Source organism: Gavia stellata, chromosome Z (genome assembly GCF_030936135.1).
Source record: "Gavia stellata isolate bGavSte3 chromosome Z, bGavSte3.hap2, whole genome shotgun sequence".
NCBI classification, from domain to species: Eukaryota; Metazoa; Chordata; class Aves; order Gaviiformes; family Gaviidae; genus Gavia; species Gavia stellata.
The window spans coordinates 6,269,520-6,557,877 of record NC_082637.1 but is presented as its reverse complement, the minus strand read 5'-3'; the positions used below and the strand labels follow the sequence as shown (position 1 = coordinate 6,557,877).

General features: G+C 38.3%; 1 protein-coding gene across 1 annotated transcript; it reads right to left on the bottom strand.

The window, feature by feature from the left end:
- Positions 1-61,567: 61,567 nt before the first annotated feature.
- RIT2 (Ras like without CAAX 2) lies at positions 61,568-241,774 on the bottom strand. The gene is made up of 5 exons (XM_059834121.1): positions 241,672-241,774; positions 187,141-187,197; positions 165,071-165,144; positions 146,059-146,250; positions 61,568-61,795 (listed from the first exon to the last, which is right to left on the bottom strand). The coding sequence occupies exons 1-5, from the start codon at positions 241,772-241,774 to the stop codon at positions 61,568-61,570; spliced, it is 654 nt and encodes a 217-aa protein (XP_059690104.1).
- Between the last annotated feature and the right edge of the window lie 46,584 nt (positions 241,775-288,358).

The following is a 288,358-nucleotide window of genomic DNA, read 5'->3' as shown; positions in this document are numbered from 1 at the left end:
CCCTTGGGAAGTGCCTATTCCTTTCAATTTCCTTTAACTACATTGCTGTGGTTGAGTATTATCATGACAGTGCTTACTGGGAGGAAAAGCCTTCTCCAGGAAAATTACCTGCCAGCTGGCAATTGCACTGGGATATAACAGATTGTCATACAGGAGCATTTTTGGACGGTGCAATACCTTGCAGGCTGCAAGGGTTAACCACATACCCTGTATTGATGTTTGTAAGCAAAGAAGTCTGTACTGACTTTTGAGCTGAGTGAGACTTGAAAAATGAAGCTTATTAAGGAACCTCAAACTTTTCTGCTGTCAATTAAACCAGGAAGTATATTGTCAGAAGACCAGTTTCCAGACCTCTGCTTTTGGGACTTCTCTGTGATTTTTTTACTATATTTCTATTTTTTTAATGCAATAAAGGGTATCCAGATTGCTTTTCAGCTTTATTTCTGTGGAGAATGCAGGTAGAGTCATTAAAGTGTCTAAAAGTGGGCACATGGAAATTAAAATAAATGTTTACATCATAATGACATGACACTAGTTGTTGAGAAAGACAGAACTGCAAAAATGCAGATGCAGATATAAGGGCTACCTATTTCCAAAGTTAGTTTCTGAAAATGTTAAATGGATGATGCAGACTTCATCATTTCAGAAGGGATAAAATGATCAGTGAATGTACAAAGAAAGCCTAAAATTATAAGACAATACTAATATTCTACAAGGTAGTTCACAGGTATATGAACTATTTCCAGGAAGGGAACTCAAGGGTGTTACAGGAGCTCTGAGATTTCTACTGGCAGTAAGCTGAAGAGCTCGTACAATGCAGAGTGTAGAAACCTGCAAAGCTGCAGTAGGAAAATCTGGTTAGTAGATGATTCCCTGTGTGATGAGCAAAAGTGCAATCACTTCTCTTGAGCAACACTGTCACTAGTGTGATATGAAAGTCGGACAAGCAGCATTTACCCCTCTGAGGTTCAATAACGGACTCGTTCTGCATCCTGACCAATTTGCAGTTTGGGTAACTACAGACTGGCCTGAAGAAGTATTTCTAAACTTTCCACCACAAACTGTAAGCAGCTCTCTTTTAAACGTAGCTACACAAAGGATTAGGAGGAGAGGGGATATGGTGTGTAAAAAAACAAACTGGAAACGAGGGTTTTAAAAAAGCTGTGGTCTAAAAAAAAGCTCTTTCTATTTACCAAGTGAGATCTCCTTGTACTGTTTCCTGCAGCGATTGTAGATTGGATGCTCATCTTTCCATTAACCATGGGAGGGAGGATGTCCGGGGAGGAAGCTTTCTGGCAGTGTGAAGCCTTGTTCTCTCACAGCACCTCTCTTCCTTCACCTGAACGCCCCTAAAGTGGTTCTGTAGACACATGAGCTTGCAGAGAGATCAATATATCTGTAAATATCCAGGGACAGAACTGATTTTACTGAAAATGTAGCTTCTAAGGGCATATTCAGTTATCTATGAATATAATTTTTTAAAATTACACATGGGGGGTTTCATATGCTGACATTTGGGGCCCACAGGGCAATTTAATAGCTGACAGAGATCCTCTAGTCAAAAGATATGGCAAAAAGTAGTGACAGGGATAGCATTAACATTCCCAGCTTCTCCTGTCCTCACAGACACAGAGATATATTGATGTGGGGCCAGGAAAAGAAATATGTTGCAGCCTATGGAAACAATCAACGACTATATATTTCGCACATGTTTTATAACATATGCCATGCAGCATTTGTCACAGGTCCCTTGTACTGTCGACAGAGCACAAAGTAAAGGAAAAGGAAAATATATTAACTTTCAAGTAGTTATTTTCGTGTAATTGTCTGGTCTCAGCCCAAGTCTCAATCAGATAAAACCCACCAAATTCTCCATTGATCAAAGTCTCTCCAAGAAGCAGTGCTATATTCAACATTGATCTTCCATTGATTTAGTGTTATTTAAACAAGGCTAAATTTAAGCTAGCTTTTTCAGACAGATAATCAAGAACAGAACCAAGTTTATTGGGCCTCTTAATAAATTACAGTGACTTGAGAAACTCTGTTAACCAAAGTCAGCTATATTCTTGTTAAAAATAAGCCCAGAAATGGTGTCAAACCAGACACTGTTAAGGTGTTCCAAACACACCTTAAACAATGTAGCTCTTTTTCAATGTTGAAATCTTTGTTTATATTTTTATGAAGGCATTTGGTTTTGCCATCAAGAAACCATGAGAGAAAAAAGTGGATGTAGTACAATATACCCAGAAAAATTGTGGAATTAGACATCTCTTCTCCTTTACTCCTCCATAAATATAAAGCATCAGATAATAGAAACCAATTCATGTGATGTACTGTAAGTCAGGTGCTATTAGAGTCAAAGGTGTTATCTGCCTTTGTAAATAGTTGCAATAATCTATAGCCTAATACACTGTAAACCATGGTAATAGATAAGAATAAAGCCAAGAACACCTTTTACAAATATTCTCTACTGTTTATTTGAATTTTCAGGGAGCAGCACAGAAAGATTTTCCTACGCCATCACAACCCAAGGAGTGATTTACTTTTAAACCTATACAAATTAAGCAAAATAAATAACTACTTAAAAAAAGATTAAGTAACAGTCTGGAGAAGCCAGAGTCTCTCAGACCTGTTTCCCTAAAAACTCATCCTTTATGGTACTAATAAGCCAAAAAATAAAGGGGAAGGGAATGACAAAGCTTATTTTCTTTTCCACCCATTAAATTTGAGGGAAGAGGAATAATACATTTAGATTCAGTTTCTAAATCAGATATCAACAGAGACCAATACCAACAATTGGCGAATATTGGAATCGGGACTTTATGATTCAGTAGCTTTGTGGAAGCTTCTCCTGACGTTGTATTGGCACCCCAAGTATTTACCCTATACATCTGATATACTGACAAGTAAGCAAAGCTCTAACAATGATTCACCTGGCAGAAGACTAAAGCTGCTAGTGCAGCACACTCTAGCTAATTATGACTATTACAACCAAAGCCTTCCACTGTCTGTAACCTGAACTGTTTCCATTTATTGATAGATGGAGATCTAGTTTTCTAAGCATTTATAATAGATACTTATTTGCACAAGCCCCACAACTGTACCAGATATATAAAACAAGTCTTTAAACACTTAATGATGTGTCTGATTGTATCAGAGACAGCCTAGTAACACTAAAAAGTTTAGGAATTTCTTATCCAAAAAAGGAGTCTTCAAGAACAAATTGCACAGGACCAAACTCAAAGGTTTCTTGTACATTTTATTTAGACATTGTTTTAATTATGCTTCTTTTTCCCCTCCTTCATTTCTTATGTCTTCTCTAGTCCATTCAGTAAATGTCTGTATTTATATTTCACTTCTTCAATGTGTAGATCTTGTAGTATGTGCTTTCCCGAAATTTAGGCAATTTTCATCAGTGGTTTCTTGCTTGTAACAATTTCAAAATGAACATGTTGAGCAGTTCTAGTACATTGCTCAGCTGTGATCCCTTTTTTATGAGTGCACTTTGATTGTCTTTAATATATTTCTAGATGTTTTTTACTCTCTTCTCTTAGTAGTAATTCTTATATGTTTCATATAGCTGAAATTAGGCTCACAAGCTAGCTATTTCCTGCATACTCCATTATTCTCTTTGAAGTGTGCCTCATAAGTGCTCGACATAACGTTTCTGAGGATACCTATGAGCAAAATAGCAAGAGGTTATTATATTAATGTATTGTGGGACTTATTTGGGGGGTCACAGGCATGGCTACAGAAAGGAAGGACTGCAGTTGGATCGAATTCAATGAAAAGAGAAGATTAAATTGCAAGCAGATGAATTTTTTTTCTTTTATTTGTAACTCCAAGTGACAGAAAACAACATTCTCACTACAATTCTGTTCCATGATACTTCACAGAATTATTAAGGCTCACAGATGCAGAACATCTCTGAACATAGCATCTTTCATCCCAGCTTTACCCAAGATAGAAAGCAGATTCTGCTGAGGTTTTGACATATTCACATCACTTTGTATAATGTTTGTAAAAACATCGCTTTTAATTATACATTTAATTATGTTTTATTTTTACTCAAGTAGGGACAAGTGGCTGTGACAAGAGAAGGCAAAATACCATAGAAAATGCCAGTTAAGGCACTTTCTGATGGGACTAGGAAAAATCCCATCATTATTTCTACTTAGCTTTCCAACTCAAGTTTCCAAATCAAAAAAAAATCAGGCAATTCAGCTGAAAATCCACATTGCTACAGCGTTATGTCAGTGGATCTGGAGGATTCTTCCTTGCTAATTGGCCAGTGATGTTTGTTGATAGTGGCCTTAACCTCTTTTGATGTACAGTCTCATGAAACCACATTTGGACTAGCTTTGGTGAGTATTGCATTAGGACTGCTCAACAAGCGTGACTGTGTTTAATTATCTATGAGAGTTTCTTCTGAAGCTGAGCCAGTAAGTGCATACTTTCAGTGTCACGATATGATTTATATATCACTGTTTCAAAGGTTTTAAACTGATAGCTGTTTGTTTTCAGCTGCAACTGATTTTGACAATGGTTGTTTAAACTTTGTTGTTGTTAAGCAACAACAAAAGTGATGTCTTAGTGCGACAAAAGCACCCCAAACCTTTGTGAAGTGCTATGAAACATGGTTTGACCAGCACGCTCCGGAGAGACCCAGCTCTGAGCAGAGCCATTCTTCACTAATCAGCCTGGAGCCATTTAAAACATCCATTATGGGAATCAATACCAGTAACTCCAGATATTTAACCAAAAATGACAAAAAATATTGTTTAATTTTCACAAAAGAGAGAGAGAATTAGTTGCTATACAATTTTTCTATGATCATGTACTTCCCAAAAAGTGGGAACCTTGTCATCGTCTTTCCCTTTAGAGCTTTGGCTATTTTTCCTCTCTCCCTTTTGGAATGGGGGGTTGTTTCTTTCTTTCTTTTTGGTTTGGTTTGGTTTGGTTTTAAACTTGAAGCCCTCCAACCCACTCCCAGTGAACAGACAGCACAGACTTTTGCGTGCCCACAGGTGAAGTGCAGAAGGAATCAGGCCTGAACTTTCTGGTGATGCTGTACGTGACTGTCTATCCTTCTGCCAGCCCTTATAAAAGTTTAACAAAGGTCCTTATAAGGACTAAATAGGCAGCTGAAATATTCATACACTCATGGCTATATTATTCTGTTACCGTGAAACTACACAGAAATTGCCTATTATTTCCTGTCTTTCCAGTTCAAAGTCAAAAAAAACCCAAAAAAAAGGAGAGGAAATGGCTAAATTTCTCATACCCAACATACCAAACCCATCACTGAATTCATCCCATCAGCAGAAGCTGGAAGGGTACTGTAGAAATGAAAGCCTTCATCATCTTTCCACTTATTTTTCCTTTCTTACATTTTCTGAAAGCCTCATCAGTTCATTTTGATTTATATTTGGCAATGGTTACTAAACCTTTAGGGGAAAATCAGTTTATATAGGAAGCTATCATGCAGTTTACCAGCATTTCATCGAGATGGCCAGCAGTAATTGAGTGTGGTGGGGATGCAGTAACGGGCCAAGAAACCAAAAGACCAGTGAATACCGCAAGCAGATAGAATGGTGAATCTCCCACACAGGTCATGCAAGGCAACTAATCTTGTCAAAAAGCTTCTTTGCAATTATTAAGATGATCTCTGTATTTGACTGTTAATTTCACTAATGACATTCACCCTGCATTGCCAAAATAGGGAGGCCAACATAAACACTAAACCCAAATCCCTATGTAATCCCCTAAATAAACACAATTTACATTTCAGTCTTTTTAAGAGGTATCAGTTCACTGGTTTGAGTGGATTAAGGCTTTGTTGGGTTGTAGAGTGTGGGCTGCTATAGTCTGCTCTTTCTGGCTACTTCCACAGCATTGTGCAAGGGAAAATGTCACAAGGATTCTTGATGCCTGCTTTTCCTGGCTGTTTGCATATGTTTAATAGAGTCTGAGTCACTTACGATTTCAGTCTGCAGTTTATTAGCTTTGCCAGGAAGATGAAAATGCAAGGCAAATTCATTCCAGCAGATGTGAATGTTTTTTAAAAGGAAATGTCAGTCGTCTTTTTTTTTCCCCCCCCTTACTGGTCCAAACCCATAGATTTCTAGGAAATCTTTAGGGAACCCCAGGGAAATTAGAGTAAAATATTTATAACTGAGTTAGAATAATTGGTTGATTTGGAGATAACTGGAAAGGTTTCCCTGCTATTTTTACCCTGTAACCTGAAATATCCTGACTGTGACAACCATTTCATATTCAGCAAAAACGCAGTCTTAGCAGATGATGGAATATGCAGAGAGTGGCCACATCTAAGTAATTTATGTTAATGTGCCACTGGACTGATTTTCTCTTTTTTTGCTAAAGACTTCAACGCTGATTTTTCTTATAAATTATGTATATAAAAAAGAATGAAATTACTTGAGTAGCTCTTCTGAAAAACTTTTTAAAAGCAATTGTTGTTGTTAGTGACCTTCTCTGTTTTCCTGTTTCTAATTTTGATATAGGAGGTGAAATGTTGAATTTTTAAATGTTTTATTTTTGTCTTCATTAGCATCTGCTGTGCAGCGATAGTGTGTCAGCTGCTTTAGAGAAAGGCTTGCTGCATGTGGCCTTGCTTGAAAAACTTGTACATTTGATAGCCAAAACGAACAGCTGATGGGTGAACACATGAAATAACATCAGAGTTAAGGAGTCACAGATTGGTAGCTTCTCTCTCTCTTTAAGGAGAAAAAAAATAGGTCTGCTCATATAGTTTCTAGACATTCTTTTAAGGATGGGATTGGGGAAGAAATGACACTGACATTATTCATGATCTATGATTAAATCAAAATCTAGTTAAAAGGGCCTGAGCCTTCACAGGATAAATTTTGAAGTTTATTGTTCCAACTTAGGTCATATCATATTCATGTAACTGATACAGGTGATCCCAGCAGACTATTTACCTTACCACCCTGAATAATCCACTTTCTTTCCAGTAGTATTGTTGTTCCTGTATCTTGGAAAAAGCCTTAAATTAAAAAAGAAGTAAAAGCTCTCTTGGATTTGACATAGAATAATTACTTTTAATAACCAATGTAAATCATCAAAGATTCTTGATTCAATATAGTGACTTCTGATTTACTTTGCGTGATTGATGGGAGAATCAGGCCAATTGCACTTGCACTTTAAAAGGCCAGTGGTTTCATTTTCGTAAGTAAAATAGAGGGTTTCCTAGGAAGCAGCTGTATTTCTTTATTTGTGGGTGTTACTGGGGAGGCAGAAGAAACTATACAAATGTTACACAGTAAACCAGCCTGATGGATTGCTAGTGTAGAGTGCCCTTAATGTGAGATGTTCAGCTTTGCATCTCCCCTGCTCATAAGTTACCACTAACTTGGTTTTATGCTTCATTATTAATCTGTAAACTGTCTGCAGAACAACAGGAGATGAATGTCCGGGCTGAAATGGGTGGGGGTAGTCATTGATCAAACTGCTCAAGACAGTTCCCATCGATTCCTTGAAGATATGCATCCCTACATGTCTGCAATAATATGGGAATGGGTTTTGCAATACAAAAAAATAAAAATAAAATCCCATGTGTTTGGATCTTGCTTAGAAGGTAGAAGTTTTTATAACATTTTATGTGTATATTGTGGTTTGTTTTATTGGTTATGTTGACATCAGTAAGTTCTGGGGACTAGACTGCTAAGAGCTTTTTAATTGGGCGTAAAAAAAGCCTGAACAGAATAGTGACTATAGCTTTTGTAGGTGAAGAATTTAGATAATTGTTTTTATATCTCTGAAAAGAAGCTTCCAAAGACCAGCATTTTATTATAATGGTGCAAATAGGTTGACTCAATGATTTGGATAAACGGGCTGTATAACTCATGGACCTCTATGTCTACGAAGATTTGTACATTCTATGGCTAGACTATGACACAAATAGGTGTGGTTTTCTCCTGACATGTTCTCTTCATCAGGGAAGAAAAATCTCCAAAATGTAAGAATTTTGCTGGGAGATTCTCCAACTGCTATCTTTACCTAAAAAAAAAAAAACAAACAAAAAAACAAAAGGAAAAAAAATAAACAACAAAAGGAAAAATACAAAAGAAAAGAAAATTGAGCCTGTATAGTTTAGCTGGAAACCTCTGGGGGAAATCACTTCTTTCTGATCCTGCTGCATTCCACCTCCAGGAATTAGAACTTTCTAACAGAATATTGGCTAGAATCTGGAAATATAAATGAAAAAATAGAAGGAATTGAAAAGCACTGTGCAGCAACCAAAAAAGATACTGAATTCGGCTTATAAGATGTCCAGGCTGGTTTCAGTAGAGGGAGATGTATATTTATATATACACATACACACACACATAGTCATATCATGAATTATTGAGAATTAGCACTAGAGATTAATTTTGGTGAAAAAAACCATCAAATTAGATCAATTAATTTTGTGACACTCTTCATTTCTGTCTCTTGGCAATATCTAATTGGAGATTTGATACAACGCTGGAACAGGAAAAGTTAAGTATTTCTCATCAAGCTGTTATGATGTGCCTTGCTGCAGCTTCAAATTCTGAGGAATGAGGAATGTTAATAGCTGGCAGAGATGGTAACTGGTGCTTTTGCAAAGTTCTTCTAGTCCACTCCAGATCAAACATGAACACATTATACTTTCTTATAAGGAATTCATGAGTATGCCTTTTCTCCGTCTCTACCATCTGAACCAAAGTTAATTTAAGTAGAAGAATATGGAAAGCTATGTAATAATTTTCTAGCATGGAAGAACATTTGCATCTTTTCTATACAAGGACTAATTGTCATGAATCATGCAAACACAGTGAGGAAAATTGGTTGTGTTGATGTTATGATGCCACTTCCATCTCCCATTTCTTCCTCTTCAGCAGCTCTGTTAATTCAAAATTTACTGGAAATAAAGATTTCAGCTTTGCCTTGCAGCATTGATCTGAAGCACAGTTGCACCAGTTATTAAAACATAGAGTCTTCCGAGCCAAAGAAATAATCAAAATTCCAATTAATGCTGCTGCAGCATTACACTATTGTCATAGTAACAGTGGCACAAAAGTTTACATCAAAAGCCTTGTTAGGAAATGCCAGTCTAAAAGCAATCAAATCCCTGGGAAATCATTCAGAAGTTCAAAAGAAACTAATGAAAGAGGCCTTTAGGATGTAATTTCATTGACAGTTATTCTTAGTTAATAGGGGCAACCCAACCAGGGTCTTCTGTTACAAGGAAGCTCAGTGGTTAAAACAAATGTATTAGAGCGATAGTGCTAAGATTAACAGAAACAAAGAGGCACTGTGCAGGAACACCAAAGCACAAATTTGTGCATTAAAAGGTAAATCCACAAAACAGTAACAGCATTAGGAAGATTCTGGAAAAGATTCTATATGGACTGAAAAAATGGGTAGGTAACTTGGGTTCAGAACGCATAGAAGAGAGGAGTTCCAGGCTCTTGGAGATTGACCAAGTGTTTTAAATGTTTAGGTGAATGCTCCTTAGCTTGTGACCTGTGTCTAATATGCTGCCTGAAAGACAGTCTGATCTGTCTTGAGGGCACAGAGGGAGGAAAAATACCAACAAAAAAGAAACTAGGTGACCATATTCTGATTTTGGTCAGCATGCTAGCTTTTATGTGATTTCCATTGTAAAGTTAAGGAATGTGTACTAAATGCTTTTTCCTGTTGTAGGTTTTGTGGGGGGTTTCGGTGGGGAAGTGGATTGTTATTGTTTACAGTTTGAAAGCAGCTGAAATCCCACAAGAAAAGCCATTCTTTCACCGTGTTCCAGGAAAAGATAGAGGCATTGTCATAAAGATGGATATTCTCATGAGAGTTCTTCTGCTTGCATGAAGGAAAGGAAAAAACCCACACAGGATCAGAAAGTCAATCCAATATCTCCTAAGCTCACTAGGCTGCCAGATTCAAACTAAGATACAAGTCTTGATTTGCAATCTAACAGAAAACTTAGTCCTCAGTTTGAATCAAATTTAGACTCAGTCGTCAAATTTTGCAAGCTTCAATAACTGGAATCAAGTGAACTTGATACACTGAAATAATCATTGGTCACATCCCCAATATGTGCAATGCAGTCCTGTCAAACCAAAAGCAGACAAAAAAGAATAACAGATGTGAAATAGCATCTAAAAGCAGAAAAGAGAAGGGAAGTGAGTCTTGGGAGGAAAGGGGGGGTATAAGAGAGTCGTGCACATTCAGGTAATATTCTTTTGATCTCCTCTCACTTCTGTATTTCATGTTCATCATTAATGCCAGCACAGAGGGGAGGAAGGACGGAAAATCAGGTAATTAGTTACACATGTACTTTGATCAGTATCGCATTTTTCTTTTTCAAGTTGTTTGCCAAAGTGCTAACAGACAAGAGGGAGGGTTTCATTTATGGCAATTGTTCAGTCAAGCACATTCTCAGGAATGATTCCATAACCTCTAAATTTAATCCTGTGCTTCTCTAATGATAACTTAAAGGTGATTTGGATTTGATTTGATTTCCACATCATCAAAGCTTTCTTCCTGGTAGAATTTCTGTATGTCCATGTCGTCGACCTCAAGACACTCTACCCAGGTATTTAACTAGCACAATTTTGCAGATGATGAGCACGAAGTCTGGAGAGATAAATAAATGACGAGTAACTTGAAAAGTTAGAATTAGATTTAGAAACCTCCTGTTTAGTTCTCAGATGTTGACCTTCCACAGAGGTCAAAACTCCCCCTGCTTTTTCCTGTTGGTAGTAGCTGATGCTACACATGGTCTCTTGTGAAATGACATAGTGCATGTCGTAAAGATAGGGTTCCCATCACCACCTTCAGCTCATCATATCCTCCCAATACCATTCAATGCAAGAGAGAGGGAAAAGAAAAGAGTGGGAAAATACTTCTATAAAAGAGGCAGGGTCTTTTATCTCAGATGTTCTGCTGGAGCCACCCATTTTTAGGCTAGTGTTGACATTGAAATAGGGATATAAACTAGAGGGCCACGGCTGTACCTATTCAATTCCCATCTGGAAGGGGAAGGGGAGCAATACACCATCAAATCCCACGAGCACGCATAGCTCTTTCTTTGTCTTTCCCTAACACTGTAGATAGGGAGCTGATCGGTTTGTGAGACGACGCACAGGTCATTTCCCTTCGTGTCCTGGTTGGGGACAGCATTTGAAAGCAGGGTTGCGCGTTAACTATGACAATTCTCGATAGGAACTTTCACTGGAACTTTAAAAATGTGCCCTGTAATAGCCTTAGACAGAAGTCAGCACGGGTCTGGCTTTATGATCCTTTTCTTCTCCATCACAGAGTCCCAGGACACCTGTCCATAGAGCTCCCCACATCCGCTATAACTAATGAGGTCGTGGAGCACAACAGAACAGCATAGGTCACTCACTACCAACAGTATGACAAGTGTTGGTTCTGTATAAATTACCTTGTAGACATGTTTTGTAGAATATTTCATTATTTTGCGTGGCAGCTTCAATAGCAGCAGTATGGGACACATCTCCCATTAGTAGTGTACAATATATTTTCTTGTCAGTTAATCTTGAAAGCTGGCTACCGTTCCTCAAAAAGGCTGGATCTTTCATTTCCTCCTAATAAATACTTCACACTAAATGCATTATTGCTAGAGAGATGTCAGTAATTGAATGCTTATCATCACATTTTCCTTGTGGCCTATGACAAAAATATTTTCTGCAGTGGATGCAAAAGGAGAGTAAGAGAGGTGATGGGAGTAAAATAAAGAAAGGAGATCAAATCAAGTGTTAGACAAATAGCCCCCTGAACAGCCATGTCTCCTGTAGACAATGCAAAGACTGGAAGTCTCCAAAAACTGAAAGAAAACAGAGAATGTGTTTCAGTGGCAAAAAAAAAAAGGTCTGAAGAACAGAAGTATGTAAAGTATTAATAACTCCTTGAATATTTTGTGAATCTTCTATGGTGCTTACTCTGTTCTGTGTACTTTATAACCTCTCTCTGTGTGTGTAAAGTGTGAGTATTTAATCCTGGCATACTTACGCATTTTAAAAGACAGTTATTGGAGACCTGGCTCTGCTAAAATTGTTGCTATGAATTTTTTGGTAGCATAAATGTGTAGACCAGAGCAATAACCCACTATTTCTTTTGCATCATTATCTTTTGCATCTCCTTACAAAGAATTAGGCATTTTAGATGTCTTGCATATGTTTCAGTTTCATATTGCATGCAGAAAAAAAGCACAGCAGCAGCTTGCATTATATTTATTCCAAGCAATTATGATGCAGCTGCCGTGTGAGTACTGAGAACACAGACTCATCAAAAATTGAAGGAAAATACAAAGGACTCCTACAAAAATGATTGTGGGGAGGTGGTGAGTGGAGGAGTGAGAAGGGACAGGCTTAGGGTGTTTGTCTGCTTTTCACTTAGGATATTTTGAAGATCAGACATTCATGTAGGTTTCTAAAGAAATGTGTCTGCAGATCATTTAGTCTGCGAACCAAGATTTCAGCTGATAACTTCTTACAGACTGGATCCTGGTTTTCCACTCACCCTCCAGGAAAGAGCAGCTTTATAACCTTCTTAGCTGCAAACTCTCAAAGGCTCCAGAGAGTCAACTCTCCCTCAGTTACGGCAAAGTAACAAAAGTAATCGACTTAATCCTTTCACAAGCCAAGCCCTGTGCCTTCCAGATCTCTAGAGTGCCCATCCATCTCAGTGCATATCCCCATCCCTTCCAGTTAATGCCTGAAATGAAGCCCAGTGGTTCAGAGGGAAGATGTTGCTGTGTTTGGGTCTCAACTCTTCTAGAGGCTGAGAAAATTACTTAGCCTTTCTACGCCTCTTTGCCCCCAATGATGGAGATAAAATCTATCATTACTTCTACACTTTTTCTTGCCCATATCATGTTTATATAAGTTCTTAGGCTGAGCTGCTTATCAGTGACAAAATGGTATTTTGTAAATGGGGCCAATTCCAGTGTCAGAGGTCCTTGGTGAACTGTTGCACAGACATTAATGAGGGAGTGAGGTGAACAGGGATATTTGGCATATACTGGGCCTCAGAAATTCAGAAGCTGCTTAACTGGAGAGTTTTCAGCTATTTTTTGAGCCTTTAAAGGCCACTGATACATTTAAGGAAAATAAAAGGGAAACTTCAATTTGCTTTAACATATCTGCCTGTCTATCTGTGTGTTGGTTTACATTACCCTCCTACCACAGTATCTGAACTCTTTTCACAAAAAAACCCACTAACAGTGGTGTTACCTCACCCTGCTCACGCTGGCTTTTCTCCTTTTCACTCCTTCTCTTACGCTGGGTCCGAGTTCGTCACCTCCATGCTGTGAACACCAGCACTGCCTGTTAGCTGGCTCAGCTGAGGAAGGGAAGCCATTTCGCTTGAAATCAAGACGCCCAGCAAGTGCAATTTATCCTTTTTATCGCAAGCACCGTGTACCCTGCTGAGATGCAAAAGTTTGACTTCCCCGCAGCCGTGGTGGTTTTGGTGGATGGGAAATGTATCTCCGCTGGCGCAGGAGGTCTGCGTCCTGCCAGGGGGAACGTGTCGTCGCCTCCTCGGGAAGAAGACAAACAACCAACATCTGTAGCTTTGCACCGCTCCGGGGAGGGGTTTATCTGCTCAGTTTGACTTCAGTCACCTGTTGAACCTAAGCAGTCCCAAGTTGTTCTTGTTTGGTTTTTTTTTTTTAATTTTTTCCTTTCTCTTTTTTTATTTTTTCCAAGCTCTCCCGACTTCTGCATTCTCTCTGTGTGCGATGAGGGCAGTTGTGTGAGTTGCTCAGAGAATAATTATCCTTGCTGAGACCTGAGGAGGCAATTCATCATGTCAGACTAACAATGGCTGCAGATAGCACAAGGAAGCCTACATAACTAAGCACTGAAAACTAAGCACAGAGTGCACTGAATTTCCCTGGTGGATATAGAATTTGGGGTCATTATCTCACATTTTTGCTGAATATTAGTGGACGTATATTGAGGCTAACAGATGCATCACTTTGGCTTTATTTCCATCTGCCAGGCAAACAGAGGATTTATGGCTATTTCACAGAGCCCACCAAGCAATGCTATGAATAGTATCAAACAGTCTTTTTGCTAAATTCTGCTTGCTTTGGGGGTATGTGTAATTATCTCTTCTGATATATTGCATATTGAATTGTATTTATTTTTATTGTGATGTGCAATGGTATGTTCCTGTTCCACTTATTGGCGTCTTGAGGATAGATAGCAATTTTGTATAAATTTGTTATTTTTTCAAGAGGAAGGCTGCAGTCTTCTCTGAGTGTTTTTTACCTGGGCAAATAAACTCCATTTACAGCTCTTGAAGTGATGGGCTCTTTCCTCCTTTCAAACCTGGTGTACAGCAGGAATAGCCACATCATCCACACACCCACTCTTGTGTATTTCAAGGCCCCAGTTTCAAAGTCTGCTGAACTTGACGGGGGTAATTTTCTATAAGCTGAGAGAGCTTTGTTTAGGGCTGCATGGAAAATAGGTTTGAATTAGTTCAGTATGTCTGATAGCACTGGAAAGAACGTAAGCCAAGCGCTGCCAGAGACCTCCTTTTTTAAAGGCATCTAGGATATGCATATACATATACATACATACACATATGTATTCAGTGATATTTGTGAGTGTATGTGTGTATTTTTTCTTTTTTTACCAAAGCTTTGATAATTTTGTGAAGAAAAGTAGATTTTGAAGATGTTTTCAGCCAGATTTTCTGGGAATAAATTCTCCTTTGCCAATAATGAGAAAGGATGGGTAAATCAACTTGGAAATATTAAAAGATAAACTGTTGTGAAATAAACTAGACTTTTTTTCAATTTGGCTTCACTTCAATATGAAAAGGAATTTTGAAATTTAAAAAATATTATGAAAGAAATTTGTCATTTTCTGATTATTAATTTGAGATTGGACCTTTAAAATAAAGCTGTTAACTCACAAGAATCTTGTCTCAAATGTCCTCATAAGCTACTGGTGGAAGTCAGGCTTTTTCTGTATGTCTTTTTGCAGGATAAAGAATATCTTCACTTCTTTCACAGGAGACAGAAAAGGCAAACAACATTTTTCAAAACCTTAGTGTGAAAAAATGTAAGAGCCAGATTTTGAACAAAACTTTTTTTTTTTTCGTTCTCAGAGGAAAACTATATAAATAGTTTTCAATAAATTATTTTTTTCAACAAATTTTTTTTTTTATGTAAATCCTGGAGCACAAGTCTTATGAGGAGTGGCTGAGGGAACTGGGGTTGTCTGGAGAAGAGGAGGCTGAGGGGAGATCTCATCGCTCTCTACAATTACCTGAAAGGGGGTTGCAGAGAGGTGGGTGTTGTCTCTTCTCCCAAGTGACAAGTGATAGGACAAGAGGAAATGGCCTCAAGTTGTGCCAGGGGAGGTTCAGGCTGGATATTAGGAAAAACTTCTTTACTGAGAGAGTGGTGAAGCATTGGAACAGGCTGCCCAGGGAGGTGGTGGAGTCACCCTCACTGGAGGTGTTCAAGGAGCGTGTGGACGTGGCATTGTGGGACATGGTTTAATGGACATGGTGGTGTTAGTTGACGGTTGGACTTGATGATCTTACAGGTCTTTTCCAACCTTAGTGATTCTGTGAAATACAACTGGAAAAAAAGCCATTCTCAAAACATCTGTTAGAACTGCCCAAAGAAGTTCAGTAGGGGAAAGCTGAAACACGAAGTGGATTTAAGATTGAAAAAATAGTACCTGTGCACTCAGGATGGTTTGCATGGGAATGAGAATGCTGCCAGGGCAGTATCCTTGGAAAAGTGTAATGACAGGAGAGGGAATTTCTCTAACCAGCCCCTGTGTGCATCGGTATCCACCTGGGTGAATCATTCTCTAAGGGTTTGGTTGTAACATAGATTATCTGCCCATGAAAGAGAGAGAAGACATGTCATAGCTCTCTCATACTCCTCTACAGGGTATGAAGAAGAAAGGTGAGGTCTTGGCTCTGTCTCCCCTCCCTGCTGCCTTGAGCAAGGTGCTGACCAGGCCATCCATAAATCACTAAAACCCAGAGAAAAAAGGAAGAGTGATGCCTTAGAGAGGGACCTCTGAAGCAGTGCTTTGTATTTTGTACCTTGTTTTAAGACCGCACCTAACACTGCCGACAGTCCGCTCAGGGTTTCTCATTATTATCACCTACAGAACTTGTCAGGTCAAGTCATCATTGTGCCAGGGATCAGATAGTGTGACAACCTCCTTTTGGGCTTGGTCAGTGTGGGAGCCTTCAAAACTCTTCAACTTTCCAAAGCTTGATCTGTAGAGTCACACAGTTTAACAGCTCCTTTACTTCTTGCTGAACTGAGAGGCTTCTGCGCCGTCTGGTCAGAAATCATTTACCTGGAATTCACATTGGTTTTCATCTTTTGTAAGACTTTTTTATTCTGTCACTTGGTGAGTTTGATAGGTTGGACTATGAGTCTTCCCAAAATAAAATCAGACCTAGTCAGATACTAGGACCCTTGTTCTTTGGAAATTTAGAAAGCACGCAAAAAGTTATATTAGATTTCCTTACAATAAGCTTATTGGAACACAACAGGGGATGGATTCCTCATGAAATTCTACAACTGTGTCTAGAAAATGAAAGTTGTGGCAATATTCCCTGTCCAGATGTTAAAACCTGTCTGAGGCTGGACTAATTACAGGACTAACGAAGAATTAGCCTTTCTTGAGACCTGCAAGCTTCAGCGCCCTGCATGGCTGGGTGGCTCCTGATATCCAGGCCACCATGCGGTTGCTGATGGGCCAAGCATGGCCAAGTAAAAGCCATCTGATTCCAGATACTGTTGCACAGCAAGTGACGAATTCCCTCAGACCTTTCTAATTTTTACCAAAATTATTTCTGATAGAGTAATCAATGCTCCTTTTTATTCAAAAGATTTAGGTTCAGAAGTGGAAAACCAGTAGATAGTCTCAGTCATAGGTTAGGATGTAGGGAGACATATATCCAATATACTATCAGTACCTTCCATACATAGGCAGTCTTTGCTCAGTGAAGCAGTAGCTTTGAAATGTGTCAAACACGTGATTTGGGATTTTGTTTACAGTGAGAAAGAGGGGAAGAAAGTGGCAAAATATATCAGAAGCGCAAGTAGTGTCCTCCTCTATCCTTCCAGTTGCAGGGAATGATGAAGGAAGAAACAGCAAGAGTCAGCTAATCAATACCTGGCTCTGAGCGTCATGTCACCAGCAGAATTTTGGGGTTTTTGATCATGGGTCGGTCTACACAACACCAGGCCTGTTGGTGACAGACAGGGTACACCTGTCTCAAAGGAGGAAAAGGATCTTTGCACAGGAGTTATCAGGGCTCAATGAAAGAGCTTTAAACTATATTTGAAGGGGGAAAGGGATAAAACCAGGCTCACTGGAGATAAGTCTGGTGGTGATACACCAATGTTTGAGGGATGGTGTGCTAGCAAGGTCCTTTGGTCTACTGTCTCAGCAGAGGTAGGGGATGGAGATCCATGTGGCAGCAAAGAAGCAAGGGTTGCTGAAGTGTTAAAAACCATGGAAGCACCTGAGAATGGTCACGTAGGAATAAGAGCTTCACCCCCCAGAAAGGTGGTGGGATCAATAGCCCAACTGAAGTGCACCTACAGCAGTGCATGCAGCATGGGCAACAAAGAGGAGGAGCTTGGTAGAAGCCATTGTACAGCAGGAAAACTATGATGTAGTTGCCATCATGGAAACATGGTGGTATGACTTGCACAACTGGAGTGCTGCACTGGATGGCTACAAACTCTTCAGAAGGGATAGGCAAGGAAAGAGAGGCAGTGGGGTAGCCCTGTATGTTAGGGAGTGTTTTGATTGTCTAGAGCTTGATGGTGATGATAGAGTTGAGTGTTTATGGGTAAGAATCAGAGGGAAGGCCAACAAGGTAAATATCATAGTGGGAGTCTGTTATAGACCACCCAACCAGATGAAGAAGCAGACAAAATATTCTATAGCAGCTGAGAGAAGTCTCACAGTCCCTAGCCCTTGTTCTCATGGGGGACTTCAACTTACCAGATGTCTGATGGAAGTACAATACAGCAGAGAGAAAACAGTCTCGGAGATTCCTAGAGTGTGTGGAAGATAACTTCCTGATACAGCTGGTGAGTGAGCCAAATAGGGAAGGCACCCCACTAGACCTGTTATTTGTGAACAGAGGACTTGTGCATAATGTTATGGTTAGAGGTTGTCTTGGGCATAGCAATCACAAAATGATAGAGTTTTCGATTCTTGGAGAAGTCAGGAGGTGGCTCAGCAGAACTGCTACCTTGGACTTCCAGAAGGCTGACTGTGGCCTGTTTAGGAGCCTGATTGACAGAGTCCCTTCGGAGGCAGCCCTGAAGGGCAAAGGAGTCCAGGAAGGCTGGACACACTTCAAGAAAGAAATCTTAAAGGTACAGGAGCAGGCTGTCCCCATGTCCCAGAAGACAAGCTGGTGGGGAATAAGACCAGCCTGACCGAACAGAAAGCTTTGGCTGGGACTCAGAAAAAAAAGGACCTTTGGAAGAAGGGGCAGGGAACTCAGGAGGACTACAAGGATGTCGTGAGTTTACGCAGGGAAAAAATTAGAAAGGCCGAAGCCCAGCTAGAACTTAATCTGGCTACTGCTGTAAAAGACAATAAAAAATGTTACTATAAATACATTAGAAACAAAAGGAGGGCTAAGGAGAATCTCCAACTTTTATTGTATGCAGGGGGGAAACACAGTGACAAAGGATGAGGAAAAGGCTGAGGTACTTAATGTCTTCTTTGCCTCAGTCTTTAGTAGTAAGACCAGTTGTTCTCTGGGTACTCAGCCCCCTGAGCTGGAAGACAGGGATGGGGAGCAGAATGAAGCCCCCACAATCCAAGGGGAAATGGTTAAATGGTTAGCCACCTGCTACACAACTTAGACACTCATAAGTCTATGGGGCCGGATGGGATCCACCCAAAGGTACTGAGGGAGCTAGCGAAAGTGCTCACCAAGCCACTTTCTACCATTTATCAGCATTCCTGGTTAACCGGGGAGGTCCCAGTTAACTGGAGGTTAGCAAATGTGATGCCCATCTACAAGGAGGGCTGGAAGGAGGATCCGGGGAACTACAGGCCTGTCAGTCTGACCTTGGTGCCGGGGAAGGTTATGGAGCAGATCATCTTGAGTGCCATCATGCAGCACATACAGGACAACCAGGTGATCAGGCCCAGCCAGCATGGGTTTATGAAAGGCAGGTCCTGCCTGACTAACCTGATCTCCTTCTATTACAAGGTGACCCACTTAGTGGATGAGGGAAAGGCTGTGGATGTTGTTTACTTGAACTTTAGTAAAGCCTTTGACACCATTCCCCACAGCATTCTCCTGGAGAAACTGGCTGCTCATGGCTTGGACGGGCGCACTCTTTGCTGGGTAAGAAACTGTCTGGATGGCCGGGCCAAAGGGTTGTGGTGAATGGAGTGAAATCCAGTTGGCAGCCGGTCACAAGTGGTGTTCCCCAGGGCTCAGTACTGGGGCCAGTTCTGTTTAATATCTTTGTCAATGATCTGGATGAGGAGATCGAGTGCATCCTCAGCAAGATTGCACACACCACCAAGTTGGGCGGGAGTGCTGATCTGCTGGAGGGTAGGAAGGCTCTGCAGAGGGATCTGGACAGGCTGGATTGACGGGCCAAGTTAAATTCTATGAGATTCAACAAGGCCAAGTGCCAGGTCCTGCACTTGGGTAACAACAACCCCATGCAACCCTACAGGCTTGGGGACAAGTGGCTGGAAAGCTGCCTGACAGAAAAGGACCTGGGGGTGTTGGACGACAGCCGGCTGAAGATGAGCCAGCAGTGTGCCCAGGTGGCCAAGAAGGCCAACGGCATCCTGGCCTGTATCAGAAATAAATAGTGTGGCCAGTAGGACTAGGGAAGTGATTGTCCCCCTGTACTCGGCACTGGTGAGGCTGCACCTCAAATCCTGTGTTCAGTTTTGGGCCACTCACTACAAGAAAGACATTGGGGTGCTGGAGTGTGTCCAATGAAGAGCAATGAAGCTGCTGAAGGGTCTAGAGCACAAGTCTTCTGAGGAGCAGCTGAGGGAACTGCGTTTGTTTAGCCTGGAGAAAAGGAGGCTGAGGGGAGACCTTATCGCTCTCTACAACTACCTGAAAGGGCATTGTAGTGAGGTGGGTGCTGGTCTCTTCTCCCTAGTAATAAGCAAAGGACAAGAGCAAATGGCCTCAAGTTGTGCCAGGGGAGGTTTAGATTGGATATTAGGAAAAATTCCTTCACTGAAAGGGTTATCAAGCATTCAAACAGGCTGCCCGGGGAAGTGATTGAGACACCATTCCTGGAGGTATTTAAAAGATATGTAGATGTGGTTCTTGGAGACATGGTTTAGTGGTGGACTCAGCAGTGCTAGGTTAACATTTGGACTTGATGTTGTTTTCCAACCTAAACGATTCTATGATTCTGTGATTCTATATACAACTTGATACTAACCTGGAATGAAATTTTAAGAAAATGACATTTTTAAACTGGGGTAAACTACATGGCTGTAATACTTCAACACCCCTCTCAATTCTGTAGCTTCTGAAATTGCCAGCATGGTGTGAAAACCACGGTGATTTCTGTGATGTTTCTACTTAGCTGTGATGCAGAAAATGCAGCTTCAATCTTTCTCTGCTGTTTTCAGACCCCCAGTTTAGAGAAGTTATTGTTCTGTTTTAATTCTGTTACAAACTGAGCTGAATCACCACACTTTTGAAATTTGCAAGGCTGGGTTACTTTTCCAGTTTCCCCCAACAGATGATAATTTTGGAAAGTCAGGATGATGCCCAAATACTATATCAAAAACAGAATTGAAGCACTTGTTTCTCAATTCATGCTCTGAAGTCCTGGTTATAGTCTAGTCTGTATCAATGTCCTGTATAGGAATAAAAGCTGACTTTTTTCATGCATAAGATATTTTATTGTACTTGAGAATTTCTTAGCATCAGAGAGAACACCTCCCCTTCCCTTCTCAGCCCAGGGAATTACAGGAATCCCCCCCACAGTCATTTACAAGGATAATGAATTTTATGACTCAGTGTATCAAGGATTTACTGCTAAACTGCTAGAATAATATAGTTTACCAAGATGCTTTGGAGGAGTTTATGATTTTGGGAATATTTTATTAACATTTTCACTTCAGTGAAGATGACCCCAATTTTAGGCTAAAGCAACAAAACTCCCTCAAAGAAGGGGCTTTTTATCCTATGCTATCAGGTACATCTATGTCACAGCTCAACCCGCTTTCAGGCTTCACAAGTTGACTTGAAACATATAAAAGTTGTGAGAGGTTTTGAGCTCTGCTGAAATAAGAGTTTATTGCTGAAGATCTGGCTATCAAGTGTGTTGCTCCAACAGTTGTGGTCAGAGACCTAACACTTCACCCAGCACCTAGAAACAAAAATCATCCAAGGCTCTTGAGTGCAGTTGTCTTCTGTTCCTGCTTTATTCACTTTGAAGTCCTTCAAGCAGGGAACATTGCTTTATTTTTCACAGTCTAGGAGTGACAGTCCTTACGAACAGTGCTTGTCCTTGTCCTGTCCCCACCACCTCTCCTTTGTGCCATAGCTACCCACCTGTTCTACCTACTGAAAATTAATGCCGTAGGTGATATTCACTCAAAACCAACTTTTGATATAAATGGACAAATAAAGCATGATTACTACTGTTTTACAGCTGGGGAAAGTAGGACAGCAAGAAGTTCAGGGGCTTATCTAAATCTGCAGAGGTAATGGCAGAGAAGAGACACAAGTCAGACTCACAAACCCAAGTCTTACATACCAGGCAGTCCTTCCTCAAGATTGTAGGAGTCACATTTAATTGATGAGCTGATTTAGGATGAAGCAGAGTTTGCCATCAATTACAGAGCAATATTATTGTGTCTAACTTTACTAAGCCCCAGATGAACCAAAGGTCTGGCAGGGCCAAAAGGGCCCCAGTCAATTCTGCTAACTGTGTAATTCTTAAACAGAGCTGAATTCTCCTAAACTGTATTTATGCTAAATTTCATGGCACCTGATGACCTCAATTAAAACCTTTCAGAGGGAATCAGAAGTGCCAGCAAGGTCCTGCAAGATGAATGTCTATGGCTTTCTCCTGCTAACTGCTGATATAAACTTGGCGATTTTAAAGAAGATTTTATAGTGATGCTGCTGCTGTTTTTATCGAAGGTGTCAGAATGCCAGTTGTGATAATGTCTCACTGAATGAGCAGCTTGCTTTCTCTGGTCCCTTTCCTAATGCACATAATAGACATCATTAGCATCTAGATAAATCTCCCTTTATGGTACATTTGGTCGCAGAGAAGAATAAAGTTGTGTTTTCCTAAAGCTCCCAAGATTATTTCTATTATGAACATGGACAAAGGGCACAGACTTCTGCAACTTTACTGGTCTTTATTGGACAAGCCAATAATTACCCAGAAGAAAAGAATTTCTTAAGAATGGAACTAGCTTGACAAACAAGATTGGCTTTAAAATACATATATAACGTAACTTGTAGGGTACGGAGAACTGTACAGGACAAATTCCAGGTGCAAGCATGAGCACCAGACCCCACACATAATTTTCATACAACTGAATAAATGTACATACAAGAGTAGGAAAATAAAAGGCCAGATGCTTAGTGTTCCTGAATATCGCCTTCTTGAAAAGATAAATGCATGCATCTGCTGTTCTTCTGGTGACTTGGAGTTTTCAGCTTCAATTTTTCTAACAAATAAATATTTAATCCCTGCCAAGGAGTTTAGAGATTTCCTTTTTTTTAAATTTGAATAGGAAATAACACAGAAATTACCATAGAAGTAGTTATTTCACTTGCTTCAAGTTCAAGTCAGGACTTCTTGAAGGTTCAAAAAATGTTTTCATTATTTTAATTGCAAAGAATGATATTTGAACATTTCTTGATCTGGTAAAAAAGCCGGGTAAAATATCCACCATGACAGGAACATTTTCAGCAATGACGGAATTAAAAAATGCAGTTCTGAGGAGGATATATTTTTAGTTGCATGTCTGTTGTAATATTTAGGACTTGAGAATTAATTGTCTAATTAGGATGAAGTTTAGGCATATTTTTAACTGCACTGACCCACAACATAAATATATTTTGATTGAACATAGGATTTGCTTGAACAATTTTAAATCCCCACAATCACAAGTATGCAGTAACTGCAGTCTCAAATTGTTCATTTAATGTTAATCACAGCCGTTGTAACCTGGAGCCAACCGGCTCTAAGGGACGTGACCTTATCACAGTGGACAGATGGCAAAAAATTTTCAAGCCGTGTTAAACATTTTTCTTCAACACTTTTTTGTTCTTAACATATTTATTGCTGACACCATATATCAGTGTTATAGCTTCTGTTCAGGTGAATACGATCAGATGGCAGTAATAGGTTCAGCTCTGGGAACCTTTCAGCCATTGCTTTTTGAGCTGTTTCTGTAAACTCACCGTCTGGAAGAAACAAGGAAAGAAACAAGAAAAGGAAGGAGAGAGGCTTTTGGAAGCCCTTCAGCTTGGCTTAATTCCCATGCAGAGAGGAGAATAAATTAATGCAGACACCTTTTTTCCCTGGCTTGGATGTCATATTTTCTCGTGATTGGAAAGATCAGTGGCAGCGCAGGATGCGTGGAAGAGAGAGGGGGAAGCAGAAAAAGCAAGAGGAAAAATATATTTGAAAATGTTAAAATCAGCTCTAGCAGTACCTGTTAAATGTCTCCTGCATTTGTAAGAGAGCTATGTTTCCCCGCATTAGTGCTGAGCCTCTGCTGCTCCACTGATGTCTGTCATCCTAGTGAAAGAACCAAATATAGTTTGAAGACATAGTAGGAAACATGCCGTAATAAATGCGTTTGCAATTGTATCATATGACCTTATGAATGTTCTGTGTAACTGTGTAAGCTATGAATGTATTTTATGTGTCAGAACTTCTGTTCCCTTGCTTTTTACTCTGTTCTTGAAGAAGAGAATAATATGGACACCTTTCTCATTATATTTTTTTGGGGTGGAGAATTATCCCTGCCTAGCTCCAATTCTGTAAGTCCAGGAAGGGCTTTCTAGGTTCAATAGAACTTTTCTCTTCCACAGGCAAGCATCCGCATGACATGACAAAAGATTTTTTAAAGGGACTTTGTGTTTTCTTTGTGCCAAAACCAAGCTCAGCTGCAAGTACTCTTATTTCCTATTTGGTAAATATCTTGGCTGAGGTGACCTGGTATACATTGGACATATGTTCTGCATGAGAAATGTGAGTATCAGTAGGAAAAATAAGAACATCCCACTTAGAGAGCCATCACTCAGAGGTCCTAAAAGCAGATTTACTGGGATGAGGATGGAAGGACGTGTGAGAATTGCCTCTCTCAGCAGCGAGGAGCACTCATCCCTGATAAGTAGCATCCCTGCGAAGTTGTGCAGTTGCAGATGCATCAAACTGTGAGTGCACAGCACGTATTCTGGGCTGAGGGGCTCCCATTGATTAAGTTGTACATTCAATTAAACCTAATGCCCCAATAACTTTGAAAAATGCAAAGGGCCCATGGATGCAGGAGGAACAAAATCCTCAGGCTCCCTTCACTGGCCAATAAACCTGCTATAAAAACTCATGACTGGAGGCCCAGATCTTTATATACAGCTGCAAAGCAGCGTTTCCATTAGCTTTAGCAGTGACAAGCTGCTTTCCGTTGATTTTGGATTAGATCCTGAAAACTCTAGATAGCGGTCCTGTGGCACATGGGGAAGGAGGTGGGGGGCGGTTATTCTTGGTTACGTTTTGGGAGTCAGGGACTGACTTTTAATCTTAGTTCTAAGCATTTTTTAGTTCCTTGAGGCCTTTCAAAAATAGACAGGGAAAAAGTTTAAAAAACAGTCAAAATTAATGCCAGTATGTTCTACTATTTAAAGAGCATTACTCCAGCTCTCTCACTGAGGGTTCCTGAAGAATTCACCAGGCTGATTCTGTAAAACAGGTGAGATTTTGGCACTTAACTTTAGTCCTCTAAAAACTAAGAATATTGACAGTATGGCTGACTACAGAGAGAACCAAAGCACCTGCTTCAAACTAAAAACTTAATAATTAGGCAGATGCACCTACTGAATATATTACCTGTAAAGAGAAGCTCACCTAAAGAACTTAGATCAGTTTAAGATCACAGAATCACAGAATCACTAAGGTTGGAAAAGACCTGTAAGATCATCAAGTCCAACCATCAACCCAACACCACCATGCCCATTAAACCATGTCCCACAATGCCTCGTCCACATGTTCCTTGAACACCTACACATGTAGATGTTTATGTTTAGCAGAGTTGAACCTCACCCAAAGGGAGGTACAAGGCCTTCTTATCTTTCTGGCAAGTAAGTCCCTTCCCTGCCCCAAATCCCGTGCTTATGCAGCTCATCACAAAGTGACCCACAAACCAACGATAGCTCTGGTGAGGTAGGGGTACCAATGCAGATATTTTCATTATTTATTGCTTTCTCATCCTCTGCCCTGTCTCTTTTTTTCTCTCTGTGTTCCCTGCATTATGTTTAGAAGGCAAATTGTAGGGAACAGGCCCTGTCCGTTCATTGTACTAGCAAAGACTTCCCGGGAAATCTGAGCCTACATTTCGATAAAGACTTGACTACGCTGCTGTATTTATTACTGCTGCTGTTTGTTTGTTTGTTTGTTTGTTTTCCTCAGACGAGTCATCTTTGGGTACGGAAAGTAGGAATCATTCATCATCCCCAATAAAACACAGCAAGTGAATGAAAATAACATTCAGACAGACAGCAGACCAAACCCAGAGCCTTTGCAGAGAGGTTTCCCTTCAGATGAGAAATCAGTGACCTGGGACGTGGAGGACTGGGGTGAGGGCAAGGGGAGGAGGAGACTGATTTCTCACGGCAGGCGTTGGGATGTGGTGTGACAGTTATTAGCCAGAAAATGGGGCTGAATGCAAAGTGGCAAGGCAGACTGGGGAACTGCGGTGCTGCTGAACCAAAACCGAAGGAAAAGGTGCTGGTGAGTGAACTGGAAAGATGAAATGTGTACTTGGCTGGAATGGATAATAAAGCACGCTGCATTCCGTTTGGCAGCAGACACCAAGAGCTTATTAAAAACAACATATTCTCATGTAGCAGAAGGCAGTACAGTAACTATGTGATTGCTGAGCAGACTATATAAAACTGTATGAAAACTTTCTTATTGTGCTTAAGTCAGGAGGAAACAGAGATCCTCGCTGTCCTTGCGGGAAGAGGGGAGACTGATAGAGTCATTTTGGCTTACACAGAGTAGAGCACCTGGCAAATGGGAATTTCACAGAGAAGCATTTTCTTGCTCTCCTTTTTTTTTGTTTTAAAGAGATTTTGGCAGCTAAGTGCAAACTATTCTGAAAAGTGTCAACTGCCCAAATAGTTTTGATAAAAAATAAAGCCAATAAGAATCTATAGAAATTATAGAATGAAACTTTTACAGTTTCTTTTAAACCAAGAAATAATTTCAAACATGTATATCCCCAGTCAGAACTTTATGAGTAGAACTGTAAGTGGATTAAAATCTTCCTAGCCTCTTTTAAATCAGCAGAATCATCTATTATAATTTAAAGGTCCTAAATGACATCACAGGTTCATCCACAACATCTATATCTTGTGTTAGAATACGGCTAAGGTTAGAAAGCAGTTATTCTTCCCCCAGCTGTAGAAAGGAGGAAATAGAAAATTTTGTAGAAAAGAGTGAAATAGAAAATACTAATGGAAAAATTAATTTTTCCTTACTGAAACTCTTTCTTAACCAGATGTACAAAGCAGCTAAATTCCTTTGACTTTGGTAATCAGGAACAAGTGGCTGCTAACCATTACTATTGAAAAAGATTGAAAAGATTCAAGGATCCAGACCTAAGAGCAGCCTGATTGTTGAAGGCCCATTTGCTACAAATTAACTTGACTTTGACCCTAGCCACAGGGAGATATCTAAAACAGAGCTGAATATTAGTATATATATGTATATTCGGAATAAATAAATATGGACAATTTAGTCACTCAACTCACAATGCCAGGAACTCCTTACCGAATGCACTGACCGCCAATAAGGAACAGCACTAATTACAAAGTGGTGATTGTCTGTGATTTCATGACATGATTAATGAGCTTGATTTTCCACTGTGTGATTATTGATTGAAACTGTGTCCGGTAATTTTGTATGGATTTAGTACTCCAGCTACTCAAACTTAGACAAAGATACATATAAGATATGGAAAAACTTTTTTCACATTAAAATCAACGGCTTGCTGTTTAGCTTACATGCAAGTAATTACACAGCTGATATTGAGCACAGAGGAGCGTTTGTTGCAGTAGAGTGGCCTGCAAGAACTGCTGGCTGCTGAACGCTTCCAAAAGATAAGAAAGATCTGACAAATCCTTCAAACCTGTTATGCAGTTACTGAAGATTTACAGGATATGTTTTTCATCTTTTGCACAATAAAGGTTTGCAATAGAGATGAAATTGGATTGGACCAGCAGCTGGCTCCATCAGGCATACAAGCTGAATTAAAAAAGAGAAAAAGAAAAATTCTTTCTCTATAAACAAAGCCAGATGATTGGCAATCCAGACTCATGTCGGAGTGGAAATATATGGCTGATTTGTCCACGCATTTTTTGATTTATTAAGTAAAATTGCCAGTGGAATAAAGACAAGTGAGAAATGGCGATAGGAAAACATGAATTATATAAATATAAAAAAAAGCAGCATATCAGAGAAGATAGTTCAGTTGTACTGGCACCACACACAGCCCAGAGGAAGAGATGCTGTAAATTGTCAAGAAAAAGGTGTTAAAAAATGGATATGCAGCTGACTTTTTTAAAAAAAAATATCATATCAATGCCTCAAAAAGACAACGAAGCCATGCCAGTGAGATTTCTACAGGAAGAGAGACGCTGAAAAAGAGGTGGCAAAGAGATAAAAGATGCTGCAGATGTTGTAAACAGTGAACTGAGTAGAAAGAGACAAGAGAAGGGCATCAGAAAATAGAAAGGAATAAAAAATGTAGGTGTAGAGGAAAGAAACATTAGGAAAGCATTGTGTTCTGTATGTCATTAAGAGTTTGATCAGCTTTCAGGAAACGAGTTCACTTTGATGCAGCCCACACCGCTACTTGTATAATGGGTAAAAGAAGTAAGAAAAAAAAAAGATAGATGTTCAATATAGCAAGAGCTATATAAAAGGTACTGCATTTGAGGTGACAGTAAATGGAGAGAGATGTCCGAGTTGTAAAGAAGAGGATGTTTAAAGAGAGAATCAGCAGTTGCATTTTGCTAGTCAACAAAGACCAGTTCGAGGCCCAAGGGAGACATTTCGGACTGGACACTGATTGAAACCATCTCATTTCATAGCAAGAGAAAAAAACTGAATAGTAGAAATGTGAGTAATGCACATTGCACAGTCTCTGGGACGGATGTGATAGAATAAAAAGCAAGAACAACCAAGTACAGGAAATCAGAATATAACAATGATGTTGATCATGTCCTTGCAAAAAACGTGGCTGTGTAGCACTGCACTTCCATAATGATCCAGAGCCAGCACGAAAGGGAAAGGAAAATGGTCTTTTTATGATAGTCACTATCTCTTGCATGGGGGGAGCCTAACAAGCAAAAAGCTGATGTGACTGGTTTCTATGCTATCTCCCAACAGGTGAAAAAAGTGCTTTGGAAAAAAAAAATACATAAAAGAAGTTGCCACAGCCAAATGCTCCTGAGCTCTCTCCACCTGATATATAGCATTTTGATCTGGACTCTAGTGGAGGACCCAGAAGCATTAATCTACTTTGATAGGTTCTCCCTTTAACTGTGGAAGCAAATGATACATCCTGGTAGGCAGTGGAAGTATTTTCCCTATCTGTTATATCCAGTTTCATGGCCATCTTGATAAAACTATCCCCTGCATTTAACACTGCACTAACACAATCTCCCTACCAAAAGGTCACCATGTTTAATTGTCTTATTTGCAATTATAACTGTAAAAATCCAATGAAAAATATGTATTTGTAAATAAAATGCTTCAGCTCATACTTAGCACAAGGACCAATTCTTGACTCATTAAATAATGCAGATGGATCGAAATCAAAGTTACAGTGGTAAACACTCTTGTTGAATGGCCTTTTCCCACTAAAACAAAATCATTATTCTTTAGCATACTCTCATTTATACCACTTGTTTACATCTACAGTGAGTGTTAACTTCTCTCATATTTTCAACTTGTTAATTTTTCTCTTTTGTTTCCAATATCCCTACGTTTTCCCTTCACTCCCTCTGCCATCAAATTAAATTACATACATTATGCCATATTTGTCTGATTTGCAAGAAAGAACAAACTTGGGAAGAAGATGCAAAACCGCTTATTATTAAACAAGTCCACAACAGGTAGAAGTTGGTCTGTGAGTAATGGACCTAATGAAACTAATGGATTTGTGTCCGTCATCTCCTTTGCCACTTTTCTGGCAATAACTCTGAGTCCTTCCACTGTTTCCAGTGATTCTCAAGCTCCCATTTCCCTCAGTACTCCTAAACCTCTTCAGAAGTGAGTTCCGTCCAGTTCTTCTTGTGTCCTCAAAATCCTCTCGTCTATTATGCACATCTCTTCCCCAGGCCCCTCTTTGATTTTGTGTAACGTCCTTCGTACATAACTCTGTAATTTCTCTTCACAATGCCTAAGCTCTTCCCCTTTCCTCTGTCTATATATATTTTTGGCTTACGCCTGGGAAAGAGTTGGAATATACTGCAGGCAACCTGCAAATATATATCTGTTGATTGCCCATCTGCTATTAGCATCCAAATTTAAAAGAATAAGAGCTGAGTTTTTTCTACCTTTTCTTCCGTAGTAGCATTCAAAATGTTCCTTCCTTCACCTAGATTTATAGGAACTTGATATCTTTCAGAATTCAGCCTTTCTCTCAAATTTCATGGAGTCTGACAAGAAGATTAAAGGTTATTAGAGAGAGTTAAATTTACTGACAGCTGGACAGGCAGAATGAGACCATGACTGCAGGAACTCTTTTCCTTTAGGAAACCAGGCTAAAAAGCTGTCACCTCAAAAATGCAAGACCTGACTCTTCTGGGCAGCTGAAGGATGCTTCCGGAGATGAAGCACATTGTCATGATGGTGCAGTGCTGATACAAAACTGTGAGGAGTGGCTGATACACCAGATGATTGCATTTCCTTTCAGAGAGGCCTCGACAGGCTGGAGATAAGGACCCACGGGAATCTTGTGAAGTTTAACAAAGGGAATTGCCAAGACTTGCACCCAGAGATGACTTTCCTTTGCAGAAAAGGACTTCAGGGTCCTGGTGGGCAGCAAGTTGAACAGGAGCCATCAATGTTTCCTTGTAGCAAACAAGCTCCAACAGCCTCCTGGGCTGCATTAGGAACATAAGAAAAAAGAAATCACTGTAGAGTCTATGGAGCTGCTAAGAAAACTGGAAAATATCAATGGACTTACATTCCCAAGATGTCTAAACATCAAAAGCAAACTTGGGAATAAGGGCCCTTCCCAGTGAGAGAATTAGTTCAAGAGAGCTGTATGTCCACAGTTTTTCTGGTACACCTAGTGTATTTCTGAAGAAGTCTGTTCCTAGAGAGAAAAATAATAAGGAAATCATTTCAGCTTTTAATAAAATTTTCCCTTCCATGGTACATTTGTGATCTCAAATGTTTTAAAAAAAGCAATTTTGTTTTTTTCCTCATGCTGCCTTGCACACTTAGGAAAAGCTCAACATAATGAATATTTGCCGAGACACTTCATTAACCTTCTTGAAACCATCTTAAAACTCACCCTGATGTAAAAACTGAGAACATTTGAACAGCTGCATGCTGAGCCAACTGCTATAACTGTCTTGAACAGTTTTAAGTAAGGCCTACCAGTGGTGTCCTTTTGCTCAATGGCTGGCCTTTAAGCTTTTGGGGCAGATTACTCTTTTTTTCCACACTTCAGGCAACAGTAATTATAATGATCATCATCATAATAAGCACAATAATAGATTTTCTGCAACTCTGCGTTGTATAATTTTAAGTATACCATTTGAAGTCGGTTCCATTAACTTCCAAGAAGGTTACAGTCAAAAAATGCAAATATTGGTATGAATGGACCCCTCTAATTGCTCTCCATGCTCCACTGTGCTTCCCCAGACCTACTTTTCTTTTCACATTAAAGTTGCCAGGTTCTTTCATCTTTCTGCCCTGCCGGGCAGTGGCATATTTGTTACGTGGTTTCCTTCTGGCATTTTTTTCTCCCTTGCTAGCTCTTGGGGGTTCCTGCAATTGTCAGAGGCACAATGTATGAAGCTTTTCTGATGTCAGGTTAAAGCAATGTCCTCAAGGTTAAAAGTGTTATTGGACTGCAGCATGAGGGATGAAAACTCCTGTTTCCCCTGTTCTGTTTCATTTAATTAGAGATTCTTGGGAAACCTCTCCATGTGTCATTCTACATTTAAAGGCTAGAAAGGAAAGGGTGCCTTGGTCTTGTAAAAAGACAGTGACTCTTGGTCTCTATGTGGAATACACCAGTGGAAAGGTTGGTAGTGATGGCTGGTTGCTCCACAGGATAGTAAGACTGATGATTAAAGTCTGAGAGCGTGACAACCCTAACATTTACGTTTTGATGTATGCAGATGAGGCCACAGCAAGGCTGTGACTAACTGCATGACCTGAGGGTGGAATAAGGAAACATGGAAGTCTTGTAAAAGATCCTGAAGTCCCCATGCCTCCAAAGCTAGGAAGGCAGAAGAGCCTGGTTTTTTCATGCAAGGCATTTGTGCACTACCTGTAGGCAAAAGAGGTTTTGTACCCCCTTCTATTAGAAAGGATATGTATATTATCCTTCTTTTAAAAATTATTTTCTCTTCCTTGCTTTTAGTCAGGCCATGTGGTCTTAAATCACTGCTTGAAAGGCATAGAATTAGAGTAGGAGGGTCTCAAGCAATGATCACAGCTTAGGCTTTCTGTACTTCTCTATGGTATTCTTCAGTTTGAAGAAGATGCAATGAAAGATTGCAGCACTCCCTGCTGTGATAAGCTTTTAGGGATTTTTTCTATAAATGAAGAGCTTTGATATAGACTCTTGCATTTCTGAGAAAAGTTGTGGCTCCTTTGTCACTTCAGGGAGCAAAACCGAACCCCCGAGAAAGTGGCAGGGAGGGAAGGAACTTTACTGGAGGGGAAGTGAGTGAAATTACAAGTCCAGACATCATAAATTTTAGTGCCTGTTGTTTTATGGCTATTGGTGATTATTTTTTTGTTTCCATCACAAGCCTCATTATAAGCAAATTCTCTTTGCTGCTCCTTTTAGGAGGTAAGTACCACCTATCAGCTTCATGGTGAGAAGACATTAAGTCATTCCGGTGAGACCCAGGATGAGAACGCAGCTGGCTAATAAAACAGAGTTACTGGTCAACCATTTTATCACTCAGGATTTTGGCTTGCTTGATGCAAATTGGATGCTTCAGTAGGCCACATGGCATTACCCATGTGCAGGTAAATGATAGATGGGGACTTTTATGATTAAAGTATCATCTCATGCATATGCTTAGATGGCAATGGTCTGAGACCCAAAGTTTGTCCTCCACAAATAATGTTTGGATGTTTTTTGTCTGGAAATACTTCATTCAAGTTTGCTTCTAAATTTAAGAAGTGGAGGCAAAGGAGGTGAAGGAAAAAAGATGACAATAAGTAATGTCGCATTGCTCTCCATCCAACAGTTCAGTGAGCCTTCTCCTTCCAGAGCATGGGTCCCGCTGATGTATTTTGATCTTTGTGATTTTGTATCATTGAGAATAATGTCTGGAAGTTGTGTTACCATAATATTTAAGTCTAAAGACCATGAAGTTTATCAACAAGTTCTTAAAACCAAAACCAAAAACCCAACCAAAGAAAGAAAAAAAACCAAACACCAAACCCGCAACCAGCTTTGAATATCCAGGTTTTGGATGTCTAACTTGAAACGTCATTACCAGGTATAATTTTTTAACATTGGATGTCCCTGACTGCATTCTAATACAGGCAAAAACTTCATGACTACAGGAAAAACTAAAATGCCAGGTTAAAAAGTTATAGAGACAGAAAATTATAACCATCTGGTTTAACCCCCCCTGTATTAACAAGGACTATAGACTTTCCCTGAATCGACTCCTGTGTGAATTAGAACTTAATTTTTAGGGAGAAAAATGAAACAATAAAAAACAAAACCACATCCATTAAAATTGTTGGTGATGGGATCTGAGGAACTAAATCAGCGTGCATGTGAGGCTTACAGCAGAAAAGGTCAATCTTTTGCATATATTCCTCAGGATAAATAGGAAAGAAAAATGCAATGCCTTACTAATTTAGAGATGGTATAGTATGTCTTGCACAGAATACACAGTACCGTATCTGAGAAAAAGGAAAAAGATCCATTTTTCACAACAGGCCATAGGCCTGGTAGCTTGCCCTCAGAGATTTAACAAATAAGGACGTAGAAAGAAGCCTTGTTATAATATTTAACACCAGATTTGAACCAAGTTGAACTAGCTGGGCATCTTTCACTGAGAAGATAATTGATTTCCTCCGGGGAGTATGTTAGATCTCATTTGTTTGGACTTCAGTAAAACATTTGATATGGTGCACATAGGAAATGCCAGTGATATTTGAGAAGAAAGGGATGAATATTATAATTGTGTGATGGATAAGTAGCTGGCTACCTAGGCACCCGTGAGCTTTTTGAAAGCTGAATTGTATTACTGGAGAAGAGTTATTAATGGTGTTTCTCCAAGACTAGTCAGGACAGGGATTGCTGTTATTTTTTTTTTTATTTTTATAAATGACTATGGTATAAAATCAATCAAATTAACAATATATGACAAGTTTAGTAAAACAGAGGTAAATACACTGTACAATTACTTTCTAGTAACATATAAGTGTAACCTCTGGATGTTATATCTTTTTTAACAGTAAAACTAGTTTTTCAATAAGCACTAATTAATTCATTAATAACAACTAATTTTCTAAGGAAATAATTTAATAAAATTCCTACTGGTCTTAAATATAGCCTTTACTGCCTGTGGGTCCTGGGTCATGAAAAATGTACAGGAAGGGAGAAGAAAGGTTTATGTAAAAGGAGAATGATAAGCTGAAAATAAATAATACTAAATGAATAAGTTTAGGCTGAAAATTAGATTGTTTCTAGCAATCAAACCAGTGAGATTTAGGAAACAGTTGTCCATTTAGGATAACAAGAACAGAAATAAATCCCATTTAAGAGGGGGTTGTGTTATGAAAGGGATTATATGAGATGGCTGGTGGAAAACTGGTTTTGTGCCATCCTTGCTTCTCTCTCATTATTTTTAATGCTTCTGTGTCTTGCAATTACTAAATTCTAAAATGTGTCTAAAGAGGCTTATTTCTAGAGGACTTTTACTCACTGATTTACACCATGAGGGGTTCCCCGTAGCAATTAACCTGCCCCAGCCACTTCTGGAAATTAATTTCCACAGAGCCATCCTATGGCTGATGGGATCTCTGCTCTTTCATTGTGTGCTAGTCAGCCTTTGGCAAGCCATCAACTTTGGGTATTTTCCATGGAGGCAAGAAAAAGGCATGTTTTTATTTTCTTCTGAGATTACAAAGGTTTAGAGATCATACGTGAGTTTCACTCTCAAGTCAAGGTAGCTTTACTGCCTCTGAAATATGGTTTAAATATTCAAATGTTTGGCTTAAACAAACCCCAACTTTAGGCTTGGCGCTAACATATATGTATCAGCATAAATTATTAGCTTCTTGTTTCCTTACTGTTTCTTTACAACAGTAATTCAAATTACTATAGTCAAAATTATTTCAATAAATATAACAAATTATGGATGTAATTATTACAGCGTGTATTTCAGAACGCAGCTTTATTTACAAAGGACACAGCATTGATTAAAACAGCTTGAATTATGCTAACTACAACACTGAACTCTCGTTACAAAACCATCTGAGAAGCACAGTAATTTGAGTTCAAGGGAGAGGCAGTATTACAAGAAGGCTAATGATAATCGTGTTTAAGGTCATTGGCAACTAAAGTACTTACTGTACAGGAGCCTTCTGCCAGAGACAATTACAGTGAAGGGCCTTTGAATGGGGTCGAAACACTCGGAGTGTGTTTCTGTGACAGCTTTGTTCTTACAGTATTTATTCTGTTTCTAGTTTATCTGTAAGACAGTATTAAATTTAGAGTGTCACGAGCCAAGTGGTTCATGCAAAACTAAATTGACAGAATGCAATGATGCTGCGGTTACACTGCAGCCTTTCTAATAATGGCAATGCCTTGTTAGATCAAAAGCATCCCCCAGGACCTCGGAGGCAGTGCCAGTAGTCCTGTTCACACGGATTACGAAACTACTGCTGGCTGCAGAAGGCTGTTGGAAATAAAGAAAAATCTTCTAGGATCACCTTCTTTTGTAGCTGGTCTTCAGTCCCCAATTTTATTTGTTACATGTCTATTTTATTGCGTTTTACTTTTGTTTCTCTGAAAAGGAGGAAGTAGATGAGCAATTAACTTCACTACTCTGCTGTAACTAAACTTCTCACAGTCTATAATTTGTTCAGCCTCACCACAAAACTTGATGGTATTGTGAGTATTGCGGAAGGAAAACTGAGTCATGCAACACATGGAGTAACTTGAGTGTTGTTTCCTAAATGGTTGCAGGATGTCCACTCTCCAGCATCGTGGCTTCAGGACCTAACCGTGCTGCCATCCTATCCCAAAAAATACTGGTCTCCACCAGAGTGGCCTCAGCACTCTGAAGTGGCAGAGAAATTGAAAAAACTCAAGTTTGTGTGGCAAAATCTTGTTTCACACAAACAGGATGCGTACCCAGTCACGTGGGTTGGGAGTAACACACCACCAGATTTTGAGTGACGCACATTACATACATGCCTGGTGATGAGGGCAGGTTCAGCATCGCCTTCCCTCCCTATCTGTTCCCATTGGTTGGTGATGGATACTCAAACTATATCTTAAAGCTCATGGGAAATCTTTCACAAGTACTCAACTTCAGAGTTTATTGTTTATAATATTAGTTGTCTATTGAATAATATTAGCTGTCTATCAAAATACTTTTTTAATATTATTTGTCTGTAAAAATCAAAAGCAGAACCAGAAGAGTGTTTTCATGGGAACCTCATTAGACGGAGACTTGTTTTTTTCCTTTTCTACAGCAGCCTTTTTGCAAACTTCAGTCTTTGTTATTTTCTTGAGAAAAATTAACTCACTTGGGTCCTGTCCTCTATGAAGATTACTTAGAATTGAAAGGAAAGATTAAAAAAGCAATCTATCATTTTGACAACAGTTTTTTAATTAACATCTGGATTTATGGATTAAAAACCCCTTAATATTTTAATGAAAAAATAAGAAAACTCACAATAATGCTGATTCGTCTTCAAATAGGTTTAGGATTAAATTTTAAACAAATAATGGAGTTGATCAGATATTTGAAAATGCTGCTATCTTAATTTTTTCAAGTGTTCTGTGCAACCTAATGTAGTTCGAATTCCTCATGCTTATATCACATTTACGGGCCAGGCTGTCTTATCAAATAATAATTTTCATTATTTTACCCTTTTAGAGAAGTGAGAAAGTAACAGTAGGTTAGGCACGGTGTTTCCTTGAGCATGTACTTCCCCACAGACTGTACCCCCAGAGACGTGGGGAGAGAGGAACAACAAAACCACCATTTCCAGAATGCAATGCAAAATCTTATTACATTTGCCACCTTCAGTCTTCAGTCAGATTGTTGGGTGTTTATTCGAAATAAAGCAAGTTGTGTTAGCAAAATGATATTTTTTCATCGTGGATATTTTCAATGGAAAAAACAGCTTCATGAAAAAAATAATTTTCCATCAAGAAAACATGGTGATAGGCATTTTGTTACAGAACTCAATGTGAACACTTACTACTTTACAGCAAACATTGATCCTCTTAAGCATATGGATTATGGATATGGTGGATTATTCTGCTTATTTCATTTTAAGCAACAGACAAGAAAAGCAGAATATAAAGCACATACATACATTACAGTGTGCATTAACCACAGACATATCAAAAATCAGCCACTCCTACTTTAACAAATTCATACAAAGTGCCAAGCAAAAAGATGGGTTTTTTTCTAATGTACATAAGAGAAAAAAAATCAGCTAGATTTGCTGTTCCCTGGTGAGTGAACATAATTTCCCTGTGTTTAAGTCTGAATACTTTTTATACTTCTTATGCATTAACATGGGCCCATTTACATGGTTTTGAACAGATGTCAGACTTAAAAGTAATACACATGGCCATGGGTCGATTCTTCCATCGAGTGATCCATTTCCTTCTCCGATAGGGAAAAAATGAGGGGGGAAAAGAGGAAAAGAGAGGGCAAGAAAAACCTGGTCCTTTAGTGCTTGGTCGTAAAGGCTGAGCCATTTGGGGAGGTTTTGCTGCAAGGTTTGGAGCAGCTCTGGGATGCACACACAACTACTGGCATTTGGTTTCACCCTTAATTGTACCATCTCCTCAGCACTGACTGAGGGGCATTAAATATTCATGAGTTTCTTAAAGGCTTTTGGAAAGAAAGTGCTAGAAAGGAGCATTAACATGCTGATCTTTTTACTAGCCTGTGTCAGTGAGGGGATATTAAATAATTAAGTCAATTTAAGCCATTTTTTGCACAGAAGGAGGTTAAGATTAACAGCCCCCGTGTGCTGGGAGATGCTGCCTTTTCCACTGCTGGTGCTTTTAGGCCTAGGAAAACAAAAAAAGAATAAAAGGGCCAGGTTGATTCCCAATAAAAAAATGCACTAAAACACTGTTTGTTCCATGTTGTAGCCCCTGTGTTAGATTAGGAGCGCTTTTTTACTGCTCCAGATGGAAATGTGACCTCATAAAAACCTCTCCGTACACAATATGTTCTTTAACCTCTGCCTATGAAAAGGCTCATACGAAAATTAAACAATCATGTAGCAATGTCTCAGTTTGCTTGTGAAAACACAGATTCTCAAAGGGCTGTCCTCCCAATTCCTGCCTCCTAATACCCTGTGTTATATTTTTCTTTCTGTGCTGAGCCTCAGAGAGTTGAGATGGATGGCTCTCATCAGCTGAACATCAGTGAAGTTGAATGTCCAGGAGGGTACTTCATCTTGGGGCATTTGAATCAACAGAATGAGGACAATTTTAACTGAGTCAAAATGGGCAAAACATGCATATCTAAGTCATGAGAACACATTTTGTGGAGGTCTACTCATGGACACACAGACATACACACATAAAAGTGTCAGAACTGTGAGCTGTAAACCACGAGGCACCTTTGGGGAATATATTTTCCAGTTTGAAATTTTGGGTCCAGAATGGAATTGAGCTAAAAAGTACCAAAGATTGCCTTGGAATACTGTTCAAACCTTACCACACATGGAGATCTGAGTTTAATTTCCATCTCTAATTAGTCTTTATCTGTTTGTATAAACTGGGAATGTTTCAGATGGGAGAGTTAGAAACCTCTTTCTTCTGCAGCTCGTATTTAGGAATTGATACCTCACATCAGAAGGTTCAAGGCTTTGATCTGTAAAAGGCAGAAAAGAAATGTAAAATAGCTTTCTGACATGGCAGGTGACGGTTGGGCTATTAGCTGTTATGGGTAGATTCAGGTCTCTCACCCTCATTTTTCATAGCAAATTTGACAGCTCTTGAAACAGTCCTGAGACAGACTGGAGGGGGAAAAAAAAATCATTGGATGGGAAATGTGTTTCCACACAACTCTTCCAAATGGTGTTCGGTACTTCTTATTGCAGAACAGAAAGCCTTTCAAGTCAATTAACACATTTTTTTCTCAAATACGTGTTTAATACTTGCTTTATTTATATCCAACTCATTAATTTCCACATATTGAACTCAGAACACAACAGAAAACTTTACTTACAGGGACTGACTCTAACTTGATTTACACCAGAGTGGAGGGAGAAAACAAAATTTAAAAAAATGTCCCTATAATAAATGCAATGTTAGCTATAAAAAATGACACAAAATCCCTGTTTTAAGCAAGATCAAAGCCAATCAAAGCCAAGTTTGTGATGTGGCTACAGAATCAGTCTTTTTGTAACCAGGCTGCTTGCTGGAGAGATTGCCTCTATGGGTGCTATTTTAATGTTTCCTAAATGTGGGATTATGTCTGTACCAGCCACAGGAGCACAGGTACATATTAATAGAGTCCTTTTAACATAGCTTATGATTTTTATGCAGCATTGTTTCCTTCAGCTTTCTTTTTCATTAATATTTAAGGAGAAAGTCACTTCACTATGATATTCGGATTCCAGTGAGATCATTCCTAAAATATTTAAAGTGAATAATGTAAGTTTCCAGAAATAGTGATAAATATAACCTCAGTCTCCTGACCCCATAATAGCTGCAGGTGGGGAAATATACTGGAGGCATTTTAAAGATCCACATGCCAGACTGACCCCATTTTTTATATCAAGAAAGAGAGACAAACAAGGACAAAGCCATCAGAAGGTTGTCTGATGTATTCTCCTGGCCACAGTGAAGGGCTTTTTACAATCTTTTTCTGAGAGAACATCTGCTAAGAAAGAAATCCTCACCGTGACATTGGGCTAGAAATACAATCTCTCTTTGCTTCAGTTTTGCATCAGAAGTTGGTGATAATAACTAGATCATGTTGGGAAATGTGGATTTATTTATTTTTCTTAGAACGAGAAGAAAATAATAAACTTTTTTAGAGATTACCTGTTCTGGATGATCTTCAAAGAAATCTGAAATATAGCTTTTCTTTATCAGAAAACCTCGCCTCCCTGCTTCTTTCCCTGAAGAGAGAGAAAAGAAAATAGAGAGTATTTTATATGCCAGCGGTGCTTTTTGGTGCTCTCTTACTATTCTTTCTCTCACAGGTTGTTACCGTAACTGTTCCCACATACCTTTTACCTGATGATGGTGAAATCCCAGGTATTAGAGTAAGAAATAAAAGTTTCAGATATGAGTCACCATCCACCCAAGAGTGTCTAAAATCAAGGAGCAGAGCACATTCCCTCTGCAGTATGCAAACTCTCAAACGGCATCCTGAAAGCTGAGCCTCACAAACTCTCTTAATGGGGAATATAGACCACTTCCTCACATCCTTTCTGGTCTATGTGAGAGAAAGACATGATATCTGACTGTGGAAACTGTGTAGAGGATAAACAAATAACCTGCTTTAAAACTAACTTTGCAAGCAAAAAAGTAAATAATACATTTTGGGATTTTTTTTTTCTTCCCGTGTGTCCAACTAAAAAGTTGTTGACTGAAACCTGTTTAGTGCTATAGTGTGTTCAGAGAAACAAGTGGTTAAAGACAAGAAATTAATGTCCTCTATCCCTCTCCTTATCGCTGTTTTCACCCTTTCTGATCCTGGATTTTTCTGGTTGTTGGGCTCTGGTTCAGTTTTACCAGCTGCAGGTGTGAGACGGTATGAAACCTTTAACGAACATATCTTTGGCTTGTGACAATATGGAGTATTTTGCACTCAGCAACATCTCATTTGGCTGAATAAATAAAAACCTCTAAACAAACATCCTTTCCAAAGGCAAAATGCTACTTGTATTTTGGATTCAGCACTTACCGCACTTGTAAATATGCATCAGCGTGGCTTGTGGTATATATGATTAGATGCTACACGAGGAGTTTTATTATTTTATAGTTACTGCAGCAGCAGCAGTGGGACACAGAGTACATGAAATTTAGATAACTGTGGATGGGAACCTAGTAATTTTAGTTACAGCTATTCCCTTATCTATAAGAGGATCTATGTTATTTTCTTATTTTCTTTGCAATACTAACTTTAAGGAGAGCGTAGCTGGGACTCTGCGCTACTTTCCCCTTCCACTCCTGTTTGAACATGCAAGTATATCCCATTGATACAAAAATATGGGTCACTCTTCTCATGTAATATGAAGTTGACAAATGAACCGATACATACATAAATCCTTTAAATGACTAAGGAAAGCTCATTTAAAACTCTCAACTGACATCCTCATTACTGCTGTTCAACAACACAAGGCTATTCATGCAATCTGGCTCACACACCATTGTTTGAAAACCATCAAAACCACAGACAGCCGCATGCTGAGATACAATAAATGTCAAGTCTATAGTGCATATTTTCTAGAATTGTTTAATGCTGGCACAGTATGTGTGCCAAAGAACGCATAATCAAACAGGCAGCGCTCTTCATTGTGGCCATCCCATCGGGGTTTGAAAATTGCTCAGATTCGACCCACTAGCAGAAAATGACAAAGCGGAGACACGTTAGGACTTTGGATAGAAGTTACCTAGTAGAAAGCAAGTAAGCATACCGTTAGCTCAGAAGGTTTTTGATCCATCTGTACAAAAACACCATTGTATGTCGATGACATCAACTTCTAGTAAGCAAGGCTGAAGGAAAGTCTTTCAAATTTCAAGTTTAAAAGAACAGGTGGAGGTCAGCTAAAAATATCAATTATTGTCACAAGTCCCCCGAGGTGCCTTGGTCAGGATTTTGTGGACCATTTCAATGATTAATACCCACTGGCAGCGGGTATTACTGGATGGTGTGCACAGATCTACTTGGGTTTTGCACACAGTTTGACATCTCTGGTTCATTTGTCCAGGACGTATTGATGATTAGTCCCAGAATATCTCAGCTCATCCACATCCGGGATAAAGGACAGAGTGACATTCATTACACTCCTCTTATTTATAACACTGTCCTTTTTGTAATACATTCAAGTAAAAATTGAAAAATGAGGCTTTTGTTTATCCTGTCTGTGCAAAATCTAAGACAGAAGAGAAAGGAGCACAGGAGCATGCTTTTCTAAACAGCAGTGTTGACCGATGGGCTCCAGAAATTTTTAGGATCCCTGGAAGAGGATGAGCAGGTAGGGAGCAGGGATGGAAATTTTTCGGCAGCATAACCTTATGACTGGGCTATTTTTTGCTCTACCTGAAAATCCTGACTGGATGTAAATGGAGATTCTCCTATTTGGCTAGATTTTTCCCTGCAAGGAAAAATTTCTTCTATAAGGCTGCCAGATATGCAGGAATCTGGGACATATGCACCGCATGTGTGAAAAGCAGCTCTGCACATTCACAGTTAGCCTGACACATCTGGGAAATGTCAGACTTGCCAAACAAATGATCTGTGCATCACCAGATGCCTTGGGTTGACTGAACACAAAGAGAAGATGTAGGTAGTAAGTGTCCCGCAGCTGCAAACCACTGGACTCGCTGAGCATCCCATGGATGAGCACACGTTTCTTCCTGGGATTAAAAATAGCACTTGTGAATCAAGAGAAATTCAGGGACACCATGTACAGTCCCCAGCCAGGACGTACCTGACCAAGATCCTGACTCAGCACAAATACGACTTCATCCAGCCCTTCCCAGCTTTCCCTCTCATTTAGCCTATTTCTTCTTGAGTGATGTCAGAAATATGAACTGGAAATTTCCATCGTTGTTCAGAATCTCCAAAAAGTTGCTATTTTGAAGCCCATTTATCTATTACAGTAGCAAAGTGACCTCGAAGGATTTGGGCCAAGCTCCCTCTGACAGCAATATTACATAGACATGGGACTGCAATTGGAGAAGCTACTATTAGTATAAACCAGCAAAGCAACTAACAAAAAGTAGATTCCTTTCAGTGGAGAGATTTTTTTTTTAATAAAATAAGTAACTTTCCCCTTAAAAATAATAGGAAAGTGAGAGTAATAAGAAGTAAATTTACTTTTTCTGGGTTACTCACCTAGACAGAAGTAGGTCAGAAGCTAGAATCACAGTGTCTTGAGCAGTGTTACTCAGCCTTTTAAAGCTAAGAGCCTTCTAGCTCCCCCCAAAATTAAAAAGCCCACTAACCATCCCAGTAACACTGCCAAATTTTATTTTCCATTTGCAGCTGAATAAGAGCTATGTTAACCTTTGACTTGTAATTTTATTATTTGCTTTCATTTTCCTCTATACGGTTTATTTCCTTCCTACCTTAAAAATGTCTATTGTTACAATTATTTCACAGACCAATTTCTGTCTTACATAATTAGCCCACAGACAGGGATAGACAAACACCATCCCAGTTAAACTTCATCAGAGTTGTACAACTGTGAATGACAAAAGAAACAGGATTTGTATGTACATCTGCAAGATAGAGTAAACCAATTACTAAGCTGCAGAAATGATGGAAAGGGATTTTCTCTCTCATGTGGAGCAGCAGCTCTCCAGGAATGATCAACACAGACATCTTGTTCCCAATGTTGATACTCATTCTTTGCATAAAGAACTACTGGGGGGTAAAAAAACAAAAAAACAAAAAAATGAGAAAGAGAACACACATTGAATAGTTTGAAGCCTTTCAGATAATTCAGAATATACTGGAACACAACTATAAATTGCAGTGGAGGGGAGAAATTTAAAGTAAAGTGCCTGTTCACCCGTGTGTAAACCTAAGGTTAATAATTCATACTTGCTCCACAGAGTTGTTGCAGTGAGATGTGATTAATTAATGTTTATAAAATACTTTACAATCCTTGGGTTTCCAGAGCTATACTATATATAAATCCAAGTGATGATGAACGTTAGTTACTCTTACTAATTTACTACTGCTGCTCTTTGTGTATGATCTCAAGAAACTTCTGAAATTTTAATCTCAAACTGAAATGTTAGTGCATCATCCGATTTTGGCATCTTTACATCTGATTTCATCACAGTTAGGAGGGCACCAGAAAAATAGATGCAATTCTAAAAAGCTGAAATGACGCACGTTAATACTGCAGTCCTAAAGCGTGACAAATCTCAATACAGATCTGTGATAGGATGTTAACTGTATGACAGCATAATGAAGTTATTTGTTCACTACACTCTATTCTACATCATTATCCTTCATAACTGATGCTATCCAGGACCAGAAGTCAATGATGTTTGTGAGCTTCAGTTGTGGGCCTCCAAAGGAAAATATATGACAGAGTGAGGTATTTTCACCTATTTTTTTTCTTTTTTTTTTTTTTTTAATTTTTATGTATCATAGGCTAAAAGAGGGGCTCATAATGCACCAACAACAAGTTAAATTTTTTTGAAATAGTTAATGAGATCCTTAGTGCTATCATCTTGGAAGAAAATACTCTGAATAAACCAGATAATAAAAATAGTAAGAGGAGTTCTCATTGGCTGGATTTCCTAAGAAAAACAAGGCTTGTGTGGTACAGCATGAGTGCACACGTGTTTATGTATTTGTTGGGTTACCTGCTGCTCTAATAACTTATGAATCAATTTGACAAATTTTAACCATATTTGACAAAAGAGTGGGCACCTTAGATACACAAACTTTTAACAAGATTCATGAGAATACGTGGGCAGGGAGAAGAGGCAAAATCTGCTAGTATCCCAGCTGAGGTTCAGGCTACAGTGTAAGCTTTCCTTTTCATCGACACCAGAAACTGCACACAAAAAAAACAACCCTAAAAAATTATCTGTAGGTGAGAATATTTTTAATTCATGAGTTCATTGTTGGAATGCAAGAAATTAAGAAATTAATTGCCAACATCAAATAAAGCCAGAAAATAAAACTACAAGAGAGCTAGACTCCTTAATTCTGAACCTTCCTCATAGATAGCTGTTCTGTTTTGCTTTGTAAATTGATGTGGTTTTGTTTCCTTAGAGGATCAAGACATTAGTTTTCCATGTGATAAAATGTAGATACTTGGAGAAAAAGAATTGAAGTCAAGAAGGATCCTGAATACAGGAATTTGAGGTGAATTCTGTACTAATAAATTGAGTGTGCATGGAAATGTTCCAGGACATGGAGGTCAACAGGAACCAAATGCTCCATGTCTATGCCAGGAAATGGACCAAACTTTAAAAACAGGTAGGCTGCACGTTAGTTGTTCACAGGGAAAGGTCCTGCAACTATTCTAATTACAAAATGATGTCCAAGAATTATTTAGGGAAAATGCTGGTTGGAACAACTGGTAAATGTTCTGTCAGATTAGCAGTGTAAAAGATCATATTCCAGTACCTATGAATATTTCCCAGCTCATCTCAATTTCTGCTACAGACAAAGACATAGCATGTTAAAATATTTTAAACTTAATCTAACATTTATTTATGTTGATGGCCATTTGTTCGCTTTTGATTGTTTTTGTTAGCTTCAATGAAAAACAGCAAAATGGGAGATGGAACCCCCCCCACCAGGTGTTAGGAAATCACAAAAGATTTTGACATTCCTGCCACCACCATGACAATCCTTCATGGGAAGTGTGATCGCATTTCCTTCCCCTCCTTTGAAGCCTGGGTTTGCCTATGGGAAAAGAATAACTATCATGGATTAAGACCAGACGCACTCAGAATATAAACTCAGTGTGAAGGGAGTTGGACTGTCTTCCTGAAAATACAATGTAAATCGGGGACTTTTGTACATTCTCCACAATTTTAGGAATCCAGTATTCGGAATATGCTAGCAGAGTGGTCTTAGCAATGCTGTTGAAATCATTGGGTAGTAATAGTTTAAAGCATTCCCAAAGGCAGTGTAAAGTGAGCCAGGGTTGTGCAGAACTAATATTTGACTCAGCTTTATTATGTGATGTCTCAGACACAGATCCCTTGCTGACATTTAATCAAGGTTATTGAACATTTTGGACCCAACAAAATGAAGCTGAAATTTGGAAGTCCTAAGAGATCTGATTCCATATAATTATTTGTATCAGCATTGAAAAGAATAAAATATGTATTAGGGTGTTTTTGGATTTTAACATCATACTCTGCCAGGATAAGGTGATGAGAAAGCTGAATTTTCTCTGCATTTTTTGATTTATTGTTAATTACTATGATGTTTTGCTCTAATAAATCGTATTCACACTCAGAATTTTCAAATGGATGCCAATTTTCTATAATAATTTATAAGAAAATGTGCAGAACTGCTGCATGGAGTGAAATGATAAAACTATTTAGAAAAGATTTATTGTACTGCTCGTGGTGTAGCATCTATGACTTAAGATCATTAGTATTTTGCCTTCCTGCTCCCAGATCTGACAATACGCGAGGGCAGATTTAGCAGTGGATATTAAACAACTAAGGATTATAAACCACATAGATCATTTGTGAAAGCTGTTTTCCATGAAAAGACAATGCTGAAACCCAGCTTTTTTCCTCCCAAAACTCTCTTGCATATTCTCACATTTAAGTGCTTACCATAACAGAGGTGCACAGACAGACGGACAGACACATAAGGATGCACAACTGAACCCCATCATGCAAAAACCCATACTGAAATAGTTCCTTTGCCACCTGATGTGCCTGGAGGCAGGATTTCTAAATAATGTTTTATTATCACCATCAACCCCCCAAAAAAGACAGATAAGGAAATAATCACAAACACATGAAGAAGTTAAGGAAATAATGATAATAATGCCATTGATAACAGTGAAGTCCCGATGCTATTGCTCAGAATTCACTCATGTTTTAGTCAGAAGAGGAAAAATAACAAGAAAACTAGAGGATAGAACTGGTAAATTTAGAAAGAAAGGGTGAACTTGTGATAAGAATTTAGGCTGAAATACAAAAGAAATTGGTGGGTTTTCTGTGCAGGAGACTTTGCACAGCTTTCTGGCCTTTACAGGCACGAAGCTCAGATGAGACATACCCATACGGCAGTGCCCCACATTGCAGCGGGATGTGAAGACATGCCAAGATCCCAGTGAATCTTCCTCAATATATTTCTTGTGCCTAATTACCTTAATATATTCCCTGCTTTCTGTGCTCCCAGAAAGGAAACCTGTGATTCTTATAAGCAATTTTTTTACTCCTTTAAAGCTGTCAGCCCTGTCCAGTGTCCAATTTCCCCCACTTCAAAGACAGTTGATAAATAGACAATAACCTCAAAATACACCCAGTCAAAGGAGAGCTTTACAAAGCGCAGTTGCATAAAGCACTTGCCTTGATTCATTTCTTACTGATGTCAATAGCAAATCACCTATTTACTTCAGTGAAAAGAGTTAAACCACTTATCAAACCCTTATTACAGGAGCACAAAATATTTAGCCAACATCATCTACTACCAAGTGCGTGGTTTAACATGTTGGCTGAGCCGCAAGAGTGTACTAATGAAATTATTGTCATTTGGGAAACGGCCCACTCTCTGGAAGCTTGCCTGGATGATTTGATCTGAATCCAACATAACTTGGAAAATTATTTTTTTTTTTAAACTGAAACATGCAGTAATGCAAATACGTTAACTAACACTATCTTCATAAAAACCTGCTGCTGTGCTAAGATATTCCAGGCTGTGCAAGAATTTTCATTTTAAAGGCTGTAGAAAAAGCAACCATTTTTGGCCCTTTTACCTGAAATTATCATAGTAATGAAAGTCCCAGTTTCTCAGCTGAGAGCTGAAGTGTAGCCTTTGCGCCCAGCAAGATTTAAGCCTTTGTATTATAGTGGCTTTGTCTCACCATATGTTTTGAATATCACAAAAACCAGAATCATCTTGGCAACATTGTTTCTACTGCTCCAGTGAGATAATGGCTTTATGTAACTGTTAGTACTGGTCAGTCCCTTAATTGCAGCAGAGACCTGATAAAAATGAAGCACATTTTTACAGCAGGCAGCAGCGTACTTACAAAGAACTCCTAATCTTCATCTGCAGATCTAATTGTTTACGGTGTTCTCTTAAGGAGGATGCTCATCCAGATAATGCATTTTGAAACTTTGACAGAAACTGTGCAACAGAAATAAAATGCTCCAAATCAAGACCCGTGAAACGGAGGGTAACAGTATCCCACTTCTAACACGAAATTTAGAAATCTAAATTCATGCACCAAAATCCCTACCCGGGTCCTTCATCGTGTGCTACGTTTTAATAACTTTTTTAGTTGTCTTAATGCAGTGTATGCGCAGACTTCTAAGACCACAAACATCTGGGGCCATCTCGGATGCATAAATCTGGGCTTATGGATGGACCAACTCTCTGCCTTGCAGCCCCTGAATCCTGAATTCAGAGTGATCTTCTCTTCCTATCCTAGTCTGCTTTTCTCAGTACATTTCAGAAAGAATAAACATTTTTAAGTGCTTAAATACAAAGGAAGACATGAGCCTAAGACAGATGTTGAACTCAGAGTTTTAAGTAGACCACTAAATCACAAAATAAGCAGAATCTTATACACTCCCCTCGAACACTGCTTTCTGTTGACTAGCTCAATTATTTATCAGTGCTAGTCTTTAAACCCCATTGTTCATCTCCCAGCCCTACTTACACTTTGATTAAAGAATTTAGAAACCCAGTCTGGGCACCTGATTTAGCAGACTGAGGGTAAAACCTTCTCACATGAGGTCTGGTTCGTTCTTCAGCCTTCGGTTATATGTGCTGAGGAGAGATCAGACATGAGGTGTTCATGGATGTGGGTGTGCACATGTGCTTTTTTCTGTTATTCGCCTCTATCACCTGGCAAGACTTGTAAAAATTGTGTGTCCACACATGCATAGCTCTTTTTTTTTCTTTTTTTTTTCTTTTTATTCTTTTTAACTGAGTTGTATAAGATATTGTGGAAAATAAGCAGGAAAAAAAAGGATTGAAGTAGCTTTTTCTATAACAAATTTCTTTTTCTCTGATAAAACAAAAATATTTCATAAAATCATTTCAAATCTGGTTTTAAATTTTTAATCCAAACCTCATGTTGTAATTTACGTTCTCATATTCTTTAACAATACTACAGATGCCATCAAGTAATGCAGAAATATATCAATGTCATTTTGAAAAAACCCCACAAAACTGTTATCTGGTGTAAGTAGGAGGCTCCTACGGACATTTTCAAGCAGGAGTAAACAAAGTTTCTATAGATATCTTCCTTTTCTTAGTGCTTAACAAAATACTTTGTGCTCTCAGAGACAACATCATGGAATGGGGGTGCCTTTGTCTGATTTGGTGCAGAAGTGCACCTCTCTTTCTGGAAATGGTAGGAGTTCCCATGAATTTTATATTATCCTTCTCATTGTAGCTGACTCCACCCATACTGTGGAAGGTTTTTCCAAATATCTAAGACAAAGATTTTATTACAGCTTGAGTCATTTGAATGCCCCCATATATGTTTTGAACAACAGCTATGTAAAGATGAACACGTTTTGGACAACTTCAGCTTTATAATTTCTTTTTGCCTTCAATGTATGAAGCTGAAAATGCACCTATGGCACTGAAAGATTGATTATAAACTCAATTATACTCCAGATCTGATAGTTGAAAGGTGGTGTGTAACAATAGCGATGGTATGTAACAAAAGCGATGCTGTCCTCCTGGACAATGGCATAAAAATCTAAGATATATAACATCGAGGATGGAAAAAGAATTTCAGAATAAGCTTCCACCATTCCCTTGCATTTCAAATTGTCGTTTTACCATATTTTAAGCCAAATTTCTAACAAGCCTAATTAGAAGAGATAATTATTTGTAAAAAAACCCTTTATAATTTCTTCATTGTCTTTAAGGTTTAAACACGTTTGCCAAGCACAGAATTACTTAGGCCCCAAGGCTGCATTTCTAAGACAGTTGGAGGCAATCAAGTTAAAACTGCCGCAGCTCTGCCCTCCTCCTTGTGCTGCCAGATTTCCAGTGCTAAACTGGCAGAAAATTCATCATTTTGCTGCTTTTGTTTTGCTGAGTGACATTTCTGCTCCACAGGTTTAGCTGATGTGGACCGGTTCACGAAGAGGGTCACTGAGTATTAGTTCTGCACAAGGCAAGAGGCAATACTATTGCTTTAAGCTCTACCTGGTCATGTAGGAACATGGGGAATGTCACTGCCATAAAAGACTGTCCGGGCAAAGCCCTTATAAATATGAAGGCAGATTCTGCTGATTCCCTGGCAACCATCAACCACTCAGATTTTGAAAAATAGATCAGATTTTGGGGAGAGGATAAAAAAAAAAAAAAAGGAAAAATAAGAGGGAAAAAAAAGGAAGAAAGGAAAAGAAAAAGTTTTCTTTAAAACCCTTGAACTCTGATCTGTTGGAGTTTTTTTTTTTAAAGTTTTCCATCAAAGTTACCTTCAAGGGAACAAAAAACCAATTCTTCAGTGTTTACTACATAAAACTTGAACCGAAAACAAGGAAAACATGCAAAGCGTATCTTTTAATAATCAAAATTAATATTTTCTGTCAAGAAGTTACAGATTTCTAGTTACTGTATAAATTTTATATGTAAATAACCTGACATGTATGTAATTTTTATATATGATCTGCAAAAATTATATCTGTTCTTAAATTCATATATGTTAGATAGATAGCAGAAATAATGCACTCTAGGGCTATGTTTAAACAGAAGAAAAGCCTCACTGAACATGGGATAGCCAGGGGAAGCCTTGAAGAAACCAATTTACTGCTCTTAAAAATAATTTTAAAATCCTCTCTTTTTTCATAAAGGGTTCCCTAATTGAAATGGCTCTTAAGTCATCAAGAGTTGATTAAACCTGAATATTCCAGCTTAATTCATACTTTGGCAAAGAATTCTAAGATAAATAAAAAATAATCTTGTTGTTGTGTTATGATACTGTTGTGCCTTTGGGTTGTGGACATGTTTATGGGATTTTATTTTTTTTCAGGTGGAGAGTGTAATAGCAGAGAGCATCCTTATCAAAATGACTTGGGAGGTGACCTTATTAGGCTATTGGCTTGTCCTCCAAGAAAAATGATTGGTTCAATGAATTTCCTGATAATTTCATAACACTTTGAAAAAGCCTTAGAAAATATGGTTTAGAGAAGATTTCAGAAATATCCCTAAAGCTTAGATTATACAACCCATACAGGTAATGCTTAATTTTTAATTTCTATGATCAGATGGGGAAACTAGGACTAAGGTAAAATAAACATACCTGCAGAAAAGCATGTAGAGTTACCCAGAGCTGATGGAACAGGTCATCCTTCTTAAAAGTTCAAGATCCATTCAAGTAAGTGAGTAACTGCTTTAAACATTTTTCTCCATTGGGGATAGCCTTTTTTCAAAAAAATTTTCTTCTCAATGCATTGCTGTTTCTAGACTCTGTAGCATCCATTTTCTCTGCAAACTCAAAGGTTACTCGTATTTCTTCCTGATGGCCCATAGAAGCTGAACTTCTATCACATCTCAGAGCAGCTGCCACAATTCTCTCGAACTTGTTTTTATATTTACAAGGCAACAAAACACACATAAACATCTCTGACATAGTCTAGTGACTGGAAGATATGCCAGTAATAATTTTGTTGGCCGCACTGGGCCCATGTTACTTTGCTGTGTCACACACAGCACTCAAAATTAATTCAAGAAGCTGCTGAGAGAAACATGAAATAGCTTGCTCACCCTGTAGTGAGGAATTACATTTTTCATTAGCGACTACTTTGGAGGGTAACCTTGTTATTTGGTGTTGTAGAAGAGCATGTGGCCCAGAGTCACAAAATGAGGTGGATATATATGGACCTATCTGTAAAACGTTTGCATCTAACACATTTCAGAGTATTGAGGGTGTTACCTGGCTCGGTATTCCTTCAGGGCAAACCCAACTCGCCAGAAGCAATTCCCTGGCACCGTTGGAACATTGGAATGGGTCAGGAATAATCCCATGCAAGTAATTCACAATGAGGTATCTTCTTATGGTGGGGTTGTGTTTGTCTCTCATATTCTCATGAATAGCAACCTGCCCAAGGGGTCCTCATGCTGTTGGGATGTCCCAGGGTGCCCTGCAGAACTTCCAGACACTGCTACAGAAGGGCTGGTGTGTCTTCTTTGTGCCATGTCTGTCAGCCCTGTGGGTGCTGCAAACACCTTTGGGTATCTCAAGAGGCAAGAAGAGCCCACAGTTAGCTAATGAAATCAAGCCCTAGCAGTCTAAACGCGATTTTCTACAGATAATGTCCAGAGAAAGCCTGTGAACTTTTATGACACTTATAAAAAAACCCTTTCTACCACAGAAAAGTCAAATCATTTGTGTTTCTCCAGGTTTCTCAGGAAGGTCTCATGCAACTTAACCTGGAGTCGCGCTCTTACCTTGAAGAGGTAAACAGAGTCTTCTCAAACGGTGGGGAGTAATTCTTGAAGGATTCACAAAACTTCTACTTTTAAATTTTGGAGTCCTAGCCATTGGATGTCATGGATGCAAAAGTTTACAGGCCCAAAAAAGATTTCCAGAACAAGTTCATGAAAGAGAAATTGACTGAGGAACACTGAATTTACAGAAATAATTTCTGACTCAGAATGATGTTGAGAGAGCATATGTAACGTATCTTAATATGTTTTAATCCTCTTCCCTGGGATTCTGCCTTGGTCTCAGTAAGAAACAGGTATGTGGTTGGCTGCAGTATAGAACATTCATTCTTCTGTATTACAAACCTTTAATTAAGATAAAGCAATATGATGTATACCAAAACAAGAATCTACTGAAAGCATTTCCTCCTATAAGAAGAGGGAAAGGCATGATAGATGTTAGTCGTGTTACCTAAGTCATTGCAAGTGCTTAAACTCAGAAACCTAACCAAATAATATCCCACAAAAAATACTATGAATTGATCAGAATGAAATAAATCCCTATGCCTCTCAACTTATTATTTTCTAAAGATAAATGTGTTTTATTTCTAGGGAAATAATACTCATTCTTTTTTCAAATCTAGTCATTGTTTTGTAGTCAGCAGCACAGCAGCCCCCTGTAGAAATGTGAAAGCTGGAGAGAGAAATGATCTATTAAGCTGGGACAGTTCTTAGTAGTACAAGACATAGTGCTTTATCTTCTCTAAATATAGGTGACCTAAATGTAAAGGCCTTTACCAGTTCCCTTGGAAGCCTTGCCTACCATCAAATGTGTCTCACCAGCTGGAAGTTAGCCAAATATTGAACTTCTATTTACTTCTTTCTATTACTACTGATTAATGTACATACCCAAAGTCATCCCAGCAGAATCCTCCCTCTCTCTGGCTTACTTTTATTACATAGATTAGAAATCTCTAAGTCATATGCAAGTATTCCACCAAGTGCCAACAGCCCGCTCATCCTCACCATGAATTATTACAAACCCAAGCTGATGCACTTGCGCACGTTTAGCACTTCTTTTAGGTAAATATAGCCACATGAAAGTTATACACTTAATTTAAGCTAATTTTTCTGGCTTTCTCTACAGTGAAAGTAACAGTATTCTGATTTGTACATTGAGTAAAACAGCAACTGAAAGATACCGAATGAGGCACACTGAAAATACATGCTGTGGGTATTAGGAGTAGTATTATCAAGAACATGTTCTCTTATTTTCCTCCAGTGGCACAAAAATGTGGAGGAAAAAAACCCTTTTTTTTTTTGCACCCTAGTTTTACTTCAGATACAAGCTGAAAGATAGATGGGGACACATGAAGTTCTGGGGTTTGAACAGAGTGTGTGTTTGTATGATTATACATGTGTGACTCTGAGATTACTTAGGATGTATAGAGTATATAGAGAGAGTATATATTTTCCAGTGAGGAAGCAGTCGTATAGTGCCTGCCCTGCTTTACAAGATGAAAAGAATATGTATAGCTCCAAAATGGTAAAAAGCATTTTATTTAACTCTAGCATTTTGACATTTTTTTCAGGAAAAAAATGTGTTAAGAAGAGCTGTCATTCTCCTGCTCTTTGATCAGCACCACTCAGGGATGGTTGGGGATGCGCATCTGCCTTCAGATGCCTTCCCAGCAGTGATGGTACTCCTGCTCCTGCTCACACCCACCCCAGGGGAAAGGACCAGCTGCAGCCCAGAGGGTTGTGACGGATGAAACAAGGGGAATCCCTCCTCCAGGCTCCAGCTCTGTTAGCCACTGCGCCCTAAGTGAGACCCACAGGTAACCATGGGCCCAACAGCAGGTTTGTAAGGCAGAACCTGAGGTTTAGCACTCAGCATCAACGCAACTCTACAGGTGAGCAAACATGTGGGGCTGCAGTTTCTACATGGTATCTGGAAGGTTTTATCCAAGGAGGACAGTCTACTTCAGTAGCAGGCTGAAGATCATCACAGACACTGGTGTATCAGTGACATTATTGACACTGATTTATGTCCATGGTATACTGAAGGCTTTTAACAGTGGTCTTCAGACGTGTTTTTGATTTACAAAATCTGACACAAGGAGGGCGGTCTGGAACCAGTCAGACCTCCTTATCCAGTAAAAGTGAAGGTCCTTTTGTGTCACAGTATGCCTTTTGCTCTCCTGTCTATATGAATCACCGTGATTCCCTATAAGGTTTTTTTATCACTGAGTGGCAAGTGGATTGAAAAGTCTCTGTCAGGTGAAAGAACTGATATGGTACTGACTGTTCTCAAATTTCTCGGCAGTCTCTGGAGGTCTCTCCCGGCTCAGAAGTTTTATCACAGCAATATTTTATGGCTTCTATAACTTAAGTCTTTCTGAAGTTTATTGTTGGCAGGTATAGCATATTCTCCTAGGCTTTGTGGTTTCATCTATTTTTCTTCTCATCTTTCATCCACATCTTGGTAATCAACTCCGCACAGGTTGAAGAACTCTTCAAAGTACTCCTTTGAACATCTGCCTCCTTAAAGACATCCCTGCTGTATTCTCTGATAACTTGGATCTCATCCAGTTTTGCTAGATAAAGACTTAGGAGTATTTGGTGAACACCTTATTAACTAAACAGAAGAGCAGAAACAGGTTCCTACATTTTTCATTAACATCTGGTCTGAGAACAGTGGGAGGGAAAAAGCCAGCAGCGAATGATCGGCATGCACTGGTTGCAAACTGGTAGCTGCTCTCCCAGATGAAACCACATATTTGAAGTACCATTTAAAATCTTCAGCAGGGAGCTATCATACCATCTAGTATGTTAGTTATGAGGCATATAAACAAGGGTTTTGCTACTATCCTTCCAAAATACAGAGCTGAGCATCCTACTTTTTCCCCAACTGTTCAGTTGAAACCTGCTGCTTTCAGTTTCTGAAGCACACACAGTACAGGGAGCCAGCAGACACCAAAGAGAGATTTGTTCTCATAAGTAGCCAAAGAAGCTTCAGTGAAGGGGCAACTTATTCCATAGTCACATGTAATCAGATTCCCATTAGAAACCTGATGCACACTGCAGGGAAGGAAGTCCAAACTTCCCGTTGACTTAATTGAATTTTGGCATTGTTTCTTCCTGTTTGATTTTCCATGTTGTGCTGTGTTCTCCATATTTTTTTTCATTAAAATGTTTTCCCAAACTGTCTTGCATATTCACGACAGTAGTAATTTCTCTGACCTCTTCCCTTCATTTTCTAGGCCAACCAAATTGTGTCATCTACAGGATGAAGCAAATAATCAATTTCCATTGTTCTTAGTATCGCCCATCTCCTCTTAATATCCCCCATCAAACCCCTATGGTGTGTGCACTTGAATCAAATCTCTGGAGCCTGGCTTGTATCTTTTTGTCCTTGTATCTTTTTGTCCTTGTATCTTTTTGTCCTTCTATCTGCTCTTATTCCATTTCTAGAGGGCAGTAAGACACATCTAGAGTGGAGAATGATGTAAGGCATTCCAGGTTTACTTGATTTTCATACGTTTACTCATAATGTATTCTCCTTTACCGCCTCTGCTATCCTTCCCATTAGTAATGGTCTGTTTATTCTGTCTTCCTTAAATTGTCTTTTGCTTTGGGTTATGGCTTTTGTAAGCTTTCAGGGACAGAAACCACGTCTTCCTCTGGGCGATTGAAGTATATTCATCATCATGCGATAACGTGTAATTCTTTTCTGGAGACGGATGTGAATCAACTCTTAAGATTTTCCATTGCCTTCAGAAGAGCTGCCCACTTAAACTGACTGAATACCTTAAGTATTCAAGCTTATTCATTCAATGTCCTAGATAAAGAGGCATCTGTGATTAGTCAGCAGTGTCTAGCAGCGGAGGCAAAGTCAGTTTGCAGGAGCTGTCAGCTTCTTATTCAGAAAGCTGAGTGACTTTGCAAAACATTATCATTAAAAATATCACCCATTCTCCTCAGTATGAACATTAAATAAATGGCAAATTTATGAAGAAGGCCAAAGATGCAGTGTCTTTAGTTTGTTAAAAGCACCCAAGACCATCTTTTACATTGCTGAGAGTGATGACGTAGAACAAGCGAAATAAAAATGAAAAAGAGTGCGTTTATCTGGATGGAGCTCAAGAGAGGTTAGCCTTGATGTTTTGGGGTTACAGAGAAACTAATGGAAGAAACTGCCTAGGAAACTTTGTCAGGCCACAATGTTGGAAGGGGCTGAACGAAGTCACAACCATCATTTACGAAACGAATCTTGAATCTACGACCTCTATCCTGATTTATTCTTTCCAGGACCAGGAATTCCAAACTATCTTGTTTACAGAATGCAGCAGAGCAGACAAATGTAATACTTGTGTCCACTGAATTTCATAGATGTGAAATAGACTGTCTTCCTCTTCTTTTAATTATACTTAAACTATAAGGGTAAAATTATATTATTTTCTTTTATACAAATAAAGGTAATGTAATATTAACAGAAAAGACTTGCTTTACTTTACCCTCCTAACATTGTTCTTTAACTGAAATTCTGCTTCAACTGCAGCCATGAAATATAATGGCTTCTGAGCTTGGTCATGTAGTTGTTGAAACAGTTGTAAGTCGAAAAGCACTGTAAAAAAAATGATGCATGACAAAGTGCGATAATGGGAAAATCTCATTGTCACATTAATTATCTATTGACAGAAGATATACAGTAGGTGATGCAATGGCTTTGGATGTTCTTGTCTTTATTACCTCTTGGGGGAAAAGTTCAGATCATGAAATGAGTTTGGTGCTCTTGAGTGGACATTTGTCCTCATCACAAAACAACCTCATAATTCAGCGCGATGTAACAAAATTGGAGAGCTCAAATTGAGGAGGCTTAGAACCAGGAGCATCAGGGAGTGATAAATCAGGCTAGAGGTGCAGGGCAATGCCGCTTGGGGTGACTTTCACAGCATCTGTGAGACAATGCCATCCCCATTACAAATCATTTTGCCAGGCAGACATCCTAAGGAGCTCCACATACTTGAAGGGACAGAACAAGCTAGAAACAGTGCTAAAAAGGAGGCTGATCAGAAATGGGCTAAGACACTATTCGGTTCAACTGCCATTCAATTTTATGAGACCAGAGATTTTAATACTGTATTAAAGTTGCATTCTGTGATTTCACCTTTCCTTTGCTAAATTTCAGGAATTTTTTCAGAGCCATAAACAAGGAGCAGTGTGCATGATGCACACTTGTATAAATAAGAGTCCCTGAGGGGGATATCTAACTACTGTAAGTATACTTAATTGAATTATATTAGCATAACTGTCGACATTAGACATCCAACTTTCAATTGCTCGTACAAACTCAGGTAAACACTGGTGCCTTCATATAGCTAATGATAAACTTCATGTGATTTATATGAAATGAATTGATGGTCCTCAGTTTAATTTTTAACAGTCAACATCATTATCTCAGTATCACCCTCTGAGGTTGCTGCAGCATGTACTTTTGTTTACTGTCTCTACAAGAAGGCCCACTGACAGCTATTTTGCTTATCACAAATATCACAATCTGGCCCACAGAAAGTAACATTCAACTTGGGAGAAGATGTTGACACAGTTGTAGAGTGTAAATCATCACTATGAGACACTAAACTACTGAGGACCATCTTTTGTTTTTTGAGTATGTTTTTTTCTATCTGTCATGATACAGGGAAGGCTCAAATATCTAAGAAAGGCTAAGAATGAGATACGTATAGAAACTATATATGTTATTGTTTATATATATTATTTATGTATAGGGTGCATATATATTATATAATATACAGTGAAGAAAATGAGAATTCCTTCTTTTCATCCTAGCTATGCATTCTTACAACTCAGTCTCAAAATATACATTTTCTTTGTGTTTAAAGAAAATATTTTCAAACATTTGTGAAGACATCAGACCATTAACGTAGTTCATGAACTGACAGTCTGATGGAAAACAGAACTTTTCTGCGCTTAAGTCCTAAAGCCTGTATGCAAAACCCATGCAAAAGGAAAACTTAAGTACTGCAATATTCCACTTTGACTTACAGCCTTCCCCAGATTACTTCTCAACTAGATACAACATGTGATCTGCCATCACTGGGAAGGAGGGTAATTAACTGCCATATTTTATGTATTTGCAAGAGACACCATGGATACATTTGCAAAGTGTTATTATTTTATTTTATTTATTAGCTGGCTTTAATTATAATCCTGAAGGAAGCTGAATTACGGTCCAATTGCAGCATGGTCTGACAGTGGAGTAAGTTATAGCTGCCACCTTCATGGGACTGTAGGCAACACAGCAAAATAAAGTCATCAGTTTCCGTCTTCAGATCTTCCAGACGTGATTAGATGAGAGACTAGTCAGAGATGGAAAAGTCTTTAGACACAGAGCTGCTGGTTTTTAATTCTGTCAGCTAGGTTTGACAGCTAAATACAATCTTCTGTGATGGAATCATAATGATTAATTAGGTAAAGCAGCTGCACCCAGCCTCTTGTGCAGTTATGACTTATGTTATCCTCACTGACTATAACCTCCATCAGCTCTGCTCAATTAACTGAGGTTAAGCATTATAGATTATTGAGGAATTGGGTGATGGTAAATCAGAATGACTTTCCCATTTTAAAAATAAAGGATGGTCAGGTGTTTCAGAGACAAGATTCAGTGCCAAGCATTTACAGCACCATTCTCTGCCATAGACATCGGGTGGACAAATCATTAAAGATGGGGCTCATCATACCTGAATTTAGCCATCAAAAAGTTAGGCTTGGAGACCAAGCTGCTCTTTACAGAGTGACATATAGTCACCAGAAAGAGGCAGCCGTTTCAGGGGGTGAGTCATCCTATGCTAACCATCCAAGCTAGACAGGATAAATCACCAAACAGAGGAACCTCTCTGTCCTTATTAACCAAGGCGAGACTCTTAATGACTAGGTGTCATGCTCAAATTTTATATGATCAAAGTGGATGAGATAAATACATGTTCAGATGCCTGAAATTGCTCATGGAAGATGTAGCAGAAGATCCTCAGAGGGTATGATGCCTCATTCTTCTTGAAGAGGCTAACCTAGTACCAAATATCTTGATGTTGCATGTATGGTCTGGTGGAGACACTCAGAACCTGAAGCTTTCATGGGCTTCATACACCTAATATGACTACGTAAGCTTTGTCTGTGCTAGTGATTTGAATATACACAGGGAGGCACTCGAGCACATCTGTACTGTTGTTAAAATGATCCCTAGATTTGTTTCAGACCACGTCAGGCTAGTGCTTTTGTAACAAGTTGCTGCACATGGTGCAGAACCTAGCATAGTCCAGGGACCACTTCCAACAGCAGTTTGTGTGTGGTAACCCTGCTGTGAAGGCTGAGAGTTTAATAGTATGAAAAGATGTTGCTTCGTGCCAGATGACCTTAATGACAGAGAATGGGCATGTTTAATTTATGAATCCATTTAAGGCTTAATCTTAGACTGTATCTATGCTGCCTTCTGCAAACTTTTCTGTATTGCAAACTGACCAGGAGCAAGGTACCCCTAAAACCAAGAAACCAAGCCAGTGTTGATATAATATGTCCCTCAGTAGGGTGGGTGAAATGACGTAATAACCAATACTAAATGGTTTTCAATTGACCCAAAACTCAGGCAGCTGCCTGAAAAAGACCAATGAGCATCCCTCAAGGTTTCTCAGAATAGTAATTTCTACGGTCTCTTACGCGTGGAACGACTGCTTCATCCTCCTCTATGCAGTGCGCAGGATTGGAACAGTCACAGATGTTTCCCCTCGTTATTTATTGTCTCATAGCTGCCATCTGTTCAGTGCAGCCTCCTGTTGTCTCTCCATCAATACTTAGATCATAAACTCTTTGGACAAGCACATCTCTTTTTCTCTAGGATGCTTGACCAAAAATCTCTGTGGCAATGCAGGTAAAATAATAACGGTAATTACAATAGTATAAATGCAGACATCAGCAGGAAACAGAAAATTCACCTTAAATGCATGCATGTGTTTACATTCCTCTGAAATAATCTTTCCAAAATAGAAATATAGCCACATATTGTCTAGCTATAGACAGTAAAGTAGTACTTTTGATGGGGAATTTTTGACAAGTCAAAAAAAATCACTGAATTTTCTTGAAAGGAAAGGGAAATAGAGAACAAACCACCAGATTTTAATGAACTGAAATTCTTCATGAAACCATAACCTTTTCAAATTTAACAGAGCAAAACAAATCAGCTGCCTCCCAGATCATCCAAAATATAATTAGTTTAAACCCTGCAAAATAGTCGAAGTGAAAAAAGGAACATTCACTAACGAACATACATATTTTTCTAAAGATATCAATTATCACTCCAGGACAGACACAGATGACACTGACTACTAGTATGGTTTCATGGAAATCACAATCTTTATTTTTTGACAAAATGTATGCATGTTTTAACTGTAAAATTTATAAATAAAGTCAATAGTAAAAGAAGTCTGGGGGAAAAAAAAAATTCAATGAGACTATACTGTACTTCATGCCAACTTTAAAAAAGAATATTTAAAAGACCTGTCCAACTGATCGATCAAATGATTCACTGGGTGGTCAAGGATTGTGAAAGATGGTGACTGACCTGATGCAATTCTCTAGTAAGTCGAGGGCTGAATGCTACATCGCAGATGTTATTACACGGTGGGACAGAGCTGCACCGCTCTAGGGAGGGCTCTGGGAAGCATCAGATAGACAGTGCCTTTGTGCGCTCCTTGGTGGGACGCAGGAGTGTGGCCAATGCATTTAATGTCTGTAGGACACTGCACCTCTGCTAGCCAGTCCTGGTGAGTAATGAGCAGAGGAGACAGAGCAGTAGCCCTGCAGCCTCCAGATGGCTGGTGCATGATTTGTGCTATGCTTGCCAACCCTTCTTGCTAAATGGAAAGGGCACAATGAGGATGGAGCTCTACAGGGTCAAAATTGGGAGCCTCCAAGCGTTCCCTTTGGGCCTGGTTTACACACACACATTCGCACACAGACACATGTGCATCGGCTGAGCACACTCTAACCCTAAACCTACATGTGAATGGAAAGCTGAAGGTCAAACCCTAAAGTCCTTAAACAGTCAAATATCCATTGAAATCAATGTTATTCATTCCTGGGATGGTGAAATGATCCATGCATGTAGAGAGGAGGCAATAAGTGCATCCCTTGTCCTAGAGCTGGTGGAAGCTGCTTCTGGCTTGCATGCTGGCTTAACTCCTAGCATTTGAAGACCAGCCAGGGACCACAGGGAAAAAAACACAGTATTTTCTCCACTCGGATTTGCAGAGAAGGGATGAGAGGGTATGCTAAGTGACTTTATCTATAATACAGAGGAGCCACAGGGCAACCATGAATTGGGCCTTCAAGGAGCTACTTCTGCATGAGGGCTGAAGGGAAGGAACTCCAAGACCTGGTCTGGAAGATGCTGTGTCAATGCTGCCTTTTTGAACTGTTACAGGTTACTGTGGTCAGCTCCTGATGGGTGGCTCATGGGCAATTGCCATCAGGTTGTACTTTCCTTTTTTTTCTTCAGGGATCCTTTCAGCTTTCGCCACAGACTATCCTTCCTCTTCATCTTCTTCTCTATCATGGGCAGTGAGGACTCTTTCCTTCGGATTTCCCTCACCAGTCCATGAAAAACATCATCAATGTAGAAGCGGAGAGCAGCTGAAGTCTCAAAAAAAGAGCAGGAGTATTCTCTGGCTAAGCTCATTCCTTCTTCAGTTGAGACCTAGAAGGAACAGAAAAGCCCATTAATATTGCCAAATGTACAGAGCATGAATCAACACAAGAACATTACAGCATATGTAGTCTGACTTTTTGGATACTGCAAATCACCGACCTTTAATTTTACAGGAAACTATTCTAACAGTACCCCACAGAGAAGATTCAAGAGTGAAAGCATCAGACTGAATCCATGAGATGTTTGAACAGAGCACACTGGCAATATTCATGTGCTCAGGTGTATTATTTCCCTAATTCTGAAGCATCAATTTTTCCATGCATTTCCTCTCTTTAGTACAGTAATCCGGTACAGTTTGATAGTGCTGGTACCTTTATTCCACAGACTGGAACGGATGGCCAAAAAGACTTACACAGAATTAAGGTCCTAGAAAATCCCTGTTCAGCATTAACCTAATCCTGGAGGCAACCTGACACTTTAAGCACACCAGCTTTCATACCTTAAGATTTTTCAGTCACGTTAATTTCTGAGCACGTCTTTAAGTGTTTTGGTCTTGGCAGGCCTGTAATCCTATCACTTAGCTCATGCCTGAGCTGTACAAAGATTCAAAATCTATTTGTTTTTCAGCTCATCTTCCCTAAGTGGCTTCATGTACTTACTGTTCTCAGAGAACACGGAGGAAATGTGTCTTTGTATTTTGAGGAACTGTAAGGGGAGGAATCACCATTAATCTAGAGGGAACCAAGGGAGCTCTTTTTTAATTTGCCTGAATTTTGAAACAGGGATCTTATTCCTAAAATTTCCATATTGGCTACCTCTTGGCATTTGACTTGCCAGCCCGCTAAATGGAAGAGTGGTCAGCATGCTGATTAACGTGTGGTTTAAATAGAGTTTAAATGCTTATCATAAGGAGCACCGCTGCCTACCACTTCAGGTACTTTTTGCACTTCGGGAGCTCATCCAGTAACATGTAGCAAGTCTGCAGCAAAACAAGGAGCAAACCCTATAAGCCTCTAAATGTTAAGCTAGCTTTCCAGCCAGCAGACTATCCTTACTTTTCAGTATTTGCACATAAAACTGAAGGAATGAACTGTATGAATGAAATGTATGGTGTATATTCAAATTCTAGGTCAGAAATTTCAGCCTTTGTTTTTATTTGTATTTGGATATCATGATTTATTCAAGTAACTTTCCAACCATCTGGATAAAAAGACAAAAAAGTACTTTGAGACAGCCTTGTGAAAGGCTACATGATAGGCTATGAAAAGTCTCAATTGCTACCGTCTACCACAAGACTAATCTTGTTTTTTTTTCTGATTTTTACCTTCATCCACCCAATGTGCCATTTATGTTTATTAGGGAAATAAAACCTGATGTTTCAAGATACAAACAAACTCTCTCATACCTACCATGAGGAAAACGCCCTTTATGATAAAACTATGAAATCACCATGCATTCTTTGTACCTATCTGTAAAACTGGACACAGTGAGAAACAGGATTTTGGATGAAACAGAAAATCAGTTCATTCCAGCCTGGAGGTAAATCCGCACCGAGCCTATACCTGCATAACACAGACCACAGAATTCCTCGCCATCACCTTTGCATTGAGTCAAAAACTTTGCAACAGTAGTAGGATCATTCCTCTATGTTACAAGTATAATCTTAATTTAATTAAGAATATTGTAAGGGTAAGCAGGGAGGTTGTATGCCAACCTGAATAATACTCACTGACACAGTGAAAGATTGTTACCGCTTTCCAACTGCTATAATTGCCAACCTTTAGCAAAAGGAGATGGGTAGCAATATGGTCCTTGTTTTTCTCTGGGCAGCTGTGTAAGCAAAATGTGTGATTCAATATGTCTATTGGGCACCATTGAGAAATTGATTGTCTGGATAGAAGACTATTTTGGTCTATTTTAGACTTTATAATCATTTTTTTCCTTGCTATGCCTTGTTTAAGCTGTGGAAGGATTTTTTATTTTATTTTGTTAAAGACATTGCAGTTCTGAGCAAACGATTACACAGAGCTGCAGTTTCAGTGAAGATTTTATACATTCATTACCTAAAAGGAAAAAAAAATGCACATAAATTGAAACATCCTTATGTTAAAGAATGGTGAGGTCGTAAATATAATTAGGGTGCAAGCACAGCAATACTCAAATATAAAAAATTGCCTTTCCCTTTGCTCTGTGATTTTCTAGTCTTCTCCTATGTAATTCCTTCTTCATTCCACTCTTTCTTTTTTTTTGTCTTTTCTAGGATCAAAATTATGTTTTCTCCCACCTGCAAGGAAGAACAACTGCAGGGAAGGCATGCTATGCTCTGTAATGAAAGAAGACTGCTAAGAGCTGTGAGAACTGGAGAATACTCAGGAGAAATAAATTGTGCAGAAAACCTTCCTCCCAGTCTTTGTGTGGCTAGAGGCTTGGAACTTGGCCACGTTTGGCTGGATTTCTACAAAAAGCAGCAAAAGTTAGGTTTTGGACTCCAGTTTCCTACCAAAGTATAGAGACAACATTAAAGTTATTAATGGCAATAGTTCATTTCAAAGCATGATATTTTTCTTAAATCTTGCCCTCAGCAACTGATTAACTGCTTTGGTGAAATTTTATGAATTAATTCCGCATGCGGAGGACACCTGGCACAAACAACAAACAAAGTTGTTCAGCTTGAAGGCTGAAAACAGGCTTCTCTGAAATCTAATGCTGTCATAATTACCACTACTGCTTCCAGCACCAATGAAAATACAGCTATAGTAATTTAATTGATCTGTTTGGTGACGAAAAGGTAAATATAGAGAGATGTCTAGAGGAAAAATAGGCATTTTTCTTTCAGTTCATAATTCGGTCAAGAGGCTAGACACCTATGGAATGAGAAACAAGGGATAAAGCCCTTGATGAGGTCACTGACGCCTACATAATTCCAGGGATTTACCTTGTTCCCATCTTATTGCCAGAAGAGAAACTATATCACAGAAATCCATCCCAGATCTGCACAGCTCAGGGACCTGTTGACAAATTGCAGCTTCCACGAGTGTGTATCAGCGGAAGATATGATCTGTCAGCATGACACGGACAGACAGGTCAGGGAGCGAGGTCATTCTATTGAATATATATCAGGGAAGCAGAGCTTTATATCTCATCTTTAGAGTAACCCTCCGTGATTGAACCTGGCATTGTTTCCCAGAGTATAATTCTGGTTATATTGATTCCAATTTGGCTTGTTCATTTGCCGGTAAACCTTAAGAAGGGAATGAAGGAGGAAGGCTGGTGTAGTGAAGATAATGAAAAATGAAAATACAGGAGCTGGCAGAAGCTGAGTTTGATCCAAACTTTAAAAACTGTGATTGTCTGGGTGGGGTTTGGACTTACAGAAGCAAGGCATGAAGCTCGCAGCACAACCAAAGAGCAAGATCCCCCAGAAGGACAAGTCCATAAAATGGGCAATGAAGCCTCAAGAACATGATGTGTAAGCCCCAGGAAAACAGCCTTTTCATGTTTTCCTGGCAAAGTCCATGGTTCTGAGTGCGCATTCAGGCATATGTGAGTTGAGAGGGAGGATATACCAGTTGCAAGAGTATGGGGACTGTGGATAGCACACGGGACTCTGGGCTGAATTTGGGAGCTTTTCATCTCTGGATAGTTCAGGGCAGCTGGAACGCAGCACAGCTTCATACAGACAGGATGTATTCACTGGCAACAAACTGCATTTTATAGCATTAAGATTCTGTTTGTGGCTTTTGCAAACCTCCCTTGGAAAATTACAAGTGAGATTAAATGCAACGCTGACAGCCTGTGAAAGCCGTGATGGATGAGCTGCCATCTTTAAGACAGCTAGTTCTTCACTAAGGTCAGCTCCCGCACAGCCAAGAGGAGAGCACAAAGCCACCCGGGCTGGATGGTGGGTGGGGAGGCACTGGCAATCATTGGCCCCCATAGGCAGAACATAAAAATATCTGGATCTGAGAAGGAAAGTGCAAAGCAACTAAACAAATCAATAATCTACCTCTGCCCTTGGACTGTCATTAGCTGGCAAATCTCCATCAGGATCAGATTATTTTGTGTTCAGCTTTGTCTCTCCTTCGGTCAAGGCAGCAAGAGAAGCATCCCAAAGTAGGTTTCATTGACAGAGATCACATTAGCAGAATCAACAGCATCACCTTGGGTGAGCCACTGGTGGCCTTCATGCAGGAAAGCAAGGCGTTGCCACTTGCGCATCTCATCCCTGCAACAGCGCGGTCTACTTGAGATGGCTTTTGCAGCTTTCCCCCTGTGATTTGGACATCCAGGTTGCCATGGAGAGGTCTGGAGTCTGCAGGTGGAGTGCTAAGGGTTGAAAGGTTTCTCCTAAATTTTTGTAACAGATTTCCACCCTGGCAGTTCTCATTAACTTTGCAATGGGAAACAGTGATAATTATAGATCCAAAAGCTTCATTCTGTGATTTTTTTTGCTGAAGACATGGGGTCTTGGTGACTAATCAGAGACAGAAAGGGACACATGTTGCTCAAGAGAGCGCTCATCTAAATCCCGCTGAGGCTAACAGGAGGAATTCTAGTGGTTTTTGATCAAGCTCTGTATTTTTGACAGGCAATAATTTATGTGAGTTGTAAACAAAACATAAATATTAAAGAACATAGGGGGAGGGATGCAGCATCTTGAGCAGCCTTGTTTGTACCAAAGTACGCAATAAGAGTAGGAAAAGCCATGAGTATTCTGAATGATGTCTAGGAAAGATCCACGTCACTTCTCTTCATCTCTGATAGATTTTTTCTGTTTCCCGACAAGCCCCATTGCAGAAAACAAGCAACCAGATGCCAGGTTGTGTATTAGCACCTGGATATTAGTTTAGAGACAGGCAGGCAATCCAGAAGAATCCACACAAACGTTCACATCTCTTCCCATCACAGTCCATTCCCTCAGCATATCAGAACAAACATCATAAACTTTTGGTACAGGCATAAAGCTGTAACACGCCACAGGAAAAAGCTGGAGACGTCAAAGGTATTGATGATTTCCTAGGTCTCCAGTAAGCAAATTTGTCAAGAGAAAAAGAGAAGAATAATCTCATGAGTCTAGAAAGTGAATGCCATCCTGGACAACAAAAAGCAAAAAATGGGTATTGCCTATCTGACATAAATGGTAATTTTATTAATCCCGGCACTGACCACTGAGTTTATGCCGAAGGCACTCGCGCACAACACCTGTGAGAGTTCTCATTAATGAACAACAACCAGGACTAACCAATTTTCACTATTCTCAGTTCATCGCTGTATGGTAAGGTACCAGAAAGAAATTAGGTGGTCCCCGGCCTCCCAGCACTGACAGGCGTCAGGGACCTACCCAGCTATCTGGACAGGGACAAGGTCTGTATTTTGATAGATGGGACTGGGTCCAGTAAAGGCTGAGCTGAGTGTTCCTACATTGCCACCTGCCTTTCCTAGAGCTAAAGGCTTTCACTGTAAGCGTTTGATTCCTGTTTCAAGAAACATGCAACCCAATCCACTAACCCAAAAGTGAATCTATTATACCTATGTCATTTTTGACAGTTATTCATTTTTTCCTTGGACAAGTGTTGTATCAACAGGCATGGTAGCACAGACTTTCTAGAGGCTGGTATAAGGCTCTTTCCAAGTGTGAAATGCTATTGTTCAGCTCAAATATGTGGATATTACAGCAGTGGCTGGGGTTGAAAACCTGAGCACAACCAGATAGAACAGAAAAATCAATCTTTCTGTCTTTTTAAGACAAGCAGTACTGTTGCTATTTGTTCACATTATATTTGTCACGGAATATTGTTTAAAAAGAGGAAAACAACATTCCAAGGCCTTTTACCCTTCTTCTCTTTCTTCAGGTATTTGCATTTATAAACTGCCTATCATATCCTTGCCACTGAGCAATGACATCCCTGAAAGGAGGGGAAAAAACAACATCAAGTAGAAATCAATTGAGGCTGAAAGAGATGTTGAAGACTAGGCTTTGTGAGTAACCAGTGTTTCCTCTCTGTGGCCAGACATTTAATACGGCTATGTTTCAGGTCTAAACAGATGTATGGTAAATGCAAAGGTAAAACAAAAATCATTGGTGTTAAACTCTCCAGCTTCCATCTGCCTCAACACAAACATTCTATTTTGTTTAAGAATTTTAAATTAATTTTAAAGTGAATTATTGTTTAAAAATATAACATTGAAACTTTTCCTTTTGCAAACATAAACATTTTAACCTTAATGTGTCATCACATTCGTAAATGCATACACTGCAGTTACCAATTTGATTTGGCCAAGATTCCACTAGAATTCACAACTAGTTTCTGCTGACACAAACCAGCATTTTTCATTCAACCAAACACATGCACCTTATTTTTTTCCTCAGTCCATGGGGAAGAAGACACCTCTTTTCAGCAGCCTGAGCAGTAAATGAGTAACACGTTGCAGAAGAGTGAGAGGAGAATTTCACGTCACCATTACTCTTAAATCCATTTGGAAGTCTTCAGAAGTAATTAGTTGAACAACCCTCACTCCAACTTCATGGCAGGCAGTTCTGCAGGCTCAGCTTTGCTGGCTTCCTAGATTACAAGGCTAGATGATGTAAAAGCTGCCATACAATTAATCATTATTGTGAGGGTATTGTAATTAGTTCTGTTCCTTTTTCTCCCTCCCCAGAGTTACGTGAAAGCTGGTGTCTTACAAGACTTTTCCATGTTTTCCTTCCTGCCTTGCCACTCTGTGATATTTTTTACTGGTTTCACACTTAAGAATTATTGGTGATGAGAATGGGGTCTAGCATGAATGGCCATGGGCGTAGAGAGGATTAGTAGACTGTGCCAAGAAGAAGATGTGGTCTTGCTGTGTGAACTTATGCCAAGACAGACTCAATGGTATGGAAATAGCACATGACACAGTACTACACATCTTACACCCTCAGCTGTTCCAACCTCTGAAGGTATTTGCATTACAGAGGCTCAGATATTCTTTCCCTTCCCCTCATAACCTGGCCTTTGCATTTGGACACGAAGGAAAATGAGGCTTTAGGAATAGAGAAAATAATAGGACTGTCTGGGGCTTCTGAGATAGGCTTTGTGGCATATTTTTAGGGGACGGAGGATGGAGAGTGTGGTATTGTAAACTAATTTGTTCATTTTTTGAAGGAAAACTGTACAATAGTCTTGCAAAAAATTTAAGTTCTAGACAAAACCCAAGAGATTCATCTGTCTCAAATTATGCACTTCTCATCTGGTTCATCACTAAGGCAGGACATGAAATACAGCTTAAACTCCCTGTTTTCAGCCAGGAAGAATCATACTCTCATTTGATCCAAGGGAACTGCAAATTGTTGAGGGGTGAGAAAGTAATCTGATGAAGCCTCACTGAACACTTGTTCTTATGGTCTTCACTCTTGACCACTGTTAGATTAGACTGACATTTTCTATGACCAGCTATGGTCATTGTTACACTTTTATATGAAAATTCTAAGCTATTACTAGCTATTTCATTAAATGCATCTGTCTCACTCTTTTTCATATGAAAAAATTTTAGATTCAATGCTAATTCACACTTGAATAATTTCTGGAGATTTTTAGCACCTTTTGTGATGGAAATTACTGCCCAGCACTGACTTCTGTCTAGTCTTTCTCTCCCTTTTGATTTTTTTTTTCCCCACACTTTGGATCCACAATATCCTTGTAACACAGGAGCTATGCCTCCAGGTAATTTCATTCCTGCTTTGGGCAAATGTTTTGAGCAAAGCAAACGGAACACATGAGGCTCCTAGATCTATTGTTTCCAACTTGTGTTATTACTTCATTATTTCACAGATGTAATGCTAAATAATTAAATCAACATCTCATTTCATGTAAAAATCACTATGGAATCAGGGTGCTGCCTGCAGGTTAGAGTCTGAAGTTATTCTTCTCTCTCTAGTACACACTCTACTATTCTTTTGGCTTTATCTTGTCACAAGCAAGACTGATGAGTGGGTTAAAGCATCTTTATACCAGAAAATGTTTCTAGAGAAATGGCCTCAGGATCTGACTGAATTGGATACTCAAAGCCACATGATCTTGCATCAGTCCGCAATAGCTCTGGGTCTAATTTGAAGAGAATGTGGAAGTGTTAAATCCTTAGCATCAGTCTTCAAGATGAACAAGTACGGGTCAATTGCTCAAAGCATTTTTCAGAGATCTGACAATTTTCTAAATTGTCCATCATCTTTAAAGGTACTTTGATTGCAATGCTCAGCTGAAGACATAGATGGCCATGAGATGGTTGCAAAGAGCAGACGTTTCTACATCAGTTCAGCTTGGAACATCCACAGGAGGAGACCAGATTTTTGTAGGGAAAAAGCTAGGAATTGCAGTTTTAAGTTCACAAAAAAGGAAAATCATTTCAATTTTTTGTAAGCAACATCAACAAAATCAATTACCATATGCTATCAACAGATGGCTATTAAAAAAACTGCATGTAAAAGAAGCTGCAAATGTACCTTTTAGACTTTTTTTTTAAGCAAGTAGAAAGTTAGTAGTGTTGAACTGTTATTTTAACACTGCAAGTGATTTCTATGGCTTTGTGAACACAAGCTAACTATCAGCCCAGTACAGCCAGCCCCCATATCTTTTACCTATCTATAGACTGGTGTAGGCTATTTTCATTTGTGTGTTAGACATTAAAATTCTACTAGTCACTTGAATTCAGTTCTTCATTAGGACTCGGGCACTAAGCAGACTGGGTACTGAGTGAATCCACTTAATACCTGGTATCCTATGTAAATCTCTCTGTTATTGTATTACTTTGAAGATGGGAATAACACAGCCTCTAACAGCAATATTTTGTCCTGAAAACACTCCACTGACAGGAGAAGATAAGAAAACAGAGCAGGAGTCAGTGAGGAGGGCAGAGCAGGACACTGCCTTCCATGTGCTATTTTCCACAGTTGTTTGCTGAAGATTGGGAAATGTGATTCAGGAAATTTGAAGGAAATCAGAAAGAAATCTGCAGAGCTAAATAGAAAACAAGGAAGAGGCAGAAACAGCTGTGTATTTATTCGTGTATGTTCATACTTATAGTCACAAAGAAGAACTGTAAATGAAGTAAAAAAACCCCACACAACCAAACAAAAATATTGGTGGTTCACAGAACTGAAATAATATTTTGAGCCAAAGTATCCAAAGCTTGTGTTCACTTAAATGGGTCATTTTTAGACATGTGAACAGACTACTGGAACTAAGCTCTGAAACTTCCCTTTATGCTTAAGCTGAATATGAGTTTCCAACACTAGAATAAAAAGGTCACAAAAAATATCTGTTCCAAATGCAGTAAATAGCATTGTGTGTCCTGACACCACATATTCCTTCACGCTACATGGAGTGCAATGCACATATATTCTGGTGTAGTTTTCACGTCTAAACATACTCCCAAAGACAGCTTGCAGGCAAACAGAAAACACCATGCTACGTTCCCGGCAGTGAAAAGAAAATCTCTCCTTTCTCCCTCCACCTCCATACAGTTGTCATCTGCTGAGATTCAGGGATTCTGTCCAGGCTGCTGAAGTGGGTATTCAACAGAAGGGAGGCAGAGGAAGAATTTATAATGAATTTATAGAGATTTGGACTTCTATGGAATTATTTAATATTTTTTTTCAGAAGTTGTTTCCTGAAGTAAGCAAGTGTTGCAAATGTGTGAGGTATCAAAGTGTCTTATGCAAAATTTACGGAACAATGTTTCACCTTTCCTCCTGTTACTTGGGTTGCTTTTCAAAGGAAAAGTTACTCAGTGCAATGAGAGGGGGATGTTATATCAGGAAATGGGGGTGGTCAGCTGTTGGATTTTTTCCTAGAACATGTAATTAATTTTGAGGGTTTAGTAATTTTGAAGTTTATTGGGAAGGTTTGTCAAACAATCTCATTATGGAGAATACTTGCACAATATCTTTATTAAACTAATGACATTGATCTTCCCCATGTCAATATTAGTTCAGGCAAAATATTACTCTTTTGCAGAATATGAATTGACTGAAAAAATTCATGGGAGCTTCACTGGAGTCTTCCTTTTCAGCTCCTTTCTAATGTGCGGAAAGGAGAGCTCATAGATGAGCAAAGGGTCTTTTCGTGGTCACAGGAACATTGAAAGAGAGAGGCCCATGACATAGGAACTTTAAAACAGGGATGACAGCTGCATAAGCAGCATCCACTTAGCTCCATCATGTGATATGATCCGCCAGCGTGGACAATGCATAATAAGATATTGAGTCTGAAGAACCGCATATGAAGGGGATAACAATGAGAAATTAATGTACTGAGGGAGAAAAATTAAAAATCTTAAATGGCCAGTGGGTAGGAAGAGCTGTGAGAATGCATTTAGCTAATTAGACATAACAAGATCTGTTATTGCCTGCCAACCTCGCTCAAACTACCTCACTTTTGCTGCAGGCTAAGAACATGCACTCGGACAGTTTCCGTGGTAACTTGTTCTTACATCTGTGGTTAGCTTGTCCTGCTGGCAAGCTCCCCGTTCGGTGGGCTGTTTCTTTGGATAACCCTTCTGTATTTGCATCCTGTGGGCTTTGATTTTTACTCAGAAGACTGAGCACCTTAAAGTAAGCAAAGTAAGAGCTAACAGCTGGCAGAATCTTAACTTTGTTGAATATAGCCCTAAACTTTCTTACATAATTCCCCAAGACATCCTGGATACTTTACTAACAGAAACTTAAGCAATGATGATGCTCGAGCATTAATCAGTAGAGTTTTTTTCTAAAATCTTAATTTTTGACTGAAGCCAAACAGGTTGGCTGGGACACCAGTTCTTGTTTATTGTCACAAAAGAAAGGATATAGTGAAGAGAGAAGAAGAGAGAAGCAGAAGAGTGAAGGTGGAAGGATGGTGGAGGGGAAGAAGACAGATTTATTATTCTAGTCCAGGGGTAGAATGAGAAAACAGACTCTTAACAAACAGAATGGCAGAAAGTCCTTGCTAGAAGCATCTGTTTAACCTCTTCTAACCATAATGTACGCATCCAATTATGCAGATATTCTTTTGATGCATAAAAGGTGATGTATTAATACACCCTGGGAGCCCAAGTCGTGATTACAGCTGATACACTCATATTCTTATCCAGAATAATAGACTTTTCAGTTCACCACTGATACAGCTGTAGCTCAGTTTACCTAGCGGCATGTGTGAATGTGCAACTACACACATAAACACACACACAACAAATGCTGCTGGGATCAGATCGAGCCTTTCCAATATACCTGGCAGAAAAGGTTGGCCTTACAGCAAAACTTGGATGTGGATGCTGACAAAACACTGCTCTAAAGAGTCCCTTTGGTACTGGGAGGCATTCAGCATCAGCTCCTCTGCAGATTAGAGCTGGTTTCTGACATTTATTTATTTCCCGTGTTTCAGTCAGCCAGCTAGTTCAAATCTGCAGTCTGGCCAGACTCTGGAAACAGCACTGAGAAGTTGAAAAGACAGCATGTGTAGGCAGAGATGCCACAAGCCAGGCTGTCATCCTGCCTCTTCTGAAGGTCTTCCAGAAATTCTTAGAGGAAAAACGGTGGGTCGTAACCTGGAGTACAAGCAGCCAGGTGAACCGCTGCTTCTGCATCCTACCAGACAGAAAAGATTGAAAATGAAGGACAGGGAACAGAAAACACATAAGTTACCATAAATACATAAATAATGCTAATTGGGAAATAAATAATACCTTAAAACATAAAGAACATTAAGGGCAGGGGGGAAGAAAGATGCAGCTTTTCAGGAGTAACCTAATCCGGCCGATGAAATGTAAACAGTATTTTATCACTGATAATCACGGTGGCTGGTAGGTAAATCTGGAACCGGTGCAGATCGCCACGCATGCCTGGATGAGCAACACCACGGTTCCACTGAGTGGAAATGTAATATCTTTACCCAGCTATGCGGGTATAACAATGACAAAGACAGACAATAACTCATTTGATTTCTCTCAGGAAGCTTGCTCACAATTTCCTAATGGCTGGGGTTTTTTTCTTAAATACATAAATAAGCCCAGGTTTGAGGGAATAAAATTGCTGGTACTAAAAGCAACAGCTGGTGAAAAACAGTAAGTGCTTGAAGCCTTAACAGTTACTGTCACTAGCAATTCAGGACATGTTATCACCCCATTATTTTTTTACCCTTAGAAATAAAATGAGTGTTATTAAATGGTTTAGAAAACGACAACTGCCTGTGGTAAAGTTTTGTTGTACTCGATGGAAGGAATATTAATAAGGGGATAGGTATGATATCTTTGAGAAAAAGATGTGGAAAAAGAAATGTAGATCCCATTTCAGAGAGAACAGGCAGTTACTACGGCTGACACCAATGATTCAAGGTGCAATTAATATATTCTGCTAAAAGACGTGCAGAAATCAGAGAATCATGGCATGGTTTAGGATGGAATACATCTCTGTAATTCATCTAGTCCAAACTACTGCTCATAGTGAGTCCACCCAGAGCAAATTACTCATGTCATATTCAGTCAAGTTTTGAACACCCCCAAGGAAGGACACCTCACAGGCTCTGTGGGAACTCGTTCCACTGTTTAACCACTCTATAGTGAAGAAAACTTCACAATTAATCAGATTTTCTTGTGTTGCAAAACTTTTTAATTTCTTCTCATTCTTTCACTGTGCACCTCCAAGAAAAATCTGGTTTTGTCTTCATTTTACTGATTATTAGGTGGCTGAAAACAGCAAGATGGTTCCCCATTGGTTATTCAGACTGAACAAATCCACAAGATCAGATTTTTCAGCCTCTCCTGTTACTTTTTATGCTCTATCCACAGGACCGTCTTAGGGATTTCTGCTGAACTCACTCCAGTATATCAAGATATTTCTTGTAGTGGGGAGCCCACAACAGACAGAGTACTCCAAATACATTCCCACAAGTGCTGAATAAAGATCCAAGGATCACTTCCTTGGACCTGCTGGCTACACTTTTACTAATACAACCCAGGATGAACCTGGCCACCTTCACTGTAAGGGCACATTGTTGGTTCATGGTCAGCTTGTCCACCAGGACTTCCATGTCCTCTTCTGCAAAGCCATTTTCTCTCCAGCAGTGCCCAGCTGGTACTGCTGCATGGCGTTGTCCATCCCAGGTGCAGGTTTAGCATTGCTTTTGCTGAATTTCATGCAGTTCCTGTCAGACCATTTCTCCAGTCTAGCAATGTCTGTTCTGTGTGTATACCCTACCTACCAGTGTATCAACCACACCACTCAATTAGGTACCACTCATGAAGGTACCTTCTGTCCCAGCACTCAGTTGTTAGTAAAGATACTCAAAATACTGCCTTGCAATTGACCTCTGAGGAATGCTACTAATAATTCGCTGTTAGCTGGACTTTGTACTGCTCATCACAATCCTTTGAGCTTGGTGGTGCAGCTAATTCCCACCTACCTTGTAGTCTATCCATCCAAACCATATCTCACTTGTTTGACTACAAGGACACTATGAAAGACTGAGTTGAAGGTCTTGTTAGAGTCAAGGTAAACAGAATCTGCTTTTCTCATCCACAGAGTGAGTCATCTGAAGGCAATCACAGAAGTCAGTCTGCTTGTCAGACATGATGAGCCCTTGGTAAACCCATGCTAGCTGTTCCCAGGCACTTTCTTATCCTTCATGTGCCTGGGTGTGGCTTTCTGGGACGATTTGTTTCATAAACAAATCATCCATTTTTTTCAAGGCAACTAGATTGAAAAAATTTGAAGAGGTAATTGATTTAGCTTTAAACTACTTAGCTCAGGTATTGGTATTTAAAAATACAGACATCAGCACAGGCTGTACAGTCCTACCCAGGAACCTGAGTGTATACCCACCAGCTGAGCCCCCAATCACTTCAGCCTCATTGAAGCTTCTTCCAAGGCTTCTCAAAGCATGTACATGCAGATGTAACTGCTGAGTTGCGACAAACATGAAAAGAGAGAACCCTGTCCCACGTAAGTAAAGGGAGGTGGAAGTTTTTGATAATTAAAGATTTTGGGTCACAATTTGAATTTTTCTTCTTGCTGGATCTGCCTTGCCGCTTTTAGGTTTTGGTTTTGTTTTTCTAACCACTTTTCATATTTTAAAAAATTGATTAGATACTTGCGACCGTTTTTCTTTTTCTTCCTAGTATTTTATTGAAAAAAGTGCAAACCCAAAGTAGACCACATATTATCACGGAGGGCAGAATACAGCCTCACAGCCTGAGAGAATGAAAAAAGAGTAGAAGTACTCAATTCTCATGCCATATGGGCAAGAAGGTTCAGCAAATAAAGCAAAATTACTCAAGTAAATGGAAAAATTCCTATTACACGTTGGTTCAGGCTGTAAAGAAAACAGTCTGGTAACAAGCAGTCATCCATCCCCGAACAGGTGGTATACCTGAGTATACAAAATTAAAAGTGGGGGGAGGAGGGGGGCAGTGAAAGAAGGGAACAGCTTAGACCACAGATGGCTTAAAATGATCCAAGACAATATTTTTTTTTATCCAGAATGACTGCACCTTTTCATATTCAGCTCTGGACACTGAGACCTACCCATGAAAAAGGTGGTTTGCTGTTGCTTTCCTATGTAGATTTTACATTTATGGTTACTTTTCTCTGTTGTCTCTAGTGAAAGATGAACTGTTTTGATCTATATCCACTATGCAATACTGCTTTCATTCTGGAACATATGCTGAACTTTGCACTCCATAATCTGATGGTGGGGCACACTGCAGACTGCAGAACAGCTGTACCTATGAGAAGAGCAAATAGCTTAAATGAAAATCACACTACGGCTCATCTGCAATAGGATTTAACAGTTTTCAATTTCTTTGGTCTTCCAGGGATTAAGTGTCTGATGTTGACTCTCTTTTTTTTCTGTTACTAGTGTTCTGCGCATTTGTAAGTCATGTAGTCCTGTGAAATCAATAAGGTTACTCATCGAAAAGACAAGTGTTTAACTGTGCCCATCAGTTGTAATAGTTCCCTTGCCTTGGGTAAGGATCTCTGTCCTTTCAACTTTCTTGGGTACAAGCAAAACAAAAGTTTGCTGAGCTGGGTGTCCGCTGGTTGAATGCACTGCTAACAGGAGACCATGAGACGTAGCTCAGTGGCATTCCACCTGTGTAATTGTACCTAGCTCTTGTATGAGCAAATGGATGGGCAGGAAACGTTACAGCTGGAGTAGCACATAGCCACAGTTAAAACATTAACACTCCAGAATTTATAGCTGTTTTTGAAGCCCAATTCAAGGATTCAAGTAAAATATGCCAAATATGGCATCTCTTCCTACCTTTTTCTTCCTCTTTCTTAATTAAGTTTGTAGCTTAATAGTTCTAGAGCAACTTTTTCAGATGTTTATAAAAGTTTTTCTGAAAGTGCCCCAAAAATCAGAAAAGAACACAAAGAACAAGATGAGTAAAGAATAAAAAATAATCATTGAAGGGAAGCCTCTTGAAGTTTCCATTGTTTATAGAACTGAATTTTTTTTTTTTTTTTGACCTACTAGGACTGGTGGTCATGGGTATATGAAAAACTATATTTAGTACTCTATTTTAACACTCATTGATACACTCCAGAAAGCAATGGAGATGCAGTATTTTATCTGTCAAACCAGTTGATATAACTAGAAAAAAGGAAACATAGACAAACTTTAGCTATTCAATCTGTTTTTCAGTGTGAATCAGAAGTTGTAAACTTCGAGTTAAAGTTGATTAGGGACAATTGCTCTGATTTTAACTTAAGGAAATCAATTATTCACACAGTGTAGGAAAATAGGTACCCTAGCACCTGTGGAAGATGCTTAGAAGAATGACATAGGTCTTTAAGAGCCCCTTGTCATTATTTCAGTCCTTTAGTGTTTCTGGCAATGGCACGATATACCCCATTCAAAAAGAAAAGAGAAGAGTAGCTTGTGCCCCATTTCATTCCCACTGAATGGTTGTCCTGAAGCCCCTGTACTGTCATGAGATGATCAGTAACCATCACCTAACTTCTAGGCAAAATGAGTTTCTGGCCACTTAATACCCATTAGACGTTATCCCATCATTATTCTTTATTTTAAATGGTGCTTCCTCACAATTCTTTATGTCCCTTCGCTTCTTATCAATGTATGCACAGTACTTTTATCACCTCTCTACTTTCATTTACCTAGGCTAAAGAAATCAAACTGTCTTTAATTTCTGCTGATAGGGACCAGCCTGATGTGCACTCTCTGCACCTGTTCCAATTTGAATTTGCCATCATCATCCGTAAGTAACTACAGCTAATCTTAGCTGAGATTTCACTTTTATCTTCCATAATACCTTACATGCCACTGATAAACATATCACGCTGAATACCTCCTGAAGTGACGTTTATTTTATGCACAATTGCATGAGGTTTGTTGTTTATAATCATCCTGTAAGTGGCTGATATAGCCAAGACTTTCTCTCCTGCCTTCCAGCTGATGTGTTACAGCAAATAGTCTTGCTATTAGTCCTTAAGGGCATGGCCTTGCACTTTTTACAATTACATTTAATTCCACTTCTATCACTCCTCTGGGTCACACAGCTTTTCGTCTACAATAATCCTGTCTCTTCCAGATAGAAAATGCTTCCACTTTGTGTTATCAGCAAATTGTGTCAGTACACTCCTGCATTTTTATGCCTAGGTCATTAATGAAAATGTTAAAGATCAGCAAATTGAAGGGTAATACCTAATATTCTTAGGGGGTAGATCCAGTTCCAACTGGTGGGGTTAGAACCAAACCCTCCCTTTCTAAAATGTTACTTAAATTTAAGCGTGTGTGGAGTTGTATATGTGTGCAATCCAGCTGTCATAATTTTTTTGCCAGTAAATCACTCATCTCTGTTGGCCCATCTCAACTAACCCATCTGTTACAGTTATGCAGAAAATAGTAGAGAAAATGCTGATTTATGAAATGCTGGATGATTTTCCCTATTTTTATTAATGTGTGATTATGACTTCCCAGCTACATTGGTGAAAACAGTCTAACGGCATCGCTTTCCGTGTGAAAATACCGAGTTGACAGACACTAAACACTCCATGGCAAGGAGCCATGAAGCTGTGCTGCTCCAGACACCCCACTCTGCGAATAGCCCTTAGCACGGCTCTTAGCACAATGGGGGGCTCTGGTTCGCGACCCACGCTCGTCCGTGACGCAGTTATAATTCTAATAATCCAATGCCTTGAGGCTCTGTATGAATTAACTGCACAGGCTTGCTTCTAAGCGCCATTTTTTGGAGACAGGGATAGAGCAGATGGGGATTTGTACAGGCCAAACTGTTGGAAGCCAGCGATAAGAAGGGGAAAAAAAAAAAAAGGGAAAAAAAAAAAAAAAGCCGTGAAAGACAACCCTTTCATTTGTGTGCTTTGCATTGCCACCTGCCAACCTCAGGCTTTCTGATCTCCTCTCAGTGAACCGTAGAGGCAGCAGTTGGAAAGATCAGATATACGCTCAGGGCAATCTGTCAGAAACTGCTTTGTCACATTCCCCAACACTAAAACCCACAGAAATAAAATCTATGTGTTTAAAACTGTAACTGCCCCATATATGGGAGAACTACTCTTTTAACACAGAAAAAAGTACTGAACACGGCTCCTGCCCTGACATCTTTTTTTTTTTTTTTAACATCACTAAAATATAAGCTTTTTTTTTTATCTCCCTTAAGCATCTGTACCTTGTTTGTTTGCCTCTGGCAACACAGTTGTAATGTCATTCTCAAGAGAGTACACTGAATTCCATTATACAACAAATGAAATAAAAAATAGCGTAACAAACCAACAGATAAATCCAACAATTATTATTTAAGCCATTTAAAGATATTATTTGTCTATGTTTTGCCACAGTATCAGCCCTATTTGGGTCACTACTTGGCTATACTTTGTTTTTTCTAAGAGGTAAGACAGGTAAATGGTGTGTGGCTTTTTTTATACTAAGAGCTGAAGTTTAAAGAAAAAGGTATATTTAAGTATGCATAGACTGTCCTTGAAGAGACAAGAATTTGTGAGTAAATTTCTAACTTTTTTATTCTGTAATACTTCTTCTATATACAACATAGACTATGCAGTATAGCATATCTCCTTTCAAGCTCAAAGCACTCTGCAGATACCCAATTAAGTTTTATATCAACCTGTTATATGGTATAATCTTATAATACCTGTCAAATCCAGTGATAAGTATCCAAACTGTAGTTGGATAATGAGAGTAGATAGAAGGAAATAAAATATTTTTCCACCCATACTCTCATCCTTAAAATAATTAATAAGCTGTATTAAATTGAATATTCCAGCTTCAATTGCAAACACTACACAAAAGCACAGTATAATGTCATACCTGTTTATCTGTAGAGTTAAGAATAGATTCTCCATTTCTTTATTTAGCCTATTGGGTGGATATCCTATCTACCCTACCATGTACTAAGGGGGTGTTGGAGTATTTTCTTTTCATTCAAACCTCATTTCACATGGGTCACACACAGGAATAAGCTTGGCACCTCATCTGAGTCTGTACAATGAAACCACCATGTACTGGCAGAATGTGGCAGACTTGGGCAGTTTTTGCTGGAAAGAAACTAGACATTGTAATGAGGTTAGGACTGAATTGTACTGGCAAGGCTCTATGTTGAGATGTTTTCACAGCATTTCTCTAAACTACTCTTGAGTACAGACATTTTGGTGAGTTTCAGTACTTCCATGAGACCTAAATATACTCACAACTTTTAAAAGATAAGTTCAAAAATTATTAAGTAATTACCCAGGCAATATAATCTCTTTGGCAGTCCTCGCTATACAATGCTCTGCCACAGTGCTCAGAGATTCATAAACGTACTGACTGACCAGCCTGCCTAATATAGTCTCAGTAATATAATTTCCTTCATTTTGTGCTAGAAAGTAGCACGTTGTTAAAATAATTATCAAGTCTAGCCATCCTTCAGAATACCATGGCCTCTGAATAATGCACTCAGATTTATGCAAGGTGATTTCAGCTCTGTGAGCATATCACTGCATTGTTTGCTTATTACTGAAATAAAATTTAACATACTTTTTGAGCATGTAATCTCCCTTTTTCTTTCCTCTCCATGTCTTGCTGATACTTTCAGAATTGACTATCTATTTTGGGTTTACCTCCGTTGTTTGACTTATGACTGGAGAACCGCTGACTGGTCCTAATTTTCAAAGGTCAGGTTCTACAGGCTTTTCTGAACAAGAGATGCTTTCTAAATATTGCCTAAAAAAATCCACCAAAATCTACTGAACATAGATTTTTTTCTTTCATCTACTCATCAGTGACTTAACTTTACTCCCACTGCAATTGTATTACTGACCTGTAATACTTAGAGTGAGTCCAATAAGAAGTGCTTTTGAAAATCAAACCACATATCACACATACATCATCATCAGAGTCACTTTAAAATCAATGACAGTCATCAGTCACCCAAAGAAAACCTAATCAACCAACCAAAGGTCAAAAAGACACTCACTTGTATCTGATCAGTTCCATGTGGTGTTGTGCATATTGTTAAAAAAAAATTAAAATTATAGAGGCAATTAGGTAGCAATATTAAATCTTTTATCAGAAGATATTTAATCTTTACCATATTTTTATTTTGTGCAGTCTTTGTGATGCATTCTGCAGAAGAGTGTTTTCACTTGCCTGTTTCCAACCCTGCCCCCCCCCCCCCCCCATCTTTTCAGATATTTAGAGGAATGGAGCACAAGAAAAGAAAGAAAAGTAGAGTATTTTAGAGGTAATGCTGATCATCCCTGGAGATGGTGAGTTCTCTTAACATAGAAACATGTCGCCCTCCATTTCCCATTGTAAGTAATTGTGGTTATCAGATAAAGCAGTCATCAAAAGGTGTTTTATGAACCATTGTGCTTATATAAAGCAAGCTGCTGCTTTGTCACTGAAAGAAATTCACAATCATCCATTTTATATAACTAGTCAGAATAAGTTTCTTCACAGTCTGTGGATCTGCTTTATAAGACTTGCAGATCTCTCTCTCAAAGCAAAAGCCTCTGTCCCGCAAAGGCAATTGTGGTGAATTTTGACCTCCAGGACTGAGCTTGAAGCAATAGCAATAATGATACCAATAAGTAGCTCTTTCCAGTGCCACACCTTGCCCAGTTTCGGACTCATTAAGCCTCAGATTGTACCTATTTATTTATTATGGGTGCCCCTATTCAAAAATGAAGAAATAGAGGTGCCAGCAGACATATAATCTGTTTCAGTATTTTTCTCTTTACCATAGTCTTAAATGCACACAATATGTAGACATAATAATATATAGTATTTATAGACTTTAAGGTACAATTAACTGATCAGACCTCCTCCAGATAACACAGACGACAGAGTTTCATTTGTCTCAGTACCTTGTGTTAAAAATCATCTGCAAAGCAAAGTATCCAACCTTGGCAGGAAGGAGAGAAGAGAAGGAGAACTTTCTGGGGTGGCATGCTGCAGTGGTGCAGCACTGCTAAAAAAGCTGATCCTCCTTTCAAATATGAATGGGCTTTAACTGTAACTAAATATCGCTCCCAGCCTTTGCTCCTTGTTTTGATGCTGGCTACAGTAAACATTAACGTGGGTTTTGCCCCCCTCTCTATTCCTCCTGGAGTATTTAAACTCTGCAATCAAGTCACCTCTCAACCTTGTTTTTAATAAGGCAAACAGACTGAGCTCTTTAAGTCTCTCATAGTAATGTGTCTCCTGCAGGCCTCATCCCTGGGATGATATATATTTTATGAAATTAAAAAAGAATCTTTTTTTTGCACCCATTCTGATTCAATAGCAGTGTGATACAGAAGTTGTTCTAGGAGTCAAAAAGAACAGGGACGTAGTAGCACTGGGCAATTGGACTGAAGACAACTTGATTCTAAATCAAAGCACAATATGAAAATGGGTAGATCTTTTATTACAGCAGTATCTAGAGACTGTAGGCAGTGTTGGGCCAGATCTCATACTCCATAATCAGACACAGCTTAGAAATCAGGCGACTCAGTCTACAGAGGCCAAAGAAAAGAGAGGTGACTTAGAAAAAGACACAAAGAGATTAAGTGCCTTGCTTAACTCACAGAAAAGGTCTAAAACAGGACTGAGAATAAAAAGTAGCTCTCCTGATTCCTTGTGGATTGCCCCTCCTGCTTCCCTTTTGCTTTAATTTAGGAATGTGTTCTATAAACAGTGATGCCTGAGGTCACGATCTCTTTTGTTCAGTCACTGTGCTGGCGTATAGCCCTTTGGATTTTTCTAGTGACTATGTCTGATTTTGCTTTAAGAGCTGCAGCGTTTGACTGGTCTTGGACATATTCCCTATATGTCTCTGAAGCACAAATGAGGACAGCGCAGAAAAAGCAGTGGTGATTGACTCTCCTTCCTCACCAAGGCCAGCATCTTCTTTGCAGTAGCAGCCAGCTGCTATCAGAAGAGAACCTGGAAACCCCACATTAAGCAAGCTGGATGCATGAAATCACATGTTGTTGGGTGGGGTTTTTTGTTCTTTTTTCTGTATAATATGTAATATATAGATTGCTCCTGATGCCTGAACTGGGGATTTACTGCCTTTAGTCTCCTCCCCAAATTGTGCCCTACTATATTGGTGTGGAAAAACAGCTGGAGGGTAAAAGAGTAATTCCCTTTTCCCAGCAGGTGTACTTAGAGTAATTTTTGATTTGTAAACTACCTGTCAATACACTCTCTCTAAGGCTGATTAGCTAGTGGATGGAGAGGACTTCATGAAATGGCTTGTACTGGCGAGTATCCCCATTGTCAAAAACTTTCAAATGACAAGTATAGCAAACTTTTCATTGTTAATGCGTGACCACAAAAGCTACAACCAGAGACTAACAATGTCAGGCAGCCCCCAAGGCAGGGAACAAACTGTATCGACCATTTATTGACTCACGCAGACTGTCTTTTAGGTAAGTGGGTTTTTTTAAAGAAATTACTTATCCAGTCTAAATCTATCCCAATAAATAAAATAAATAAAGAGACCGTTCTCTAATCCTAAATTTCTATAGCTAAACTTTGTTTGTACCCCAAGAAAGGTCCCCTTGCCTATATTGCCTAGCAAAAATAGCCTGTGGCCTTACCTCCCTCCAAATCACATGTGGACATCATACTGAGAGCTGCTACTGTCCATGCATCAATATTTCCAAGCAAGCTTGCCAACTATTAAACAGCACAAATACCTATGGACCAGTGCTTGAGCCCCCTCCTTGGCCCTAACCTTAAATGTCAGAATAGAAAGATCAATATCTGTATCTGTTACCGTTGGACTTCATAATCTTAAAGGTCTTTTCCAACCTAAATGATTCTATGATCCTATGATCATTATGCTTATCTGAGATAAATTGTGTCTAACAAAGTGGGGTCACACAAACCTGGCTCCAGAGATACATACGGTATGGACCTGCTTACTCTAGGATTTTGCTATAATTAGTAGACACAGTGTTAAACCACCCTCTGGAGATACCTTCCCCAACTGTGAAGAGGCTGAGAGACAGTCTGCCTCCCAGCCCCAATTATCTCATTACAAATAGGATGAATAGCTGCCCGAGCGTGATGTGTGCCGTAGAATGCCTTGGATTGTTGTGGCAGATAGTTGGGTGGATTTTCTTTAGTTTGTTTCTACACTTGTTGCTCAGTACTGCTGTCAGACGAGAGAGGACAAAGGAGAGCTGCAGACACTGGGATGGTACGTGGTGATGTGCAAACTTGCTCATTAGTCCAGGCAGAGGTCTCTGAGCAGTTCCCAAGAGTGTCTTCCACTCAGGACACCTAGTATTAGTATGATTGTTGCTATTATTACTATCACTGTTATTATTATTACTCATTTACTCGTTAAAAGCAGAGAGGCAGTCACGTTTGTGGACTTAACTGTAGACACTACCATGGACTTTGTTTCTGCCAAGGAAGTTTTTGTTCCTGGTATTTGCAATTATAAAGCACATCCTTGCTTTAAGGCTACAGCATTTTTCCTCACTCCTCTGCTATACTGTATCAGCTGTTTCCCCTGCTTGGTATAGCCTTCTTACAATGTATTTCTGTCTTAGCCTTACCTTCTTATATAAAAACAGGTGCTGAAGGCTTAGGGATGTCTATTTTACAGCTATACTGGATTTGATGGGTGCTCTAAGAGATCCATTTAACATATGAGTCTGAGCAACTCTAGTAACAACCAATATCCAATAAAGCTGATAGAATTATTATTTGTTGCACTTTTACTACGGGAAAATGTTTCACAATGTGCAATATACCCTGATTCATATCCTGTCATTTATCAAGAGACATCTTCGTATTAGACCTTGTTAACCAGAAAATAAACCTTTTTTTCCACTTTATGAGGAGTAAAACATGATAAATAATAATGGGAGAAATAACTGTCAAGCAATTTACAAATGATATGTTGTGAAAATATGGCACCTTGATGGTTCTCCTAGGAAGACATATGCTGCAGCAATACCATGATTCAGAAGATGCTTTGCTTATTAGGGATAAAATGAATGTGGATGGACAAATATCAGCTTAAAGCTCATGCTCAAGCTGAATGAGGCTAATAATGTCAAACACAGCATTAACATCTTGTGCTAGGTAGCCAAGAAAAGTTACACAGAGATGAGTCAGGAGATGGCTGTTGGCAGTGTTGAGCTGGATAAAGCAGGCACCTTTGTAGCCTAAAGATTTCTGAAAGCTTCAATACGCAGAAGCCACCCCAGACTCCTCCGTGAGCCACGAAACTGCCTCCCATCTCAGTGCATTCTCACTGGGTAAGTGATGCTTCCCCTTAGGGTTTGCGCAGTGCTTGGGAAGCAATATTAAAACTTTTCCTCAACATCAGAAAAAAAAAAAGGATTTGCTTCACCCAAGATTACAGGAATTTTAACACGTTCATCCCTACTTTTACCTCTAATAGTGAGCCACATTAAGAACCTTATTCTGGACAAGATTTTTTATTAGCTAAATAATGAGAAATAGTGAAGAAAATCATTAAAATAAATGAAACATATGAAGAATGTAAAGAAAGATGTACATTTAGGCTCTGTTTTGGACTATCTGGACAATGATTCAGGTATTGGAAGTCTTAAACAGGTCAATGACATTCTCTAAGAGTTCTTCAAACATGTCTTTAGTACAAAAATGCAATCTGCTGGCATTTTTCAGACATGCTTGCATACACTCGCACACTTTCATAAGCATTTCCCTTTTGTTTTGGAGAGGAAGAGAGAGGGAGGGAGAGAAAAAAACTGCAAAGCAAGGCAATGAAAAAGTAAATTTGTGAAAAAGGAACCAAACCGAAAGCAATTTAGAGCATCCTGAAATGTTGGAGGTTGTGGTTTGTATTTGTTGATTGGTTCCATAGTATCCAAGTAGAATAGAAAAAATGGCTTTTCTTCTATCTTGTTTAGTGGTGATTTTCAAACCACACTGAAGATAACTTGAGTTCCCCAAAGTACAAGATGATCCTGACAATTTACCTTTACAAGAAAGCTCTATGACCTGAAAGCGCAATAACAAAATTAGAATCTTATTATAGACTTGGGACCAGTTTGGGGTCTAATGTTATTATACCAATTCTCTTCTCTGCGGGAGAACAGTGAACTAAGAAAAAATTATCTATTGTCTTCCAGACTGCAGTACAGTAGAAAGGAAAAAAAAATCAGGAAAAATATGTCTACAGCTTTGCTAGAAGGTAAGAGTTCATGTAGCTTTCATTACCTGTAATTTAATATATTGAGTAGAAAATACTTAGATGGTAAAGAAAAAAAGAATTCCCATTTCTGAAACCTCAACCTGGTATTTAAGTGTTTCAATTTTAATTAGTGCCATTACTTTGTTTTCCTCTGCCATTCTGAAGATCTCATTTTCATTTTACATTTGACCTTCCATATTTGTCTTACGTATGAGAGGTTTTTTGTGTGCTTTAGAGCTGGCCACAAATTGAACCTCAGAGAACTTTTGAGATACGGAACATTTAGATTAAATCTCAGCTAGGGACCTAAAATTGAGAATATCCTTGATTCAGAATACATACTGAATACAAAGGTCTGTGTTCACCCCATGAACTTTAAGCACTTAACTAACTTAATGGCATGATCACCTCTTGCTGCCTGTACAGTTAACAACAGGTAACAGTCAGTTCACCTAACATTTGAATTGCTCTTCGAAGGACCTCGGCTTCCCCTCTAGTGGTAAGGAAGCCACAATGACTTCATCCTTAACTACATATAATATTTTAATTATCTAAAAAAATTATCTAATCTAGGCTGGAACTCACCTTTATTTATACCTTTATGAACACCCATGAAAATAGCTACTGTCATGAGATTATATAAACATCACCTTCTAAAGTCAGCCTCTAATTCTTTTATAAAATTGCTGGAAACTTTGTGAGTAGGTATTTGCATTTTTTTACAAGTAATGTATTCAGCAGTGAGAAATAGAAAACTTGAGTCGTGAGCCAAAATCAAATGTCTTCATCTAGATCATAAATAAGTGGCTATAAATTTCTCAGATTATTATCTGAAAAGGGGACTTCCACTCCGATTTCTGGAACATATCTAATTAGATTAATGGGAAGGGAAGGGAAGGGAAGGGAAGGGAAGGGAAGGGAAGGGAAGGGAAGGGAAGGGAAGGGAAGGGAAGGGAAGGGAAGGGAAGGGAAGGGAAGGGAAGGGAAGGGAAGGGAAGGGAAGGGAAGGGAAGGGAAGGGAAAGAAAAAACGAGAAAACAGAAAAGCTTTTTTAAAGTATAGTTTTGGGGATTCTATACTCTGTAAATATTTTTAATGTCTTTATGTCTACTCACTCTAGAAATTCATATTACAACCTAAGTATATGACTTTCTTTGCTTTTACAGTTCCAATCTTTCCTTTTCATTTATTACTATCACTCAGTATGCTTCATCTAACATCTAGCATCTAAGAAAAAGGGAATAAATCTTCTCATATTTGTGTAAAAAATCTAATACACTTCTGGGGCTATTTAAATAATGAAAGAAGTTAAAATAATATATGCAACAATTTTGATCTGGATCAGAATATACTAGACTAGAAGTTTACTACAAATGTATTTTGCAGTTTTACTGGAGATTCTTTTTCTAAATGAAACAAGTTTTCAATTTGATTCCAGCTTCCAGATCTGTTCTGCTGACCTTGTGGGATGAACTTTTATGGTGACGCTGTTCTACATCCATAAAATATGACAAATATGTCTTTCTTGCCCCTTTGAAGTTAGATTCCTGTTGATCTGCTCATATTTATGCTTGCGCCACACACATTCATCATTTTCACATGTATGGGAACAGTTATAAACTTTCAAGTTCTTTACGACATAGGTTGTCTCATACCAAAACCAAGTATAGAACCTAAACTTGATTGAGTTTCCACTTAGTTGTTACAGTAAGGATTTGGCATGGGTTTTATATCTAGTAATAGTATTTTTTTATCCTTTCACCTTTGCAATATCGTTCTAAAATAGATTGGCATTACAGCATCATCTGGAGTGATGGAGGAAAGTTATCAAGGTTGTTCCTTCAAAAAAATACACTGACCATTGAAAAACTAGCTTTCTTCACCTTTATCTGCACTTATTATTTATTTATCTGAATCTGAATCAACTCCACTTAAGGATAGGATGAAAATTCTTTACCATGAGTGTGGTCAGACACTGGAACAAGTTACCCAGAGAAGTTGTGGAGCCTCCATCCTTGGAGACATTCAGAACTGGACACAACCCCGAGCAACCTGCTCTAGTCGACTCTGCTTTGAACAGGGATGTTGGACTTGATGATCACCAGAGGTCCCTTCAAGCCTCAAGTAGTCTGAGTCCGTGATTCTATGATTCGATGAATAAAATAAAATTCCTTTTTATTAAATTAGTCGCCTGTTCGGAAAGGAACACATTTTATAGTAACTCATTGTACAGCTCTGTTTAGAACAATAAATTCCACATACCTAAAGTAGTAAGTCGTTGCAAGGATAATTTGCCAAAGGACAAATTTCTGCACAATATTATCCTTACTCCAGCTGAGAACAACTTGCTTCAGTTGTATTTGGACACAGAGAAGTCAAATGGTTTTTCCACAGTGGCAACAAGATTTAAGCCTCCTGTACTACAGTGGTTCCCATGTTTTGAGATTTATTTGTATGGGGATTTTTTGCACCATGTAAATCTGCTTTGAATCTGAAGACAAAGGATAAGTGTATGCAGAACCAGAGACCAGTACACGTTTAGATGAAGATAGCTCTTTGAGTCTCAAGGTAGACTTGAAAACAAAATCCCAGAGGGCATCGCACTGAAGTGCTGCATCAGAAATTTACAGTCTGGTATTATTCATAATCTTTGAAGAATGTAAAATTAGGAATGGGCCACTTGCAAAGAGTAAAATTAATCTAGTGTGAACAAAGAGATGGATTTTTTGGGTTCACAAGGTAAGAAGAAAACTCCCATTAATCTTGTTAATTTACTGCAGTAGTAAGTGTCATGCATCTCGGTTCATTTCTACAGAGATTATGGGGATGTATGGCTTTGACTTATCCAGTTTAATTTGCCTGTAGAAAACAAAACAGTGGTTCAGATATAAACAGTGGGTTAAACATGGCAGTCACACAAATACACAAATCACAGAAGGTAACAAGAGCTGAAGAGCTATATCCTGGTTTTCAGCAACATATGTGCAACATCCCAGAGAAAATCCTAGTGACCTCAATTCAAATAACAGGACAAGAATATCTCAAAAACTGTTGCCTCTGAAATTAAAAGTTTTCTGTTTCAAAGCTTTTGCATGGCTATTATTATTGACGATATATAACATAACAGTTAACAGCGTGTCCAGCTGCACAATTTGCCTGAGTTTTCTATGCTGTGCGGGCCACTGTACACACAAAGTAAATGAATGTCCCCTTCCCTTGAGAATTTACACAAAGTGGTACCCCAAGGAAGGAAACAGAAAGTGAAGAAATGAGATTAAGAAAATGCTGTACTAAGTGTATACAAGACACTGACATTTTCAAAGGTCTACTGCATAAGCTTTCCTGTTCTTTTTATTGTCATCATTGAGTGGAAAAATACTGAGATGAACACAAAAAGTTTATTCAATAAGAATATCTTTGTTATTGCTTTTCTCTTAGATAATCCATTTCCCTGTGTGCATTGTGTGAGTAATACCACAGTTTATCCTGCTCAGGTCAATTCTGAAACCTGTTTTTTCTTACGTATGACTTTTGAGTTCACTCACTAAATCTCTCCTCATCCTTTATTTTACATAAATGAGGGATATACATTAGCTCAGCACTCTGCAGCACTGTTCGGTAGCAACACCACTTTACTTGTCATTTGTTTTCCATGAAGCAAAGCAAAACTGTCAGGGAATTGAAAGAACTGTTTCAAGTCTCATTTTGTAAAATTACCATTGTTTAATGTTTTTAAGTACTCATAAAGTACCTAGTAGTATATGAGCTACATTTAGAGAAAAAAGATAACTAAAAGTCTCAACTATTTTTAGACCTCCCTGAAAAGTATATATAGTTGTCAAATAGAATAAATCAAAAGAGAATAGTATGTTCCCCTTTTATTAAAAAAAAGTCAAGGTATATTTCGGTCAATAAATGCATCCAAAGACGTAAATATTTAGCTGCTAACGCTTTTTTTTTTGTGATTTCCATTCCTGTATATTTTCTGTTCACCTAAGAGTTTTAAATTGCTGATATCTCTGGTCAGCCTGGCACTATGGTGGTGTTTGAGGTTGTAAACTCATGGGTGGAGATGCTTGGTGATGGAGGGTACTAACATAAGCGATCTGGCTCCAAGAGTGGATTTCAAGTCCAAACATGCACTTGCGCTTCCTTTTGTTGCAAGATTCAATTTGCTGCCACCACATCTCTGCTAATAAGCCCCATTTATTGACATAGAGACACTTTGGCCTACGCTATTTCAGTGACCACCACTTCCATACCATGAAAATACAGCCCAAGTAACTTCTCCTTAAAGTTAATAGTTGTTGCTGTCCTTCCATCACCTATGCTGTATCTTTCCTGCTGTTCTTTTTGTTCTGCAAATGCTTCAAACTTTTATCTTTGTACATACACTCCCATGCCTTACAGCCCTCCTTTCTCGTATATTGTGCCATTCTTTTCACTCTGTGAAACCACTGGCTCCTTTTTCTGTTTTCTACTTACTATTGACTACAACCGGTCGCATTATTCAAAGCAATTTAAGTGTTTGATGCACGTAGCCCGTCCTCTATTTCTCTGCTTGCAAACACATCCCTAGCAGAGTCATCATTTGTCATTGTACACCAGCAATCTGCAGCCATCAATTTGCAAGGTAAGGTCTGTTCCTGAATTGTTTAACTCAGCAATTACATACTTTGAATTCAAGGAGTGTAATTTCTAACTCACAGGAAAGAAACTGTGTTCCAAGAAGAAAAGTTTTGGAGCCCTTGTGCTAGGAATCTGGTTCCCAGGTCTCTCTTTGGGATAAAGGGGATTTTGCTGTTGCTATTCATATTTCTCCTTAGTCAAAGCAGCTTGACTGAATACATATTTTTTACACTGAATCTTGTTTGAGACAAGGTATAGGTGGGTTTTTTTGAGCAGCATCAGGATAATTAACAGTACCTGTTTTTCAAAGTTTCTCTTGACTACCTGTAGGAAAACAAAACTAAAAATTTCTGGGTTTTAAACATTTTTTTTTCTTTTTGGCATTAAAAGCATAGGCACCATTAACAATAGCACCTAAAAAACTTTTAAAGCCTAAAACTGGAATTTAAATTCCTATACGAGGAATGCATCCACCTGAAATTCAGACCGTCATTTAATATGAGCAGCTCATGTGATTGAAATGATATTAAATTCTTACCACATTGCTATCAAGTAATTTCGTGTAAAGAAAATCTGTTTGGAAAACATGTAGATATGATAAAGCAAAAACTATTTCAAATTAACAGTATCAACTCTCTCTATTCTGTTTTCTCCCCCTTTTTATAGGACACATTGTGAGAGGAAAAGATCTACCAAAACAAACAAACAAATCAGTAAAATAATAAATCATCTGGAAAAAAATAAACCCTTATCAAAATCATTGAATTTGCTTTTAAATTTTATTCCATGTAAAACAATTCACAGCATTATTTTGTTGCATGACTAAAGGTCAACCTTGAGCAGTTGAAGTCATAAGATTGTTGCATACCTGAAGCATACATTAAATGTCCTATAGAAGAAACTTTTGTCTCACAGGTTGAATTAAGACTTGTTACCTTGAAAGTTTTTGAGTCACATCATTCATGAACTATCGTTTGTGGTGGAATTCTTCTTATCAAATGTTAATCTATTTAATGGGAACCTCAACATCAAAATTAGTCTTAAAAGACTCCCTGTCTATTAAGAGAGAGAAATAAGCCCTTCTGGGATGGGTTTCATCCCATCGTAAGATAAATGTCTACAACAGTTAAAGAAAAGGATGTGTGGTACTGTCTTTTTTGCCAGTGAACTACTTTAAATATTCACCCTAGCTTTTTATCCCTCTAAGTTATATGGTATGTGATTTGCAGCACTTGGTTTTACAGAAATTTTGATATGTAGTCCAATGAGTCAGGATTATTGCTTATACCTATTGCAAGCAGAGGTAAATCATCACCCCACTTTTCCTTTCTTTGTTGTATAGTGCCAGTCCTTCATGGCACTGCATTGAACTGAAGTTCATAGCCTTGTTTAGGTCCTCCAATTATTATTTTTCTTTTTAGCAATACTAAATAACTAAAATTTCAGAAATACTACATACTAAAAAACTCCCTCCTGTACACAGGGGAGATACACTTCAACACGAAACCTGTGGTGAAAACAAATACATTGATGCACAGATTTGGATCAGACTGTATATAGAAACAATTTTTTTTTGTCCTATACCATACTATAATAAAAACAGTGGTAAATAAAAATAACATATATTTAATGTTCACAACCATACACACACACCTGTGTATATATATATTTATTTTTCATCTCTCAATTACTCATGTAGAAAGTAATAGAGCAATCAGATATGTCTGACAGGAAAAAAAAAACAGATTTTAGTTTTACAATGCTATCAGGCTTCTCTGATGAACTTCTAAAGTAATCTAGGAAAGACATGATCATTAGAGTCTCATTACTTGGCTGGGTAATTGCTGTTCGTATCAGAAACACAAATCACAAGAAAGGCTTATTAAAACAACCTATTAAAAATCTCAGACAGACAGACTGCTCTGCAGTATCTGCCACTAAGTCATGTAAACAGTACCAAGGAAATTACAAAATTGGAAAGCCTTGTTAAGGTTATTTTGTTGTCTTTCTGCATGTAAGAACAGGATTTTTTTTTCCTACTATTGTCTCTTTATGAATACCTTATCCCATCTAGTGTGCAATGAGTCAAAAAATAGAATATCTATCATTTCCTACAGCAGATAATTTCATATATCAATAGATTTATGCTATTTATGCAATTTAAAGCTAGGAACTTTATTCTTGCTGTTGTGTCTTTCTTTTTCTCGGTTTCATCCTCTCACTTATTAACTCTTTTTATTCTTATCTATCTGCCTGCTTTAAACTGATCATCCGTCGCCACAGCTGATCACTGCCCATCATCTGTCCTTCTGCTGACCTAACCAGTTCTCCTTCCTTCTCCTCCTAATAGGTGTATAGATAACAACTGTAGTGCTGGTTTAGCAAAGCAGATAAACACTGCTTAATATTAAGGAGATACTCCTTATATGCCTTAATATTAAGGAGATGTTAAGTATTGTGATATTTGACTTCATAGTAAGGAGATACTTTTGTCCACCTCTCATCATTAAAGTACTAAAGCAAGTGTCAGTAATCATACAATACAACTGACCCTACCATACGGTATTCCCCAGTACCACCCCGATACTTTAGGGGGTGAAGAGGAGAGCTGGCACTTGTGAAATCAAATTTTTGATTTAACAACCCCGGAATAACCATCCAGAAAATATCAGAGGGACCTTCTCTCATTTTTTCCTGCATAGGAATAGTTTAGTGCACAATGGCAACATTTATAGGCAATGGAATGATTTTGCAGTCAAACTTGTAAATACACCACTGTTGACAGCTTTTTAATGTTTCATCAGTTACATACTAAGATGATGTGGAAGGACACGTTTGGTAAATATTTGATGAATGTCATGAAGACAAGGGCAGAGTTACATTTCTAAGAACTTTAAAATTAATAAAAGAAAGTTGTAGGATTCTTTTTCTGAGCACCAATCTTCTATTTCCTAAAAGGTCCTAAAGGGTACCCTAGGCAATGTTTACAAAGACAGGCACAGAGAAGTAACTTCATGCTGTTACTTTAGGAAGGGAAACACTGTTATTTTAATTTCACTGGACACTTTAATGCAATTTGAAATGACTGAGATAATATAGTCTCGTCATAATTTCAGGATAAAAGGTTTGCATGGCATTATGATTATCATAAGCCTAGAGGCAGAATTTTACTAATACACTGTTATTGTCCTGATGAAAAATAGACAAAAATTTAGAATTTTCCTTATCATTTAAAATGAACCCTTTTCCTGTACAGCAAGCAAAGTATGGCTCTAATATTTAAATAATGGACCTTTTCACCTGCTAACAGCAGTCATTATTTGTAGATAAAAATAATTTAAAAAATAACTATAACTGATTATAATCCCATCAGTAAAAATAAAAATAAAAAATAAGACTGGATGCAGTTAGTGCAGAATAAGGTTAAGGATCTCAACACGAGATCAATAAAACAAATTAAAAGGTACAAATTGTTATCCTTAAGTTACAGCTCATATTTCTGTATCCCACTAGGTTTACGGTCCCCTTTCCCACAGTGCCTGACCATCATTCATGTTTGATTTTATGTATATAATGCAAATAATTTTACAAAGAACATCCTTATGTAAAAAAATACCACTAATAAAATTATTATTTCTCAAATGTTCAATTTGTATATAATTATATATATTTTTCATGCAGTCTTAATTCTACCCATCTACCTGTGCAATTATGTTGTAGAAATCAGTAATAGTTTTTTAGCCAGAGCTTCTACATTTTTATTAAGCATACCTGACTTAATTTTAATAATGCCTGCACTGGTGTACAGTCAGTCTTCTTTTAGCATTACAACCCTACCACTTGTGGGGACACACAGAATGGAGTTCTCCAGATAACTGTCAAGAAAGATAGTCTCCTTCTCTCATCCCTACTTGTGTGATCGTCTCTCCCATCATCCGTAAAAAGCAGAGAGAGTGGCTACTGACAGTGATCCTTATTTTGTATGAAGAAAGCAAACCTGCTCAGGAAAACGTCATTCCATTCATTTTGACTCCTCTGCTTGCCCTCTTTCAACAGCGGGCAAGCTAAGAAAAGGAATGTGCCCCGCAGATTTACCAACACCGTTGACAGAGGTACGGTTTCTGCTTTTGAGGACAGGCAGATTGGTCTCAAGGGTTGAGGAAAATAGGGCCCAGGCTGTGGGAAGTGAGGATGTTGGAGGGAGACATATATCTCCTGGAGAATCATCTCTAATGATGAGGAGATACGATGCCAGCTTCGAACTTTTCTTCCTCAGTCCCAGGCTCAGACGAGGATCTAAGGACCTTTGCATTGCCAGTTGGGCCAGTGACTAGTATGGAAAGGCACTTGAAAGGTATCACAGCAAAATAGACCCAAAACGTTAGGAGGGATGAACGCTCTGCGTACATTGATCTGCCTTGGGTAGTTTATGAAGAAAATTCATTTGCATTGTCTCTGTATCTGGCTGCAGAGAAAAAAATGTTATCTGCAAACTGTTGTTCAGTATGTAGACATTAAATTTCACCACAAATGGTATTTTGCAATAATTTTTTTACTAACTTGAGCAGTTACTGCATATAGTGCCCATGGTTGAAATTAAAAAGAGACAAATTGAAATGAAAATCTGACTCTTAGCCAAAGCTGAAGAGATGCTGCTGATACCATCTGCTAGTACAGCCCACAGGAACCAGGAAACCACAGAATTAGCTTTATGTGAGGAACTATGTTTCATCTGCTTTTTAGGGAAGATTAACAGGAGCCTGTTGTCCAATTGCAATATTAGTACCCATTTAATATTGCTTCTGATTTTGCTAGGAGTGATTTTAAATCTCTGTTGAGAAGTGTAAATGCTTTATCCAAATGAAACAACTTTTGCTGCATTGAAAAACTAGGTGAAATCATAGTCATAACTGGTTTTCTTGTGCATTTTCCAGATGTGTTACTAATGATCCAGTCCTAGGATACCAAGAAAGATTGTTTTTTAATTTTTCTTTTGAAGTTCTAAATGCTGCTTTTTCTCTAGTAAGCAGCATCCTTATATGGGGAGAAGTCTTGAATATTTTGAAGACGTTACATGTGACAATGAAGGAGTGAAAGTTTTGAGGCTTTTTTTTTGTCCTAGTCCAAATTATTTTTTTACATATGAGACTCGTTATTACATTAAAACATTCAAAAGAGGAATTTAAGTATTTTTTTGATAGACTGCAGTGAAGTAAGCTAAAACCAAAAGACTTCCAGTATATAAGAAAATCACAGAATCATAGAATCATTTAGATTGGAAAAGACCTTTAAGATCATCGAGTCCAAACATTAACATAGCACTGCCAAGTCCACCACTAAACCATGTCCCTAAGCGTCTTTTAAATACCTCCAGGGATGGTGATTCAACCACCTCCCTGGGCAGCCTGTTCCAATGCTTAATAACCCTTTCGGTGAAGAAATTTTTCTTAATACCCAATCTAAACCTCCCCTGGCGCAACTTGAGGCTATTTTCTGGCATCCTATCACTTGGGAGAAGAGACCAGCACCCATCTCACTACAACCCCCTTTCAGGTAATTGTAGAGAGTGGTAAGGTCTCCCCTCAGCCTCCTCTTCTCCAGACTGAACAATCCCAGCTCCCTCAGCCGCTCCTCATCAGACTTGTGCTCCAGACCCCTCACCAGCTTCGTTGCCCTTCTCTGGACACGCTCCAGCACCTCAATGTCCTTCTTGTAGTGAGGGGCCCAAAACTGAACACAGTATTTGAGGTGCGGCCTCACCAGAGCCGAGTACAGGGGCACGATCACCTCCCTGCTCCTGCTGCCACACTGTTTCTGATACAGGCCAGGATGCCGTTGGCCTTCTTGGCCACCTGGGCACACTGCTGGCTCATATTCAGCCGGCTGTCGGCCAACACCCCCAGGTCCTTTTCTGTGGGGCAGCTTTCCAGCCACTCATCCCCAAGCCTGTAGCATTGCATGGGTTTGTTGTGGCCAAAGTGCAGGACCCGGCACTTGGCCTTGTTGAACCTTATCCAATTGTCCTGGGCCCATCGATCCAGCCTGTCCAGATCCCTCTGCAGAGCCTTCCGACCCTCCAGCAGATCAGCACTCCCGCCCAACTTGGTGGTGTGTGCAATCTTGCTGAGGATGCACTCTATCCCCTCATCCAGATCATTGATAAAGAGATTAAACAGAACTGGCCCCAAAACTGAGCCCTGGGGAACACCACTTGTGACCGGCCGCCAACTGGATTTAAATCCATTCAGCACAACTCTGTGGGCCCGGCCATCCAGCCAGTTTTTTATTGCACAACTCTGAGACCTGGGGATTCAGATGTGGCACACTGTGCCTGCTGCAGACAGAGTAACGATATTCTGGGAGGGAATAGAAAACATCCTCCAGTGATCTTGGAGCCCAGCAGAAAATTAATATAAAAAGGATGTGATAGAAATAGAACAAAAATATCTCTAGCCATACCTTTGAAATGAGTAGAAGTGATTGGGAGAGAGTTTTTCACTAGTGTCGTTACTGAAGATGTAAAATTAACTGTGCATGAGCAGAATGTTTTCAACTAAATACCTGACGTTGAGCCTGAACTCCAAATGGGTGGATTCTCTGTCTGATGGCTCAGTGATCTAAAATTAGAAGCAAAGTTAGCTATTGTCCTTGGCCTTAACAGTTACAGAAAAGCTTCTATGTAGTTTGACTCTAGAGATATGCAGAGAGGGAGGGAGGTTTATAACAGTCAACGCTGAGATTTATGCTTTCCTAACTGTGCTAATATAATGTGGTTACCAAAAAAAGCAACTGACACAAGGTAAAGTGCGAGCTAGGCTTTTTATATCAGTCATTGCCAGATGCTGGCTTCTCAGCTAAATGTGAGTTCCTGCTAGCTCCACAGCTGATTTTGCTCACTGCAATAGCAGTATGTATGCATTTTTCTTCAGAGATAGGCCCTAAGGCTCATTTTGTTGTTCCCTGTGCTGTGCTTTTTCTTTTTCTTCAAAATTAAAGTCCTTACTTAAAGGTAACTTCTTTGTGTGTATGTGGGGTGGGAAGGATTTTAAAAATCACATTTCAGGGCGTTTTCCACCGGGGAATGCCCTGAATCTTTATGGACTATGGGATGAAGAAGCCACATACCCTCTGTGTTATTAATCTTGAACTGGATGTAGAAACTCCAGTGGTGTTGGTATGGGAGAAAATAGTTTTCAGCAAGGAACACAGTCATGGTTTGTAGAATCACTTTCTGCTTATCTAATAAATTTGCACATAGAAATCCCATCAGGAATTAATGCATTCTCTACACAAGGGCTGTATTCCCAGTGCACTATATTTTTGAGCAAAGAAGGACAGGTACTGAATGAGAATATTTTCACTAAAAGAAATGAGGTCTAGAAGAAAGGGTTATGTCAAGAATAGTATAAATTCAGGGCTCCAATGAAGTCAGTTGCCAATTTTTGTAAATTATGAATTAACCAGCACAGCAGAGTTTTTTCTGCTCATTCTCAGTGTCAAAGGATCTCTAGCAATAAGAGGCAAGCTCCTGATTTTCATGCTGTATGAAGAGGCCTACATCTCCGGCAATTACTAACCCCATGATCCATCACTAAGAAAAAAATGCACTGCCAGTGATTTTGTTCTCACTACCCGGCATCAGGTCAAGATTTTGTTGTTATCTACAAAGCATTTTTACTTAATACACAACCTTTAGGATTAGTATCATTGTGTTCTTTTATGGACAATAGGTTGTTTTCAGTTTATTTATTAGCAGAATTTATACCACAATGACTAAGACTCCTGCTGAAACAAAGTCTTTGTATTGTAAATTATTTCCGATGTATCCAGTTCCTGGGTTTCCATTAAAGAAGAAATGACTCTTGTAAATGAAACTATTTACCATGCCAATTACTAACACTATGATATCTTATTTCAGATTATGTTAATCAGAGAAAATGTAACCTTGAGTGTTATTCTCTGGTCTGGAAATCTAATTGAAATGGTGGCCAGAAAATTCTTATTTCTCTTCCTTTTGAACCCATTCTAGAAGCTGCATAAAATTATATAACAATCTAAGCATTAAGCAGGGAGATAATAACTGACATTTCAGATCTACTAATACATAGTTATAAATCAGATAATTTTATATCTCAGCAGATTTATTAATCCAAAAAAATTCATTTGAAGCAGGGGGATTTTAATAATGATATTCATATTAAATTACTTTGAGGCTAACCTCTTGCTAACGCTACTCTAAATCTTTTTTATTTTTTTAATAAGTGAGAAAGCTACACATGAAAAAATTAAAAAAATATATTTAAGAACATTGCATAACTACAGTGTTGCCATTTTTATGAATAAGGTACACCCTTGTTTTTCTAGGTTGTCTGTGTTATTTTTAGCTCATTAAATACTTGGAACAGATACTTCACATCCCACTGCGAAAATGCCAGGCGTGAAATATAGGTTCAGTTTAAGCCAGTGGGACTCTTCACTGACTTCAGTGGGGCTAGGATTTCTCCCCATGAATTCAACTTTCAGTATCTTCTTGTTTTGACTTCATATACTGCCAAAAGCGAGGGTTGATGTATGAGTAGCATTTAGCCAGTAGTAGCCCTAGGAAGTACCATAACACATCTAAATCATAACGTCTTTCCTACTTCTTTGTTTTCAGGGGTTGTAATTTGCTGCTCATCTACAACAATATTAAATTGCTTCAGCCTTCCTACATATGCACTTAGCAACTCAAGTTCTTTATATTGAACAATGGAGCCATAGACTAGTTTGAAACTTATTGCCAGCCTATTCCGCATATGAGTCTTTTTGCTATCTGAGAAAGGAATAAGTGAGCTTTACTTGTTTTATTCTATAGAGATATAAAAGAAATTCCTACTATTTTTCAGTGAATGTCATGATGGGAGATGTAGCCTGATCAGTCTCCAACAAGGCTAGAAGTAAGAAGTAACCTTTATCATCAAATAAGTATTATGTATGACTTACTTAAAAGTGAAAATATTTTGTCTTTTATTTTTTGCCAAAACTTTTCAGTGTTTCACCCAGGCTCTTTTTTCCCCCTTTTCTTGTCTCGATATGTTTTAAAGGAATGGGGAAAGGATGGGAGAGAATAGCATTTCTAATCAAACTTTGGGCTTAAGGGATCATACTAAATTTCTTAGTTTGTATTTTCTTTAAATGTTATTGCCGAAAGCAGCCAGATTGACATCCCTAGAACTGCAACTATAGGACTAGTAAAATACTCTGGCTTTCAAGCTTTGTTTTATTTTTGCTCTCATATGTTTCTTGGCCAAATATTCAGTCTATAGGTACTGATTTTAAATACCTATCTGCCTAAGTAAAAGTCTTGTGGAACTTCATAAAAAATATACAGAACGAATGCAAAGTCTTCAAAGCCAAATGAAGAATTGGGCCAAAATATTCAAGGACCAGTCTCCCTTTCTGCTACTGTCAAAAAATTTCCAGAATTTAAGACAACAATGTTTTCTTAACAGTTTAACTACCTTGATGCCATTTCCTAAAGGAAAGCAAACAATACTAACCTTTCATTGGCTTTAGAAAAATTGATCAGGAATGAAAGCAAAGCACGTGAAAATTTTTTAACTACTCTTTTTTTGTGGATCTGAGAGAGTGGTGAAACACTGGAACAGGCTGCCCAGGGAAGTGGTGGAGTCACCTTCACTGGAGGTGTTCAAGGGATGTTTGGACGTGGCATTGCGGGACATGGTTTAGTGGGCATGGTGGTGTTAGTTGATGGTTGGACTTGATGATCTTACAGGTCTTTTCCAACCTTAGTGATTCTGTGATTCTGGTAGTGACTCTTGCTTCTATGGCAAATTAATGAAAATGCTTAATACGATATGGAAACTGCAATCCAAAAGGATTTCTTTTTCCCTGATACACTAAGATCAAAAATTACCAGTTTTAGAATATCAGGTTTCTAATTTAGTGTCTGAATCTAAGATAGGTAATTAGGATCAATAATAACTATCACGGCTCACAAACACATGATAATGTCTGTCTCATTTTAATCCGTTTCCATCTGAAACCTTTTCAACCTCAAGGAGTCATGACAGCGCCTAATACATAACCTACATTCATGTGTTCTGTTCAATGCTGTAATAGCCAAAGCCACACTGAAGAGAAATATTTTATTCAATTTTGAAGAGTGGTAGCTTATTTTAATGTTATGTTTATTGAATACAATGACTTAAAGAGAAAAATAGCAAAGGCGTAATTTGAAGCCAGTGTTAAAGTACTCAATTTGCGTTCAACAGAGGAGTAGCTAGAAGAGCAGATGATTTTGGAGAATTCTGTGGTACTTCAAACATCGGGGAAGTCTCAGAGGCACTGGACTACAAACTTACCTAGTATTCCTCAGGCTGTTTTCAACAGCATGGTTTTATTACATCTTTTGGCACCTAGGACTACACTGACAACAAAGTCCTCCAGTGTTTCATGAAGGCATCAGAATAGCTAAAAAGGAATAAACTTCTTCCTCTTCATCCCCTGTGTCTGTGCCCTGGGTGTTATGGAAATGATCCTTCCACTGTGGATGAGGGGGAGTTAGGCATCTCAGTGTGAATTAAGCACCTAACATGATCAGGTGTTTGAAAAAATATCTTTAAGCTTGCATATGCATTTTTAGATACTTTTAAATACCTGTTATCCTTTGAAAAAAACTCTCAGCTGGGAGCCTGAGTCTTGTTTTATGACTTTTTTTTACAAATGGTCACTTCAGTGTTCTTGCAAATATTAACCATGGCTAAAAAACCAGCCAAGGTCCAAGTAAAATAATTCACAGTTGAGTCATATCACCTTGTTGGGACACAACACTGGACTTCATGACAATGATCACAACATTATAAATGCCATATGACAGTTATCTTATAAATTGGCCCACGTTCTTTTCATGATAAGTTATAAATTCTCAATAGGTTTCGTCTTCTCCCTACCTGAATGGGACAAAAATTATGTTATTGTACTATAAAATAAAATTGCAATAAGGGATGCTGAAAGACAGGAAATTACAGCAAGTTCTCAAGAAAATCCACTTTGTACATTGAGTTGCTACCATGTCTTTGCTTCTAGTGGATTTTCTTAGTAGCAACGCCTCAGGCCTTATAGATATGTTTAATACTTTGCTCACTTAGGTATGCAGCTGTGTATTGAACGGCAGCTAGCTGATGCCATACTGGGTGCAGTACATCTGAAAAAACACTCTTGACATGTTTGACATAAATTAGTCATATAAAAGGCATCATTGCTAAACTGACTGAACATAAAACAAAGTTCACTTAATATTGCTGAATGAGCTGGTCAGGTAAGAGTCCTCTAGCTGTCCTTATTCCGTCAGTAAATGCAACTAGAAGAAGAATTATAGGGAGAGACCAGGCAAAATGCAATATGCCTTTCAGCTGAGCAGAACTTAGTGGACCCCATATAGGATCTGATGCTTCATTTTTGAAAGTGCTTGAAATCAATGGCAGTTTTGGCTAAATAGGATTTATCGGACTCTTTAGCACTTAACTACATGATATGTACAGTTAAGGCTGAATAAATATATTTACTAAGCAAAAATCTAGATTTGTGTATGTGTGATCATGATAGTCTGATAGAAAATCTTAAAAGGAGCAAGGCTCCATCTCACACTTGCGATAAGAGACAACATGAAAGGGTGGCTGGATCAGTTCAGCTAGGAAAAAAAGGGATGAAAGGGGGTGAATATTTTAAAAAGACTTTGCAAATTGAATACTGCCTCTTAAGTCTAGCTACCTGGAAGTTAGGAACCAGTTCTCAACTCGTTATCTGGCTTCCTTATATACTCAAGAGAAGAGGTAGATACCCCTCGGCCGTGTGCACCACCTGCCTTGAACTTCTACTTTTCGAGTGGTTGGATTGCACTCTGAATGTGTTTATCTCTATTGATTACTGAAAGGGTCTGCAAACAACAAATTTGTCTAGAAACTTATTTTGAACCTTCTTAAGTGTAGTGAGATGAATTCCACCTTGAGCATTTTAAAATTGCTTTCTTGATATTAGAGAAGTGTAAGATAATTTAACTAATGAAAGACAATGCCGTGAAATTGCATTTTGCAAACGTCCAAAGAGTTGGCCACCATCATAGGCTGATTTTTTCAAAACCACTTAGAGAGCTGAGACACATTCCACTTTGTAGCTAGTCCTAATCCTAAGAGAAGTTACTAACTGCTGACCTCAGCCACATTGGCTGATTCTCAGCTCCTTTCAAAAACTGTTACAGCCAGGATGTCAGCTGGCATCATATATAAGCACGATAACTAGAAGACATTTTCAGTGTAATAAAATCTGTTTTATTTTATAGAGGACATATTCTTCTCTTGAGTAGCTCTGTTAGCATGCACTTATTCATCTATGCCCTCTTTCTACCCTTTTTACCTAAGTTTCTAAAGTTTCTGCTTTTCTTTTGAGGACTAATATTACCACTTTCATTAGAGCTCATCAAGTCCTGAAACTAAGCTTAAGTAGCAGCATCTGTCTGTTGGGCAAAATGGAAGTCTGATTCTACCATGCCACACTGAACAATGTGTTACCTCTGGCCTTTGTATTTAACACTAGAAATCATTTTATTTTCTGCAAAATATCCCATAGGTATGTTTGGTTTATTTTCATGGGACTGTTACGTAACAGCAGAAAAGGCATATTCAGATAGCTAATGAAAACAGTCATACCCTAATTCTGTTCGTTCTTTGAAATAGCAAGGCTAACATCAGTTCTGGTCTGGAAAACATGTAGCTGTGGGCAAAATTTCAAGATAATGTGCTCTTCAAAGAGGAGTTTGGTTGTTCTTTACCAACTAAAATCTTCTGTCTGTGTCTGGCTCTATAGCTACCCTCCCAGGGAATCAGGAAAGTGACTTCTCATGCATAGCTGTTTCATGGCAAAACTATCTTAAGATAGGCAAATCATAGGGAAAATCAAATGGCATGGTTTAATCTTAGGTCTAGAATAACTGAGCTACATGAAACCCTAATGCATCATGATTTGTTTTGCTTTGTTTTGTACATAGTAGCAGCAGTAAATACCTGAAGTGATTTTCACAGCTTTTATAAGAGTATACGACATTTTGGCCTTCCTCAAGAAACACATTCTCATATGATTTGTCATGTCCAAAAGATTCACAAAAGACATGACATGGCCTTAAAGGACAAATTAGAAAGAACTCAGTTTGACTGACAAGAGGAAAGCAGCTTTTGTCTGCCTGACCCGTGTCAAGTATGGACAATGAGCAAACGTAAAGGTCACTGCGAACAACAGCCATGGGGAATTTCAGACTTCCAAAGACGAAGTAGTACGGCCAGTAGTTGTGAAGACCATAAAGCCTGAAATGAATGAAATGCTTTCTGAAACTCATTTTACACTTAGGAAAGACTCAAGTGGCTAACATGTTTCAACACATTTTCTGCAAACTTTTTGTCTTTGCATCACTAATGGCATTTTAGGTCAAAGTATACTTACTAACAAAATTATATGCTTCATTTTCCTCTATGGGGCAGGCAGATATCTTTTACAATGGATAATTTTACAAGTGTGCCTCCTAATTTACAGAGATGGATTCAACGTTCCCACAAACATGTCCTAACTGCTTAGTCACTCATTAAGCCACCAATATTATTGCTACAAACTGCCTGGGGAAGGAGACAATTAAAATTCCATTTGCTTCAGAAGTTATGTATGTGAACATAGTCATAGCATAGAGTTAGATAAAAGGCAATCCAGACAAGAAAAACGTATGTATTTTATGTGAAAAAAAGCACTCTGGGGGGATTCAAGAAGTCTTAGGTGATGTTTCAGACATGCATGTGCCATGAAAAGCACATGTCCTTTGTATGTGTGGGCATGAAAATTGACTTAAACACAGAAGTCTATAAAAAAGCAAAATACTAGCTGACTATCTTTGCTGCCTCCAAAATTGTCTGCTTGAATGTAACCCACATTTGTTGCGATTTGATGACTGAATAAACTCTATTACTGCTTATCATAACTTCTGTGTCTGTGTCATCTCAAAGACAAACTCAGTGAGGATCAGCCCCCTGATGTGCTAGGTTCTGTGAAAGTGAATTGGAAGATATGACCTCTCCCTGGAACAACTCAAGATTCAATTTCAGACATAGCAGACAAGTGTAACAAACAATAGCCCCATCTCACAGTTTCATCTCTAATTATTTGCTTGCAGAGTGCAATAATTCATTGTGGACCCACACTTCAGTAGTAAATTAATACTCCCACTCCCTGTGCTGGCTCAGCTATTGTGACTATAAGACCAGAATTAAAGTTCTGACCCATGTTTTCATACTTCCACCCTACTCACACTCCAGTAGCTTCTACAAGAAGGTAAATTCATTATGCATTCTGAGAGGAGATGCAATCTGAGTTACAGTCTACCAGTGTCCCAAAGGGAAACAAATAAAAACAATCTTTCTGAGTATGTTGCATTTTTTACACTAATTATTTCCACTTTAGATTTTACCCAGGAAAATGTATATCATATTCTTGAAGACTAGCATATAGTAACAGTGGAAATAAATATTCCTTAGACAACTGATAAAGTTGAAGGTTCTTCACAGCTTGTAAACAACTTAAATATTGCATGGCATGTAAAAAGACACCAAAAAGGAAATTGATTCCAAAACCGAAAATGAGAAAAACAAAATCCCAATAAACTAAATTAACAAAAATCAAGAAGGGCAAGTTTGTACTGGTGACCTTAGCTGACCTCCATTAGAGGGTAATTACTACCCAATCAATAGTCCTTATGCATAACTACAGACACAAATGGTCAATGGAAAGTGATAAAAGAATGGTGATCAATAAACATTACAGTCTGGCATACGATTGTCCAAGAAGTGGGGGAAAATATATTACTTTTTGACTTTGGAAAGCCAATATACGAACCAGGATTCATCAAAGTTTGGGATCTGAGCAGTTTCCACGATATAATACTTCACCATTCTTCTTTAAATCCTTCCTATACAACTGAGTTAAATGTGGCTGCTTAATAATTAGCCTCAGTGCAATTCCATTTTGTTGGTATATGGATTGCCAACATTCCTGAAGAAGCCCTACAAACCTCACATGGTGCTTGTGAAAATAAACATGCTCCACTTAGCTGTTTGAGATCAGAATGAAATCAAAATATTGTTGCTTTTCCAGGACAACATAAAAGAGAGAAGCATGGCCCTAAGCCTGAGAGCTTTCGCTGAGATGCTGAACCTCCTGTTGATGGCGGATATACAATTTCAGGGGCCTAAACCAAAATGCAGTGAAATATCTGATGAAGAAACTCTTTTACTGAATCCAAGCAATCTTGAATCTGGCCCTTGATGAAGATGCCACTGCCAAAAATAATTTAGTATTATTCCCTGATCACTGCTAGGAAATCAGTCACGAGCAGTCCTTCAGAGTTGTACTTCATATTTCAGAAAATGATCCTGATTTGTAATTTTTGCAGTCCAATTTACATTCACTGAGAGACAGCAGTCAGTCAGCTATATAATATAAAAGACATTTACTGCAGCTTCACACATATACGTTCCTCCACCTGCAGTCAAAGAACGTTGATGAAAATTATCCCTGGGACATAGTTTTCACAGAGAGCACACGAATTTTTGTACAGGCAATGTTTAACCATTCCTCGTGATCCTGGCCAGGATGCACTCCTAAGTGTGTGGTCAGTCAGAATCAAAAATAGAATCAAAAGGGATTCACATAAAAGGACTATGATTTTTGTAATTTAAAATTGGATTAGGAAGTCCTTCCCCACAAAGAGAAAGACAACAAACTTACAGTTGTGGAAATATGGCAATCTGTCTGATAGATCTTCCTAAAACCAGTTCATGTACACTGCCTTGGAAGATGCTTAGATGATTTCAAAGCAGATACACTCCTTTAAATCAAGAGAATGTGCAACTTCTTGATTCCCTCAAAAATTCATTTTCCGAAGAATTTTACCTATTCTAATATTAACCACAAATAGTAGTATAAATCACATCATGACAATTCTATCGCTAATACTGCTTTTAGATCTCACCCCTCTGGATGCCCAGAGCATATTACCCTGATTTTTAGTGATACCAATAGTATATTCCTTATTCAAGTTGGTGAATGCTGAGCTACCAGTGTGGTTCCAAGACCTTCATCAAGATTAGTTGCCTGGGATAAGAGTTACAATGTTACAGCATCAAACAAATAAAAATAAAGTTACCTTCTTCCTCCCATCTTTTTCTACACATTTTTCACTAAGCAGTAGGATTGTTTAAGATTATTTGGTCACAATGGAAGAATTGGGATTTCAGAATATGACAACACCTTTGACTGCCGTCCCCCCATCCTTTTGCTTTCCCATGATTAATTTGCTATTATGAATAGTCAGTTTACATCTGGACATGAAGCTCAAAGTGACACCAGTCTCTGAATCATTTTACCCTGGGGTAGTGATATCGTCTGTTCCACCATTACCCACATTATCTAAATTGCTTGAACATGTTTATGCACAACTAATGGATTGTATTGTATGGAATAATGTTTTGGCTAGACATAAATCTGGTTTTAGACCTCATTCCATGATAAATATGTTAATAGCCTTTATGCATGATTTGTTTGTACCTCCACACAGTGCACAATTGGCAGGCAGTATTGTTGGTGACTGATAGTATTTTTATAACATTAGATTTAGATGATTGTGGCCTTTGATTAAAACACATTAAACTTTCTGCCTGTGCTATTCCCTTGTTTGGGATTGATTAAAGAGATTATGATGTGCTTGCTTGAGTAGGGCTGCATGACTAATTACTGGTGGTTCTCCTTGGAACAACCATATTCATATAACTGATTGACCACACTTTATGGACCTCAGTTCTGAGACTTTTACCCAGTAACACAGAATTTAGTCCTGCAAAGCCAAAGGGACTGCTCTCATGAGAAGCCTCAAAGAGCTTATCCATTCAATTTACTCTCTCCAGTTAAAAACTCACAAAGGTTTGTGTGAGAGCAGCATACACATTTGATGTCATTTAAGTAGCTCATCAAAGGATCTGCAACTCTTTAAGGAAATAGTCCTCTTTGCTTTCTACTCATCCCAAAGCTAAACAGTCCTTCTAGTGCCTGCAAGATTTCTCCAGTGCATTAGCTAAGTTCTGCTGATGGAGATGACCTGTCCATTCTTTAGATAAAGCCCTCCTTGATTAAGAGGATTTGCATGAACCATGGCAGTTGGCCTCAGAGCCAGAAAACAGATTATGGGGGCTGTCCTTTCCTGATATAGCTGTGTTCTTTATCCCTCCCTGTAGAATTTCATGCTTCCAGCACTGAAGACCCCTGTTCATTCCCCGGTATTAGATCAGAGAATAGCCTCCACTATATTTATTAATTAAAATTACATTATATGTGCATATATGTATGTACATCTATATATTCTATATACATTCCACTATATATTTACTTCAGCCTGTACTTCACATGTGTGTGTTGTGTTCGAGTAGCAGCTGAGACCCCTTGCAGTTCCTTAGAGGGACAAAGAGGCTATGCATGTCTCTCACGTGCATTTGCAAAGCCGGGTTAAGATAATGTCACCTACCATCCTCCAAACATTGGTAGATTCTACATAAATAGTAAAGTTCCAGATGTGGGTTTACTAAGAGACCGATATGGAACCTCTATTAGCACTGGCTGGTGTAGTGTGTTTCCATTACACATCTGTGACTCTGTAACTTCATAGTGTCTTTATTTATATTGGGACTGCAGTTCTCCCTTCCGTCCTGTAACTTGGCAATTAGCAACATGTAGTAGATATTTATGACTTATTTGTATATTAAGTTGAGAGACTTAATGTAATGGCTATTATTATAATTACTAGTAGTATCACAGAGAAGGGATTATCTGTAATATGGCAATATCTGTAATGTGTGACATAAGGAAATCTGTGCCTCTTGAACACCTATAAAGGAAAATCCTTACGCAGGCCCCACATATTAAATATAATAAGCCTAGCTGCAGATGAATGATAGGGGAAGCTTTCTGCTTTAGCAGCTTTCTGCTGTCCCTCCTTCCCAGTTATTGTAATTGGATAATGTTCTGGAAAGTATCCTGGTAATAGAAGAAAAGTAGACGTTGCTGGTCCTCTTGACATGTGACCTTATCAGAAAATCATCAAATGACAATGTTTCTCCCCAGGAACAGTACCCCCTGTACTTGTTAACATTTTCAACACGGAGGACCAAATGCATCGCAGAGAAACAACATCCTGGAGGTCAGAACTCAGGCAAGGTAAAAGCAATTGCTTTTACAGGCCAAATGTTTTAACTATGCTAAGCACTTCTGCAACCACAGCTTGCAGCGTTAGTTTTTTTTCCTTTAATTTTGCAAGATTGCTGCACAGGGATAACATTGCCTGATCACGATGTGCACTTAAATGGGATCCAACTTTGTTCCTTGCTCTGTTGAAAAGGGTCATCTTTGACTTTGTATGCAAAGAAATAATGCACTGAATTCCCATGTACCATCTTCCATGCCCAGGAACAGTCAGTCAATCAAGCCACACAATACTGAAAGAGGTTAAATGTCCTCTGCACACTGTTATAATTCACCAAATATATCAGGCAATAAAATTCCGTGATAACTCACTTTTCATGACAAACCTTGTAATGAGAAGTGAAAATGGGACAAATTCATCTATTCACTTGACATAGATTGTAACTAGAAGGAGAAAAACTAGCCCTGAATTAACCCATGCTTGCAATGATCACACAGCTGAAAACGTTTCTCCTTGGCTGGAGACTTGAGTGGTGATTCTTGACTTTATTTACCTTCTTTTCTCTCAAGTAACTCTCTAGCAGCATGACTGGAGAGCAGTAACTACAAATGAATTAAAAGAAACATTTGAAAGTGTCTAGCTATCTCATGCCTATTTCCATGGAACAGAAGAGCAATCCAGACTTCCATTGAATTTAGATGCATAATTGAACGACTGCCTAACAGCTATTGCCCCTTTAAAGAAACCTGACTTCTACTTTTAGAATTTTTAACTCACTAAATTCATATATGCTCAGCTGTCACAAACAGATAACTTCTCCCTATTTCATGGACACACTATAGGTACAGAACACATGATACATTTAATAATGAACTGCAAGGTAATAAAATGAGGGGAATTAATGATGGTGCCACGATCAACGTGCCTATAGCCAGATCCTAAGATTAATGCAGTTTTACTTCTGAGGTAGATGATGGGACTAAAAAAGCTGGAAATCAACAGATATGAGTAATGCGAATTCTCCATATATTTGCAAGAAGCCATGCAAGATACTGTTGAAACAAGGCTGATTCTGAAACCTCTGCGACATCCAGTATTTAAAGACTCTCTTGAGGGGTCTCAAATGACTTAGAGGGGCTTTTGCACCTTCAGCTTTATAAATGATAAGCCTAAATACCTTAGACATCTCAGGAGACCAGAGCAAAATGGTACACAGCATATCACCAAAATATGGGGGTGAAGAGATGGCTCAACTACATAAAATTATATGAAAGCAGAAGGCTTAAAAATATTAGGACTATGGCATTGCTGACACATTCTGGAAAACTACATCATGTAGTATCAAAGTGACCTCTGCCCATCTTGTCATACCACATCAGCTTGTCTTTTGTTACTATGTCTGTTGACAGCGCATTATGTGATGAAGCATGACATAATATGGAGGACAATATTAAATGAAAAGGTAACCTTTTGTGACATGTATTGCATTAAAACACCAATAATACAAGTAAACGATAACATTTCGATCTCCTCGGAGGATTAGAATGAATGCCTCCCATTGTTATAAGGGAACGTGTTTACAGATTTGAGTTAAAATGCATTTTCAAGTAAATGGACCAGTATCTTGTTATTTTGAATGAAAGTGAGATCCTCTTACGTTGAGGATCATTTTCTCTCACAATATATGTCATTCTGTTCTCTTGTATGCTGTCGGTAGCGAGATCTATTCAGGAGAGAATGAAAGTGATTTGGTATCTACTGTGATATGTACAAGAAACTTCTGAAGGAAAACCACAGGAAAAAGACTTCCACCTCTGGAGAGCTGGAGTTCTCAAAGGAGCAGAGCAACCCCCTCTGCCTTTCACATCAAGTTTAACAGGAGTAACCTTAGCTGGGAAGGAGTACGGATGTAAGAAAAAAAAAAAAAAAGAAAAGAAGATGATGAGGGAGGAATACAGAAGAAATGGCAGGAAAAGACTGATGGCAAAGCAGCAGTAAGGAGAAAGAAAACAGATGAAGATTTCCTAATCAAAATGATACAGAATAACAAAGGAACATTTAATGGATGTTGGAAACCATGTGAAAATGTCCTTGGAAGCAGACAGTTCAAACAAAGGCACTGATGGGGAAAAAAAAAGCTGAAAAGACAAGAGGAATTGGAAAGACTGGAATATTCAGAAGAGAAAAAGGACACACAGCCCAGAGGGAGGCCCTCCGTTAGTATTTCAACCGTTACTTACACTTCATCACATCTCTGTAACAGCAAGTAATACATTATTCTTAATTCCCGTGTTTCTTGACTATGAAACAAAGCACTGGGACAGAGTATTCTGTCATAAATATCTTTATTACTAGATTTTTTTCTGGGTTTTCCTGACACAGTCCACCAGAAACTGCTTTTTTTTTTCTTTTTTCTTTATATAGCATCTGTTCCAGATATGGCTAACTACCTTTTATTTCTAACGTTACACTACATATATTACTTTTTAGTGTACTACCTGTTTATATTTTTGTCATGTTGTCTGTTTCTGAGAAGCTTGGAGCCTACATTTATTCATACTTCTTAACTGGCCCTAAAAAGACATTTCTGAAGAGCCTGATCCTTTGCTAAGGCATTGATACAGCTTCTAGGATTCAAACTATCTTTGCATTTGTTGTTTGCATAATTAAGCCTATTTAATGCCAGTGCTCTTAGTGCTTTGAAACTGTTAGTGACAGATATTTATAAAAATATAAGTGGTAGGAACACAGAGAATGGAGAATGATTTTCCACTTTCAAGAGGCAAACAGAAAACAACAAAATAAACCAAGATATTTATTATGTGGCAGAACTGAACCTCAAATGTTTAAAAGTTTACACTACCCTAAAAAGAGATTGATGAAATTCCTAGGAGAAAAATTCACTGAGGACTAGTAAACTCAAAAATTTCACCTCTGGCTCAAGAAGATTTTAGGCCAGAATCTGCCTGAGGCTTAGAGTGTGTCCTGAAAAAAAGGTCATTGTATGTTTTCCTGACCTCCCTGGGCTCTGCTGGTGGGCATTGTCAGAAACCGAAGGCTGGAGGAGCATGGTCTGCCTCACAAGGCCACATCATCTGGACTCTGTCACGGGGAGGAGTGGCTGACACTGCTTAAAATGAAGACACGTACCTTGCAATGCAGAAACACCCATCATAAATCCTTGGAGTTAGCTCCAGAATTGGAAAGAGTATGGCTGTATCAACATGGTCCTGAGCAAAGTCTAATTAAACAAGAGGAATTAGTGCTTTGAACAGTGCCTTACAAAAAAGACTAAACATTTTCTGGCCTGCAAATTATCTCTGTATTTCTCATCTGCACAGTTTTGTTTCTTTTGTGTTACGTCTGGGATCTCTATATTATGCCATGTAGAGAAACATACAGCACCCTTGTTATGACAATTGTTTTTCTTATTTTTCTACCAGTACTTAAAATAAATGAAGAAGGCATTCATTTAAAATTGTGTATCTATATATTTTACGTTACATGTACACTTAACATTATCTTGTATATAGTCCTCTTCAGGCAACTTTCCAAGCTGCATTGACTAAAAATGTCATCTTACATATAAAACATTTTTCAGATGTTCTTTTGTATTTGCATCATCAGTCAAACTGTTTATCAAACCAAGAATGGATCTCTTTCATGTCAAGAGAATTGGTATTAATTTCTTTTTAACAAACTGGCTGAGCAACCAAAGTAATCATTTTTAGGAAATGGATTTTTTGTAAATTGTTTTCTACTAAGGTTCAGTTTCAGGTGATAGATTTATTCATGTGATATTTTTTCTTTTCCTTTGTTGAAAGATTTCTTTTTATTAATTAATTAGTATTTATTTAATAATTAATAGGACCTAGGCAGGCATGAGCTAAAAATCATCCCTCCTCCAATTAAGGCATTAGTTATGATTTGGAAATATATTCACCTTTACTTTCTGAACTCTTTAATTCTTCATAAAGGAAACAAAGACATGCTGTTAAACTATAATAAACCCAGCAATGTCTTTTGACAGGCTATAACTGTAGTTCTATAATTTTATTTTTTGTTTTGTGAATCAATCTTCTCTAAATGAACAAGAGGTGAAGATGACAAATGTATAAATATCAGTCACTGAAAAAAACGCACTATTGAGAAGTAGCGCACACTTTTGCTGCGACTTTTCCTTAGAGCAAGGCTCCTGTATTTCGCATTTCAAAGCAAGATTATGTGGACTATTATAACTTCTCACTTTGAAGAAAAAAGAAATAGTTCCAAACAGGAGAAGAGGAGAAAAGGATATATTTATTAGGTGTGAGTTCTACTCCTCTACTGCCATAATTTTTTAAAAGGTATCCTGAGCTCTGCGGTAGATCTCCACTCCCTTTCCCTTAGAAGTCAAACTTTTCTTGCAGCTGTGGTTTTCAAACTAAAGAATTGGTAGCTCTTCCTTAGCGTGCACAAATCCACTCCAATGACTGAGAATTATGTTTTTACAAAATACACTGACTTAAAAACACCCAGAAGGAAATAAATCCACACTGAATGAAAGAACTGGAGAACAGCCAATCTATCCAACTTTTAATAATCAAACAGCGCTGCAATAGCATCTGTTGGCCCTAACCCAAGCACGGAGTTTTTATTACCCTAGGTCCTTAACACACATGTAACATGATAAGCTGTATATGCTATTTCAGTTGTTATTAAGTTGTTTAACATGCAGTTAAATAAAGAATTATTATATGTATTTTTGAAGTTGTGAGAGAAGGATGGGAAAAGAAATAAATTACCGATGGCTGCTGAGCAGGTGGGATGGTAGAAATTAGAATATAATGTCCCTAAACTTTTAATCAAAATATCAGAAGTTCTCAGAACAGGTTTTTTTGCATTAATATTTTCCTCTGCTGCTTTTCTTCACCAAAGTCCCTCTACAGTCTCTTCCTCGAAATACAGCAGAAATCATTCCCTCTGTTTTTCTCTCCCTTCTTTCCTCCCTATTACAATAACGAAGCAACACTATTGCTGGCCTCAAGCTGCAAAAGATGGGACTGACAGGGTAAAGCTACACAGGCCCTGTGAGCACAGTGATTTTTGAAAACATAATTCAGTTCCGAAGCTCCAGTTTTGCATCATTAAGAACTGGTGCTTGGGTGGCATTATCTAATCAATGTCCCTCTCCAAATTGTAATTAGTGCTATAACTGAAAGAAGCAAACTCAAGTCATCGTAAAACTCAATCATCCAAGCTCTCATTTTTGTAAAGCTACAAAATAGATGGTTGTTTTTCTTCTATATGAAGGCTTCATATGAAACTTTGGTAAGAGACTTTAGGCACTCTCAGCAGCTCATTTTATTCTTTTTAAAAGAGCCGTTTGGTTTTATACTTTTCAAAAATTAAGTGACGTTGAAAGCTGTCAGGTAGACAAGCCTGGAATCTGATTTTCCTCTTTTCCGTAATTGTCCCCCATCAGCAGTCACCCCACTGAAGTCAGTGGAAGTGCTCCCAAGACTTTCTGAGGGAAGAATCAAGCCCTTCATTTTTTGTGCCAATATAGCATGTCCAGTGAAATGTCCTCCTGCTGCCTTAGGTCACTGCGTTTCAGTGTTATAGGGTACTGAATGGCTGCTATAACTTTGTTCTTTACCCCTCTCTTTTTTGACAAGTCTCCGGCCTTTTAGATTCTCTGAGGACAAGCGTACTTGCAAGGATGATTTCTATACGGCAAAGGACTCTCCCTTAAAACTTTAATGGTACTATCATCCCGTTTCATATTGGTTAAAGTAGCATTGTCAAATTCTTTTTTGTGGGATTATAGATTTCAGCGATATCTACGTGTCCTATTCTAATTTTTTTTTATTCTTTTTTGATTAACTTGTACATAATTTCACTTTTATAAACCCTCTTTTTCTTTCACTATAGTTCCACACAGACACAAGTATTATACCTATTACATTATATACAGCTATCAGCATACCAAAATGTGTGAGATCTCATCTGGTGTCCACTGTACGCAGAGGTCCCCAGTTACTGCAGCAGTTGATGAGCAAAAATGTGTTGATTAGAAAAACCTACATATATTAAAGCCCTTTGAAAGGACATTATAGATTTCAGTCTAAACCTGGGATAGTGGAAAAAGCAGGTAATCAACACAGGTTTCATAGATCAGCCAGACACGGAAACAGCAAACGTGAACATGGTATAATTAACTGATTGTTGTAACATATTTGAGCTTGGCTGTGAAGCTGTTCATTACCAGACACAGGGCATGATGAAAGTCGTGGAATTCCTTTCATTTACTTTGATGAGCTTACTGTCAAGTTCATAATATTTACAGTGCTTGAAATTACATGATTCAGTCATAACTATAGCTGGTCAGAATGTATGACTTTCTTTCCAAATAAATTTCAAAAGCAATATTTTTTGGTAAAAGCTATTCATGGAAAATCCAATTTATCAAAGTACTGTAGATGGAATTGTTTGCACTTTTTGATGTACAATTTTGTAAGTATAAACATCGTGAAAGGAAATGAACAGTTTAAAAAAGGTTAGTTGAAACCTCAGTTAATGTAAAAAAAATCCAGCTCAAGTAGAAATATTCCAACCATACCTGCTCATTGTAATAGTCAGCAAACTATCAAATAAACATATTGGCAGGACATGGTCCCAGACGAACTGTTAAGAGGGAACATTTGTTATAGGGTTAGATAGCTTTTAAAATGATCTCTGAGCTTTTCACTAATTCCCTGGCCTATACCACATGAATAGACAATGTTTCCTCCCAACCCAGCTGTGTTTTTCTGGCAGTTATTCTCTACAGATGTCCTTTGTCTTAAAACATCTGCAGTTGCAAAGGGATCCAGCCATGTGCCTGTGTAGGTGCATGGCTAGCAGGCGCAGTTAATGGGATTTTCAATTTGCTTTTCAATTTTTGCTTTTTCCACCTTAGGAATCTAAATAATTGAAAAAAGTTTTGTGAATTACAAATCCCATCGAAACCCCTGTACACAATAATCTTTTAATTATTCAAGTCTTTCTACTGTTATCGTTGATGCAGTAATTGGAATTTCTTTTGCACTGTGTATGCTGATTATATTCCTAAGAGAAGGAAAATCTCTTTATTTCACATTTTTTCTGTTCTTTTCCCTTATTCTTTTTTCAAATGGAAGAATAGTTGGAATCTTCCTGAAGTTTTCAGAACAGCTAACCCATATGATTATCCAGAAGGCTAAATCTCCAGCCTATTCATCCAAAGAACAGTTATTCAGAAATGTGGCAGTAGAAATGCTGATACTGCCTGCTTTCCGAGGATCAGAGAACGCAGTGTCACCGGGTGGGGTTTTTTACACTAATATGTCTTCTTCAGTTGCCAAAGGTTGTCCACGTATGGTAAAGGGTGAGAATAAGCAAGATAGTATCCTCTGGGTCAGAGGACAGAAGGTTGTCAGTAAATGTTGGTACTTCTTAGAAGGGTGTGCTTGCACATCTTTCCAAAGAAGCATTTCCCATTGACTTGACTTCACAGGAGGTCTGGAACATGTAAACAACTCCAGACAAAAAGGTACTCAAAAAATACATTTGCAATGTGCAATGCATTGTTCTGTAAAACATTGGATGGATACTGCACTATTGAGCTCCCTGAATTGGCACCTTAATTAGTTATTTGTATTTATGTATAGTCATCTTCCATTAATACGGGAGTCCTGTAACATAGTGATCAATGAAGCAAAAGCTGATTGTAAAGTAAGCAAGACATGGAAAAGGGTGTAGACCAGAGAGAGATGATAATGTGCTAATCTGATTACTGTTACACAGTAATACTGTGTTAATAACACTGACTCTTAATGGAATGGCATGGAAACATCTGCCCCATGCAATGGACCCCAGAATGTATTTACCGTTGTAGTACAAAACAAGTGGAGTTGTGGCCCCATGGTCTCTGCCTGATACAGTCAGTTCATTCACCGCTAACCGAGCAACACGCCTTGCAAAACGCAGGTAACTGTCTCTGTCCAGTGTTGCACCGTGTCCCTGGTTGTGCCAGCTTGAATTCATGTGCTCTTAGAGGGCTCTGCCTAGCATTTCAGTCTACAGTTCCCATAGCCAGTGTGTTCAGGATTGATCACTCTATAATTAGAACAAACAATATTCACAGTGGCCACACAAAGCAGATAATCTTACTAAGACTAGCTGAACATGAGGTTTTTTTTTAAAATTAGTTCTTTTGCAAGAAATGTTAACTTCATGGTCTGATCAAGGGGGAGAGAAAAGCTTTAAAATGAAAACGTATCTATTGGATTGATTGATAAGAAATGAAAATATACTTGACATTTAAAAATAGAAAGAGTATCCCACTGAGGGCTGAATATATTAAAAACACTTAAAACATCATGAGATTCTATTCATTTGTGAAAATTAAAACCTTAATGAAAGAATAAGGAAATCAATTTGCCGGAACTATATGACATGGTCTTGATCTGCTAGTGGTCTTTGAGGAAGGCCCTTGTGCAAATTATGAGTACACAAACAAAGGCCCCTAGAGATTTCCATCATTAAGTGTGGCATGGAAGGAGTAAGAAAAATGAGATAACATGTCCTGGATACTAGCGCAGACCCTTTCCCAGTTGAAGATTTAATCATGACTCTACACAGCTTCTCTTTCTGTAGGTTTTTTGAATTCACAGATTTTGTATTTTTGATCCGAGTTGATTCAGGTTTATCAGACTCTCCTAAACTCTCCTAAAACTTAGGAACTGCTGGTAAAAACTTGTGAGACTAAGGTGAACCTTAAATACAGGTTTTCTGTTTCCCATATCTGGGTCTGCCCAATAATGCTTTATACAGAAAATTAATACCAACCTATTCAGCTATAAAAATTCAATTAAAAAAAACCCAAACAACAACACCACCACAAATGATAACTAAAATAATTGTTCATTGTGGAATGAAAGCAGTTACAGAAGTTTGCAAAATTAAGATCCTGAAACAATCAGAAGGAGGAAAAAAACTTCTTTTCATTTCTCAGGTGATTTGAGCAGAAAACTCAGCTATGCTTGGAGCAGGGTCAGTTTTGGAGAAGACGTATTATTTCCCTTTCAAGTTCAGTTATGAAGATCACAACATGAAAGAAAGAACATAAAATGAAGCCGGATACTGTACTACAATATTAAGTGTCTGAGAAAAACTGATGATAACAAATTATGAATCAACATAACCCCACTCTCATCTCTGAATTATTGAGCACAAAACTAAAACCTTTGAGAAGCTTAAACAATCTATCACTTGCTAAGCTTTCATTAGAAAATTAGCTGATGGTATGTAATGATCTTTCCTATATATTTTAATTCCTGTTAACTGTTGAAATAGAATTTGAGTAATAACTTCTTAATGTTCACCACAGAAGGTAACTAAATCTTTAATGGACTCCTGGTGCAACCAGTTTAACATTGTAATTTAATTGAGGTTTATGCATAAAAAGAAAAAACGTAAAACAGAAAAGAAACCTTCCTTCTTTAATACGTAAAATAGCTACAATATTTTGTTTTACAAAACAGAAAAAAATCTTGAAGCCAACTGTGTTTTCTCGATCCTCAAATAGTGTAGCTTTAGTCAATCCATTTTAAGAATTTCTCTTTCAAAATATTTTGGTTATTTACATATACTAATTGAAGTCAGGCTATTATTCTTCAAGTGTACAGAACTTTCTCCTTTCTCTCTTTTCCTTAAGAACATGTCTATTACCCTTTGGTGTTCCAGTAAACATTCATTTTAAGATATTTACTAAAACCCCCTTTGAACCAGTCCTGCAATTCCATCTTCCATTCCATTCCGAATTCTAGGATGTACGTTGTCTAATTCTTCTGATTTAAAGATATTTTAGGATTTAATTTTAACTGTGACTATGGCAGCTTTCACTTCCACTCCATCACTTCCTGCACACATCTTGCCACTGCTCATTTTCAACACATTCTCCTTTAAAACATTAACAAGGTATTAGTTTAACTTTGGGGCCACAATTCAACAGTGTATTGTGTCAGCCACAGCCTCTCTGAATGACTGACCCCACTTCATCCTTTCACACTTTCTTGTCATTTATGTTGGATTAGTATTTTTTTACTGTTTACTTTGATTTCCTTTTTTTTTAAGATCTAACAAAATATGGCTTTTGGCAGTTCCTCTTCTATCTATTTGCTTCTTGGCCCCTTCACACTGGTTTTAGAATAGTTTCTAATTTCTGAATTAGTTTTTAAATAGGAAATGTCTCCCCTTCCTTCCCAGCCCCAAAACCTCTGTCACTCATTTTTGAACCTGAAGAAATCCCAAGCTCTCCCCACAACTTTTAGCCAGCTAGGTTTGTTGTTTAGCTCTTTCAGTATTGAGGTAGTTCTGAGAAACCTGGCAAATCCATACGTCAGATAGCAAAGCCTCACAGAGACAGTATAGATGCAGAAGCATTATGCTTATTTAGCTTCTCACTGATGAACGCATGCATCTCATTTCTTAATGCTCACCTAACTAGATTTTCAATAGTAACTCCAGCTATAGCTAAATCCTAAGGGTTTTGTCTATTCAAGACTTAAGTGATGACCCATGGAGTGTACAATCATCTGTAACAGCTGCCTTTCAAAGGTTTCACAGTCCATCTCGTATACTAAATTTAAAAGATCAGGCTACCTGTTAAACATACCTGTGTGATTTCTGATGGGCCATGCACAGTGTTCATTGGGGAAAACAGGGACAGGTTTTTATAGCTGAAACTCATGTTCCCACTTCGTGCTTATGATGCAGTAAACTTTGGCATGAAGTCATCAAACATCATGCTCTGACAGGTATGTGTCTTTCTCGTACAAGGATTACATTAGACCTGGTTCCTAGCACATGACATCACCTTGTCAGAGATATTCACAGTCTCTGATATTATACCCAAGGTGTTTAATGACCCAGATTTATAATAACTGAAACATTATCTGAAGTGCCTGAATAAGGACTACAGCTGATAACTTTACTTCTCAGATGCAATCAGGATTTTTAAACCACCATTAAGCATCTCTCCAGCAACAACAAAGTTTTATACAAAGCTTTCTTAAAACCAGCTCTAGGAATAAATTTTTTTAAGGATCTAAGACTGAAATTTCATATTTCATTCCAAAACCAAGATTATTTTTCTTTAAACTACTTTTTCTAAGATAAATAAACAGCAGAATGTATTTTAAAAAATCAAATAATACAAAAAACAGTGCCAAAACAAAACACTTAGCTGATCATTTATCAGTCCTCCTATGCTGAGAATCAGCCACATGTGACAGATGGTGAACATTTTGCTTATTGTACTACAGGAAACCACTCAGACAATACCTCAGTAAGAGTCTTATAAATATGTACTTGGAAAGGAGTGAAATTACATAACTTAATAAATTAAATAAATAAATAAATGGAATAGCCCATTTCCTATGATTATTGAAGAGTGTGTATAGCTTCAGTTACATAAAATAGTTATTCTGAGGCTCATTCCAAGGCTCAGAATATATCCTGGTAATAGATCAAACCTTGTGACCATTTCATCCCTGTGAAAACTGTGAGATTTTGAAGTCTTCTTCTGAATTAAACAAAAAAAGAACCTGAATACAGATCATCCATCTTTCATATAGTGAACCTACGAGGACTATCAGCAACAAAGGGGATGAGCAGGAGATTGATACAACACTGACATCTCCATAACTTTACCTTTTTTATAAGTGCTGTAAAACACAGTTTTCCCTTTGGTCAGAATGTCTCATTTGATATACACTTTTGGTTGACTATAATCTTTAAAAAATGCATTAATTTGATGTCATCTATATAATTTATTCACCTTCAGTTTGGACACTGAATAAAGAAATAATCATAATTTACACAACTACATCACAAACAGTTCAGAGAAGAGCAAATTCTGTTCCTTGGAAGAGAGGTTTTCACTGGCTAAAATCTCCTAATTAGAAGTCCATGCAAACCTCAGACAGTTCAAGGGTCACTTTAAATATTAAGAGATAAACCTAACGTTTTTTTCTGCTTGACCCACAAGACTTCCTAGTTCTATTATACAATTTCCTTACTGTGGTAAGTTTTCACTGTATTTATGAAGTGCTTGTGATTCCCAAATGTTTGATTTGATATACATATGCACTGTTATTATTACTAGTATCCGCATCTGTGGAACTTTTCCTAAAAACTAGTTATGCCTCCAGATGGTGACTGACTCTGCAAGAAAGTTCTGTAGGAAACAATTAGTGAATAGCATTTTCATCACTGTCCTTCTTAAACCATAGGTGCACCTGGGAGGAAACTAGCCACAAAGGATTTCCACTTTACCATGTTATTATTTCTGATCCTATTTAACAGATTGATTTTGTATACCATTCAGAGTCTCCCTAATTTATCTCTGTCTATTATGGATGCTTTTGATTAAACACCTATTGTGCTGTGTTCTTACAATTGCTTTGTTTAAACACACCACACACACCATCCAAAAATACAAACACAAAACCCCATGAGGAATAATACAGCAGTTCCTATCTGTAGACTCTGACAGATGGGCTGCTGTGAATTTCATTTTCACTGGGATTTTATACGGACATATCCTAGCTTTTAAGAATAGTTAAGACAGATGAGATTTTCAACTGCTATAAACCATAATAATCTGATATCTGAGCTAGTCGTCTTGACTCCATTTTCTCTTTATCAGTGAAAAGAAATCAACATTCTCACATATGGTTCATTCAGAGATCCTCTTTAGGATGCTGCTCATCCTGCTGCAGAGCTCAACATTTTAGATTTCCAAAGCTAGGAGAGATTAGTTCCAACCTGTGGGGTGTGAATTTAAGATCTGACCCTGTGAGGACAATACAGGGGATATGCCTACTTGGGCAGACCTCAGCTTCCTTCTGTATGCTGCCAGGTGCATGTAGTCAGGGAATAATAAAGATTCACCTGGAACCTAAATACAGATGTTAACAGAGCAGGACATGTCATATAGATGAAGCTATACAGTTCCCAGACAAGAGCTTTTATCTGGCTGTCTTGCAACTAGGCAAAGTGAGCTATGTTTCTTTGAAACCACACAGTTAGACGTGTTCTGTTAACTTGCTAGCATTCAAAAGAAGAGAGGGGAAATCCTTGCTAATAATAATTTAGTAAATGGTAGAAACCCCATTGCTTAATGCATGCATATATAACTACATTATTCTAGCTAATTACAGTCTTATAGATTACCACTTCTATAGAACATATATAACACAGTGGTTGGGGAGAGAAAGGAGAAAACTATATAGCAGACCCAGACCCAGATCTCTTCTTGAAAAACTGAAGGTCTTCTGTGTCTGTAATAAAACCAAACAGCTCTTTGTTACCAGTTTCCTGATGGAAGCTCTATAATATTAATTTCACTAGCCTGAATTGATTTTATTGTGACAAACTACTAGTTTTACGGGGGTGAAAAGCCCTTGATCTGCAATATAGACTGCAGAATTTTCTTTATACTTTTTTTCCTTTGTTTTCTTTCTTAAATGGTATGAAAAGTGACTCTCTTGGAGAAAAGGCTATATTCCTCTGAGCCTATGTTAAACAGGATGTACCTACAAGTCTAATGGACTCTCTCTTCTAAGGTAATTGCAAAGCAATGGAATTGCCTAGCCAGAGTTACTAGTTACTAATCCAGATCTGTTTCTAAATTCCATTTGTACTGTCTTAAAAAAACCCAGAATCTACATATTATGGAGCAAGAGACACACAGATCATAATAACTGTCTTTAAAATATAAGGATCGATGCTGTCTGTGCTGTGTTAACAAGAGAGAACTGTGAAGGAACCTTGGAAAGAAAAAGAGGAAAAAATCCCTTCTGAATGTTTTTTCATAGTGCCAGTGAAGTTATACTATCACTTTCACAGTATATGATACAGAATGAAAATAAAATCATCACTATATACAGCAGACAGTACAGCTTCCTTGCAAAGATTTTGATTGAGACGTAGGTATTGATTGCCATTAAAAATGGAAACAATCCAAACCACTACAAATGTGCAAAGTATAAACATTAAAAAGGCCTGTTTTCCACATCCCTGCTTCGCATTCAACGCAGTGCCCCAACACACGCAATCTAGATGACTGCTTATTATAGTTTTAATGTAACGACTTGGATCATTCCCATTCTAGTGTATTAAACTAAGTTTGAAAATAGAAAGAAAGATGATCTGACTTCCGATGTCAAAGATCCTTTTCCCAGCTTCACTAACCTTTATGAAACCCAACTGCAATCCTGCTAGTTACAAAGTGCTCTGAGAAGTTTCCTCACCCCACCAGCTACACATTAGAAATCTTCACAAATTGAATGCAGATATACTAAGATGCTAAGAAGATCTACTACTAATTTCAGACTCTTCAAAGAGCTGGAGAACTTAAAGAACTGATCAGAACATTGGGATTAGTATATTCGCCTTTGGAATCTGCTTTTACCTGTAACTTACCCATAACTTGCTGTTACAAGGTCTCCTGTTAGATAATTTAACATATGAAATAGCTTCGTCTCTACAGACCTGCCTGATGATCTCTGGATCGTGGCTGATGCTGGTTGCTGTGACTAGACCTGATCCTGACCCTGACTTTGTGGCTCCTATTCCTGGCTTCTTCTCCTTGGATTTGCCTTTTCACCACAGACTTTAAGGTGGGTGTTGGTCTCTTCTCCCAAGTGACGAGTGACAGGACAAGAGGAAATGGCCTCAAGTTGCACCAGGGGAGGTTCAGGCTGGATATTAGGAAAAATATCTTTACTGAGAGAGTGGTGAGACACTGGAATAAACTGCCCAGGGAAGTGGTGGAGTCACCATCCCTGGAGGTGTTCAAGGAACATGTGGATGAGGCATTGTGGGACATGGTTTAATGGGCATGGTGGGGTTTGTTGGTTGATGGTTGGACTTGACGATCTTACAGGTCTTTTCCAACCTTAGTGATTCTGTGATTCTGTGATTCTGTGACTCATCTGAGGATCTGGCCTCTCAGCCAGCCCTGGTTCCCATCTCTGGATATGCTCTGCTCACTTCACTCGGGTGCTGTGGGACTACCCCACGTTGGCAAAGCCACTACCTTGTTATGATGCCTGGCTCCTGGCTCCTGGCTTCTGGCTCCTGGCTTCTGGCTCCTGACTCGTGGCTCCTGGCTCCTGACTCCTGGCTCCTGGCTCCCCTGCCCTTAAAGAGCAGCCAGCCCATCCTGCTCCCCGACCGTTACACTAGTAACTAGCCCAATGCTGTTTTTTACGCTGAAGTCACTGGTGTACGTAATGATCTTTCATTTACTTCAATAACAAGAGTTTGTTCATGGGTGAATACTTTCCTTGCTTGTAGAACACTTATTACCTGGATCTTCACCCACTTAGAAAATGAGGGGAATTGGCTGGTAATCTCCACTGTGAGGCTTCTCAAAATGAGACAGGAGCCTAGTCGGGCAGTATTTCCCTAGGTCCCAGCAGTGGGGACATGCATGTCTGCTCCTGCTTCGGCTCCTGCTTGTAAGTCTCTTAATGGGGAAATAAACAAAGAACAGAACCAGAAACTTGTGAGTGATGCAATCCATTAAGCAGCATGAATTGCAAATTATGATGAGCCAGTATTCTTTGTAATAGTCTTGGAGCAAAATTGATGATCAATCTCTAAAATAAACTGCATTCTTGTCTTTATGGAGATTTTGAATAATAAAGAGATTCATGCAAGGAAAAGCTTGTTCACTGATAAATTACAATGAGAAAGGAGGATAAATTTGCTGAAAATTCCACTGTTGATAAAAACTGTTTGAGAACGTTATTTGTTGTGAAAGTTATATATGAAATAAATTTACATACTCAGTCAAAGCAACAATTAAACTACAAAGGCAGTCTCTGTTAGTGGCTCCTGCAGATGGGGCAGGGACCTCTGCAGAAGGGTCCCTTTAGGAACCATGTCCTTTGGGCAAAATTTCGACCTAGCCAAGCTGCTTTGTTTACTAAACCTATATGATCCGCAGAACATATAATGCTTTCAAATATCAGACTCCCTCTACAGCTAATATCCCCCAGGATATACTTGTGATCCGTATACATTTTTAGTTTCTATTTTATTTAATTTCCCCTGTTTTGAATATGTTTGGTCTATGCCCAAAATTATAAGCCAGAAAGAGAACCAAGGTCCAGTATACTTTGTAGACCTGGTTCTCTATATGTGGATACCAAGCGTAGGGCAGTTGTAGCTTGGTGTAATCCAGATGTTCTCATCTAAAGACCTGTATGAAGGAGGCTTCCTACTAATTCCTTTGAATCTTCCAACCCATGATTTTCGCATATGCCAGTGATGAACCAAGATGTTTTATTATCATCAGGATGAAACAGTCAGTGTCAGATAGGTGTTTACAACATCTCAAGGAAAGATTCTTAAACAGGACAGATGATTATCTGATTGCACGGAACATCTGTTTCTCCTCTTAAACACCAAGGGAATGGGTGACCAGATCAGCTTTAGACAACTAATTGTAGCTACCTTATGTTAGTCAGATGAGTTGAATCCTACGCAATGAGGGTATACTTCTGACCGTGCCTTTTATGCTGGTGATGACGTGCTAATGTAACAAACCCCAACTCTTCCCCTAACATTTTTCAGTATGCCTGGAAATTTTCCTAAAGTTCCCAACTGAGAATAAGCTTGCATTCAAACAGCTTGTGCATGAAGTAAGTTTGCACTCAAGACTGGTGTCCAATTTGTGCTCAGAATATAACTATATCCATCTACTGTTTCTCTCTGGTAATTACTAGTTTCATGGGGATCATTTTTTCAGTCATGTTCTTGCATTATGAGATACATGGAATACAAATTTGTTTAACATTACTTACACCATAAACCCTAGAATAAACGCAGGGACTTTGTGTCATTGCTTCGCACAATCTAGCAACATTTTTCATTTCAAATTAGAAGCAAAACCCAGCTGCTTCGTTGAGGGGTATGGGTTTTTTACTGAAAAACAAATGACCGCATTGTTTCATGGAAGCACAATGACAATGTACCAGCTAATATTAATCTATACTAAAACTACTCCAGCCCAAATAATTTTGGTTTCAGCCAATCGTCTCTGTACTATTAGCCATAGGATAATTAGAATACAACGAATCTTAGTATTATAATTACTTGCAGCTTAATTCTCACATTGACCTGATATTGCACACCACTATGGCTCATTACACTTGCTTTATTAACGCAGTGTACCAAAGATTATGTTAACATTCTTGCTAGCTACAACATAATCTTCTGGTTCACCCACACACAAAATAGCCTCCATTAAAGGTGAAATAATAATAATAAAAATATCACAGTAAAACCTAAATGCTCAGTTAGACTCTGCTTTCCAAGAATCACAACAACTTATGTAACTGTTCAGACATTTTTCACTGCATATTCCTAATCATTCTAGTTTGTGTAGAAAATGATATTTATATATGCTTCTGCAACATTCAAAGATACTGTATTGTATGACAGCAGGAATTGAAATAAAATGAGTTCATAAAATCAGTGATGCCAGTGTATTAGCAGTTTGCCCTCAATACTTTGCTATAATGGTTATCAAAAGTGCATTAATCTTTCTTATTGAAAACTATTTATATACCTCTAATTATCATTAAAATGTTATTTTGTCTACAGCACAACAAATTCATCTTCTTTTCTTTTAAAAAGAAATAATCTGATTTTTTCCCAGGCTTTGCCTGTTAATGATGCTTCTGTGAAACCAACACAAGAGAAAGCTCAAAGAAAAAGAATTAAAAGAAAAAATGAAAGGAAGAACTAGAAACTTGTTAACAGAAATTACAGACAAGGTTTATCACTTTCCACATTAATGGTCTATTGTTGCTGAAGACTTTTTTAAGTGTATCATCCTTCTCAGTGAAACACCCACAGTTATTTACTGATTCTTAAAAAAAATGATTAGAGTGCAGACTACAAAAACAAAATCTGTGGATCAGTCATGGAAAAAGCCACACTACCTCCACAGCTGAGTAAAACAGGACTCAGGCAACAGCTGGGTAACAGACTCCAAGATAACCAATCTAAAAAAACATGTTTTAGTTAGCACTGACATCTGATAGTCTCCAGTTCACCATTTAGGCAAGAATCAAGAGACTGAAATAAAGAAAACCCTCCAGGAAAGCCTTGCCTAACCTGGAGGACACCCAATACTTAGGGGAAACACTTTTTTAGGAAAGAAGGCTTTCTGCAGTTGTATGAATGGCATGTCTAGTGATCTTTGCTGAACCGAGTTGTATAGATTCCTGAGTTCTTCCAGAATATATGGGGCTCAGAAAATGGGATTACTAGGTGCAATTCTCACACAGGATCCAAAATACTAGTGCATTCAAAGGAAGCCAATTCACTCCTTGAGATGTTTGGAGGAGAAGGCAACATATAAACAGTTGTATTACTGCTGCCAGTTCATAGGTACTTCATTTGTATTGACCAGAAGACTGTCTGCTATAGATACCACAAAAACACTTAATGAAAGTAACAGATTCTGATCTCAAACGACACAGTCTCAGAAACAGTATTAAATTCACAGCTCATTAAAATTCAAGGCTACTAGATTGGACTTATTTTTTAGGCCCGAGTCATCAATCTTGATCCAGATTTCCAGCCTTTATTTCAAGAAGCTAAAGCACAAAATAGTGAGATATAGTACATTATAGTACATGACAGTACATCTTGTGAATACCTGCAATTACCTAGTATGACTAGTAACTTCAGAAATTCATATTGGATTTCAATAATGAAATAGATGCTGTAATATATATCTGGAGTTTATCGGATAAGAAGTTTACAGGATGGCAAATAAGAGGAAAAAAACCCGCCTAAAGATATAAGTAGTCAGAGTAGAATGAGCATCTCAACTTTGCCTGAAATATTAACATTTATTCAGCAAAAGTAGTCTGCTTTTAAAAAGACAGCATTTCACACCAGGATAATGACTCAAATCATACACACTCCTCCTGAACAATTGAATGCAGTGGCGTTGTTTGCAGCTTTGGGAAATGAGAAAGAAGTGACGATTGCCAACCACCTCTAATTATGTCTCTGTAGTCAAAGGTGCAGCTCAAAGGCAATAAAACATTTGTATCTTTTAATTTGGCAACTGTGTACAGCCCACTATGCATTATGATACTGAAGATTCAGTTCTGCTGACTTTATTAATTATTTCTTCTGACTGAAGGAGCAATAGTGTTGTAGGAAACAACTCGAATCACTTCTGACTTGCTGAAGCCCCATCTTTAAGTATACTGAAGCTAAAGGAAAGCCCTACATGAATTTCATTGTCTTTGGAGAAGGACCTCTAGAAAGTAACAATATTAAAAATATAGACTATACAGTCTATTAAAAAGAAAGACAAAGTATAGCAGGACATTGTTCTTCACTTATTTCTAGCTGTGCGTGATGGTCAAGTACTTCAAATTATGGGGAGTGTAAGCTTGAACTAGCGAGGTTTTCAAGCCAATAATGTTGGCTCTGAAAGTTCAGATCACCTCTTGCTATCTAACAGAAACCCAGGATTTTTCCTCAAAGTAAACACAAGCCTGATCTTTTAAGAATGCCCCATCACTAATCATCCAGCTTCAGAGACGATCTTATCCAGGCTCCTTTTCTTGGGAGAAAGGTGAATGTAGATCTGAGAGCACAGGAAGTATGCTTGATTCTTCCTTCCTGGCATGTCGGATAATTGGGATAATAGCTCTGTCTATGCACCTTGTGTTTTCCCCACATTGCTATAAACATCTCAGCTCTGTGCTACAGAAAACAAACACTTTTTATGTTTCCCTATATTAGCCCTTAGATTCCAATTTGTGCCTCACTATCTTAGACAAATGGGGTCACGTAGATCCTTTGCCTTCTATTTGACTAGTCTTAATTATTTATTTTCTGTCATTCAGGTTTATGACTATGCAATAAAAGACAGGTTTAATGGGCCAGTAGTCCAGAATGGGAAATCATCCAGCTAGTGAGGCATTGAGGACATCAAATTAGTGGCACTGCTGATCAGTTTTTTCCCCAGCTTGACATCTGTTTGCAAACACTCACAGCCAAAATTGTTTTGAAAGGCAATGTCAGCCTTAGGCTTTGGAGCTTGCCTCCTCAGATGCATCAGTGAATCTCTCCACCCCTTACTACTTGTTGTTTTCTGCTGTGAAATGACACAAAGCATATAATCATGCACAAGGGAGACAACATTATCTTGTGTTTCGATCTGATGAGTAGAAGTCAGGATTCCGGGGCCCTGTCTCTGACACCATTCCTGATTCTCTTGTGACTCCTGTCTTATGTGCATATTTAATATGTACATTAAATTAGAGAACAAAAGCACACACATAAGGAAAGTTTCTGGAAACCTTTAGTTTTAATTTAATTAGCTGTCAGCATGTGATGAATCTTTGATTTTCCTTTCCAGAAACTATTCTAGTAAATGTGACTACTACTAAGAAGACTTAAAGAGAACACTTAAAGAGAAAAAAAAAGAATATTAGAGGATGCATACAATTTTGAAAAGAAAGGACTCTTGGGACCACTGTTCCGGACTGCTTTACAGTATAGACCGGACATCTTTATCCAGTGATTTCTGCTTCAAGCTAACATTTGCTTTGAAAATAGAGTACCTTAGAGAAAGAAACAAAGAAGAAAAAATAAAGAGTCCCAGTGGAACGAGAAGTAATTATCATATAATACCAATGATTATATAATAATAATATGATCATAGCATAAGTACAGTGGTTACTCTATATTAACGTTATGTTAATACTGCTGTACACATTAATGTATAATATATGAGTGTATGCAAATGTAAATATTTATGTAAATGAATATTTTCATGAGACCTCTGTGTGTTTGCCCTATCAAAATTAGTTGTTATGGTTCATTTTTTATACACATGTTACAGCAGAAGAGCGGTGACACTAAATAAATCAGCCCACAGTTCTGTCGTGTCCCCCATGCCACCATCAACAGCAGCAACTTGCTTAAGGACAGGACACGAAAATAGACCAAGCATAGACAATACTTCTTCTGCTATATCCTTGCAGCTTCTGGGAATCTAAGGCTCAGGCACTTCCTGAGCTAGAAATGTCATATTTTTCTTTAAAAATTCTTGGATGGCTGGTTGAATTAATTTTTTAATCTATCAAAAAACTTTTACATATATAATTCCTGCAGCAATGAGTTCCATAGTTTAGTTATGCGCTGTGTAGGAAAGCATTTTCATTTGTTTACCATAAACCTGATTAATCAGATTATAATTTAATTCTTTCCGGTTCTTGTGTTGTGAGGAACAATTAATATTCTTTATTTATTCACGTTTTCCATGACGTTCTCTCCCCATGTCAAAATTCTTCCAGTTTCCTTATTGAAACACCAAAATTTATTTGGTTTAGCCGCATAAGGAAGCTGTTTAGTACCCTTGATTATCTTTGCCTACCCACTTTTCTATTTTCAAATTCTACTATATCACTTTTGAGCAGAATGGAGAAGAGGACACTACCACTTCTCCCAGTATTTAAGCAATGCTTAATGACATGTAGCATTTGCTTTGTTCTGCTCTGTTCTTTATTCCCTTGCTAATGTTTCAGTTTGCTTTTTGGCTCCTACAGAGCATTGAGCTGACAGAAATCAGTCAACAGTAATTCTAAGGTGACTTTTTTCGGTGGTGATAGCTTGTTTACAGACCTTTTCCTGGCTGTCCCTTTACTACTTTCCAACTTCAGCACTTAATTTCATTTTGTCATCCAGGCTTTAAATATATTAAGAATTACTCAAACCTCATCACGGTCAACTGTTATTTTTCCTACCCAACATAGTTATATATCATTGAAAATGTTTCATCTTATTGTTCAGTTACTAATGGATATATTTAAAACAGGAATATCTATATCTAAACGGAGTTATAACAATAATCTCTGTTCATTGTTGACTATTTATTCCTGCCTTTGCTTCTTCTCCTTTTGACACTTATTAACATGTGACACTTCTTCCTTCAATTTTATTTTTGTTATTTACATAAACCTTTTTTGGAAATTTAAGCAAAATATAACAACTGGAACCCTGTTCCTTCTATGTTTGTTGACTTAATCAAAGAACTCTTAAAGACTTGTTAGGCATGAGTAACCTGTGAAAACCATGATAAATTTTGCCTGTAAAAACATATTTATTCATGTACTTGTTGTTTCTGTTCTTTCTTATAGTAGCTATCAGTTTGCTCAGCAAAACTCAGATTTACTGGTTTGTAGCTCCCTGGACTGTTCTGAACTTGCCGTCTTCCATTTCCCTGGTGCTGATTCCATTTTAAGCACAGTTAATAGTTCAGCAATTTTATACTTGAATTCTTTTATAACTCTTGGGTGAATACCATCTGTTCCTGATGATTTCTTACCATTCATATTATCAGTTAGTTCTAAAACCTCTCATTTCTACCATTTTTATAAGCTGCCCAAGTACTGAATTTAGACAGCCTACCAGAGAAACCCTCAAACCTGAAGTCTCAATTCTAAATTTTCAGAAGCTTATGTTCAGACTGCAGGTCTTCTATAACATCACTCTTATTCTGATATAAATAATGTACTAAACTTAATGTCATAATCCCTTTTTTCAGTTTAGTCACCTCAGCATACTCACCCTTTTCTGTAATTGTTCAGAATACAAATATCACAAAACCCTTTCATTTAGGTACACTATTCATCAAAATAAAACCACAGATATAGAGGCAGGTAAAGGCAGAACATTACTGACTTTGTTCAGACCTTAAACAGAATTTCAATGAGAATCACAAACTGGGCAAAAAAAAATGATATGGGCACTGTTGATACTCTCATCAATATAGATAAATTGAGACGTCCTAGATTATCCGTCTGTTTTCCAATCGCTATCTAGACAAATAAAACCATACATTGAAGAAGCAGAAGGCTTAATGCATTTTAATGGATAATGGCATTATGGGGTTTCTAAGTAACAGCTTACTACTTAGTATCAGGTAGCATGGGATTTTTTTTTTATTACTGCGTTGTGTTAATTTTCTCTCTAAATATCACTGGTTTTTTACACAACTATTTTCTGCCAGAGATTTCAATAGTCTGAAGCTTTCAGCTGCTTCTTTCTGGTTTTACTTTTTGAAGGAAAATAGCTATTCCAACCTTATTTTTCTTTAATGAAAGACATTCCCAAAGAACAGCAGACTTTCTAGTCACGAGGTTAACTTGCTAATTAAAAAAAAAAAGATTTCTATACTACTGTGCAAGTTTGGCATAACAGTAAGCCTTTAACTTAAGCGCACAAGGGAAATAAAAAAATTCCTATCAGAATGATTCTATAGTTTTTTTATGATTTTTTTATTAATTATCTTCTCTTTCCCTTGTGGCCTTTTTACCTGTGCTCCATAAAAAGCAATTTCTCTTTTATGAATGTTCCATATTGAAAATGTCAGGCAATCAGGACAAATATGAAATTATTTTTATGTGCTATGGTTCCAAAATTAGTAAAAGCAGTATTTTTTATTTTTTGTGTTAAATTTAAATGACATATATGGTGCTAGGTTGACAGCCCTTGAGAAAGAAGCACTCCTTCTGTCCACAGAAGAGTGGTACAAACAGTGGGAGTTTCTCCAGCATCTTCTGAAAAACTAATTGCACCTCAGATAGACAGAGCATTGGCACAGACGAAAATTCAGTTCTTATTACCTTTAAATTTTTCACCTCTGTTACTAAGCATGCCAGGAAAGGTTTTCAGAAGAGAGTACAAGGGCACTTCTACCATTGTCCCATCTAGCCATGGCTTCATATTCCAGATTCCACAAAGTGTGAAGCAAAAAATATACTGACTTCCCTGGACTTTTGATAAGTTATATGGACACTTTTCATCTAGAAATTATCCTTACACACAATTCTTTGGTACTGTTCCCCTCCCAATAAACAAGGACAGAAGCAGATGCATTCAGCATGGAAAAGCAGTAATTAATGAACTGAGACCTATGAGCCCTCCCCACCTTCCACTTCTTCCTCCTCACAGGCTCAAGCGTTTATCAAATGAGGTACAAAATCCTAGCAAGAGCAAAGACATCAGATGTAGCAGTGAAATACTCTTTTTCTCAAACTTCAGAAGTATGGTGACATTAAATACTTTTAAAGTCTTATACAGCAGTTATTCAGGGGCTCAAGAAAGATTTTCTTTGCAGCCACCACCATGTCTGAAGTCCTGCCTGATGTTTCCCAAAGGACCTTCAGGCTTCAGTCTCACTGATCACAAAGCGTTGCCTACACGTCTATGATGTCTATAACTCTCCCATTCCTCTTTTTTTCTGACAGATCTCAGGGATTCTCACAATTGCAGATCCTCACAACGAAATAAAACTATTCTCAAGTTCTAACTCCCTCCTTGTTTTGGGAGCATTATAATCCTGAAAAGGTTAACTGGCATACCCAGTCACAGAATCATCTTGCCACAGGCAATCATGAGTGAAATCATCTCATTCACTTCAGATGGGAAAGAAAATGGGATTAAAAGGAAATACAACTTCTCCAGAAGCAACATTTTTTTAGTAGAGTACACTAGGAAAGTAGCTACACAGGCCTGTAGCCCAAATCAAGTCAGATGTCACTAGGTCTGATGAATGCTTAATGCACATTTCACTCCAAGGAATGCATAGAACATCTTCTCTACTCCCTCTTCTAACCTTCTACTCTTCCACCTTCTCTTCTGACTTTACCGAACACATGACCACCTACAATCCCTTCCCAACCTAAAACAAATATAACAAACCTATAAAAAACCCCTGTTTTTAATAAAATAGAGAAAATCTGCACAATTTTTTTCATATGACATACTAAGAAAGAGAGCAAAAGAGATTGAGAATGCCACCTGAAGCCCACATTCCTACAACAGCTCAGAATTCATTAAGTGAAAATGCCCAGATAATTCTGAGAATCTAGACACACCTCCCAGCCTGATCACCTGCAGTCAAGCATAAGCCTTGTGTTTGACTTCAGTGGCAAACAGACCAGGACTTTGTGGCAATAGCTCATGTGTGGTTTGAAGCAATTGCTAGGAAGGTTTGACACAAAGGTGTGGTGGTGCATTCTTTTCCCCCCCCTCTCTCCTGGACCACTCTGTGAACTCAGAAATTCCAGCTAGGCCCTGAACTTTGTGTAACGAGTTGGGCGGTGAAGCGTCCCTTGACCATTCCAGGAACTCTTGCATGGTAAGGCAGAGAACGGCACTGACTGTACCAAGCACTCCTGTTACCTGACTGAGGAGGGTGATGAGAGGCAAGAAGAATGGGATGATCCATCATTCCCTAACAGACTTGGAGCACTCCTTATCAGGATCGTAACTCAAGTGGAACAACACCATGGTTACAGAAATTCCATCATTTTACTAATGACTAAAGCAAATCATCTCGTGAACCTATAAACAGCGGTCCCAAGCGACATGCTTTGAGTTCTCCTGGACCGCAGCGGGCTGCAACCAGCATCTCCCTCTGAGTGGGACGCCTCTCAGAGTTTCACAGACTCTCTAGTTTGTGAAATTTTGAGGGACCACAACCTGGGCTAAACTCTCTCCTCCCTTATACTCAACCCTGGCCTGTTGAGGAATGCTGAGACATTTGAAATGAGTATTTTCACAGAACTCGAGGGGAATTTTTAACAGGTACCTTTATGTGTATATATATATTTACATCGGTGTGCATGCATCATTATATATATTTACATGTGTGCATGCATCAATCTGTAATCAAGCTATTGTTGTGATTAACTTGCTTTGTAAATCTCAAAACTAATCCATGATTAAGTGTTGCTAAAATCTTATGATTTACCTCAAACAGTGAACGAACCTCAAATTGCTGCTAAATACATAAAATCCTTTAGATAGAACTTGTTGACCGAGTCTGGGACTAGCATTAGACCTAGCTGCACCTGGACTCCTCTCTGAGAAGGAGTTTAGAAAGCAAGGAGGTCTATTCTGAACCTCGTGACTCAACGGGAGGATTTCTTTATTCCTTGTACCCTCTCTTTTCCCTTAGACATAAGCTGTTGACCAAGTCTGAGACTAAGTCTGGATTCACCCACACCTAAACTCCTCTTTGAGAGTTTAGAAAGCAAGGGAGTCCATTCTGAACCTCGTGACTCAATGGGAGGGTCCTTCCCTATTCTTTACCCCTTTGTTTCTCTGCTCTCTATGTATAAAACATTCTGAGTTGATTCTAATTTGATTTTCCTTTGTATGTTTTAGTAAATAGTAGAGCGATCCTTGCCACCAAATTCTGTTAAGTCGCATTTTTATAAACTTCTATTAAAATTGCTTTTACCAATAACCTTCATGGGATTCTTTAATTGGCCTAAACCACTCATTCACAACAGAAGGTGACTAGGTTTGGTCTGTAGTTTCAGTGGGCTAGGACTAAGCAGGTCTGGGGTAATATCACTCAGATTTCAGGGAGGTGAAAAAACACCGTATCTATCTCATGCACTCCTCAGGTTTAAAAATCCAAGAAATCATGAGCTGTAGAAATGAATGGAGTCTCAGAAACAAAGGCAAATTTTACTTTTTTAATAATAATGAAAGAAGAGATTATATGAGGAAAAGAATGGAAGAATTGTCCCATTGTTTTGGTAATGACAAACATCATTAAATGTAAAGACACTGTCTTCCCCACCACCTCAGAGGAGATGTAAAGCAAATTCAAAATCTGAATGACTAACTATATATGACAGGAATACCCAAAGGGTGGCCCGTGGTGCTGATGAATATCCTATACTGAGCACATTGTTGGTGTTAGACTACAATGTTAACACATGCAGACACACACAGGCACACACAAAAGCCTGCCCATTTGTGTCAGTGCTTGTACCAGACAATTTAAAAAAATTGACAAGATGTATTATTTTTCTCCTTATTAACCTTTTTGGATTGTTGTAGGTGGTAAAAATGGCATAGATGGAAACAGAGGGAAAGAACATTCCCTGAGCAACTGAAGAAATAAATGCAGCAATGACAGAAGGGGTGCCCATCCTTTTTCCTTTTTGAAATAACACCCATCAAGACAAAGTGGATGAAGACATTAAACTGTATCAACTCCAATACCGATTAATTTAAAATAAACAACCTACCATACTCTGACTCCCAGACTGGGTCTGGGGTTCTAATCAGTAAAACTGTGTGATTAATACTGTTAATGGATGTAACACCAAAACCTGAGTTTTTAGATATATATTTATATATATATTTTTATAGACATTTAACATCTTGAGTTTCAACTGTAGTAATGTGCTTCAATGTCATTTTACCATAGCTAATCTCCTGGACCTTCTTGAATTAACTATGCTATATCAAACAATTTACTTAGAGATTTAGAAGCTGCCATTATACATAGACTTTAGAGTGTAAAATTTGGACACTATGGATGAGAGATTGGAAGTTTCCAGAATGGATATAACACAGAGATATTTTCCGTTTCATTTTGTCTTTCAGATTGGTTTTTTTGGGGTAAGGATTTTTTGGTTTTTGGTTTTTATTTTGCTTGTCATGACTGCACAGCTTAAACATCAGAGTGTGTGAAGCTAAGATGCTGCTGTTCTTAGCCAAGCTGTTACATCTGGATAAAAACAAATCTCTCTAACTTCCTAATTCATCTGGAAAAAAAAAGTGAGTCGTTAAGACAAGAATAGAAACAAATCTTCAAAAAGAAGATGATTAAACTGATTAATCTTCTTTTCTTTAAATGTTAGGTCATGCTCTTATTATTTGTGACACCATGATGAGCTGTAATTAAATCCTGGCAAAATTTCTTCTTTCAAGTAATTTGAGCTACCACTGCAAAAACACACAGGAAACTATCCTTGCTACCAGGAATTCACATTTTTATATAAACAATGCACTCAGTAAATGTTGTCTCCTGTATTAATCTGCTACTTTGCCAAGGGACTTTCATTTTTACAAAGTTGCTCATTAGTGTCTCACTTTCAGGACAGCATCTTTGCTCGAGAGCAGATTAACATGAAGAACACGCATTAGTTCCACTCTAATTAAGTATACGCTTAAATAGTTTCCTGAACTGAAACTGTAGTAAGAAATATATGAGTTAGGCTAAAACCTTGATTTTGCTGATGTAAAAATAGCAGCATGTATATAAAAAGATACCTTCCCACTGCATGCCATTCTCTTTCACTTATATGTGCCCCTGTGGAGAAAATGAGAGGATAAATCTTGAGAGGTAGGAGGTCGTATTGGTTCAGGCATGGATGGTGGAGAGGCAAAACTGTGTCCCAATTAGTACTGCCTGATGTGGTATGTTTGTGCCTGTTCCCTTTCTGCATTAAGAACAGGTTGACGCCCGGCTTGTGCACAATGCACAAGAGGAAGATTCACAGACAGGACAATGAAGATTCCAGCAATTAAACTGAAAATTAATAAAAATGAATTTTACAACCAGACTTTTGGAGCACTGCCCCTGGAGCAGGGCAGGAACTGGAGTGAGAGTCACAAACAGCTCATTCCTTACGCCTTTCTCTGCTGGAGAAAAATGAACTATGGAAGTCCTTCAGGGATAATTAGCTTCCTCACAAATTTTGCTTTCCAGCACAGGAATCTGTACAGGCTACTAACCAAGCCCTAGTCACCCAATAAATGATACCACTGTGGTTTTCTTTGCAAGCTATACATCTTTGTGTGGTCACTGTGTAACCAATGCATTACTCATTCCTCAGAGCCTCTGAGAGGCTCTGAGGAATGCAACAGCATCCCAAACTTATTCACAAATAAGCCCTACACAAGTCTGTTTTGCAGGAGGCTTGTGTGGGTAGTTTTCCAAAAGCACTTGCTTGCTTTAGTTAAGAAGAAAGATCCTGCTGGCACGGCTGCCAAATGAAAAGTGCGTTGAAGTCTTCACAACAGCTAATCTCCTGATATACAGACCAAACAGACAAATCTCATAGTCCAAGTTCACCTTGAGGAGCAATCTAGATCAAAAATACAAGAGGTGAGAGATTATCTCTGTAGCTTCACAGCTCTCCTCCAAGGGGTTCTCCCTCTGGAGTCAAACATGGCCACACCAAGTCAGGATTTGGTACATGGGGAGGACAAAACCTCTGAGGCAGAGGATGAAGGTAAAGCAGGTGGAGGTAACAAGTACTGGGAACCTTTTAAAACAATATAAAGTGTGTTGCTGTTTAATATCCTGTGCTGGTTTTGGCTGGGATAGAGTTAATTCTCTTCACAGTAGCTAGTATGGGGCTGAGTTTTGGATTTGTGCTGGAAACAGTGTTGATAGCACAGGGATGTTATAGTTATTGCTGAGCAGTGCTCACACAGGGTCAAGGCCTTTTCTGCTTCTCCCCCCACCCCACCAGCGAGTAGGCTGGGGGTGCACAAGAAGTTGGGAGGGGACACAGCCGGGACAGCTGACCCCAACTGACCAAAGGGATATTCCGTACCATTTCATGTCATGCTCAGCAATAAAGCTGGGGGAAGAAGGAGGAAGGGGGGGACGCTCAGAGTGATGGCGTTTGTCTTCCCAAGTAACCTTTACGCGTGATGGAGCCCTGCTTTCCTGGAGATGGCTGAACTCCTGCCTGCCGATGGGAAGTAGTGAACAAATTCCTTGTTTTGCTTTGCTTGCGTGCATGGCCTTTGCTTTACCTGTTAAACTGTCCTTATGTCAACCCACGAGTTTTCTCACTTTTACCTTTCCGATTTTCTCCCCCATCCCGCCGTGGGAGGAGTGAGCGAGCGGCTGTGTGGTGCTTAGTTCCTGGTTGGGGTTAAACCATGACATATCCCTAGCCATGACGTGACGTGCAGCACCATCTCTAGGGTAGACCCCTCGCTACTTATCCTGTGTTATCCTGCTTTGACTACAAGCAATTAGTTGCCTCTGGTTTTATCTCTGGATATCCAGGTTTTCTGTTGTAAAAGTTTTTTATCTGTAGTTCAGCTATTGTTTCTCTGTTGTTTCTTCTCTTATAGAGCAGCTTGTTATCTGCACCTTAGTCCCTTTCAAATGGTTTCTGCTCTGTGTTGAAGGGATTACAGGACATACTGGATGGTTCACTAGAGGTTAACACAATTATGAATTCAGAAATGAGCCAACAGTTCATTACAATTGTCTGTGTGTCTGATTGCATTTACTGCAGCCTGAGTAATACGAAGCTGTGGTTTGGGGTTTTTTTTTTTAAATATAAAAATATTGTAATGACAAAGAGGTAAACTATATATAAATGAACATTTGCTAGAGACAGTTAAGTTAATAATAATAAAATTTCCTTCCAAGGGACTACAACTGCCAAATTGACTTCTACAATTGCAATGGCATAGAAAAGCACACACTTTTGGGGGTGGGGGGGTTAACACTGAAAGGTTTTACTTAAGCGATACAAGGAAGATTTCTTAGGACTGTGAACAGTGTGAAAGAAATGTTGAAAAATCGAAATTAATTAAAAATAATTAGAAATTAGAGGTGTAGAGGAACATGACAGAATCAAGATACATATTTTGGTAATGTAAGAAAGTGATTATCAAAGGTTTGACAGTTTTCTAAGATAATAAAACATCATGACAACTTCAGTGGTTTTATTTCCAAATATTCAGACAACTGTCACAGCTCCATCAAAACAGAAAAAATGGCTTGCATTATTCAGAAGTTGAAGAGCAAAGAAAGAATATGATGTGATGTCATGTGGGAAGGGCAATATGTAGGCAAGCGAATGTAAGCAACGATGTCAACTCCTTACAAATGTAAGTTATTTTCAGCAAGCATTCATGCTAGCAAAATGGAACTGCATGGATGTCCATGGAAAATGAACAGACAAGATGACATCAGGATGGATGAATGAATTAATCTAAAAATTCATTGCAACATTCAAATAAATAGTTTTGAAGAATTTGCTCTTTTGTGCCATATTCTCCTCTGGCTTCTTTCCATTAAGGATACCACTCTGGTTTTTATAGTCTTTATTTAGGGTAAGCCTGCCTGAACACATCTGAGATATTGTAAGATCACAGCTCACACCGACCTTTAGAAGGGAGCACCATCCAAGAATGACTATTCATTAGATTTTATTCATTCAAAAAACAAAGGCAATCTGATTATGCTTCAAAAGTCTAGCCTGTAGTTAGCAGCAACAATAACAACAGAATGAATCAGTAAGTTTACATTCTCAACTGAAAGGACATCACAAACAATTTTGTTAGCCATCATCTCACCCAAGCATTACTGTATAAAGGCTAGGAAGCTAGTTGTCCATGCCTCCCTCTACAGTCAACAGAAAGACAGACATCTTCATGGGCAGATTAATCTCATTTTATGATACACTTCTATGATATGTGATAAATCCTGTTTTTCTGCATGGATTTTATAGAGAATCTGGCCAACTTATTTACTCTAATCACTTTACCATGTCTATGGTTAATTCAAACGTATACTATTCTTTGTCAGTAAATAGCAGAAAATGCATTTCCCTTGACTTGCAGTTATAAAGATCAGAAGAAACAATGAAACCTTTCACTCTTCGTGTAGGGACACTGGCCTGATAAATGGGAAAAAAGAGTCTTCAGTAGACAGACTCTTCCACCCAGAAGTCTTTAAGAGAAAATGGAACTGCTGGTGGTAAAGGACACTTACAAATCTAAGAGCAGTTTCAATCCAAAAAGCAAAAGAATTCAGCCTGATGCTAAGGCAAGAAGTTCAGAATACTGCAATTTCATGACTAGTATGAGTAAGAGAGCATTTAGTAAATAGTGCTTTATAGTCATGCACTGGAAAATGAAAATAAAATAAAATATAATGTCATAGCCTGTAAGTATTTTCAGTGTCTCAGCCAGGCACCAGAAGGTATAGACTGACAATGTTTGAAATACACTGAACAGTTATCCATACAAAAGAAAACAAACCAAAACAAAAATAACATTAGTTGTTTCAGACTCAACAGATATTTCAAGGTTTGAGAAGCCAGCATGAAAATAGAGCAACTGTCAAAATAAGAAATCTAAAAGTTGGTGCTCACAGTATCTGATAACCAGTCAGCTCATCTTGAGCAAATTCCAGAGTAAAACCTCACCGAAGTGAGAATGTTCTGCGGGCAGCTGGTTCAGATCATGAGAATGTACTGAGCCAACTGTAATCCTGGTTCGAGAGTTATCTTACGGTATAATAAATCCTTAGCAACAAAATATAATGAAGCCTCTGTAATTAATTTGCACTCCAAATAAGACACTGTTCCATGTTAAAGACAGATTTCATATTGATTTCATATTTCTTACTGAAGGAGGGAGAGAGAAAGGGAAGAAAATATTTTCAACAGCACTGCTCCTGCTCATATTTGTGCTTAAAGCAAATAAGACAACTCATGTGTGGAAGGGTAAACAACTGCATAATTCTTTTCAGGACCAAGACTGTACTGGCAAAACTAACAACGTTGATGACAGGCTTCCCAGAGAGGCCAAGAGCTGAATGAAGCGTGAGCTGCCCTCATAACCTTGGACTCAATGGACATCAACATGTTATCCACGGACTCAGCTGAGCCCACAGCTTATTCCTCTGGGGTCAGACAAAAGCATATAGGAAAAACTGCTCCATGAAGGCTATGCAACTTCTATATAGGTAAAATTTCCAGAGGGGTTCTCAAATCTACATTGGAAGTTTGAAAAAACTGCTAGAAAGTATCTATTCTTTCCAGATCAGAGCTACAGCACATTGTTCAAAGGAGCTTATATAGCTAGTTCCCCTCTGAATTGCTGAATGTAATATATTGCAACGGTCAGTAGGCAAAGTCTTATGGATATTTTTCTCAAACAACCTTTCAGCAGTGCCAGGTCTCTTTATTATAAAATATTTTAATTAAAAGCTGCAATTTAGCTTTCTCACGGCATGAGCTCAAATACGATCAGTTGTTTATTGTATTTTTTAAAGAGGAATATGTTTTAATTAGATATTTATCCATTATACAGATTTTAAACTTCAGTAAGAACCAGATGTTGATCTGAGGTAAAGTGACAGAGCTTACCTGAAGTATCTATTGTACTACATATCAGCTGGTCTTAAATGTTTCTGAAACTCTAATGACATTAAAAGACATATACAGCCTGTCTTTATTAATCTAATCACTTTAACGTTAGAAAACATTGAAATTAAAATGGTATCTAATCCAGCACTTAGTGCTCTATTTTTTACATCAAACAGCTATGGGGTAAAACGCATATAATACTTCAAAATTTCTTAGAGCAATGGCTAAAAATCAAGGAATGAACACAGATGGGTGCCTTAAGCACCCATGTCCATTCCCTTTCCCAGTGAATCTCTGAACACAAAACAGAGCTAGGTCAGAAAGAACCAGACGCAGCTGCAGTACAAATGGGTGGAAGGGCATGGAGAATGGAAGGAGCCTTGCCACCAGACTGAATATGCACATCAGGATAATGATTTATTATATTTTTTCCCCACAGTTGTTTCACAGTTGTTCCCCCACATTGTTTCAGAGAAAACAGAAAGTGTTAATTCTTTAGGCTAATAGATGTAATTAAAACTTGTTTTAAGAAGGAGTACAGACAAACCCATTTCTTAAGACATTAAAAATGACAGGCATAAAGACAGCAATAATTTCACCGAAGCCATCAGAAAATGAAAACATGATTCAAAAATAATAAGCTTGTTGGTTTTCTTTTTCAGTAGTGTTTCTCCTAACACAAAATTTTAATTGCAGATTAGTTTTATTCTTGTAGTCCTGTTGATAGATTTGAGGCAAGTGACATACATCATTAATTGTATTGTGTAGGGGATCGCATTTCAAACAAGCACTTTGTCTGACTGAGCGACTACAGCCTGTCTGATTGTCGTGGAATTGTCATTAAATGGAAATGATGCCCGGGAATGTTGAACTTAATGTTATGTTTCCAAACACCATGAATAACTTTACAGTAGCTTTAACGAATTTCATAGGAGAAAAATATCGTTAAACAAAGCAACAATATTAGCCCTGGTGCCCTGGACAAATTCCAGTCTGGCTAATTGCATTTTGACACCGACTATTTCTCAGTTGTTTGAATTTGGTATGTTTGTGTACCTCACTGTTTGTTCATTGCTATGTTAATGCCATACATCATCAGACCATTGCTGTCTGTCACCCCAGAGTTAGCTGGCTACCACTCTTCACCATCCAAGCACTTTTAATGAAGCCGTAACGACAGTGCATGACCTTGAAAAAGTTCCTTTCGATCTACCTTCCCACAGTTCATCAAGTTACTTAGATATTGCTTAACCTAACAAGTAAACATAGATATAACTTATTTCAGTGTTTGTCAAACATACAGCACAACCTTACTTCCCAGTTCTGAAATAATGAGCTGCTGAAGTCCATTAACATGTGCTTAAAGCTGGGCACAGAGATGACCTCCCACACATTCATGCTTTAGTTGAGGTCAGAGAGGCACTCTGAACAGTATCTCCTAATCACCTCCACTTAACTGTGCTTTGCTTTGAATTGTGGAGTGGTCTCTGAGAACACTACCTGAACTTAGATGAAATTTAAGTGAAGATACACTCCAGGGGCACAACTTATATACCTCAGCACCAGCTAATCATGGAGACAATGGCCCTGGAGTAGAGTTAGTCAAAAGTTAAAAAAAAAATTCCCAAAATGTGGACTTCAGCATAAACTGTTTTGTTCTACAGTTTTACTCCTGTTCGCTTGTGCTACTTGCTCATGTAGACGGAGTCACGTTCAAGTGCTTTATTCAAAGGAGCAGATCTGCATTTTATTATCTTACTAGTCTTTAATGTAAGGGTGTCCCATGCCTCAAAGTCTGGCTTGCAGAATATTTGAGAAAACCCTTCTGACATTGCCGTGTTTGTTGACAGTTTTAGAGGGGTTATGGAGGAAAATATTCTGAAGACATAAACCCCGGCTCATTGAAAGCTTTAAAAAAAATAGGACCATGATTTGGAACAGCCTTGATACACATTCAGGCAGGATCTTCAGTGACAACCTTGAATAACAGTTTTTTGCATGTCTGTCACATCTCAAAGACGTGATTTGTAGTATCATTCCCAAAAGCCTCCCCATGCCCTTTAATCTTGAGTGCTGTTTGTTATATCCAATTCAGACACTCACTCACACTAATTTTCTTTTTTGGGAGACCAGAAAAGATCATCAAAGAGCATGTAAAACATTTAAATCAGGCATATATTTTTTATATGCATTGACAGTGATTAAAATACAAATGCCCAACAAACCATAAGATCAGAAAGAGGTAGTGCCCAATATAACTCTCTTCCTAGAGTCTTCATACCACTTGGTGAACAGAGCATTTCTGAAAACCTCATCTATAGGTAACTGTAGGTAATCAATCATATACCATTTCTGTTGGGATCAGGTGCAATGTCCTGTTCGCTCAGTAGAACAACTGAATCCACATCCCTCCCCCATCTGGTCTATAAATACCCCAGAAGCTGCACAGGTTGTACTCCATGTTGCACATGGCACTGTTGTTTGAAGTCTCAAGCTGTGTGTTAAACTGCAACTGGATTGTCACCATTAAGGTTTTGTCACAGTATGATTTAGGGAGAAAGTCAATGATCTGGAAACAGATGTGAAGTTTTAAATGTACATCATTAGATCTTCAGGACTAATTTCAGGCTTAACACTGCCTTGGATTTTCTTCAGGTAGAAGAAAGAAGACAAAGAAATGGGGAGAAGAGTGACAGGATAAGTGGAAAAGAGTAGAAAGGATCATGTGAGCACAGATGCTAATGAGCTGAAAAACACCATTTTATTTAACTGTTACATATGTCTGCACAGAAGTCAGTCATTTGAAAGCAATTGTAGTGTGTATAAAGAGCCTCTTAAGATTTCCATATGGGAAAACCTTTTTTTTTTTTCCCCTTTTCAAAGTTTCTGCTTAAGATTAAGGATATGTTCCATTCAGTACCAGGTCACAACCAAGCCATTTCTAAAGATAGTCTCTCTCTAACTCACTCCCTTGCACACACACACATCAACACAAATAGCAAGGAAGAAGCGGAGAAGAAGCAAAAGGAAAAGAGCGAGCAAAGATTACTAGAGACTTTGAAAAAGTCACAGTCAATGCCCTCATAGTCAAAGAAATCTACTGCTTTATGGGTGGTGGTGGCTGAAATCTTATATACAAATCAAAGTGAATTCAAATCTTGCATGTCCCCATCTTACCTGAACACTAAGAACACAGCCACTGGCTTCTCAGCCAAAAATAATCTTATATCCATTTATCTATTTTAACTAGAATTTTTTTCAGTCTGAGTTTGAGAAACCTTTAATTAAATTTGTACATTTATGAAAAAATCTGTATTTAATGGTCGGTAACTTCCAAAGAAAACAGATTTTTTGCCACGAAGATCCTGAGTGAATCTATTTCCATGTTGAACATATATATAACTTCCAATGAAAATAGTGGGATTCCTTTTCGAGTAAAAATGAAGAACATTGGGATGTGATTGGCCAAGACTACTTTAAGATCCATAACATATGATTGAAAAGTACTGCTAAGTCCTTAATTTATTACCCATCCTAGTGTGTTGCTTTTTGATTAAACCTCATCCTGTGCTAATAATTCTCAGTAGTACTGTGCAACATATGCTACAGAAATCCCTGAGGTAGCCAAGGAAAACCAAGCCAAAAACAGCAGAGAAGTTGCTTACCTGTCTGAACTCTTCAAGATCTATTTTGTTTCCCACCAGCACTAAGGGGATGTCATAGGTGTGCCGGACACGATAAATGAGTTCCTTAAACTCAGCAGCTTCTTGAAATGATTGGCGGTCTGTGATGGAATAGCAGATAATGAAGCCTTCTCCACCTCGCATGTATTGGTCCCTCATGGCTGTGAACTCTGCCTGTGGAATAGGAAGAACATGCTCAGTAATTTGGCAAACAAAATTATCTATCTGTAAATAATGAACTTGCTGAAAACCTCCCTCATTCCCTACATAATTCCACATCACTTGTTTTCTGTTTTAAATACTGCTTGCTGAAACTTGTGCTTTCTTACGGGGTCATCATCCTGGATAACACACCACCAGGATTTCTCTTAGGACCTTTTTTTTTCCTTTTTCACATGAAGGGAAGTCAGTCCTCTAAGACTATGAACTTATCATGCCAGTGCCTGCATACAGGAAGTCCTGTCTCATGTATTTCTAGAACTTTCTGCAGCACTTTTGGTAAACATAGATGACTTGCAATTGAATGAATACTAACACGTGTAAAAGAAGAGCTGTATTACTATCTAGGAATGGGAGACAAACTCCTCATTATGCACTCACTTCAAAAGCTCAGTAATATCAAAAAGGCATTCATTGACCCCCACCAGCTTTGGAATAGTGCCTAGTAAAAAAGGTATATAATCTGCAAAAAGTTCTACTCTTTCAAATGCTCTCAGAGAAGCTGAGGGTTTCAGATCAGTGTGGGATAATACCATTAAAAGAAAATGAACAATCTCAAATCGTGTGAGAATTGGCCCAATTTTCTCCTCCTGCATTTTCCTCTATTTATGTATGTGTTTATTGTCACAGCAACACTTCTGGTTATCGGTATGGTTTTTCAGAAGTATTTAACAACTGCCACATTGTACAAAAATCAAGATTTAGTTTTCAAAAACTAGTCTCAGGCATTGTGGCTTAAGACTAGGTCTTAAAGCTAGTTTCTTTTTCAAGTTTGTTTGCTCTTCTTGATCACAGCCCAGAATAACCCAATACCATGGCAACAGTCGGTCAGGATCAGAATCCTCCTGACAGAATCAGTTCTCCAGAGATATTAAGATGCAGGAAGGTCTGATAAAGCAAGGAATACACATATCAACATTGGACATTTCTATGAGCAGCAGGATGCAATATCAAGTCCTATATTTTTCACTCTGTTGAGAATTTAGGCTAGGATTTTTAAAACAGTTTAGGTTGTATATATATCCTCAGTTCTTGCTGAAAATTGAAGGGAAATGGATTGCTTATGCTCTTTTAAAAGTCTCAGCCTTAAATCTCTCTCAATAGTCACTCATGTTGATTGATAATACTTCCTGTGAATAGACTTTCATGTTGACCATTATCATTTATTCATGATGTATCTTTTACCCAAGGGCTTTCTTATATATCATTCAAAATATTTCACCTGCTACAGGAAAAAGTTCATAGACTAAGCTCCAAAATAGCAGACTAATAGGCAATTTAAGGGTAGGATTCTGCTTTGAGACTTACTCGGAATTTCAAAATGTCTAAACTATCACCACTGGCATCCCAGGAGAGTTTATTAACTACCAAGCTACAGCATAGAGTGTATCAGGCCATATTCTATCCCATTCTCTTGAAACTGGATGTGGAAGAAGTAGGGCAGTGGTGGGGAGAAACACAGAAGATGTCAAACAAAAAAGATTCTACACTGCTGGTTTGGGCGAGACAATGAATGGAGGAGATATATCTCTGTTCCCAGGTCTTTGCCTGCCATCTACATTAGATAGCCACTGGATTAATAAACAATGCAATACCCCACTGGAGACCATATCCAAGGTCTCCAACTTATGGGTAGGGATTGTTAGTGACTAAACACAGAGACATACTCCCTCTCCCTTACTCACCCTTGGATCCCAGGCTTTCCTGCCAGAACAAGGGTCTCTCCTCACCCGCCCCATGCCCCTAATTTTCTTCTCTTTGCATCAATCACCTAGAACTGTTCTGCACCACGATTAGTAGGGTGGTCTCCTTTGTAGGAGGAGCTGAACAAGGCCAGGATCCCTTCAGGGTGAGCAGATGATGGAAACCTATGTGGAGTTAAACTTGTGGATAAAGGCTCCTGAATTTAGTTGTCTGTGTATCTGCGGGCCAGTATCTAAGCTCCCATTGTAGATAATGGTAAGCTAGACAATGTAATGAATGGAGTAAAGGTTGCTTCTGCTGCTGAAAAATAATTTTCTCTTTAGTTATCTAATTATCTATTTTTTGTTTATCTATTTTTGGTTTTAGAGTGAGCTGATCATTTATACAACTGAATGGAGCCATTAGCTCCCATGTAGACACCTAAAAGTAGATGTTTTGGTATGGAACCTAAATCCCAGCCCAGATGACATGTATTCCTGGGTTAAAGATTTCATAGCTCAACTACTGTAACACTGTATGATTATCCTGCACAGCCTTTTACAAAGAATGAGCTCTGCTTAGTGAGTTGATCCACCTCCAGGAAGTGCTCAGAACTTTGTCCACTCATTTATAGCCATTTATGGAAAACTAAGAAGGACTTAGGTCACATATCCCTGTTTAAGTTACTCACAGAAAGTGACTTTCTGCAGCATGAGGACTCCTCCCAGGATCACCCCCCAGGAATGCTTAAAGGCTTTCCTTGACTGCCAGGAGACTCTGGGTTCCTAATTTTACACACTGTGAATCATTCCAAAGGGACAAAATACTCAGCTTCTAGGCACTGCCATTCTTGAACCAGAGTCATTTAACTAGGCATTCTGGTTCATGCCTGGGCATAATTATGATTTTAAGGATATAAATTCATTTACTTCTGTGATTTCTTATTATGACATGTTATTGCTGCTGATGTATTAAACTAAACAGCCAAAATACTTTCTTGTCATGTTTGCAGCGATCCATTTTCAGAGGCATTAATTATTCTAAACAAGCTAGATCGGGGACATCCACTTGGTTTTCTATTATTAACTCAGTTAGTAATTTCCTTTCTTATTTTTTGATGTCGACTTTTACTTCTCAGCTTTTTCCCCTTGGCATCATTGCTCATTACAGAGTCAAGGACTCCAAGGTCAAATATAAATAAGCCTTTTCTTGGATTTCAAAAAAGTGAGGGTTTTTTTATTCTGTTAAACAAGAACCCCAACATAATAATATATACTAAGAAAAAGAACAAATACAATTTCCAATAAACATGCTATAACCCTTGCAATAATGTATTCATATTATATATACAAGACAAAGGACTACGATGTAATTAAATCTCTTTGTTCATTTTTTAGTTCAAGTCCTACGCCTGATTTCACAGTTTACATGTATCTCTGCAGTAAGCAGAATCAAAATCCAAGTTCACCTGGGTTTTGTGGAGGTTCAGAGGTAGATGGAGATGATAGACCCAAAGGTTTTACAGAATTTTTCAGTGGTTTTATTTTTATATTTTACCTGGTTCTCTTATAAAATAAACAACAGTGTATCTGTGCAGCTGTCACACTAATACCTTCTTTAATTGTTCCTTGCTGTAAAAGTAGCTTTTTAGAAAATTATTCAGGAATAGTACTAGATGCCATTTGCTACTCAATAGGGGGAAAATATGAAACATTCCCAAGTCAGTAAATGCCAAAGGGACAATACAGAAGGAGATCACACCTCCTCAAAAGGAAATCAATTCTGAGAATTAAAGTGAAGATTTGTCATAGTTATAGCACTTTGCAGCTTGACATCAGTCTCTAATACTCTCTTGTGTATTATGACTAAGACTTAACTGAAAAGTGTGATAAGAAATCTTTTAAAACAAAATCACCATTCTTATTGGGAGAGATGTTATACTCGAGAACAAGCATCAAGTCTGGATAGAAGCAAAATAAAACTTTTCTAAAAGTTGAAAGAAGGCAGCATAACTTCTTCCTTTTCTTTTTCCATTATAATTGAATGCAGAAAAAACCTGATACTAATTCTCATAAGATTATATACGTCTACCTGTTGTCGAAGAAAGTTAGCAAGAAAATCTCCCAATGATTAGGTTGTTCCTAAATGGATGTGACATTTGCCTTTTACCAGTTATTGGGCATCTCATATGATTTTTCAAAGATGACAGAATGGCCTCACAATGACATAGAACAGGTGCCTCAAAATGCTTAGATGCATCCCATCCTGTTGTATCAAACTGCATACACCCAGCTTAACTAACTTGTATTTTGTTGATCCCCCTCTACTACGGGTAGTATATGTCTTCCTCAGACTTTTCTGCAAGGTGTAAAGACCTGGGAGGCATAAGAGTACACCTTGTCTGTAAAGGTTGGGATAGAGAAAGTCCTAAGAGTGTTAGTCCTTTCTGTGTTCCTCATCATTAGGCCACTCACTCCTTTCAGCAGTAGTCCCACATTTTTCTTAGTCTTGGTTTAGTTGCCACTGTACCTGTGGAAACCTATCTCATCACCTTTTACATCTCTCAAAAGTTTCAACTCTAGCAACAATTTGGCTCTTATAATCCAATCCATTCATACCCAAGAAATACTTCCAAAAGGACCTCTGGGAGATTGTCTCTGTTTCCACATTTCATCCTTCTGTATAGGCTTGCTTTTTCTATTAGCTTTTAGGAGAATAACTTAGCAAAGAAGAAAATACTTATCCTCTATTTTTCTTTCTGTCATCTTGATTTATCCTCTTTTATCCCGCTTTTCATAATAAGCAAGAGAAAGCTTATCATAAAGAGCAATATTTTTAATTAGTTTTAAAATTCATATTGCTTTCTTATAAATATAAATAGGACTTGTATGTTTTCTTTTTTTCATTAGAGATTAGAATCCTTTCCAAATAAGATCAGTATCTTAGTATCTCCAGAAAAGGAAACAAAGGCATTGAGCAGCAAAGTCAGATAGACTACACTTAGATACACAGATCTTTATGAAGGATTAGTTTATGTGTTGCTATCAAACATAACAGTCTGGATCTAACGTTCAGCTCAGGACAATCCTACCTTGCCGACTGAAGGAATCTAGGAAGGTATATCTCAAAGTTCACTGAAGGCAAGCCTTGTTCTTTACTATTTGCTAAGTATCTTCTCCTGAGCAATGCTGGAGAAAGAGTGCTGGGCTAGAAAAGCTTTTATCCAACCCAGAATAGAAATTCTTAAGACGCAACCTCTTCCACATCACCATTTTACACCAGCAGAACTCAAAACTGAAGCAAATTGTCCTGGATCCTTGTGTTACACATTGCTAATAGATAGCCTTGTCAGCCCCAAAAGGATAAGAGAAAAAGGGGGGCAAAGAGAACTCAAAAAAGAAAGGTCACAGGCAATGAGCAGGGGGTCACCATACGTGTGCCTTCTTTTTCAGTGTGTGGTGAGGCGTTTGAGGAGGAAACATGGTGCAATGCTTAGAAGTGCAGTCTTTCTCCACACCCCTCAGAAGTGTAGTGCTTAGAAATTTAAGGATGCAGCACCTCAGAAACAAAGGTGTCATGTTTTTCAAACTACACACACACTCCACACATTTTGATGTCTGTTCTGTTTTTATGATCTTGGCTTGTATCTCTGGAAGAGGTCAGAGGCTCCCCAGGGAGGCCAGCCTCACAGTTTGAGAAATGTCACTTTCTGTATCTTCTCTTCTTACGTTCTGCTTGACTTTAGAACCAGGAATCTGCTAACAGATGTTCTTAATCAAAGCTGTCTCCCTGATTATCACAAGGGTCATTCTTATTATGAAGGGTATTTTTTACATTTTTGTGAACACTGGGGGAGGGTGGGTTATATTCTTGGAAACAGGCAGGATATTGTTCGTCTACGACAATGAACAAACAAGGGTAAAATGAACAAAAAGAACACAGGAAACTCATGGGAGGAAAAAAAAAAATCTTTCAAATAGTGAGTGAGAGAATCAAAAGTAAAGACCACACAACATAAAACAAATATGTGAAAATGCATTGTTCACTTAAAAAAAAAAATCGGAATTTTTGTTTACAAAAAAGTTGATAATTTCTTTTAGCTCAGGAAAGTTTTTGCGAATATGGTCAAACATGATTTTTTAGCAGCAAATATTTTTTGAAAGCTAAACTACAACCCTTGCATATCTCTCTGTTAATAAATTCTCTTACACACACACAAACATCACAGTTGACTTCATTGGGATTACATATCATTCACCCAGCACTGCTCGTTATATAGTGTGCTTTGCTTCGCTTATACATCCTGAAATAGGTTTACCTAAGGAAAGTACACTGGTGAGAAGTGATGTGATAATTATTTGGTTTTCACTAATTTTTGAATTTCTTTTTGGGGTGGGGGGGAGCATGGAGGGGGGTAAAAGTAAGTAGCATTTAAAAGCTTATTTTAGAAAGCAAGCAGCAAGAAACCTGCAGCAGTTACATTTCAAATGAGAAAGTATCCAGAAAGGAAGTTGGGGGGATATTATATCTTATAACCATCATAATGCCACTACTAACCTAGATACAAAGGATGGGACTTGTTTCATCTGCTTTCTGCCACTGAAGAGGTAGTCACCTATTCTACATTAGTCTTCTAGTCTCTCTCTACAGTCAGAAGAGGGATGATCAGAGTGTAATTCAACCCATCCTCAGAGAAGTGTTTAAGATACCAGGGATGACTTTCCTTTGTACCTCTCTCACTACCTCAACAGAGACTAAATACCAGTCCCAGCCTCTGAGGTCCGCAATATCAGCCACAGCCCCTGTCTGGTCATATCCTTCATGCATTTGGATGATAAATCTTATCCTCCTCTTAATTTTAAACTTTTCATTTAGTTTCTACAAGGCTGTTGTATTTCCACCGGCATTCAAAAGGTCAAGAGGAAGTAACAACCAGTGCCTAAAGCCCATATAGGATTTTTCCCTTCACAGCACTCAGCAGTGGGAAAAGCTCTCCCCCAGCATGGGTTAAGTTACACTAGGAGATAATAAACAGAGATGCTTTTTCCATCACAGAAGTCAAAGTTCCAGACCTGCTGCCTTTGCTCGCAGGATTCCAGCATGCACCAGCTATAGGTTCCCAGCAACAACAGAACAGAAAACAAGCAAGCACTGAACCACATCACTTCACACTCTCTTCTTGCTTCCCTCCCATTTCCAGTCATCCTTTGCAAACAGCAGCAACAAAAGGAGTTACATATCAAAAGATACAGAAAGCTTTGCAGCAGGTGGTACTCGGCCACCTGTGTTAGCCTAAACCATCTGCCACATCGCTGGGAGGAAGGAAGGGAGCTGATTAACAGCTCAGACACAGACTGAAGAAAATGCAGGGGCTCTGGCTTATGTACTGGAGGACAGGGATTGATTCTTCTCTGCGTCAAGTCTTTACACTGTTCTGGTTGTACATCAAACCCTTCTCTCATGACCCTTTTTGCCTGCTCTAGTAATGATCCAGGAGCAGTTCAAAATGGGATTAGTATAAATGAGAATTAGCCCATAAGCCTGCAGTGGAAGTGGATTATTACTATAATCAGTTCCTTGATTAATGATCACTCAGTGTCTCACGCCTTATAATTACAGGAAGGAATCCTTGCTTCTGTTATAAAACAGCAATATCCCTTTCCTTCTGTGAATTTGTACTGGGGACAAAATGCACATCACCAATGATGGGAACAGTATAAAGATAACATAAAAGATGCAGTCCATGTTCCTAGTAGACTAATGTCTTTTTGAACTTAATCTGACAGCTTTCCAAGGCAATATTATGAACTCCACATTGCACAAAATCAGTCGCCTTTTCTTAACTCTGGGAATGTACAAGTAAAAAGCTGAGACAGATACTGAAATTAATCCGTAATTTAGAAGACAATCAGCAGCAACAACACCATCGCTGTTGAAATCAGTGCCTATTTAGCTGGCCACTCCTCCCTCTGTTTAAGCTAATTTACCTGGAAAGGGAAACAGGCAGGAAGAAGGAGAATATTCATGACAGGTGATCTTTGCTGGAAGATAGAGGTATGCATTTTCAGTTTTGTGACAAATTAGCAGCATTACTTCTCAGCTGCTAATTTCCAGGGTTTTCTGGTGGTCAGTGTACACTGTGGAAATGGAGGAGATAAGCTCACCCAGGTAGACTGAATGACAGGGAGCCCCTCAAGACCTTGCCTATGGGCAAGAAGATAGTCCAAGCTGAGCGATGGATGGTTGGCAATTTAAGAAACACGATTAGACCGGCACTGAACGTCACATGCAAGCGTAGTCTTACATCCCTAATTTTTGCAAAATTTTGGCTGAAAACTTTCTAAAATAGTTTCCCTCTCCTAACCTTCGCCCACACTGTTCCCTCTAGAAATAGGTCTTTGGTCTCAGACAGGACCTGGTTTTACACTAGACCTCAGTTCAGGATTCTTTTTGAAGACTAATGTATTTGCATGGAAAGAGATGGATTCCTTCACATTGGTTAATACATCTTCAATCTCTGACTACTGGAGAGACTTTATGAACCTTTAAAGTCCTGATTATAAAGAAGACAATTAAAAATAAAGACTTTCATTTCTTAATCTTAGTTACTCTATCAGGTTAATTCATGAGGACATTAGTCTCATCTTCATTCAGATGAGTCTGAGAGTTTGAAGTGGTATGTCTAAATTTTCACCCTTTCTAAAAATCACCAGTTTGTGAGGTTAGTTTGATTATCGACTTTAAATCATTGTGGGACATAATCTGTTTTCATCACTTATGAATTAATGTCTTTTCCCACATGTGGGTTTAAAGATACAGGTTTCCCTTCTCTTTTCCGCTGTGATGCTTCTTCCCATAATATCCAGTATTGTTCACAGTCACAGACCATGCAGTATTAAGTCTCATGAAAGGCAGGTGTAGATGTCCCTTCACACCCCAAACGCTGATGGATCACTATTGCACTGCCCCGCTTGCTAACAGCAAAACATTTTGTATGCACTTGCTATTCTGTATTCACATACTGTTCTGCATCATGGCTGGCTTATAAACTAAGATTGAACTGGTAGAAAAAATAAGTAAAGAAAAATAAATAAGGAAAACAAGACAAATGAGAACAACTTCCAATAAAATAACTCAGGACTTGAAAAAACAGCATCACACAGTGACCCTTCTTTCTCACTAAGGAACTACTAAATAACCCGCACTGGCACTCAGACCCTCCCTCCAGAAGTAGCTTCTCTTCACTGATGTTCCCAATGTTCCCACTCTAATTGCCCTCCTGCCTTCAGGTGATAATATATTTGCCAGTTTACTGCAACTGTGCTTTTGTTAACTTTATTAATCCTGCTCTTCCAAAGATGGTTTGTCATATGCAGTAATGAAAATATGCAGTCCATTACCTGGGAGATGATATCTACTTTTCATTCACCCCAAAATATGGATGAAATCACCATATCAATTCTCCACAATGCCAGCAAAAATGCCTCGGTGCTACACTCCCTAACTCAGAGAACTGTCTTTTTCTTTCATATTAATGTTAATGGTTTCTCTCTTAGGGATAAACACCTTAGTAATTTTCTCCTAAATGCAGGCACTGAAGCAATCTCATTGTTAACTACCTCTAAAACCCCCAACTGCATTTGGTTTATCATGCACCATACAATACTTTTCCCCCCTCCTCATTAGTATGCAAGAAAGAATAAAGCTAATTTTCACCTTTTAGCACAAATGCATCATAAATGGTAAAGGGAAAGAATTAATAGCTTGGTAATTACATTTTAGTAAACAGCAGAGGAAAAAAAAAAAAAGACAACAACCCACTAGTGAAGAGGTAATGACTGCAGCTGCAAGCAAGGGCTCGCCAGGGATTCAGACAAGCTCTTGTCAGCTTACACAGGGATTGCAGACTTGCCATCTTCCCCAGTGAGGCTTGTGCAGCCTTGCAGAAGTGAAGCAGGAGGCTGTGGAGTCAGACACCTCATTGCTCTGATAAATGACTGCAAATGATATTCTGGCTTGCATATATATTCTCTCATGATGACTTTGGTAACAAGTGTGCTTACCTTAAAAATTCCACAATATAGGTATTTCTTTTCCCTCCCCTGTGCCCTATTCATCACCAGAGATATAATTTGAGCTAAAAATCTGAAAAGGGGGGGGGGGGGGGGGGGGGAAGAAATAAACAATCTGCAGAGTGGCTATTTTAGACTTTTGTAGCATTTAATCAATTGTGTGCTCATTTCTGCCACTGAAATTTAGCTCAGTGTTTATCTGAGGGTTGTGCTCCCTGAGGACTACATAAATCATCACCAATACGAATGCAAAATAGCTATGTTATAACTGCACTGATTTTGTATTTCTTACAATATTATAATCTGGTATGACTCTGTCACACAAAAGGACTAAGTTGTCCTGTCCCTGTGACTTCCAGCATGAAGAAGAGCCCACCGTTCTTTTTTCTTTGCATTTGCACTGATGTTTCTGGTGCAGGCAAGATGACTAGGTAGTATTACATGGATTGGCATCTATACAGTCCTGCAACACCGCTCTCAGTGACCTTCTGGGGACTTGTGGGAACAGAGCCTTAGCAGGAACATGTGTCACCTCCCCTGTGAGTAGTTCACAAAATGTCTCTAAGGTACCTTCACATGCAATGCAGCTATCCCGCGCTAAGAGATGTTCAGTGGGACCAATTCTTCTCTAACAATTCAAACAAATGTTCAACTTTTTATGGAGTTAAACATCACTTCATACATTCAACATACACTGAAGATTTCATCTAGATCCATTACTAGGATATCTAGGCTTTAAAGCAAATCAGAAATAGCTTAACTGAAGCTAATTTACTTCCAGTGGGGTAAATGACACCCAGTGGAGTAAATGATACCAAGTTCCATTTTCATATCCATAGCGTCTATGTCTGCCTATAAAATGGGGGAATAGTTTTCATTTCTTTAGAAAAAAGCTGTGAGGACAAAGAGAGAGCTCCAAAACTGTAATCTTGAGGTGTCTAGGTTAGATCAAAAGATGCTGGAAGATGCTGAGTAGCTTCTGAGATATGCCAAGACTGTCCAATACAAGGACTGCTTATCTGCAAATTTGAAAGTTAGTGGAGTCTGACTTCTTCAGTTTGCTTCAAGGTGTTAGTCAGGTACCCCACTGTAAGGAAGAGAAGATCTGATTTCTTACACAGGTACAGCTGACGCAGCTACTGTTAAGCTTTTGAGGTTTTGTCTTTTTAAAAGAAAAGATCGCTCCCTGTCATGGTTTGTTTCACATCATCCCGCTGCTCTGATAGTGACATGGAACTCCTGTGGCAACAATTAATTCTCCTCAGCCATTAGGCACAAAATAAAAGGAGGCACAAAAATGCATGCAAGCTATGCAAGCTTGCTCCTATGGAAGCAAGAAAAATACATATCTGAAATATATCTAGTTTAAAAAAGAAAACAGAAAATGTTCCATATTTTCACTAATTATTGTCTTGAATTTCTACTTTGCTCTTCACTTCCTCTTTTAAAAATTTCGATAGATGTAATAACATTCTTCAGATTATAAAGGAGAGGTGACAAGCAAAGGAGTTCAAAATTTACTGAGGTTTACCTTTTCCTTTTTTTTTTTTATTGGTGGGGGCAGATGCCACTGCCAGGTTCTGGGGCAAAACTATCGGAACTTCAGCTGTGAAAGACGTCTTTTGTTTTTAGGCTTTTCCAGCCCCCTCCTGCTAGTGTGAAATGAAAATAACATCTTTAGAAAGCCTCTTCCAGCCAGATATCTCATGCAGTTTTGCAATTCAAAGGTTTGGATGATTCAGATAAGACTATGTAACTTTTTGCTCCCTTTTGGTTTTGCCTGGAGACACCACCGTTCAGTGTGTTGGTAGAGTGTCCAGCAGCTACAGAATAGCATAAAAGACAAATAAGTTTTGAAAATTACAGTTCTTTGGGACAACCCACTTTTCCTGAGAAGCACTAACACCCTGCTCTGCAAAAGACCCTTCTCTTGGTCATTTGTTACTGTCAGGTCAAGTGGCACCAGGCGGTGCTGTTACACATGCTTGTTTTCTTGGCATGCAAGCCAAGTTTTTAGTCCTGGAAATACCTTTTGATGTGAATTTTGTGAAAATTCATACAGGTAGAAAACAGTTCTCTGTCCACCAGAGTCCCTGGTCTGTGTAGAGCTGCTTGGTAACAAGTAGCTTTTGACAGAAAAACATCTGTAAAATGGAATTCCTAGTGAGATTATCTAGGAGATAGATAGATAGATAGATAGATAGATAGATAGATAGATAGAGAAATAAAGAAATCAGGACACACTTAGAGCATGTCCAATGTCTGCTGGAAGTAATGTCAAAAGGTTTCAGTGCCATTCAATAGTGGAAAGAAAAAGTATACAATGCAGTTTGTAATGTTAGAAGAAATGGCAAATTTACATAATCACAGCCTCGTGGAGGACCTGGATGAAGTTTAATCATATGGGATGGGTTTATATAGGAGTTTTCCAGACAATGTACACCAGAACACAAAAAAACCCCGAGGAACTACTACAAGGAAAGATGTGGAAAGAAGAAAAAAGGATTTTGCTACTTTTATCAGAATTTGTAATAAAGTATTTCCTTCTTTTAATTGTCCTTATTTTACTAAAAAAAAAAATAAATCTTTCAGCAGTATCACTGCATATTTATAAATTTTTGGAAGTTATTCGTTAAAGAGACAAAGAACAGCAAAAGAGAAAGTATTTCAAGAGAAAAAAGCAGAATTTATTGAAAAATAACAGACAACACTGGAAAGTTTTCCTCCACCTGCAATATGGAACCACTAGCATTGACTTTACTGAAGGGGAAAGGTGGCGAGGGGCAGGAAATCAGTATCACTAGACTCAATAAACCCTGATGTTCACCCTAAATGCCTGCTCCCTGCAACATCTTATTGCACCTGTTTGTCAGAAAGATAAATGCAGGCCTAGAAATACAAACTGATCCATCCTTTATTGCACCATGAGTCGTTCTTTGACAGGGACAGGAAAGGAAGTTGGGAATCTTAGTTGCTAGCTGCCTGTTCTTGCTAAACTAATATACTCTTTTTTGACAGTATATGCCTAGATCTTATCCCACTGAAGCCAAGGAATATTATGCCCATAATTTGAAGGAAATTGGAGTGAGGTCTGCAATTTCATCTATGATTTACTGGAACTGTTTTTTCACTCAATTTCTGTGCCAAATGGATGTTACTTCAAAATCTGTCCATTCCCAAATAAAATTACGTGGTCATGGGAGAGATTTTAGTTCTCCCTAGAAAGTACAGAACAGGTTGTCTTGAGAATCCACCAAATTTTCAGTACTAGGGTTTGACTTTCTAAGTATGTCACCACCAGCCTGTGAAACAACAATATATAAAGAAAATAAAATTAATGTTCTTCACCTAATACACTGTGTTGATGGTTGCTACGTAGTTCACTACCACTATGCTTTAAAAATAAAATGCATTTCATTTACTCACTACAGTACCTAGCAGAAAGTGCACTAAAATTATTTTCCTCTTAAAAGAACATGCTGTAAAGGCCCATTAAAATATAATTACTGCCAAAAAGGCATTTTACATTTCCTTGAGATAAGCTGCAGTAGTGTAGTTTGAAATTCAACTTCCATTGATTCAGGATTAGAGCAACATGTTTAGATAATAAGCAGAAGGATCTCAGATAACAGCCTGAGTGAGTCATTGGACTATAGTGTTTAGTCTTAGAAAGTGTGTTTATCTGAAGGGCTCTTGGGACTAATATGGTTCCTCTTCAAAGCTTGAAGCAGGGGGCAAAAATCATCGTCCTGGAGGTTGGCAGGATAAACATGTCCTGTGATTTGCTAGCAATTTGAGAGATGGATTTCACTACAGAGCTCACTGTTGTTGTCAGGTTGAAAAGTGTCTGCCTGGAAATGAATTCATGTGCACACAGCTCCAGACAAAGGAAAATCTCCCTGAAATGGCATGCCATCACATTTTAAGGCCAATTTTTCAAGTCTCTGACTCACACCTGGGAAATATACTGGTGCACTAAATTTATCATAAAAAGCTCACATTTTAACAAGCAAAAATTGGTGCAATGATCTTGAAATGTACTGTCCTACTGACAGGTACAGAAATCCATTTTTCTGCATATTTGCCTGCTTCGTGTCTGAAAACAAGTTTGCCTTTTCTGCATAGGGTCATCTCAGATTGTTTTTCGGTGAAGGGAATTCTGTCTGATGCTCTTTAACTTTCGGCACAAGGTCTAAACAGGGATGTTGGGTAATGTGTCATCAGGAGGAGAGCTGTGGCAAGAATAAAAGCTCTTGTGTCAGTCAACAGTTTATAAGTACAGCAGGAGAGATAGCTGCTGTGTGTGCTCCATGACGAGGAATTCAAATTAGGCTCCAGAAGTAGCAACATATTTTTAAGTTAGAAGAGAGTGTGAGAAAACGTAAATGAGTGAATAGGTTTCTATTACTCTGTGTGGAGGCTTTTTGTGCACGGTTGGAGCGGTTGGGCATTGTCTGTCTCTGAGAATAATTGTGAAGGGAATTGAACACAGAGTAAAAGACTTGAGGTCTGAATGTCCTTTCATTTGCACCCACAAGTTTCCTGGTAGTCAAAGAGTTTACACCAGTTTAAATCAAATATATGTAAAAGCAGATGAGGTTTATGACACATTGGGTAAGAAAAGGGAAACCCCAGAACTACCTCCTCCCCAACACCTCTCCCAACCTTAAGGGACAGAGAGAGGCACATGGGTGAATTTCAAGGGAAAGCTACTCAAAAAATGTCCCATGAACACAGTTGAACAAGGAAGCTCAAGCTATCTTTACAGATAATAGTTTGCATTTGCAGATTTCCATTAAGGTTTTATTATTTATCCCACATGCCAAATTGTAGCTAGCTTAGAGGGTTAAAAGCTAACTAAATAAAATTCCTCCTGAAGCTCAATCTCACATTTACTCTCTGTTTGTTCTTATTTGCTTTTTGGTTTTGTTTTAATTGAAATGTAGATGCAAAAAGAAAACTTGTACTTTAAGAAGAGAATTTCTAGTTAAAGAAGAGTCAAAGGCATCATTGATAGCTTCCTCTAGCAGCAAACATGAGGCTAAGGATACATGTCTTCTAGATTCCGTTGTGCCATTGAAAAAGAAAACCAACATCAATTTTTTGTTCCTTTCCTTCCTGCTGCACGCCATATTTTCAAGCCTTATGGTAGGAACTGCTCAAGTAAGTGCTGTTTATGACAATTTGACTACAAGCAGCTACATCGGCAATATCTGCTCTTGAAACTCTCTAAGGTAAACGTAACCTTATTCTGTCTGAAGTTGATTGCGGTGAGCAAAGACAGGCTACTCTGGTGGCAAGTGTAGCGGGTGGTGAAAAGCAGGGGTAGCCAGTTCAGTGAAGCAAAACTACTTACACTAGTCCTACATACATTAAGAATGTGCCTCCTGTTGTATCTTGTGGAAAAACAATACTGGAAGGGCACTAAAGGACAACTGATGATGTAGAAAATATGTATCCAGTCTTCATGGAACATCAGTCTGCTTCTTGAGAGGAACAATCTGTCATATTTAATGGTGTCTATGTATACGCATGAGAAGAGGAAGACCAATAACTAGGTGAGCAATGCCAATAGTTTATTCATGGTTTTGGTTTTCACTTTATTTGAATGTTTTTAACTTCAGAAAGTTGAGAACTGGAAATGTATTTCTGAAACACCATTTATGTTTTTGGTGCTCCAAACTGTATCTATCAGTTAAAATATCAAAGATTTTTGTCAAGTTTCAGGTGTGAAATCAGATGTGGATTTTTCACTCTGTACTTGACAATAAAGAACTATATTAGTTATTAATAAATCACAATATTTGGTTAGTGTTGAAATGTTCAATTACTGCATAGATACAGCAGGGAAAGGAGAAGCATATTTGGTGAAACGTGTTTGCTAGAAAAACAACAAAATACATCAACCTCAGTCAGTTTTTCTATTGGCTTCTTGTGTTTCCCAAATAGGGAAGAATTACAATTTTAGCTCCTTGATCTTCTGAGGTGATTAAAGTCATGATTCAAAGTTTATGATGAAGTATTTATGACTGTGAGGACACCCAGAAAGAAATGAGATTTCCACTACCTGATTTAGAAGCTGTAACAACATCTCTGCTTTAACATGAAACCCAGCGAGGTACCATCAGAGCATACCATCATCAGCATAACTGAGCGCTTTGGATTCTTTACCTTGAGTCACCAAAGTCACAGCAGGATTTCAATCTGAACTTCAGTGAGAGTAACATTTAGCCTTCTGTGAGGAAAGAGGCTATTTTAGCCATTGACTTCAATGGGACTTGGATTAGGTCTTGATTTATTCTGGAGCTGTGCAGTGTAGATAGAGAGGTAACAAATTCAAAGACATCTGCAAAGACAAGCAGCTAAATCCAGGATACTTAGAATGGACAGTTTCTGAAAAATAGGGACCTGGGAAAGTGGGAAGAGCACAGATACACTGAGACATGTTTCAGTGACAGTCTCCGCTGTAAGAACAGGGAAATTTAAAGCAGAGATTTTCTCATATCTATTCAAGTTGGATCATGAGGTGTAATAGATATCCCCAGGCTGGACAATGTCCCGGGCTGATGTATCTGCGGAGTGTCGTGCTACTGCCACAGGTCTCTGCTTGCTCCGAAATCTCTGCGCCACATTTCATTATGTGGTTATTACATGTGGGAAATTATTCCTAAAAAATGAACATGACTGACAAAAGATGAGCTTTGTTTAAATTGGAAAACATAATATTTTCAGTTACTTTAAAGGCCAGTGCATAAGGATGTTTTTTCCTTTTTCCTGAATCTGAAAAAATTTTTTCCTGAAAAAAATTTCAAAGGGATTGAAGATTGTGCTCCAATTTTTTTTTTTCATTTTAAAAGAAGCTGACAGAAAATCAAATACCATTTAAAAAATACTTGTTCTAATAAAAACCCAGAAGAAATAGAGGCTTTGATTTTGGTGGGGGCTTAGGAAGAGAAGGAAACTCTCGATATCTGATTCTCTTATTTTTTTATCAACAACACAAACTTTTATGTTTCTAGTAACAAAAACAAATGGAAAAAAACAAGGTAGAAGTAATTGTTCCTCTAGGTTTTTACAACATGTTACTCCCCAGCTCAAAATAAAAGCACACTATGCATTTTTCTTTCGTTCATCATCCATTCTTTGCTTTGATTTTAAGCTGCTTTATTTTCTTTGTATAAATCATATTTGCGTTACTGATGCAAGTTTAGGATCAGGTAGCTCATCTTCTCTACATGGGTTTGTAAGCAGGAGGACGAGGCAAGAAGCATTGTACCTATTATAACCTCTTCTATGGTTTGCAGAGTTTAACTTCTGCACTCTCTCAGAGTCTCCACAGCAAATTAGGAAAACACCTATGAAGATAAATAAATCCTGTATAGCACTTTGCTCTCCTTTCCATTAGCAAAAAGCTGGACACATAAACTCTGATTCATCATTTCTCTTCAGTTCTGGGTAAGAAAGTATTTTACTTTTTAGCATTTTAACTCTACAAAATAGGACTAAAGGGAATTTAGGAGTAGAATGAAGTAGATGTGGACAGTGAACTATATTAAAGGATAACACAAGAGGTCCCTAACACATAAAGCCTTACAAAACTAAATAGCTGGAGATATAATTTCCCTAATGAGTGTGTAATAATGATGATATAAAGCTGAAGTTACTAGTCTCAGACTTCCTGAGTGAGCACAGAAGATATTGCTTCCTCTTCTCCAAGAGAAGTACAGGTATTTTCAGACATATTGAGCAGCAACTATGATGTTCCGTCTTTCGCCCAGTCAAATCATTGCTGAAGCTATGCTAGGACTATTATGCAGAAGCAGCTTATTGGGCCTGTTATAATAATAAATTCTAGGTCAATTAAATTCACAGCTTTGGAGACATGCCTTGAAATTTAGCTTAAATTTTCTGGGGAATCAAACACTTTCATGGGAGACAGCAGCAAGTCACTGGTTAACTGCTAAGACTGTATAATTATGGGTCAAGGAAGAATAATTCAGGGCATCTTTTGATTCCCTTAACTGGGTTGAGTTCACTTTGAAATTGGCCTATATTTCATTCACATGTAAAACTCACACCACAATCCCCCTGAATGACATTCAACTTACACAACTTGATGCTATTCTAATTCCTGGCAGCAGACTGCATTTCCCACCATTTGCAGTGCCCAGCTAAGGTGCGTTCAGATGTTTGGGAAGCTGAGATCAAGGTTTCCAGGCTTATACTTACTAAATCTTTTTTTGTTTGTTTGTTTTAAGGATCCACTGTCCTTGTTGACTCACTCATTCTTGTACAAGGTGCACACACACTATCGAAACTCATGAAACTATCACAGCCTTCAAACCGAACCTGACGCATACCTCAGGAAAAGATCAACCAGCTGCAACATTTTGATTGAACAATAAAAATGTTTTGAGATGGAAAGGGGCTGAACTGAGTCAGGTAGAAGGAATTCTTGCATTTAACTCCTTCTTTGGCCTTACTGTATGTGAAATTTAATTCCCTGACTGATGCTCACACATGCATATACACGTTATACGTACACTGTGTGTTAGTTTTGGCATTAAGATCTTTTCCTTTTGGGTGAGCATTTGATGTTTAAATATAATGTGGGGAGGAGAAGAATGGGAACAAAATACTTGATCTACAAGTAGATCAGAAGATTCCTGTAATATATAGAAAAGCAGGAACGATAAACACATAAGACAAACCAACAACGGCATTTATTCATTCCACGATCGTGATAGATGTTTCTATAACAAGAGAAAAAGAAACAAACAGCTTTTTATTTTCTACTCGATTAAATTTGTCTGTCTCTTCTGGTCAGATTTTGAAGTTACACTATGCCAATGAAACACTCCCTTAATCTTTTCCTTTGTTAATTCCTCAATGTTATTCTACCACTGCTTCCTTTATGTTTGAATAGGGAAGCTTGTTTCTAGCTCTGTGACCCATATATCTGAGGTTAAAATCTTTGGGTTTATCTCTGATTGAATGGTTCACATTGGGAAACTACTTACCTGTCCAGCAGTGTCTAGAATGTCCAAATAGGCCGGTTCATCATCAATTCGGACTTGAGTTTTATAGGCATCCTCTGAAAAACACAGTGCAGTACAACTAAGGATAGGAGTGACTCAGAGAATGGAAAATAAAATAGCTTTGCTAGTTTGGAGTAGGCTTTTCAAAAGTTCTCCAGCCTGACCTAGCTTTGCTTTCTTTCAAGTCAAAAAGATACTTTCTGAAACCCTACCATCACTGCAAAGTATTAGCAAAAGGGAATGAACTAGTCTTTTTCTATTACACTACCTCAAAATATTAAAGAAGGAAATTAGCCTCTCTTTAAAAGGATAGCACAGACCATAGGTGTTGTTTAAGTCACAAAGCTTCACAGGTGTGCTGGTGCTATGCAGCAGAGTGGTTTTTACTTACCACAATCACACTTCCACAGAGCTTTTGCAGCAAATAATTTCAAGCTAAAGATTGTCTAAATTGCTGGGATAGTCTCCCTGTGGCTGAAGTGGGCTTCTGGCTCAGATACGTCAGAGCAATTAATTAGACCTCTGTATATCTCTGGAGAGGATGGAAATGGATTTTTTAAAATAAATTCTGTAATCAGTGTCCTCACACTCATCATGGCTGGAGGTGGAGGAGGAAAAAACTGTGCTTGGTGTACCGTTCCCTTAGCTCATGATTTTGTCAACCTAAATTTGGAAGGAGAAAAATGAAAAAGGTGAACTACTATTTGCATAAACTGTTTTTCTCACATTTCAATTTCATTCCCCTCTCAACATTTGTACTTTCTTCCTAAGGTTAAACAGAGCTTAGATACCAGACCATGTTTATTCTTGAAATAGTCTTGGAAATTATCTATGTTGTGTAATTAAACAATAATGCAGAGCACCCTGAGTGGTTTCGGTGACTGATATTATGCTTTGGCTGTGCATTGAGGCGTGAAGACAAGACAAGTGCATTTAATGCAACTGAGAAATGTCATTAATCATCATGAGCATATGGCTGGCCCTGTCCAAAGGCTTAATCCTGTAAGCCCTGGCTGTCACACACCTTCAGGACTAGGCTTTGAATAACTATTGAGATAATATTGGGATTATAATATGAGATTGTACTGCAGGTAGCTGGAATTCTCACAACATTCCGATTTCTGTCCTATTATATATCTTGCATTATATGACACTTTATAAAAGCATGTAAAAACCTGTTTTCTACCTACACAAAGGAAAAACTAAAGCATTTGGATATGAAGGATTCTGGATGGCCTTAACTCAGCCCACTCCTGCGCAGTCAGTGGCAAGCTATCTTTAATGACATAATCACATCTAGTAATTTCCATGACTCTCCTGTTTCTTTTAGGCCTCAGTTCAGCAAATTACTTAAGCACATGCCTTGCTTTAAACAAATACCTAGTCCCATTGATATTAGGATGACCCAGAGGCTTAATTAATTGTATGATACATTGCCTTGCTGAGAAAGCCAGAGCACTCCAACCAGCACATGTTTCAGTCAATAAATCTCTTTCCAGGGATTGCTGAATAGGAAACTCCATGCCAAAGAGGGAGCATATAGAGTGAATTAGGCTGCTTACAGTTTAAGTAATCAATTATGGCACAATGATACGTGCAGTAGATTTTTTTTCTTTTTTTATTTTTTCTTAACTAAAAATGGAAAACAAAATATGAAAATATGTAAAATCAAATATGGTATTTCCTTCGTATGAATTCTATTAAGACTATAAATTATTATTGATATATTTCCATGCAGGTGGGTGCCCATTTGCGTTACGTTCATGCATACATAATTAACATAGGACTTGCATAAATTTAGCTTGCACTCTTGGCTCCACAGCTGGATACTCTAAAGCCAATATGCCATGGTCCTATTTCTCTCTTCAGTTATACCAATGTGAGTTTTAACGCAGTAGCCTTAAAACAGTTAATGCAGAGAGACATTTGCATACTTAAATTCAACTTGGATAAAAATGAAGCTGGAACCTAGATAAATCGTGTCTTATTTGCTAAGGAAATGAATTAAGAGTTCAAAGTTAGCTATAACTAAAAGACCCACTGGCCCCTGAATATAAGGCATAGCTTTCAGTAAGTAAATGTAAGACATCTACATCTAAGACCCTGCTGAGTTACTCCAGGTGTACCCCGCTATCATGCCTCTGTAATCAGTACAGTTTCAACTGTTAAAATCTGGAACCACGCTATGGTTATAACTCTTTTACTTTGCAAAGATAACACTGAGTGTATAAACCCTTTGCGTTATTTTCATTCATTTTTTTTTCTTAAACTACTGACCTTAAAGCACTTCACAAAGATGTGCCAGAATCACTGTCCTGTTTTCATTCTTAATATATGCTTACGTCTTCTGTTGGTGGTAGTGAAACATACTCAGCTGAGCATTTACCAAGCACATGAATCTAAATGGTTTTCTAGGCGATTGTATTTGGAAGATGCTTTTTATTTGCAGAATTTGCCTTTGCCCCAAGAAATGTAGAGATGTAACAGGAAGGAGATTTTACTTTCCTTTATAACATTCTCTCTCTGCATATATATGTGCAAAGCAGGATAGTACAGATAATTTAGAAAAGCTTAAAAATATCCTCAACTCAGGTATTCTCAACCTGTATTTGAATGGAAAATAGATGGGAGATTTAACACCTACTTTTCTTATGGCACTTATTTAAAGGGAAGTCCTAAAGCCCGCAGTTATCAAGGGAATAGCTCTCTTGAGCTGACACCCTCATACCAGAGATCACGTCATAACACCCACTTGTGACCTATCGGCTTCTTAATGCTCAAACACAACCAGCCTTTTGAGAGGCACTGTATTTCCATTTATCCTGCGTATTCACTGATCTCCTGGGCTACAGTGAATTTTCCAGTGCAGGAGGTAGAAGGAAGATGCATAACTTGAAAACCATGTTTCCTACCTCATGTCGTATGGACCAGGAAGACAAGCTAAGAGTAGAAGAGCTGTACCATTTAGTGCTGGTCTACAATTACTACTTTTAAACAGGGATTTCATCTCAGGAAGTAATGGAAATAGAGCTCAGTGAGGGTTTACATAGACAAACATCTTTATTTTACTCAGTAAAATACTACGGAGCACAGGCATTAACCTGGAAAGAAACAACCTCTTAGACATCAAGAGTTAGTTATATATGTATGTTGGACCCAGTTAACATATTTTTGTTTTATTAGCAGCTATAATGCTAAGCAGAAACCCTGGAGTCTTTGCATGCTTCCTAAATGATTTCAAAAGGGACTAATAGGTGACTAGTCTTTTTAGTCCAGGAGACACTACACATCATGGTCACATTAAGGAAAAAGAAACCCTGAGATCTGAGAGGACCGTGCTGTTTACATGTGGACAGAGAAGAACAGAAGTGAAGAGGTTCCGCTGAAATAGCATCTGAGTGTATATAAAACAAAGCAGAAAAATATTCATCAGGAGCACTGGTAAACTCACTGTCTAATCTCCTCTCTTTAAAAATTATTCACATTTTTACAAATGCTGTCTGGTATGTTTACACTGTTTACAATGCTCGAGTACTTTACATTTTCTTTCACCTAATTAATTTATAATACTAATATAATGCCCCCTTTTAAAGTTAATTGGGAGCTGCTAAGCCACGTGTATCTGGATTTTACATCTTACAGCTCTAAGGACTGATATTTATTAAAAGGCCTAACTCCGGCTGCCATTTCAGTAAAGCATTAAGATAAGGTACAAAAAAGCGATGAGAATAATAATCAGACATCAGACAATAAATCAGACAATAACTGTATTTCTTATATTAAGTTCAGTATTAGTCTTTTTCCGTGAGGCTAACTGTAAGGTGCCAGCTTTTGGTTTAGGTAAAATGCAGCAGAAAGATAGGGTATTATAAGAAAAAATTGTGGATGGAGTTTATTGTTATTGCTGTGAGATACAACCACGATTCAAACACAGACCACAAGAATGAGCATTTTGTAGGTACTAAAGAGAAAAATTAAATAAAAACTCCTGCATCCTTACAATGTGTGTAACACTGGAACATATGAATATATGAACTGGATAGTTAAAATATCTGGTAAAATTTAATTTTTAAAGAGAATTATTCTTTTTTTTTTCCCATATAGAATATGGTCTTCTTTAAGAATTTTATTTCCTACAAACATTAAAAATAAAAATCAAAATACATAAAAATTTTGGCTTACAAAATTATACTACTTGGCTTGAATTATCACTGACCTTTTACTGTTTTCCAGGGTGGCAAAAAACCAAATAGAGGTCCAACTGTTTTCTGAATGACACCTATTCTGTTTTATTATTAATTCTTTCCTCCTTTACTGAATATTTCATTTAAACCAAGAAATTTTTTTTTTTTCAAAAGGCACTTTTTAACTTTTTTTTCTTAATTGTTTGATTGTCCTTTGCGGTATTATGAAAGAAAAGAAAAAATTCTTCCTTAAGTCTTTTCTTATCTGGCTTTTGTTTTGTAAAATGAATACATCCTCTTTTTTCAGCTTTCCTTTTTTAATAGGCTATCATTCTGCAGACAGAAGTACAATAATTAATGCAAGGTTGGGTTGCGATCCGTTATCTTAGCACTGGAGAAGCTAGATTCATAAAAAATATATCAAAGCGCTTTTTCAGCTATGAGCAGGTAACTGCTTCATGACAAATAGATTTGGACGGTGTACAATTTAAAGGGGAATTGGAATGGGCTTTTCATCGGCATTACAGACATGTTCCAGTCCCTGAAATGTAGGTCAGCTGCTTTTTTCTTCCATTTGTTAATTCTGCTTATATTCTTTCTAAATAAATATTATCTCTTCTTCTCTGTCTTGTACACTATGAATTACAGTTAAAACAGATTATTCCATATATAGATGAGCCAAAATATATTTTATTTGGCTAAGGAGGTGCCAAACCAGCAGAGGGAAGTCCAAGCTCAGTCAGCCACACCTGGAGTTCTGCCTCTTGTTGTTCTCCCTGTGTGCCAAAAAGACAGCAGGAGACCCAGCTCTTCATGTGCTTAGATTATCTGCTACCTATGCATTTTAATCCAGAGATGCTCCTGAATGTAGGGTGATCATGAGTCTTTGGCTGGATAAGTGCTGTTTTTATTTACAAGGAGTTTTTAAATAAAAGGAGAGTGGATGAACAGGGACTTAAACCCCTGTACCAACTACTACACATAAACTCCTTCTATTTGAGATAAAAAGATGCATGTCATAGGAATTGCCCATCAAAATACATTGGTTTTACAACTTCCCTTAGCATATAATTATTTTCCTGGAGTATGAGTGTTTTACAATTTGGGTGAGCATTGCTATCAGCATTTTGCAGACAAGGACACCAAGTCACAGAGGTTGCCTTCCTATGAGCTATGCACACATGATAAGCAATTAATGGCTTAGGATGGTAGAACTGAGAGATTTGATTGCCTTGTATTCTGTAAATACTCATGTAGACAGCAGGATCCTTTAAAATAAGGCAAGTAGGAAAATTAGTACTAGACTAGTAGCTAGGATACTTAAATATCCTATTTCCAGTTCTGCCTAGTGTTACATAATTCTACATTATACCAGCAATTAAGAATACTTCAGATTACTCTTTCCAGTGCTGCTGCTTTTTATTTCTCAGCATTGAACTGCGTTTGCCATTATGCTGTCATTTATTTAGCTTTGTCAGGTCTTTGTCAGATCTTTCGGGTTTTGCTCAGCTTTGTGTTAACAGCAGAAGTTGCCTGCTCCCGCCCATACAAGTGATGGCAACAGACAACATCATTCTAGGAAGAAGAATCTTGTGAATGGTTTGCAGGACAGAGAAAAAATGACCGCTGCCTTTCCAAACCCACAGATATAAACTCTTTCTTCAGCAACTACACACTGAGTATCTCTGCTGTTTCTGTGAAAGAGAAGCAGGTAAGTAATGCAGCATTTAATGCAGATAGTAATACGTCTCTGTTAGCCTTATTCTTATAAAAAGACTATAGTGTAGGCCTTGAGAAAATTAAAATAATCTGAGAAAAAACAAAGCATTAGTCATGTTAAGTGCTTATTGTAAAAGGAATTCATACATTTATTCATTATACATTCAGTTGCATGATGAGAAATACAGCACTTTCTATCTTTCAGTTTTCATTTTCGCATTCAAATTACCATAAACATATTTTCAGATAAGATATTAAACCAAGGCCTTGGCCACATATGTCTTCAGAAAAGATTCTGTAATGTTGTTTTCAAATGGCCTTGCTAAATTCAAATGCATACTACTGTTGTACATTCCAACTCTCCTTATCAATTTCAATTGAAGATGCAATTCTTTGTTTCCTTTATTTAGCCTTTGTTCAGTGTTATGACATGCTCTTAACTAACTACTGTGTTCTGCTTTAGAGGTTCCTGTATCTTCAGTGGCACATAAAAACAAATCCTTGAGTGTTCGTAAGATGATTCATGATTCCAAGGAGTAAAGATGCAAATAGAAATACAGCAAGGTACTTCTATTCTCTACATCTGAAAACAAAAGAGCAGAACAACTCATAACTTTTAATTGATTTTGTCCTACCGAAATAAGCAGTGCTAATATCCTCAGTGGAAAGCAGAAGCATAACTAGACTATGCCCAGACCCTCAAATAAACCTCTGCACTTAATCCTGTTACCATCAATGAAAAGTTGTGCCTAAATACCTGGAGGGGGCCAGGGCCTAAATTACCTGTTGGACATCCAGAATCATTGCAGCATAACAAAGGTTTGAGTTTAGTCCCAGTAAGTCCCATGCAGCCTGACTGTTTGTTATTAGTAGTTTTTAACTGAGCCCTCTTCATTGTCATACTCTCGTCTCACTCCTTTAACTTAGGCTCTGGCTGCCATTGACTGTACTCTGTCTGCATCTGGTTTCAATAATAAAACTAAAAGCTTCCTCAGCCTAATGGGTATGCTGTTTGGTTCTCACCTCACCACAGTGCTCCTCTTCTAATGCCATTATGTATCTGTCTTAAAACAGCTGCTCTGAAATTAAGTTTCTCCCTCTTGTTGGGCTGCCTAATGTTTCAGATCTGTGCTCTGCAGGGCAAGACTGATAACACACAGCTGCTGAAGGAGCCTGATTGATTTTCAGCATTGGGTACTCACACGGCAGCTTTCTCGGTGACCTGAAATGCACTCGGTGCCTTCCAAATGGGGAAATGGAATATCCATTGCACCTTCTATCTTCTTCTTTTTTTTTTTTTTTCTTTCTGTTGCACCTACAGATATGTACAAGCACCTCTTCTTCAATGTCAGCTTGCAGTTTCATTACTGTGGTACCCTTTCATTCTCTGCTGAAAAGCAGGGGAAGCACAAGCAACTTAATCTCACTTAGTCTGTGGTCAGCACAAAAAAGAAGTGTTATCTGTGCTCTAAAAGGTTTTGTGTGAACAGAAATCTGAGTAAGTTGAACTTTGAGTCGGTTAAATTTGGTTTGTCTTCTCCCTTTGGGTCCTTGTTATCATGATGTTTACTAACAAAACAGTTGGAAGAGGAGACAATGGCCTGGGTGGCTGTCAAGAAGAACCAGAATTAAAAGTGATTTTGTTGCACAGTGTTGCATGGGAGAAGTTTTCATCTACACGTACTCATCAAGAAGGAGACAAAGACAATGTACAACAGAAAATTCAAGGTAAGATATCCACTTTCAGGCAAAGAAGGTCAAAAATGTCAGACCTAAGTGGCCGGCAAGGCAAACTCATTGCTACATTCTCTGGTCGTACAGCACCTTGCACACAGTCAGATGTGTGTCATCAGGGCTCAAATTTTTTATATGGGGCAAATAGATTATAACAGTATATGTGAGCATAACACCTTCTGTCTGCACTCATCGTAGCAAATGCTGCACAGAAATCAATCAAAGCCATCCACCATTTATAACAACACTGACTGAAGGAAACACCTCCAGTACTACCTGCCCTCCTTATTGTGAACTTTTTCACACTGTGGACTTGGATGCCTCATAGTTGTTTTAGTTCAGTTCTGACTCAATATTCTGATGCAACAAGTCAACAGATCCTTCTACACCAAGTACTGATATTTATCCATTCCCATGAGGTGCTTCATTATAAGGAGATCTCTCCGTCACAGAGATTAGACATATACGCATATACATGTGGTTTTATGTGTTAGTGCATTGGTACCTACATATACAAATGCAGAGAGACATCTAAGACTGAGCCTATCTGAATGTGCAAGAAGAGGGTATCATAAATGAATTCCTATGTGGACCATGTGCAATGTGTAAAACTACTTACCTAGTCCTGAAAAAATTCAGGGCTAGGAGCAGATTGAAAATAAACACAAAAAAATTCAATACAAATGTCTTCTGCTATAGAAACATAGGCTACTTTTACACTACTACATTATATATTATTTTTTTACTATTTGTAACATTCTATTTTCTAGTTGCAGAGATGCATTTTCCCCTTAAAATGTAATTATTAATAAAAGCAAAATGCATGTTCACAAAAGCCCATGAAAAACAGAACCATTAAGAGTCCTCATCAAGTTCTAACTACAATTCTTATAACCAAGATGAAGTCTAGAAAACAATGTGCCCCTCTTCCTTCTTTCCCATTGATGTATGGATGGAGAAGCTGATTACATTCTCACGTTACAACATATTGTGAAATGTAGGATCCCCCTGGATGTAGAATGGTAAATGTTGGGCTTCTACAGAGAGGCTGAGATACAGCAGAGCTTTGGATAAAAGACTGACAGTCTATCTGAATAATTTGGCCCAGTGCAGTAACTATCATTCATGATGTAAGTGCTGTTATCAACAAAGCCACCATTTATGATTTTAATCTGCAAGTATGCACAGATGTGATAAATTTATATAAACAATGATAAAGGACTTGCTGCCCAGAAAACTCACTCAGCTCTTCTTCAGACCTTGTACTACAGCCCTTCAAACAGGCTAAATTTTGCTTATAAAGTGTCCCACCCACGTGAATATTCAAGTGACAAATATTTTTCTCAGAATCAGCTCTTGAAGAGAAAAATATGATTTCTTACAAATGTTAGCATTTTTGCAAATCAGGGCTAAAGATAAGTCAGGCAAACCTTTGCTTTCCTGTTAGAAACCACTTGCAATATAGATAATGCTACTAATATTTAATACAGGCATATCATTACTTTCTCTGCTTCCAGAAAAATGTCATTTACTTCAAAGATGTACATGAACAAAGTGAACAAAGTACTCCTGTTTAATCAAAACATGATAATTAACAGGAGTCCAAGTACCCTTATCTTGGGGAACAAGAATAGCAGGTAGCAATTTCACTACTCTTTCAAGTCCAGCATTGTGTTACTGAGTGGGAGGATCTGACAGCTATGAATTCACTTTTTGTCATTTCAGGGGGAGTAATTAACAAGCTGACTATATCTGTGTGGCTATTAGCATGGATGGTGCCTTGGATTTAGTAAGGTGTAGATGGCTGCCGGCTTCCATGAAAGAAAGGTTAATGGAGACATTTGTCCTCTGATGAAGAATTTTGAATTGAGCATGATATATCATCCACCTCTAGGAAACCATAGCATGAGTGTCTCTTCCAATTTCAAGAATCATTTAAGGAATATTTTTACAAATCATGATATACAGGGAATAGGTAAGCAAGTTTTCCACTGGTCACCCTATTTATGGGTTGCAAGTCTCACTTCTGCTCCTTCTAAGTCCATGATCCTAATCATAATTATCATCACTGTATGTGGGTTGTGATACCTACAACAGAACCACTCTGCTAAAGCGACAGAATGACTGAGGTGTTCCCTCCAACTTCAATCATCTCATTCCCAGGACCTTTGAACCTCCTCAGTTGCCACATAACATGACATTCCACCCTGCTTTAGCCCTAAGAACCTACGCTTTTTTTATAGTATTGCACATTTGAGAGCATTAGTCATCTGACTAACCTGAGATGCAGATGTTAAGGTGAGATGAATCATGCTCTAGGACTTCAGTACATTTATCTTATGAATTAGAAACCACAACCCATATGTGACTTCATTGTGGTTTATAGTTCTGGATAAACATATAAACTCTCCTGCCTTAATGTCACCAGTCAGCTGGACGCTTTTCTCACGCTTAAACCCAGTCAGGATCTATAGACTAAGAGCTGAATTCCATGGATTATTAGAGTGGCTCAATCCAATGAAAGTGTGTATATGAAACGCTACTAAGAACCCTATAGTAGCCAAGAACTTAAGAAGGCGTTGTTGTCCCAATTTTCTGATAGGTCAGTGTTTGGAGTATCACTGTAGACCTGAAGGGAAGCCTGAAGAGCTCAGCTCTGAGAATAAGCTCTTCTGTGATAAGAAGCACTCTTCAAGTCCTTTTGCCACTTCAGTTTATTAGATGGATCAGTTAGAGACTTGGTGAATCAAAGCAGGGGGAGGTGAGGATTGTTGGATTGAGTCAGATCAAAACCACCAGTTGCTGAGATAGAGATCTTCTGCCTGTACGAAGCTGATACGAAAAAAAATAGCCTATTTTGTGTAGAACAGACGAAAATATTTTAACAATGGTTTCTATTCTTGGCTGACGCTTTCTAGATTCCGAATATGGTAGATATCATTATGAAAGAATTCTAATAAAAAATTTTCATTATTATAATTATTACTAATGCTACTATTATTTAAAAATATACCACAAAAATGTTTTGATATTGTTACAGTTATAAGAAAAGGCGCTTTTTTCCTTCCTAAATTTTAATCTGGCTAATCAGTGTTTAAGAATAGCAACCACAAGGTCACACTTCCATACAGTTTTTGGTTATTTTTCTTCTGTCTATGTTTAGCAGATATACAATTAAACTCAGAGGTTTCTAGGAGGAATAGAAGGGTTATATACCATGCTTTGATCCTCCATTGACACTTCATTCAGTGGGGAAGAGAAGGTGGCCAAGGCAGGAATATTCTTCTACTTTTAACACAAGGAGAGTTAATGGAGGATAGAAAATAATAAGTATGAACCATTAACAGTTAAGGGGTATTGGTGCTTTTTTGTGTATAAACAGGTAGCATAGGTCTCTCATGGCAACAAACAGGAGAAACACTTTTCTCTCCTGTTCCAGCCATGGTAGGTAGATGTTGGGCAGAGATGTTTGGGAAATAGAGTTGTTCATCTGTTTGCTTGCTTTCTGAAACAAAGGAGAAAGGGAAGTCAGATCACTGGCCAGACTACCAATTAAGGTCATTCAGATTAGGTAAATGCTCCAAATGGGAATATAAAAAGTCGAGCCATAGAAGATCAACAGTCCATCTAATCCATTTTCATCTTTTGGAGAATGACCAATAGCCCAGGGAATCCCACAATGATTTTTGCTTGGCATATTCTCTCAGCTTCCAGTTATTTGCACCTCAAGAGCCTTTCTAAGCTGGAAGCAGAATCCTTGTTTTTAACAGCCCTTGATGGGTTTTTTTCCTCCAATAGTTTACTTAAATGGTTGTTGAATCCATCTACATTTTTGGCACAAGTAATTATCCCTATTGTCTTTGAGAACAGAGATCAACTTAGGAAGGAATTTTGACCCATGGGCTGGTGTCTGAGAGTGACTCTGCATGAGATGGTTGACTCAGTTTTCACATCTGGCCTGTCCCAGAAATAAAAGGATCTCTTTTCTCCTCTTTCGTCCTCACTTATACTCCTATTTCCCCATAGGTGGTTCTACACTATCCCTTTTGCCATTTTTTGAGCTTGCTGAATTGTTTTTCCTAAAGTGATTAAACTCACTAACCTGGTGGACAACTATTCTGTGTTGGGGTGGTTTAGTTTTCACAGAATCACAAAGGTTGGAAAAGACCTGTAAGATCATCAAGTCCAACCATCAACCAAAAAAAACCCCCCACCCAAAAAAAACCCCAGACCCCCATGCCCATTAAGCCACGTCCCACAATGCCACGTCCACACGTTCCTTGAATACCTCCAGTGAGGGTGACTCCACCACTTCCCTGGGCAGCCTGTTCCAGTGTCTCACTGCTCCCTCAGTAAAGAAATTTTTCCTAATATCCAGTCTGAATCTCCCCTTGCGCAACTTGAGGCCATTTCCTCTTGTCCTGATAAAAAAAAAAAAACCCCGCGTCTCTCTGTGTTGCCCAGGCTACGCTGCAGTGACTATTCACAGGCGCGATCCCACTACTGTTTTCTTCTGGACTACTGTTGAATCAGCCTGCAAAATTGTCTAATGAATGCCAGAGACCCTATAAGGCTGGGAAAAGGGCAGAGGTGAAGAGTGGGACTTCATCCTTTTCCCCACAAATGAGTTGTTAGATTTGGCCCATCCCATCTCACAAAACTACAATCTATTGCAGAGCCTCCAAAGTCTGTTCCTAGCAGGTGATAATTCATACATCATTCCTTGTTTGTGATTTAGAGTAAAGAAATTAGATAGTGCTACACTGGGTCTCCTCTATACGCTATTTCCTTCCCTGAGACCTCACTGTGTGCTGCAGAGACTCATAACTGTAGCTGCTGTCTGGTACCACTGTGACTGAAGTGAATCTGCTAGCATAACTGCTGTGTTATGTTTTCTAAGGTCAAGAGTGATGGACACAGACAGAAAACTGCATTTCCAAGACTAAACTGCAAGCCTAAATGCTCATCAAGGTGTTCTGATTATCCTCCAACCTTCGAGCAGGTGTTCACTGAAACGATAGGGAGAAAATGACAACTGTAGGAACAGCTCTCTGGGACACCTACCCCTAGGAAGACATAGACTGCATTTGCTTGTCTGCTATTGCTTATATCAGAGATGTTAGCAAAAGAAAATTACTAGATTAAGCACTGTTTAACGAGTGCCCGAAAATGTTAAGTGACAGTGAGCTGTCACCTGGTGTAAACAGCCCTCAAATAATTGCATGATGAGTTGCATTTGTAAGAAAATATGAATGTGAAAAAGCAGTAGCAGACATTAAATGAGTGCCCAGGATTTTAGATTTGATTCATCTTGAGTATGGACAGGGAAATGTAATTGATTGCTTTGGTTATTTCTTACATGAAGTCTGCAAACCATTTAGGACTGAATAATTGGTTTATCAAAGCAAAGTCACAGAATCACAGAATGACAGGGGTTGGAAGGGACCTCTGGAGATCATCTAGTCCAACCCCCCCGCCAGAGCAGGGTCACCTAGAGCAGACTGCACAGGAATGCGTCCAGGCGACTCCACAACCTCTCTGGGCAGCCTGTTCCAGTGCTCTGCCACCCTCAAAGGAAAGATGTTCCTTCTCAGGTTTAGATGGAACTTCCTGTGATCAAGTTTGTGCCCGTTAACTCTTGTCCTGTCACTGGGCACCACTGAAAAAAGACTGGCCCCGTCCTCCTGGCACCCACCCCTTCGGTATTTATAAGCATTAATAAGATCCCCCCTCAGTCTTCTCTTCTCCAGACTAACAAGACCCAAGTCCCTCAGCCTTTCCTCATAAGAAAGATCTTCCAGTCCTCTAATCACCTTCGTAGCCCTTTGCTGTACCCTCTCCAGCAGCTCCCTGTCCTTCTTGAACCGGGGAGCCCAGAACTGGACACAGCACTCCAGATGTGGCCTCACCAGGGCAGAGTAGAGGGGGAGAATAACCTCCCTCGCCCTGCTAGCCACACCCCAGGATGCCGTTGGCCTTCTCGGCCCCAAGGGCACATTGCTGGCTCATGGCCATCCTGTTGTCCCCCGGGACTCCCAGGTCCCTTTCCACAGAGCTGCTCTCCAGCAGCTCAGCCGCTAACCTGTGCTGATGCATGGGGTTATTCCTCCCCAGGTGCAGTACCCTACACTTGCCTTTGTTGAATTTCATCAGGTTCCTCTTTGCCCGACTCTTCAAGTCCCAAGTCTCCAAGTCCCAAGAAAGAAAGTTTAAGAGCAGAACTAGAGATCATGTATCTGAGTAACACTGCATATTTAGAGTGGGACCAGACTTTCATTAATGAGGAAAACACTGAAGTTCTCAGCAGAGGAACGGGTAAAGAATCAAAGCTCATCTTGAGCTGAGAATCCATCTAAGTTAGAGGATATAGCTCAGACTGAAATGTTGAGATGTTCCAACTATCATTAATCTGCTCTTTAGAGGGAAACTACCAACTTTACAAATAATTCTTCCCAAGAGAAATGGGATTTTTTTGTTAATCAAATTGTTTTAATCATAGAGAGAAAGATCTGCTACGATTTTCCAGTCTCCGTTCTCCATGGCTTCAAATAATTTCAATTTCCCTTCATGGCAGGATATAATAACAACACTAAGCAAAAGGCATTTTATTGCCTCATTGAAATCTAAAACAACTGAGCAGCTTAGGCAGTTTTTGCATTCTTAATTTCTTAATACTACTCCCTCCTTTTCTATTAATGGGATTTTTTTAAACTTACAGTGGGAGCACCTACACTGCCCGACACATGCCAATGTTCTCCTTTCTTTTGCCACCTTAAAAAGGATTCTGCATGGCAAATCCCACTCTACTTTTTTCTCCCTTCACTGCAGGACACCTGTCCAGACACTCTGAGAGATATTGTCATGATCTGTGAAGGCCCTTGTTCTAACAAGCTGTCAGGGAAGGCGCTGCAATTCAGATTCAGGCACCAACATTTAGACAGCTACAAAATACGTGCCTAAATGCAAGGTAGGTATCTAAAATCCCCTTACACTTAATGGAAGTATAGACTCTATTCAGTTGCCCACACATGACTCTTGCTATTTGATATGCTTTCAGGAATCTTGTCTGGCTTTCCTTTACCGGACTAGAAGGGCTCTGGCACCCCATAGGTCCTGTGTCTCATCCACAGGGGGACAGATGATCATAGAATCATAAAATCATAGAATCGTTTAGGTTGGAAAAGACCTTTAAGATCATCAAGTCCAACCGTAAACCTAACACTGCTACGTCCACCACTAAAGCATGTCCCTAAGCGCCTCATCCACACGTCTTTCAAAAACTCCAGGGATGGTGACTAAACCACCTCCCTGGGCAGCCTGTTCCAATGTCTGACAACCCTTTCGATGAAGAAGTTTTTCCTAATATCCAATCTAAACCTCCCCTGACGCAACTTGAGGCCATTTCCTCTTGTCCTATCACTTGTCCCTTGGGAGAAGAGACCAGCACCCACCTCTCTACAACCTCCTTTCAGATAGTCGTAGAGAACGATAAGGTCTCCCCTCAGCCTCCTCTTCTCCAGACTAAACAACCCCAGTTCTTTCAACTGCCCCTCATTAGACTTGTGCTCCAGACCCCTCACCAGCTTTGTCACCCTTCTCTGGACAAGCTATGATGATGACACAAGACTTGTGGGAGACCCACAGCATTCTGGATCAGGAACCTGAACCCAAGCAGGACACTGTAGGACACTCAAACAGCTCTTGAAGCCTCTAGTAAGGGGAGTGAGCAAAGACCTAAATCTCCACTCCTAAATCTCCCTGAATCCCACAAAACCAGAACCTAGATACACAGCTCATGTGTAGACATTTTAATTTAGGTGTCTGAATGTAAGGCCTAGGCCTAACATAGCAGGCATAACTTCTGTTTGCTCTTCTTCGTGTACGTAAGTCAAAATGCTTTATATCAAAAGTGACTATTAACCTCTTAATGTGACGTATGATGCACATAATACCAACAGATAGAGGAATGAAAATTGATAATAAAACACAAGTTTAAGATTATGGTTCAAACGAATACACCAGTATTCTTATATATTCTCCATTTCTCATTTTAAATGATGATGAATATGGAACACAAACATAGGCAATTTAGCTATATTTACACAATCAGTCTGAATACCCTTGGAGACAGTCTTTGGACACAAATTGTACTGATTTCAGATCATTTTGTATGGTTTGTTTATCCAGTCTCAGACAAGGCTACTAAATGTATGGAGAATGATGAATGAAAGGCAGTGGTGACTATTTAGCTATCAATCATATTAATTTTTTGAAAAAGAATAATTTTGGAGCTCAAATCCATTTGTGGCTCGTTCAGTCCAATCCGAATATTTTACCTCCTGTGGAAAAATGAGAATGAGAATGAAATTCTCATATATACGTCTTGGATAATAGTAGAAATGATCTAGAAACCTTTTGTACCCTAACAATGAATTTGAATAGTACTTTAGCGGCAAGATGTCCCTCTCCTGATCTAGTAGATGTGTCTCATCTTTGTCTTCTTTCACTCTGTCATTACTAATGAGTTCGCATTTCCCTTGCTTTATCCTTTTTCATTTTTGTACCTTGAAAACAGATATAATATTCTTTATCACACAGACATTTTTTGGTACGCATTATGTAACCTTAGAATATTTTCAGTCACATTTTATCTTTTTGCTCCAATTCACCCACGCATTTCCACCATCTTATTAAAGATGAGTTTAAATGTGTTTTATTCGATGCATTGGTGAATGCATTACTTCATTAGGAAACCTCATGGAAATTCATGTGCTTAATGCTAAAGTGCCTCCCATCCCACACCCATTTCAATTAAAGTGTGACATTGACACAGCCTTAATGCCCTCAACTGCTCATTTGACACAATCTCATACAGTGATATCTCACCAAAACAGGAAGCTGCTTTCACATCTCGTTTGCATTATGTATTCATTTTAAGATTAGTCACATGCCTAATGAGCATCTTGGAGGCTGTCCAGTTTGCTGCACTATGTCATGCTTCCTTTCCTGCCACTTTACTTGCATTAACTCTCTGTGATATTGCCAAAGACTGTACAGAGTGTAAATTGCTCTTACCCATTTGTTCCAGAAAATGATCACATCTACTGCCACTTGGAAATTGTTCCCATTGTTGACTACAATTAAATATTAAATGTGCACTGAAATAATTTCATTTGCATGAAGTGCTAACCTCTGAAATTTTGCCCGCATACAGACTAATACTAAAAGAATTTCCTCCTTCCCCTCCCCATTTACTTACAAAAATAATATGTTTCTGTCTTAAAATTCTGAACGGCAATGTTTGTAGCAAGCCTAAAATACAGTCATTATTCCTGCTTTATCTTGAAGTGGCATTAAACTCAAAGTGACAGCATTAAAACTATCATTTCAGGTAGCATTTAACTTTATAATTAATGTTTACTCTATATTTTAAACAAATACTGACACGTCTATTTCTGTATTTATGTGTACACACATTTATTTATAACTGTATATAATGGCTGCAGTCTGAGCTTCTCAAGATCTTATCAGCTTTTCCAAACTAAGACAACCAGCTAAAATAAAAGACAGTTTCATACATCAGAAAGGACCATCTATTCTGATCACTGATTTTGACACCGTATGTCTGATCTACACTATACAGAAGACTCCGCTGTATAAATTCTTATTGGAACAGAAATGCACCACTTACTTACAATAAAAAAAAAACAACACGACAAAAAGCAGCCCCTTCCCTCAAATAAATCCATACTAGCCTTTAAAAAAGACTTGGACTATCCATCACAACAGCCAGTAAATTCTTCAGAAGTGTGGGTACTCCTTCTATAAACGATAAACACAGAAGGGAAAAAATGTAAATAATTCTAAATCTATTTGCATAGCTCTTTTAGGATCAAAATTAACACATTTGAGATATATGTATGTATTTGACATTCAAACCTGTGAGTACATATATCATACAATGTAGCAACTGAAATATCCTTTTAACAAAAATTCTGCATGGTAGTAGCAGCTTTCTGTGATAAACAAGGTCCCCCATAATATTTAAAAAATATCAGTGGATAACAGAAAAATAGTTGAAAGTAAAAAGCACCATTATATTCGAATTGTATATTTCTACAATATTGCTAGAGATAGGAGTCACTGTAGAAAGAGAAAACTCTAACACATTAGTAACATAATCTTGAACCACAATGAAAAGGAATGATAGGGAACAAACATGTTCCTAGGGACTGTCACAAAAAAGGGAAAAATAATGCCTCTGGATTCTTAAAGCGACATGATTATTACTGCACAATGTTTAGGATAAATTCCTAACTGTGTTTTTGGAGGGAAGCAGAGGTGGGAAGGGGAAAAACATTTGGCAACATATTAAAGTGAAAGGACTCCTCTGTATTCTCTGGTCAGTAACAGTAAGCAATTTTCACCATTGCTTTATATTGGACTAGACAAAAGAGAAATATATTCTCATCTTTAGACCCCTTTAAAGCTCACTGTCTTATCAGTGTACAGATGAAGTATAAAATAAAAATAAAATGAGGACAAAAAAAATCTTCTAAAAATCTTCAAAAGTCAATTGCCAGTGGGTATGCTTCTATGGAGCAAGGAATAGGTCAGGACATTAAATATGTTCTTTATACCAAAAGAATCAGACTTCAGAACATTTTTTAGAATTGAAAAGATTTGGGCTTTTATGAAATAAAATATGAAAACGCATTGGCAGTCATTTATTCTTAAGTCAAAGCAAAAACTATTGTAGATTCCTTGTTTCAAGTTTTTCATGCGTTCCCAACTGATCTCAGAATCACAGAATCACAAAATCACTAAGGTTGGAAAAGACCTGTAAGATCATCAAGTCCAACCATCAACTAACACCACAATGCCCATTAAACCATGTCCCACAATGCCTCGTCCACACGTTCCTTGAACACCTTGATCATACAAGATCATACAAGATCATCTTGATCATACAAGATGGTTTTGTGGATCCTTTGTGTGGCCTGAATGCGGTTTGGTTCTCCTTTTCTACTAGAATATCAACCAGATTATAACAGTCCTATGCTCATGTGCTTTGGGAAAGGTTTATTGTCCCCTGTCTTCTTTACCTAGATGCAAATATATTTCACAAGAATCTACAGAAATGAAAAACACCTGAAATTATTATTCCATTCCCATGTCAATGCTTAAGGTGAACAATGAGAAGTTAAAATGGACAAAGTTATCACAAACGTTTAGTAGAGTCGTTGAAGTCTTTCCCGTAAAACTGAAAGTGACAGACTTCTGGGATTTAAAAGACAATTATATTATTTACAAAGGCCCCTCCATTTTACACTCCCCCACTCCCCTATTTCTATTAGGACAGCTCTTAGAAAAAGCCCCATCAAACACAAGGAAGTACAGTATCAATTCTGTCAGTGCTACCTACTTAAATCATGGCTAAATTTGCACAGTGAAGTATCATGGTCACTACTGCCACAATTTCACACCATAGAAAACATAGAGAATGAAGTTGCCAGTGCAAGAAAATTAGAAAAAATACGTAAGTATTTATTAGATTCTTATGTCCATGTAAAGCAAAAGAAACAACAGACCTTATCTTAAAGCTCAGCTGGAGAATAGTAAACTCAGCAGGTTGGCTAATACTGAAAAACCACAGATTATCATTCAAACACATCACAGAAAAATTTTTGTTACTTCCAGAGTATCACCCTGTCAGTGACACCTACAGAAAATGTTGTTCCTTTCAATGCCTGAAGACAAATAAAGCCACAGGTAGGCAGAATACATTATTTCCAAAGAAGTACACTAAAATCTGAGATCAGTATGCCCAGAGAAGTTCAGGGCAGCTCATGAGTGCCATAAACAGGATACAAATGTCTGAGGAGCCTAAAACGTATGACACAAAAGAAAGGCAATATATAGATATCCAGAGAGATCAGTGATCTCAGACACAGCTGAAAAGCTATGTTCAATTTTCTGCTTTGCCTCTCTGCCGCAGTGAAGGTACATTTCCTATTTGGCCTGGTTTTTTCTTTCCTCTGACTAGACAGATCACTGTTCTGCCCCAACGTGTAACTTCGCCGTGACACAAAACAGCTGTTTGTGGCTAGCTCCTTGTGACCATCGAGGAATAACCTCTCCTCTAGCAAGTCCTGGCATCAGCATAGTCTTGGTCCTGGATGTGCTCATTCTGGATCACTTAATACTTTTTTAGACTGATGGAAAATAGTTAAAATAGGCCTATCGGTGGATGTACAAAAAAACCCGTGAGATGAATTCTGTGATTTGAGACCAGGGGCTCAGAAGTAGTAAAAGAAATCTCAACAGTATTAACTTTTTCAGTGTACTGAGATTTTTAGAAGTATTTGTTTGTTATTACAGGTCAGATAACAAATGATTCCTTCTATTTGTTTTTTGGTTTTATGTCCAGTTTTGAGGGGTCATACCACATATTTACTCAAGAGGAAACATATATACTTAGCCCAGGATTATATTCTGCTGTTAGTACATGTTTTAGAGCATGTATAGAAATAAGCCTTTCTCAGGATATCCTCAGCATGTTCTGAGAGACAGAAGAGCTGAACAGATAAAACTCGGAGTCAGACTTCCAGTTCTGCCTCTAGCCAGCTGTCTGAGTTTGAATTCAATATTTTATTTCTCTGTTGTCTATCTCCCTCTCTCTTCTCCTATTTAGAGTGTTGGTTTTACCAAGTAGAAGCTGTCTGTTACTCAAGGAGACCTTCATCCTGATTAGATCCTCTAGGCATTCCTGCAGTATGTACTTATAATGCATCATAAGCTTTCCTTCTCTTTGTGATTATCTATTATTCATATCGTAGTAGTGTCTAGAGACCAATAAGTTAAGATTATGACAAGACACAATATATGGATAAATACAGATGGCAGGTGGTTAATAATAAAGATGGGTGTACATACATAACTTAATGGTGTCAGTAACTACTAATGCTCCTCTTTTCCAATTAGATCTAATGATTATATTTTTTCTTGAGTGCAACAAATGAATATGTAGCAATTCCACAGTAGTTTTGCCTTCTTTAGAGTTGACACATCTCATTTTTTATTTTTTGATATTTTTAATGGTTCTAAAATTACTGATGGTTTGAAGAGTTTATACATCTTTTTTTTTTTTTTTTCATCATTAAAATACCACAGTTTACCAGTAGTTAATATCCAGGAAATGTGGAATACTATAGAAATATCAAATTAAAAGAAATACTACCATTAGATGCTTTACTTAGCAATGCAGTAATTTTATAGAGCAGGCTGCCCAGGACTATGTCTGTACAGTTTTGAGTATCTCCAAGGATGGAGACTCCACAATCTCTCTGGACAACCTATGCCAATGTTTTCCTGTACTGGGAAGCCCAGAACCAGACATGGTACTCCAGGTGTGGCCTCAACAGTACTGAGTAGAGGGGAAGGATCACCTCCCTCAACCTGCTGTCAACACTCCTCCTAATGCAGCCCAGGATACCATGAGCCTTCTTTGCTGTAAGGGCACATTGCTGGCTCATGCTTAACTTGCTGTCCACCGGTGCCCAGCAGGATGTGAATAGATGATACCCAATACAACAGGAATCTGGGGCTGTTCAAGGCATTAAATTACTCGGTTTTATACTCTGTAAATATCTTCCAAATCTGTGCCCAACTTAGAAAGGGGAAAAACCTTTGAAATGTTTTAATGAGACATAATTTTTGCCACAACCATTTTGAATTAACTGGTTTAGAAATAGAAATTCAGTTCAGTCAACCAGAATTCATCCCAGATGTCGCTTCCAACTCAGACTGTCCCATTGTACTCCAGCCATATAGTCATGCAATGGTCAGCATCTAAAGATGATGACTTTCAGTGTATTGCCGATACATGTGAATGTTTATCATTACTTAAGGTTACAATGCACGTAAACCCAATGTAGTTAGCAGAGCATGTGGTCCCAGAGCAGAGCGCCAGGATATTAAATTCAATAAGCACTTGATTTTTCTAGAGAAGGTCAACTAAGTGTTTAAAAGTGGAAAAGAGTACTGAAATAACAAAACTTCTAAAAACACACTCCAAACTGGAGTTTTTACATTATTTTAGTATTTTGAAAGATTGCTTTCTGTCTTGTAAGATTTTTGGTTTCTGTAATTATAATTGCACAGCCATTAATAGTTATAGAGCATGAAGCCACAAATCTGTAGTTGAAAGAGATTTTGTACAAAGCATTTCAGAAAGCCGTAATTATGGTACGACCATGACACAATTTAATTGTCATCACAAAATTAAGGTTTAATCTAAAGTTTACAAATCTTGCTTCTATCTAAGCGCTACTTAGGAGCAGCTTCTCACTGTATGGCAATCTTGAATAGGCAGAGAGACTGAAAGGGATGAAGAAGAGAATAATCTCTACTCACCTATAGTTGGATCATGATAGTCCGGGAACCGATGGCTTATGAACTGCATTGTCATTGCTGGAGAGGAGGAAGACAGAGGAAAGAAAAGGAATTATATGACTGTCTTTAAATGACAATAGGGAAAAGAACAAGCAGAGAATTCACTCATCCAAGTATCAGCTTAGAAAGTGACTCAAAAGTTGGTCTTATGTCTAGAGCTGCAAGAGTGCATTGGCATTACGGTGATAATTAAGAACTGATAAATGGAAAAAAAAAAGAATTAAACTTCTTTATTTGTTTTAATTTCTTCCTTTGTCTTAATTTCTTCCTTTTTAAACTGCATTTTATTAATTGCTGTATTAAAATGTGACAACTTTTTAACACTTGGTAAATACTGTTAATCTGATATTGTCTACAGATGAAAATTGCAATGAAGAAAACATAAAATATAATTTACAAGGCTGATTCATGAAAGTTTTCATGATGATACAAAATGCCACGAACTGCAGTACCTGATTTGATTTCTGGTGCATTTCAGGATTACCTAACTCATTAAACTTGATGTAGCAGACAAATGCTTCTGTTAACCACCTAGGGGTTGGTTTCTTCTGAACAGATTGCTTTATGGCCGACTATTACCTGCTTTCAGAAATTTCAGGAAAGTTATGTAAGTCTTCAGGAAAATCGCTTTGCATCATTTGGAACAGGTGGTGCTCTGGAAGTGAAATTCCAATTTATGTAGGAAGCCAGAAGCATTGATATCCTGGCCAACCATGAGTTTCTAACATGCTGTTTAAAGTTCATGGACTTTGAATAACCACAAAAGTAGGATTGGGTATTCAATGGTCACAGTAATACCATAAGTTATCAGAACAAAATGGGAAGTTATGTTATCTTTGATGTCTTTCCTCGGGAGTTTGAATCTCAGCTCATTTGAAAAGTAAAGGAATCTACCTAACACTGAGAGCTGTGAAGAAGAGACCTTCCAAAGTGAAATAGGTGAATTCCAATTGAACAGAAGGGAAAAAAAATAGGACCCAACAGATTTTTTTAAAATATTGCTTGATTTTTAAGCCAATTATTTTAATTCTTCATGGGTTTTTAATGCCTGTATTAAAACTCCACTATAGTTGCTATGTGGCCATTTGTTTAAAAAAAATTACCCCACCTGAATGATAACTACCAGTCACAACATGTGAAACCAAACGTGAGATCCTGCCTTATGTCTTGAACATCTCAGTTACCTTCAATAGCAGTGGTTATGAACAAGAAATGCAACATTTTAAAAATTCTGTGTATAAACACACCAGTTTTTAAAACAGCATTTAGTTTAACGTTTGTCCTTCTTATATTTTCAAGAATCAAGGGGTTAAGGAGATAGTTTTACAAAATGATACGGACAAGGAGTATTAAACATTTATTACCATGTTAATAAATTATTGCATCTTTAGTGCAGACAAACATAAATGTTAAGAAGCAGCATTATAAATTCATAGTAACTCAGAGAGGGTAACTGTAAAAAAAGCTCATTCAGTCTATACATATTATGGGGGAATAAATCTACATGTAGTGACACTCATGTCTTCTATATTATCTGTTGTCAGATGCATTACTTTTAAGTACTGTGTACGTTTGGACACTTTCCTTTCCAGGACACCTGGTTTTCCAATCATGACAAATTTTTAGGCACCTCCATCTGATAACTGTTAATCGTTTATGAAGAATAAATTGATGCCTAATGTGGTCTGAGAAGCCTAGCAGAGATGCTGTTCATATGGTTTATGCCTACACATCTTGAGCTTTCTGAGAGCCTGTACCACAAATTATTTCCATTTGTTTCACTACCTGCTGCTTTTTCTTGTCAAGCTTTTTTTTAAAAAGCAAACTACTCTGTATCTCATCTCATTCTGTTTCCTTTTGGAGCTATGCCTGCGTCGCAAAATCTGTTGTTACAATTGAAACGGAAATTCTCAAAGGATACCCAGAACTCATGGTAAACATTTTTCCTCTCTCCTGAAACACCCCCAAATCAATACACCATTTATATCCTCATTAAATCCATGGGATCTAAGAGGACTGAAATAATTTGGAAGCATCATACTGACTTTCAGCTGTAATGTGCAAAATGTGAGCCACTGGGACATGTGAAATTTGTATCTCCCAGACCACTCTGTGTGTGTGAATATGCATCATCAAAGCTTTCACAGGAACCTAGGCTGCACACAGTGCTTTAGAGGAAGATCTGAAGAGGGACTTGTGTCTTATAAAGTCAAGTGCAACAGTTCTGATTTCTATATGCCTCGTCCTAGTCTCAGTCCAGAGCTCTACATGACCTGATTTGGCTATACATAAAATGAATCTGGAGAGGTACAGAATTTGAGAAAGGTTTTCACAGAAGCACTCTACGAAATAAAATGAAAACATTGTACAGTCAGCTGGCTAGGGAAATGGCGAATAAAAACTTCCTTTTACATGCATTTTGTCACACAACTTCTTCCATAACAGCCCTTTGTCAAGGGCTCCTCTTAATTACCAGGGTAAGGAACATCTTTGTCCTCTTTAGAACTTGTCACCTCTTGCACGGGGATTAGCACCCTCTCCCAGAAACAGGTTACGTGGTTTCATTCTCTCAGACAGAAGGAATTGAAGTACACTATCTGATCTTTTTTAATCACTGATTTACAATGTAAAAGAAGGAAAATGTGGTATAAGAGGTGGGAATTGCAACCTCTCTTCCTTTGTGTGCTCTTTAAAATAAGAATTAGCATTTTCTGTTAAACCCCACTGAATATTAGTGCAGCAGGCATTTTCAGAGCAGACGTAACAGGCCACTTCCCCTAAGGCAAAGGAACAACCAGCTTTTTGCTTCAAACAATAAATCCCTTACTCCATGAGGATGGAGGACAAGGAAGTATCAAAGCATCAGGTCTGATGTACAACAGTTGTGTCCAGATTTACCAGACATTCCACAGGCTTGGCTGCTGGGCATGCACAAATTAGTTCTGAATGATGGTCCCAAGTTGGTGGAACGCTTCCCAGAGCAAAAGAAGGCTCAGTCACCACTGGCATGAAAACACACAACTCAGCTGGAGCCTTAGGAATTAGACCTGTTTATAACCAACTCCGTCTGGGCTCCCCAGCAGGACAGCTGCCTCAGATGGAATACACTGATATTAATATCAGCTCCAAAGTTATTTTCCAGAGCAAATTAATTTTGAAAACTAATACCAAAATGGTACGGGTATTCCATGCTGCTTTATGAAAATATTCTCCTTGGTCCCTCCTTTTCTCCTTATCCATTATCCTTTTTTCCATGTAAATTAACATTTACACCTAACAAATCCAAACCATCATCTGATATAGTTGTGAACATTTTCCTTTGCAAATCCAAATAATATTGTTCCAAATTTTTACAGATCTCTAAATTAGGGACCTTTAACTCTAATTTAGGCCACACACAAAGCACTTTATCAAAATGTGGCTTTAAAGCAGGATATTAAAACAGAATAAATGAGTAAGACCTATATTTGAATAAATACATATACATGTAAAAGCAGAGTCAGTTAAAAAATTATAAAAAAAACCGGAAACCAAAAACCTTTTAATCCATAACAGATATTGTGAAACACTTTGAATTGCAAGTTGCCTGAAAATTTTTAATGAATATTTTATAACACTGGGAAGATCATTCAATTTAAATGGGACATGTACATCACATGGCAACTACGATAAGTAAAAGGATCATTGTTTCAGATGAATAGTATCTTCTCTATATCCATCTGTGGCTAAGCAAGTGCAGATTGCCTCAGCTGAATAAATGTAAACCTGATATGCATGAGTAACTATGCAACTCTGAAGTTCTCCCATGTTTTCAAAACAAAAAAGGGGTTCAGATCCCGCATTTAGTTTTCAGTTGTTTCCAATTATGCTTATCCAATGTTCATTAACTATCTAGAAAGGTATACATGATACCTATACTGGCACTGAAATACATATATTTTCTATGAATAATAAACTTAGTCCTGTCTGCTACTTTCAATATAATTCCTACTCTTTTCCTATTAATATTTTATTTACCTCCCAGTAGGAAATGCCACGCTTAGAAAAAGGCTCAGGTTATATTATTTATTCTAAAGCATCCTTTTGATCAGCACAGCAATATTAAATTTTATGTAAAGAAGGTATCAACTTTTTAAAATATATGTGTTTGTGTGGGCCCACAGGCCAATAGAAAAAATGCTTCGATACCCATGCAGTTGTGAGAGCAGGTAGAGTGGAATCCCACTGTCCTTCTAATTTGTTCTAAATTTCACTTGTTCTGACAACTTTGAATGCAGTCTTATAGCTATTTTTCAAGGCAGGAGATCACCTTGCAAGCTTACACAATATTCTTTATGGTAATAGTACCCCCGATGTGAATATCTCATCCTGAGCTTCCTAACCCTCTTTATTCACCCAAGAACTTCCACATATTCTTACTTCCCTGGGTGCTGTGTATGATCATATATTAATCCATTTCCAAAAGAATCTTTACCCTCGTCACAAAATCCTACACTTTAAATAGTTTAACAAATGACCACAACAGTAGTTGCAACTCAGATCTGTGACTCCATATGGTTGATTCACTTTAGTTTAGATCCACTATTCCAGTGGATCTTGTAACTTGTGTTTTTATAAACACTGAGGTTTCAAAGATACCAGCATAGAAGTTGGGCCTAAAAATACTCTAATATGGTAAAGTCAGTGGATTTATAGATTAGTTCATGAGAAAAGAAGGAAGTGTATAAGTATTATTAGCGTAGAGAAAGTGGCAAAGAAGCTAGAGTCTAAAAACAGAACAGGAGATCATATTAACAAAGTATGCAGCATAGGAAGAGACTTTGTCACAAAACAGAAAAAGTGATAAGTATACTAAAAGTTTAAGAGACATCCTTGCCTCTATCAATCTGTAAAATTAAATAACTTTCTGAAAATACAGCCAGGGCATGTTGAACATACCTGATTTTATTCTTTTGATAAGGTGTGTAACTGAACATGTAAAAATGTTACAATATCAAAGTTAGACTATTTCAGCAACTACACAAGCATTTTATTATTATTATTATTATTATTTATTACTCTGCAATACTGGATAATTTTAACAGTTCTGGTCTTTCTCATGGTTTCAAATCCACAAGATCCCAGGTATCATCTTCTAAAATGTATGATCTTTTCAAATGTTCATGCCTGAAAATTGGAATGTTGACTTCTGTTTCATTGGCTTGGAAAAATGACAAACATGCTTATAACTAACTCTTTTGGAGCTCATTCCTGAATTTTTAGATTGACTTGTCAAGTAAAAAGTCATTTGCAATCATTCTTCTTCCCATTGAATCTTATCAAATAGACTTTGTAATAACAATGTGCAAACATATACATGATGAACAGCAAGAGGTGAAGACAGTAGTTTTTTCCAAAATCTTATCTGCTCTTTGAATTGCATTAACACTCACAGCAACTTTGAATGGCTGAAGACACCAATAATGGTAGAATATATTAGGAAAAAAAAAAGAAAAATTTAGAAAAACTCTAAATACAGTCTGAGGAACACTTCACGTGTGTTCAGTTTCTGCAAGTTTAATAAACCACAGTAAAAGACAACCAAAAAAAAAGCTATTAAAGCTAAAGGGAAAATTTTGCTGTGAAACAAATGGGAGACACTAACTATGAACAAATTTAGGCTACAAAGTAGAAAGTATTTCTAGCCCCCCAGATGAGGGATTTTCAGAAACAGAATTCAAACATAGATGGAAGAGGCAAGAAACCTCTTTGATTTTAAGTTGCTTCCTAAGTGAAAGGATTTTGCCTTGAATCCATGACACAGGCTCTTTTGGAGAATTTTCCCCTGTATTCTCAATTTCAGGCGGGGAAAATGTTAATTTATTGTATGATATTTTAATACAGATGGCATCTATAATCAGGTCTTCAACTAATTTCAGTGACAGAAATGAATGTTTGCTTTCCTAAAATACTATATGCTTTTGATCTCAAACGTTTTATAGTCTCTTGCTTTCCAGGGAGAAATTTCTGTATGGAAAACACTGTTTTGTAGTAACTAGGGATAATTGAAATGACCCTGTGTTTATGATATACTTGTGTAGGGGAAAAAAAACCCCAAGAATCTGAGAGAGCTTCATATACAATTCATGCAGTCAAAGCCAGCCCATCTTTGCTGTTTTGAACAAAACATGTTGCACTTCTGAGGTACTGCACTGTTATCTTTTTTCTTTTACAAAAGAGCAGACATCTCTATCAAATGACAGCTTTCCAGGTCACAAAAGACTATGGGATTTGAGTATACTGTATATTTCCTCTGTTTTATTTGTATTTATTTTATCTATGCATGCTGCATTTAGACCACAATATGTTTTGGAATAAATAACTAACAGCAGTAGTCACCTGAACCAAAACAAAAAGAGACAGAATGATTAAATAATGTTGTTACATTTAAGTGCTTCACATCAGTGTGAACCAAAATCGCCAAACAACAGCTACAATGTCAAAGGTGAGAGAGGTGGTTTGACATCAGTGGAGAAAAGATCATGCAAACCAGCAGTCATCCATGATGACATATAGCTAACTTGATTAGAAGGAGACCAAAACCCTTACCTGGAAGAGTATTGTGAATGACCTGCTTCACACTGAAATCAGTGGGATTAGTCATTTTACCATTTTTGAGGTATGTGTTGTGTTAGATCTGAGCACTGAACATCTATAGTGGCTGAAGGTTATGTCTGCCATAAGGTATACATGAGAGTCTTGAGGAGTATCTGTTTTAATCAAAAAGATGAATGAGAAGAGCGATGTCTAATGCAGGGTATTACAGAGTTTTAAGAAATTTTAGGAGTAAAGGGAAGGTAAATAGAGAATGATTATTTATTCTCTTGCCATACAAGGCAGTATTATCTAGCAATAAAATATTTTTTCACATTGAGTATAGTTAACTGCATGATTGTCCCATGACATGGTAAATGGCAAAGTGTACTGCTGGATTAAAAAATTGGATTTTTTTAAAACTGGTTCTAATAAACTCAGAGATCTCACCCCATGATAAGACACTATTATCTTCATACTGCTAGAAGATGTGAAGGTTTTCAAAAAGTTTTAATATCTTTTATTTTGTTCATATATTCTTCCCAAAACAACCACTACAGGCTATGTTCACTGATAGGATATCAGCCTAAAGGCGCCTTTGTTCTGGCCCAGTACAGCCATTTTTACATCGTTATACCCTGTAAGAAATAGCGTAAGAGCTTTACCACGCCATTTCAGGAAGGAATGCTGCAGTCTGTGAGCTGCAATTATTAATTTTTTAGGTGTTATGATGTATTATTTATTGAGCGTTGGCTGTGAAATGAAGGCAAGCTAAATTTTATTTCATTGTGTTAAATGCATTCTGATGTACTAGAAAAATATAGAAGCTTGCTATAAAACAATCTACTGCATATGCTAGGCTGACGATACATTTCTTTTTACACTCTTTTTTGCTAAAGTGATAGGTATTTTGTTCATCTACCAAAGCTGAAGCCCACAGCAAAGAGTAGTAGGCATCAGAAGGGAAGAGTCTTAAAAGCCAAAAGTCTTTTAAATTAAATCTGTCTTATTAGAATGAAAATCAAACACACAAAGTCCCAGAACACGTAAATTTTAAACAGAAAACTCAAGTTATTAGGACGGCCAGAACAGAAACAGGGAACTCCTCCTTGTCCATTAAATTGCTACAGATGGATCCTTCTGTTTGTTATCTTATGTTGACTTGGTCTTGGTTAAAGACTGAGTTGCAGAAAGCATTGCACAGGCTTCTGTGATCCTCTGGAAAATTATTTCCATCACCTCCAAGGCCCGTCTATCTTCTATTTGCTCCTATCGGTTCTGACTTTCACTATCTTGCATTCCATTTTCTCCCTGGGAATCCACACTTTCTTCCCAGGAAGTTCATGGTCATTCTGCCCCTCCAGAAGGTCCCAGCTAGATCCCTCATTTCCTTGTTAAAAATTGTAACACAAAAAACTACTAGGGAAACATTAAAATAAGTCTCAAGAGAAAAAACAAAACAAAACCAAAAAATGAACATCTGTAGGGATTGAAATAGGAGAGCTAGTTTTGTTGTTCGGACTGCAGAACAAGAGAAAAGCTTGTTCATATAGTTTTGTACCCTCAACCACTGTAAAATAAGAGCAGACTATAATCAAAATATGTGGAAGTGGAGTTGGTGGTGACAGAGCAAGGCAGAAAACAGCTTGCTTTGGAGAATATTCAGTTTTATAATTTCTTCTCTCGCATCAGAAAGAAAAGAAGAACTTGATGCAGAAATCTATACGTTGTGGCAATATGTGCTCCCAGGGTAAAACCAAAGAATTATGAAGCAGATGAGGAGAATCATTCCCTCAGAAAGAAAAGGTAGAAAAAACCAATCTTTGTTTTGTTTTGCGACTCACCTTGAACGAATAAATAAAAATCTCTAATCTCAGAGTACCTCTCAAGCTGCTCTTTCTCACAAGCATTAGATGTAAAGACCTGAGTTCTCATTATTTCTCTTCAAAGTGTGATCAGTGGAGCAAAGATATGTACTAGGTACTGGTTACAGCTTTCCAGCAGGGACTGAAGGACAAAAAGAGAAATTGCACAAAAATTCATCTTGGACTTGAGAAACTTTCAGGAAATCTTCAGCAAAAGTGCTCTCACTGCAGAAAAGTTCCATGTCTTCTGAATCAGCACATTCTAGTGAAAAATGGTTGTACTAAAAACTTCTGACTAACATTGATATCTACATCCAGACTCAGTTCCTGGTGCAATATAGGAAGGCAGAATGCACTGCATTGTAAAATTCGTGTTAAAAATTCTGTTCGGTGTTTAAGGAAACAGGGAAGCAGATGAGAGTTGTATTTATTCCCCATGTAAGAGACATCATCATAATGTGATACAAATTAATGATAATGACAAGGTAGATTGCTACCACTTATGCACCATTTCCTCCTTAGTATGTCCCTGACCCCTACCAGAAAGGTCTCCCATGAAAATACTGAACATTCCCTACCCTGCTTAGCTTATGAGACTTGACAAGATGCATTAATAAACAGAAATTACTTCTGGTAAATGCTGCTATTAGTGCATTTTCCCACTGTGTTTCTTCCATCAAGTTAAAATCGGTGAGAAAACTTAATGTGTCTTCTACTGTACTTCAGCTAGAAAATCCAACAGTAACTTCAGCCTTCCATTAGTGAGCAATCCAAAAATGTAATGACATAAAAAAGTTTTAAACCAGACTCCAGTATAATGTGATTTTTAAAACAGAATACATTGAATAAAGCTAGAAAGACTCAATTTTCATGTATTATTTCAGAGAACAATAGAGCCGATTTTGAACCATTACAGATAGACACATTTCAATTAAAGTCAATGGATAAATCTCCTAATTTTACAAAGGAAGTACAGCAAACAAGAGAAAAATATAAGGTGGTTCTTTATACAAGTGGGCCCTGGCTTGCAGCTACCAGTCTCAAGTATGATCAGCTCACTGTGAAAAAGACTTTCAAGAAAAGATAATTTCATTCCATGGAAAGAAACCTCTTAGCAACCACATTTATTTATCTCCCCTTTTTTTAACTGCTGACACATTTCCACGTAATGATAACAGGAAATGTTCTGACTTGGTTTACTGCTGTTTCAGGTAGTGGTAAATTGTCTTTTTTTGCAGGTTTCCTAACATAAACTAGTAGTTAGCTCCTGTGATACCTTCCATGGGAAATTATACCCCATACATCAAGCAGTGATGAATTGGCAGTGACAGCAGCTGTATTTTCTTGCAAGTGGGTGAATTGTTTCTGTTCTGTAATGTGGTACCAACTTTTCTGCACTTCAAACCTATGGTCTGGAAAATTGATGACACATCAAACAGGAAGGTAGAACTCTTCCATTTAACCCTTCACAGAAGTCTTATTCAGGGTTAAAACACAGTCCAATTGTATTTTTCATTTCCCTTACCAGTGTTAGGGTTTCTAAATCTATCAGTTAAAGTCTTGCAGAGGATAACATCCAGATTCACAGATGTGGTTGGGACCCAATTCCCTTTAGCTTAACAGGGTTTAGATGTTTATCTGTCCTTGCTGATCTGAACAATAACCTGCGTCTCTCTCAAAAATTCAGATTTTTTTTTTTAAAGGTGTTCATGATTAGAATGATGAACTTAGTTCCTTCTACTGACTGAACTCTCATTGAAATGAAAATACTTAGCTGAGAGAAAATTGACTTGGACGAAATTCAGGAGATGAAACTAAACCAAATAATGGTAAATCTCCTGCTTTGGATTGATGGTATCAAAATTATTCAAAGTACAGAACTGATTTGTTAATTTTACTGTTAAATATATTATAGCATATTGCCTATGTTTACACTTATACTATAAATTATATGATTTATAGATAATTTTTCATCGCTTTCATGATCTTTTTCAAAATGTCTATTTACTACCGCAGCTTAATATGCTGGCTTTCTCTTTCAGTGCAAAATGTAAACAAAATTTGTAATACTGTATTTTGCACAGAAGTTCTCTGATCCATTCTTTTAATATCCAGCACAATTTTTCCAGTGATAACAATGGTGTTCAAATCATATTTAAAAGAAATAGACTAAGAAAGAAGGAAGCATTTCTGAAGACAGATCTAAAGCCAGAAAACTGACACCAGGACATTGCTAAAATCCCAATAAAAATTTGAATTCATCAAATACATTTGACTATTCCCAGAATGCTGTCCTCAACAATTTATTTCCTACTAATACACTTAAATTTGTATTTATCTCAGTGGAGATATATATCACACAATTTGCATTATATGAGTTTAAAAGCGTTCTTCACTACAGACATGACTTTGAACTGAACATATTTTCCTTGTCAGATCTCAGAGATGTTTCTCTCTCAGTTAATTAGGCAACACTTCACAATGAAGTAAAATCTGACACATTATCACTTACACCAACATGAGTTCTTAATGTCTTTTCTACTCTATTAGAAGAATTTCTGTAGGATTAGGGAAGGGTGAGGCTCTTCCCTTGGTGAGGCTCCTCAGTTGTTTATTCCCCTCTGTACATACACATGCACACACAAAAATCAAAAAGCCTGATAATTATGAACTGTTACCCACAAAGTAAATCAAGCAGCTAAGAAAGCCTGGAATTGAGGATAACAAGGTCTTCTGGATAGGGAAGAAGTAGTTCTGTTCTGCTACCAGCACCACTTAAAACATGGTTATGCAGACAAAGTGAAAATCACAAAGGAAACAATATTGAAAAGAAATTGTTCAAATAAGACTCAGGTTCTGGAGCAATCCTTTTCCGTTGTAAATCAACTCCTAGATTTATCACTCTTATTCAATAGTCTTACAGTGTTAAAATACACATTTCAGCTGCAATAGCATAAACGCACGCAAGAGAAAAGCTATCGGTTTGCACTGGCAGAGTCTAAAAGGCTGCAGGTTTTGTGTGCTGACTTTAGGTCCCAGCCATGAGTGCTGCCTGTCTAATTCCTCCGCAAGACACCAGACTCCTCCTGGAGACAGCTGATGTATGTGTTTCAGGAGGATTCGTGATATTGCTCAGAGGCAAAACACCTGGGAGGCCCTAAAAATTCAGCTGTTAGGATCTGACCTCTGCAAATTTTAGACACCCTGGAACAGGCATCCTGCAGTTCTAAACTTTGGCTTGAACATTTTAAGGACATGGAAAGGAATATAGCAACTAAACACCTAGAGGCTTCAGATGCTTGAGTTGATTGGGAGGAAAAGAGCCTCTAGATCTAGAAAACACCATGTAATTTGGAGGCAAAAGGATGGGAAATAATGAGCTATCTCAGAGGATAGTACTGGCCCTAGGCTTTCTGTTACTTTTACTTTACAAAGACTTAATAATCACTGTAAAACTACCAAAGAAGGGTTATGTGATCATGTGAATCTGGAGAGAGGTGTTTCTAGCTTTTGGTTCTGCTATTGGCTCTTTATCCTTTGATTATCACCAACATCTTTTTTGCCTCAATTTCCCCACCTGCAAAAAAAACCCAAGGCAACAGCAATATGGGCAAAGAGGTCTGAGATTTACAGCATTGCTGCATAAGATCTGGCTGTGAATGCTTTCCTTAACTGTTGATCTAAAACCAAGTTAGTAAACTGTGATAAATGACTCAACCCCAAATAGGATTGCAATTAAAGTTTACAATTTATTAAACGAATAGAGGCAAGCAAACAGCGCTGGGTGCGCCGGGAGTCTCTGCTCCACCAAGACGCACACCGTACAGTTCTTGTTTTTGGTTTCTATTTCTCCTGCTGCTACATATTCATAGGAAAGGTTGGTCTTTGTAAATGAATTAGGTTCCCCCCCATATGTGACGTGTAGCATGATTTGGGTGGAGAGACGAGTGCTATAGTCATATATGTTTAGCATGACCTCTATAATCTTCATTAGCATGTGCAGGGGTGTGAGTTGTAATATGCATTTCACAGGTAATGAAGCAAAGGTCAGTTATCGGAGACGAAGCCTTTTCAAAGAAACAAAGGACCTCTCACATTCCTGTTATCTTACTGTCTTTGCTGACCACAAGCAGGGCTGTCCTGCCTCCACAGGGCCCCCTCCTTATCTGCACCCTGTGTTAGCAGGTGAGTCTCCACTCCCCCGGGTCGCACAAGAGATAGCAAGGACAGTCTTAACAGCTCTTTGAGCACAAGAATCCCACCTCATTATCCAAATTCCACACACCCTATAGACTTCTTTTGCTTAATGCTATGCGGTTAGCAACAAAACCAGTTTTGGAATATTTGTCAGGCAACCCTTGCAAGATACAAGAACTATATACATTAACCACTCTGTGTTTCTTAGGCTTATGGGAACTATATACATTAACCACTGTGTTTCTTAGGCTTATGGTTAACAAGGGTATGTAGGACAGAAAGTCACATTTCATCATGCGGCCCTAGCATTGTTGCATATTGACACGAATCAGATGAACACATTTCACAAAACCCATGACATTTTCAAGAACAGACTTAACCAATCCCTTCAACATGAAGTTATCTGAATGAAAGGAGGCAGGAGGCATGAGATCAAGCACCTTACACAACAAATACGAGTTACTAGTACAGTGGAAATTAAAAGACTACAAAGTACAAGGACGATAAAGTAAAATAGCTACATATCCTCTCATCCTTCTCCCCCTCTCACAGCACAAGCCCGACTGGAAGTTTACATCTGCCCAAAGCTTGACACATGTACAGGCTACATTATGATGATCTATTGGCAGCAGGCTCAGTTGCAAGACATGTTTGGGGGTGAAAGGTAGCACTTCAGGCACTAAAAGAGGTGATTTATTATAGCATTAGCATGACACTGAAAAGGTCAGAAAGCTACAAAACACATAGAAAAGTTCTAGAGGGGTGATTGTATTTTCACAGAGAAAATCTACATTAACCTATTCAGGTTTGTTTGCACATTCAGTGTGAATAAGAACTGTTAAGCAATCAATGCTAGCAACACAAAATGAGTTTACAGTGTTTTTTCCTATAGCTGGAAGGGAGCAGCTCATGACCCAGGCATGAGCTTCAGAATATTTAGGCCCCTAGAACAGGCTGAGTCTCAGTCTTTCATCCTTCTGGGGTAAACTTACTTTCATGTATTTCATAATGCACTTTCTGCCCTTGATGCACTTGTCATTTATTCTGGTGTGAACCTAGCTGTCTCAGGGGTTTATGGTGTTACGTATCACCTTAGCTTGATGGGTGACAGAAGCTGTAGTGACCCTAGCCCCTTCCATGCAAAACCAGCAGCAGGTAAAACAACACAAAAACACCCAAAACTCTCCCCTGCCCCCCCAAACAAGCAAACAAACACCACAGAGGGCACTTATAGGAGTCTTAAAAACTTCCCTCATATTAGAGGCAAAATTCTTCTCAGGATTTCTGATGCTTAATTGGGAACACAATATATTGGGATAGGACTGATGAGTAAAACCAGTTCTTGGAACTGTGAAAAAAGTCCTTAAAATCAAAATTATCTTATTCATAAAAGGCCATAAAAGTCGTGGATATATTTAGCCATTGTCACAGATTTTCTTAATTAAAAAAGTTGTTCAATAATCAGGTCTCCTTAACAAAAACAATTTTGCCCAAGGGTTAGGAGCTGCACCACTTCTGCTCCATCATAGGACTGGGATTTATGTTTTCCTAATCCCTGCAATAATTATAACACTGAAATTTTGTCTTGGTGGCTTAGTGGCACCATAACTCAGTTCCCTGAAGATAACGATTTGGGAACTGACTGGGAAACAGTAGAAGTTTTTCAAGACCCTGATAAGCTTGTGACTACCTAAACCACAAAGCAACACACAGCTTTAGGTTATACAACTGGAAATGTTTCCTCATGTACGGTAAAAAGAATTTGGGAGGACTTTTTGGGGCTCAGTGAAGAAGATGGTATTGAAATACTCCTTATCCCAACAGTGTGATAACACTGTGCTATGCTGATTCAGAAATGAGTCAGCTCAGAAAAGAGGAGAATCAGGTCTTTTTTGAAGGTACTTGCAGTAATATAGATGTGACAGAATGACTCATCTGTCATCAGTGTTTTAGTCAGCAAAGTCTTTGTCTCAATTGCAAGTATTTATAACTGGAAAATAAAAGGAAGCAATCAAAATAAGTAAGCAAAAAAGATCTGGATGTTAAGCCTGTTCTATAACATCCAGCTATGAGGTCATTACATCCGTAACACTAAACATTTTAATGCTAGTATCTGTCCAAGTCCAATCCACAGTACAATGTGCTTTATGCATTTCTGTCTGTTCCTGATTCAGAGGATGTAGGTTTGCTGCAGCACTCACCTAAGCACAGAGTGATAAATCTCTGTCTACTTTCCTGTGAAAATAATTTTTTCATCAGTAGTATTTCCTTCAGTACAGGTTCTACGTCAGTTTTAGATAGCATGCATGATAGGGCCCGGGACCTTTTCCTTTGAGAGATCCTTCCATAAACTCTTGAAGGACAGGAACCAAGATCCATAGAAATCAATGAGAGCTTTTCCATTGATATTAGTAGGTGTTTCATTAAATTTTTACTTCCACAATGTTCTTGAGCAGGAGTAATTAAATATCTTTCAAAGGAAATTATAATGGGTGAAATCGTGACTCCTCTGAAATGAGTGACAAACCTTTCTTTGACATCACTGGGGTTGGAATTTCTTTGATATCAATGTATGACTGCAGTTATATGCCTTTACATTGTGTAAGTGAATACATTCACTACCTATAATTTTGCTTTGGTGTAACTATATTTTTGGACCTGAAGATTTTGATGATTTTCTAAATGGAAAAAAATAGAAGAAATATCTACAAAGCATAAGCTTCTTTTTGTAGCTTTTAGTAAAAAAAAAATTAATCAACTAGTGATCTTCATTATAATTTTTAACTGAGAAATGCCTTTTCTTGCAAAGAAAGAAAATTTTATAAATACTCAGGTCTAGAACACAGCTATCTCTAGGAAGCTGCATTATTGAAAGGATCCAAAATTTGCATGTACTGTAGAAAGAAAGGGCAAAGTCTAAATATAATGACATCTTCTATTAGAGGTTTTAAAATCCTTTTTGAACATTGTCATCCACCTACATCTCAAATACATTCATAAAAGCTTCTCTATGGGTTCAGTCCAAGGTTCTGTCTAGTGCAGCACCTTATCTCCAGCAATAGGTAGGCAGGAGAGTATAAGAAATGCAGCAGGTATAAAGTGATCTTTCCTAGTACATATTTTTCTACTGCTAGTATTCAATGGTTTAGGCACTTTCTAACCTAGCAATCACATCTGGACCAATGTGTTGCACTCAAATTTCACATCTGAGCTGTAGAGTTACATCTGGAAGTTTCTTTGGCCCAACTGTCTATCCTGCACAAGAATAGTTCTAAATAAGGCTACAATGGGTAAATTCAGCTAAGACAAAAAAGAGTGACACTTATACAGGATCTTCAAATCTGTGCATAGGTGAAACCCAAGAAAATATAAAGTACATATGTCACATCAAAGTTATTTGCTGGCAACTGCAGATAGACTGATTTTACTTAATGACCAAAGCAGAGCAAGAGCTGTTAATGGCACTCAGGAGGCCTTGGTTCTCAGCTAGGTTCCTTTACTCAATAACTCACACTTTTTCTCAGAAGTTTTCAAACAATATAAATGAAGGCCAATATTTGCTGGGGGGGGGGGGGGGGGGGGGGGGCGAGGAAGTAAAGGATACCTACAAAGCAACTTCACCTTCCAGTTTCTCAGAGTGATCTAATCCATTAGATGCTTCATCACGTAAGAGCTGAGGAGGCTGCTGGTCTTATGAGTGGCTCTAGGTTTATTGCCTCCACTCTGTAGGTTGTGTTTTTCTCCAGTGTAGAATGGACATAGTGATAGTGTTCTTCTTTGCAACCCGAGTTTTGTGTTGTACCATAGAAAGAGTTATACGAAAACTAAATTTTACCAAAAAAGCCATATTGTATTTTTTTATTTCATACAGCTGGCCTGCATTTTCGTTTAAGTAAATTATGATGGGTGAAATCCCGGCTGCGCTAAGGCCAGTGGGTGTGCATGTGAATTTATCTTATTTTCTATGTGATAGCCTTCCCTTCTGAGAAGCATTTGGTAACAGATTTCTCCTTACTCTGATGCAAGATTTGAACAATAAGTTAATTTAAGATCTTAATACTTTTAAAGATGACAAACATGTCTGGAAAACAGACAGAAAAATTTAAGAAAGCAGAAATAATGCAAAAGTAGGACACAGTACAGGTGAATTAAACAAAATTCTAGTTATCAGCTGTACATATATATCAAAATGTATATATTTTATAATGCATGTTCATTGCTACCTCTAATCATACATGCTTTTGAAGTCAAAACTGGAGCACTTGCTTTACTTTTAAGACAATGAAGCTATCTGTATGTTTAAAGATAAAATTATGCTCATGTGAATTGTCAAAATTGGGCATAATCTGCTAATTTGCAAAATTCAGCAATCCTTGGTGAGTTCTGGTTTTATCATTTTGAATTAGCAAAAGTATTCATTGTTGAAAATCAAATCAAACCAGAAATTATTCTTGATAGAGTAAGATATTTAGAGATACTGTTATAAAAACTATATATTTAGAAACTAGGAGTAAAATCTATTTAATATACTTCTGTATTTTAACATATTTATTTATTCAATATAGTTTTATTTAGAGAAACTAAACTTTTAAAGGAACTAAATATTAAAATACTCTACCAGCCTTGTGTATCATCTTGATAAATGGTTAATATAGTGCCACAAATAAAACTGTCAGGTTTTTTACTTATTTTATTGTAGATGGAACAAACTGGATAAAATATATCATGAAACAAAACAGAATGTCCCCAATCAAGACGAGAAGTTACATCTCAGGAAGACCGTTATATGATGGTCTCTGAAGTGGCACGTGGAGGCCAATGGTCCTTCAGGGCATTAGTAGAAGAGCTAAATCCAGTATGATATAAGGGAAAGAAAAATGTACGTCCCCACATACGGGGTTCCTTTCCACCATGTCAAAAACAAATGCTTGCACAGCTGCATGGAAGGTAGTTTCATCTTCTTGGCAGTTTGAGCACTCTGAACAAAACAACTTTTTTTTGTTACCGTAACAGAGGTCAGACAAACAGAAGGTCTGACTAACCAAAGAGAGATAAATAACCCAGGGAGTGGGATGAGGAGGAAAGCTTTATTATTAGTTTAAAGACTCCTGGAGCAGAGTTTATAGGGAAGCAAAGTAACAAGTAGCAGACAAGATGAAATGTTTATGCATGTCTATGGAACCCAGCTATTCTCTGTCTTCCCCTAATTTACTGTTCTAATCAGCAGACCTATTTTCTACCCTCTTAGATAATACCATCCCCCTTATGGGTTGACGTAAATAACAAACAGCTCTAGCCCTCGGCTTCACCAATATGAAACTCTATATACAAAATGAGTTACTGCAAATAAGGCAAGGGCTAGTGTCGTAAAGCTGTCACCTTTACCGCCAGGATTTTCCTTCCTAATAGACCTACACACTTTCTTGTTATCATCCACAGTAATTTCTTCTAAAACGCTGAAGCTGCTATTAGTCAGATACAAAATCATTTAGGGGCAGCAAGCAAAGGCATGTTTCCTTAATAAACAGCAGGATAGACAATAACTGTCTGGAATTATGGAGTTATTTCTGCCAAAGAGAGTCTGATTCTGTACTCCTTGGTGTTAATGATAAGAGCCCTGAATTCTGGGGAGGATCTGACTAAACTCTTTACTAAATACTCTTAGGTGATTGGGGCACTGAAGCAATTGTATTCCAAGCTACAGCTGGGGATTTATCTAGATGGGTCTATCTCTGCTGCTACCCTACCTGTTTTTTAAATTACAGCTTGAGTCAAATATACCAGCTATAAATAACAGCAAAATTAACCAAACCATGTATGCAGTACAGTCTAATATGTACAGCATAGCAGTTTGAAGCTGACATTTGATTTAGTAAGGAGGAAATCTCAGATGATTTTTGAGGTCTGGTTGCATAAAACAATCAAAAGTTCAAAGACATTATGATGAAGTGTGGCATTAAGAATCTATTAAATACAAATGCAAACATTCAGGCCTTATTTCAGTGGATGAGTTGGTTCAGCTCTGTGAGGTCTTTATGGTTCTTTTCTCTGACTTCTTTTAATATTTATGGTCACTCTAAAATTCATGTTTATACTAGGGAAGGACTCTGCAATTCCAGCCTTTGCCTTTTACAGACAGTGTTCAGTCCTAGAGCTGAATGACTCTCAATTTGGTTTCTGTTTTCTGATCTCTATCTGCTGTTCACTGAAGTCAACAATTTAAAGTGATCATTGGGTTATACCCACAGCCCTAAAGCGAACATTTATTTCGGCAGCTTGGTGCACATGCTTGAGAAGGCACCTGTTCGTTCCTAAGTTAAGCAGAATGAGTATCCTAAATGTCATAGTTGCCTGCAACTGCCAGGTTTTGATTGAGGACTCTGCAACAGATAACCTCACCTTTAGAATACATGCAGAGGCTTACACCCAACATTTTAAGTTTAGTTGCATGAGCCCACTAAGCACAACAAATACTACAGCAACCCCCTGAAGCTCAGAACACTGCCAATAACTAAGAATCACCATCTAGCCCGGCACCAATGGCTGGACCATTTCTGTGAAGAGACAGTTTACCAACCAAGCTTAACTAACAAATTTAATATCTCATTATAAGGCATATGCGGAAGGTGCACTGACTCACGGGTTACGAAAACAATGAAGAAATGCTGACCTTTTGTGTCCTCTACACGAATCTTCACCTTAACCCAAACTAATTGCTCAAAATTCTGTTCAAGCTTCTTCTATGGACCAAATTAAGTCAAAATTTTGTGATTATTTTTATTCCACAATGTCAGCACAGTTCCATTTCAGTTCAACAACATTCCCTTGTGTGAGCATTACTCGTCTTCTTTAAGGCCTCAAAAAAAGTCACAAATGAACTGTGTCTTGGACACCTGCAAGGAGCCAAATTTCAACCACTTACCTAGGAATAAACACTATCTCTCAGTTCTTCAGAAGAGTTATTTTTATTCCCATTTTGCCAATGTAATGCTCAAGCAACATGAAATAAATGTCCAGACACATGAGGAAGACTATTAGCAGGAAATAGCTCTGATTTCTTACCCCTTACCACAATTCCACACTTCCTAGAAGTTGTTGTGGAACTTTATGGTCATGAGGGTCTGAGTTTCTCCTGGTATCAAATGAAGTGTCACTTATTTTAAGTAATTTTAAAATTACTATTTTAACTTATTTTAACTATTGCTAAAATAACTATGTGAATGGAACATGACATATTAGTGACTCATAGAGAAGCAGCACTGTTTATCTTGGGTCTATCCTTTTTGTATATTTGAGAAATGTAGACAAGACTAAGTATTCCATTTGTTATCTGAAGTTCTTCTTTAGCATTAATCATATGGTTGAATTTGCACTGGATACTGCAAAAACCTAAAATGATGAATACTGAATAAATAGCTAATGGCATCATCCAACAATAAATCATACTCCTACCTGCCCAATTTTGCATTGCATACAGAAATGTTAGCCACAAAGTGAAAAACGTTACTTATCATAAATCACAATTTAATTCCATGCTCTGGTCACTTTGTAAAAGTAGCTCTGAAAAGAGCATGTGGTCCAAATGGTAATTGAACACACAAATACATATATATCTGTATGTATGTTTGTAGTTCTACTTACACATACAGATACATGTACTTACACATTTCTTTTCACTCTGGAGTTGACAATACTCTATGGCATGTCAGCCTTGGCATATGAACTACATGATGGATTTAACATATTTAGCATGATCTTGCACTACCTTTTAATTCTTTAGATTTTCGACCTTTCATATGTTTGCATTATATACATATTCATGCACACACGTACATACAGACACACATGTACATACGCATGTGTACATTTATATTCTGGTGCTACAGACAGTTTATTTCTGCACTGCCATAATGCTCCATCTGAACCAGTAGCTATTGAAAAGCTAGCGTAAGCTCTGGTATTCAGGTTAGCTCAAGGGGACAGAATGAGAGCCCGTTAATGTACAACTAAAAAAAGCAAGACTTGTCTTTCTTCAAATCCAGTACTACCACAAAAATCCATATTGTGTGCCTAAACAGAATATTAAAATACCTTTTATGAGACACCATAGGTAAAGAAACACACCTTCCTTTAGGATTCTGTAGAACATACACAAATTGTACACCAAAAGCAGCCACAGTAAATTTATTGTAGTTTGCGTAACACAAACTTTTCCTCTCAAAAAGGCAGCATGCATCTCATACATGATCAGTTTAATCTACTTATTACATTCCCTGATAAAGACAGACATGATTTTAGGAAAAATATTAGGAAAAATGAAAAATTAAGAAGTTGCATTTTATGATAAATAAAATTGAAACATGTTACTTTATCTGATCAATTGGGAAAGTGTAAAATTTACTTTTTAACTTATGGCAGTATTTATATGGGAAATATGCTGATTACTGTAAAGTAGAATATATAACTTGCAAAATAATGAAAATACGGTGAACTAGATCAACATCAAGCTTCTTGTACTTGGAATATTTACACACTCCCCAGAGTATTGTGTAATTTCGGGTAGAATATATGGATTAAACCCAAAATTTCATGCAATACACGACAGCAAATCTGGAGTTAAAATATCATCTACTGACACGAAATATCCTCTGCATAGTCCACAGGCTGCCATTTGTTCATTTAAGACATGCTTTGAAGTCATGCTTCATGATTCTTTCATGAAACAAACGAAAAAACCTTCAAGACAACTAGATTTTGTATTTCAATTAGACATATATTTAGCACTTTACTACCACTTATATTTCAGCCCCAGCCACAGTGCAGGTAGGTTGTCTCTAATTCTGTCTTGTTTTAATGGTCATTATAGACATATCAACATAGCTATATACATCAGCAACTAAGGAATAAGGTATATTTTTTGCAGTCTGAAATTGCAGACCTTGCCAGAGTAGCTTGTTACTAGTTAATAATACAGGCCTTCTAAGTCAACATGATTTATTTTCTTGGAGTGTTGTGTCAAGGTAGTAACTGCTATAAACAATGATGGATGTGCAGTGATTTCATAGTTTGTGTACCATTAAGTTTCATAGAATCATAGCATCATAGAATGGTTTGGGTTGGAAGGGACCTTTACAGATCAACTAGTCCAATTCCCCTGCAGACCACAGACATCTTTCTCTAGATGAGGTTGCTCAAAGACCCATCTAACCAGACCCTGAATACTTTCAGTGATGGGGCATCCGTGACTTCTGTGGACAACCTGTTCCAATGCCTCACCACCCTCATCATAAAAAAAATTTCTTCCTTAGATCTAAACTCACAGAATCACTAAGGTTGGAAAAGACCTGTAAGATCATCAAGTCCAACCATCAACTAACAAACACACCCATGCCCATTAAACCATGTCCCACAATGCCACATCCACACATTCCTTGAACACCTCCAGTGAGGGTGACTCCACCACCTCCCTGGGCAGTTTATTCCAGTGTCTCACCACTCTATCAGTAAACAAGTTTTTTCTAATATCCACCCTGAACCTCCACTGGCACAACTTGAGGCCATTTCCTCTTGTTTTGTCACTAGTCACTTGGGAGAAGAAACCAACACCCACCTGTCTGTAAACTCCTTTCAGGTAGCTGTAGAGCGTGATGAGGTCTCCCCTCAGCCTCCTCTTCTCCAGACTGAACAACCCCAGTTCCCTCAGCTGCTCCTCATCAGACTTGTGCTCCAGACCCCTCACCAGCTTCGTCACCCTTCTCTGGACACACTCCAGCACCTCAATGTCCTTCTTGGAGTGAGGGGCCCAAAACTGAACACAGCATTCGAGGTGCGGCCTCACCAGCGCGGAGCACAGGAGCACGATCACCTCCCTCCTGCTACCGCCACACCGGGTTTTAAACTGCCGCCGCCGCTCTAGCCCCCGCCCACGCTGAGTCAGCGCTGCCGCTCGTCAGGAGCTCGCGCTGCCGGTTCGCGGGGGGGTGTGGGGAGCGGGCTGGGGCACCCTCCCTCTCCCTGCGCTTTCACCTTCGCGATTTGCCGCCCTAGGAAGGGTCCCCCGTCGCGATCCTCCGCTCTGCAGCCCTTTGCCTCCGTGGCTTCGCCGAAATGGCGGGCACACCGGGTTTTAAACTGCCGCCGCCGCTCTAGTCCCCGCCCAGGCTGAGGCAGAGCGGCCTCTCCTCAGGAGGGGCGGGGGGGGTGTGGGGAGCGGGCTGGGGCACCCTCCCTCTCCCTGGGCCTTCGCGGTTTGCCGCCCTAGGGAGGGTCCCCCGTCGCGATCTAAATCTACCCTTTCAGTTTAAAACTGTTACTCCTTGTCTATCACTACAGGCCCTGGTAAAAAGTCTCCATCTTTCTTCTAAGCCCCCTTTAAGTACTGAAAGGCCGCAATAAGGTCTTCCCGGAGCTGCCTCTTCTCCACAACCCCAACTCTCTCAGCCTGTCCTCACAGGAGAGGTGCTCCAGCCCTCGGATCATTTTCTTGGTTTATTCATCAACATAATTCTTTTTTTAGGAAGCATTCTGGCAATCTCTGGTGAGTTTATAATACAAGACTGATGGGCAGAAGAGATTTTCTCCAACTTAGAAGAGACAAAGAAAACTTTATGATTTGCCATATACAGCAGCTTAGCAAAACATTACCTGGAAGAGGATCACAGAATCACAGAGTCACTAAGGTTGGAAAAGACCTGTAAGATCATCAAGTCCAACCATCAACTAACAAACACCACGATGCCCATTAAACCATGTCCCACAGTGCCTCGTCCACATGTTCCTTGAATATAGTATATATAATATATGTAGTATATATAGTATATCCTAGGATATACTAGCTGTAAACGTTTGTTGTATGCTTTTTGGAATATAACATCCAGTTTGGTTCCTGTTCATTTTCTCACACTGCTTGCTTGGCAAATAAATGTTAATGCTGAAGATGGTAGCTACAAACTGCTTGTTACTAACTATACATATTTTCTGCTTTTAATGAATCCAGAATGAGTGTCAATGTCTATGAGATACTGGTGTAGTCACATATAATGAAAAAATAAATAATGATAATCTTTGTATATGTCACAGAAGATGCCATAGTTAGATTCCCATGTAAAAGCAAGGCTGAGGTCATCCTTCAACAGTAGGATTCTGCCAATCTGTAACAAAACAGCACAAACTAGAAGTGCTGCCTTTCCTTCAAAGGTGGAGTGGGTTATAGACATTGGACAGTTTTCTCCTTTTAAGGCAAAATGTAAAGGAAACTTATTACTAAGGAATGTTTGTATGGGAACTTACTGCACAGGAGCTGTAATTGTCCCTTTATGTTTTCAATATCTGTTGGACATTTTTCTGTAGTTGGGTTCTCCTAGCAAAGCCAGCAAAGATTTACTTCACTTCCCTTACCTCCATGTTTCAGTTTCCCAAGTGTGACTTTTTTAAGTCACTTTTGTTTGAATTCAGTACCAACTCCTCAGACTGTCTTGAGCACACATAAGTCGTGTGTGTTTATTGAGGCAACGTATCCAAGAGTAAAAATCTTGCTGCATAAGGAGATGCTGCATTTCTGAGCACTGTTTTCTGGGCTTCTCCCAGCTGTGATACGAGAAGGAGGGGATTTAGCTGACTAAACCTAGACAGCACCCAAGGCTTGCCACAAGGACTCCACATATAGTCAAGTGAAACAAGCAATTCTGTATATGATACCACTTGGTTTCACTGGACAGGTGGTAAAATAAATGCTGGATCATATCCTGGAATTCCTACTCTCTCCATTGGGTGTAAATGAGCAGCTATAAACAGCTACATTTCACATGTTTAAAGTTAAGTGAATTCCACATGGGTAAAATCCTGTGCAAAGAGCCACATATCCTGTTCCTTTCAATTCTTAACATTTTAAATATTCCCATAACAACAGCCTAAGAAATTACCTGAGAGCAGCAACTAAAGGGCTGCTGGAGTATCACCACTGCTTATTATGCTTAGCATTAGGGTCTCCTTGTTGACTTTTTTCCTCCTTATCTGCTTGTTATACCTTGCCTATTATTTAGGTAACATTTATTTGCTTTTTTCTGCAGACAGAGTTCCTTGCACAACACAGCCCTAATCCTTCCTAGGAGTTACTTCAGTGCAAAGTAATCAGCAACAGCTATGATAAAAACAGTGATATTGAGTGGAGGAAAGAATGGGTAAATTCCCTGGGACTAAAGGTTCAGATGAACCTGCAAGAACTAGAATGACTGATTTCCACACTGTAGGCTGATTACAGAAGGCCTGTCCTGGCTACAATTTCTTATAAACATAACGTAGATATTTAGCTTTAGAGAAGCTTTTTCTTGTCAGAGGAAATGGGAAAAGGAGAAACAAAATCTATGTATGTGCAACCACCAATATGAATGTAGAATTATCAGGTTCCTATACTGTGATAGAGGTTATAGTGTTAGCAGGCGTATAATGAGGTGACAAATAGTACCTTTTATTTCTATCACATTATTTGCTGCGAAATAGAGATACAACTACTGCCAGTACTGATGGAGTTGTTTAAGCTGAAAGGACAAGAAGAGTTAAAACTGAAAAGAACATTGGTGAAGCAAATGAGTTAAAAGCTGCCAACTCAAAACCGAAACTTTAAAGAAAATATACATTTTAGGTGATTTTCTGCCACATTCTTACCGAAAGAATTCAATGATTTGTCCTCTAGACATCAGACCTAAGCAACATTGACATAAACCTGTAGTACAAATTTAAAATTGGCTGAATTATGCACCAATTCTGGATCTTGGCAAGGCCTAATCCCACAAAGAGTCTTTGCTATAGAGATTATTCAGCAAAACCGCTAAAGAATTTAATTACGCAAGTATTCAAGCATGTATTTAAGAAATTGTTTTCAGTAGGATTTAGACAAACACTTATAGTTTTAAGTGTTTTAGAGAGTTTGCCTTGAAGCATGCAGAATTCAAAAACAGTTTTGAATCACTGAAAACAGAATCATAACGGACTTTTCATTCTAAGGTCATTATTTTCAAGCGTTAAATACTGGACTGGACAAAATTTGAAGATGTATATACTGAAAATTATAACCCAGACTTTTCAGGGTGAATTCAGTATTCAAAAAGGTCTTTCTGGTAAACTATTCTTTTTTCCGTTGCTGCAGCATTTCCAGCTAATGCTGTGCACTTAGTTTGTAGATAACAAATCTTTTCTTAGCTCCCATTACTAAATGATGCCATTTTACTCAGCATAACATATGAATTAAATAACAAGATATAATTTCAGAAAGAATACTTGGCATCATCAGATCTGATAGCACTGTGCCTCTTGAAGCATTTATAGAAGACAGGTACATGATCTTTGGAGTGATTGCTTTTCCTACTTCAGTTTATTTATGCTCACTTTAGTGCTGAAACACATTTCAAAATAAAGAACTCACTGAATTAAGAAAATTATATTTCTGCATGCTGTTTTGGTTTTATTTCTAACTTAATCATATCATGGGTGTTTATGAGACCAATATTTCACATGTATATAACAATTTCATACTAGAACATCTTCAGAAATATTAGAGATCCTGATGTACAAACTCACAGGTAAAGAAAAATCCAGGTATGTTTTTGGTTTGTTGGCCACTTTATCAGACTGTAAACTTAGAGGGTTAGTGTAATACTAATAGGAAATACCTTCCAGAGTAGATAGATCTATGCAGATCTGATGATTTAGCTATTCAATATCATCCAGCAGCTTAGCATTTCAATGGAATGGCTGGACTGGTGTTGGCTGACAATTCAAGAAACATATGGGGATCTTCTAATGCTGTGAGGTAGATGAATCAGGTCATATGCAGAATAGACATCTATATGATTGTGTTCATACAGATACCAGTGATACCTTTCCAGTGGGCTCCACGAACAGTATAGTGAGATAAGTATTTTTCTCTGCCTGTTACATTCAGGGCTGTGTATATGTGAATATGTGCAAGTTCTTTATATAATCTTCCTTTATAATAAAATTTTCTGCCCAGGAAGGAAGTAAGATGACTCCTAAACTGTAAGATGATTACTTTTGACTAGAGTTTCAAAAATAAAGAATAAAAATCCTGCTTTTTTCTTCAAGGAGCCTACTACCCAAAAATAGGATAACACGGATTGCATAGTAAGAAATGAGTTGGACTTCGGGTGGAAACAATGAGGAAATAATGGATTCTTAATGCCAACAATATTATATCATACGTCAGGAACCGGGTATGTCTCCGTTTTATATATCAGAATTCATGCAAGATCTTGTGGCCATAAACCTCACTGTGAAAATTATGTTCCAGTCTCAGATTTGTCTTTAAGAACATCAGTGATCAATAAATGATAAAATATATGACAACATGGCAAGTCTTTTGATGAATATCCTCAATATTTACAATAGCGATACAAGATGACATATGCCAATGCTGATTCGTTTTACCCTCCATCATTACTCTGTCAGGATGTAGCGCATCAGTCAATAGAAAAAAGATATATAGGACTATTTTACAGGTGATCAGATTGATCCAATTGATTGGCATATATAGAATCGTTGACCAAGTTATGTCTGATGGGTCAGCATTTGTCTGACTGTCAGTTTTATTGTGTATGCTATCGATGTGATTGAATCCCGGGGCGCTCTGAATTATAGTGAACATCGTGTGCTATACTTTGAGGAGAAGACAAAACTGAAAAAGTAAGTAATGAAAAGACAAAATAAGAAAAGATTTTCCCTGTGTATTAGCAGCTCAACATATGCAAAGGTACATGTGTCTTGGATAAATGCCCAAGCTGAAAATATGACATTCTGGCTTTCTCGCAGTATAAGCAGTGAAGTACAAGAAGTAAATTAAGAAATAAGAGTTACGCAGTCCAAATGCACACCAGCATATACACGGTTACTGTTCCTAACGATCATCTGTCTGTTTGGGAAAGGTTACAAGAGAGGAAGTTGTTGGCTGTTAGATTGGGCAGGCAGCATCTGCACTGTGCTTAGAAATAGCTGAGCTGATCTGCGTGCTGCACACAGCTGGGATTTCTCCTCCCGCTCCCCCAAGAATGGATGAAATTCCCCTTTCTGACTGAACCGAACGAACACATTCCTTCTACTTTACATTTTCTGCTCAGGTATGCCTCACTGTGTAATTATAGTTTGTCCTTGTCTTAGCACATTATTAGTCTGGGTTAGTGATGCTCCTTTAAATTATCTCAGAAAGAAGAAAATGGTGTGAAAGATTCATGAGCCTATAGAACAACAACAATTTTACAAAATTATTCCTCTCTGATCCTTCTAGGTTTTGATCTTGTTATTAAAAACTACATGACCATTTTCATTACAAGGCAAGCTATGCAACATCAAAGATGTAAAATCTTCAGGCCCACTGAGCTACACAAGTTGAGGATAATTGCAGAGTTGTAGATGACCAAGACTTGAAAATGTGAGATAGATACCTCCATTTTAGGATACACATGATAAGATAGCTAAAAACATCATAAAATACCTAAGAAAGGCCAGTTTCTGGAATATAAAGAAATTGCTGATGATGAGGGTGACAGGTTAAATGATTGAAAACAGAGACATTTTGACTCATCTGCAATATTAGGAAATTTTAACCATGTATATATCTTCTAAAAATGAGTCAGCTAAGACAATTCTTATAAGCTACATTTTTTTAAAAAATATGTATATTTAATGTTTAGTAGATATGTGAGTTTTAAAAGATCATTTAAAGACCATTGTAAGAGATTTCCCAGTTCCTTCCTAAAGTCTACTATAAAGATATGCAGCACATTTCTCCTGAGAACTGTAAAATCCACATACAAGTTTTCATACATTCATTTTACTTTCTCTCCCACAAGGTAACTGAGTAGCATTTTTTTTTAATATATGTGAAGAATCTTCACTGTAAGAGGCATATCCAAAGAGAAGACATAGATGATCATCTAGCAACAAAACATACTGGCTAGGACAAACTAGATTCCTGAAGTTTCATTATCAGTCTTTGGACAAGGTATATTAGATATGTGGCCCCGCTTTCCCTACCTAGGGTATATTTAGAATTATAAAATCATGTAATCATTCTGTTTGGAAGACGTCTCAGGAAGAAGTCCGGTTCAACATCCTGCTCAAAACAGTAGCATTGTGCAATCATACTCATTTTATAGACAACTGATTACAAATCATGCAGTCTAGTTGCCAAGCATTGTTTTTCAGTCTTATAGATGTGTCCCTTTAACAATTATTGTGATAATTCCTGTTATAATTAATTTGCAGTTATACAGAGTTTAGTTGAAAACAAAGTTAGAAAAATAATGACTCTGGAAAAGTAAAAACAGCACTTAAGAGTCGCCAGTCAAAGACAGTCACTGCTGTATATCTTCACCCCGATATACAAAGTTAGAACATTTCAAAAGAAAAGTGTAATTAAAAAGACATATAAATAATTTAGGTGCCTGAGGACAACAGAAGCTGCTCAGGCACTGTTTCAATAGATCTGTGTACCGAAAGCACATCACTGAAGTCTTCAACACCAAGCAACACAGTCTGTAAAGCTGCTTTCAAACACCAGGCGCTTACAGCTGTCCACGGTTATGCTCTGGGCCAAAAGGTCCCAGATACTAGTCACAAGGTTAATGAGCTCTGTGCCGGTTATCCGTGCCAGAAGATAATACATTCCTGTCAGCAAGCTAAATTATCAATGAGAAGATAAAATAACAAGTGGAAAGTGCAATATCACCCTCTTGTCTCCTAAAAAACTGAGCAAAAATGTTTGCACTTCCATAATGAAAAATCTAAGTGTTAAAGTGGGTCTGATCAAGAGATGGTCTACAGCTTCTGCCACACTATTAAAATGTTTGTCAAAAAGACAAATACTTTGTGGAAAAGCAATTAGCAAATCCTTGATTTTTACAGGAGTCATTTTCATCTCTGATAAACCTGAATCAAAGGAAGAGAATGCGACCATGACATATCTGACTAGGAAGAAAAGCATGGGTAAGTCATAAGAAAGGAAATTATTGTTTTTCCTTGGTTTCAAGAGTTGGTCACTGTCAATTAATGGAGTTTCAGTTTAGCTGTAGGTTTGCTTCTCTTTTGCTAACTCTCTATGGAGTGTTAAAGAGGCTTTCTCTCCAATAGAGGCTTGAAATCAGATGAAAATAACAATTGCTGCTAGCTCACACAGAGCAGATTTATTTTTAAGAAGGATGAGCCGGTCCTGAGAGCACAGTAATAGTTATCAGTGACCATTTTATTTATAGAAACATGCTTCCATTTTTTTAATATTACTTTTTAAATATATCAGTGATTAGCTAATGTGTCCCTTACTTTGTAACATAAAGACAAAGCATTGATGTCAAAATCAGCTGTCAAATACTCCTTCGTACAATACTCTGAAAAACAGAGATAATCAACTAGCAAAGCAAAAGTTTATCTTGCTTGAATTTGTTTCCATTTATTGTGTTGAGTACCTTACAGTAGGTACCTTTTTGCTTTCTGTTATATGTACTTGGACATCACTGTCTTTAAATGCCGAGTTGCTTTTTTTTTCAGCTTAGATGCTGAGCCAATTTAACAGAGAAGGTTTCAACTGCCCCATTATTTTAACTGACGGGTTCCCTGTCTGAAGCCCTTCCCTAATTTAGGATCTGTTTCATATTCATTAAAGACTATGGAATCACCTCTCTTTATTCCATTGAGCAGCGGATCAAAAGTACTATAAATCATTTTTTATTTTAGCTGTTGGATTTTTTGAGGTCTTAGTCTGATGATTAGTTCTTAGTAGATGTACAAGCTGTGTATGAACATGTATTCATATGCAGAGCATACAGCAAATGTCTAAAAAAGCATGAGGGCTCATACATTTATGACCATAAAGCACTCATTGAGTATAAACTTAAGTAGGAGTCATCACCTTGATTTTCAGAGAATTTAGGCCTGAATGCCACTTTAAATGGTTGTGACCAAAATGTCAACTTTCCAAACCCTATCTTAGTTGCCTGGAGAAACATCCATTCCCAATATCTGAATTTTTTTCATTCAATTTCCCTTTTAACATATCTGTTCAAACATATCTGTTTCTGGACCTTCTCAGAAGTAACTGCATCTGAAATTTGTCCTCATCTAAGTCCTTTGGTGATTTATAAACTCAGGACTACCTCAGCAAAGGACATGCTCAGGAAGGATTTTAGAAGTCATGCTTTGCCAACTCTGAACACTCATAAGAAGAATGTAGCAGTGCTCTTTTAACCACTTAGTTACAAAGTCCCTTGAAATCAAAGGATCTTTCAGCTGATTTCAAAAGACTTGAATCAGACCTCTTAAGTGGAAGAGTCAACAGTAGGTACTGCTTCTGCCTGAAAAAAGTGTCTTTTGAGATTCTTCATGTGGATGCATCTCTAATACTTCAAAATGGGACAGAGGCACAATTTACACTTGGTGTACACTGAAGAACAATTCAAGCAGCATTCAGGGAATTAAATGCATAAAATCTGGTTAGCTCAATTCTTTTCAGCTAGGACAGTCTTGATATTCTCCGCTAACTAGTATATCACAGAGCAAATTCTTCAAGTATTCACATTGTAACATCATGCATTTTATATGTCAGAACCTAGTCATTTGAAACTGTTTCCTGAAGAATGGTCCCATACAGAAAGGAATAGACTTGGACTTAGGACATCTATGTTAAGTTACTTCTTTTTAGCAGAAACCTTAGGTAAATTCATTAGTCCCTTTCTTCCTCACTCCTTATTGCGTTTACCTACGTATGAAGAGTATAGGGATCAATTATTAAATATTGCAAATAAATAAGTGTAAATGTACCTTAAATAGAAAAAGGAGCGAATCCTTTATGAGCTATTCCTTACCGCTGCCATTTTTGTTCAGTCTCTCCTCTCTCTGCCTCTCTTTTTTAATGCAAGTTATTAGAAGAGTATGTTCATATAAAAGAACAGAGCTTTCAGGAAAATGGTTTGCTTTTTCTCTTTTAAGTAATCTATGCATTTTATTCAGCTTTTTCTTTTTAATAATCACTCTGATTTAACTTCTTGTTATTATATGATACTTAGCAGAATGTCAAAATCAGAATTAACATGGATGATATCATATATAATCTGCTATATTTATATGTTGCTATGGTGAAACATGTTCCCAGCACTTTGGTAAATATCTGTGTTCTCCATTAAACAAATCTGTGTACAAAGGCAAAGGAGAAATATACTTAATATTAAGTAACCTTTTCAGGGCAATGTAGTAGCTCGTCAAACTATTCTGTAGCTGAACCGTTTAAATGCTGTTATGAACGCATGAGGCTTGCTAGTCTTTAGAAAGATTAAAAAAGAGCAAATATTAGAATTTAATTCAATTTTCCCATTGAAATCTTCTTTAAATCCCTATTTAATTTTTTTTCTCTGTGTAATTGCTGGCTTTTCTTTGTTATGTTAAGAATAGAGGTGGCTCTCCAGGGCATTATTCAGATACAAGGATAACCATTGATTTAAGTATTGGACATGGGTCATCTCTTCCCCCCAAGACAGTACCTGCAGAGAAGTCTCTTAAGTGCTGAATTCAAGTGGACTGTTTATTGTCACATCTAAAAGCAAACCCAGGATCTTCTGTTTCTAACGGACACGTGGCAGGAATATCTCCCTCCTCCTTACGCCCTGGTATTACAAGTGAGAGATTTGTTTGCTGTGTGAATACAAAGGAATACTAGCTTTTGTATTTTTAATATATTATTATGTTCAACTTTCTATCAGTCCCACCCTGATATCTCTATTTTCCACTCCCCTTTCTCCTACCATTATGTGCCTTGGAAGAGGAGAGGAAAAGCGATTCAGCTTCTCACAAAGTCTAAGACCACAGTTTGACCATCTCTTCTAAACTGCGGAGAACTGACAGTGGACTTTTTAATATAGAAACTACACATTAAAATGGTGGCAGCTGATTTAAAATATTTGCATTTTATGCTCTTTTCTTATATGACATCCATTCTAATAGAAGATAATGTCTCACACTAACACTTTATCCAAAGCCTATTGGAATCTCCAGGGATTTTTCCACTGATCCATTAGATTTTGAACAAGGACAAAACAGCCCAGTTCAAGAAATACCAAAACACCATCTCTAGCCAGGATAAAATATGCCTAAATAGAGATCAGGCCTTTTCTAAATAGGGAAAGACTTCTGAATCTGAACCTAAAACCTTTTGAAAGTATTAAGTGCATTTCATCACGTTACCCTTCAAAATGAATTCTCAGTGACTGAACTGTCATCTTGCTGTGTTGTTGTATTCTCAAACTGGACAAATTCTACTCCTTTTCCTTCCAAGTACTTATACTAAGCTGAGATTCTTCAATGTTTTTGTACAACTCATAAAGAAAGAAAAGAGAAATTAGTCTTTTCAAGATCACTGAATTTCACATAAACTTGTAACTTATTTCCTATCTGGTGACAGTGTACAAAGGACAGTAGCAAAATCCTGTAAGATTTCTGCTGTATGTTTATTACTGTGCAGGAAAAACTCTTGAGAACTGAGGGAAGACTAAGGGTAATTATACGTACAAAGAGATTAGTAAAACTTCTGATGCGGTTAAGTACAGAGAAGCTGAGCATTACATCTTTGTTCACAGCCCAGGGAAGTCGACATAAATCTTGTCACTATCTTCAGCTGGCTTTGGAAGACCAACATGTTAACCACAAGTTTATGTAACAGAAAGGAAAATCAACCAAACAGCTTCTTAGACATTCAATCAGACTTATCCGGCCACTCATAGAATATTCAGAAGAGCACAGTCACCTTTTCAATTTATTTTTTAACATGGATTGCCATATTATTGATTCTTTAGATTATTTCTTTGAAAGAATTACTCTCAGAGTTTGTTTCTTTTTGCCTTCCTTTGAGAGTCGGATATTCTCAAGTGGATAATGATAAGACAGGTGCACAGTGTATTTTTATGCATTTTACAATTACTGAATTGATTTTTTAAAGAGCTGTTTTTGGCGCAACTGTGCATCAGTTTTGAATTGTACAGTATTTATCAGAGATTGGGCTTTAGTTTATTTTTATACATTTCAAGAGACAGTAGTAATCTCTATCTCATAAAGGGACCTTCTTGACCCTAATGTTCTCCACATGTTTTGTAGCTGTAGCAACGTGCTGTTAAACAGGTTTTGGTGCAGGCTTCATCTGCTTTGAGTCTGGAGGCTTGCAAAGCTAGATGGTTTGCATTTCTTTTCTCTGGAACCTTCTGGAAACCCATGTAGTCACTCTGTTTAACAGCAAGCACACCTGATCTCATTCAGGCTATCTTTTTGCTAAGTAGCAAATGCTGATACCTTTCTCAATGCTACTCGCATTTTAGAGAGTCTCAGCTTTTCCATGTTCCTTCCTGAGCTCTTGCTGTGCACTGAATGTCAGGGTCTGCTACAGTTGGCCAGGAATAGACAAAACAAGTCAGGGAAATCCCTATGACTGGTCCAGTAGCTGCTCTAGGGCAAGTAATTCAGCAAACTGCTACTTAAATCCATTTAAATTTTATTATTTATTTTTAAGATGGGGTCTAGTGGAGGAATAGAGACTGCATTCTTGACAGTATAAGAAGATCCCTCTTGGTTGACTCTCCCCAGGGATGAGAGGCCTTGCAGAGGGATCTAGATAGACTGGAGCATTGGGCAATCATCAATAGCATGAAATTTAACAAGAACAAATGACAGGTTCTGCACCTGGGACAGAGTAATGCTGGACACGAATATAAACTGGGAGAGGAGTGGCTTGAGAGCAGCCCTGCAGAAAGGGATCTGGGGGTGCTGGTTGACAATAGGCTCAATATGAGTCAGCAGTGTGCCCTGGCAGCCAAGAGGGCAAACCGCATCCTGGGGTGCATCAAACACATGATTTTCACATCAAAAACACATCACACATCAAAAACATGATTTTCCTGACTAGGAAATTCATTGACAGTACTGATCTATCTTTGAGAGTTCAAATAGAGAAAACATATCTTCAGATACAGGCAGACCTTCAAATATAGGTCATTGTATAGAAACCTCAATCTATATGACCTATTTTACTGGTACGGCTAAGGATAGTCCTTTTTGGAGGCTATCATATGTAAGAAAGTGACAGGCATGACATCTTATCATTCTGCTTTTGAAGATCTAGTCACCTGGTGAAGTATCCATTTACATCTGACTAAATATGGCTTCCTGCACAAGTCAAAGTCTGTGAAACTGTAGTGGGATGCTGCTCATGCTAACCACAGCATTGGTGAGCGGGGACGGGAACTGATCTGTAGTGTCACTAGTGGAATGCATAAATTCATGCCAGCTCCAGAGCTGCCACATTAAGAACATTGCTTCTTCCTCCCTGAACACACGCAAAGCACGTGTAAGATCAATTATTTTTCCAATAAATTACTCTCATAAGACTTATAGAAACTTTGGTGTTTGTGAATAAAAAACATAAGCAATTCTGCGCAAACATATACATGAAGAAAACAAGCAGATGATGTTAATTCTTAGAAGGCATTAGAGATGCAGAATGCGGCAAAAAGTATGAGGCAAAAGAACATGACAAGAGCTGTCCTATATTGCAGTGACACAAGCATTGTAATATGACGCAGCTTTGGAAATGTAAAGAGAAAACACCCCTTTGCATAATAGAACAAATCTGAGAAGATTTAACTCTTTAACCTGAATATATTGAGACAGAGAGAAGCATGGACAAAAAGGTGAAGTAATGAGAGTCTAGGAACAAGCAGCTGCATGATTTGGGCTCCCTTATCCCAGTTATGCATCACATGTTCAGGTCTGACACATGTGCACAAGCTATTTACTCATATTGCACCAGATGACTCCACCACTTGTTTTCTGGAAAGTAATTTGTTCAACTCAATTACTGTAGTCAGCTACTAGATAGTTTAAATTACGAATCATCTGTCTCTTATGCAATGTTCTCACTTCATTTGTCTTTTTGATTGTTTCAGGTGCCACTTTGTCTTACAGGAGATAACATAAAAGCCATCAGACAGCATTTATCAAATATCACAATCTCTAGGTTTGATGAAGTGCAAATTAGACTCCCATTCAGGGAGAGAAAAGGTAATCTTGGGGATAAGACTCTGTCCTGTGTCTTGGGAGCTCTATATTCATCTCTTGGACCTAATAATGGCTGATTGTATAGTTTTCATTTCAGATTCTCCAAAGTATCTACAGTCATAACACTACCCCAATTCTTTTAGTTGAAAACTGGTGAAAAAACTGCAACTCAACTACAAGTTTAGAGAGAAGTACACTGGTCTAGTGGAAGGTGTCCCTGCCCATGGCAGGAGGGTTGGAACTAGATGATCTTTAAGGTCCCTTCCAACCTAAACCATTCTATGATATGGTATTACAGAGCCATGCTGCTTGTGGAAGAATTTCAATGTAGATGAGTAGGTGTCATAATAAATAAAGATACAGCGACACCAAGACAGACTGGCATTTATTTATCTAAGTAAAATGGGAATTTTCCTTAAAAAGAAAATTGTTGTTGATATAGGTCTATACATCTTTCTGGAAATTTAGTACATAGTATTAAGTGGGACTTACTGTCAGGGCAGAAATAAATTCCTTTGCACAACCCACTCCTTTAGATGAATGACTTTTTGTCATTATTTAGATAATTCAGCTTTGTAACACATTATCTTTATTCTTGCATGAGAGAATGGAGACACACAGTTGTACTTGCTCTCTCCACAGAAATGCCAGAATTGCTATAGTCTGTAAGTTTTCTGCTCTCTGGAGGAATTAATTGGCTTGAATCCAATGGGAAAGAAGTATCATAAACTACAAAGTATTTGTTGTCTTGGGATGAATTTTTCATGCCCTTGGATCACTGACCGTGATGAATCAAGTGGCACAGAACAAGAGATCAATCAAGAACAAGTGCCAGCGAAAGTGAGAAGCACAGCAGACAAAGTGATATCAATGTCAGAAGATATGTCTGCTCCATGAAGCACTGACTCATCTTTCACCAAACTCTCTAAATATGGTGATACCATTTTGAAACTGTTGACTTAACTTGCTTCAGTGAAACTATGAATATCAAGCACCTGTCTGGTAAGAATTCTCTGCCCAAATGCAAGCAAAGTCTTGCATCCTGTCAGCTACCTTCAGTCCTACATTTTTTGAAAACTTAGATGCCCTGTGATTAAAAATATTCCTTACAGAGATGTAGTCTGTGATGATTCTTCTTCCTTATGAGATCCTTAAAGGAATTTGTAGTAACATACATTTTGTAAAGTATTCTGTAAAAATCTAAGGTACCTACTGCAGACAAAATTAACACTTTCTGATAATAACAGATTCACAGTTTTGTCATGTGCAGAAGCTAAATTGTTTCAGTTGGAAAATGGATGAAAAGAAGATTGCAGGAGGACAGCAATTTTTTACTGTTTGCCTCACTGAAAATAAAAAAGTCATAAATCTAACTTGCTTTAATGTAAGTGAAACGTAACTAGAAGCTTCACCTCTGGGCATGTTGAAGGCTACTGTATCAGAACAGGGAACTCCAAAGTTAAATTCCTCAGTCTGCATGAGATAAAAGAAACAAGCTCTTTAGACCAGGGACTAAAAAAGGCTCACACACCCAGTGGATTAAGGTCTGAGGAAGACACACACCATGCTGACCACCAGACTATATATTTTCAGTTTAAAGGGGAACATTATTATCACTGAAATTATAGATGGTTCTAACAGAGGAAAAATATCTTCAAAACAAATTTAAGTGAAGCTATCATATACATCTTACATAAAAAAGAGGAAACATTGATAAATTCTGCAATAATAGGAATTAGTACTGAATACCACAATTTATTATGTTCAAGAGCTCTCCACATCAATTACAGCCACCCCTACCAACATTTGAATTCTGGCTATTCCCATCTATCCTTTGACAACTAGTCATCCTAGTTGCCTAATCATCCAAGCTTCACTCAAACAATGGAAAGCATTAAGTATCTAGGATTATGCACCTCGCTCCACCAGCTATAAAGAGTGCCTACATATCTAGACTTAACATTTTCAGAAGCTGAAATTAGGCAAGATGAATTTCAGCACTAGTACCTAATTTTCTCCCCACAAAGTTTCCTGGATGCTTCTTTCTGGCAAATCCCAGAGCTGCCTGAATCTTGAACACCTAACTAGGTATTTCACATTTAAGTCTATCAAGGTTTAGACATAACTATTTGTATCTTGGAGTTCCAGTTTGGGAGGAATTCTCAGAGAAGAGGCATAATACTGGGCCCTGCTCAAAACAGGGCCAAGAAGCAGCTAGCTGTGCCTCCCCATCTGCTCAATAATTCAGTAGTTGTAGCAAGTAGGCATTCACAGTTCCTTTTCTGTTTGAGGAGATATTTCACTGATAATTTCGCTGATTTCTTAGTTTACCATAATGTATTATAGACTCTTTTTCCTTGAATCATTATGTCTGGTTGTAACATCTTTACAGAATTTATCTTAGTGTTTATCACATTTATCTTAATTTGCTTATTTAGATGACATGGACCTTGAAGAAATTGCTGGATAAGGTTCAAAGAACTTGTCACCTGGTACCTGTCACAGAACTATGCTGCACATGATGACCCCTTGTGGCTTAAGTATCTATTAGGATGCATCAATTAATAGCTTTAAAAAAGTATTCTGCATCTGAAGGTCAGAAAGCTTATTACATAGAAAGGAAGGCAAATATCTCTGGTCTCATTTTACAGATGGGAAACAGAAGCAGAGAGATGGGGTGTACACTAGACCACAAAACACTGTTTAAAATATGGAAATCAGATAAAAGGCTAAGATTCTGTGTTCCAATGCAAGTTTTTGCCATTAGATAATCATGAGCAGCGTGGCCCCATGTTCCAGTGTCAGGGGATTAGGAAGCTTAAACCAGAAGGATATTTACATTTACTCATGAATTATGCTTGCAATATCTTTCTAACTTCCACCAGGATATGCATCAGCTGCCACAATAACAATACCAGTGATTTGATTGCTACATATCATGCAGCTTAAATTTCTTTTTATTTATAAGTAAATTATGAGATCATTAATCATACAGATTTATGTATTTTAAAACTGAAAATTAAAATCCGTCCACAGATTTATGGCTGTCTGGGAATTACAAGTTCACTCAAACTTTTTGTGTCTTTTCAATGCCCAAAAGCTAACAAATAGATATGCAGTTTTTAAAAATATGTATGAACCACAATGGTGACGTGGAAACAATACAGAAATACACAGCCTCAAGCTACACTCATAAGCACTACATTAGATCAGATGAAATGGTGAAGAAAAGAATTCTATTTTTTATTTTTATATTTTTTTATCTCATTTATGTCCATCAAATTAACTTAACCAAAAGAAAGAGGGACAAAACCTCATCTGCCTTTAATACCTGGCACTTCAGTCAGTCTTGTCCACTGCATACTTCAATATTGACTACTGGGATTGGTCAGAATGTGCTAATAATCTTCGGGAATCACCATTCAGAACTGATCATTCCCTGCCACAGAGCAGATCTAAAGATTTGCCAAGAATCCTGACGAGACCAAGAAACTACCACGCTTTGAAAAATACCACCTGGGCATTGAGAACTGCAGCCAGTATCGCAGAGGTGATGAGAGCTGCTGTCCTGCTCTAGTGTCTATCCTGCATGGCACCAAAATTGCCTGGAACACTGCTGCTGACCTGTTCCGCTGTCTCAGCTGTGCTGCACTGTGTCTGATTTCTGTTTGTGGTTGATATTGGCTCAGAGTTACTGAGCTAATAGAACAGCTGGACTGAATGGTCTTAGCCTTCAAAAGCAGTTTGGCTTCCCAGACTGCCTTCCAAATACTGGGCTGTACGAAGAAACCTGAGACTGAGAACTGAAGAGCTGGTGTGGAGGATGACTGCAATACTGGCTGGTGCTGACCTGCAGTATGGGCTTCAAGAGATTCCTTCCAGGAAAGACAGTTTGAAGCGATTTAAATCTCCTTGGAACTATAGATACTTTAACAGTGGCACCGAATGTTAGGGATACTGACCCACCTTTTGCCAATGATGACTTAATGATGCTATAAATACAGCATTCCTCGTTTCAACTGCAGAGAAAGTAGCATGCCATAAACTTCCTCCTGTGTGAAAAAGCTACAAGAACTCTGTAAGTACCTTAGCACCTGACCATAAGACTCAGCTGGATTCATTGCTGGTGTTCCCCAGGAACATGTGAGGCAGCTGGGTGGCAAATATTTCTAAACCACTGTGTGCACTGCAGAGATGGCCTACAAGTAAACCATACATGTGTAAGTTGTAAAGCAGAAATGCCTCCATGCCACCGAGATGCCCATCAGTAGTTAGATTCCAACTAAGATGTTTCTAAAAAAAGTGAGGAAACAAAGAAACAACAGAGAGTTTTTCAACAGTCAAATTAGAAACAAGGAGAAAAGAGAAGGAAAATAATGATGGCCCCCACTGGCTTTGTGGCCTCCAATAGCAATTCAACAAAACAGAAGAACGTGGCAGTACCAATGTATATTTAATATGATAGAAACACGATGTCACAGATAAAAACTACAAAGAAAAATTAAATCTCCTTCACTTCTTTGCAGACTATAAATTGCTGTACTGGGTCTGGCTGGGATGGAGTGAATTTTCTTCACGGCAGCCTGTATGGTGCTATGTTTTGGATCTGTAACTAAACCAGTGTTGATAACACACCAATGTTTTGGCTATTACTGAACAGCACTTGCACAGCATCAAGACTTTTTCTTTTTCCCACTCTGCCCCAGGCAAGTAGGCTGGGGGGAAGCAAGAAACTAAGAGGAGACACAGCTGAGACAGCCAATCCAAACTGACCAAAGAGATATTCCATATCCAAACTGACCAAAGAGAGATTCCACATCATATGACATCATGCTCAGAAATAAAAACCCAAGGAAAGCAGGAGGAAGTAGGGACATTCATGGTTATGGCACTTGTATTCCCAAGTAACCATTATGTGTGCTGAGGCCCTGCTCTTCAGGAAGTGGCTAAAAATCTGTGTACCAATGGGAATTAGGGAATAATTTCTTTATCTTTCTTTGCTTGTTCACACAGCTTTTGCTTCAGCTATTAAACCGTTATCTCCAGCCACAATTCTTCTCGCCTTCCCCTTTCTCTCTTTCCTGTAGAAGAGGGGAGTGAGCAAGTGTCTGGGTGGTGTTTGGCTGTTGGCTGGGGTCAATCCACCATAACTGCTTACCCAAAGACTTATGTCTTAAACTTTAGAAACTTTTTTGTAACCCAGGAATGTTTATCCTCTTAGCTATTTTCTTCCATAATGTATCAAACTCGAAACACGCTTGAGGTTCTTTGTGCTTCAAATTAGGTTATAAATTCTGTTATAATATTTGCTGGACACAAGACTATTTGATACTTCTCCCCAAACCTACAGAAATTACTGGAGTAATTCCTACATCTCCCCCTCTCTCTGCTCCATCCTATTTAACCATGCACTGCTTTAACCGTTTTAATACAGATATTTGAGTGAGTAGGGCAGAAAACAGGGGTCAAGGCATTCTATGGTAATTGCAAAGAGACAGTCAGGAAATAATGCAGATTTCTTTCTTCAATGGCATAATTTTTCCCTGTTTCCCTTCCCTCCCCACCTACTCCGATGTGAGTGGCTTCCCCATAAAGATGCATTCATTTGGATGGAACTCTCAGTATAAGAAAAAAGAGCTGTATTCTTTCTGCTCTATTGCTAAGGTCAAGCAAAGAGTCTGCGTTAAACTGCCAGTTTTCTTTGTGATACGTGAGGCAGGACGGAACACAAATTGCATTTCCACTCTCTCTTCAGCTCTTCTTTTAAACGCCACAATACTGACAGTAATCACTGAGCTGAACAGATATGACACAGAAGACACTGACGGAACAAATAAGGCCCATCCTATCTTGGTTTTCCAGTGCTAAAGAAAACAAATATGTATTTAGTTATCAGTTTAGCTAGAGATGGTTCTGAAGATAGGTAAGTTTTTAACACTGTGCCATTGTGGGAAACTCATCATATGTTAAACATCCTGAAAGTAATATGAATATAGAAATACATTAGAAATATAAAAAATTTAAAATAGAAAGAGAAAAATTATTTCACAATAGGTTATCAATCTGAGCCCTGCAATACTGCCATATTCCTGGTAAAATATTTTATTAGCAAGAAATATACTTGAAGTAAATTTATGAGAAGGATAAAAAGAACTTTGAAAGATAGCATAGGCTCCACACACTGTACTAACATAAACAGGTGGTATTTTACATTTCCCACATCCCTCATAAATTCTACCATATGCTTAAAGGGATAGCCTGCAAGAATAAAGAGAGAAAAGTGAGAGGAAGGAATTAGAACTCAGAAGCAAGTAATTCTATCTCCAACCTCTTAATGATTGTTTAGCAACCTGTTATGCACTAAACCTGAAAAGAATTATTCATGTTATTTGTCTATTGCATTGAACTTGAACTGTGAGCCGGGGAAACCTTTGATTCCCTCAGGAACTTTCATCACAGTGCAAGCTGGTATTCTGTCTACTTAGGTCATTTCCTGAGCAATCATGTCTACTACAGCCTATCTAATCTCTTCCCAATCCACATCCTGCTATTTCTTGTGACTAAATTAACGCCAGTGGTGCCAAAGATATTCCCATGAGTTCCAACCCTACAAAGTATTCACTGCCTACAAATTTTATCAACTTCATTTGAGATACTCAGAGTCAGGAAGGGAACAGTTAAAGATTTCCTGGAACAACAATTTTAATTTCTGCATTTTTCCTGTTTATAGACAAGGAGAAATACACTTTATTCACAAACTTATTAAGTTCTTTGAGTTACACCACCATAAAGTATCCCAACATTAAAAACTGCTTTAACTAATACTTAATATACTAATACTCGTCCAACAGGCACAGTGTTGCTTTAGAAAAGTATGATGCAGTTTTGCAAACTAGTTTGATCCATAGTTCTTTTTACGTCAATGACATTGAGGAAATAAAGGCTTTCAATCACCAGATAATACTATTCTTTAAATACACTGTCACTGTCAATCAGTAGAAGTGGTTATATTACTGGGTTTTGCAGAGCTTTTTATAATTCTTTAAATAACATGTTGGCACTAACAACTGTTTTCATTAAAGAGTGAAAATGTGTGTTACTTTACACTTAAATAAATCTTCTATGAGTATGTGTCAATGATATGTGTATTTAAATCTGTTTATAGTCACTGGCATTTTGTTTTTATTTTTCCTCCTACAGCCATTTGTCCACATTTGATTATGGGGAGGTAGCTGTTTGTTTATAGGCAAGTGTGATGAGCAATAAAAGCTAGGCAGTGAGAGCAAAGGTAACAGCTGGGTCACGAAGAATAAGACAAAACACATAGAAATACATATAGTTTTGCTTTGCATCTTGACATTTTGCCCAGATTGGGGAAAAACAGAACTTAATTTTATTTCCTGGTACTGAGTGAAATAGATCTCTAGTACCACTGTGATTCATTATTTTACATGAGATTTTGTTGTGTGGATGTATCTAATTTTTCAAAGAACAGAGAATAGTCTAACAAACGCTGGGCCTCCTACTGATTTCATTAGGTGCTACGTATTGCTAAGGCTAGAGCCCACAAACTCCTCTCAGTTCTGGATGATTGTAAGAACACCACACAGGAGAAACACTGCTTTGCCCAGCACCCCATAAATTCATACTAATGTTAGATTTACTCAGCCTTGTCCGTGGCTGAGGCAAGCTTCTACAGCACCTAAAGAGTTGGGGAAAAAAGGGCTGTGCCAAGAAGGTTTGTGCTGCTGCCTCTCCAGCTTCCTATTTTACAGCATCACAGAATCACAGAATCACTACGGTTGGAAAATACCTTTAAGATCATCAAGTCCAACCATCAACCCAACACCACCATGCCCACTAAACCATGTCCTGCAGTGCCATGTCCATACGTTCCCTGAACACCTCCAGTGATGGTGACTCCACCACTTCCCTGGGCAGCCTCTTCCAGTGTTTGACAAAAAAAAAAAAAAAAAGCCAGTGGGTGAGAAACATGGGATAAGAAGTCACAAAGGCAGGAGAAAGATCCACTAACTTGACCTCTGTATACTTCTTGGCCACTAGGACCTGCAGAAAATGTTGGGGTGTAACCATGGGCATCTAGTAGGATAAGCACAACAAAAAGACAACATCTGAAACCAATGCTCTTTGAAATATGAACTACTGCCCTTTCCTTCTGTCCCTTTACTCCCTTACCATTGTTTTTACTCATCTTCGTCTAGTTTTCTGCTTTCTCAATCTTTTTCCTATGCATCTGTTTTTCCTGATTTCTTGTTCTCTATTCTTAGTTGTTCACCTTTGTTACATTTCCCCCTGCCACTGCTCGGTTTGTTTCTTTTGTCTCTTCTGTTTTGCTTTTTTCCTAACCGCTTATCCACCCTCAAATATAACAGACAATGTCTTTTTGAGCATGTTATCTGAAAAACAGTGGAAGCTTATGTGATTTATTATTTGTTGTTATGTCAGATATTTAATGCCTTTTAAATATCTTGGTCATTTTTTATGGAGGAAAGGTTTAAAAAATGGGTCTTTTGACTTCCACTTTTATAAAAACAGATCCGTAAGCAGGCTACCCACTGAGAGAGAGACTATGATGCAAATTCGCAGCTATTATTAGACACTGGAAAATCCACTGAAACTGCTGTAAGTGAAAGAAAGGCATAGGAAACCAGGTTTCTGGAGCTCATGGGGGACTACTTGATTACTGTGATAGACTGCTCTTTCTTCCCCTGTATTCCCAGTAGAGAAATAAAGGGTCTCTAGAGCATATCTACAAACATAAGGAGACCTCATGAGGCCCAGGAATACATTCTTTCTCTGTATGTAGTGGCAGATATTGTACGAAGCAGACCTCTGGTATACTGTGTGTGATGAGTGAACAGATGACCCTGTCACCAGGCAACCCAAGTAAGATTATTCACTGTGTAGAAAATGTCTAATGATTACTTTTTGTTAAAACTGAGAAAGGAACATAATTTCTATTTAAGAAAGTTCCAGACAAAATTTTAGAGAAGGGGAAACTTTACAGCCTGCCTGGCATTCTGCATGATTTGAGAAGTTAGAGTTCTGCTGATTTGAAAGACTCAAGAATTTGACAATACTTGGGTTTGGTTTTGAACATTCTGAGTAAAAACCTGAAACAATGGTACATATTTTGCAAGCTGCTAAAGAGACATTTCTGTAAAGACCCTGCAGATCCTGTTCAGCAGGCAACAGTTCAGTACAATGCAACAAGGTGTCATGCCGGTAATAGGCTAGTAAAGTTACTAAAGGAATCACAGGATCTGACAGAAAATATGCATTTCAGCTAGGGTTCCTTTATTTTGTGCATTTGAAAAAGGACAGGAATTACAGAATTACAAAACTGCATAGCACTTCAATGAGATTGCAAGGAAAGAAATTAAACGACAGCTCTTCTCGTAACTGTAGTCAATATAAGCTAAAGAACTACATGCATCAGTCTCTCAGCTGATTACAGCTTTTACTTTGCAAAAGCTTATGAGATTAATTTTTAAAACTTATAACCATTTGTGGGTCCACCTTTGGGTCCCCTGAAATAACTAGTTTCATTCTTGGTTTTTATCTGAATGAAAAGATAAAACACTGCTTTACAACAGGTAACTGAGTTGAAAGCATACCTCTTTTGGAGGCCAGAATCACAATAGGCCAACTTGGCGACTCCTGAGATAGTCTTTCATATGCAAACACACACACATACACGCTCTCTTCATTTGGATATTCTCCACACAACTTGACACAAAGTGGTTTTAGCTGGTGTTTCCACTGGGATCTGGTTAGTGGGCGGGTAATGCATTAGCAGATCACTATAGCTTGCAGCAAAGTGTCTTCCCAAGACAGCAAGACTGTCTGAAACTGGGACCCTGCACAATGCTTTGGTAACGTTTGATACCTGTCAGTGGAGCTGTGTGAGCATGATGAGTCTTCTAGCTTCTAGGAAAAAAATTAGAAAGGCTTGCAGGCATAAAGGGAGACTAATTAAAGTCAATGAACAAATTAAAAGTGGAAAAGGATTACCAGAGGAGCGGAAGGAAATAAAATGGAAAGTATGGAAGGAAAAGAGATGAAAGCAGCAACAGAAGGAAAAAAAAAATCTTCCCTAATTGTGCTTTCAAGAATGTCCCTAATGGATTTAATCTCATCCAAATTCTAGCAGATAACGTGTGCGGAAAATGCTGCAGATGGCTCAGCTCAGCAGCAGGGATGGCTTGGAAGGGAAACAGTTCCTGTGGCTGCCTCAACAGATTGTTTACAACAAAGATACCGACAGTGCCCAGTCATTGTCATGAAACAGTACTTGTTCCCTTATTTGAGACTTCAATCTGGGCATTTCAAATGGCAGATTTGTGTGTGGTTGAAACCAGGAGGGTCCTTGATAGTTCAATTCCTGTTGTTGAGGAAGAGCCCAGAAGGTTTCCTATCTCTTAATAGCAAGCAGTATGAATGGGAAAAGCTGAGCAGTATATATATCACTGAGATCTTCACTATGTAAGTGAAGCCCTCTTTCAATAAATCACACTATGAAAAGCAGATTCATTAATATAACATACCATGAGTTCTAATCACTTCACACCATTGCTCACATAGAAGAGGCTTAGATGAAAGTCCCGAATCAGTAAGTGCCATTTCCATCAGCAGAACAGAGAACAGTTTTTTTGCAAGTGGTGAGCTAACATCTACTTACCTTCCTTCTGCACCACTACCCAACATATACATTAGATGGCCATTACTGTTAGGGAGCCACCCTCCGCGTGTTTCCAGTTATACAGGAGCCCTTATACTCTAAAGGATGCACTTTAACTCTGTGTGAGGCAACATAAATTATTTTTGTTGTATACAAGAAACAAGTCCAGTCTTGAGATCACCCTTAGGATCTCTCTTAAGCAGTATGAACACAAAGAAAGATGGTGGTTATACACATTAGTAATGCCACATTGGCCACAAGTCCTGAGGACTTTTAACACATTTCATAATTTTGAGGATGACAGTATTCCTTCTCCTCTATAAGAGAGTTTGAAGACTGTAAATGCTTTTTCTGTTCAGATATATTTGCTCATCAATGCTCAATCTCTATAATGTATTCTATCTTAAATTAGCGTAAACCATTTAGATTAATACAACTTTCGCCAACCTGTTCCTGTCAAAGATTATTCCACAATCTGCTCTGTCTTGCTTTTAAGCAAATGGTTAAGGATATATACTGCTCTTATTGACCAGAGGAAGTCAGGCCTGAAGATCTCATACATCTCTAATTATACATGTTTTAATTCTAATTTTACCACTTAACTGATTACTCTCCATTAAACAATTCTGGTCCCTTTCCTCCTCAAATTTTGGAAAATGTGTCTTCTTTTCTTGATATTTATTACCTTCAAATATAATAAATTCTCTGTCCCCTGTGCCAAAGTGGCATAGACAGTGACTAGCCCACTTGCTAGCCTTATCCAAATGGGTATTCATCATCTGGATGTTATGATGGGAGAAGCTGGATGGATCAACCCATTCACATTACAGTTGCATCCAGTCCCATTTACACTAAATCACTGTATACATATGCAAGTTGCTCAATAAAGAATCATGGACTACTGGTTGACAGAGTTATTTGAATACAGTTATAGTCATTTGTCATTATAAATCATATTGCATCAGCCCTTTTATCATCTCTGTTGGTCTTCTCTGAACTCTCTCCTATTTATCAGATGGCTTCTGGTACTGAAGAAACCAGAACTGCAGACAGCTTTCTTAGTAGCCAGTTGGCATCTCACATGCAGAAACCATCCTATTAAATGCAGGAGCCATAACTGAATCCTCCACCCCTCCAGCCATTGAATTATGTGACAAGGCAAAATAATGAAAACATCTTTAACTCATTTCCCCAAGGCAAATAATTCTGGCCACAACGTCTGCCCGTAGTCAAGAAAATTACTGAATAAGCAATGTGTTTAATCCTTTCAAGTGGATAACAAACACACTAAAGATAAATGAAGAATATCAGAAATGGGTCCAGAATTATTTGAATCATCATCTTCAGTGGTCACAACCCAGGAAAATACTTCCAAAATAGGATAACACATATGGAAATGCAGAATTCAGGTCATCACTAGTGATGTGATAGCACAGGTGACTGTGTTGGGAGAAAGAGCAAGTAACTTAAAGGTTACTGCAGATATTTCTCTGAATGTGATCTCTGTGAACTATACTCGAACAAAAGAATTCATTATTCTCAGAGGAACAAAAAAGGACTGTCAAGAGGAAACCAGTACGCAATCTTGCTTCTAGTAAGACCACTAATAAAATAACATGTGAATTTTTGGAATTCATATTCAGAAAATGATGTGGAAATACTAGGGCACTCGAATTAAGGGTATGAAATGCTCTGAGCAGGAAAATAAGCTTCTACATGTGATGTTTCAGATGCTCAATGTATTGAAGAGAAAGAAGATCAAGGTGTGAACTAATCAGTCTATAAGTATTAACAGATAGGAAAGTAAGAGAACAGAGAGTTTTTCAAAGTTGTTAACAAAGAAGTGGTAAGATAAAATGGCTAGAAGTTGGAATTACACAGAAACTAATTCAATAACCTATCTGTGAAGGTAATTGAAACATAGGAACAGTTTTGTTATCAAAGATCATAAATATATCAGAACTCTGCATTTATAAAGACTCCAGTGCTTAATCTGGTTTATGGGAAAAACTGGAAGTTGCCCATACCCAGGGCTGTGGTTGTCTGGCATTGGTACGCCTTCTCTACAATGTTTTTTTTTTCATGGAAAAAAGACAACCTACGCCACCATCAATCTGCATATAACATTTGTAATTCTTCATTAGAACTATGACTGTAATTGAGTTTGCAGCATCCCAGACGTGACAAACTTAGCTGGGGGTTTACAGTGTTCAGTTAAGACTTTTTTCTGCATGGATACATAATTGTCAAGACGTATGACCATGTCTTTTGGGCTGCACTATTGTTATTATTCTGCTGTCTCCTCTCTTCCTTTCCCAGCCTTGCACTGACACTTCCACATCAGGTCACAGCTGATCACAGGTTACAGTCAGTACTATGAAGTGACCAACAGTTTATATGTCATTTGACTGATTGATAACCTTATGCTTTCAGAACAATTACTAAGCAAGGAAGTTTTTCTCTGGTCAACAAGTAGATATCCTTTCTTCCTTCCCTTTTCTTCCTTCCTTCTTCATTTGGATGAGTATAATTAATTATTTCCCTGAAATTCCCAGAGTCTTATATTTGGCCTTAAAAATCCAAATTGCCTTTTTTCAGACCGAGGATGATGAGGGAACAAACATTTATTTTCAGAGGGATGCAGATGTCTGTTTTTATTAATTGGGTATCTCAATTTCTACTCCAGTTAAAAAAAGATGGGTATTTGTGCAGTGACAGGAGAAGCAGCACCAAATTAGACACCAAAAACTATACTTATATTGACTTTGAGGGGGGAAAAAGCAATTTGGTTTGCCTTAACTGCAATATACTGCATGCCCAGACAATTGAAAGGCTACTTTTTTTCACCTTGACTCATACTGAGCAGTAACTTAATCCTCCACCTTCATTCTGGGTATCAGTTTGGCTCAGAAGACAATAGAAGCCCAGAGTATCCCTTGATCCATTTACCAGGCATTTAAGGAAGCAGAGCTTTACCTGAGAGCATATTGGGGGGAAAAAAAGCACGCAAACCAAAACCAACCTCCCCCAAAAAAACTCTACTGAGAAGGTGTTTGATCAATATGTGAAGTGTGTTCTACAATACTGATCCTTGTGATGGTGTATGAAGGGCATCAGCAGACCCAAATGGTACTTTTCAACCTCAGGTCTTTTGATGCCAGTGGAATCTCTGCCTTTGCTCTTCATCCTTTTCCAGTGTAGCCTGGATCACATGCTAGTTTATCTCCAAGGGATTAACAAAGAGCTGGAGTGGGCCAGTTCTCCAGTACACACTCCTTTGTGCTATCTGTATTTACTGGGGACTCTTACTGTGAGGACATGCTTGAAATGAATAGGCACAGCATTTGCTTTATCTAGACAGAAGTAGTAGAACTAGTCAAAAAAAGGCAGTTGATCACATAAATAAAAGAAAATTAGGGATTTAATCTAATTCTTGGTACAGAAGTTCCCACATAACAAAAACATTGCTGTTTTCACACATTTTGGAACTTATTTTGTACACATGATCCTGAAATTAATTGGATGAGTCACCTGTATCTGTAGAAATATCTGTGCAACACTGGCAAAAAAAAAATTGAAGGGAATCAATGGGGTAAATTTGCCTCCCCTAACTAGATCAGGCTGAGAAATACTTTCCTTCATACTCTTCCTCTAAAAACCCTAAGAAAATCTTTTCTTAATTCCTTCTCTTCCCCTCTTTTTAATTTTTTTTAAGATTGAAGCCTGGAAATAGATATCTAAATGTTTTCCAAACCTGTATATTAAACCTAAAAAATATATTCATTTTACAAAAATCTTGGGGTAATTATTTGATAATCCCTTCAATTTTTTTAAGGTGGCAACAAATAAACTGGCAATCAGTCTGAGAAATAAATCTTGAAAAATTCACATTTTCTCTAAGACAAAAAACCAACTTACTAGCCACAAATATTTATTAGTTTTTGAATTTTTAAAAAATTCCTTTTCTCATCTGAAATGCAACTTTCATAGGAAAAGTAGCATGAAATTCACTTTACATCTATGATATACCCATTCTATGGATAAACATGTAATTCTATTTACCAGGAATAACAGTAGATCATATTCACCCTTAAAATAAATCAATTTTAACTAACATTAGGGAAAAAAAACCCCAAACTAGAATAACATTTTCATTCAGCCGAGAAGATGCACATAAAGTTAGATCATGATGCAATCTGATCAACATTTGAAGGATGCCTAGGTAATAACAATTTTTCATTAGACAGAGGTTTTCCATTTTATTCAGTTGCACAGGTACATCAATTTGTTCCTTTTGGTAGTCACTGTGCAACCCCTCAGTTAAGTATTGTTAATGTTTTGCAGAAAGTGCTGCAGTTAATAGTTATTAGTGTAATTAGTTTGCTAAATACAAACCAGCAGTTCATGGTCTCAGGATTTAGAGACTCTTTCATGTGTATTTTTTGTAACACTGAATGATAGATATAAACCCAGGGGTCTAAGCTGCATCAGAGTAGGGACCATGAGAATACTAGGTTCACTGTCCAGATGATGCAGATTTCTGAAGGTATTTGTAAGCAAAACCTGTTTCAAAACCACTAAGATTCTTAGGGTTTAAGCCCTACGTCAGGCAGCTTGAGGCAGGTTTGAATGGTACTGAGTTGACCAGAGATTTGTCATCAAACCAGAGAAAAGCGAGTCTCAAAATAATTTTTTCATTGAAATTTAACTATCCTTAGTAATGTGTAATTTCAGTATGGACTATAATCAAATGTGAGTCAGTAGAAAATTTAGTTTACTTTATTTTACTTCATTTCAGTTTAATTCCTGGTTCTAGCCTAATTTTGATCTGAACTTGCAGCAGAGTATATAGCTGTTCTTGATGTCAGACACAACCTACACAAAGTGATAAATTAGCATATTGCTCTGAAAACAAAAACAGTTCTATTTTCAGAAGTCTTAGAAGGGATAATTCATTCTAGTGAATCTATAATCTATAATTACGGTACAAAAATCAATTCCCAGGAAAATTTACATATAGCTTTGTACCTTGTAATTAAACACCACTACTACCTGTTTGTTCCATACTCTGGGTTTTGGGGTGATGTTTTTTCCTCCTATAAAATAGTGGCAGACATTTCTTTTTATTATTTTTTTGTGGCACTGATTTTGAAATGTGAGGACCCTTAAGTAACAATTCTTAAACCATTTACAGTTTACACATCATTACTCTGACTGTGTGGGTATCAGACTTGGATGTGCTAAGTTTATCTTCTATTACCAACTCTTGTGAAATTTTCTACTATAGTGAATAGCCCAAATAACAGGAGGTTGGCTGTCCTCCGCGACTGTCTGGCATCTTGGAGCACAGAACTGAAGAGACAAGCATGACAACCGAAGGCAATGTTCTATAAACGCCAATGTCAAAAGAACATCCATTGTTGGTGTTCTTTTCCTCATTCCTTCCTGTCCTCACATACAATCGCCACCCTCAGCCTCTTGTAATGATCATGGAATTTTCAATGCAAAGACCTCCATACATACAGTATGAAGTGGCAGAATAAGAGAGCAGAAGGGGGGAAACAGAAGATCAAAATGCCCAGGGGATCTCTAGAAGAGAACTATGTCCAGGGTGAAAAGAAATCTTCTAACATTGCTGCAGCTTGGTTCTTAAGGAAAATTCTTTCCAAACCTTAATTATTTAATATTGAACAAAATGAGGAATGAAAAGGCTTTCATCCTAAAGAAGTTTCCCACTCAGCAACTTAACCCCAGCTGTTACTGCTTTTATCATGACTTAAAAAGTGAAGGAGGAGGGAAAGGAAGGGGAAAGAAGTCAGGATATTATCAATACATCATCAAATATATCACTTATCTGTCAAACTCTAAATTGGAAATTGAACTATTTTTTTTCATCTCTCATCCTTTTTCTACCGTGACCCTTTTTTATGGCTAAATTCATGATTTCCTGGACAGAGTGAATCTAGGTCATTAGGGGAAAGCAGAGCTCATCTTGGAGAATGAAAGTAGTCATTCAGGCCTTTTTCTGCTTTTAATCCAGTGTAAATTAATCCTGTTTAAACAAGTCAGAATGAATTCATGATTTATGGAAGGACATCAATTTTTCCTTATCTCTATCAGAATTATATCAGTTGGACTATCTCAGGATTTGACTGAAATATTTCACACACATTCCACATTGGATGTTCACAGCCAGTAAACGATGAACTGCCTCCCTCCTTTCTTCTAGACTCTTAATTCTCAGTTGCCGTTTTTTCACAAGTTTCACTTTTGTGAAGACAACGGAAGGTTTTCGTTAATCCCACTGAATGTCATAACCACCCACTTCATCCTACTTTTATTTCTGTAGACTAGACACCCAGTTCTTCTAGAATAATTATGTGGTCCTTCTCAGATTTGGAGATGTATCATTCCCTGGTGTAATCCACAGATCTGAAAGTTTTATTCTCATGAAATCAACAGCTAAGGTTTTCTGAACAAGATTTGAATAAACTTCATTTATGCTTTAAAACTCTTATCTAATAGTAGATGGGAACTCTAAAATTTCCTCAAAGTGTATATAAAATTTAGCTGTTGTGATTCAGTTATACTATGAATATGGTATTGTTTGTAATATCTTTTGTTTTGGTGAATGAGTCTTCAAAATGACTTTGTTCTTACAATAATGTGTTTGGGAAAAATTGCTGCCATCTTTTGGATGCACTCAGGAAAAAAAAAAAAAAGTGACATTTTACTGAAAGTTCCATCTGACACATCCTGGATACCTGCGTTACCATGGAAAAAATAATTTGAAATTGCAGAAAGTTACTCTGAGATAACCAATATTTTCTTCTTTCCCATTTTATATAGTGATCATAGCATAACATCTGTGCAAGAATTGTTTGCTGGGTTAAACTATACTGATGGGAAATAGCTTTCACTGAAAGATGTACCACTGAAGTTGAAGCCAAACATAACAAGAAAACAGAGATTATGGATACAGACAGGAAATTATATCCACTCCTGATATTTAATTTTTTGCATCTATACCTTGTCTTGCTGTTTGAATAGGAAATAAAACTTGTTTGATCTACACAATTATTACAGTTTAGTGTCACAGCTTATTTATCCTGAAATTTCTTTGGAATCTAGCCTGGATATATTATATTATATTATATTATATTATATTATATTATATTATATTATATTATATTATCCTTTTATTGTTGTTTGTTGTCATCTTCTCTTTTTCTTTTGAATTTCCAGAAGATGTAATCAAATGCTTGATGTGTGGTCGGCTCAATACACTGGCTTCTGAGACGAACACTGCACATTCAGCAAAGTCTTTTTAAGAACAGAGAATGCTAGCGTCAGTGAGAATAAATCAAAGGTGATAATATCTGGGAAAAAGAAAACATTGTCTGGAGAAAATAATGACTCCTCTGAAGAGATACCATTGTCAGACACTAGCATATCTTGCCAGCGCTGGACAGCGATATTAAAATATGCTGCAAATCTACCTTATCGCCTGGAGCGAGACTCAGACAGGCATTCTGTAACTGTCCGGACAGGAGAGGAGACTAACACTAGAGCCATAATGACACTCAGCAAAAAAGTCAAAAGAAGGTGTGGGGAAGAAAACAGAGTCACTTTAGGTATCCTCCACACTTTGCACTGTACAGCTGACTTTGCAGTGAGTTTCATTTCTGCCGGAGCACAAGGACTGGCAGGCCAACAAGTTACGTCTACGCTACCCAGCAAACCATCACCCCTCACCAAGCGTTAGAGTGACATGACCACTCGCTGTTAAACTAACAGCAGCAAGCTGACCACTCTCTCCTCATACACAATGGAGCCAAGGTTCGGTTTACCAAAATATCCAATTACAAATGCTTATACCATTTCAGTCCGTAACAAATTAAGCTGACTCATTGCCCCAGTCACGAATTACAGTCTTTTATCCAAGCCACGTGCAAGAGAAAGAGGAATGAAACCCCTCATTAAACAATGTTCTCGTTCTGTAAACTTTACACTCCCAATTCACCCCTTCTCCCCACAAATGCTGTCGCTCAAACTTACCGCTTTTGCCAACTCCCCCTGCTCCTAGCATCACCACCTTGTACTCTCTGGAGCCTGCTGAAGAATTGCTGGAGGAGCTGATCATTTCATTTTCTAGCTCCATCTTGCACAGCGCAGAAGAAGGGAGCAAAAGGGAAGAAAAAGCAACTGGCAGGTGCTTTCTCTGATCTTAAACAACTATAAAAGCTGTGTTAGGGAAAAAAAAAAAAAGCAGAAAGGAAAGGTATAATGCAAGAGGTACGATTTATCAGCCTCACACGCGCTGCTGTGCCTGTGTTAGCTGGAGAAGGTCTCATAGCAACCACTTTAACAGCTTCCAATAAAAATCTCTCTCTGCCCCCTCCCAGCTCTGTATCATTCTCTGTGTTTCTCTTCCTGGACAGAAGCAGTTTTGTGAGGCTCAAGAGCCCTGGTACCTCTGGGTGTTGCTGTGTCGTTGGAATCAAATGAGCAGAACCTCCAGAAAAAGAAAATAGATCACATTTCTTAATTACGATGCTTGTTATTCCATGTAGCACTTGCTTGAATCTTAAAGAACAATAAAACAGACCAGACAACCTCCTTGCCACCTCGGAGTTAAATATTTATCCTATTTTCATCAAGTTTGCTAGATTTACGTTTAATACTATTGGAAGTGAAATAAGCAACAACTTTTAAGAGTCTTTGTTTTTCATGAAGCTTACTGCAAAGCAGAGAAGTTTTCTAAGGTTATGTTTGACCACAGATCAATTCTCTTTTAGTTCAGTTTGCATCAATTACTTGCAGAATAAACCAGGTATTTTGAAAAAAGGTTTGTTTGTTGTTTTTCTTTTTTCCCCACACAGAATTTCAGAAGGAGATTGGGACTGAAGGGAGGGGGAAAGATCTATTCATCCAAAAAATATCCATGTAAGTGAAGAAGAAAAGCAAATTGTTATAAGTATTTCATACTAATATCAAGTGATTTATCTAACCAATGTGGTCAGCTGAAATAAATAAGAAAAGAATAAAGCAAAAAGTTTGTGAATGACATCCAGTGTGAAAAAGTCCTATTAGAATTATTCAGTGAAAACTTAAAACAAAAGACTGCAGCTCTTCATTGATTTCTGATGATGTCCTTAACAGATCTAGTATATTTAAAGAATGTGATAAATAGTAAGATACTTGCCCAGCTTTAACTGTTGTGCAATATTTTTGAGGACCAAAAAGCATCTACTGCTAAAGGAGTGGAAAGCAAAAACTTGCTTTCCTTTGAAAAGTGCTGGGCTTTTATGACAGGTGGAACTATTAAGGAAACAGAGAAATGGAAGCAGGAGAGGCAACTAGTAAAGTATCTTGGAAGCCAGACAGCTTCATCTGTCCACTCCTCCAATTATGTCACAGAAAGTCAACATATGGCACTACACAGGAATACAGAATTAAAAGTTGAAAAGGAAAGAAAATAAAACAAAAAAATCATAGCCTGATTAAGGATATGATGTAAAGCATCATGGAATCACAGAATCACTAAGGTTGGAAAAGACCTGTAAGATCATCAAGTCCAACCATCAACTAACCAACACCACCATGCCCACTAAACCATGTCCCAAAATGCCACGTCCACACGTTCCTTGAACACCTCCAGGGATGGTGACTCCACCACTTCCCTGGGCAGTTTATTCCAGTGTCTCACCACTCTCTCAGTAAAGAAATTTTTCCTAATTTCTTGAACCTTGAGCCTGAACCTCCCCTGGCGCAACTTGTGGCCATTTCCTCTTGTCCTGTCACTCGTCACTTGGGAGAAGAGGCCAACACCCACCTCTCTGCAACCCCCTCTCAGGTAATAGTAGAGAGCATGCCGCACCCTGCCTCCCATGGTAGAAACCCAGCAGACAGACAGAGCCCATGCTACAGAGAACTCCCTGTCCTCTCTCCACCCAACTGAATGTGGTGACTTGGAGGACAGGAGGCAATAGCAAGATGTTCCTGTCCGATGCAACAAGCACCACAGGCGCATCTGCCCAGCAACTACCTCACCTTCCCTGGTGCCATTGTAAAACAGGTACAGTGCTCTGCAAGGGGAACCAGACAACCGCGAGGATGATAGTTCTCTCAGCTTGGAGGTGTTGTCGAGGTCTAGTCAGACCACCGCCTGCATCAAAACCACCTCAGTAAAAAAATAAAAGATGGGTCATTGTCATAGGCGACTCGCTTCTGAAGGGAGCGGAAGGTCCAATACATAGACCGGACCCACTACATGGGGAAGTCTGCTGCCTCCCTGGGGCCCAGGTTAATGATGTAAAGAAGAAGCTTCTTTCGCTAGTACGGCCCTCAGATTATTATCCCCTTTTGATATCTCAGGTAGGCAGTGATGAAGTAGTGAGAAGAAGTCCAAGGGCAATGAAGAGAGATTTCAGGGCCTTGGGACAACTGGGCAAGGGATCGGGAGCACAAGTCATGTTCTCTTCTATCCCTATAGTTGTGGGGAATGATGAGGGGGTAAACAGGTAGAGCCAACAGATCAATGCCTGGCTCCAAGCCTGGTGCTACCAGCAGGACTTCAGCTTCTTTGACCATGGCTTGATTTACCAGACACCAGGCCTGCTGGTAACAGATGGGAAAAGCCTATCTCACAGGGGGAGGAGGGTTCTAGGACAAGAGTTAGCAGGGCTCATTGAGAGAGCTTTAAACTAGATTTGAAGAGGGACAGGGAGGTAACAGGGCTTGCTAGAGAGGCACTTGGGTGTAGGAGCTCAGCACTTGTGGGGCAGCATGCTAGTATTTTTGAGAACCAGAAGGCCTACCACCCCTCAAGGGCAAAAATTACATGCACAGCTCCCTCCCTGAAATGCTTATACACCAATGCACGCAGCATGGGGAATAAACAGGAAGAATTAGAGAGCTGTGTGCGGTCGCAGGGCCATGATCTCATTGCAATTACTGAGACATGGTGGGATAGCTCACACGACTGGAATGCTGTCATGGATGGCTATGTTCTTTTTAGGAAAGATAGGCCAGCAAGGCGAGGTGGTGGAGCTGCTCTTTAAGTGAGAGAGCAACTGGAATGTATCGAGTTCTCCTTGGGGGTGGATGAAGAGTAGTTGAGAGCTTGTGGGTAGGGATTAAGGGGCAGGCTAATATGGGAGACACTGTTGTGGGTGTTTATTACAGGCCACCTGATCAGGATGGGGAAGCTGATAAGGCCTTCTACAGACAGCTGAGAGTCACCTCACAATCACAGGCCTTGGTTCTCATGGGGAACTTCAATCACCCTGATACCTGCTGGGAAGGCTACACAGCCAGGCATGTACTGTCCAGGAGGTTCCTCCAGTGCATTGAAGGTAACTTTTTGACTCAGGTGGCAGAGGAGCCAACAAGAAGAGGTGTACTGCTGGACCTAGTACTGACAAACAAAGAGGGACTGGTGGACGACATTAAGGTTAGGGGCAGCCTTGGCTGTAGCGATCATGAGAAGATAAGAGTTTAGGATCATGTGCAGCATGCACAAAACAACAAATAGGATTGCAACGTTGGACTCCCGGGGGGCTAACTTTGATCTCCTCAAGGAGCTGCTTGGAGAAATCCCAAGGGTTAGGGCTCTAGAGGGTAGGGGGGCTCAAGAGAGCTGGGTGATATTCAAGTCCCACTTCCTCCAAGCTCAGGATCAGTGTATCCCTAAGAACAAGAAATCAGGCAAGGGAAGCAGGAGACCTGCATGGTTGAGCAAGGAGCTTCTGGAAAAGCTCAAGTGGAAGAAGGAAGTTTACAGTATGTGGAAGAAGGGACTGACCACTTGGGAAGATTACAAGAATGCTGTCAGAGTATGCAGGGATGAAATGAGGAAAGCCAAGGCCGCCTTGGAATTAAACCTGGCAGGGGATGTCAAGGTCAACAGGAAGGGTTTCTTCAAGTACATTGGAGGCAAAAGGAAAACAAGAGAAACTGTGGGCCTTCTGTTGAATGAGATAGGTGCCGTGGTGACAGATGATGCAGAGAAGGCGGAGTTTCTGAATGCCTTCTTTGCTTCAGTCTTTACTGCTCCAGCCAGCCCCCAGAGTCCCAGACTTTGGAGGTAACAGAGAAAGTCTGGAAGAAGAAAGACTTTCCCTTGGTTGAGGAGAATCAAGTTAGAGACCAATTAAGTAAACTGGACATCCACAAGTCCATGGGTCCTGATGGGATGCACCCGTGAGTGCTGAGAGAGCTGGCAGAAGTCATTGCTCGGCCACTCTCCATCATCTTTGAAAGGGCCTGGAGAACAGGCAAGGTGCCTGAGGACTGGAGGAAAGCCAACATCACTCCAGTCTTCAAAAAGGTCAAGAAGGAAGACCCAGGAAACTACAGACCAGTCAGCGTCACCTGCAAAGATGATGAAACAGCTCATTCTGGGCATCATCTCAAAGCATGTGAAGGAAAATAAGGTTATCAGAAGTAGTCAACATGGATTCACCAAGGGGAAGTCATGTCTGACCAATCTGATAGCCTTCTATGATGGCACAACTGGATGGATAGATGAGGGGAGGGTGGTAGATGTTGTCTACCTTGACTTCAGCAAGGCTTTCGACACCATCTCCCACATTATCCTCAAAGGCAAGCTTAGGAAGTGTGGGTTAGATGAACGGACAGTGGGGTGGATTGAAAACTGGCTGATAGATAGAGCTCAGAGGGTTGTGATTAGTGGCACAGAGTCTAGTTGGAGGTCTGTAACAAGCGGTGTTCCCCAGGGGTCCGTACTGGGTCCAGTCCTGTTCAATATATTCATCAATGACCTGGATGAAGGGATAGAGTGTGCCCTCAGCAAGTTTGCTGATGACACTAAACTGGGAGGAGTGGCAGACACAGCAAAGGCTGCGCTGCCATTCAGCGTGACCTGGACAGGCTGGAGAGTTGGGCAGAGTGGAACCTTATGAAGTTCAACAAAGGCAAGTGTAGGGTACTGCACCTGGGGAGGAGTAACCCCAGGCATCAGCACGGGTCAGGGGCTGAGCTGCTGGAGAGCAGCTCTGTGGAAAGGGACCTGGGAGTCCCCGGGGGACAACAGGACGGCCATGAGCCAGCAATGTGCCCTTGGGGCCAAGAAGGCCAACGGCATCCTGGGGTGCATCAAGAAAAGTGTGACCAGCAGGTCGAGGGAGGTTATCCTCCCCCTCTACTCTGCCCTGGTGAGGCCACATCTGGAGTGCTGTGTCCGGTTCTGGGCTCCCCGGTTCAAGAAGGACAGGGAGCTGCTGGAGAGGGTACAGCAAAGGGCTATGAAGATGATTAGAGGACTGGAACATCTTTCTTATGAGGAAAGGCTGAGGGACTTGGGTCTTCTTAGTCTGGAGAAGAGAAGACTGAGGGGGGATCTTATCAATGCTTATAAATACCGAAGGGGTGGGTGCCAGGAGGACTGGGCCAGTCTTTTTTCAGTGGTGCCCAGTGACAGGACAAGAGGTAACGGGTACAAACTGGGTCATAGGAAGTTCCATCTAAACCTGAGAAGGAACATCTTTCCTTTGAGGGTGGCAGAGCACTGGAACAGGCTGCCCAGAGAGATTGTGGAGTCTCCTTCTCTGGAGATACTCAAAACTCACCTGGACGTATTCCTGTGCAATGTGCTCTAGGTGAACCTGCTCTGGTGGGGGGGTTGGACTAGATGATCTCCAGAGGTCCCTTCGAACCCCTGTCATTCCGTGATTCTGTGAAAATTAGGAAGGAGAGGAAAAAGTATAGAGCGGCACATGTATGAAAGATAATACATGATTAAAGAGATACATAGGTATGATAATTGAATAATAATTAGAATGGAGAAGATGAACAGAACATGAATACTCATTTTCCCTCCTAATACAAAAATTAGGAAGCATCAGATGAAACAGACAGTAGCCGGGTTCAAAACCAAAGTACCTATAAGAGTCATGGCTGATTTAAGGAACTTCTTGCTACTTCATGTTTTCGGCAGTAGAAATGAACTTGCAATGAAAAAGAATTTAAATACAGGGCAATAAAAAATCCACTGTGGACTATTAAAGGTCACGACCTCTTGCTTAAGAAGTACTCAAGACTTACACCAACTGGTCTTGGGAAAACACTGAGGAATGAAAGTATGATAGTTTGTTTTCAGCTACACAGAAAAAGAGAGCAAAGGGAGAGCTACTGTGTTCTGAGAAGTCCTCCAGAATCAGGATCTGCTACTGTTGTCCTACAGGATTTCTGTAATAACAATGCTTTGAGCAGCTTTGTACTGTCAGGGCTGGGTGGCTGTATTGATGCCTGGGTGCAAACCTGAGAATTCAGAAGGATTTGGTTGTCAGAGCATAAAATAGGACTTAAACAGGAAATTATGAATGTAATAATGTGATGTCTAAATATTGAACTTCAGCAGAAAGAGACAGGTAGGTCAGTAAATCCCTGTTGTGATTAGAATTCCATTTTCATTAAAATCATTCTCAAGTGCTCAGTATTGACACATTAGATAAAACTAATAAAGATACCAAAACCACTGTTTAGAACAGCTGGGTTTTCCTGGTAAGCTCCCATCAACACAGCAACCTCCTCCTCAGGAGCTTTTAACCCCATAGCTGTCAGTAACATTTGGCTGACATTAAAATATCAGGAAAGTGAGTGGTTGTGGGCATGACTCGAAAGACAAGCTAAGCAAAATATTCCAAAAAACATTAGTGAAAATTAGATCTCCATAATAGATAAGTAAGACTTTTTTCCTTCTGTTGGTGTTTGCCACACAGAAGTGGGAAGTCATTTTTTTCTTTTGTTTGGAGTAGGAAAGTGGGGAAGGAATATAAGAAATTGAAGAGGCTACAAAAGGGAATTATGTTAGTGTAGGAAGCAGAATAAGACAGAACTAAATAGAAAGCCACTTCCTCATCTTTTAAGAAAACCTAGAAAAAAGAAGACAGCGTTTTTATGCCTGAAAGAGTGAAATTAAATTTTTTTATCTATTGATTGAGGATTAACCATTTAAAATACCTGCTTTAAAGACAAAGATTCAAGTTTATTAAATTTCAACTATTTAATAAATATCATTACATTATAGAAACACTTGAACAAACACATCCTACTAACTTTCTCAGAGACTTGTCCAGAGCCTAAAAAGGAGATGCTGCATTCCCATTTAAAATGAAGGACTTGTTCTAATTGCTTTTCAGCATAACTTCCTATTGACAAACAGCCTACTCTGTCCTAATTTCATTCAATTCAGTAGTGGAAGACAAGTATTTAGCTTCATTCCCATTTACGGTTACATCAATTAGTCTTCCATCTCCCACTTGAGCAGAAAAGTACAAGGTTTTGCTTTCAGTCTGCTGCCAACAAAATTAATACTGAGATGATTTGAAATGACTGAGCTTGAAACACTTAACAATATAGAAAAAAATCACCTGCATAAATGCTTTATGGACAACAGGAAGAAACAGTGCAAAATACAACAATCGAACCTGAGATACTAGAGTTTTTACAATGAGTGACTTATTCCACAACAAATTCCAACCCTCTATTTCATTTCTTTGTTTCCCTGCTTTAAGAACACATTTATCATGACAGAAATTAATAGAAAACTGTCCTCAGGCAAAGGAGCAAGCCAAGGGTGGCGAAAAATCTTGGGGTACCCGCCTGTAATGAATAATTTATCTAACAAATTTGGACTCTAATGCTGTCTACATATTGCTTATGACCTACAGAAAATTTGCTGATTTTTTTTTTAATTTGCTGTTCAAACTCACTCTAAAATACAGCAATCAACTGAAAGCATTCAGTATTCAAAATCTAGCAACTGCTTTGTTTGAATTCGTATTTTGAAGGTTAATATTGAAATAGCTGTATGCTTAGATCTTTAAGGATGCTTGGGTCTTAAGCAAAAGACAACATACAGATAGGTATGTTAGAAGAAAAGTAGATGAGCTTTTTCTAGAGAAAATGCCATTAGAAAACACATTCCATTCATCTTACATCCCCACTTGCTCTGGGGGTGTTGAATAAAATAATGAGATGTTAATACAACATGTAAATGTTCTGAAATTGTTTCCTAGAGCACTTTATGTTGAGGAGATTTTATCAATTAACCTGGATAAATATTCTTGTCATTAGGCAGGGAGCTCCTGAGTTTCAAAACTTGAATAGCAAGCAAAATGCAAATCTTGACTGATTTGTGCTCCAGTAAGTGATGGGTTTAAAGGCATGTGAACCATTTAATAATAAGGGAATATGCATGAGCCCACTGGGGGCCATGCCATTATGGAAACACTGACCACTCTTTTGTCCCTCATGTTTACATATTAGGCACAGCAGAGAGAGGAAATATAAAAAGCATCCCTCATAAAAAGGCATATAAGCCCACCTTGCTGAATTGCTGAAGTGCTGCTATGACAAGAAGGAGTGCTAATGCAGAAATCATTGCACAGCACTGGAGAACTGATCCAATCTGCTCCTGAGAAAAAATGCATTTGGCACGCTAGTTTAACTTGATCAATTCTGAGTAAAGCCAGCATAACAAAGTAATTGCTAGGTGACTTCAAAAATTTTTAAGCTTAAATTTTACATTAATGATTTAACATATTCATGCTTAAATATGCTAAGCACCTCTGAATCTTATTGCTAAGGGACCTCCAACACACTACAGAAGCGGCTCTGCATTTTTGGAATTCAGATTCCTACTACAAATACTCAATGGTTCAATCACCCATGTGCCACAGGCACCCTGACTTCCTTAGGTAATCCCCATCCTTTTTCTATTCTCCAAATTACTCATCTGTAGGATGACTCAGTGTGTCACACATAGTATACTTGATGGGACACTCGACAACCTCCCACCTTGAAGCTGGCTCGTCATCTCAAACTGTTAAGACATATATGCCTTTTGATCAAAGTTCTTATTTCTGTCCCTAGTGTCAGACAACATACTGTCCCCTGCCCCTGCTACAATGCATTTTAACCTAAGCCTTACTAGTATGTCAAGTGGCAAAAGCAAATGAAAGGAGAAAAGACACGAGACTATCAACAGAAAATGTGAAACAGCTTCAGAGTCCATAGAGTAAAGGAACATTGTGGTTTTGTTCTTGTCAAAGAAAGGAGGTTTGCCATGAGCAACATCTTCCCTTTGCTTATGAAACAGGTCAAACAATGCAACTAATACTGTAATTGCTGTGCAAAGGTTTGAGAAATAGGAACAGTTTATCACATTCTTGAGAACGCTCAAGTAGTGTTAGCTTTAAAAGCTCTTACAAGTGACTACTAACTTCCTATAGGACAGAAACATTGAAGGTCATGTCCTAGAGTATGTCAAAGGGAAAAGCTATTTTCTCTGGGTTTCCAATAAGGTTTCACAAATGATTTATGATCTTACTGTCAAGAAGTACTAATGATTGCAGGTCATTTATGGATTTCTGTTGAATTTTAATTACATTTATAGATAAGACTTTTATACTTTCAAATGCGACACTGATATTCAGAATGTGCAAATCTTAAAGATCTCAAAGCCTTAAGTCCATATAAACATGTTCTCTGTGAGCATGAATATATGTTTATTCTAAATTCATTCACCTTCCAGTGCTATTGCTAGGAAGGCAAATTATAAGGATGGATATAACATGAAATACTATAAAAATAGGGTTAGAAGAGCTCTGAAGGGGCCATCTTTTTCATCCCTGCCCCACTTCACAAATCCGTTTAAGTAATTTGAACAATATTTGCTTAACCTTACTTTAAAGTCTTCCAGAAAATATCCAGTTTCTCAAATGCTGAAATAAATTGCCTCACTATCCTATTAGAAATGTCTTTGAAACATCAATGTCTTTTATTACACAATAAGACTATCACTTCTCATCCTACCTGCTACAGCTGTTATGAAAAGGCATAGTGAACATACCAAACACATTTAAATAATGAGCTAGTGAATCAAATGAACAAGATAAATATAGAGAATGTTGTTCTCCTCAGCCTTCCTGTCTCTTCTTATTCTTTCATTCCTCTATCAATCCTCCTTCACAGGTCATTTATTAGCCTTTTATGCTTCTTGTGCTCCCAAAGACACTCCACTGCCTGTTTTGAAGTGTGCTTTCCAAATCTGGCCACATTATTGTTTCAAGACTTCATATGATATGGATTTACACCTACTACCGGTGCATTTCAAGCTTAGAATAGTTACAGTAAACACAGACAATCAAAAGTAACAGATGTAAAAGTTTGTATATTTTCTAATCTGTATTTGAATGCTCTCGGTGACAAATCACAAACTCTTGGGATTGTGTCAGTTTCTGACTTTTAGCTTTTTGCTACTCTCTTCTTTTTCAAATCATCCTTGTCATACTGGTTTCTGGAAAAAGAAGATTATTTCAATTTTGATTGTTACAGAAAAGAAGATTCTCTCGTTTTGAATGTTACCTTGAAGGTGTTTATAGATGATTATAATGCCTACGTCCCTATGTCCCAAAAGTACTTGTACTTGAAAACAGTTTCCTGAACTTCAGTTCAAGCATGTGAATTTTAACACTGAATGATGTCAAATGGTGTATCAGTAAAAAAAAAAAAAAAAAAGTAGTAGACAGGTTCTTGAATTTGATCTGCTATCAGTCATTCAGGTGCTTTCCACTTCGCTGTCCTCTAACTCCATAACGAGTAAACCTACAAAGACTAGCTTCAGGTTCATCAGGGAGACACTAAACAGGATAAATCTGAATTTTTCTGACCTAGACTTTCCTGGTATCATGAATTATTTTCCATATTGAGATAGTTTTATTCTAAAAATCAAATTGTTTATTGGTATTCTGTTGGTTGAACAGAAGTGAGTACTTTTGCAGTTCTTAAATCTGTTGCAATTAACAATAATCTCCTAAATGCATAATTAAGCTGAACAACCATACCAACAATAAGAAAAACAGTCAGTTCCTTTAAAATCATCAGTGAAAGGTTTCTTCAAGAAAATTCAGACTTTTGGTTAGCTAAATCTCCCACTGGACATATTGTTTCCTATGTTGAATAGAGGAACATTTAGTGAGTTTGGAGTAACGGAGGCTTGGACTCAGCTACCAAATGGGCTGAATAATGAATTACAAGAAATGACACTAAAATGAATATATATACTGTTGTTTTCAGAAGTAGTAGTGTACTCTCTTCTTGACTAAAAGTGTCTGTTGTCATTCTGTTCATACCTGTGCTTGAATTCTGATGAACCTACCTGTTTTGATAGCTTCCAATCTGTTTAAAGGGACCAGTTTCATATGTAAAAGTAGCACTGAAAACACTAGGAATCCTGCATGAAAGGTATCGCTATTTTTTACAAATCTGAGATAAACTCTTGCATTTAAGCTCTAGCAAGTGGATTATGAACTAGATAAGTATATAAATTCATTTATTTGGAAAGTTCTTACAGAGTTGTGTTGTAAAAGATTACGAATATTCCACTTGTGACTTCCACTGTGTTTCAAGATCTGCTTCTACCAAAGACACTAGACACTGCAGTCTGTCACTAGTTAGTCTGTTAATCAGTTTAAAGATGCTAGTCTTACAAAATATTGTAAGATCAATAGGCTTACGTGTTAGGAAAGGAGTGAATCTAACCTCTGTATGGCATGAAAAGCAAAGCAGTACATTAATTTTATAATGTTGTTAATTAACCATGACTGAAAAAATCCATCACTGTAGGCTACATTGTATCACTAACCGTTTAACTTTTAAAAGCTCAGCTTTAGCAAAAAAAAATTCATTCAGAACACTGGTGCAAAATCAGAACCTCAGTTCTTTGCATTGGAAATACATAATATCCCTTTCTAGAGTAAAATTTTTTAAAGAATCATCCATTATTGTGTATTTGGTGACCTATTAATCTTCTATTTCCAAACTTCAATGTCAGTTTTCGTATTAGGTGTGGTTTTCAATGCTCTACAAAGAAAAGAAGGATGAAGATATGTGACTGCTCTGAAAATTAAAATACTGAACTGATTGAGGGATTAAATTCACGAAGTGATGTCTTTCTTGTAGCTTTCAGCAGCATACTGAGATCACCAAAAGTAGACTCTTCAGATACCCACAGAGATCTCCTTCTGTCTGCTTAGCAAAGACAATATTTCAGTTAAGTATTCACTGGTATTCCTATAAAATTAGTAAAAATATAGCCTGAAGGGAGGCAAAAAAAGCACCCAAATTAGCCCTGCTTCAGTGACATGTCATCATTACCAAAGCTTTGGGAAATGACAAAGAAAAGCCTAAATCTGTTATTAGTAACTACCTTATTAAAAAAAGAGATTAAACAGTAAAGAATGGTTAGCTAGGTAAAATCTTTCATATTTACATGAAGTCCTTTCAACAAAGACCGCATAATCAAATATTTTCTTCTCTTAGGAGGCCAGATTTCTCTTGACAAGGAAAACACGTTTTTCAAATTCTGTATTGAGGATCGTCTCAAAGGGCCACAGTTAATAAAGCCTGTAGATGGGACTTAGATGGTTTAAAGAAAGCTGAATCCCCTTACATTTGTCTTTCTTCAACTTAGAAAGCTCATAAATGGGCCAAGTCCTGTGAAGTTTAAAAAGTTAGCTAAATTCATTACTGAAACCATATAATCAACAAGCCTCCATGTCGGCACGCTGCTGACACAAGCTAATTTTACATTCAAATTAAGTTCCACTATTTCTCTGTGTTTACCAAAGTTAATTTACATTTGTTTTCCAAAAGTACCCAGTCTGACTCTAAACAGTTTGGAACTTCACTGAAGTTGTTAGTACTTTCAGCTATAGCTATCTGGAAATATAATCACTTTATGAAAGAAAAAAAAATCTTGGTAGTGCTTTCCCTGATCCATCTTTGTTCAGTGACGGGGAAGTGTCTCATGGCTAGGCCCATACTCAAATTCCTTTAAGCAACTGAGCTCAGAGTTTTGAGATGAAAAACCATACGTATCTGTCCAAAACAAATCTATCTTATGTATTATTAATCTTGATGACGAGTGAAATTAAAATGCTAACGAATACATCCACCTCCCAAATTCCACCCTATTATGTCCACAAATCTCTACTAAGACATTTTCTTCATGATGTTTTTTAAATTTGGAATCAAATGTATACATACATTTATATACAAACTCATACATAATAACACACATATGGACAATATAACTTAAACATAGTATTTTAAAACAAGACAAGCTACCCTACAACATTATTTCCAAGCATGCATTCAACTGATGTAAAGTTTTACCATTTTCTCACTGGCAATGTTGTTCCAGGGCTCCAAGAGGTGAGAATGGTATTATTGAGAAGCCATTTAATTTGCTGCCAGTGAGAACAAAGTAGAAAAAACAAATGTCCTGCCCAATTTTCTCATTAAAAAAACTTGAATGGAAGCTATATCTGGTCAGGTCTCAAGTCCCAGGTACTTTTTCCTTCCATAAGATCAGGTTCAGACTTCTGACATAAAAGCCCCAAAGATCAGAACATCTCTGTTAGAATGAAGTTTGGAGAGAAACACAGAATTTTGTATGTGCCCATGAGAGAGGTTTTGGTACTTTTTGCTGTCTGTGGATACTAATGTGCTTGGAAGACATACCCAGAGTTATTTGTGAAGAGGTCTAGGCTGAAAAATTTATCCTCCTTAGTTTTGCTGTAGCTGTTTGCTGTAGAGGGACCTTGACAGTATAACAAAAGGAAAAGGCTGAGACAATAATGGATCTTTAATGGGAACAAATGCCATGTTAGACAAAGGCCAACAAAGAGATCAGAGGAATTTATGTTCTTCCTGTTAACTATAAACCATAAAGGATTCTTGAATATTGGCAACCAGCCAAGCCCCTGATGCACGTCAGATGAAAAATGCACCTCTTCCAGGACCTTGACTGGATCTCAGGAATCCTTTATTGGCTGAGTACCATCTCAGGACAGTCCTTGTAATATCGTCATTTTACAAATATTGAGTTGACAGGTCTGTGTTGCATTTCTATTTTGTATGCATATCCTTCAATCTTTGGAACAAGAAGTTTACAAAATATGATTTGAAAACCAAACCTTAATTCATATTTAGGCTATTTTTCAAGGTGGCCTTTATTTCCATGTGGATTTAAGTACAATTTAAGGTCTGTTTCAAATCAATCTAAACACCTTTTGTCCTATGGAAATATCTTTCAGCTCCTCAAGTTTGTATTTTCATTCACACTTAAATGACTTTAAAGACTTGCACATTCTAATGGTACTAGAATGAACTATGTCCTCTCTCCTACCATACCTGGAAAGGTCATTCTCTTTTTGTGTTGTAACATGCCTCCCATTTTTCTGTAAGTTCCTCAAAAGCATACTGATACTTTCTTTTTCCTTGAGCAACAGCTATTTTTAGAATCACTGGAATAAGCTGCCCAGGGAGGTGGTGGAGTCACCCTCACTGGAGGTGTTCAAGAAACGTGTGGACGTGACATTGCGGGACATGGTTTAGTGGGCATGGTGGTGTTGGTTGATGTTGGACTTGATCTTACAGGTCTTTTCCAACAGTAGTGATTCTGTGATTGTTTAAGGTTTTAGTAAAGCATATACATCTCAGTAACAGTACAGTAACTCATGCTTTCATCTGAAGGCCCGCTCTTAGATCAGTATTGCCAAAAAATCTCTCTCAGCACCTTAACCACCAAATGAGAAGCAGAGTATGGCTTTGATATAACTTTTGCCTGTCAGCCATCAATATTGTCTACAGCATTTAAGCCCCTTATGCTCCAGAAAGATTATGAGAGACATTGGCTTTAATACGAGAATCTGTAAAATTATGTAAATTTGAAATGGAAAGTTTACTTCTCTTTCCTTTTTTTCTTTTTCTTTTTTTTTTAAAGAGAAGTAGAAAAGGCAACCTCTTCCATGACATATCACTCCTTTTGATTACCCCGAAAACAGATTATCCTCTACCCTGAAGAGAACGTTCTCACATTCTTTATCAAATCAGCTTCTCTTTTAAGATGAAGACCATAGCTGTGTCTTACTTTTTTTACATAAAGGAATGTATGTTCTGCTCTTTTAGAAGGCAGTCTGGTTCCAAGATTGCCTGAAGTAAATGGTGTCTAGATTTATCATGCAGCTCATTAAATACAGTTAAATTCTTCCATGAATTAAGTGAAATACTGACTCAGAAAAATGTTACGAGTTAGCAAAAAAGAAATAGAAAGGGAAAGCAAAATACCATGATAGAATTCATTGACTGTAAAGATGGATTTGAGATACTGTAAATACACTTATAGGTAAGTAAGGTATTATTCCTTTGCAGTTACGGTAATTGCTACATAACTAGTGACATAGCTTAGTAATTTCTTAATTACCTTTGACATCTTTTTCATTTGGCTATTAGGAACATAAATTTATTTGATTGTGTAGAAAGCATCACTGACAATAGCTGTATTACATAAACACACTAATAAGTCAAAATAAGTTTGATTACAATTTTTATATTGTATTCATCTTCACTCACAATAATGCAGAAGTATGACTAAAGTTTCCTCAACATAAACTTTGTCTTTTTATTTTGCAAAACAGAATCACCACAATTTTGATCTTATTTTTTAACGATCCTCCCTCTCCCAGCTTTTTCGTGTTTCTCAATGATTTTTTTAAAAAAGAAGCATTGTCTGACCCATTTCTTTAGAATGTGTAGCTACCTCCAATGGATCTTTGTCTAACACTACTACTGCAGCTTGTCACTTACACCTGCTGAACGTTCACCGCTCCAGCTATTTTTTTCAATGTCAGCATTCATTTCTATGAAAAAATGACAGGGTTATCTCATTTAAATCTTCCTATAAATTCTATTCATACAATGAGGTGCTACACAATTTTATTCTAAATAAAGGACGTTTTAATGGCCAAGCTCGCATACAGACAGAGTCGAGAAAGCCCTCCGGAGAAAGTTCTTTCCCTGAGCCCTCAGAATCCCAAAGAAAACATTCCCAAAGCAAATCTGGAATACTGAATTTGCCAGCCTGCATTTCTTTTTGTTCTCATGTATATGTAATAGTGATTCATCTGGCAGGTATGGGCCATGAACCATGCTAAAGAATCTTCCAATTGCAGCAGAAATGCACTATAATGAGTCCCATAAAAATCACTAAGTCTGACATTGAAAGGACATTGGGAATATTAAAATTGAGATTCAGGTGTCTGGAGAGCATGGGTGCACATTACCATACATTTCCCTAAGCCTGTAAACTATTCTTGTCCTGCTGCAATTTGCACAGTACAGCAATTAATTGTGGATTATCTTTATAGGATAACGGTGAGTGTAATCAGTCAAATTTAATTGACAGCCCACTGGAACTTAAGGAGATTTGATTTTCTAGAGTTCTGAATCTTTGGAAACCTCAAATTAAAGGCAGGCAATTAAGACTGATACTGTCAAAGACTGTCCAATTAATCACAATTTGTTTACCAATGCACTTTACAAGACAGTGATTGCCTCACATCCTGTTGTACCTAAGACAATAATGTCAAACAGAAGTTTTCTTATTTTTTAGATGGGCTTTCATTTTCTTCCCTAAACCACTGGCAATATGAGGAGTTCCTTACGACTTGCTGTTCTTTTTCATTCATGTGCAAAGCAAAGCTATTAATACTTTTTATTTTTAATGTACTTTTATGTGGCTATCATATATAAACATTATATAATTTCTTTCACAAATCTTTCTACTGTTCTATCCACAGAACCTTATCCAGTTCATGACTGAAATTACATCTTTATTTCATCTAGTACCCAGTTATTTGTTTGCACAGAATTCACTGAAGCATGTAGTAGAAGGATATCTAATTTGCCTGTTGCTTGTTACTTCCCCCAATCTTTGGGCAGGATTAATCAGTCACCTAGATTTCAGTAATAAAAGTCAAGATTTTCTTTCTTTTCCCTGGGCTTTGGATTTAGTTTATGTGAAGTAAGAATAAGCATAAGCTGGGAAAACTGGAAGTGGAGTCTGAATTACGCAGTTCTTCAAACCATCTGGGCTTCTCCCATCTACCTACTTTTCTTCAAATTTATGAAAAGTAACAGAGATCTGTCCAATGAATTAATATCCTCAAGAACAATCACTGGCATCACATTATTTCCTCAAAATCATTCATAATCACAGGAGACTTTTGCACTGATGTTGTCTCAATGTACTCTTCAACACAATTATTATGTAAGATGTGTGTGTCTGCTTGCGCTTGTGTGCGCATGTACATATCCCTAGTGAGGAGAAAGATGATTGTGGGTCCTCAAGGTATTTCCTGAAGCTAGAAAGAGGTTTTCTGAGAAGGCATCGTACATCTGACAATGATAATGTCTCAGAATGTTTATTTTTATTCAAACTAAAGTAAGTCTGTACCTACAATGGTCAAGTTTGAATGAGACCTAATTATGAGAACCACACTGCTCTGGATATCTGTTAATTTTCCTTTTGACACTCTGATTGGAATGAAGAGAATGGTAAAGGGGCTCAAAGGCTCAACCCAAAAAACTCCTTTCAAACTATGAAAGTAATTTATAAGTCCAGGAATCCTTCCACTTGAGCCCTTAATGGTATCCAACAATCAAAGTCTTTAAAGGTGAATCCAGACTAACATGTTAGTTTGGGCTAGGAGTGTGCTTTTGAAGAAAGTTAGTTGACTGCCCTCACTAATGTGTTTAGTGAGGATGTTTGGTCCATAGCACCAGGTGATTTGCTCTGCAGATCCACTCTTTTGGGCTACATACTCACTGGTGATGTTGCTGTCTAGTGACACTTCTAAGAGCTAAGAGACAAAGAGCAGGGGAGGACAGGGAAGTGCAATGAGTTTTCTAGAGGTAATTAATGATTCGTTGAGGTTTTTTTCCTCTCACCGCAACCTTTGGATTATCTAATTTCATAAATTTCAAAGAACTAGCAGATCCAAGTATTCAAGAAAGCTGGAAAAAGTGATAAGATAAAACTGGATCTATGTGTAGGGATGGCAGTTTTGGGTACAATAGCTTCACCAATGCTTTATGAAGTGTTGATAAGGGTATAATTCCACCTCCAGAAAAAGAAGTTTTTAATATTCTTCAGAAAAAAGAAAAATACAGTAATTGCAAAAATTCTTTATGTAATATTGGCTTAAAACATGAAGATTTAAGAAAACAATTCTTCCTGAAAGAAGAGGGGCAGAGAGCTGCAAGGTGTCTGATACTATCAAATGTAAAATAAAAACCATTTTTGTTTACATCTTGCGCCCAGTTAAAGCTTTAGCACCAGGTTTGTCATATGCCTTGTTGAGTGCAAAGGGAGAGACCCTTTTCACTTCAGAAAAATACTGCATGGCCTGTTTCAGTAACAGCATTTGTGATGTGCTTTAAGACTAAACCTGTTATGTAGCTTTTAGATCTGGATAGCTCATCCAAAGCTGCCCAAACGCCAGTAAATCAACCCAGTGGAAAATCTTTTACCAATGGGAAGAAATTGGTAGCGAGTCCTGTAGTAATACCTATGGTATTTTGGTCTCTAGGAGAGGAAAAATCCCGTAGGTTTTTCTTAACTCTCTCCTTGATTCATGGCTGCCTGACATTGTGTCAAGAGTCTTTGAAAAGTATTGAATTTTAGTAAAACCCTCAGACTGGAGAAATCTACTTCAGGAAGACAGTCAGAAAAGCTGTGAGAAATCTGGATGGCTTTTAAGCTAGCGTGAAACTACATTTACCCGTATTTTCCTTTAATCTTGTTCTGGGATGAGACAAGCCAAACCAATACAAGCCACTGATTATTACAAGAGGATAGTATTAACACTTCAGAATCGTCTCCTTCTTAAGAAAATACACCTCAGTGTCCACAAACACTTCCAAATTTACAGCATGTTTACTTCAAGTACTTAAAAACTCCTAATGAAGACAAGAGTCAGACACATCCATAAATCATAAGCCTATATAGCACTTTCAGAGTCTGAAACTCTTCTTAAGGATTTCTAGCAAACAGGTGTCTCTGGAATCACCTGAAGTGCTCAGGGACCCAAAAACATGAGAACATGACAGGTATAGATTTCAAACTGGAGTTTCATTTTACATCTGACACTGGAGGCTATGCACCAGTGCTGAACAATATCCACAGAGCAGTCAGAGCATATGGCCTAACATAATGTATGACAAGCCCTGATTTTAAATAACATCCCTCGAGGGCTGAAAAGAGTGCCCTATGGCAACACTCCTATAATGTTTCACCGCCACTCTGTTTGGGCATACAAGTCTATGTTTATGTCTATTAATCAACACAACAGTAGTAGCAATAATAACTAGAATTTGCAAAGGAATTTGAGAGCAACTTGCAGAAGAAACAGTATGGTAAAGTAATATTAGAGTTAGTACTGTGTTTCTTAGCTTGCTGCAGTGTGAATGGCAACAGTCCCTCCAAATAATATTTCAGAAATACCACAATTCCAACTTTAGCTGAAAGAATAGGCAGTTTGGTTTATTAAGGAAAAGACATGGATGGAGACAGAAGAAAGTAAGAAAGAGAAAGGGAGCAAAGGAGAAAGGAAGATAAAGGCAAAGAAGGGCAGGAAGACAGAAAACCAGAAAAAGACAGGGAGAAGGAGGGAGAGAGGGTTGTTTTAGATCCTTCATAGCTAAAAATCCAGATTGTCTAAATGCTATAGTTGCATATATGACAGAAAATCAGTACCCAACACTACCCAGTGCAACTGAAAAGTAATTGCTTCCGCAGCCTGTTCAGAAGTTTCCAATGGTGCTTATCGTGCCCAGAAACACTGTGGTCTGGGCAACAAGGCAATCTGAAAACGCCACATTTTTGTTTCACTCCAGGTGTTTCTTTTCAGTTTCTCGATCCAATCAGCATGCTTAAGGTAGGCCTATAACACACCAAAAAAAGCGATTTCTTTTAAAAATGTCATTATAGCTACAACTCATTTTGTTCAAAGAGCCTTTTTTTCCATTAGAGTTCTGAATCTTTTTGAAATCACATTTCCTATACCATAAAAGAAGCCCTTTACTTTCAGTCCATAAGCAATTCAGGGAAAAGAGAGATACGGGGCACTTCTACTTATGGTGCCAGCACTCTGTACCATCAAAAATGGAAGAGAAAAAGAACCAGAAGTGTCATTCCAGCTCTACAGCTCTCTTTAAAGAATTTAGGAATTTAATCACGTAACTCACATCTTGCAGGGAAGTATATTAAACCACTGAATATTGGCTGCTAGGACAGATTCCATTTGCGCTACTGCAACTTTGCCATTATGCAGACAAATAGGATTTTTAGGACAGTATTGTAAGAACACAGTTCTGACCTGCTTGTTGGGTTGGTCAGCTAAGGATGAGCCCTGGATTCCACCTGATGGTTTCTGACGAATTCATGTATCGTTAGTAATAGCAGAAGCAGCAGTATCTCACGGTGAACTGGCAGAGCCAGAAAGAGAAGTGTATGCTTTCAGAATGGGATAATACTTCAGCCAGCTGCCACCTAACCTTGGCAGCATGTAAATTCATCCTCATTTCAGCAAACCTCCAAAACTTCACCCAGCAATTGTACTTAATTTACACCGGATATTTCCTTAACTTCTGTAGAAATAATCACCACTCTTGACAAAATATTCTATTGGGTTTACATAGCTCTAGCTACAGACTCCTGCCTTTCCACCTGCATTGCATCAAAAAGCACATTTACACTCACTATAACCATTTCAGATAATCATAATGATACTGCGCTTCTTAAATGCTCTGTGTACTAGGCTCCCGCTCCTCATTCCCCATTTTCCTGAGATAGCACAGAGTTGTCAGGAAGTCTAGATTTTTATTATCACTGGTGACATGGATATGAATGATACTGATGTGATAAGCTGGTCATCACGTTCAGCATCGTTTCCTTGTGTTGGGAACATGCATTAAATAACATGATGATAGAAGGTGCAAAATGCAGTGTACACTTGTAGCAAAAATCCTTCGGTGATTGGCATACAAGCAGAATAAATGGATAGCACTTAACCAGCTGAAAGCAAGCATTCCCTCCCATCACGAAGGAAACGGGCATCAAATGACTCCTGAATCTCTGTAGTCATATAAGAAAATGAGTTCCCAGAAAGTTGCATTCCTTCCTTTCATTAAGCATAATGACAAATATAAAGTGACTATTCAGTGGCTAATTATTCCTCATCTAACAGTTTGTGGCTTTGGTACAGAAAGCTTTTCCGAAACTCAGGTCTCAGCTCAGGCTAAAAACATCAAAAATCATGACATTCCAAATTATTAGCAGGCACTGAAGTCTGGTTCAGTGCTCACCCTTGTGCCTTCCATTTCTCCCTATGTATCATTTTTAGTAGCGTGAAGCAACAACAACAAGACAGCAAGAAAACATGCGGTTCAGCAGATACTTAGGCAGTAAATTCTTTCTACAGCTCTGAGCAAATAACAGAATCAGTAACACAACGTGCTCTTCTTCTCTCATCTCCTACTCAGATCCAAATTCGCTCTGCTAGTGAATTAGCATTTCAGTCTATCAGATTCTTGCCTGGGTGTCCACACAACACAATCATCACAATCTAAACTAGAACATGTAGAAAGGCTTACAGGAGGGGTAACTCCCATCTTTGTCTTCCCAGTTCCACTTGCATGCTCTTACCATGTCCTTTTATGCTTATTCCATGCATGTTCATTCCATTGTGTCTTAAACTAAGATGCAAATAGCCTGTAAAATGCTGTTAAGGTTGCAGGTATGTATATTCCCCCCCATCCTTCAAAGCACAAATCTCATTTTAACTGTATCATTGTTTAAAGAATTGCAAATGGTAAAGAATACTCATAGGGAAATGATCACAAAATAGTCAGTTCAGTGCCACACAAGTTATTATAGTATCTTGAGATTATCCACCCAAAAATCTAAACAACAGAAATGGAAGAGAAAATGCTTTGCAGGATCTATAAAAGGGTAGTCACTATTACTGTTACTTCTAATACACACTTGGCTAATTTTCTTGGAGAAGTACATCTACAGAAAATGGGGAATGTATAAAGAATATAACCACTTAAAAGATAATAAAATACTGTTCCTTGTATAGGTGGAAAGCTGAGAGTTTACTCTGGAAATTATGCAGAGAATTAGATTCAAAATGTACAAATGAAGAAAAATGTTACATAACAAAGCAGAACAATATGTACATAAAGAAAGTAACAACTGTTGTTGCCCAAGAGAGGCGACTGGTACTAAATGTTAGTGGAAATGGATCTTTACTTTCTCCTGTAAATCTGCATCCCTAATTAATACAAACTAAAAGCCTAGCAGAATCTTGAGTTTGCACTTCTAAACCATCATGGCAACACCTTTCAGTCCCTGACAAACAAGCTTACTTTCTTTACAGCAGCTTGCATTACAAACAGTAACTGCACAGATTTAGAGGCCTAATTTCATTTGGAGGTGAGACGGTTTCATGGCCTTTCCTTCCAGAAGAGATGAAGCAGATGAAGCAAGGGTGAGAAGTAACAGAGGACACTGCAGCTACTTACATTTTTGTAGTAGACTCTACAATACAATCTAGAACTCCTGTAGGAACCGGGAAGCTGGAGTTTGAATCCCGATCCCCCAAGCTATAGAACAGTACAGAAGATCTGGGAAGAAGGAGCCCCCTCTGCCATATACAAGTGCAAGTCTGCAATATACATGATGGGTGGAGAGAATCACAGAATCACTAAGGTTGGAAAAGACCTGTAAGATCATCAAGTCCAACCATCAACCAACAAACACCACCATGCCCAGTAAACCACGTCCCACAATGCCTCGTCCACACGTTCCGTGAACGTAAGCAGTTGTTTACCTGTGGTTAAGACACAGTCCCAGAGCTGGTTTTAAGGTGGTGTCTCGTGTTTTCAGTTGCGGCATGGTTAGTTGCCACATAGGTGGTAGTGTTCTGAAATGCAACTTTAGAAATAGGAACATAAGGTAGGATTCCTCTTACCTAATATTAGGTTATAAAAGGAGATCAGGAGATGAACTCGTGTGTAGATACGTACAGTTAATAAACAAAAACACATCCCTATGCCTTATTTTAAGATTCTCAGTCATTTTTGTTTTCCCAGTGACCGTGAACGCAACTTTTCCAGATGGAGCCCAGTATATCTGTACTGGTTAATTCTTAATCTCATCTGAGAATTCATTCAATGTTAACTGCAGGCACTCACTGGGAATGTTCCTAACTTTCAAATTGCTTTTTGGTATTTTAGTTGAGCCTGTAGCTGTTTTAGTCAGAAGGAATAAATCTGCAAGGGTTACAAATGCTGGGGGAGAGAACTATAAACTGTATAGTGACGACGTTATATTCAATTTGTCAAACAAACCTGGTGTCATTTAGCAGGGCAATAATTGTTCAATGAAAAATACATCAGCCAGATGTGCTAAATTACATGTTCAAGGGTTTAGTGATGGGACAGCTGATTGTTTTGAACACTGACTTACAACTTACAAAGCTACAGAATTGGTGTTGGATGCAATCATGATATACATAAGACAATCACAGTAGCATGACAAGTCTTTTGCCATGTGAACTTCTCTGAACAATGTTTACAGAGGCATCCTTCCCATTACCTTCCTATTAACTCCGCCAAGGAATCCTCCCATGAACTGGGAAAGAACTAGCATACTGTAATAAGAATCAAAACCCATTAAACATCTGCAAGAACACAGTATTTCCATGTAAGATTTTTTTTTTACAGAAAACTCAAGTAAAAAATAAAAAAATAGAAAGAGAAAGGTTTGGTTGTTTGGGTTTTTTTTCCTAGAATAACAGTAATAACAAAAAACAGTGGCAGGCTATAAATTGTCAGAACAGAAAACAGAATTTCTCTCATTCATAAAGGAATTCCACATCTTCATAAATAGGTCTCATTAGTTCCCTTTTTTGTTGTCTATTGGAAAACAGAAAAATTTCTTATAACCTAGTAATTATTCTGTACAATTGAGTTGCCGTACGTACTGTACTTGTTACACTTAAATATTCATTACTACTTTTACATCAGCTTAGGGAAACACCCTTTCATTAACAAAACCCTTCCTCATATGTCAAGGAAAAGCACCTGTCACTTTTGCTTTTAAACTCTCTAATCTTTCCTTCCCAACTAAAATATCTGTGTGGCTGTCCTATAATGGATTTTTTTAGGGATGCTGACTGGAAAAGATATGCTCTTTATAAGTGCCCTATTCAGTGCACAGTGAAATCATGAGGAATTTTTCTTTCCCCATCAGCTTCAGAGAGCTCTGGATGAGAAGTGCATTTTCAAAGCATGGTTTGGGGATATATGGAAATCCTGTTGACTGTTAGGATTCATATGACTAAGACCCATATATGCTGATTTGAACACTTAGGGCTAAGTCATTGATTTTTTTTGCAGACTTGGTTTATAAACTGCTGTAGGGTTTCAGCACCCCATGTCAAACCTTATGCCTTAGTATTAGCATATTTTTCCATCCTTTGTTAAATCAAATAGATTTTTCAGGCTACCCAGCTGCTTCAAATTAAAGTTATGATTCCCTCATGGACTTTAGTTTGCTATAGATTTTCTTAAAAATGCCGACAAACTCCTTGCTCTGAAGAGATGAGCTTAGGCAAGGTAACCTTTGCACAGACAAAGCAACTGTATTTGCTGAATCTCAGTCCAGAATCATCTGTAAACTGCACTTAGGAAACACCAAGTGTTTTTAGTTTGTTCTGGACAGCAAACCCAAAACATTCCATTTCCTCTCAACTGTGTAAGAATTATTATAGTTTCAAATGAACAATAGTTTTATTTCTATTTCTTCTTTATCAGTTTCTCTAGATAATCTATGGTATGACACAAAGCCCCAATTTCACCTATGTTCAGTTCATTAAAAACTCTGAAATCTGGGAGATTTTGAATTAAGAATGATTGCCATATTTGAGTCTGATATTCTGGGGAAGGATCCTTATTGCATAGGTATCTTCTTCACAGAGATGTTAATAATGATGTAACCTGATAGCAGAGTAATCCCATACATGAATAACAAAGAAGCAACTTAATTTAACAGCAGTGAATGCTGCAAAGGAAACATAAACCATCCATCCCAAACATTACAACACTGAAAACTGTGACACCAAGGGAAAGTTGTGTTCAATCACAGACAAATTTATATTAAATACAAAGCTACCAGTAACTGAAAAACAAATTTGGAAAAGACTATACAGAATTCCAGTGCTTCCTTAGATTAACACATCTACCTCTCAGCAATGCCAGAAAATAAGTCTGCATGAATAATTGATTTTTTTAGTTTGATGGCCAAATCTACAAATCATGTGAAAGTACCACTCAAAAAAAAAAAACAAAACACAAAACTCATGTAAGAACAGTTGAATTTTGTTTAAAACTGTAAAGATCTTCAGACTGGCTGAAAATAATTTTTTCCATGATAAATGACACAGCCATAAACATCATTAGCCAACCAGAAGCAAAATATGTCCCAAAGCCATGCATTCAGCCTTAGTTCACACCTCTATGATAAGGTCATACGACTTCATCCCGTAATCAGTACATCTGGTATTATGGATTTGATTTTTTTTTTTTTTTTTAGCTTTTTGTTACTGAGGTCATCATTTAGCTTTGCTTTAAAATACACATTTGGCAAAGCTGAAGTATGGATTGCTGAAGTATGGATTGTATCTGTTGGAGATGGAAGCAAAATCCTTACAAAATACTGAAGTTCATCACTGATAACATTGACAAACAAGATCTATTTATAAAGATATTCTAAGCATAGCAGGGTGGACAAATCACAGGTCATGAAGTTTTTTCAGTTTCTTAAAAAGTATTCAAAAATCAGAAAAAAAGAGAAAGAATATGAAAAGATGAAGTCCCAAAAGCAGTGCTTTTAGCCTTCTATTATTTTCTTCTATTATTTTCCTTGTATTCATTCATTTTTCATCAAGCCACTATAAATAACGTAAACTCTAACAAGTATATGTTTATTCCAAACTTTTGTGTTTTTTTTCCAAATTTCACTGAGATTTGGAAAAAAAAAAAAAAGACTTAAAGCATCAATTCAAACTGAACTGGATATCAAAACCTAAACGATACCACTGCAGCAAATTGGGGAAAAAGAGTCCTATTTTACTTTAGGGAATCACTGGTGAAATACTTAACTGTATTAACTATTATAACATTAATGCAAACACCCAGCATTTTTGTGTGATACTTCATAATTAGAAAGTATGTTGTATTGATTGAACAAAGATAATCAACCTCTTCTTCCCTTTCAAAAAAAAAATTCTAGTTCTTAAGAAATATAAAAAGATATTATTTTGGCAAGTGGAACATTTGCAGAACATAATTTCTTAATATGAAATTATTTCTTAATATGAAATTAGTACTTTAAGAGGTTTTTTTTATTAACTACATTATTTAAAATTTTGGAGAGAAAGCAATTTCTGGATCTAAACCTTGTAAATAAGAGCCCTAGCCATAAAATAATTATGTCCTAGACTCAAAATCCACTTGTATAAGACGCACAAAAGCCACTGGCACTACTTGAACCCAAAATACAATTATCATCATTTGGCTAAAAATAAAAATAAATACATAACTTGGATGCTGAACTAATTTACAGTATTTTATACTGCAATTAGAAAACTATGATGGGTTCTGGCATAGCATCGCTGGAAATAAATCAAAAGATAAAAGAATTCTGGGGAAAACAAGTCTAACTGGGCAGCTATAGAGCAGAAAGCTGGAGTTTGACAAGTCATGAAAACGGTTGCCTTCCAGTCTTCAAAGCCCTTGACCTTCCATGGATTATATAAAGTTGACCCCCAGAAACAGAGAAAGACAACCATAAACTTTGACCAACGTTGCTATCAGGACATTTAGTTCAGATAATTTCATAATCTTTCTACCTGGGAAAATAGATGAGGTTAATGAAGAATTTTTTACTGACTTCAGTGGTTCATGATCACGTAGCTGTCAAAACCAGATTTAGCTACAACATATAATGTAGCTGGCCAATGACAAAAATACAGACCGTATTGTTATAACAGGTTGAATACAGTAACAAGAAGAAACAAAGCTTGATTTTTGTTGGGTGTTTTTGGTTTTCATTTTTCTATTTAACTTTAGCAACCATTTAGAAATTGGTTGCTAGAAATTTAGATAAGCATTTTTTTTCCCATTTATATTTGCCAGCTGGATGAGTCCACTGCTACAAAATTAGCACATTAAGGTTACCTCTGGAAGAACCCCCTGTTCCCAGTCTATTTCTATGAGTTAGAATTATCCCCAGTAGATACTGATATCTATTAATTTGTAATTTTAGGGTAGAATGACCGTTACTTCAAGTAACAGAAGCAGAATTGGCAAATTATTATCTATCATAAAGACAGTAACCTTGGAAAGTTGTAGAGCCATAAAACACACATCACAAAGACAACTCTCTGGATGAAAAAGAATCCGGTATTAACGAGCAGCAGAGCACCATCAGTCTTCCTGATAGATGGACATAGATTAATCTGCTGTTCAGTGGTTCATAGCAAATCATGGAATGTCTACTTTTCTTTACACTGAGAACGCTACTGCCTTTACTTGTCAGGTTTTTCTCTTAAGCACAGATTAATCTCTTCCTTCCTGTGGTGGTAAACTCAGTCTATCTTTGCTGAACTCCAATAACTACCTCTTAATTCTACTCTACTGTATTTTGCGCTAAAAATTTTCACCAAATAGGATATTGGTGGATTGTTCTACCATTTATTTTAAATAGATTAAGTTAAGAAAGCAGGGATCTTACTGTATTTTGATAAGAAGCAATGACAATTACTTTTTTGAAATAATTCTCTCAGCCTTTTTTAAAAAATATCTTGTGTTTATTTCACTGTTCAACTTATCATCTTCTGTATATCATGTCAATCAGATTCTGAACACAAGTTTTAAAAATAAACACAAAAAAGCTTATACCTTACATTTAAGTACTGGAATACAACTGAAGCTTTCAAACTGCCCTTTATCACTTTTATCTTGAGTTCTGTACAACACTGCCAATTTGGACTTGAATCTAAATTTTAATTTCTCTAGAGGATTCATTCATTTTCCAGTGGCAATTAAGCCTGGAGCACTGAGATGCTTCCACATTATTTCATTGTAATACAACTTTTCTAAAAATTAAATTTCAGCTTATGTTTATTTCTACCTACTTAGCCCTCCACTTTTACTGGCCATTCTCAATTATATGCATGCGCACAACTATCTTGAACAGTTTTTTCATAAAACTGTGTGGACACTAATGAACTACCCTTGCCAAGGTGGCAAGATGAAATTAAACTCATGTTTTATTACAGCAGTTGTTGTCTACTGACACCCAGCTATTTTTTTTTTGCATGGTTCCTTTCCTACTGCAAACTTAATTCTGAGAATGTTCCCTGTATATTTAATAAGTTTCATGTATCTAGTTAATGCAACACTGATCTGTCTGCATCTTAAAAATGATTTGTGCCTAAACAATACAATCGTTTGTGAAAATGCGTATTTCCATACCTAAAAAAGGAGTAACAGCTCAGCAAAAAATGACATTTATTGCAACTTACAGTCTGGGTACGAAAACCCATGGTCCAAATTGCGGATTAACTTTCCTTCAAATCTTGTAGAGTTTTTGCTTTGGTTCTTTTTTTTTCCTCAAATAAAAACTGGTTTTTAAACAGGTGATTTTTTTTTTTAAAGGGGAAGGATATCTCTCTCCCAAATAGTAAGTAGTTCAAAAACTGAACAGTTCTAAACCTGAGGTGACAAATCCATCCAAAAAAAAAGAAAAGGAAGGTGGAGGGGGAATTAATAAAATATTGCAGAAATCAATTTTCTATTCTGGCTTCCCAGTTTGTTAGTCAACATACCGAAGGATTTTCCTATTTTCCCCATTTTCCCTTTACTTTCAAAGGTAAAGTAGAGTTTCTGCGACAATATGGATGTTGAGTAATCATCTCGTGTCATTGCTTTTCCACTATTACTTTTTTTCTGACTTGGCCTGTTTAGGCATTTCTGAGAAAGATCATCTTCTCTGTATAAAGTTCTACCATGCCTGATAATTGTAATTTTAACTTTTCCATTTTATATCATCCCTTAAGGACAACTATGATAACAATACTATTGTATCATTTAAGGACAACTATGATAACAATACTATTGTATCATTTAAGTGTAAAACACAATCAAATTATGTCAAAAGGAAGTGTTTTGTAGTTTAACAGTCCTTCTGAGTATTTAAAATCAGAAATGTCCAACTAAATGTTCAATATTAGCACAATTCAACAGTATTGATGGTACTTACTTAATATTTAAAGTACTGATCTGACTCTTGGAATCTGTGGTTCTGTCACAGACTTCCTGCACAGCATCTTAATAACCCTGCTTCTTCTCTCCAACAGTAAATGCAGCACTATTAGATGTTACATTCACAAAACAAAATTTATGGCCTTTTTCAAATATTTATTTGAATTTAATCAAGCCCAGAATCATTTGATGTTTGTTATATGACTTACCTGAGGCATTAAGTCTCAGTACCACGCGTATATATGGACATAATAGTGTAACTATGCTCACTTCAGTCATTTAATGCTGTTGAATTGTTGAAACGAGGACCTTAAAAGCATTTATATAGAATTCTGTTCCTACAGTACAGTTACTTAGGACAAAAGAGGCAGAAGTGCCTTAGAATTTTTTTGAAGACTATTTGGGAGAAGCAGGGAAAAGTTGGAATAATAGAACAGGTAATCATTATCACTTGGTTTTCTATCTAATGATAATGGTTACCTATCCTATTAATTGTACAATGAATAATTTGTGTGATTTGAAAGCACGTGGTAGAAAACTACAGAGTTTAAAGAATTATAAGTATTAATGCTTTCTGCTTTGCTTTATGCTTACCAAGCCAAAAGAGGTCAGTTGGTTCAGGGTTTTTTTTTCCTGGCATATACTAAAACATACAAAAATGCCACAAGAAGGCAGGGAATCTGTTAGTTTTCAATTGTTAAATAAAAATAAGGTTAAAACCTTATATAATCAAAAAAGGAAAAATTGTCAAAAACATTCTGCATGAAAATAATCTCCCATGTCCAATTATAACTTTAGGGTGCATTTAGTTATGTGACACTATGAGTGCCATACAGTTCCCATAAGACCTTTAGAGTCTTATAATGCCTTTCACATTATAGTCCTATGCATAAAATTCTGATAAGCATTTCTTTGCTGAGTAGCTCTACAGCAAGGCAGAGTGAAAAACTGTATTGCCACCTCTCAGAAAAGCTCTACCAAACTTTTATTGTTTCCTGTTCTTGTGATTCAAGCCACTATGTATTACATTCAGTTTGATAGACTCCCCGCATGCTCATTTTAAGCATTTCAATGAGTAATTTCTCCAAGCACCACAACAGAAATACCTGTTAAAATATTTATATAACTTTACTGCCTTAGTGATAGAGGCAAGACTCTTACTGTAACTGTTAATACAACAGCAGATTTAACAGAGCAGGTTTTCACTTCCATGGAGTCTTGTAATGCTTTCTTACAATGGGTTAGAACGACTTTCTGTTTTATTTATAATCTGAAGTAAAATATGCTTCACACTGATAGCACAATTAGAGTGCTAACAGCCGAAGGTTCTTGCCAGTAATTTAAACCCTAGAAACAATCCTTTGCTAGGCTTTATTGCCAAAGCTCATGAATGGACTATTCTTTGCTCGCATGGGTAACAGTCCTGCTAAGGATCACAAAATTCTCAGTGTAGTTCTAAAGCACTCCTGACATCAACCACTGGAGCAGCAAATAACCTCAAATTTGCAGAACTCTCTAGACCTGCAAACTTTTTCAGGAACCGCTTTGTCACCTGTATGCTTGTGGATGACAAATAATAATTTGGAAATGCATTGTATTTTTGCTTAGAATAGCAGTAGCTGAGAGTCAAGGATTTCAGAAGTCCCTGCTATCCAATACTCTGCAGCCTTATAAATATCAGTGAACGTAAGAGAAATCAGTCTGTCTTTTTCTCAAAAAAAAAAAAGTCTCAAATATTGCTCCTCTGCTTTGCTTTTTTTTTTTTCTATTACAGAAAGATTAGCTGTCTCTTCTTCCCTCCTCCTCACCTCTCTTAACAAGAACCTCTTGTCCAAACCTCTTGTCAAGATACAAGGAGGTATGAGGCTACCATCTAGCCAGTCAGTCCCTAGCATGTCTTAATGCATGGGGCTGTTTCTCTTCCCAGTACAGGCCTTCATATTTGACTGCTGAAATTCCCAAGTTTGCTATCAGCCCCCTCCTCCAGTCTGTTGAACTCCCTCTCACCAGCCGCCCTGAGGAATGTTACACCTGACAGCCAGTTAGACTTTCAAACAGTGACACCTGCCCTTTAACCCAACAGTCCTGCCAGTTTTTCACCCACCTCTTAATTCACCAATGCAGTCCATATCTCCTCACTCCAACTGGAAAGATATTGTGTCAGATTGTCAGAAGCCTTCCTAGTGTCAAGATAAGTCACTTTCTCTGCTTTCCTCTTGTCTATAGAGCTAGTCACTTCAAAATAAAAAGGCAATCAGGTCAGTCTAGCATACTTTAACCTTGGTAAATCCATGCTGGCTGTCCTCAGTCACTCTCTGTCCTTCATGTACCTGGAAATTTGTTCCCAGGGACACAGATAAGACTGACCAGCCTCTAGTTCCCCGAATCATTCTTTGCCTTTTTGGGTTATGGCTGAAACCTTTGCCTTTTTCTATCACCAGGCTTACCTTAACTCTTCAAATGACACAGAGCAGCCAAACAATGCAGCTCCTTCAATTGATTCTATCTGGTTGAGGGCAGGTCCTTCAACCCATTCTGTCTGGTCTCAAGGACTTCTGTATGTCCAGGTTAAGTAAGTCATCCCTAACTTACTTATCCTCTACTGTGGGTAGTACATCTTTCCCTCAAAATCTGCAACTGTACAGAGAGACCAGGGAGGCCCAGCAGCAGACCTGGTCTAATAAAGACTTAGGCAAAGAAGTCACTGAATACCTCAACTATGTCATTTACTTGTAGAAGCCCTTTTATTTTTATCCTCCATACCTTTCTCCAATGTCAACTCCCAGGTAGCTTTGGTCTTCCTTAATTGCATCCCAACATGTCTGGATGCACTTCTGTACTCTCCTTTGGTTGTCTTTCCCTACTTCCACTTCCTATATGCTTCCTTTTTTGTGTTTGACATCAGTCTGGAATTCCCTGTTCAAATGAGCTGGGTTCTTGTCACGCCTGTTTGCTTGCAAATCAAGATAGGTAGTTCCTGGACTTTGAAGTAGTTGCCCCTGACAGTCGGGACTCTTCTGGGTCCTGCTTCCCTTCAGAGCAGCTTCCCTAAGAAACCTGTCTATGCGTTCACTTAGCAAGCCAAAGTTTATTTCCCTCAATTTCTGGGTCTTTAGTCAACTACTTGTTTCCCTCACTTCCCTCAGGTTCTTAAACTCTTCTCTTCCTTGGTCACTTGGTCCTTGTTTACGAATAGCAAATCCAGCAGTGCACCTCCCCTTGCCAGCCCTTCAAGCTCCTGTACCACCCACCGGCAGTGCCCCTGACAATCCAGAAATCTCCAGGTCATCCAGTGTCGCTGTCGTATGACCCGTTCAGCAGAGGCTGAGGTAGCTGAAGTCACCCATGAGAAACAGGGACTACAATGAGTAAACTTCTGCCACCTGTAGAAAGAAGCCTTCATCCAACTTTGCTTCTTCACCAGAGAGTCTGTTGCCTTTGGGTTGACCTCATCTCAGAACCTAACTCATAGTCTCTCTAACGTGCCTGTCATCCCTCCCACAACAGAGCTTGACTGTGTCCCAGCTCTTCCTTGGCAGACAAAGTGCATTCCCCTCGGCTCATGCTCTCTGCCCGTCTTTCCTAAAAGAACCTATATCCAACACTTCAGCAGCATTTCTGTAATGTAAGCTATCCCACAACATCTCTGTATTTCCACAGCTCAGTAACTACACAAAAACTTTCCTTTCCATACTATTTTGTTTACCTCTTTTCTGTGTGCTTTTCCAGCTGCATGCATTTGTGACAGGCACACAAGATAGGCCTGTGTGACCCTGCTTTATGTGAAAGGTCCCCTGTTGCTTTTCCTGTACATATTTCTGCCTTATCCTTCATTCTTCCATTTTTCTGTGCGCTTTGGTCTCCATCCTCCAATGAACCTGGTTTAAAACCGTCCTCGCCAGGCTAACAAGCCTATCAGAAAAGATGGTCTCATCCTGCTTTGTCAGTACAGTGGAAAAGTGCTGACAACTCATCCCTCCTACCTCAAGATTGAGTGAATAACACAGATGAGATATCCAGCTGTCCTCGCTGATGATAGGGGGAGCAAGATGATCGCTATTTAGACAGTTACATTTAGGCAAGCTGAATTCCAACTGTTACACTGAAACCTCAGCCTATAAGGCAGACTTTCTACTAGTCATCTCGAAGCTTGTCCTAGTGCTTAACATAGATCTTATAAACAAACTAGAACTTGACTTGCAGTGGACTCGCATACTTTTGGAAAAAGATGAGAATTTGGGCAAATGTGATTGTACCCTGATTAAAATTGCTTGTATACCTGTATCCAGTATCTTCATCAGTCCCCACTCTTTTCTCTGTGTATACGGATTGATGCTATCACTGTCATCACACAATTCCTATACTTTTTTCCCCGCAGTCTATTGAGACTTCTTTCTCACACAAACCCATCCAAGATGTAATCCAGATATTTTTGGCCTGCGGTTTAAAACGTCTACAAATCCTCTTGGGCGTACTCAGTTTTATGTAAGTGACTACCTTCAGTTTTATAAACTTCTAAGGTAAGAGTTCCCATACATATACCACCACAATTAACATCTTGGCTAACACTACTCTGGTTCTTTTCTGCTGGCAATCTCAAAGAAATTACTTCAAAATTCACAAGCTCCTTCAAGCTTTTTTTTCTTTGGTCATCATTTTTGCTCTGTGCCTTGGTTCTATTCAGGTACAGCAGTTTCCATAATGATTATTTTTTACCTGTTTCATTATCATGCCTTTTACTATCATTTAAACTGCACCAGTGACTTATCAGCACAGAAAGTCAGTGAATTTAAATCCTTATAGATTGGTTTGTTCTGTAGTTATGTTTAAATTCTGTGTCCAAAGAAGCATTTTGGAAATTTTAACCTTATTGGTAAGATAAACAAAAGCTCAATTTCTTGGCTCTTCACACTCTGAATGCTTTACTTTATACGGCTAATTTTAGTCTTTCCTACCCTGAAGATGTTCCTCATTGGCAGAAGACATGGATATGAATCCTGTCAGTGGCATTGCTGCACTAGAAGCCAGATGTCAAAACAGAAAACTGTGCCATATAGTCTTGACAGGAGGAGCTTATTAGTCTGTGGTAATATACAAATAATTCCTTGGAATTTACCCATTATAACTAACACAAAACATAAAAAGTTCTGAAAAGACAGGTTGCAAGGCAAGGGATGGGTTAAAGATTTTGGGGGGATATATTTTGGAAATATTTCTTCTAACACATCATGTTATGACATTACGCGTCTTCTGGCATTAGTCACATCATCACTTCTCACATGGAGAAGCATGTTCGACACAACGCAATGTGACATGTCCAAAGTAATACATCATCTGTGAAATAAGACTTGTAGGTGCCCTTCTGATCTCAGAAGCACAGCTCCTTCCTTTTGATTTAAAAAAATACCTATTTTTCTGGATGTTTTCCTCTCTGACACTACCTTCTTAAGTGAAATACAGTTTCCCATATGTCTCCCAGATTACTCGTAACTGAGCAAGGTAGGATGAATATATTCACTGCATCAATGGCAATAGGGAAGACAATTTTGTGAGAGGGACAGAAAGTGGGGTTTGTTTTCTTGCTTATTTTGTATGGCAGCAGTACGTTTTAGCTTTTGGATGATCTCAGCATGAACAGTTCTTCCATCTTCTGCCTTTAAGGAATTTTAAATACAGCTGAAGGCTGGGAACATTTGGGAGCTTTATTTGTTTTCTGCACTGAATAGAAGGGCCTAAGAATTATATTTTCAACCCTCTGATCTTGCATGGCTAAAGTTAGAACTTATCATGGTGATTAAGTCATGATACTTCTTGCAATGACAGAGGCAGAAAGAAAACAAATTTTAGTGCATCTGCTGAGGAATGGCTGATTCTCTACTGGAAGTCTTTTTTTTTTTTAAAAAGGGCAGCTGGATTCCACAGTCCAATCAGCATAGATAGGTAAAGTCCTGTCCAAAAATCTTGGATACTCAGACCCATTGAAAATCCAGAATGGGAAGCATCTAGATAAGAATTAATTGCCTGAAGAATGCTTCTTTTTCAGTCTGATAGGAATACAATGTACAATGTGACAACTTACCTCAACCCAAGAGACACCAGGAGTCTGTCCTGTACTCTACAGAACGATTAATAATTTCTTGCTAAGAATACACATATAAAAGTTATCAAAAACAACAAACAGTTCCTGGTGTGATACCATTTATATGAAGATGCAAGAGCAAATGTACCCTTTGATATTAACACAAAGTGGACACAATTTCCATCTGTAAATTCATGTCTTCATTATAATAGGTAAGATTCAATTTATCCAGGAAAGTTAAACCCTTCATTTCAGAATACAACTAAGAAATGTCCATCCTAGTGCAGTATCTGAGAATATGATTGTTATTATTTTCAGAGGTATTTTAAATCGGTATTATGAAAGAAAATGCAGAAACAGCATTTGCTGTCACAGCCTTCTGGAGTATAACGCAGCAAACTAGTATTTCCTTCAGTGTCTAAACCTCAAGAGAAAATGATCCTGAAATCAAGGCAGCAGAAAAGAGGGAAAAGTATTAAGAGAGGAAGAAAGATGTACAGCTTAGGGAAAAAAGCACAGAATTCTAAAAAGGAATGAGGACATGTTCCCATTTTGCACCAGCTTTATTCTGGACTTACTCCAGTTTTACCATAATATGCGTGAGAATCATACCCAAGAGCTTGATTTTGAAGTGGACTACTTAAAACAGCCTCATCCACACCTCTTTGTGCCCCAAGGCTTGTAGGTGGCTGTGCGGGTATAAGTGGACCTAAGAGGCAGAGAGATTTCAGAAAACATGTTTCTGTATTGCAAAGGGTGATTAATTTTTATTGAGTAGAGACTACTTCACTTAGCCTGATAATATTGTGTACCTTGGTTGCTAGGAAGAGGAAGGGAAAAAGCTATCACAAACAAGAAAGCACCCAGCTTGGTAACTCAAAATATCGTCTCGCTTTATGAAATTACACCGACATCCTCTTCTGCAATAAAGAAAAAACCAACATCTTTTCCAATCCCTATAATAATATTGATTTTTCCCTTTTTTACAAGGAGCTGGCTTTTCAAAAATATAGCAACATAGAATATCACTCATCTCAACCAGCTACAGAGCTTAATCATTTGGAATAGACCCAAATCATATGAAACAAATCCAGGTTATTCACCTAAACCAACAAGCAGTTCTGGAACATCTTGAGGGGAAAAAAAAAAGATACATAGTCACACCAAATAAATCCTTGAACAATTATCTGTGTTATACACTCTGTATGGCTTCTAGCCTATCCTCCAAACTGTGCCACTGGGAGTGTTATATTTTTCTTCCTCTTTATTTCTGTCTTTAGGAGAGCTGCTCAAAAGCTTCATGCCCCAGCTCACACCCAGGCACTTCTAATTTCCCTGATACTTACAGTCACCTTTTTCTTCCTGTGAAACAAGTTTCCTACACACAGAGATGTAACATCAAAAAGCTCCATAGGATACTTTTTCTTTCCCCAGAAGCACTCATGTCGTGTTTATACATGGACCTAATAACGAAAAGTTCAGTTCCTGGAAAGTGTTTCTCAAATCCAGAGTCACCCTGCAAGGCTTTGCCTCAGGCAAAATTGATTGCCTCAGAGAGATTTGCAACATTTTTCTCAGCTGCAGAACAATCTTTCAATTGCAAGACCATCAAAAGTCATTCTTGATTTTTTTGAAGTACAAGCCAGGATCACAGTCATTGTATTCTGTTGGTCCCGGTTCATCCAGGCAACCCGCTGAGATCACTGATGATTCAGTGCCCTCTACATGGAGGATGATTTTCACAGGCCAGTTCAACAATGCAGTCTAACATATCTGCCCTGCCCGACTAGGCAGCTCTCAACTGTACCCCTGCTCCTCCATCTCGGGCAAACATTTAGCAGCCAAGGGACACACCTATCGGGACTAGTAGTCACACAGGCATTCAGCAGGGAATAGGACCGTACAACACTGACTAACAGGAGAGCCTGACTTTTTGACTCTCCACTTGACTGGCAAACTATACAGAGTGATTCCTGGGAATTATGTAAGAGTTGGAAGTGCGAAGGAGAAAGCTTGGTTACTGCAGTCAGAAGAGGAAATATGTCTTGGGGAGGAAGGAATACTGTATAATGAAAGAGAAGGGGTGATGTAGAGGTCTGCCAGATAGTGTGGAGAGTACTGAATAGAAAGAAGGCAGAGAAATATTGATGTCAAGAAAACTTTTAAGAGAAACAAGAGTATTAAACAAGATTCTTTCGACTAATTCTCACCATTATTCCACTGAATTTATAATACAAGAGCCCTACAACATGTGGGTGAGGTATTGATGCATGTCAGGTAAACAAGTCACTTGTGGTCAGCTGCTTTGCTGTTGCTGTATTGTTTGCTGTAGATTGACTTAATCTCTGAGGGATATCTCTGCCCTATGCAACTACATAGGCATCTCAAAACTCAGTGACAGGCAGGAGCTGGTACCCTGCAAAAGTGCAATGAGCTGTGATTTTTATATAAGATAGTGACCTCTTCAACAGTACACTGTGGAGTGCTTACCTGTTCCAAGGACTGGCTGTGCACCTCTGTATCCCTGTGAACTACGGCTATCCCAATCCTTTTTTCCCCCCCTCCATCATTTTTTCTTGTTCACAACCCAACCTGTGTCATGTCATTAACAGGAGATTGCCCGGAGAATTTGGGAACCAGAATCTTTCCCCAGGTGCCCTGCACTTTGCATCAAAAGGCTAAAAGAAATGCTGATCAAGTCTTTAATAGAAGCTGCTCCACATGGAAAAAAAATACTTCAGCATGGAAAGAAGATACAGAGCAATATTCTGAATTAGTGCTTCGGTATTCCCAGTTCTTGCTGAGTGAGAAGAGAAAGCTGAAATCATCAGTGACTCACCCCTTTATGCGATACACTCACCCGGATAGATAGAGCATACAGCAGTCAGTTAACCTTCTCAACAAGTTTTATGTCTGATAATGGCTGACTACAAGGGAATGGGCTTCCAATTCTGCAAGGGTTTTTGCCTCAAGGTTTGTTTCCACCAAACAATCACAAAACCAGCAATCGACAAGAAACTGATCAATAATTTCTAAGTTTCTCAGCAGAAAAGAAAACAAAAAGAAAAAAGAATAAAACTGATCTTTCACATTCTCTATAACTCATTTTCTTTCCCAGGATATTCCTACCAGTAGGGCAGTGAAATCTGTTAACCATCTGTAAGTTGTCTTATGGCTTTCTAGTCTCACTCTGTGAGGGATGGCTATTTCAAACCAAGAAAACCCACCAGATGGGTTTGCAGCATGCAGCAGTTTCTAATATAATTGCTGCTGCTGAACAGATCACATACTTTTTGCTCACCCACAGATGTTAGTTTTTTTATTCATTTCATAGAGAAGGTAAAAAATTATTATCTGTACTCCTTCAAAGAAAATTACACAAATCTTATAAAATCATAGAATCGTTTAGGTTGGAAAAGACCTTTAAGATCATCAAGTCCAAATGTTAACCTAACCCTGCTAAGTCCACCACTAAACCATGTCCCTAAGCACCTCATCCACACATCTTTTAAATACCTCCAGGGATGGTGACTCAATCACCTCCCTGGGCAGCCTGGTCCAATGTCCGACAACCCTTTCGATGAAGAAGTTTTTCCTAATATCCAATCTAAACCTCCTCTAGCATGACTTGAGGCCATTTCCTCTCGTCCTATCACTTGTTGCTTGGGAAAAGAGACCAAAACCCACCTCTCTACAACCTCCTTTCAGGTAGTTGTAGAGAGCGATGACGTCTCCCCTCAGCCTCTTCTTCTCCAGGCTAAACAAACGCAGTTCCCTCAGCCGCTCCTCATCAGACTTGTGCTGTAGACCCTTCACTGGCTTTGTTGCTCTTCATTGGACACACTCCAGCACCTCAGTGTCCTTCTTGTAGTGAGGGGCCCAAAACTGAACACAGCATTTGAGGTGCAGCCTCACCAGCGCTGAGTACAGGGGGACGATCACTTCCCTAGTCCTACTGGCCACACTATTTCTGATACAGGCCAGGATGCCGTTGGCCTTCTTGGCCACCTGGGCACACTGCTGGCTCATCTTCAGTCGGCTGTTGACCAACACCCCCAGGTCATTTTCCGCTGTGCAGCTTTCCAGCCACTCACCCCCAAGCCTGTAGCGTTGCATGGGGTTGTTGTGACCCAAGTGTAGGACCCGGCACTTGGCCTTGTTGAACCTCATACAGTTGGCCTGGGCCCATCGATCCAGCCTGTCCAGATCCCTCTGCAGAGCCTTCCGACCCTCCAGCAGATCAACACTCCCACCCAACTTGGTGTCATCTGCAAACTTTCTGACCGTGCACTCAATCCCCTCTTCCAGTTCATTGATAATCATATTAAACAAGACCAGTCTCAATACTGAGCCCTGGGGAACACCACTTGTGACCGGCCACCAATGGGGTTTCACTCCATTCACCACAATTCTTTGGGCCTGGCCATCCAGCCAGTTTTTTACCCAGCAAAGAGTACGCCTGTCCAAGCCATGAGCAGCCAGTTTCTCCAGGAGAATGCTGTGGGAAATTGTATCAAAGGCTTTACTAAAGTCCAGGCAAACAACATCCACAGCCTTTCCCTCATCCACTAAGTGGGTCACCTGGTCATAGAAGGAGATCAGGTTAGTCAGGCAGGACCTGCCTTTCATAAACACATGCTGACTGGGCCTGATCACCTGGTTGTCCTGTATGTGCTGCATGATGGCACTCAAGATGATCTGCTCCATAACCTTCCCCGGCACCAAGGTCAGACTGGCAGGCCTGTAGTTCCCCGGATCCTCCTTCCAGCCCTCCTTGTAGATGGGCATCACATTTGCTAACCTCCAGTTAACTGGGACCTCCCCGGTTAACCAGGAATGCTGATAAATGGTAGAAAGTGGCTTGGTGAGCACTTCCACCAGCACCCTCAGTACCTTTGGGTGGATCCCATCCAGCCCCATAGACTTGTGAGTGTCTAAGTGGTGTAGCAGGTGGCTAACCATTTCCCCTTGGATTGTGGGGGCTTCATTCTGCTCCCCTTCCCTGTCTTCCAGCTCAGGGGGCTGAGTACCCAGAGAACAACTGGTCTTACTATTAAAGACTGAGGCAAAGAAGGCATTAAGTACCTCAGGAGCAACCGCGGGAGATTTAAACGCGGTGAAACCAGAAGCAACTCTCAGTTGGCGAGGAACGCAGTGGCAGTAATGGTAAGTTCCTTGGCTAGGCACTAGATTGAGGAGGGCAATGGGGTACCCAGAGCCAGGGAAACCCGAGGAGGAACGGAGAGACCCACCGGGAGCCGGAAGCTCTTGCGAGCGAGGCTGACGTGGCTTGGGCATTGCCAGGAGAAACTGCGGGAGATTTAAATGGCCCTAGGGAGTGCTAGGGACCGGGAGTGCAGCGAACAGGGTGGGCAAACAGGGTGTGGTGCATCAGCCAGGGCGTGAAGTGGCAGTTTGCACTGCAGTTTGCGTGGCAGGGCATGCAGGGAGGGCGCAGAAAGCTCAGCCGGCTCAACAAGGGAGCAATGGTATCCACCCAGCAGAAATCCATCACCTCCCTAAGCTCTACACCCACCACGACTCATGCAGCCTCCCAGACACAGCTCCAGTGGGTGCACGCTGCCACCCAGGTGTCAGGCGTCAGGGTGTGCCCTACTATGACACCAGTATCGGAAGGCAGCAGCGAGCACACCTGTGGGAGGTGTGCCCAAGTAAAGGAGCTCGTCCACTTAGTGACAGACCTCTGGGAGGAGGTGAGTAGGTTGAGGAGTGTCAGGGAGTCCAAGAGAGAGATAGACTCCTGGAATCGCACCGTACCTTCCCTGGGACAGACCCAACAGGCAGACAGGGCACAGAAGACTCCCTTTCCTCTCTCCACCCGGCAGAACGAGGTGACTTAAGGGGTCAGGGGCAATGGGAAGAAGTTCCTGCCTGGCGCAGCAGGTGAGCCTCATCTATAACTACCCCACCTTCCCAGGTCCTCTTGCATAATATGTATGAGGCTCTGCAAGTGGAACCAAACAATGATGAAGATGAGGGTTCACCTAGCTTGGAGGTGTCACCAAGGTTAAGATGGCCTATGCCTTCTTGAAAAACGCTTCCATAAAGAAAAAAAAGACAAGTCATTGTCACAGGGGACTCTCTCCTGAAGGGAACAGAAGGCCCAATATGCAGACTGGACCCACTTCTTAGAGAAGTCTCCTGCCTCCCTGGGACCCGTCTTAAAGATATGACAAGAAAAATTCCTACGTGGTACAGCCCTCAGATTATTAAATGTTCTCACTGTGATAACACAATTTACTATACAAAGCACAACAGGACACTCAAAAATCAAATCTTTCTCATAGTCCAGAAGGCACCCACCAATCCATTCTGGTCTTCAAGATATTTATCCAGTATTGACAAATGAAGTATGTAGAAGCTGTAATTCCAGCCAACTTAAAATCTTGAGATCATTTTAAGTTATATTTTAATTTTTTTTTTCCCCCATTGGGTGTTAATCAAGAGAGAATGCATTTATGATGTCTTTCAAGTTCTTCTCTACAAGCTGAGAGGTTATAAATTTTCCTTGAAGTAATAATACAAAAAAGAATGCTGTGATCCACAAGAAAACCTTTATCCTCAATCCATGGAACTTTAGGAAGAAAATATCAAGTAGCACAAGTTGTTTTTTTTTTTTAATCATTTCATATGATTTACGCATTAGAGATGTTGATGCACATGTTCAAACAGAAGACAGATTTACCTATTTCTCATCATTTTTTGACCCTTTCTGGGCTGAACTGGTGCGTAATAAGCAGAGAAATGCAAAGAACATAACAAACTTCAATTGAAATCCTTCACAGTTAATGGATTTCTTCCCTCTGATTTTGGTAGGCTTTGAGCTGGGCCTCAGAAGACAACTGTAATCTAACAAACCACTACAAAGAATGTGTCTCAAAATTATATTAGCTTTTATTCTGGATATGCAAGTAAATTTGTGATCTAGTCTTTTTTTTTCTTGTCTTTCTTTTTTGCAAAATGGTGAAGAACTTTTTGCATTATTTCATCTTCTTTAGCATATCAGATTTGACGTTTACCATTAATATGTTTTGAATTAGCATGTTATGAAAATCAAACTAATTTTAAGTTTCAGTAGCACTTTGTGTTCCAATATTTATATTAAAATCTTCCACTCAGTTGGATAGAATTATGTTATCAGTGCATAAGGGTGTTACAATTTTACATCTTAAGGACTTCTTTGAAATTTCAGTGCCAATACTTTGATGGGGACTTGTGTAGTATAGCTGCCAGGCAAAGGAGATACAGGTAATACAGAGGTGAAGTACAAACTCTAACTGATATGCCATCTATTTTAGCACGTCATAAAAAATTGTGACAAATACATGAAGAGACAAAATACGTTATTCAACAACTGTTGTCATTTACAGTTTTAACCAACACTGAGGTTTAGAAAATAAGAGTTCCATGTTTAAATCCTGTCAAGCCAAAGAGGAGATTTTGTATTTTTTTTAATTATTTTAAAAATAACTTTAAAAATTAATAATTTACTCTCCAAAGCTAGTGGAAAGATTAGTTGCAATCTTTTGCACAAATAACCAGTCTCTGTCTTTTTCTCTGGTTTCCTGAAATAAGTTTCAAAGGTAATGGATAGGTTACCTATCTGATCTTTCTGGAGCCATGAAAACAATATTCTTTTCTTCCAGCAAGACCTTAGCCCCTTCCTTTGCCCTGGCATTTCATGCTTTCTCTTCCCAAGGGTTAGGAAATTCACAAGCAATAATTCATTAGAAACACATATGTGAATCTGAGTACTCAAATTTACCTGCAGTATCAAAATTAAGGGTCCAATGGATCTTTATCACTTTCTAGTATTCTGACAAGTCTCTCTCAGCAATATGAACAGCTGTGGAGCAGTTTTAGCATGAGAGTGCCAGGTACCTGAACAACTAAAAATCTGTGTATGGAAATGAGTTGAAATATGCATGTCATCTCAAAATGGGGAAAGCTCTTATCATTGTCTCAGCTCTTCGAGATTCTATTACAGTAATTCCCACTGACTTCAGAGATGCCTACCTGATTAAAGAAGAGCTGATGAGTTGAAGGCTTCCCAGCTGCTAAGCTCAGCCACAAAGTCACTGATGACTTCAACAGATGGTCCTGCTTTTAGGCCATTGAGAACTTTATGAGCCATTTATCCTCCTTCAGGCAACTCATCATCTGAAATAAGGAACAGAATGACGTACTAATGTGTTTTGTAACCAAATGCTCTGGGACATGTCTTTCCTGAGTGGCATCCAAATACCCTCCACTTGAACACAATTGCTATAGACAAAAAATGACCAGAGTGAGATTAAAAAAACCTAAAAATCAGTGAAACAATTTGAACAGTATTGCAGATACAGTAAGAGTAATTGTGTTCTCATCTGGAATAAAGCTAAGTTTGGATAGTTTTTATGAAAGGGATTTTATAGAGGTTGTGAGGCAGCCAGCTCTCTTTTTCCACTCTCTTTTTGTTTAGTTTCATAGCCACAACAAGGCTATTCAGTAAACATCACCTTACTTCAAAAACAGACTGTGAGTTTGAGCATAACTACGGTTGTTCTCTAGAGTCAAGTGTTCAGACAGCATCATGACAAAACCTTCCCATGCAATTTTTCATAGTATGGGTTTTTTTGCTGATGTAAGACAAAGTTAATGAGACAAAGAACAAACTCTTAAATAGCATGTACCATAATAAATGCTCCTTTGTAAAGGATTTGCTTTCTTTCTGAAAAAAATCAATTAAAACCACTGTATCTTTAGTCCAATTATATTTGAGTATATATTCCTATGTGTGTCATATGAATATAGTATATATTCTAGAAAAATCTATTGGATCATATCTAGTCTCAGTTCTACCAAAGAGTTCACTGGGGTTCCCCAGACAGGACATTTCAACCAATGACTTGTTTTTCCAAAATGTATCTTAGTGTTTAGGAGTGGTAAGTCTCTTCAGTGCATAGAAAGGAGGCCTCCATGTGTTCTGGGAGTAAAATAATTAGAGAGCTCTGTCTAAGTTAACACTTCTACAGGGTTACTAAAAAAGAACTGAAAGAAGGTGGGAAAAATCTTATTTTTAATTAATTGATTCGTTATTTGCCACTGCTGTTAACCCAATCACAGGATGAAATAGTAGTAAGGAATGCAATCCATTTATCCCTACACACTCACTCTTGCTGTGCTAGCTACTTGGGCAAATGGACAATAAAAGATACTCTACATCCCATACAAGATACTAATTTCATTATCTCTTTTAGATCGGGTCTTAATTAATCCTTTCTAGTTGTAAAAATGTTATTCATCTAAGAAGATGCTGCAAGCTCAGGGAGCAGTATCACAGAATCTAACTTCTTTTCTGTGTTTTTTTTCAGGCACGTAAAATGCATTATTATTATGATTTTACTTTGGGATGACTATCCTGTAATCTTATTGCAAAAATATGTTGTAAATGTCCAGTTCTATATCATCAGTTGTTTTGTTGTGCTTATTATTATGGCCTCTGCTGAACCCTTTGCAGTAGCTAAGGGTTGATATAGAGGCATCAACAACTCTCAGTAGCAAAACTCTGACTTTTAGTGAAACCACAAGAGCTTGTTAGTTGTGGGTGGTAAAATTGCTGATTTTTAACGTTGTATTGCACTTGCAGGTCAGCATTTCAAGTCTGTGTTTTCATAAATAATTCATTTCCTATTATTGAGCATTTATGAAAAAAGAAAGAAAAATGAAATCAACAGGGATGGCAACGTGTTCCAGTCTTGGATGAAAGAATCCCAAATATTATTCTCTGTCTCTAGAGTATGTTTGTAATAGTGTAACCCTAATCAAACTTGCTATGGGGTTTCTGACAAGCTATTTATTGCTTAATTCTTTTTCCTCTCTGCACCAATAAAATTTTTATTCTAAACATTTGCTATTGAATAATAGAAGCCTGCTGTGAGATCATTTCCACCGATTGAAGGCTGATTATTTTCATATAGCAGCTGTCACTAGGTATTCCACATTCTTAAGCTCTATCATTAGAGAGGAATCACAGAACCATTTCTGACTGTAGATCATGGCATTTTGGTGACTGTGAGCCTGCTGAGCTAATTTTCTACAGAAGGGAAGTGGGAGCTCAGCTTAACAAATAAAAAATTGGTTCAAGTTCTAACAGTATTTAAGTAAATAGATGAAGGCTTTATTTCCTATCATTGTAGGGATGTTGCAATCCAGACTTCCTTGTGGGATCAGACCCTTGGAAAGAGAGATAGGATAGAGCTATGAAGTAATTATTTCAGTGAAAGCCCAGTTTCATTCCATTTAGTTCATTTGATTGGACAACATTTAGTAGGTCTTGCATTCTGTACTTGCATTTTCTTGGCTTGGATTATCCTTCCTGTACTTGATTAGCCTTGTAAACATTCTGGTATTAAAATGATCACTAATAATGGCCTACTAATGAAATTTAAAAGTTATTTCTAACCACTGTACATGAATACATATATACACAAATGTATCTTAAGAGGCTACAAGGTGTGTCAGCAGATTACAGGTTGTTAGAGCTCCTACAGAAAGGAATTTCTGGTTCATTATAAGTACACACTTTATAAATCCCCATGTAGGTGGGAAAAAAAATGCTTCTGTGAAATTCCTGTTTCAGTTCTGTGTCAATATAACCCTTTGAAGTCGTAATGACCTCGCATAGCCCATTTTAATGACGATAAATAGGTGTATACACATTATGGAAAAAAATCTGAGAAGTTACAAAGTGTTTACTAAGTTGTTTCTAAGCCAAAAGTTGGGTAGGCCATAGGTTTACGTTAATTTAACCTTTTCCATTGCAATTATATGTTTAAAACTTATGGCATTAAAATGCTTTCAGAGAGAAAGTTATCTCCAAGCCTCAAAGGAGGAAGTAAAGAAATACATCTTTTTATAAAGAGATTAGTTGAATTTATTTTGTCAGGGCCAGTGAAGTTTAGATAATATGGCAGGTGCCCCAGATCTGCCCAGAAATCTTGACCCCATGTGGCTGGTAACAACAGAGACAAAGTCACCCACGAGAAGCCTCCATATTTTATGCTTTAATCAATACCCTCAACATAAAACCTGCTATATCCTCATCTCCACATTCTTTTCCACATTCACCTCATCCCAGAGTAAACTGGATACAAATCAGGAATGCAAACAGTACAAAAAGAGGTGTCCACCCTAGACAGCTCCTGAGAGCACAGTGTATCCTCTGATTTGAAGTTTCAGATTCATAAACTCAGATTTGGAAATGAACCATCAAGAGAGCTGCAGTGGAAGAGTATTACATGTTCCTGAGAAAATGTTTTATCCATGGGGTGACTTTTGTTCCCAATTCCACTCGGACAAGTTCTGTAACAGTCCTGTGTATTGCTATTCCCATGTTGT

Coding starts and splice junctions, on each gene's coding strand:
- RIT2 (XM_059834121.1), bottom strand. CDS start 241,774: ATGGAGCTAGAAAATGAAATGATCAGCTCCTCCAGCAATTCTTCAGCA. Junction 187,198..241,671: donor AGGGGGAGTTGGCAAAAGCG/GTAAGTTTGAGC, acceptor CCTCCTCTCCAG/CAATGACAATGCAGTTCATA. Junction 165,145..187,140: donor CTATCATGATCCAACTATAG/GTGAGTAGAGAT, acceptor TGTGTTTTTCAG/AGGATGCCTATAAAACTCAA.